The following is a 288,358-nucleotide window of genomic DNA, read 5'->3' on the forward strand; positions in this document are numbered from 1 at the left end:
TGTCAGGAGACCAACTTTACTCCTACAAGGTATGGGGAAAGAGGCTGGGGCTGGGAAGGGTGGCAGGGCAGAAGACGTGTGAGCTGTGAGCTGCAGAGGGAGCATCAGCCTTTTGGGACCAGCAGCAGTCAGGAGAATGACAATATAAAAGTTTGGGCAGGATCCTGCTGATAATCTGGCAGGTATTCCTCATTGCAGACACTTCATTAGAGATAGGAAAGCGCAGGAGATTTTCCAATGTTTCCGAGCTCCAGATGGTCTCTGTATGACTTATCTCCCAGGAAAAGATCCCTGGTGGATGCTGGAATTGGATTTTGAACAAACTATATTTCTGGATGGAGAACCAGGACTGTGTGAGGATACCTCTCAGGGCCATCCCCCTGCCCAGCCCAGACTGATCAGGTCCCAACAGGTTGTGATGGGACTGACTCTGCTCTCCACATTTGCCAAAGAGCACCAAAGACAGACACTAAATTTGGGCACTGGACAGCTTTATCCCTGACTCCATTACTGGGAAACTTTTGAGAAATACCCATTCTTCCCACTATAATAGTAGACAACAGCACCAGAGGGTTGTCCTGTTCAAGAGCCCAGATAAGTTCTGGATACTCCATCCCTGAAAGTGTTCAAGACCAGGTGGGACAGAGCTTTGAGTAACCTGCTCCAGCTGAAGATATCTCTGCCCATGGTGGGCATTGAAGTTGAATGGGATTGAAACAAGGTGATCTTTAAGGTCCCATCCAACCTGAACCATTCTATGATTCCATGATCCTTATGCCAAGTACAGAGAAGGCTGTTCCATTTTTGGAGGAGCCAGCACACTAGGAGTTTATCTACCTATCAGCTGCAGCTAACCTTGGTACCTGCTTGGGTTGTAAAGTTGTATAGAATTGCAGCAGCTCCTCTCTGGATTTGACCTTCCTTCTTTTCTGGTTTCTGGAAATATTCCCTCTCTTCAGAAAAAGTGCTCTTGGGAATATGAGGTATTTGAGGATATGGGTCTGCATGAATCTAAGAACATCTGCAAAACAAGTACCAGCCCTTTGGAGCAGTGTGCAGATGGTGAGACACTATCCTCCCTGCTGTGATGTGCCATGGTCATTACACAGCAGCTCCTGCCCCAGTTATTGGGGTCAGGGACAGGACATCTCTGAGAGCTGCCAGCTCCAGAAAACATCTGGACTTCTAGAAAACCAGGTCTGGTGTTAACACATAGCCTTTGGATGGATGAGCTGGGAGCACAACTACGGGCCCAAGTTTCCATTGGGATCTGGAAGGGGCTGCTCTGGGTCCCATATCTTGATCCCTTTCTCCTTCTCTACTCCTTGACTTTTTCATCTCCCTATTCCACTGAAGCATAAAGTACTGCTCCATCATGCAAACCCCTCCCCTGAGGGAGCACAAGGCAGTGGAGAAATAGAGATTTGCTACTGCCCCTGTTCTTAAGCCACAGCCTTGTCCATGTTAAAAGCTCCGAGGTGATATACATGCAAGTGGCTGACCACACCAATTACCCCATTAAAGCCAGAGCCACCACTCTTGTCTCAGGCATCCTGCTGCCTGGCATAACCTGATAACGTTGCTCATCCCTAGTGTTTGGCAGGCACTATTCAGAGGACCTAAATGGGGGTCAAACAGTTCCTGCTGGGCACCTACTCTCAAAATTCTGGCTGAGTGTCTGGGACTGGGGCATCCATGGCTTCCCTGACTTCCCTTTGCAGGTGATTTGCAGATCATGATGACACCCAAGATAGTTTATTCTCAGCCATCTGATGCTTTCTCTCTTGAACATAGTCCCATGCTGAGGGAGTGTTCAGCAAAACACACTTCTGGAGGAAAGTCCCTCAAGACTGCAAGAGTCCATGGGATTTATCTCTGCAACTTATAAAAGTTTTACTACAAATCTTCTGGCCCAAGTGAGCCAAGAGCTTGTTCCATAAATTACTACCAAGCTAGGGATTAGGAGCACTAAAACAGACGTACTTCACAGCTAAAAATAAGGCACGGCACAAGCTTGAAGATTTGTTCTGCCTGGAAGTTTTATTGCACCCAAACTGTATGAGATAATGTGCAAGAAAGAACTGCTTAGAGGATCCGTGTGCTTTTGGACACATTTGCCTGCTCAATAGCTCTGGAACAAGGCAATGAATCCATGAAAGAAAGTGGAGTTAGATGGTGTTACCCAGTGCAGTAAAACTTTCTCCAGACATAAAGAAAGGCTGTCCTGTTCCCTCCCAGCTCTGCTCTGGGGATGCTCTGAGGACCCTGATCTTAGGTGGTATTTGGGGTTGCTGACAAAGGAGTGAACACCACCAGTGCTGGTGCCAGGTGTTGCTCTTGCTAGGCTTGTTTAGCCCATGGATGTAAACAGGCTTTGAGAAGGTATTCTCCCTTCTGCTAAGGCTTGGCTATATCTCCAGAAGTGGCCAACTTCTCCTGGTGGGGTAACTGAGTGTAGCCCTGTCAGTCTCCAACCTCCAGGTGCATGAAAAAATACAGTGCAAAAGTTGTAATGCATATAAAATTCGTAACATAATGAAAAAATTGTAATGTCTGCAAAGTTATTCTCAGAATCCCAGAATGGCAGATGTTTGCAGGGACTTCCAGAGCTAAACCTTGTTTAAGCGGGGTCTGCTAGAGCCAGTTGGCAAGAGCCACATCCGGGGGGCATTTGAATATGTCCAAAGATGGTAATCCACAGTCTCCTTGGTCAATATGCTCCTGTATCTGGTAACTTTGACAAAAAAAAGAGCATTTTCTATGTTCTGGTTTGTGCCCATTGACTCTTTTCCTGTCACTGGACAAGTCTCTCCCATCTTTCCATCACAGGAGAGATGATCCAATCCCTTCATCATCTTGTGGCCCTTTGTTGGACTCTCCAGTATGTCTGTATCTCCCTTCTACTGGGAATCCAGAACTGGATACAGGGGTCCAGCTGTGCCCTCACCAATGCTGTGTAGAGCACAGGGATCTCCCTTCACCTGCTGCCAGCACTTCCTGTAATCCAGCCTGGGATAAGTCTTTTTCAGCAAGAGCACACTGCTGGCCAATATTCAGCTTGGTGTCTACCAGGATCTCCAGCTCTTTCCATCTGAGTGGCCCCCAGTTTCCATCACTGCATGGGGTTGTTGCTCCCCAGGTGCAGGACTTTGCACTTCTTCTTGCTGAGCATCATAAATTTCCTGTTGGCCCCTATCTCCAGACTGCCAAGGCCTTTTAGGATGGTAGCCTGATCCTCTGGCATTCCTGCCATTCCTTCATCAGGACCAGAAGAGGGTGAATTCCTCCTACACATTCCCAACCCGGACCAGGGACACCTGTGAGGAGCAGGATGGAGTATTGTGGTACAGCCACCATGCAGGAAGGGTGAGGCTAGTTGGACTCCATGCATGTAGGGTGTGGGTTTGCATGAGCAGTAGATCCCTCAGAGATGGAGCCAGGCTGGCTGATAGCATACTGAAGATCTGTACTTTTGTCAGAGAACCTCTGGTGGCATTGACAGTTCTGGGAGCAAAACCCCCACTTATAATCAGCCTCACTGGGGTCCCCATGACAGAGGTAGGCTTCACAGTGCATGCCTTGGGCCAGAGGACCCTGTTCTCACAAGGAGAAGCAGGGAACAAAGTGACTCAGGGACTGCCTGTCTGTATGTCCCTGGCTCCTGTGTCCCCTGTGTCTTACTTTGCATCCCTTCAGTGTCATTGGGGCTGAGCTTTTCCAGCAACAAATCAGAGGGGACAGCAGACATGTTGCCAGGACCCCAGTCCTGTAGTGAGGGTCAATATCTGTTAATATCCGAGGCCCTGATTGCAGCAGCTTTTGAGGAGCCTTGGACATGCCATGACAGGAGTTACTTGTCTCAGGATGAGTTTGGGATGTGAACCTGGGCACAGGGAAAGGTGAACACTGAAGCAGCCAGGGCATATGTGGTTAACTGAGCTGGGAATCACAGCTGCTCTGTTAACCTGTCCCTTGTCTGGGGCAGAGACACCCCTGCCCTCTCACTCTGCTGAATGTGACAAGTGTGCTGGCAGCTTTGCTGGAACCACAGCTCAGGAAATGTGACACTACTGGATTTCAGCTGGGGCAGTGCTGCCCCCTCAGTGTGAAGAAACCCAAACACTGATCCATGGTGGTCCCCCTGGCCACATCAACAGGACACAAACATGTCCCTGATGCACAACCCCATGTGAATCCTCGCCCATACATCTTTGTGCCCCCTGCCATAGGGCAGAGGTGTAGGATGAGCCACCCTCTTCACATTGTCTGTGTGCATTTGTAGGGGGGAGAGAGGCAGAAAAGGCTTTTCTGAGAGAAATGTAGCAGTAAATGAAACTCCTCAAGAAAGCTGCCAAGCATCCTGTCAGCTCTTGCAGGCTGTGAGCTCCTCCTGCGCGAAAACCCAGCAGGAAAACGTGAGCAGCAGAAGGAAGACAGGTCGCCTACTCTCCTACTACTGCCCCAAAGACTGCCACTGCAGCCCCAGTCCCACAGCAACACTCAGCTGCACAGACCCCCATGCTGGCTACAGCATTTGCTGATGCTCCGGGGATCTGCAGCCTCAGGTGTGCCCAGGTGTTCTTCAGGGCCAGCCCTGGGAACATACCCTGCACTGAGACCAAGCTGTGGTGCACGGTGAAGCCATCTGTTTCCATCCTGCAGCTGCTGTCCTTCCCATTGCAATTTACTCAGCCTCCTATAATTTATTCATCCCAGGATGCAGCCTGTACATCTGCAGTATCATTACTAGAGACGCCATTAGCTTTAAAATTTTATAAACCTCTGTGCAGGTGATAAGTTGAAAAGTTAAAGAGGGTAATTGTGGCAGGAAAACAGGGGTATTTGCTCAGTGTTCATCTCACACCAGAGATCCAGACTCTGGGGGGCTTTGGAGCGAGATCAGCAGACTGGTGTGAGCGAGTGAACTGCTTCCAGCTCCCAGTCAGCTCACTCAGATGTGAGCCCATCCCTGCTGTATCCCTGCACTGGGCAAGGGACCTACAGGCATTTCCACATGTTTCTCCCTCCTGCCTCCTCAGCTGCACAATTTCTTTGGGTCAGTGATGAGAAGGGCTGCAAAACCAGATGTTTGCATCTGGATGTGTTGCTCATGTTTCTGTGATGGACTTGACAAGGGACTGGCAAGGGTTAGGGCAAACCTGAATCATCTGCCTGCTGTCGGGATGCTTCAGGGCTCTCCGTGGAGTTGGGAGAATCTCCACCATGTAGATACTCACCACTGAGAGCATGCCTGGGTTTCCCAAGCAGCATGTCCTACCTGCAGTCCCCTCCTGCCTCTCTGCTTCCTGACCAGGTTAACATGCCCTCATTCAGGACCATACCAACTAAATCATGATGGGCAATTTTCCTAGACGGTTTCCATGACTGGGGTGCAAGCATGTACCAAAGGTTTGGCAGGGAAGCAGGCATAGGAGCATTCATCGGAGCCCTGTACCCTTTGCTATGATTAAGAGCATGCTGATCACTTCTGGCAGCTGGAGGTCTCTGACAGCTGAGCTAGAGGGATAAATTCCCTCTCCCCAAGGCCAAGGGAGATCTGTGTACAAGGATGATTTGCAGGCTGCTCACAGGGAGTGATGAGCTGGCAGACTGCAGGGAGCAGGGTCAGTGCCAAGCAGGTTGGGGTGTGGAGGAGTTTGAGGGGATGGTGGGAAGAAGTGAGGAGTAGCTGAGACCAGGGAGGGAGAGGAGGAGACATGGTCCCAAAATTGTCCCACAGTCTGCCAACAGCTTTCTCTCTTCATGCTACAGGTGAGGACATCCCAAATCTCCCCTCCATCCCGGGTGTACCTGCAGACCTGCTCAGTCTCCTGCAGCCTGAGGACCTTGACACTGTTGTCTGTCCCCGGGGTATGGTCAAGGCACAGGCAGCTGTGAGCGCTGGGGACAGGCTGCCTGTGGGTCTTGCTGGCATGAGTCTATCCCATCTTATACATGTTTTCATGCTGGCTAGTGGAAGCAGCCTGTAGCTGGGTAATTTGATTTCCACCTGTCCTTTCTCTGAACCTCATCAGTCCCTCATACACAGCATCACTCTGTCCTGCAGGGTGAGTTAATCACACACTGTGCAACTGCATTATCCAAGTCCTGAGGTCTCACCTGAGCTTTGCCAGCAGTTGGTGTCAGTCCTGGTTCAAGCTTCAGGAGGCATTTCCCCCTCCATCCTGCAACCATCTTGTGCATTCTTCTGTATGGAAGCACTGAGTGTGAAAGGATAGAGGATCTGAATGTTCAGTCAAAGGGAGTCCACAAACCATTGAGGAACAGGAGGGGAATGAAGAATGGGGAAGACTGGAAGACACATCAACCCAGCTGAGACTGACCAGTTCCCAGCTTGTCCTGCTCTCCTGACATAGCCAGATTGGCCTTTTCTTCCCCAGATTACACCCACACACATATTAATTTTGCTGGTGCCCATCCCTCTTCACTGTGATTTTATGTCTCTGGTTTACTGTGGGAAATTAGCTTGAGATGGGACTGAGAAGCCTAAAGTTGTTTTAAGTAGGAGGACAGGCTCATTCTGCTGCCTGCCTTAAATACTCATGATCTGCTGGGTTGATTTTGCACCAAGGCAAATTGCCCATTTGCGTTTGGGGCAACATGCCACAGGCTGTGAGCATCATCATTCCCACATTCACAGACCTTACACTGTTGATACCAAAACATCTCAGCCTTTCTGCTGCCCAGCTCACAGATAGGACCTTTTCCTGGTTTTCCCCGCAAAGGCCTGGATCTCTGGGAATAGAGAGTGAACTCCTAGCAAGGCCTGGTCATCTTCTGCAGAATGTATTTCTGCTAATGTCTTTACAGCCCTTAGCAGCCTGGATGGCCCTGGTCTCAATTCCATGTGTCCTTGGAAGTTATGGCAGAAATGCAGCCCCACACAACAATTTTTTCTGAAATGTGAAGACCAAGCAAGACTGTACTCAACATCCAATTTTGGCTACCAAAGCTGGCTCCTTACTCTTGTGCTGCATTGGCATCCTTCCCCCCATGCTGCTTAACTTCCATCCACTTGCACATCAGGATGAAGTCTTCTCTAACCGTTCCTGACTTCAGCATGCTGCCAGGTAAACAATATAGAAATTAGTGGAGACAAGTAAATAATTTGTAAACAATCATTTATTCATTACTTTCCCCTCCTTTCCCTGTGCAAGCAGATTGCGAGGTGCTTCAGAAGCACTTGCAGTTTGGAGTGAGTTCTCTTGTAAGGCATTTCCCACTCCCCATGAATAACTTATGAACAGATCAGAGCGAATATTAAGGGCCTGAAAATCCAGAGACTTGGGCTGCTAAGCTGAGTGAGTACCGCTTGAGCTCCTGCAATAGACAAGATATCTAATGAAACAGCACTAAGTGGATTCAAGGTGCTGTAATTAAAGGGTGTGCACATCTGTTGCTCAATTGGCTGTCTGTCATGTAGGGTAAGGTAGCCATGCAGCACGGGAAGGCATGCCTGAGAGATGTGATCTGTGACTGAGATACCAAGACTTGGCATTTACTCTTGGGTTTGATTCATATTGTAGAGTGCTTCCACTGAGCTGTTGATGAGAAACAAACATGACCCTACCAGCTGGACTGGGTTGATACAAGAGGCTCACAGAAAAGTTTTCTGAATAGCCTCAAATGTCTATAATTTACCCAAGCATTGGTATAAAGCACACATGGTGGGCTTAAGCCCCAAATCATCAGAGAACATGAGGATGTGCTGACTTCAGACTCCAAAGTTAAGCTTGTGCTTGGCTTCAGTCAGGTGCTCTGTGATGGGCATCTATCCACCTTTGAGCTCAGCCACCTGCTTTGTGTTATTTTTTTCCCAAAAATTATTATAATTCACTCAGAGAAAGGTTCCCAACACTCTGCCTAGCTCCGAAGGCAAGGATTCATATCAGTGCACATGAAATGGGGGAGATGGGCTGTGAGCTGAAATCCCTTTTGCTCTTGCAGAGCTCACTGTCAGCCCTGCACATGATGTTCCCCATGTCCCAGGCCCGGCAGGACCCACTGCCCAGGGTGGTGCTTTTTGAAGTCAGGTACCTTTGATCCCTATGTTGATCCCACGTATCTTTTCCAGTGCAGGCCTCAAGTATCTCCCAGTATTGCAGGGAGGTCAGGAGCCCCCATAGCTGGGAACATCACCAGTATCCCCTCTTTCATGCCACATCTTTCATGCCACAATGGCTGAGACATCAGGCCTAATAGGGTGATCTCCTGTTGTCTTCATTACAGTAGCTAGAAAGTCCTGGATAGGATTTCAACCAGGGGTGAATGTGTGGTGTGGATCCACGTTCCAAACCCTTGATGTATGCAGGGGATGCTGTGGGTACCCCCACAATGCCATGAATCTACTCTGGATGTTCTGCAGCACACCTACTGATGCAAGTAGTCTTGCATGGTGTAGATCTTCTTGCACCCTGAGCTTTGCCACGGCTGTGTGCAGGCAGCCCTACCAAGAGCACCCGCAGAGCCATGGCAGCAGGCTCTGGAGAAGGCAAGGGGACCATTCCCAGTGCTGGGATGGACCCAAAGCAGTGCACAACTTGAGGCCAGCCCCAGCTCCCCCTTGCCGGATCCCCCATGCATCTGTAGTCCTTTTCCCTCTCCAGCAGCCTCATGCACCTGCACTCCTAGGCGGAGTGGGATTTATCCTGCCCCAGGCGCTCGGTGCAAGGGGTCAGCCCTCATAAACCTCTCTGGCACAGCAGCCCAGGCCAGCTGCCTTGCTTGCACCCACAGGGAGTGCCTCTGCAACCTGGAGGGTTTTTCTATCAGTCATTCTTCAGGCCAGCACCCACCCTGTTTGGTCTAGGACATGGCATGATGGCAGCATGGTGAGGATGGGGCTGTTTGCTCCTGGCCCCCAGCTCCCCTCCCCACACCAAGCACTTTGGGTAACCCCCGGTACGTGGGAGGCGGCATGAAGTCATTCTGGTCCTCCAGCAAACCCCTCCAGCTGTCTGGAGCCAGTGCAGATTGTGGGACGTGTCTGGTGACTGACGAGGCCTCAAATCCACGTTTGTGAGAGATGATATCGAGAGTTTTAATTTTTTTATGAGCGAGAGGTCGGGGGGAGGCAGGGACTCCCAGGGCGGCTCAGAGGGAAGGCGGCAGTGAATACATGTGCGTGTGTGAAACACGTTTCATCCCACAGACCCCCATCTGCAGGAGTCCTGCACAGATAAAACCAGCATCCCATCACCTCTGAGCAGCAGGGACCAGATGGGGAGGGGGTTGGATAATGGCAGCTAACAGGGATGTATCAGCAGGGCTCAGTGTCAGCTCTTGGATCAAACCCTCTGCTCAGTCCCTCCTGCACATCACCAAAGTCCTCTCTGGGCCTTGCCCATGTGGTTACTTCAGCCTTGGGCCCTTCCTGGAAAGCTTTGTGGAGCTGGTATCCTCCTTCCCCAATGGAGATACCACTTGATGGAGTGCTTCCATGTGACTGCTCCACCATCCAGAGTCTGCTGAGATGCTGTGGCCACTTTCAAACCCTACTGACGCTCCTGGAGAAGCTACTTTCCTGCCCAGCAGTCTCATGGGCAGCATTTGGTGCCCAACACCAGCATGCTGGTGTTTTCCACAGGAAAACCCTGTCTGCAAACTCCTCTGCCCTGCTTTAATCCCAGCTAACCTGCATTAAACCTCACCATACCATTGAGGAGAAGGTCAGAGTCATCAAGGCTTTCCAGCTGGCCAGAAAATTGCCTGGTCTTTTGTCAGACAAGAGCAAAGCCAAAACAAAGCCAGCTGAAGCCATGGTGCCGGCTCCCAAGTGCACTGTCTTGGATGTGATCCTGCTGGGAAAGAACCTGGAGCAACCTCTTCGTCAGGAAAACTTAGAAGGCAGTTACACACCCACCAGGGTAAGTGTCTGAACCTGTTTCCACAGCTACCTCAGGTGATTTCCAAAGGTAGGGATCTGACAGCCATATGACATCAGTGTCCCATGGCCAAGGCTGCAAGGTGACCACCAAGGTAACACACTGCCATCCATGACTGCAGGGTGGTGCCTGGCTCTTTCAGTGGGAAGATCCTGTCCCTGCTTCCCACAGACAGTGGGGATGGAGGAACCTCTCCTCGAACTGGCCAGAGTGCCTGCATGCAGTGACTCTCACCCGGAAAGGAGGAGGGGGGACGAGGCCTCTTTGTAACCCAATCTCTTCTGCATGGGCCCCTTTGTTGTTATTACATTTATTTATTGATCCCCCTTGGGAAAACCTTAGCGGTGCTGGACTTGCTGGGGCTTTATTAATGGGGATAGGGAGTGAGGGGAGGGGAGGGGGGGCTGAACAGAGCACTCGGACCATCTGTTCCGACCAAAGGGATGGAGCAACAATAGCCATGTTTATAAAACTTCTCTGCAACTCATTGTGTTTGCAAAAGGAGAGCTTCCACATCAAAGGCCATTTCCGCTCCCACTGCTCAGGGGCCCCTCCATCTTCTAGCACTCTGCAAGGATTGCCCTGTCCTGGTCCCTTCTCCTCACAGCCCTGGACACATGGTGAGGTGATAGTGGCATCACCCTCATAGGGACCACCATGACTGGGGACACCCCTGCCAAAGGAACCGTTCATCACCTGCCCATATCTGCTGGTCCAGGGGGATTTTCCAAGGAGGTGTTTCTCCTGGAAGTGATCAAACTATCATAAGGCATTGGATAGTGTTTGCCAAGCACTGGTGTTGGGAGCAACAATATGTCCAGTATTGGAGACCTGTCTCCTGGATGGTTTCTTTCAGGCCGCCAAAACAGCAGTGTTCATGAAGTTGCTTTGGTTTTCCTCAAATTTCAGATGTGGGAAAAAAATTAAGGAAGAAAAACAAAAAAAGGAAAGGAGTGGGGTTTGGCCACGTCAAAGCTGGCTGATGGGGTCCTTCATAATGAAACAACTGTGTTTGGCTTTGCTCAAGGCTCGTATTAGATTATCTGTTGCAATCAGACATGAAATAAAGACCATTAAACAGCAATGAAATATTTTGACTGAACCAGTATGTTGTTTCTTTCTTCCCAAACTGATCTTTATGGACAAGATGAGGGTTTAGTTCTGGCTCAGATCAAAGCCAAATGCCTTCCTGGGGACTTGGAGTTGTCAGCCATATCCTGACCACGTCTTGATCCTGCAGCTGGGATAGGCTGCTGTGGGGTGAATTTGCAGGCTGGAGGTTTGGGACATGTCCAGGCTGTCACACATCCACAGCATGACCCTGAATGATGGCATGTCACCTCCTGGGACTGTATTTCCTTCCCCATTTGCTGGTGCTTTGTGGCAGCAATTGTCTCCCTGGCATAATTCACATGTGAACTTGTGACTCTTCTGGGGTTTGTGACCACTGGGTGTGAGAAACAGAGAAACTCCCCAGGGACGTAGAATTATCTCAGTCCAGCTTTGGACAGAACTGAGACTTCTGGAAGATGCTGCCAGTGTACAGGAGGGTACTTTGGGGAAGGCTTCTGTCCCCACCATGTGTTTGTGAAGGGGCCTGATTTCCAGCTGGCAGGACAAGGCATCCTGAAAGCAGGCTGGTGGCTGGGCAGGGTTCAGGCTGTCTCACACCTTTCAACCATCCCTTCCACCCTGGAAGGGGGGAACCTTCCCAGAGACTGTATGACGCCGTCTCAGGAAGCAGTCCAAGTCCCGGTTGGCTGTGTCCCCTTGGCCAGGCTGCTGGAGGAGACCTGAGTATGGTCCCTGATTGCTTTTGGCAGGGTGTAGGGAGCATGCTGCTCTCTCCTAGCACTTAGCAGCTTCCCTGGGAACCATGCAGGAAAGAAGGAGAGGAGCCCAGACTTGTGGGAGACACTTTTCATTTCATGCCTAAGCCACTACTCTGCTGCTCAGCCACATGGCTCCATTAAGTCCCTTTCTGGCTGTCTTCTTTCCATCAATCACTCCGTCTCTGCGAGCAGCCCAGACACCGGATCTGGGTTATAAATAAGACAATCAATCAGCAATGCTATTAGATAAACAGAGTGGCAGAAGCCAAATTAATGCTTGGCTTTTTCTTGAAAGGGAGGAAAAAAAGAGTCAATTGCTTATTAGAGGACCCTGGTGTGGTCTGGTCTCCACACTGCAGCTGAGCTGGGTGGGCTGTGCTTGGCTGCTGTGTCTGCATGTAGTGAGGTTTGGGATGCTGTGAGCAGATAATCCATGTAGGTCACCCTGGCCAGATCAAGGAGGTGGCAGGGGCAGGCTGGAGGTGAGCAGGGAGATTGTAGCACTGGGCAGTGATGTGAGATGGGAAAACAGTGGTGGGAACTGCCCATCTGAGTAGTGAGGAAGTTTCAGGGCTGGTCTGGTGGGGAGGGAGGACATGAGTCTGCAGGCAGAAGTGTCTGGGGACCAGGGACACAATGCCACGACAGACATTGAGCCAGTCAGGATGGACATAAGGAAGAAGAGCCTCACTTCTTGGAGGCTGTCTCTTCTGAAGGTGAGTCAAGTTCTTGTCTGGAGCCTCCAGCAAATAAGATAATCCAAGACTGTCATTTGTGGTCTGCTGTGACCATCTGTCACCTCTTGCTGCTACAGACCTCTGTCCTAGAGCATTGTGAGGGTGCCCAAGGCAGTTTTTACTTCTGGGGTCTGCACCTGGAGCTCCATCTGCCTCTTTGTGTGGTGGTGGTGGTTGATTAACTCAAAGCTCCTGGTCTTATTCCTGCACCAAAGATGTCAGAGAAGAGACTTTCCTCATGGTGGGACCTTGTTGCCTGAGCTACCCCTTCTGCCACTGGGGAAGAAAGCCCTGGGAGAAAGGCTATAATCTGCTAAAGGCATCCAGTCTACAGGAGACAAAAGCTTTATCTGAACCAATACCTTGTGCTTTGGGCTGGGCTCTTATATTTGCTGGACTTGACAATGCTGCAGGTTGAGGACTGGGAAAGTCTGGGCTTCTCCAAGTCAAGCTGACTCTGTTTGCAATTTCACCCCTCACAGATGCTGCTCTTCACACTTTCATCCCAGGGACCACCTTTCCACCAGCTCCTACTGCTTTCACCTCCACCTGACACTTCTCCCATTTGTTGTGATAGAGAATATCTGCCTCTGGAGGACCAGGTCTATCCCTGTGCAAATAAGCAGCAGCTCTCCTCTGCCAACTGGCTCAAAAGATCCCACCTAGCATTTCCACCCAGCCCAGCAAGCTCTCAGCTCGGGTCTGGCAGTGCAGCTATGGGTGTGCTCTCTCAACAGCTGAGCCTACTTTCATTCCCTGTTCTCACCTGTGGCTGTGCCAGACTGAAGCTCTGCCAGAGCTGAAACACACAGCACAGTACCCACTGCTCCTCCTCCATCCACCTAAGCATGTCACCCCACCACAGGCTACACAATGCATTCCTGTCAGCCTAATTCATGATAAATAAGCTGGTTGTTATCCCCTGGGGGATCCAGGCTCCTGGGAGGCTGGTGTGGGAGCAGGTAGATTTTCTGACGATTGAGTCAGGGAGAAGGAGGTCTCTGCTAGCACCTGCCTAAGGATAGGATGCAGGAGATGCAGTCATTCAGTCCCATTCCACTGATCAGCCCCTTGCTCAAGCATGGGGGGTTTCTGTTTCCTCTGAGGCTTCAAGTCCAGAAAATATCTCCTGCTTTCCAGTTACACTTCTGATCCCTCTTGCAGAGCTTTGGGAGCTCTGTGCAAGGCTGCTCTCACATCAGCAACAGCCCAAAACAACACCTAAGGTGGGATTTGGTGCCACATATGTGCTGGGAAGATGCAGGGACCCATTGCACTTGGTTGATGTATTGGATTTCAGGTTATGTGATGCACAGGTCTCTCTGAGCATTGTAATTCCCTCTTTCTTCCTGTATGGATTTATACTGCTAAGTGGATGGATTTTCTGCTTGGCAGGGATGCTCCCCTGGGATCTTCCCCAGTTTGAAACATCTCTGCACATCTGTACATAATATTCCTGGGGCACTTAATGAGTGGGCTTTTATGACACCCTTTGCTTTATAGACTGCTGCTTAACATGGCCAGGCACGACTGAGGGGCTGACAAACGGCATCCTGGAGCCGGCAGAAAGCCGAGTACCAACTCCAGGTGCTGGATGATGCCTGGGGCTCTGTGTGAAAGCCACTGCTCTCAAATGGCTTCTCACACAGCTGCCCTGAGCAGTGGAAGCACCACTCCCTAGGTTCCTGAAACAGCTTGAGAGGGACAGGTTTCTTCTGCTTAATAACCTGAGATAGCATGCCTCTGGACCAGCTATGGAAATCCTGGGAGGAGATGAAGGCAATCTGTCTGGGAGGAATCCCATGGCAAGGGCTGAGCCTGACATTTTCATCTCTGCTAAGAGCTGTCCCTTTCCCCTGCCCCAAAGAGCCATCTGCTATGGTAGATTACCCCAGCTTTTAGCACTGTGAATCCATAATTAGTGCATAATTAATTACCAGATGTTTTTAACACTAATGAAACATTAATAAATGACGGAGGCATGTTGTCTGGTAATGGAACATTAACCAGTGAACCAAATCAGTGCTGCCGCCAGCATGGCCGAGCCAGAGACAGGTCTGCATCTGACTGAGTTCTTCCCTAAATAAAGCCCCAACGTTTTTAAAATCACAGCAAGTGCTGGGTGGGAGAATGTGACCAGCTCAGTGCTGCCTTCAGGCTTTGCAAAGCTAAGGCTCTGGCTCCTTTCATCTTTTCCTTTTTTCCTTTCCTTTCCTTTCCTTTCCTTTCCTTTCCTTTCCTTTCCTTTCCTTTCCTTTCCTTTCCTTTCCTTTCCTTTCCTTTCCTTTCCTTTCCTTTCCTTTCCTTTCCTTTCCTTTCCTTTCCTTTCCTTTCCTTTCCTTTCCTTTCCTTTCCTTTCCTTTCCTTTCCTTTCCTTTCCTTTCCTTTCCTTTCCTTTCCTTTCCTTTCCTTTCCTTTCCTTTCCTTTCCTTTCCTTTCCTTTCCTTTCCTTTCCTTTCCTTTCCTTTCCTTTCCTTTCCTTTCCTTTCCTTTCCTTTCCTTTCCTTTCCTTTCCTTTCCTTTCCTTTCCTTTCCTTCCCTTTCCCTTTCCCTTTCCCTTTCCCCTTCCCCTTCCCCTTCCCCTTCCCCTTCCCCTTCCCCTTCCCCTTCCCCTTCCCCTTCCCCTTCCCCTTCCCCTTCCCCTTCCCCTTCCCCTTCCCCTTCCCCTTCCCCTTCCTCTTCCCCTTCCCCTTCCCTTTCCCTTTCCCTTTCCCTTTCCCTTTCCCTTTCCCTTTCCCTTTCCCTTTCCCTTTCCTTTCCTGAAACTTTCCTTTCCTGAAACTTTCCTGAAACTTTCCTTTCCTGAAACTTTCCTTTCCTTTCCTGAAACTTTCCTTTCCTTTCCTGAAACTTTCCTTTCCTTTCCTTTCCTTTCCTTTCCTTTCCTGAAACTTTCCTGAAACTTTCCTTTCCTTTCCTTTCCTGAAACTTTCCTTTCCTTTCCTTTCCTGAAACTTTCCTTTCCTTTCCTGAAACTTTCCTTTCCTGAAACTTTCCTTTCCTGAAACTTTCCTTTCCTTTCCTTTCCTGAAACTTTCCTTTCCTGAAACTTTCCTTTCCTTTCCTTTCCTGAAACTTTCCTTTCCTGAAACTTTCCTTTCCTTTCCTGAAACTTTCCTTTCCTTTCCTGAAACTTTCCTTTCCTGAAACTTTCCTTTCCTTTCCTGAAACTTTCCTTTCCTGAAACTTTCCTTTCCTTTCCTGAAACTTTCCTGAAACTTTCCTGAAACTTTCCTGAAGCTTTCCTGAAACTTTCCTTTCCTGAAACTTTCCTTTCCTTTCCTGAAACTTTCCTGAAACTTTCCTTTCCTTTCCTGAAACTTTCCTTTCCTTTCCTGAAACTTTCCTTTCCTGAAACTTTCCTGAAACTTTCCTGAAACTTTCCTTTCCTGAAACTTTCCTGAAACTTTCCTTCTTTCCTTTCCTGAAACTTTCCTGAAACTTTCCTTTCCTGAAACTTTCCTGAAACTTTCCTTTCCTTTCCTGAAACTTTCCTGAAACTTTCCTTTCCCTCACCCATCCAACATCCATGCATGTGTGCATCCAGCCAGCCAGACACACACACATGTCCCTGCTGTAGAGACTTGTCTGGGGCACCAAAGAGGTAATTTTCTTAAAATTAGAGTTTTTCCCCTTGGGCACTGCTTGATGGCATCCCTGCTCGAGGTGGTACTCACAAGCAAGGCACATCAGGAAAGGACAGACTCCAACAAGGTACTTTGCTGCATCCATTGCCCTCACAGTGGGGCCCTGTGAGCCCTGCCCTGACAGAAGTTTAATTCAGAGCATCTGGGCCAGTGGCATTTTTCTAACATGAAATTATTAATCAGACATGGGAAGTGCATTAGTTGTGACTGCGTGCCACCTCCAGCCTCCAGGCTGCAGTAGGGCACAGGCAGGTCTCCATCCTCCTGCCTGACCGAGAGATGTCAGGGTACAGCCAGGGCTTGGGGACATAAGGGACCCTCCGGGCTGGTGAATGGGGAGATGTGGCACTTCCCTGCCCCAGCGTGAGTGTCATATGGGGTGGTGACACTCATCTTCTTTCCCTCCCCAGGAGCCTCCAGGCTGGGCATCCCCCTTGCACCTTCTCAGGATGTTCCAAAGGCCAGCTTTTGGGTCTCCCACCTCTCTGGGAAGATGGTGCTATGGTCTCAAACACCAGAGCAGGCTCCAGGGTGACTATATCCCCCCTCAATTCTGTTCCCATATCCTCCCCACCTCAGCCAGCACCACTCATGGAAACAGGCAGCCAAAACCACCCTTTCCAGATGGAAGGGAAGTAACACCCAGAGCCGCCAGTCATCATGAAATGAACATTTAATGAAGACAGTCTCTCCTGGTGCATGTGTGTGTGTGTGTGTGTGTGCGCGCATGTGTGCGTTGTCTCTGTGAGCTTAGTTTTATCCCCTCTATTACTTTTTTTTGATTTTTTTTTTTTATATATATACATCTATAAAAAATTCAAATACAGCATGTCAACAGTGGGAATACTAGGACGTACGGTATTAAATACTGCGTTTGGGTCCAGGCAGGGCCAAGAGGAGGTGTCTTTACAAAACAGGACTTCGGGCAGGATGGGGAGGAGAGCAGAGCAGGCACGGGGACAGCTGGGGACAGCCGGGGATAGCAAAGGAGAGCGGGGCACAGGTCTGCAGGGCTCCAGCTCTAAAGGCATCAGCAGAGCTATTCTGCCTTTGTTGGAGAATGAGACAAAGACATCAATGGGTGTGATTCCCTGTATCCAACACGGTTAAAAGTTTGGGGGTAATGTTGGGTGGGGTTGGGGTGGCGAACGCTCCTGCAGGGTGCTGTGAAGGGGGAGGTGAAGGGACAGCTCTCCCAGATGCTCGGCAAGGGGCAGGAGGGTTTTATCAGTGTTTCACTTCCTTTTTCTTTCTTTTTTTTTTTTTTTTTCCCTATAAAAACCTGCCAGCTGCCTGCTCCCCATTGCACATGTGAAGCCACCAGTTCCCTCCTCCACCATCCTCTCGGAGGAGACCAAGAGCCCTCGCCCCAATCTTCCAGGTTCACAGCACCCCTCCAGCTTCACCACATGGCCGAGAGCTCAGGGGAGCGAGTCCAGTCATTGCGGGACCCCCTTTTGCCATAAGGGGGTACACAGCTTGGAGCATCATTCCCCTCACCACCCCCCCGTTTTCATATCCCCTTTTCTCGGTGCGCAGCCACTCGGGCGGCGGGCACGTCTTTGGCGTGGGGGGGTTTAGCTGTATGAGTGGGACCCTCAGCTGCGGAAAGGGGCCCGGGCTCGCTTCACTTGGCTGCGGAAAGGGGCACGGAGATGTGTCTCCTCACTCCGGGCTGCGAGAGAATCTTGGGGCTCCCCAGGGGATGGCAGCGGTTCTGTCCTCCTCCGAAGTGACGGCGAGAAGCGTGATACGTCCTCAATGTGTGCAAAATCGAAGAGCTAAGAGACTCAACCCGGGAGCGGGACGGCGGGGGTGGCGGTGGGCAGTGGGGAGGCGTCTGCGCTGGGCGGCGGTGGATGGACAGATGGAGATCTGCGGGCAGGGAGCAGAAGGGTCACAGTCCCGCTTCGAACTCGGCCGTGCCCAGTCACTGGTGGGACACACCGAGCAGAACTTGGCCTTTTTGCCCCAGGGGAAATTCACCCAGACACACCATTTCCACCTCCTCCTCCTAGGGCTGCGCCCTGCCCACCCTCCCCTGGCTGCATGTCACCACCTCTCCTGGTGCCACCACTTGTGTCATACGTGAGATGACACTGTCAGAGGGGAGCAAAGAACCCCGTGGCCGCAAGGAGCTTCTCTTTGGGCACGTGGCATATCCTTTATCTCCCAAAACTTTGGCTGCTTCCAGAATCCATCCCTTTCCTTGGGCAATATGGGGACGTTTGGTTGTGACACCCATGAGACAGCAGCCCTGGCGTGTAGAGGAGAGGGGCATTTTGTGACTCTCCAGGCTTCCAGCTCCACTCTAAGCCAAATTAAAGACATTTTTGAGATGCAATCTGAATTTTTTTATCTTATACAATTTTTCTTTCATCACTAAGCAAAGGCCTTAGATTTCCATGTGGTTTTTTTGGCTCTTAAAAATGGCAGCAGAGAGGATGGGAGAGAGCTACTGAGAGCAAGATATCAAAGACTGACCACTTTGCCAGCTTTGTTTGAAAAGCCATTTTTGAGATCTCCAGCTGAATATCCATCTGGAAAAGCAGTCAGAGTTGGTACATTTACAAAACTGCAGGAAAAACCCAAATGACTTGTTCTCAATGCCCTTCACCCACAGTCTGGCTGGAGCATCCCCTTCCCAACCACATTAGAACCCTGAGGGTCCCCATATCCCTGCCCCATCCCGGCACTAACTTCCCGCTTCTTATGCCTCTGATTTGGGATATACTCACTAAATAAAGAGGACACTATAGGCAGCCACGACCAGTCCAGCTGTCCAACACACTGCCATGGCCCCACTGCCCACCACAGCTCCCTTGTCACAGATCTTAGTGGTGGGTGGTGCCATGAAAGAGGAGGTGCTAGCACTTGTTGTCTCTGCAAGGAAGGAGAGTGGACAGTGAAGGGAGCTGAGATGCCCTGGGATTCAACCCATAGGACAAGCTCTGCTCTCTTACTGGTATGGATAGGACCTGGCCCCAAACTGCCCTTTTCAGTGCTATACCACACTAGGGCTGAGATGGAGGGCTGGGATGATCCAAGGGATGGCGTGACCCATGAGACTTTCTTGGCAGACCTACTGCTTGGAGATGTTTCTGCCGTCAGGCAGAGATGGACATCCTTCTCATGCCCATCCCGACCAGCTGAGCCACTCTATGAAGCAGCACTGTGGGAATGGGAAAGTCACAATGAGCCACTACTGCTCAGCTGAGATCATCCCTTGCCCACAGAATATGCCAGACGCAGCAGGCTGAATCTGCTGGGCTGGCTCACAGGGTTTGTCCTGCTTTTTACTGAACCAGGTGGATTGTCTATGCCTGCAGAGGGCTGCAGGATTGCAGGGAGTGCTTGGATGAACAGTCAGGCTGGGTCAGCTTTGGCCACATCCAGACAGCCCTAGCATGTCCCTGGCCAGACTGCTGGCTCAGCATCTTTCAGACTCCATTGAGGCATCACAGTGGGGCTCAGTGTTGGAGTTGGGGTGTCCCATATCAGCCCTGGCTGGCTGCACCAGGCTGCATGTACAGGGATGTGTGTGTGAGGAATATGTCTGTGAGGGACACACGTGTGAGGGACACATGGAACAGGCGGGTGATGTTGGAAGGGACATTTGCATTTAGTGCAGCACAGGTGGGAATAGAAGCAGAACCAAAACACTGACAGCAGGGCTGCTGCAAGGTGTTCCTTGCACTCCTTGTGGGGGATTTAACCACCCAAGAATGGTGGGGGAGGGTTGCAAATCCCTGCTGCCTGAATATCCAGGTGCTCTGCCAGGTGCTACTTTGAAAAGAGGGGTTTCTCTTCATAGGAGTCAAAGAAACTAGTGCAGGGTCTACTCCATCCTTTCTGGGAAACAGAGGGCTGATAACACCCATTTGGACACAGTCCCAGCTCTTTCCTAGAAATAGAGACTTGTTAACTTGTTGGCTTTTATTTTGAATTGGCATCCCTTTGAGCCATTGAGAGGGGTCAGAGGTGTGAAGAGAGTAGGACTGGAGAGGGGAGGGATGGCTGGAGGGAGACAGGACTCCAGGGAATGGGAACAACAACAACAACAACAACAACAACAACAACAACAACAACAACAACAACAACAACAACAACAACAACAATAATACAATGCCCAGCCTTATTCTCCTGCCCCAAGTATCCTGGTGAGAAGGATGCTGGACCCAGGTGAGCTGAGTTTGCATTCTTCAAGTCATGGCTGCGCCTGCTAACAGGGCCCCAGGTGGGGGCAAAGTGCAGGGTGAAGGGCTGCAGCTCCATGGGTGTTTGGGGGCTGTCCTTCGCTGTGGACAAAACTTGCATGGAGGCAAAAAGAAGATCCCTCAGCCTGGAGTCCTTGTCTCCTCCTGAATGAAGCCTGTTTGTACTGGGAGGAGGCTCTTACCTGTGATCTGGGCCTCCGTGGTGAGATGCTTGGGCTCCTCTGTCCAGGGGGTGGCATGAACAGCCACACTCCAGTCACTCCACGTGCCGATGTCGTTGTCTTTGGCTGCTACCTGGATGATGTATTCCTTGCCAGCATAAGCGTCCGTGATGGTGTGTGATGTCCCATCTGACAGCTCAACCTGAGGGCAGCCGTGGGGAGAGGAGGGTGGTCAGAGAAGTCCCCAGGAAATGTAAGGCAATCAGTATATTAGCTCGGCTAAAAGATGATAGCAAGACTTTTGCAGCACTTTTGGAAATACTGGGGCATTGTGGGCAGAGGCACAAGCCCAGAACAGAGATGGAAGGAGAGGGAGATGCTCTAGATGCAGCTACAAAAAAGATCTTGAGACCTGGTTCCACTTCCAAACTCACAGCGTCAGAGTGGAGCAGCTTCCTCTAGAGGTCACCAGAAACTAGCAGATGTGTGTGCGGGCTCCCTCGGACACGTTAGGGCAGCTGGGAGTTGGATATTGCAGGCGCTGGGTGGGGTGTGCAACATGCTTTCAGGGCACCACTGCCAGTGCTAGGAGGAGGCTTCCCCACCTCTGAGCAGGCAACACCTCTGGCCAGCCTGCTCCCGTGGCTGCTGGCATCCCGTTGTTTTGGCTTACATCCCTCCAGCTGGGCCCTTGGACAAGGATCAAGTTATGTCCAGACGTCTTTCCTAGAAACCATTCCCTCTGTCCCATTGTCACTACTGTCTGAGCCACAGAAGATCATGCCTGTAATTTGTGCAAAGTGCATGAAGTGCTGCAAAATGCAATGGTTTAACCCCATTTAACCCTCCAAGGGATCTGTGATCCCTTTGGAGCTTAGGTCCAGGACAGAGGGATGCAGGTGCTTAGCAGAAATGCACCCTGATGGCACTGACCCCGGTGAGCAAACACATGCTTGGAGGAGGAGGAGGGCTCAGCATCCAAGTGACCAGGGCAGGAGTATCTGGCAGAGGCTAAGTGGGATACTGCCCTCCACCCCATCACTGAGGCCCAACGTGCTGCCCACTTGAATAGCCCCCTGTGCTGCTGTGGGTGGCATGGGGGGCACACAGGGCACCCCTTGTCTGCCCTGAACTCTGCCCAGACACATTTCTAATAAAGATGCTGCAGGATGAGGGGAAGCATGGGACTGACACAGCCCATCTGCAAGCACCAGTACCCAGCCAGGGACTTGAGCAGAGCAAACATCACATCATGGGAGGGGGCAGCTTCATGGTGCTACATGTGTGCTACTTCTCCCTAGTTATCCAGGAGAAGTTCAGGCACAGAATCACAAGGAAGGAAGGAAGGAAGGAAGGAAGGAAGGAAGGAAGGATTCCAGGAAGGAAGGAAGGAAGGATTCCAGGAAGGAAGGAAGGAAGGATTCCAGGAAGGAAGGATTCCAGGAAGGAAGGATTCCAGGAAGGAAGGAAGGATTCCAGGAAGGAAGGAAGGATTCCAGGAAGGATTCCAGGAAGGATTCCAGGAAGGAAGGAAGGATTCCAGGAAGGAAGGAAGGAAGGAAGGAAGGATTCCAGGAAGGATTCCAGGAAGGATTCCAGGAAGGAAGGAAGGAAGGAAGGATTCCAGGAAGGAAGGAAGGAAGGAAGGAAGGAAGGAAGGAAGGAAGGACCTGGACCAACGCACCTGTGAGAGGAGGCTGCCCTGGCAGTAAACACACAAAGGATGGTATGCACACCAGATGGTCAGTGCCATCACTCCATGGCTTGCAGGAGTACCTTAAAAGCAGGAACCAGCCCTGAGAAAGAACCAGCCCTTTTCCAGTCCCTTCAGTGCAGCACATGCAACAGCCCAGCACAGATGTAATCCCTTCGGCATGAAAGCTGCAGCCCCCTCCAGGCTTTTACTGTTACTCTGGGGGATTCCTAACAGGAGGAGAGGCATTTTTGCTTTCTTGCTCCAAGTGAAAGCCTTTCCTTCCCCATTGCCAGTTTGAGGGCTGCATCCAGCCTTCTGCCCAGAACATCAGAGCCCTTGGGATCTGCACTCCCAGCTTCTCCTGCCACCTGACCTGGGCCCCACATCTGGATCACATCTGGATGCAGGCCTAACTGGTCTCCCCCACAGCCACTGGGAGCCCAGGCATGACACGGTGGGAAGGCAGGAGACACACCAGGTTGCGAATCTTGTGGTCAGCTAGTCAGGGCACCTCCCTGCAGTGTAGTGGCACAGTAAGGCTCTCGCTGCCACCCAGACCTTGGGAGCTCTTTGGTGGCATCCATCAATGTGGATGGCAATGCCAAGGGAATCAAGTTAAATTAATTCCTAAAGATAATTAAATGAGAGGAAACCTCACGGTGTGAGCTACCAACTCCCTGCTGATTTGACTTGCTCTGTGCTGGCTGGGATATGGCTCGGAGTTGGAGATTGAGAACAGGGCTCTAAAGATGCTGGGCTTATCCAGCTGTGCATGACTCTGTCCAAGACTTCCAGCATGCTCTGAACTCCGTGGCTTCTCCCTGGGACCTGCACCAAGCAGGCTGCAGAACAGGACAGCCCTACTAAGGTCCTGATGACCTGGTCAGGCTGCTTTCCCATCAGGAGCATTTTCTCCATCCCAAGATTCCTCCCAGCTTTCCCCTGGGAGCAATTCCTGCCTCTTCCCACCTACAACCAACCAGCAGCTGAGTGTTTGTAGGTGGGGTGTCACGGGTAAAATGGAGTTAAATCTGTGCCTTGTCTGGGCAGGGGGAGTGTCTCCCCAGGACTGGAGGACCTTCCTTGTAGGACCTGGGAGGATGTTACCCTAAGCTTTGCTTTACACAGCAGTAAAAAAGAGAAAACATGTATGGTGTCATCCCTCTCTCCTCACACATACAACCTCTGGATGCAGAACTTCTGAGCTGGGCAGCCAGGTACACATCCAGCATTTGTCATGGTGGGGACAAAGCCACTGGGTGGGTGCCCGTGACCCAACACAGAAATGCCACAACAAATTGGAAAGTACACCGGGGTTGGGTCCAATTAGACACAGACAGGGAGAGACAGAACTGGGGGAAGGCACATTGAAGAGGCTGTGGGGGGGATGGATGGACACACAGCATCAAAGGCAGAGGGAGAAATTCGTTAATTCATGTCCTCACCACACAGAGACAAAAGCTGGAGGAAGGCTGTGCATGGTAATTTTTTTGGCCGGGGTGGGGGTTTGTGTGTTGCCGGCTTCCTTTGTGCACCTGCCAAAAGTCACTCTGACTGGCTGTGAAGTGCTGCCCAGATTAATGAGGGATCAGTAGCCAGTGCAATGCAGAGCTATTAGCATTGCAAAAAAAAAAAAAAAAAAGATGAGAGAAGTGAAAAAAAGCCCTTGAACCCAGTAATTCAGATGACAGTGTGCTGAGGACAGCGTGGGCTGGGATCCCATTTCTGCCATAGTCACATACCATGCCTGGAAAGATTATGGAGCTGCTGCGTGCCCACCCACAGTCCCAAGCACCAGGATGAGCACATGGGGCAGTGCCACATGGATGGGATGGAGACAGACACTTAGGGCAGGCTGACTGCCCTCCACTTGGCTTTCCCCCTGTCCATGCTGGTCCCCCGGCACATGTGCTGAAGGCCTGGGGACATCCACAGCAGCCACACACACCCCAACACCCATGCGTACCCTCCTTCCAGTCCCTGCCTGCAAACTGGTGTCCCTGCCTCGAAGTGCCCAGCACAGCAGGAGTTAAGGAAACCGTTATCCCCTCTGAGCTCCCCTCATTCTGCACCCATGGCCCCCAGCCCGCGCTGCCATGGTGCCCTGGCAGTAAAAAAGGTCACTGTGCTTTGTTCCCACCCAGGCTCTACTCCTGGTCCAGGGTGACGAGGTAGCAAATGACTTGTGAACAGGGTGATGCACGGGCAAGTCTGAAGCCCAGATGGCCTTTGGAAGGGGATGGGCTAGCGGGGCAGGGAAGAAAACCCACCCTTCTCTGTCCTGACAGCTGGGCTGAGGTTTTGTGTGTGTTGAAAGGAGGTGCAGGGGGAGAAGGGGGGAACAGATGCCTCCTTTTCTGCATCCCACATGAAAATGTGTTTGCTGGCTCCCCTGTGGTGGCGGTGGCTCTGTCTTCCATTCCTTGACACCTCCTGTTTTCCAGTGCAGCTCCTAGAGTGGAAAAGGGGTGCTCCACTGGCAGGACGGGGATGAGAACTGGCACCCCTCTGTCCCAAGGCAGGGATGCACTATCTCTGCGAGTGACAGGACAGTGACCATGCACCTGTCCTAGATGAGTCTGCCTTCCCCAGAATAAAAGGAGCACCCTCCCTGGCTATTATAAGGTGAAGCTGATGTGCTCACATAGCCTTTGCTACCCACAGCACATGTTGAAACAAGCCCCTTCTAAGAGCACAACCTGGCTCTGCCAAACATCTGGTGTACTTGCAACGTCCTCCTCTGGATGCTGCTTGAGTTATACTGGATAATGGGGGAAATTGAAACTAGGATAGGGACAGGACACCCCAGTGGGCTCTATTTCACAGCCACTTTTCTTCACAGCAAGGGTCAGATCCTGCCACTGGGCTGCAATGAGCTTTGCAGGGACTCAGCTACACTAACAGCTGCTGTCTCAGGAGCCTTCAGACTCTGCAAGTGCTTCCACCTGTCCTGGGGAACAGGATAAACCAAAAGCAGGAGTAATCCCCAAACAAACTACTCCTGCCATTGGGAAGTTTGGGAGGGTTGCTGCAAACTGTCAGTACAGCTTGAGAAAAGATGTCACCGTGTGGCAAAGAAATGTTTTGCTTTTTCCCTTTTAAAACCATGCCTGGAGAGCAAATATGTGTGTCAGTGGTTGCTAACAAAGGTACCCCAATACTTCCTCCTTCTGCAGAGCTGCAAGAATCAGTTGGCATAATCCCAAACAAAACTTTCTACCTGGACTAATTGGAGGTTGGGAAAAACAAAGGCCTCCCTCTTATTCTCTGCCAATTGGGTAGTGGAAGAGCCACTCCAGCAGGGTCTGAGCTGTGCTCTCTGCTGTCACCCCCTCCTAAAAAGGCTGCTGTGGTGCTGCCCAGAGCCCAGCTCTGCTGTGGGTTTGGGAGGGTGAGCTATCCTGCAGCCTGGGCTGTGCCACACCAAATGCAGCTGAACGGATCCCTTCTGGCTCAAAATATAGACCATCTTTGAAAGCAGGGGCTGTTACAGGAAAACAACACAAAACTTTCTCCAGATGTGGTGGCCCCCTCCCGCCGAGTGACAACTGTCAAAGATCACTTTTGCTTGTGGCTATGGGGAAGATGGGATCAGGGTTGCTGAGGGCACTCAGCAACAGCTCTAACCCGGCCTGCACTGGCATATGCTGCCTGCAGCTGCCTTCACCATGCTGATGCAGTGGGCTGGAGGTGAAAGCAGCTTGTGCATGGATATGGCAGAGCAGAGACACCTGTCTGGTGTGGTCTGCATGAGGACAGGGAAAGTTAGGCTTGCCAGCACCTTTGTACCTGCTTGTAGCTGTGCAAGAATGCAGGTGAGGGCATGCACACCTGAGTGCTCTGCTGCTCCGTGGCACCTTTACAGCTGCCAGGTGCTCAGTACTTTTAGGTCACCAGCAGTTTTCAAGAGGGCTGAGAGCACGCAGGCAATGCCATCCCAGGGTCCTGAACCTGCTCTGTCCCAGAAAAGGTGATTTCTGGGCATTTCCCACCCCCACCCTCCTCTGAAAAACTCTCTGCTCCAGCCCTGCCTGCCCCACACTGAGCTGTGAGTGACACTATTACAGCCTCAGTGTTTTGCTCCCACCTATTAATTCTTTGGATTTTTTCCCCCCTTCTTTTTTAATCACTGACTTTGCAGCCAGGAGGGGAAGGGAGAGAAACGCTGCAATAAAAGCTACCAGGCGTGAAGCTGTAACCCAGCTTGCTCAGGGTGACCTCCCTGCCAAGATTGCCTTGCAAAGAGGGGGGAGTGCAAGCAAGGCAGCAGAGGCACAGGGGGATGCAAATGGGCACAGAGGCATTCCCGCTGCAAAGTGACATTGCCACCCTGCCGGCGGGGACACTGCTGTGGCAGGCAGTGGCACTAATTGCCTTTCTACCCAGCTTGTTCCATCCCTCTCCTCACCCATCACAGACAGGATATACACATTAGCTCACTCTTTCAGGCCCTTTCAGGCTGCTTCAAGGCAGGAACTTCCAGAGACAGCATGTGAGATTCACCTCTCTGACCAAAAAATGTTGCTTTGCCCTTGGAAACAAGCCTGAGTCCACCCTGGCAGCCACTTCCAATATGGATGAGGGAGGTCAGTCCAGAGGACAATGCCATCCTTACACCAACAAACCCAACACTAAATATTTGGCCATACCCAAAAACTTCCCATTCCTGTCCCCAAAACCCCCATCATTTACCCTGAGCAGAGCAGGCACAGATGTCTGCGTGGGGTTTATATTTCTGCCCCGGCTCCTAAACTCCTGTGATGTTGGGAGCATTTCTGCTTGCACTTCCAGACAAGGATGCTTCCAGCCTTTGCAAATGCTCACGAACAAGGCCCTAATGCTTCCAACGCAGAAGAGGAAGGAGAGAACCCAACCACATTATTAGCTTTAAATATCTCATGACCTTTTACTGCAAATCTCAAGATCTGAGGCAGCCCGCCTCACGGTTCGTTAACATTTCATGTTGTCAGCGCGGCCAATGGGTTCAATTAGACTTCACGACGGCATCTGCAAATTGCTGGCAACCCACAGTAGGAAATCCTCCCTCGGTCTGGCCACCAGCTCTGACGCTGCATAAGAAATACCTTCTTGAGCCTTGCCACATTCCTGGGATGTGCATCGAGCTGGGAAGTGCTCAGCACACGTGATCTCCCTCCAAAAACTGCGAAAAGAGGGGATCCTGCTCCAGAAAATGCCATGGGAGGGGAGCAAATCGGGTGCAAGACCTCCCCGTGGCTCCCCAGAAATGCTCGGGATGGTGTCTGGCCATCTGCCTGCACGTAGGGGTGAGCGTGCAGATGCGCTCGCAGGGAGATCGCATGTGTGAGTGCGGCAATCGCTGCTGCTGCGAGTTAACTGAAGGAGCCTGTAAAACCAGAAACAGGCTATTAGCAATCCATTAGGAAAGGGTATCCAGTTCCAGCCTAGGTAAGCCATTAGAGGAACATCAGAGAGCATTAGGAGAACTCGCTTGGGGCCAGGATGGGGCTATAAAACAGAAGAGGAAACCACGCTAATCTGGCTTGAATTACAAACTTAAAAGCAGGAGAAAAATAAAGGATACCCTAAACATTTAATGTTTTATATTTAGGAGACAGAAGGGGAGATTTTGCCAAAAGGAGAGAATAAAAAACTTGTTTAGGCTACAAATATCCATCTCTCTTCTGGCAGCAGAGAAACCACCAGCGCCTCTTCCAGAAATGGAGGAGTGTGATTTTAAAGTTTCTTGAGTGAGCTCAGCGCTGATGGGGTGGAGGGGAGTCTTTGGCCACATGATGTGACACGGCTGCATCCCCAACAGCCACCAAATGCTTGTGTCCAGGTTGAAGGGAGCTGCTGTGAGGTGGCACAATCTGGCAGGTGCTTCACTGCATGCCCATGTGGAAACTCACCATCATCATCCCTCCATGATAATAATTCCCAGAGAAGATCATCGTAATACCCAGAGCAAACTGCAACATGAGAGCTGCTAAATGGTCTGGGTGGAAAGGTGCTGCTGAGCAGGGTAAAGGGATTGCAAATGGCATGCTGGTGCTCAAACCCAATTTGCAAAGCACTGGGAAGGGGATGACGGTGTTCTCCCCATCGCTGTAGCAGCCCCAGAGATTGTTTCATGGTGTGGGATCCTTGGGCCAGGCATTGACAGACTTTCTCTGGCAGAGGGGAAACTGCATTTATGGCCAGCTCAGACAGTGGCAGCCTCGATAAGATCCACTGCTCCCGCCATGGATGGCTTCATCTTGTGGTGCCAAGCCCTGGCATTATTAAAATCCTGAAAGGAAGAGCCTGGAAGAAAGCAGACGCTGATTGAATCAGGCCCTATGGTATTCGACAGCTCGACATCCATCTGATCCTATTAGTTCTCCTGCCTGCCGAGGTGCTGTGCATAAATCAGACCCTGCAAAGATAACGGGAGGTAGAGAGGTGAAAGAGGAGCTGCTGCTTCTGCCAAGAAACACCATGTGTGAGCAGGACTTGCATGGATATTCTGTCTCTGGGTGGCCTCTGATGCTCCTTTGTGGGTTTTCTCCTGTGGGGATGTTGGGCTTCCCACAGGGCTGCCAAGTACATGCTTAAAACCCATGGCTGGTGCAGAGGTGGGTTGCCATGAGGAGGCAAGGATGGGGCTCAGCCTGTGGACCTTGGGCAGGCAGGGATGTGCCAGAACATGAGGTTACCCAACTCCTCCTGACTGCTGCCAGGGATTTCTCTTCCTACCGAGCTCCAAGCTGCTACACTGTCAGCGGGCACATTGTGTGGGCATTAAAAGCAAGGGCTTCTCTGTGCCAGCATCCAGCAGGGACAGCAAGAGCCAAGATGGGGGGCAGCTTGTGGCAAGAGGCCTGCACCTCCATGAGAATTAAGACACCCACATGCAAGCATAGCACATGTGACCACCTCATCCTTTCTTGGGGCACTTGTCTCTTTGCGCTGAGACCCAACACCACCACTACAGGACAAGAGGGATAGATGAGCTAGACTTGGACCTACCAAACCATGTCCTTCTCTTTTCTGTCTTGATCTGGGGGAACAGGGACACCCTCCAAAATGACAACAAGTAGTAAGTCAAACAAAGAATCTGGGAGGCTTGGGCATGCTCCAAGCATGCTGACATTGGTGGGTTTAATTTTAGGTACAAACACCTGCATTTACAGGGTGCTCAGCTGGGCTAAGCAGGTTGAATGTGCCAATGGGGTCTGGGGTCAGAGTAGCTCCAGCTGCTGCAGCACTGTTTTCTCTCTTGGGAAATGATTGAATTAGGCTTCGCAAATAATTCATCTGATGAATAGTGGCAGTTTTCCTCAAATCATCCACAAATCAGATTTTTCATTACCCAGCTAGCAGGGCAGGGAGTCAGAAAACAAGGCTGGCACCTCACTCACGGAATGCTTGCACTTGCTCACTGAGCAAATTATTCCCCAAACACTCTTCTCCATCAGTCAGTGATGAGGAACGTGTCTCTTGCAAGGGGATATTGATTAAAAGCAGTAACCCGGACTGCTGCGCCTTCCCAAAATGCTGGGAGATGAAACTTTCCCAGCCATCCCTGTAGCCACCAGGAGAGCTGGTACCTTGACCTCTGCACCTCAGGGTATTTTTTTATTGAAGAAGTTAAGTTTTTACTGCCCAAGAACTGCCTTTTCCAACTGGAGTGGTTCTGCCACCAGTGTCACCAACACCTCCATGTATTTCCCACCATCACTGCCTGCCTGAGGGCACTGATGGAGAGGCCACACTATGCCCTCAGGGCTCTGCCAGAGGGGACTGGCATGGCTTGACTCTGCAATTGTGCTATCCCACACCCAGTGATGGAGGGACCAGCCACTCTGGGGGTGTTGAGGTAGGAGTTAGCTCAGTGGCTACGCCACTGTTTTTGGGTGCACACTGGGGTATTTGGCTGGATCAGGCTGTGGCAGTGTAAAAACATCAGCTTTTTCCACAACAATTGCATACCTTGGGAAGAAAAACAATGTTGTGTTTGGCAGTTCCTGCTAAATCTTCCCCTTTTTACAGAGCTTCTACAGTTTGAGCATTGTTCCCCAGATGAAAAAAAAACACCTACAAAAACTAATACCCAAACTCCACCTATGTTTTCTAACCCCTCTGGATGCTCCACAGATGCTCTCCCATTACTAGGAAGGAAGCAAAGGGCAAAGAGGCAAGCAGGAAAACCCTGTGATTTTCAGAGCCATCAGCAAATGCTGCAATTTGAAAAACAACTTGTGTTGCTGCCTCATCAAAAAAACCAAGCAAATACAAGAAGACACCTCGCCAAGATACCTTGCAGAGCCATAAGCAAAGCCTCCTGTCCATTCTCCCACATTTCTCACCCCAGGAAGTCCTGGCTGGAAGAAAATCCCACTTGGCTCTTTGACGCAGGTGCCAGGGGACCAAGTACTGCCTCTTACTCAGCTTTGTTTTTTTAGCAAAAAATCCTTTATCAAGCAAAGCATCTACTGGCTTTCAACAGGCTTTCAACTGTGGCCCAGCTTGGGTACAGAAGGGATGCTGCATGAGCTATGCCACAGCAGAAGCACCTCCTCTCCAGCCACAGAATACTTTCCTACACAACTTAAGCACACAAGCAAAAAAAAAAAAAAAAAAAAAAAAAAAATCATGTTTGTTATCTTCCTGCAGTAACAAATGAAATCAGTCCTCTAGGCTGCCAAGTATTTCACTATTTTTTTTTTAAAGAAACAAGAAATAAAAGCAAGAAATACGATAACATCACAGCAATTGCTCAGTGACTGTGCTCTGAGTTATGGTGAGCGGTATTTTATCTCCAGTTCAAAATCTAAATGTGGCAGAGGCGCATTTAAATGTGGTGACATTTATACTTTAAATGCCTTTTACATCTCGTTGGCAAGTTTTATACAGAACATATGTATGGAAAGTAGATAGGGGCCATAGATGAAAATGTGGAGAGGCTGCAGAGCCATTTGTAGGCAGAGTGTGAGCTACAAAAAAGATGGAGAGGAAGAGAAAATCAACAAGAAAGAGAAAGAGAGGAACAGGGTCCAGGTTACCTGGGCAGTAAATATACATCTTTTTTTGTCCCTGAACACTATTGTACACTGCAGCTTGTTCCTTCCCAGTGTCCAGCTCGCCCCTCTCCCTTGCATCCCAGTCAGTGCAGCATCACTCACATGCTGCCACTGGTCCAGGATGAGAGGCCGATACCGCAGGAAGAACTTCAGTGGGAAAGACTCAGGGTCAGGCCACGATGAAGGGTTTTGCCATGACACCTCCAGTCTTCGAGGGTTATTAGGCACAGGTTTGGCCACCACACTCTCCGGAGGGTCTGGCTTTACTGGAAGACAAGAAAAGAGGGTGGTTGGCAAAGCTTTGCATGTGGTATACCTCCTTTATACACCTTAGCAAAGCTGGCTGGGCTTTGCACCATGTGCTTTCTAAGAGGAGCAGCCAACATGCATCCTTTCCCCAAACTAATTAGATGCAAATCAACTTTTATTGTCCAGGTCAGTAGTACGGCTGTCCTGGCTCAAAATACCACCATTAAACAGGTGACAGCACTGGAGACACATGGAAACAACTGGGCAGAGAGCATCCCTCCTACACAGGGTTAATTGGATCAGGATGGGGATCCCACCAAGCCAAAATCTTGCACTTCCCTCGCAGGTTTTGCTGATTTCTCTGAGTCTGACACACATTCAAGCCCACACTTACCTCACAATAATGTGGCAGAGTTTTGGCCTTGGGTTTGGGGCTGGGGTTTTGAGGATTCAAAGCATTGGCACATCTTATTTGCTAAGGGGAAGGATTGCCCTGGTCACCTTCCACCCAAGCTCTATGTCTCTCTCACTGCCCTGCTCTACTTTTGGGATATGGGGATATTTTCTTGCTACCTGACATATATTTCAGGTGAATATTAATTGGCTGTGAGCTATGCAACATGCTTTGATAATGCAGCCACTTCCAGAGTGCTGGATGCTCATCACAGACAGGCTGTGATGAGAGTTGCTGCCTGTTGCAGAGCCGTCCTTGCTCCTTGCCAAGGGTTTGATCAAATCCTGACAGCTCAAACTCCCAACTGCAACAGCAAAGTTAAAAAAATATTGTGTACACCCATGCTTATCCTTTAATTGTGGCCAGGAAGGAGATGGACACATGGAGCTAGGCACACAGCTGTACCAGAGGTGGATGAGGGCCTTCTGTGCACTTCAGGAATAGGAGTGCACATAAGTCTTCATGTCCTGGGAAGGCACATAACCACCTTCCAAGTCCACACATAGGCAAGTGGATTCCTCCTGACCTGAAAATTTCTGGATTGAGCAATGGTCCCCAGGCTCTGACCACCCTTAGAAGAAGCCTGCCAAGATGTGAGCATCAAACACCCCTCCCAAGGGTGGAGGAGGGACGGTGGGGCTGCGGGGAGCCCCTTCTGCCTGGCAGAGCTGCTGCCTGCAGTCAGAGGTCTTCTCCATGCTGACTCCAGGCTTCACCTTCTGTGGGTGGGAAGTGATGCCCTCACAGGGTCTTTGCTTACCCTGAGAGAGGAAGGAGGTGGTGGTGAGTGAGCTGCTTCCTCACCACCTGAGCCTGCCTGCAGCCCTGCCCTAGGTGTGAAGGGCATCTTTCCCTCACTCAAATGGGATCAGGTGCTGATGTGTGGCTAGTCTGCTGTAAATGGAGTCACATGTGAGCTGCTTGCTGCCACCCCTGCTCCAGAATGATGGTGGCATTGCAGCAACAACTGTCCCTGCACTGCCACTGCTTGCTTCTCACAGGAGAAACCAGCCTGTGATGCTTTGAGTACATACTTTCTTGTCTGCAGGTAAGGCAGAGAGGGTGCTAAAATGAAGCCACAGCCCAACTACCTTGGTGGGACCTGTTTCCCCCAAGACATTGCCCACCACTACCTCTTTGTCCCCAGCCTCCTCTTGCTCAGCACCCTGGCACACACCCTGCTGCAGTCCTTTATCACCATCATCTTCACCACCACCCTGGCTTTCACCTCCTTCTCTCTGTCACAGTGGGTGCAAGGAGGGCTGGACAGCTTCCTCTTTCCCAATGTCACTTCACGCTCAGAGGACGCTTCCTGAGGCTCTGGCAGTGGCTGGTCAGCTGGTGAGCCCGACCACGGGTGCCTAGTGCCACCTCCCAACTCCCACAGACTCCTCTCTGTGGCAGGATGGGCACAATTTTCCATTTACAGCTTTATCCTCGGCAGCAGGAACGCTTTGCTGGGGCTGTGGTGTGCTGAGCTACTCCAGATGGCTCTGCAGTTCCTCTGCTCACTGTGAATCCCAGGGCTGGGGCTGGACATCAGCTTCCATCGACAGGGACTTGGAGTCCAAATGCATACGGAAAAGTATAAATCCAGCATTGGCTCAGCAGGATGGGTTTGCAAAACAAAAGTCTGTTTGGCTGAACGAATGCAGATGACTGTGAATTGCAGCTCTGTAGCGAGGAAGTGGGAAGGAAAATGCTGGGCTAGGGATGGATGCAATGGATACTCCCTGGGGTAATGCACGGGGCCTGGGGCTGGTTTTTTGTATGCCAGCCTGAAGGCATGATTAAATTCAGTTGGGCATGGCAAATGTACTTGGGTAGCAATGAGAAATACCACTGTGATTGTTAAAGGAAGTCAGAAAAAAAAATGCCCTGATGCTGAGGTGGGAGTCACCTGCCCATTTTGCAGGGATGTCACCCCTAGTCCCTCTCCTGCGAGTTGGACACTGTTGCTGGTGCACAGGGAAAGACTACCCTGGCTTCAAGTGCATGTTCCTGGCTGCTACGAGCCTTCAAAGAGCCCTGCAAGTTAACAGGAAAACTACAGGTCCCTGGTACTGCCTTGTGTGTCCCTCCATCCACGGGATTCTTGCCCACACTAGAGAGCACAGCAGGGCCAACTCCTCCAAAAACACAAAGTCAAAACTGTTCCTGCCATATCCTTCCAAAGCAGCGGGGACACAACAGCCAGGAGAGGGGTCCATACCTCTGGCAGCCAGTCCAGAGAGGACAAGCCTATGTCTCTTAGGACAGACCTTATCCTGCTGTGCTCATCATGGAGACACCTGGACTGGTCCCACAGAGGCCAGCTGAGGAGTGAGGGGAGACAAGCTGTGTCCAGCTTCCTGATTTCTATGTGACCTTGAAGGAGTCCTTTATACCCTGCAGACAGGGATGAGTGCTCCTCCTTCCTCAGCCTTTGTCTGCCTCCATTCAGCCTGCACATGGTGAGGCAGGGGCTGTCTGGCTGTACATCAGCAAGCATAATAGAGCCCTGTCCTCACTGAGGGCCTGCAGGCAGTAACGTAATAAAAGCAGTAATAGTAATAATAATAATGGATGATGGGCATTAGGCTGAGTACTAGTTAAGCGGCTATAAAACCAGATGTAATATTATCCTGCAGAGCTGAGGGAGCATCATCAGACATTCCTGGGAAGGGGACTTGGCCAGGAGGCTACTCACAGCTCTTCCTGCTTGGTTTTTGGCTGCTGTGTCTAAGCAAAGGCTTGAAGTGCAAGAAGAGCATCAGGGAGCAGCTTCTCCTTAAGGCGCTGCACGCTCACGCTTAACTGTGAGTCTTTAGCTATCCATCGCCCCTGGCTGTTGTCAGACATGTCTCAAAATGAATCTGGTTGTTCAGAAAGGCAGCTGAGACCCTGTGGCATGGAGCGTCCTGTCGCCCATCCCGTCTCTCCAACAAGCACTAAAATGGATCCCTTGTGGCCATTAAATATCCCCTGGCATTTTCCATGAGCAGAGGGATATTAAACTCCATGTCTTAGCCAAATGTCAGTCTAGGTAATTTAATTCTGCCTCCCTAAGTAGTATGAATTGAACTGACCTTCTGCTTAGGCAACTGTATACCTGTGTTCAAAGACTCTGAATTTCATACAGATATGGGCATCATGCAGCCTCTCTGAGACGCTCTGCATCTTCAACACCCCAGAGCTGGAGACAGAAGGATCAGATGACCTTCCCAAGGTCAGACAAGGGATGGGCAGCACATTTGAAGAAGGTATTCACACCTGCAAGGCCTCCCTCCTTTTAATGCTGTGCATCTTCTCATATTCTTCCCCAGGATGCATGAGGAGAAAGGTGTTGAGGCAGGATGCTGGTGTTACTGTGTGGTGCTGCTGTCCTGGCTTTCCTAGGGGATGCAAAAAACAGCTCTTGGGTCGAAACACAAGTGAGGAAGGTGTGGTTGTATCCTAGAGGGCAAAAAATGTCCCTATGCTGTTCCAGCCATCATGAAAGAGGTGGCAGCTCCTTACACACCACCTCATTCCTCCCTGGCATCTTCCTCTGCCTCCAGGTCCTCTTCTCCACAGTCCATTTTCCACCTCCTCCTCCCAGGGCTGGAGTCCTGATGTCTGAAGGGCTCTGCAGGACCTCCTCACACTCACCTTTATTAATATCAATAGTTTTGAAGAAGATGTAATTATCAAAACAATTTGCAGGAACAAGATGAGGAGGAAGGAAGTCCAGATCTCCTACCAATAGGAGATGGGGGCCAGAGGGCCAGAAAAGCTTTTCCAGTCATTGAAAATGACAATACAGAGTGACCCTTCACAGCTGGCTGCTAAATACCAGCACGGCAGGACCGCCAGCAAGGCATGGGCTCAGGACAGCAAAAGAAAGTACCAGTCATTTTCCACTCAATTAGAGACCATCTTCCAAGTGGCTGGGGAAGGGATTTTCTGCTGTGGGCTACAGGGACGGAGAAAGGAGAGAAGAAGCAAAACCAAAGGAGGTGACTCCTTCCCAGGGGGATTTTGTGCTTGCCCAGGCTGGGTGTGTAGTCTGATCCAGCAGAGGGTCTTTCCCCAGCTCAGATGGTGCTGGGAGAGAGAGCTGCCTGCCCTGCATTGCTCTCTCCTTGGCTCTGGGTTGCTCTGTGCCCAGCAGGGCATGAGATCGGGGCTGTGTGGCTGCACTATAACCTCTGTGCAGAAGGTATGATGTTTTTGTCTAGGCTAAAGGGATAACACAAGGCAGGCTCTGACAACCACAGCCCAGGGATTTCAGGAGAAGCATCACTCAGGCCCTGGCTGACACTGTCTCTTCATTTTATCAGGATGTGTGCAGATGTTGCAATGTTCCCACTCAGCATTTTCTCAACAAGCCAAAGCAGCAGCTTTGCCCTGAGTCATAGTTTTTTCACCCTTCATCTAGCAAAGGGAAACCCAGAAAAATCTCCCAGATGAGAGCTCATCAGGCCAGCTGAGATCCCAAGAGAGCCTGCTGGATGCTAGATTCACACCTCCAGCACTGCCCACGCTGGGACAGAGTCCTGGATTGCAGCTGCAGAGAAAAGAGCTAAGAGACACTGAAGCTTCAGTGAGGACCGCAGGCAACCTGGGGAAAAACTGCTTAGCAAAATGCAGCAATGCAGTGCACTTCTTTTAACACCAGGATGGCACGAGGAGAAGTTCAGCTTGGGGTAAGTGGCTGTTGCTCAGCAGCAGCAGATGCTGTAACGATCTGCTAAGCCAAAAACAGTGCCTGCTTCAGCACTCTGTCACTACCCTGTCTGTGCTGCTGATGCATGGCACACATACCAAATCCTGGGAAAGAGAATTCCACAGAATTTGTACAGAATATGGAGATTTTAAAGCCACTGGATACTGAAGTGGTTATGGGAGTGGGTTGGTGCAGGTCACAGACTGTCCTATCTGCATCAACCCATCACCCCTTCCCCAAGTGCCATCCTGGGGCCAGGTGATGCTGGGTGGTCTGACCTCTCCATGCACTGCTGAGACATGTCCAGGCACCCTGTACCCTTCCAGGCACTCGTGCAAGAGGCAGCAATAGTACACCAGTGCTGGCCTGGGGCAGTGCTGGCCTCTGCTCACCACTCCTCCAACCTGGACCAAGTTCAAACTGCTGGGCTGGATCCAGCTTTGTGCTGGTGTTGGGATGCCCGAGGCTTGCAGCTGGGTGTGCTTCCCCGGGGGAACTGCCCTTGTGTGCTGGATGGAGGACCAGATGTTTGGGAAGCTAGGCAGGGCATGGGTGGGATACAGATGTTACAAGAGGGTGCCCTGAACTCCTGCAGGAGGGAATGCAAGGAACTTGGAAAATGTTGTTTAATTGCTGTCCTGGGCCATGCAGGCTGGAGGTTACCTTCATTTTTAAGGAGTGTATCTTCCCCAAACACAAAAATTTCCATTTAAAGGCACCCAAGTGACTGAAATTCCACCACTTCCCTGCTAAGCTCCCTGTCTTGTTATCGGCATTCCCGATGCACCGATGAACACAAGCTACAGGTATGGACCATGGCTGCAGAAACATAACAGGACAGTCGCCACTCCAAAGTTATTTCTCTGTTCTGTTCAGAGCTGGTGCCTTGTTTGATATTTTCCAGGATTTGGGGTACAAATGGAAAATCTGGTATAGCACTGGAACTCCTCTTGCACTTCAGCACTTCCAGCTTCTCCATGCTGTGATGCTCATCGAAGGCAAAGACCAACCACTGGCTGCACTTTAATGATTCACTTACTTGTTTTTCAGGTTCAGTAATTGCCACATGCAACCAGAAAATTGTTTTTCAGTGTATTCCTGAACTCCATTCTCTCCTATTTTTCCTGTTCTTTGAGGATGTCACAGTGCCAGCTGTAATCCGGCTTTGGATGGTGGCAAAAACTCCCTGCTTTGCTGTGTTTGGCACTGGATTACTCAGTTCAAGCCCACCCTCCACAGTCAGGGGAGTATCTCTGCCATGGACACGGTTGGGAAGCATCCATGTGGCACAGCCCAAAACATGGACACCCCAGTCCATAGGCCTGCTGCTCCCTGTCCCACACTGCACAGCACCTGCTGTCCTGATGGGGCAATGAACAGGTGGAAGGAATAGGGTTTTTTGGAGAACAGCAGGTATGGGGGAACTTGACTGTTGGCGAGTTTTATCCTGACTAAGGATAGAGAGAAGAGAAAGGGACATTTTAATTTCTCTTCCAATCCTAATTCCCATAACCCTGCTTCCAGCACAAACACCAAACCTCTCCTTTAGGGATACTCTGAGGGGTAAGAATAGCAATATCATTTGGACCTCACAAGTTTCACAGCTCTCTGCCCTAATATATGGCAGCTTCTTCCCCAGCATCCTGAACAGGGAAGGACTCAGCAACCATGGGCGATGTGGACCACTGGGGGTGGGACCACGCATGACACCAGGCCACTGATGTGACCAGCATGGAGGCTGCCTGTGGGCATCCTGCCTGGCACCTCCAGGATTCTCAGGTGCCAGCAGGACCCTGAGAATGGGAGTGGCACAGGGAGGATGCCAGAGTGGCTCAGACCCCATCTCCATGGATAGGCAGGATCTCCACTCAGACAGCCAGTCCCTTCCCTGCCCCATCTTTCTGATGGATGAAACTAGAGCAAGCCAACCCCCACACTGCCCTGGAGAGGCCAGTTGCTGCTGTGGAAGTTACCTATGGCGAACTCGTCAAAGGTGAGAGTGGTGAAGTTTTTGCCCAGAGCATTCGTGACTGTCAGAGTCACCTTGTACTTCACTGTCGAGAAGAGCTGGAGGTATCTGATGTGACACCTGTTTTTGGGAATGGCATCCTTCTCGCAGACCATGTCTTTTGTGCCGTGTCTGGAAAGAAGAGGTGAGAAGAGCTGTTACCTGTGGATGCACCAAGCTGCTGGAAGAAGGAGGCAGACTGTGCAGCTCTGCATCTCCACTAAAAAAAAATGGTCCCCATGCACCAGTCTTTGCTGCAGCCAAAAGGCTGTTTTTCTCCTACCAAGGAATTGTGTGGGCTCCTGTGTTTTCTCCCATGCCTACACAGAGGGTTCAGTGAACATTCTCATGCTGCCCCAAGTAAAGAACAGGACCCTGCTGGAGTTGGATTTGAGTCTGGCCCTCTCACGAGAGGAACAGGGCTTCTTTCTGATGGTGACACAAACCTCAGAAGATAATATCAGCCTGTATAAGGGCTGTGCCATAACTCGGGCTCAGGGTAGGGAATGACACCATGCCATGGCCAGTTCTAGGTGAGAGACACTGTTGCTGCCCAACAACAACCACCTTACACCAGAAAAGAGCCAGGATGTGCCAAATGTGCCAAAAAACAGTGGGCACAACATCCACTCCAGACAACTGGTGCAGAGAGGATGGTCTTTGGAAGCATGGAAAGGGGACCTAGGAGATGGGGACATTCCTGGTCCCTTCTAGGGAACTTGAACCTTTCTTGGCATGAAGTCCTGGTCCCAAACATCCAGTTCATACATCCCCAGAAAATCCTTCCCCATGCCCATTTTTGGTACACTGATACCATATGCTCAGCACAGGTCAGACGCACTGCCCCAAGACTTCATGGCACTACTTGAGACCTGCTCCAGGCTGTGGGAACTGAAACTCACCCCATTACACCCTTTCTTCCCAGACACTTACATAACAGAGATGTTGAAGGAGTTGGGGATGTAGGTAGGAGTGGGCAGGTGCCAGCTGCAGTAGAAACCCTTCGGGTAGTTGTTGGACCGGCACATCAGCACTGGTTCCTTTGGAGGGACTGCCAGGGAAAGAGAGAGGGTAATTACCTGCTGGGGTGTGGTCATCACCAAGTTCTGAGCAAAGGGATGACCCTCCACTCCCAGCTGCTGCCAGACTGGGAGGGCAGAGCTTGCAAGGGGGGCCTGGTCTGTGTTTATGAGCTGCTGGAAGTATCTGGGGGTCTTTGTCCCATGTCTTCTGCTGAGGTTCTCCATGACACCTTGCTTTGGGCAGGGCTGTGCAAAGGTCACTTTCTCCTTGGGCAGCTTGCTGCTTCTAATGAGGGATGGAGTGACAGAGACAGTTTGCAGGTACCAGGGGAAATTGTCTTCAAGGCTGTGACAGAGATGTTGCTGATGAGGAGGAGGTGATGCTCTCTTGACCTCATTAATCTACACTGCTCACAGCTTTCTCTGCCACATCCCTGGGGAGTGATAAACTTATTGAGGGATGATCCTCCAACTGATCAGAGGTCACCAAAGGGAGGAAGAAGGACCACTGGCAAGATGAGGAGGAACAATGTGAAACCAGCAGAGAAAAGCCAGCTCTGCAGTAGGACTAACAGTGTTAACACTTTTGTCATGGGGAAGAGCATCCCTGACTCTGCTGCACTGCCTCCAAAGAGACACAGAGGCAACAGGAGACAGGATGAGAGCACCCAGTGGGAGCAGCCTTCCTCTGGTCTCACCAGCTGATCCCAGAGGTTAGAGGCAGAGGAGGATTTCAAACCCAGTGAAGTGTTCACATTGTACTTGGCTTTCCTGGACACATGTGCAGTGCACTCTGCTTTTTGCAGGAGCATAGCAAGAGCTGCAGAAAAACTCTGCAAAATGCTGAGGGACAGTGCACGCAAAGAATGAGATGTGATACCTTTTGGCTGATAAATTTTGCCCTTGTTGGTAAAAATCTTACCTGATCTGACACCAAAGTCAACATTTCTTGGTACCCAGACACTTGCATTGACTGTTAAGAGCAGCACCCTGGCGCAGTGCCTTGCCATAAAATACACTCCCTGGACTGGATGTGCACCAGAATTCCCCTTGGCTGAAAGGCTGAAAACCAGAAAGGGTGTCTGGTCCTGTGATGCTCCCTCTTTCCCTTCCTTTGTTAGTCCTCATCCCAATCCATCCACTGGGAATATCCCAGGACATGCTCTTCTCCCCAAGCAGTCGGTTTGAAACAAATCAAGCAGACCTGGCAGACTCAGTGCCTTTTCAGTCCCACTGGAATGGCAGCCAGTGACATGGCTGTGACATGGGCACAGCTTTCTCGGGGATGGAATGAACTCCAGCTGCAACTGGAGTCTACAGAGCCTAATATGGTGTACAGAGGGGAAACTGAGGCACAGGATTTGCACAGCCCTGCCACCGCTGGGGCAGGGCTTAGAGGGTGCAAGCAGCTGATGAGGGAGCCAAGTGCAGCAGAATCAGGGAGCAAGGAAGAGAGGGAGAGGGAACGGAGGGGCCGGCGGGAGGGAAGGCTGTGCCGCTCCGCTCCGAGTGTTCCTCCTAATGGCTATTTCAGCCTTCAGCCGACAGACGAAGGCCAGAGCCTGGTTAATGACCCTCCCGGTTAAATTATTCAAACAGACCCTCCGCGTCAAAACAGAATGGGTAATCGCAAAGCCAGAGACAAGGGCCTGATCCCTGCTACAGCCCCATCCTCCTCCTCCTCCTTAACCCCTTCCCTGCCTCCCCTGGGCGTTGCAGAGGCAATTGCTCTTTGCAGGGTGCAACAGGGGGGTCGGGAGGTGTCCCGAAGGGGCTGAAGGGGTGCAGGGGGTTTGGGGACAGCCTCTAGGTGCCCGGCTGACCGCGTGGTGGCACTGTGGGCTAACAGCACCTGCCCTGCCCCCGGCAAACCGGGATGGAACTGGGAATGTTGCGTAGGGGATGCTGGCGACACTGGAGATGCCACCGTAGGCGACTTGCACACTTGCTGCTTGCGCCCAGCTGTTCCCTGCCTAGCCGGGAGTCGCCGGGAAGCCGGGCAGAAGCAGGCGGGGCTTTTTCGAGCATCCTGGAGTCCTGCAGGGTCCTACCAGCACGGCCCAAGATGCTGCACTGCTATGCGCCACAATTAGTCCATCTGAGGATAATTTATCTCCATTGTCTCCAGTATCAGGCCGGATCTGGCTCTTTGTGATCTGTGCTAATTCCTCCGCTGAGGAGGCTGGGGCGGGCTCACTCCTCCAGGTTCGTTTTGCTGGGAGGAGGAGGGAGGGCTGCCCATTCTATATCCTGCTTCTATCTTCACTCTGCAGCAGCCTTTGAGGATGCCCCATTTCCACATCACTGAATGCCACGAAAATCCTTCCCTCTGCTTCAAGGCTGGTCCCCAACAGCAGCCCCAACCTTTTGTTCCAGCATGCTCCACCTCTTACCCTCTGGTGTCTTCTAGCAAGCCAGAAGTGGAGGGAGAGACTGGGGAAGGGGGACAAAATGATCCTCGCATCTCTGCCCTCCTGATGCAGAGTTCAAGGGCAGATGCAGCCAAAGGGAAGCTGCTGTATGAAACCTGTCTCACCCTGGACTTTGCCCTCTCTTTCTGGGCAGACACAAGCTGTCTCACACAGACACTCCTGCAACCTCCATCTCTCCAGAGAGCCATCAGTCCCAGAGCCACGGGTGTCCCGGGAGGGAGCTGTAAGGCAGCTACCCCATTTTACACCTTGACAGGCAGACAGTTCATGGCAAAGGGCGAGGCCAGTGCAATGTGCAACAGGGGCCCGTGACCACGACAACACACGGGTCACCATGGCCACCACTGCCAGGCACCACAAAGGATAGGGCTGCAAGCCCCTTCTCAGCTGCCTTGCTGCATCAGGAGGGCTCTCTATCCCCACCCAACCATGGTGTCTTCTCCAAGCTGGTGGCAAGCTCCTCATCTCCCTAAGGGAGATGCAATCTTGTTCCTCTCCCCTCCTCTCCCAGGAAAGGCACTCGCTGGCAGAGCTCATGCTGCCCATCAAAGGCTCTTAAAGACAGCAAATAAAATTGCAGGCTCCAATCGATCCAGCGCTCTGTAATGCTGTCTTTGGAGGTGGGCCAGCCCATCAGGCCGACAGAGAGAGCAAGAAAGGCAGTGGAGGAAAACAAAGCCATCAAGGGAGCAGCATTAAAGGCTTTTTCTGCCATGAGGTTTTGGGCCATGCTTCTGGGTGTGGAGTGTCCTGCTCCAACCTTCTTCATCCTCCCTCAGATGATGTCCAGCTCTCAGCACCTGCCCCACACCAGAAACAGCCCCAACAACATGTTGAGCTACTTGGACACTCCTCCCTGGGCTCCTGCACACAGCATCCCTAATTCTGGCAAATATTTACATCCCTGTTGGTTCATGGAGCTGTTGAACTCTGTAAAAGCAGAGCTCTTTTCCGTTCACCACAAACAGTGCCTGCCCTCTCTAATCTGTCTATTAACCTCTTGCATGGCAGGGAGCCACTTCTCCCATGTGCTCTGCTGATGTCCTCTCTGAAAGCCCAGCATGTTTAATGCCTGGCTGTGGCAGCTTCCCAGAGGTCTGGGCTCCAACCAGCCTCACTGCAAAAGCTCTGGGTGAGGTAAAGAAAGGCTCAGAGCTGAGCACATCCCATCTGGGCACATGGCTCACAAACTACGAGATGCTCCAGCAAAATCTGGGACTGCCACAGCAGCAAAAGGTGGTGCCAGGGTCATCATCTCTGCAGATCCCTGAAAAGACCAGTGGCAGGGGTGGAGCTGACTTTCCCAACACACAGTGCCCCATGCTTTGCATCCATTTAACTCTGTCTCTCCGGCTTTTTGGAAATAGCTGTCACTTGACCCGCTTCAGCACTTGTGCTCAGTTGGGGACAGCACCACGGGTGGTCCTTGAGGATGAAACAGCTTTGGATATACCAGCACAGAAACAGATTTTTGTCTTCCTCCTCATCTCTAAAGCCCAGTTGTCCTTGTACCCTCAGTCCAACTGTACAGGGGAAAAGTGTGACCAATCCATTTTAGAAAACACTAAAAATGATCTACAAGAGCTTTTCCCAGCTCTGCTAGGTCATGAGATAATGGACATTAAAATCATGACACTTTTATATATAGAAAAGTTATTTTAGGTCACTTTTAGAGGTTTCTGAAATGGATCAGTTATAATTTTCCTCTCCTGCTGAGGGCTGAATGTATTGAAGATGCCTTGCTCCACAGGTGGAAGGATACAAAAAATAGCACCAATAAAAGTTTTAAGAGGCCTCTCAAACACTTCTGTAGGAGGTATTTTTTCTGGTGCACTGGGGGCACATTCAGGCGCTGGGCTGATGGGGGATAATGAGCCCATAGTGTGCTTTTGGGGTCACCTGCATAACTCATCATCTCAGTCTTGGGCCAATAAAGACTCCAGGGTCCATGACAGCAGCATGTGCTTGAGCTAGAGGTACAGCTGTGACACAGCCTACCTGCACATGGGCAGGACCCCTGTGCTGCTCCACATGGGGGGACAACTCCACAACCAATGCTGTTCTGTTGCCAAACTCCTGCTGTTTGCACCCCAAGTCACCATGGAGGGACCAGATCACCACCCAACAACTTTTTTTTACATCACTGGTGGTGGCTATGTACCAATACAGAAAAGTTTCACCTAGCTGACCAAAAGCAAAGCTGCAGAGGCTTGGACGGCACAATAGGAATCCACCTGGGCACGAGATGCCAGCACAGAGCACATGGGCACAAGAGCAGCAGACCTTGCTAGTCCACACACGCATCTACACAGATGCTTTTGTTATGCACATGCTGGCTGCCAGCATGGCATATTATTTATCTAAAGCTGCTTTTCTAAAAGCCTGTTTGTGTACAGAAGGCTGGTAGGAAACAACAAAGAAAACAATGATGAATAAATTATATTTCTAGAGCCAGGTGGATCAGGGGAACATCTGTCTGTCATGCGCCACCCGAGCTGTAATGCAGCATGGTTATGGCTAGGGATAGTCCCTTCCATGGATCTAAATGTTTGGGTTGTGTTTTGTTGCTGGAGAAAGGGAGGGAAGTGAAGCTTTGAATTTTCTTTTTTTCCCCTTGACCATCTGTTCTTGAATAAGTGTGAAAATGAGAAGGGGTGCAGAGGACAGCAAGTGATGCTCCCTGTGTTCTGGAACATCATGTTCATAACCATCACTTCTTCAAGAAGGATAAAGCAGGTTTTGGTTTTGATTTTTTGGTTTTGTGGGGTTTTTTTGTTGTTTTTTTTTTAGATTATGCAGCAAAATTCATTTGAGAGAGAACTCAGGGGTGCAGGGGCACAGGATGAGATGGGTTTGTTTCTCATTGACCTCCTGGGTGACCTGGGCCAAGTGATGGAGACAGGGTTTATGTCTCTCCCTTTCATTCTAAGCTACCCAAGCTTAGCAAGTGGACATTTTCAGGGGGACTTTCCTATCCCTTGAAATTAGATACTGAAGATAATATCCCCCTGGAGTGTGAGACAACCCAACTGATCACCCAGCTGATCACCCAGAGTTGCCCTCATTCAGCCAGCATCTAGCCCAGTCCTCAGACCCAACACTGCAGCGCTTCCCTGGTAGTTCCCAAGGGCCAGGGACACCTGCAGCTGTAACCAACGACCCCTAACCCTGCTGCCACATAAGAGCCATCTCCCCAGCCTCGAAGAGCAAGAATTTATTCCCTGAGAAGGTGCTGGAGAAAAAGGTGGACTCAGCAACAGATAAATTTCTAAAAGGCCCTATTTTACACTGATTGGGGCTCATAAACCAAGTTATGGATTTTCTCATTTCCCTTACAGAAAATTCAGTGAGCATGGCAAGAGACAATGCTGTAAATTTTTGGGGGAGAGAAGAAAAAAAGGAAGAGAAGAGAAGAGAAGAGAAGAGAAGAGAAGAGAAGAGAAGAGAAGAGAAGAGAAGAGAAGAGAAGAGAAGAGAAGAGAAGAGAAGAGAAGAGAAGAGAAGAGAAGAGAAGAGAAGAGAAGAGAAGAGAAGAGAGAATGAGAAAGAGGAAGAGAAACCCAATAACCCACTTTGAGCCAAAGTGTCAGGGCAAGCTCCCAGTGTGAACACAGGTTCACTAGAGTTTGCTCCATCCTGCACTGCATGGGGCTGTGCTGGTTCCAGAACAGCAGAGCTGCTCCTGAAACCTGCCCACTCTCCAGCCTCCAGAAAATTATCAAGCAAACCTCATGGCCTTGATCTGTGAGAGGAAAGAGCAAAAGCAGAGGAGCTCAAGCAACCCTGACATGGGGTGGACTGGTTGGAATGTCAGCCTTTCCTGGAAGTGCTCCCCAAGGTGCAGGATGCTACAGGAAGGTGAATCAGGCAGGAGAAACCATCTGGCGCCCTGAACCCATGATACACCCTCTTGTTCCCCTTCCCTCTGGCAGTACTGGGGCTTGGAAGCATTACTGACCCAGGGAAATGCCCATCCTGCTGAGCGCACCAGCACCCCAAACCCCGCTGTGCTCCTGGAGGTGACTTTATTCCAATGGGGCAGCATTCTAGGCCAGGTGCCTTAGGGAATAATGCACAGCAGAGATGTTGGACACCTCCACCCTTCACATGGGACCACACCACAGCAGAAAGTCCCTTCTGACCCTCCCGTCCTCCACCAGAAACCCAAGAGCAGCTTTGCTCTGAAACAATATTAAATATTGAACAAACGAAAGCAAACCTGTTATCTGGGATAATTGTGAGTAAATAAAACATTTAACCAAACCAAATGCAGCTGTTTCCACTTGGAGCCGGCACAACAGCAGGGAAGCCAGCTCAGCTACTCTGCATCCTCGTTACGGCAGCTGATTATTGTTTTGTGTATAACAGTAGCACCGCCAGCCCTGGAGCGGGGCCGGGGCCGCGGTGCTCGGTGTGGTACCCCTGGGATGGGTACACCGTGCAAGGTGGGATGCGGCAGCACAGCAGCGTGGCGGGCACGGGAAGTTCTCCGCAGCGATGGGGTTTGCTCTTCAGCCCAGGGAGTTCACGGCGAGGCCGGCTTTCCTCCCCCAACACCTCTGCGAGGGGATTTGCATGTAACATAAACCATTTCAGAGCCAGGTCGCTGGTTCGCACATAGCCCCGGGCAGTAATGACCAAACCTCGTTACCGGCTGCTCTGGGATTGAGTGTGCCGGGCCCCCGTCCAGCTCCTGGAGACCTGGAGAGTGCTCTGGGGTGAGGGAGTGTGCAGCAAAGAAGGGAAAAGTGCCGGCAAACGGGGCCTTGGGAGGCTCCGGGGATGGAGAGCGTATCCCTGCCTACAGCTCAGGGCTGGAGCATCCCAGGATGCCAGTCTGCCATGCCCACACAGCGGGGAAGGGAGAGCAGGGGGCTGATGTGCTCTCGAATTTTTGCACATTCACATGCCTTTCCACAGCTGGGATTTGGAGATGAGAGCTTCATCTCCCTGCAGCTCTCACCCAAATTCCGGGCCTGTCTCTTCTAAAACGGCTGGGAAAGATGAAGGGCATGAATTACATGGGATTTTCCAGTCACTGCCAAAATAATTTCTCCTTCCAGGGGACTGTTCTCCTCAACATGGGGCTGGATGAACTGTGCCAAGGCAATGCAGGCAGGTGACACTTCCTTGTAACACACAGGCTCCCCAGCAACTGCTCCACACTCCAAGGAGGTTATGGTTGGTGCACATGGGAGCACATCACAGCCCTGGTCTGCAGGGAGAAGCAGTTGCCTTCCTTGGTTCTCCTTGATAAAAGACCTGACCAGAGCAACCTGGAGACCCCTGACAATCTCCTCCAGGAGTTCAGCTGGAAAAGCCATAGAGAGGAAGCATCCCTGTGTTCTAAGAGAGAGGGCTGTGCCTTTCTTGTCTTGATTGTGCAGGGGGACTGCAGGGTGATCACAAGGGTTCTTCAGGTATTGAGGAGCCCAAGGGTCCCCTGCCTCCCTGCCAGCACTGCATGCAGCAAAGAACTCAGCACCCCCTTCTCCCTCTTTTCCCAGCTCCAGGCAGAAATTCCCTGCACAACCTACGCCATGCAATGCCCCTGCCCCCTCCATCACCTTATTTAACGGCTGCAAGAAAGCAATCCATCCTCTCTCCAGATGGAGAAGATAAGCAAAGTACCAGGTGTGATCAGACACAACTGGGACCATCAACAGCCATGTATCCTCAGCAAAGCTGTCCCATCAGAACTCCTGGAAGTTGTATATTTATCCAGGAGGAGCCTCTGGAGGGAAGCTATAAGCACTTCGTCATGCACTGAGCAACAAGCTAGCCACAGATATTACCAGCTATCTCCCAGTGGGGGAGTGTGGGCTGCCTTTAACAGGCAGCAGCTCTCAAAAAATGCCTCCTCTCTCTTCAGTTCTCTTGACATGGAGTCTGGATATGTACCCTTCTCTGCTCTCTTCTTCCCCAGTGAGGGAGGTACCTGCTGGCAGAGAGGCCTCTCACCCCATGGGAAATGGAGAGGAAGAAGTAAGAGTTTCTGATTCTCTCTGCAGCAGAGAATATTTTGGGCTTCTCCTATCTGGGCAGGAGGAGCTGATGGGAGTGATTAGTAAGCAGACAAACCCCCTAGCCACTTTCTTCTCACACTAACACTTGCTTTTGCGTGAAAAGTTCCTTTCATTCAGCATTTATTGAAAACCACCCTCTCATCCACATGTTCTGCTAGGGAATATACTGCAGTCTGCTCTTCCATCCCCTCACAAGGCAGAGCCCATGGTACATGACCCTGTACTGACTGCTCTACTGTGGATTCAGTCAGGACAGAGGGCTTAAAAATGGGCTCCACATGGTGCACCAGATATTTGCACAGGCAGAGGAGTCATTTTTGCTCATCCTGTGTTTGGGCATCCTGATTGCACTTGGGCTTGCTCACACAGACTTAGCATCCCCTGGTCAGTGACTCACATCCTTGGGGCTGCCCTTCTGCTCCACATGATCTGGTGAGCTGTTACTCTGCTCCTGGGGCTGATCTGCAGCCTGTGCCTGTCCCTCAGCTGCCAGGACCCTGCTATGAGAGTGTGAGAGTCCTGTCCCCTGTAATGCTGGTGGCTCTGCCCAGTTTCATGTCACTGTTGCATGGGAAACCACCTGCAGGCACCTCACAAAAACAGCTGGGCTGGAGCAAAAGGAGATGCTGGAGGTGGATGTAGAGAGCTGACACAGGACCAGAAGGAGCTTCTCCCCATGCTGTTCCCACCCTGGATATGTGAGAGTCCTCCCAGCAGCAGCCAGCCTCCTTTGGTACACCAAAGAAGGTACACCACCTGACTCACCCCATCTGTTCATCCCACCTCAGCCACTGAGGTATTCTGGCTGCTCAGGGATGATGATAGTCCATTAGTGACAGGCATTTGGGAAGATGCCTAATTTATCATAGGAAATGAGGTCTCCACACCAGTCCTTAGCTGTTCACTCTCTGGCTTTGAGGAAATACCTGTCAGACATGTCACTAACAGTAGGAGTGCTCCCAGCTCAAGCCAAAATCTTCCCCTGTGCTGTTGGTACCTTGGGGTGGACGCAGGAAGAAAATCAGTGTCTGTAGCTCACCCAAAATATGTCCTTCAAGCAGATGAAAAATAGAAGAGTGTGACATTTCTGGAGGTGTTGGGCTGCAATACCAGCTCAGCTAACAGCACTGCTCAATACCACTGCTCTCTTTACTAATGTCTGTTTTTTTATCCTCAGGCCTGAATCAGACCCTGGCCTCATTCTTTTCTTAAGGCAACGGGATCCTTCGGATGATATAAGTCACACAGCTCCAGACTTCAGTGCATTTGGAAGTAATAGCTGTGTCCTTAACTCAGCTGGCTTCAAGGGAGGTCCCATTATTCAGCTCATCTGTAAATAAATTGAGCTAAAAAAAGGCCCTTTGCTTCATGAACATGACGCTCATCTTCCTCAAATCCTGGCTGGATGCTTAAATCCCCACAGGCAGCAGTGGGTAAACCCCACAGGATGTTTGTGGTGTGTGCAGCCAGGCAGCTCCAACAGCTCAGGCGGATTGGGAAGCCCCTTCCCACCCCTATGTGAGAGCCTAGCATTTGCAAAACAAAACGTGAGGCACAAACCAATTCAGATACTCCCAGAGACTGTTTCCACCTGCTCCAATCATCACCTTTGCAAGGTTTTTTTATTTTGCTCCCTCCCCGCTCTCCCCAGCTCAACTCTGCAGCAAGCACCTCACTAAATTCCCCTAATATCCCCTTCTGGTCATACAATATCTTTTAATTCTTTAATCAATTTTCCTCCAGACTCCCTGTAATTTATCGATGGTCTTTGAACAGTGAAACCCCAGAAGCAAACACACCTTCCCTGGGAACATCAGCACCAGATCAGTGGCAAGAGCAGCATCATTGCCAAGTCTGCCCCGAAAGCGATAACCTGGATGCTCAGCACAGTCTCTCCCACCTCATGAAGGACAGCAGCTTGCCACACATCCTCTGTTTTGCTCACAACAAAGGAGAAATAAAAAGCACTTAAAGCACTTACTGTCATATAGGAATATTGTTATCAGTGTTTTAATTATTTAATGAGGAATGGTGGGAGCTGAGCCCCCAGCACAGAGCTCCCCCAGGAGCTCTCTTCCTGCACAATCCAAGCACCACAGCAGGGAAGGAGCTGTGACCCAGAGGTTCATAAACTTTTTTTGGGCAGGATGAGTGGGCCAGGATGCTGGGATGGGCACCATGCACAGGTGGTTGGGGCACTGCTGCTTTTTTAGGGAACACAGCACACTGTTCATGCAGCAGCACTGCCCAGCACAGCAGGAAAAGCTTGAGAGAGCTGGGGCAGAGAAGAGAGGAAGGCACTGTGCCCAGATACCCCACTGATGGTCTGGGACTGATTTCTGGCTGTTTTGTGGTCTCTGTAAGGGGCTCAGCAATGGATCAAGTAGTTTGGCAGGGAAGCCTAGGGCTGCTCTTTCTTCTCCTCCCTTTCTCACCTCCTCCAAGGTCAAACAGTCCTGGACTCAATAAACTGTCACAGGGGCTCCAGGGGATTTTAGGAGGCATTTGCTAGGATTTCAGCAGACCTGAAGCATGACTTCAGAGGGATGGGGGAAAAATACCCTAGGGCTTTGGAGAAAAATGTTATTAGAATCACTGAAGGATTTTGCTGTGCTCTCTGAAGTGTTGCACAGAAAATTAGAGGTGAAGAGCAAGCCCTGTGGTCTGGACCTTGTGAGTAGCATAAGGATGCTGTGGTGTCTGGGCTCACATGAGCCCCACTTTCCTTTCATGAACCAGGAGCACACTGCAAATGCCTCCTGCAACAGGGACTCTCCTCTTGATGCACACAGATGGCTCACAATCCTTCTGAGATGAGGTGAGCAGCTGGGACAGGTCTGAGAGCCAGGGCTTGGCTGCAGATGAGATCTGCAAGGATATTCTGGCAAAAACCAGACAGGGCAGAGCAGTCTGGGTTTACCCAATAATTTGCCATTGTCTAGTGGAGCAGAAAAAGTAGCTCTGGCTGGGTTACTGCCAATGCATTTAGGTCTGTCCCATGGTATATAAGTCACCAGCAGCATGAGAATGAAGGCACCAGGCCTGGAATAAGTGGGGAAATGCTGTGATGCTGCCAAAGTTTTGGTCCTTTCCAGTGGTGACATGAGGCTGAACCTGGCCAGCTCCAGTATGGGAAGATTTGGGGTTTGTCTGCCACAGGGAGATGCTGGAGCCATAGCATCAGTACCTGTCCCATACCCAGAAAGCTGTTCACAGGCATTTCTGGAGAGCAGATCCCACAGCTTTATGGCAGAGCAACTCAACCATGGCCCAGCACAGTGAAACTCAAATGACTTTCAGTTTCACTATGAGGCCATAACTCACATATGTATCTTGGTGACTTTCTATCCTGCTTTCTGCACTAATGGAAAGGCAAGAACTCGGCCAGGACCCACTGGGCAGATACACTGTCTTTGTTTCACCCCCATGCTGATGCTTTAGTTGGACCCTTGAGGAAGTCTGTAGCTCGAAAGCAGCTGTCACTATGAGCCAAATGGGTTGCAAATGTATTGGCATGTGTTGTGTCATCTGCAGTGGTTAGCAGGATCCATTTTCCAGGGAAGGGGAAAAGGAAGAAGAGGACGGGAATGCTTAAATCAGCAAAAGAAACTTTCACCGCCCTTTCCAAAGCACTACACCCAAGGCAATAGATTATTTATGGAAGTTTGGTCTGGAGCAATAACCTGCAAGGGCTTCTCACAACAATGCAGCTGGATTCAGATGTCAAACCAAAATCCTTAGCACTTAATACCTTCAAAGTCTGTACACAGAATGGATGCGTTGCTGGCCCCAGTAGAGTTATTGTGGGATATATCTCTCATTTCACCACCAGCCCCATTAACATACTAATTCTTGCTGCTCTGGAATTGGGCAGAGGACCTCCCTTCCTGGTGGCACCTACACCATGCCTCAGCTCTGGAATGATGCAGGAGTTGCCTGGCTATGTGGTAATTGCTGCAAGGCTTGGGAAAAGTGGTAGATGGGAGAATAGCATCCTGTGTCACCTTACAGTCAGTCACCTTACAGGGAAAAGGAGGCACAGTGCAGTCAGGAGAGAGTCCTAAGGATGGAGAGATTGACTGTTAAATCCCCCAGCCCCAAATGCAGCTCCCAGGTGAACCCCAGGTGCTCAGTCACCTCTGCAGGCATTTGAGCACTGCTGGGCTCAGAACCCATGGGTGGCTGAGCTGCCCAAGCCCCTGTCTCTTGACTGTCCCCAGGCAAGGCTGGGAGATCCCTCCTCGCCTGCCTGGCTTCCCTGCAGCCCAAGCAGATGTTCTGGGTCCTGTGTCCCGGGACAGATCCCGGCTTGATTTATTACTGGACGTGACTTCTGGAGTTTGTCAAAGGCACCCGCTCCCCCTCCCCTGACTTTTCCCACACCCTTCCCATTTTGTTTTACATTCACTTTGTGGTCTCCCCACCATAGCTTGCAATAAACAGAAACTCATTTCCAGTATAAACAACTGCATACTCTGCCCCAGTGAGCTGTACAACCCTGCCTTTCCTGCTCCCCATTCCTGTCTGCTTTTGGGTTCTGGGAAAAGTCTCTTTCTTCTGCCTTTTTTTTTCCCCCAAACCTTACCCGCCCTGCCCTCCCCCCCCCACCCCCACCAAGCCTCCTGGCCCTTTGCTTTTTTTTTTCTTTCTGAGATTTATAACGTGCCAGCCAGAGCTGGAGTGGTCTATCCCACTCCATATCACGTACATGCTATTAAAAGTAAAGCTACCAATAGATCTTGGTAAGGAAAACCACCTGAGCTCTGCCTGAGCTGAGGGTTTACAAGATGGGGATGTTGGCTCTGACATGGCCGAAAGCCTTTCAAGATGTGGGATGTCTCTCAAGGTAGGATTTAGAAGACCTGAGTCATAGAGTGAAGATGTGCAGGGCAGATCTTGCCCTCCGCAAGCCCCGAGTCAGGAGAGGTGTCAGCCTGATGGGAGCCAAGCCTGGTGAGAATCTTTGCAGGAATGGCATGGACAGTTGGACAGTCACCTCTCTGAAGGGCTGGGCTGTTGCTCTCAGTTGCCTTGATCTATCTTTAAACACCTGGAAAGGAACTGTTTGGGCCCAGCAGTCTGTCTCTACTCTTTCTGTGCCTTATGGGGACAGGCAGACACACGGGGAAGGCAAATCGAATCTTTCCTTTATATGGGTACACACCTGTCTGCAGCATTTTCAAAGAATCATGGAATATGCTGAGTTGGAAGGAACCCACAAGGATCACCAGGTCCTGCTCTTAGCTCTGTACAGGATAGCCCCAAAAATCCCATCATGTGTCTGAGAGCATTGCCCAAATGCTTCTTGAGCTCTGTCAGCTTTGGTGCTGTGACTACTTCCTTGGGGAGCCTGTTCCAGTGCCCAACCAGCCTCTGGGTGAAGAACCTTTTCATATTATCCAACCTAAATCTCTCCTGACACAACCTCAGGCCATTTCCTCTGGTCCTGTCACTGGTCACCACAGAGAAGAGATCAGTGCATGTTGAAAACACATTAAAAATGATAAATGTTTTTGATACCTGGAAGAGTTTGCCAAAGGGTCTAGAGGATTCCCTGCCATTGGAAGTCTTCGTATCAGGGCTGAATGCTTTCCTTGGAGTTTTGCTGCCCTTCAAAGAGGGATCTATTCAGGACAGTATCCTGCAGGGCAGGCAGCAACCTCAGGCCCCATCATGTTCCTCACATCCCACATCACAGGGATGCTGCAGCTGGTGGCACACATCTGCCTTTTCCCATGGCACAAGGATATTGCAGTCAATCATCTTGTAATGCTTGGCCAAAGCTCTTTGGTTGCAATTTTACTCCCTATTACCCTTCTTTTACACTCTACTACCATATTCCTAGGATGAGCCAGCCCAGGACCACCAGTGGCCAGAAGTTAGTCATTTAATTCCAGGCAAGGAGCTAGTCAAAGCAGCCAGAGGTTTAATTTTGCTGGGAGATTAAGAAAAATGAGGAAATGAGGTGGGTTAGTGAAAATCTGAACCCAAGTGGTTTAGTTGGAGAGAATCCCAGCATTGTAAACTGGCCTCTAAGAGTGCTGGAAATATCCTTACCCCTGTTGCAGATGCTGTCTGACACGGTGTTCATACTACCACTGGCTTGGACTCACTGACAGTAAGGCTTGTGCAGCTCCAACCAGCTGGATTTTGATTGTGCTGCTTCTCCTTTAGTTTTGCCCCCTGTGGGGTTTTCCATGTAGAAATCAGCTCCTTGAGGGGTTGTGCAGAGCACAGGGGTGCTGCTGGAGGGCTGCAGCACTGCACTGGGAACTTCACATCTACAAGAAGGTCGTGTTGATTTGGAGAAAAGCCCCACACATGTCATTTACAGGGACATTAAACCTGAGTGACTGTCTTGGTGCAATTTGAGTGCAAGCAGAGGCTGTGGTACCACACAAAACAATGGGGAGCTCCCAGCCGCAGCTCCTGGCATCTGCACTCCCAGCAGCCATTCCAGTGCAGGTGACTTGGTTCATTTTGTCTTGTCCTCAGAGAGAAGCTGATACTCCTCAGGTGTGTAATGGTCCCAGGACAGCCCAGTGGGCAGGATCAGGGCTGGATCCAGGCTGGGTGGGTGTCTCCATTCACTGACTGTAATGCATGAATGCTCTGGGTTGACCCTTACACACCCTGCTCAGTGCCAGAACTGGGCTGCGAGCAGGCCTAAGGAAAGCTGTGTCCTCCCAGAGGGAGGAGGCTGCTCCAGGTGGTTTCAGTTCCCTTGAGCAGGAAGTGACAAGGGATCTGGTAATGTGGATCCACCTTGGTGCAGCCAGTGTTGTCTGTGCAGCGGGTCCAGCAGATGGTCTGCCCATATTCAATGGGAAAGCTGAAGGGCATGGGAGGTTTCCTCTGTAAAACGCCTAATTCTCATGGAAGCACACTGATCAGAAGGAAACATGCTAAAAACTCCACACACAAAAGTCCCTGGAGTGGAGAAACCTTTCTGTTAGGTGTCGAGACCTCTATCTTGACAGCTTGGCTCTTACCTCAAATCATGTCTCCATTTGCTGACAGCACATCACGACACGACAGAGCTCCATATCGTGATGGGGACAGCTGGTGCTGCAGGTGGCTGTACCCACGGCAGGAGAGTTACAGCCAGCTACAAGGAACTGCATGGGCCTGACGGATTCCTTAACAGCAAATCCATACCGATGGATTAGCTGTCTATGGAGACAGTTGGTAGCATTTTATCACCCCTTCACACCCCATTGATAAAAGCACTCCTGGTATGAAGGGTGGCCGAGAAACTGCTCTGCTCCTCTCCTTTCCCATGGATGAGCAGCTGAAGCTGTCCCCAGCCGACCTGAGACCCTTAGCCCTTGTGCTGTCCACCCAAACTCAGCATCCCCAGTGCAGTCAATTACTGCAAGAGGCAGGGCAGGAGACAGCCGAGGCTGTTGAAGCTTAGCACAGTTCGATGACCCTGGGGAGGAATGCAGCTGACTCACACCACGGGAATCTGACCTCCACGGGGGCTGTGCAACTGGCTGAGATCATGGATATCCATGTCCTGGCACTGCGGCTCCCAGCAGAGCTGCAAACAGCACGGTGTGCCCTTGTAGGTCACTGTGGGTCCAGCCACACTACAGTGATGTTCCTCAGGCATGCCAGTGTGTGCTGCACACCCTGGCCCAGTGCCTCCTTCCCTGTCCCTGCTCAGGAGCACAGGCTGCAGTCCTGGCTGTCTCCAGCATGATACTTCCAGCTAGGAAATGCTCTGAGTGTGCCAGCACTGAAGCTCTGCTGCTTCTTATTCTCCTCCAACTGACCCACAGGGTACTGTTAGAGCCGCTGTTGTGATGATTTTTATTTAAATCAATATCTCCTGTGTTATCCCTGAAGCGCTCACTACTAATAACCTCTCATCCTCTCAGCATGCCTTCAGTGGCCATCAGCTTTGCTTTGCTCTGCACAGCGCTATGAGCCCTCAACACCTCTCTGCAACTCCACCTCTGCCCATGCCTCCTGGGAATGAGGCTGCTCTCACTCTGGGCGCAATTCAACCTCAGCAGCAGTCACAAATACCTATGGAACACCCAGCTGGTATTTAAGTTTCCAGTTATTATGATGGGAAGAGAAAGCCTGTAGAAAAACCTCACTTCCAAAGACTTTTTTTAAAGTGCTAACCTCATGTGGAATCTGATAAAGCAAATCCCAGGTTGTTTGAATAGCAGGTTTCAGTTCCAGCATGTGGCTTTTGAATGGCAACATTTATCATTACTACTCCTGGAGAGAGCAGGGGTTTCTCTGTCTGGCGTTTCTCACGCAGAGCATGGAAGAAGTCTGGGTCACTTGGTCACCTATGCCAGCAAAAAGAGGGAGGAGAATGCCCCAGGGAATTGCACAATCCTGTTAACCACACATGGCACAAAGAAACATCCTGATTTACTAGCATCTCCAAATTACAGTAATACATCTTTACCTGTTTCATCTGAGCACATATAGGACCTTTTCCACCAGATTTGAAAGTCTTGGTGAATCTTCCCCAGGTGCAAGTGTGGCTCAGCCTAACAACCACAGTGTAACAGTCCTGGGGCTGGGGACCTGCCAGGGTGATGCACAGTCCTGAGGTGAGCAGGTATGGATCCCCCATGGGCACATGCTGCAAAGCCAATCCTTGCTGCCAAGCACTGTGCCAGGGCTGCTGCAGCCCCTTGTGGGAAAGGCCTCTCAGAATGAAGCAGCAGCCATCACCTCACTTCTGCTGTCTTCCCTGGCCACCCTACCCCAAATCCCTTCCCAACAGCTTTCCCCAGGCCACAACGAACAGGGGGAAAAAGTGAAGCGTACACCCGTTACTGTGAGGGCAGATTGAAATATTATGGATTTCCCATGTCAAAATAATGGATCAAAATTCAGGCTGCCACCCTGGCTCCAGAAGGGCACTGCTCCTCCTGCCCATGGTTTATGTTCAATGAAACTGTGTTAGTAGCTTTTATCTGTCAATTAGGAACCATGAAACAGTTATTACATAGAGTCAGACCCCTCCTTCCTGCTCTCCTGGGCAGTGCAGGAGACACATAACAGCATGTAATGAAGCATTAAGCAGCAGCAGTTTTGTTTCTGATAGGATTGGAAATGATAAGCCAGTGAGGCATAGCCGGATAGGGGAAGCAAGTCCCTGGCTCAGAGGACACATAGCAGCAGCTGCTATAAGGAAGTTCAAGGCTGAAATTTCTGCCCCCTGCCCCAAATAAAGTCTCTGTAGGACTGCCATCATGCTGCATCTGCTTGATGGGGGAAAAGCAAGGGCCTGAATTTAATTACCTGCTTTTCCTGGTGCGGCCCTGGATGATTTCCATGGAGGCAGGAGGACCTTTGGCTGTGAACAGCAATGTTATCCCATCCCCAAGTTGAAAATGGGACGGTTTAAACAAGTTTTAAGAGACAGGGACTGGGCTGTTTATGGAAGGGAGACAAAAAAGGTGCAATCCACTTCTGGAGGTCATCAGAGTCCAGGGAATGCTGTCACTGCCATCCCTCTGCAGATGTGGATGCCCTAATCAGGCAAAGTCAGGATGTGTACTTGATCTCACCCTTGTGTCTCAGGACTTGGTAAGCCCTTGCTGCACCCACAGCAGCCTCAGGCAGCTCAGAACAGATGGACTCACCCACTCACAGCCATGGACCCACCCCCTCCCCAGCAGGGCCAGTTTGCACCAAGGGGCCACCCAAATGGGTACAAAACAAACTATCTGACCACCACCTTGCCCAGGGAACCACCACACACATCTGGCTATGCGAAGACTTTTGGACATCTGTGGCTGTTTGCTCACAACAAAAACAGGACAACAACAGCAGGGTGTTTTATGCTTCTGGTGATTTTAAATGAAAGGTTGTGTTTTCAGGCCTTTTCCTTTTGAAGCTCCATCTGATTTAATTAAAAACCTCATCAAACCAAAATAAAATGAGCAAAATCTTGAATACCAGTGCTTAACTCTCTAACAATATATAACAAAAATTTTAATCTGGCTCTGACTTCCAGGGCATTTTCCCAAAGTTGCCGGTGAATCACAAATCCCATTCATTTCTTCTTTCTGGCCAAACTGCTTAGGAATCTGAAGATTAACATCTCTCAGTTCAATGAGGGCTCCTGCTAGCTCCTTCTCCAATTGCCACCCTTCAGAGAGCAGGAGGGAGGAATGTTGTGGTGCTAGGCTGGCTCACTACAAACTTACACCATCCACCTCTCTCTTTCCGGGGACTTTTCAGAGTTTCAGTGTTTGCAAGACACTAAGGGACTACTGGGCAAGTTGCACCATCACACCACTCTGTCCTGAGTCCTGCCATCACAGTATTCCCATGGCAGAGTCTTCAGCACCTGGCTTTCACAGTAAGTCCTATCCTTCCCTTCCAGCCGGGAAGAATGAGAGGAAGACCTCACCCCAGCAGATACCTGAGCTCTCCCTGCTTGGAAAAATGTAGCTATAGTAATTGCTCAGAGCTGCAAGGCAGTGATGGACAGGTTTCAGCAAGGTGGATGGGAAGGTTGCTCATGGATAGGATGGTGTGAGAGGAGTGTGGAGGGCATAGTGATGGGCACGCTTCCCTAGGGAAAGGAGTCTCCTCACACATCCCCTGTCCTTCTGCATGCCCATGCCATGGGCATGTTGTACCAGCATGAGGCTCTCCAAACTTCACAAACAGACACAGACTTGCTGGGTATTTACTGCTGCCAAGTCATCTCCAACACCTTCACCTTGCAAGGATGAAGGAGATGCCCACAATATGGCTGAAGCATTTCTGTTGCGTCTCCAACCTGTCTGCAGAATAAAAGAGGGGGAAAACTTGAAGCAGCAGGAGAAGCAACAGCTGCTATAGAAGTGAAGGAACCCAGGAGACAGGAAAGGCACAGACCTGTGTCTGCACACACCAGGCCCTCTGAACTGCATGCTGGTTCCTTGAGACAATGCTGCCTTGGCCCCTTACCATCTGTTGGGATGGACTGGTGCCCAGAGCATGATTTCCATCTCTGCACCATGGTGGGATGCTCATGATTGCAGGCAGCAGGGAAGCTTGATATCAACCAGGCTGAATTCCATCCCAGCTCCATCTGGGAGCAGTGTGAAAACCCCTGGAGTGGTTCAGTAGCACTAGAGCTGTCACACACAGCTGGGCTGGGCTGCAGAAAGAAAGATGCAGCAGTGATAAGAGAAATGGGAATCCCTGCCTTTTCTGATATTAGATGGTGGGAGGTTTTCAGCTCACTTTCCTTCTTGACTGTGCCTGCAAGCATGGAAGGCCACTGTGGGCTGCTGAAGAGAGGTACATCAGTATCCAGTACACCAATGTCAGGACAGGGGTTAAGGAATAACACAAGTGGCTCTCCCTATACTATCCAAAAGAAGGTGTAAAATTAAGGCCAAAGGCAGCCCAGGGACGTTACAAGACACCTATCATCCTCACATAACTGGTAACCTTGGACTTTGCAACCCTGCAGCAGTAAGGTGTTTCCTCACTGCACCCCTTCAGAACAGAAACAGAGGCCCCAGGTGCTCCTCAGGGATTAGTATTTGCTTTTGGAAAGCAGACAAGTGGCTAAACCAAGCTGGAGCCTATTGCTGGTGCCACAGAGCTGATCAGCCAGGAGATAGATGCAGAGCACTGACAGGGGCAGGAAAAGCTGAGGGGACTCTTTGCAGCAGTGGTGAAAGGGCTCTGAAATGCCTCTATCCTAGTGTAAGCATCCTCCAGCTGGCAAGAGGGGCTGCAGCCTGACCTGCTGTCCCTGTCTGCTTTGCACCCAGAAGGGATTCTGGGACTGAAGAGAGGGAAGGTGGGCAACCCCTCCTCCTGCACCTCCCCGGCTTCCCTGAAATTTACCCTAGAACAAACTCTCAGGGATTAGCACCAGCCACATCCTGGTGAGAACAATATTAAGGGATTATGAGATTAGAAATACCATTTATGCCTAAAGGAATAAGTCTAATTCTTATCTGATTGTCTACAGATGTCAGCAATCAAAGTGCCTCTTTCATGCAAAGCAGGGTGGTAGGTGAACATGACTTGGCCCCCTCCTAGCACAAGCCACCTCCTTCTGCTGATACTGCCCCGGATTGTGTTTGGCAGCAGCTGCTGGCCTTCTAGCTCCTTCGTGGGGAAAAGCTGCTCAACAGGAGCAGTGCTGTGCTGGGGCTGCATCCCCCTCCTCTTGTGTCTCTGCTGTGCTGCCCACCCAGGATAAACTCAGCTGTGCCTCGGGCTTGCAGGGTGCTGGTAGAGAGCCTGGGGACGTGGGTGCTGCTTTGCCCACAAGCAACACCACCCTGAAACTCCAGTTGCACCCATTTGGTACCCTGGGACACCAGTTCCTCCTGTTCTGGATAGTGGCGTCTTGAGCACTGTGACATGCAGGGTGCACAGCCCCCTGTGAATGATGTAAGGCTTTTTCTGCCCCCAGAGGGAGCAGACAACATGAAAAAGAGACAAACTAACCAGTTTTGACCCCAAACTTGTGTGCTGCCCCACTGTACTCTCAGGGTCTGCCTTACACCCAGTTGGAGGGGCTGGGATTGTTTGGGCTGGAGCATCACTGGATTTGTGGCACCACTGCTCCTGGGCTGGCCAAGCACTTTGTGCCAGCTCGCCTGGGGAGGCAGCTCGTAATGGGGTGGCCTGGGAGGCTCTGCCCGGCCATTAAGGAAGGTAAGTGCTTCTGAGCGTGCTGTGCCAAGCTCCTGTCTGCACTCTGGAGGCACAGTTCGTGCTGTTTGATGGCACATTATCTCCATTCGGCTCCTCATCAAAAGCTCTCTGTCAATCCCTCCCTCGAAGGAGGGCTGTGAGAGCTTTCCGTCCTTCATGCTAATGCTTACATGAGTATCTCCATCATATCTCTCTTCTTCCTTCCCTTTCTCAGACCCGAGATATCTTGTCTCAGTTTTTTTTCCTGCCTTGCCCTGTGCCTTGCAGACACCCCAGCACTGAGGCAACATTTGTCTCCTCCCAGCCAGGAGCAGGATGCACAAAAACCCAAGACATCATGGAGTTGGGATGGAGCAGGGTGAAGAGCATCCTAAGTGGGGACATGCAGCATCCTTCAAGCACTCCACATCCTCCTATTCTGCAGGTTTTTCTCCACAGTCCTGATCTGCACCACCAAACACGTGAGCCACATTGTCTGATGAAAGAAACAGCAACTGCAAAGCTAAATCTGCAAGACAGGGATATGCACCTTCCTTAAGTCACTGACTTGAAGGCCATGGGAGAAAATTAGTTCATCTCACCTGACCTCCTGGGTTGCACAGGCCATTACATCCCTCCATTACCCCTCTATTGAGCCCAATAACTTGTGTTTGACAGAACCATCCTTCAGCAAGGCAGCCAACCTTGCTCTGCAGATAACAAGTGACAGAGGAGCCGACATGGCTTTTGGCAGTTTGTTCCGATGCTTAATCATTTTTTCTATTAAAAATATGAGCCTCATTTCTAATTCAAACGTGGTTGAGGCTCAGCTTCCAGTTATTGGCTCTAGTTATGCCTTTGCTTGCTGAGTTAGTACCCCGTATCTTCTCTGCTTGGAGGTAATTACCAAAAGGAGTCAAGGCAACTTTCCAGCTTCTCTTGAAGTCACTGAACAGATTATTTTAAGTCTTTCTCCTTTTGGCAGTTCACCCTGCTCCCTTCACATCCTTCTTTACTCCCATTTTCCCAGGGTTCTTCTCAAATCATATATTTGATAACATCATAGGAACTAAGCAAGGATCTAACATTGTCTTTGTTTGTACATATGCAGTAGTTGGCAGAGCCGGCTCAGTCTTGGATCTAAGAGTCCCCTTTTTGACCAGCCTGTCCTGATACAAACTCACAGTTTGGGGCACCTCCATTCTGGCAAACCCTCCTGCAGCAGCTTGTATTCTGTCCTCTCTGCCATTTTGCGTTTTTTTTTTTTGTTGTTGTTGTTTGTTTGTTTGTTTTGTTTTTTGTTTTGTTTTGTTAGAATTAAGCCCTGGAGGTGTGTGGCAGCAGAGAAATGCCACTCATTCTGCCTCATACTGCCACTGTTCCTGGGCAACTGCTCTGCTCACTCTAAGTGGGAAATCATTCCTGAGTTTTGCCAAGAGACAGGGAAGTGGGAGAAGGGAATGCTGCAAAATGATGCCTGTAGTGACTGCCTCACAGCAGCATTGTGAGCTTTTTAATGCCCATGAAAAAGCCCACTGCTTTTTTTTTCCCATCTCTGGACAAAACCTTCCATGGGCCTCACACCACCATGGCAAAAATCATATCCATGAATACTGCTTGGCAGCTAAAAAAAGCAAGTAGTGTTTCCCTTCCTGAGCCTTTGGAGGCAGTGGGAGCATTGTTGGTGTGATTATGCTGCTCCAGCAAAGCAAGTGGAGTTTGCAAAGGCAGTGTGTCACCACTGACACAGCAAGGAACAGCCTGGAGTTCTTGCACAGAGCAACCCAGCAGCATAATCGCACCTGCTTGGCGTGGATGTGAACAGTAGTGGTGCCCACAGTGCCAGCTTCAGCCCCTGTGCTCTTTGCTCCAGGAACGGGGGTTTCTGATTTTGGACCTTATCTGACCACCTAAGTCCAATGCTTCAGGTCAGCTGGAGATAGGAAAGTTCCCCTCTCCCTGGAATTCACTACTCTGTAAGCAGAAGAAGCAGAAGCAAACCCACATGCTGGCCAGGAGAGGGGAGAGGAATGGGAGGAAGGGCTGGATGATGAAGGCTGTGGCAGAAAGGGGAGGTTGCCCATGGGTGACATGTCCAGGCAGCTCAGAGCCCTGGGAACTGTCCCACTCCATAGTGTGATGCAGAAACATGCAGACCTGTGTGATCAGAGGTCCCTGGGGTGGGCTGCAGTGGGTGGGAGTCCTGGCATTGGGGGTGTCCAAATGAACAGACCCCACTTGGGAAGCCTTGTAGGGTGAGGATGGCACAGAATCATCACACAAGCTTTTAAGCCCAAATTTGTGGCTTCAGAAAATTCCTCCCCAGTCTGTGTCTTAATTTCCCCTTCTGCCTTCTCATTTAGACTCTGACATCCCTGTTTGCCACCAAGCTGGGGGATGAATGAGAGGTGGCACAGGCTGCCCTAGGTCCCCAGTGCAGCACTGGAGTCCATGTCCCTGGGTTTTAGTCAGTGCAAGACACAAAGAGGAGGAAGAAGCTGGTAAGGCTAAAGAGCCTTTTCAGAGGGCAGCTGCATCTGGCTGGCAGCTCAGGGAAGTAAGGCACAGAGGGAAGGAGAAACAGCTTGAGTCCACATGGAGAGAGAAGGGATGAACTCTACAGTGGATGACTGAGCAATTATTTCCCCCAAAAAAGTGAATGGCACCTCATCAACTGCAAAGACATCAAAAGATGGCAAGTTCTAGCTCATCCACCACAGAAACAAAATATTTCACAGATCCCTGGCTCCAGCTTGCTGGAAGCAGGCACTGGCTCAGAACAGCACAGGCAAAAGGCAAAGAGCTGCTTGAAGCCCTCCACTTTCTTCCCTGACCAAGAGGACACGATACATTGACATGTGACAAGCCATGCCATGCAAGGCTGCTCCTCATGGAATGTGCAGAGTTGGGGTGTGCTCAGTACAAAGCTACTCACGCTGTCCAGTTGTGGAGAGGAAAAACATACAGGGTTGGGAATACTCAAGACAAGACAGCCCAACACGAGCAAAAATGCAGCACCAAGGTCTGAGCTACAGCTCCAAACCTCTTCATGGTTTCCTCGCATGGACCCATTGAGTGACCTGTCCTCCACGGGTGAACCTCCAGAGGATCCACCTCCTGTCCTATATATCCAAACTCAGCCACATAGGACAGAGTTTCCTTGTGAACCTGACTCTGGTCCAGTCATGATTTCATGATCCCTCTGTCAACCACATCTGCCACCTGGGGCAAACTACAGCGCTGGAGAGACACTGCTGGTCCCTGCTGACACAAGGTTCTGTGCACACACTGCTGGGCTCTGCTCTTCATGTCCCCAGAGCAAGACCAGATTTCACCATGCTGCTTGGCACATCAGCTAGGCACTGCTCACTTGCTTTTGGCAAACACTCCTCTCCCTCCCCAGCATCAGCAGCAGCCAGGCTGCCCAGGCTGGTGCCCTGTGAGCTGCTGGAGAGAGGGCATACAGCCTGATGTTAGCTATGCTCTGAAGGCTCTTCATGGCTCCTGTCAGTGCAGAGAGGACCATCCTGAAGTAAAAAGCAAGCAGCTGTCAGCCTAGGGATGATATCATAAACCATTTTAATAAGGCATTTTGTTCCCCCTCCCCACCATCCTAACTCATGCAAATGCTGCCTTGTTCAGTTGGCAGCAAATGATAAAAACCCCCAGGGAGCACAGGAGGGGGAGAAAAGGGACATCTGTTTAGAGCATTTCTACTGCACAGCTCTCCCAGGCTATTTCTATATCTTCTTGTCAAAATTTATCAACTGCGTAATTGTTTAAACAGCATTAAAGTGCTTGGAGCAAGAGCAACTGGAAATTGTCCTGTAGTTGCCTCTGGTACTGATGCTGACAGCTCAGGAAGGGACTGAGGAGGAAAGAGATCCATCGGGCATGGGAACCCTCTGACTGCTTTTCCAGGGGGGAGACACCACCCTGTCCTGCTAACAGGAGGAAAATAATCTCACTTTATCCTGGTGCCCTTCCCTGCTTTGCAGGCCCAAAGCTGTGCTCCTTCTCTATTCCCTGTCCTGAACTGCTGTTAGCACACATTTAGTCTGCTAAATTATTTACAGCAGCAGCTTGGGAAACCACAGTTAATGACAATGCCTTTCATGCTGAAGAACCCTGGACCTTGCCCTGACCCTGCTGAGCCCTTGGCTGGCACATCACTGCATGCCTGGCCCCCACTGTTGTGCCCAACCACTACCAGAAGTTTCAGAGAGAGATGGAAGAGCTTTGGATACTGGGAAAAGATGAGAATTTGCTGCTGCCTGCCATCTCCTCTCCTTCAAACAGAAGGGATGTAGCCACAGAGGATCTCCACTGTGGGATCTTCCCATTCCTGGTGACACTAGCTGGCCTGAGTATCTGCTAACATGGGCACATGTGGGCAGCAACAGGCAAGAGTTATTATGCCCTGTGCTGGTGATATTGGCAGGGTTTCTTCTTTCAGCACCTTCTGGGAAGCAAACAGTGATCTTATTTAAGATCCACAGCCCTTTGGAGCTGTGGTGGAGAAAGGAAAACAGCATTCACATGTGGCACATCCACTCCTTTGCTCCTTGCCCCATATCTGGGGGGCATAGTGATAGGAGGTGGCTGTATCCCAACCTGTTCCTTTCCTCCCAGGACCCTGGAAGCTGGGAACACATTGCTGGTGGGTGGCAGGACGTTGCACCAAGTATTTTGACAGGGGGCACTTAGCAGCAGCTCAGATAAAATCCTTCCTGGAGCAGAGACCAGTGCATACAGAGAACCAGTGTGTGTCCCCTCCAGTCCCCAGAGCACTCATGTACTCACCCATGGTCATCATCCCCCAGTCAAGGAGAAGGGTTTGTTTTCTCAGTCCTAGGCATCCCTAATTTCTGGCACTGCAGAGCAAGGGTTGTGGGAAGCTGTTTAGACTGGACTTGGGATTCTTGACCTACAGAGCTGTTTTTGTCATGTTAGGCAGGATAAACAAATCTCAGGAGAGCAGAAGGAGGCTGTGCTGCCATCTACCCAGGACACAAGATTTTGGTACTGCATGCAGCATTTGGTATTTGTGCTAGGCAAGGATGGGGAGGGTTTTCCAGGAAGCTGGCAAGCCCTAGAGTCTTTCCTTTCCTTTCCTGAAACTTGCCTTTCCTTTCCTTTCCTTTCCTTTCCTTTCCTTTCCTTTCCTTTCCTTTCCTTTCCTTTCCTTTCCTTTCCTTTCCTTTCCTTTCCTTTCCTTTCCTTTCCTTTCCTTTCCTTTCCTTTCCTTTCCTTTCCTTCTTTCCTTTCCTTTCCTTTCCTTTCCTTTCCTTTCCTTTCCTTTCCTTTCCTTTCCTTTCCTTTCCTTTCCTTTCCTTTCCTTTCCTTTCCTTTCCTTTCCTTTCCTTTCCTTTCCTTTCCTTTCCTTTCCTTTCCTTTCCTTTCCTTTCCTTTCCTTTCCTTTCCTTTCCTTTCCTTTCCTTTCCTTTCCTCCTCCAGCAGTTGGAGCCAGGCTCCCTCTCAGTTCTATCCCATGATGTTATTCCCAGCCTAGCTGCAGAAGAGGATGCACAGGGAGCCTCTGGGCTCACTTCACATGGAGATCCAAAGCTCAGGATCCCACATTCACTGAGAGGGTTCTTTCATCTTAAGCAGCCTCTCTCTGATAGACATTCCATCCCTGGTTCTGGCTCATCCTGACAGCCCTGGAACTCTGCCAGGAAGATAGCAGGAGAGTGACCACTTTCTCCCCTTCTCAGTGCCCTTGTGCCACAGGATGCTCCTGCCATGACTCTGGTGGAGCCATGAGCTCTCCATAGCACCCAACATGGCATGAGCTCATTGGTCACTGGCATCAAGTGTGGGGCCACATCCCTTCAGGTACCACTGGGGATGGGCCATGGGAATGGGATACCACGTGCAGTGGCCACCTCCTGGGCACGCTCCTCCCTCAGACAGCACTGGCAAGGCCAGGGAAGAGCTGCTGATGCTGTTGTCATGAGCTGTGGCTACTCATAAATGCCCCGTGATGCTCTGCTGGCCCCACCACCACGTGCTCCTTGCTGTCCCCAACTCCCCCGCGGGAAGTGGGGAGCCGTAAGGATGGGAGAGGGGATACTTTTATTGTTTCTGACACCGTCTGCCCCAGATTATCATGTTTTACATGGCGAGCCAAGGAAGCATCACTCTGCTATGCTGCAGCTGGGCTGGCTGCCCAACCCAGTGAGGGAAAGGAGGAGAGGAGCAGGAGGGCACGGGTGTGAGTGTACGAGAGTGTGCACACATGGGCCACAGGGCATGGCTCCATTCAGCCCTTCCCACTGCAGCATGCAGCCTGCAGCCCACTGAATGGGGCAGAAAGGTTGCCTGCTGCCTGCAAATGTGTTTGTTTTTCTAGTCCTGCTCCTAATTCGATTAGGACTAATTGCATCTGGGAGCGTGGTGGGGTTTTTGGGTGGGTTTTTTTTGGCTTTGTCCTTAAAGAGCCGTGATTGTAATTTGCATACTGTTACCCAGTATGCCTTTCCAGCTCTCAGCTGGGCCAAGACCCAAAATCTGGTCACAGGCAGCACAGTTCATCCACTGAATTTTCCCAGCCATGCATGAATAGCACAATGTGGGAAGGCAGCAACTGGAGAGCCTGCATACTTTGTGAAATAAAGCTGAGTTTCAATGAACGAAGTGTACCTGCAAGCTCATTTACACTCCCTTTCTGTGGCTCTCAGGAACTGGGGGGTGATGCTTCACTGTGAATCACCCCAGGACCACTGTACCTACCCAGCCCTCAGTGCTGCAGGTGTATGGGGAAAAAAATCCTTCAATAGTAATGAACCCAACAGCTCTGGGGTCCATCTCCTATTCTGTAACACCAACAACCATTTAAATTTATTAGCTCCATCCTTGATGTAGGTTTGGTCTGTGTTAATGTAGTTCTGCCCTCAAGCACTGCTTGAGCACAGCCTTGGGGTTGCCCTTGTGTAGGACTATTCCCAAGGGCTAGGAGTACATTGGGAGGGTGAGAGGGATGAATCAAAGGGTTGGGTGCTGTTCCCTGCCAGCAGGTCCTGGTGCCAGGGAATGGCTGAAGTCATGTTTAACTTGTTGCTCCTGAAATAGCCTAAGTTTACATCACCACGGGAAAGGATTGGAAGAGTTCAGAGGGGAAAAATCCATCAAAAGGGCTTTTTTTAAATTAAAAAAAGAAAAGCTCTGCATCACAGATCACTGGACACAAGCAAGGAACTATCTGCACATGCTGGCCCCGGGCCTGTGCTTCTCCACTTCTCCATCAGCATCCAGGCAGGAGCACCAGCCTGACCAGAGACACCCTGATCTGCGTGCCACATCTTCACCATTGGCTGCCAGAGCCAGCCAAACTTCTGTTCTCCTAAGCTGGCAAGTCATCAGTGTCCTTCTGCATTTTTTTTCCTCCCAACAAAGCCATGGAAACAAGTGGGCACACACCAGTTCCTGGCACATCCTTCCTCCACTGTTTAGCCTGTGCCTATCATGGGATGCTCACGCCTGCCCAGGTGGAGGCAGAGGTGCATGTCTTGCGTGGAGAGGTCACTACCTTCTTGTTTTGCTTATTTTGGATAGGTGAAACAGGAAAAATATTTTTTAAATAAAAGCAAAAAATATATGCAAACTTGCAGTACAACCCTCTGGTTGCAGCTGGAGCCCAGCTGGGAGGAAAAAGACTTCTAAGGCAGAGAAAAGGGAGGCTCTGATTATTTATTAGTGGCCGATGTTTGATTGCTTGCTAATCAGTCCAGAGAACACTCTGGCTCTCCTGGCCTCCCGATCACATGTGGTTCCTGATGCTTTGCCCCTTTCCCCCTCCCTCTCTCTGGTTTTGCTTTGTTTGTTTTTCTGTTAATTTGGTTGTTTTTTCCATGTCATTTTCCGTCAAACCGCATGTTTTTTCCTCTTTCTCTCGCCAGCTATTCAGTAACAGACATGGAGGAAGCAGGCCAGCCTCGGACTGCTTGTACTCTGCCAGTCCCTTTCCCACATCCATGGCACTGGAGGCAGCAGTGCCCATGGGGCAGTGCTGGGGCTGGCACCAGGATACGAGACCCCAGGTCACCATTGCAATGTGGAATACAACTCCACTACCTGCATCCTGATCTGTGCCCCTGCTGCTGGAAGGAATTCTGCTGTATTCCCTCTCCCATACAAACCCCATCCCTGCTTGCACTCCATCCCACCAGGCGGCAGCAGCATTTTTGGGCAGCAGGCTGAATTATGAGGGTGAAATGCTTATCCACCAGGGCTTGGTCATCTGCAAAGCAGGACAAAAGGGCAAAGGGGAAGAGGTGCTGGGCTGGGATGGAGATAAGCAGGTTAGAAAGGGACAGAGGGATGGGAGTGGAAGTAGGGTGCCTGCCCTGGCTACCTCCCTCCCGCCCTCCCTTCTTTGCACACAAGGTCTCCCCTCTCTCATGTGCACTCTCTGGCTTCTGGCAGCCTTTCCAATGCGCTTTTCCACTCCTCTCTGGCCCATTTGCAGTATTTTTATAACATTCTGTAACGCACAGAGCCATGTGCCAAACCTCAAGAGTGCATTATTTCCCAATGTCTTTGTTATATCCAGCCCTGGGCCCTCTGGCTGTGCTTTTCCAAATGCAGAGCTATGGCTTGTGGGGGCAGCCAGGAGCCCGGCACCACACTCCTGCTACACAGAGCCTTGTATTCCCTCCTGCCCTGCTCCTGGTGCTTAACCCCAGGCCCAGGCCAGGGATGCCTGGTGTGTGAAGAGACCTGGACCCATCTCATGCTACTGGCCACATGTGGGCATCTGCTGCTGTCAGGCTGAAGGGCAGGTGATCACTGAAGATAAACACCTGGTTGCTCTCCTGTGCTTCACCTCATGCTCAGCTGGCAGACCAACAAGGCACTGCTCAAAGTGCCCTGGACGAGATTTCACTTGGAGGCTGGACAAGTGCCAGCTTCCCCCAGGCCAGTTTGTGCTGAGGAGGATTCATGCCTTGTAGGTAGCTGATCTGGGACCTTTCACAATAGACAAGCCTGGGGGCCCCCCCTTCTCGCCATCCCTGAATGCACACTGTCCTACTACATGTGCACCAGCGTCCCCATTTCTGCAGTGGGTGAGACAGCCCAGCTACCCCCAGCCTCTGCAGGATGCTGCTGCCCCCGTGATGTGGACTTGGGTGTCAAGCCCATCTCAGGGACCAGATGAGCTATCTGTGTCTTCCCTCCCACCTTCTGAAGCACATTCATGAGACATCTTCACACACTTGTGCCTGCACCACTATGTAGCATGCTGGTCCCTTCAGCATGAAATCCCCACCCCAGATATCCTCTTGATCCTCCTTAGCCACTGGCATATCCAACCAAAGCCTCCTGGTCCTTGTGGGCCTGAGCCATTACAGAAAACACCACAGAGATTGGCCCAATGCAGTCCAAACATTGTGCCAAAGCTTCCCCATCCTTTCCAGGAGCTCCCCCTTTCAGCACAATCTGATCCCCTGTAGCTATTTCCTAAGCTGTGTTCCAATTCTCATACTAATCCACATTTTCTCTGGTTTAACTCATAATTTCCCATGTGGCATCATAGCAAATACTTCACTGAAGTCAAGACAGATTACACTGACCACATTTCTGGGCTTAGAAAACCGGTTCCCTTATCAAAGAGATCTATCAGGTTAATCTGCTGTGATATATCCCTGGCAAACCCCCCTTGTATTTTTTTCCCTATTTTCCATTTATCTCCACATCTTTAATTGCTCTCTCTTCCAAGTGCACCATGTGGCCCCGCTGTGCAATGGGGTCAGGCTGTCTGATGAGGACCTTTCCTTCGTTTAGGCACAGGAGACACGTTGCACTGGGTACCACCACTGACCTCTCAGCTGCTAATGAGCTTTGCTAATGAGCAGATGTCCTCACATGGGGATGAGGTGCTCCCCAAGCTTTCAGTGCACTGTGGTCTTTGAAGGTGCCTCCACAACAGGTTTTGTGCTTCCTCCTCTCCTTTAGCCTGTGCTGCCCTTGCTCTCAGCATTGCTTCTCAGACCTGGCGGGGTTCATTTGGTATTGGGCTCTGCCGAGTTTACTTTTAATCTCCTCTGAAACCTGTCAGCAGAACCAACTCTGCTCTTCTCTCCTCATTTGCTCTGTATTTATATGGCTAACCCCCCTTTTCATTTCCTCTGCAAGGTCTCGCTCAGCTTGACTCCTGGCAGGTCTCCCTTTATCCCTGTGCTCGGTGACCCCCACAACAGAGTTTGCTTTTAGCACTGCTAATTGACACCCTTTCCTGGTCCTTGACCCTTCCCTGCTCCCTCTACACATCCTTCCTGTGGTGTTATATGCTCAGGAGCACCCTTGCTTTGCCTGGGGGGCATATTCCAGGTACAATCATTTATTTAATGAGATCCCCAGCACTTCTCCACGTGCAGCCCCAGCTCCTCACTCTCACTGCAGTCATCTTTCTTGTTGCACCAGTAAAAGAGAAAAATGCAGGCACAGGCCTGTTTTCATTTAATTTCCCATGCAATTGAAACAAAACAAGTCCAAGATCCCCTCAAATCCCAGGTTTGGGCTCCCAATGCACTCAGCTGTAGCAGTGATGCTACCACAGGGCCATGCTGCAGACCTCCCACAAGTCACCCATCTACATCTACATGCCCAAGCCCATCCCCATTCCCTGCTGGGATGCTCCAAAATCCACTCCTTTGCGTGAATCTGCACACCTCCAGGGAATCAATCATTCCCAGCAGAGCCAGGATATCTAGGGTGGGGTGGGGGAGTCAGGGGCTGGGGGTGCCGTGCTGGGAAAAGAAACCTCACAGAGAACATTAAATTAAAATCCAGCCAGTTAAATTAATTACCACTAAAAACGTCTCACCTGATTAGTTCCTTGCACAGTTAATTGTGTTAACAATGCCAGACACTTGTTTATCTATTTGCCACCCTCTCTCTGGCGGCTAGTGGCTTCAGCAGTATCCAACTGGGCTTCTTAGCTGCCCAGTGCTCAGGGAGCTGTGAGTCTCCAGCAAATGGGAACACACAGCAATAGGGAACAGCAGGATTTGGGCTCTAACACTGAGCAATTCCCACGGGTCCCTGAGCGGATTGACAGGGATTACTATTAGTGAGGTGCTTAGCAGATGGAAGAGCCATTGCAAAATCACAACGATGCCACAGCTGCAGAGGAGGTGGTTGGAGTCTGTAGACCTCTTCCCACTCCCCTTGTTTCCTGCAGACTTGGGCTGGAGCCCTCTGTGCACTGGCACAGCCTGGGACCTCTCCCTACATGGGATCTGGTGAGCACATGCCCAAGCAAAGGAGTTGCACAACCTCCTTGTGCTGCTGCCTGCACTAGACCCAGCTCCTGCCTTTTCTGGCTCTGAACTAGCTGTTAACACCTCCTAACCACAATGCAGCTAAAAAGCCGCTGACTCATTTGTTAGGGGAGTGGCCTTTTTGTCTGCCATGCTTCCAACCTCCACACCTGCTCACCGATGTAAACCCTGCCCTGTGCTGACTGCTCCCCCTTACCTGCTTCTCACATTGCCTTCCAGCTCCTTCCAGCATCCCTTCTCCTTGGCCCAGGCACCAGAATCCATGCCATACAATCTTGAATGAGTTGCACACTGTAGAGCATCTCTAAAATTTGAAACTCTAGGTGCAGAAAACCCCTCATGCCTTACTTCAGGGCTTACACAGACACTCGTGTGACCTTCTGGATGGGAAAAGAATACCCTGGCTCTGATGCCAGGTGCAGAAGGTGAGATAAGGAGTAGAGGAATGTTCTGCTGTGTCTTCCAAACCTGGGAACATACAGCCACCTACATGGCACATCCCTGGATGGGGGGGTTCCCAGCTGGAGCATCAGTTACCATCCCACAACTGACTATGCTGGCTGGTGCGCCCAGACACCCACAGCTGCCAGTTGTGTACACTGTGCTGCAAAGCACACAGTTGCTATCAGCTGTACAAACACAGCAGCCCTCAAAACACACAGCTGCTATCAGCTCTTAGCATCATGCGAAATACAGCATAACTCTTATCTCTCCTGCTGAGGCCTGGGAATCAGCACATCCCATGCCAAAGATACACAAAATGCTGTGGAATGAGCAGCTATCCTCCAGCACACCTGTGTACCCAGGATCCTGCAGACCCAGGGATCACCAACACCTTTTGGCTGCCCCTCTGAAACAACCACACTGCAGTAATCCCAGCCAGGACTTCTTGCTGACTGCAATCCTCTCTAACAGCTCTTTCCACCTACAGAGATGGTTGTTGTAGCACAGGGCTAGAGGTAGAAGCTACATCCCTTCTCAAATTATTCCTGAGACATCATTTAATCTACTGGTTTGGGGCAGAAGGGCCAATTCCAGCTGGGATTAGTGTGCCATGAGGACCTCATATGGCAGTGTGCAGTGGACAACCCTATATAGGGAAAGTAGTGGGGTTGGCATGGCAGGAGGGGGGACTGTGAGTCAATATGGGAGCAGAGACTGTCCCCCTCAATGTGACATGCTGGGGTACTCACTTCCCACCCTCAGGTAGGTCTGGTATTTGAGGTGCCAGGAGGAGCCCTCGTAGCAGGAGTACTGGCCACTCTGCGACAGGTCGACATTCTTCAGGATCAGGTATGACCCATTCAGGTGGGACTCATCAATGTCAGTGCCATTGGCTGTCCAGGTCACGGCTGCATCCCAGTCCATGGAGCCACACTTCATGGTCACATCTGCACCTACCCGTTCATACTGGATGTGGCTGTCTGTGGGAAGGAAGAGGGGAAAAACAGGTGAACTCAGAGCCCCTCAGCACAGTTACCTTGGAAATAAGATCTCACTTTCCCATCTGGGAAGTAAAGAGAATGATTGGGGTATGAGCTGACACTGTGTTGGTGGCCAGGGAAGCCCAAGTTCTGCTTTTGTCCTCAGCCTTGATTTATTTTAGACTAGAGTGGACCAGCTGACAAACACCAGAGGATCATGGATCACCTCCACCCACAGGATGGCTTCCTCTCACCTTTGGTGTGGTGAGTGCACATCAGGGCTGCATATACAGCTCGGCAGCTGAACACCCCACAGCCACACCCCATGGCCAGACACACAAGACATTGCCAGTCGTGTGTCTAGGTGACTTGTTACAGGACACAAGCCAAACGCATGTATCAAAAACTCCCAGTAGAGAGATGATACAGCCCCAGGACTTGTCACCAGCAAACTCCATATAATTACCAACACAGATGGGAAGCAGGTAATTCTCTTTGCAATTCCCTATCCAGGAAACCAGGCAGGAGGATTGCAACCTAACTGTGCTCTGCTGTGGAAAGGCACAGCTGCTTGGTGCACGCGGTGCTGTTTGTCCTCCTGCCTGGGTTTTCTTTTCTTTCCACAATAACACGATGCCTTGCTGAGCTGTTTGATGTAGCAGCTCATGAGTGGGGCAACACAGCTCATTGGGCACCAGCTGCCTAATTGAATTTTCTCAGGTTTCTGGACAGGAACTGGAGCTGACATTCATTAATGATCCTTAGCAACTGAATATTTCCTGTGTTGCTACACTTGGCTGTGCTGAGCTGCATGTGGCAAAGATGAAACCACATGAGTATGTGTGCGTGACACAGGGTGAATCAAGATGGGAGGATGAATGGGGATGAGCATCCTTCAAGGCTTCATCAAGCCTTTGTGCACAGACAAGGGTAGTTCAGTTCTCAAAATTCTCCCGGGCTTCAAAACCACATTTGATAAGGCACCTTCCAAGGAAACTAAGCAGCCCTGACACATGGGGAAAGTCCTTGCAGGGATTTATAGCAGCTAAAGCTACGAGACCAAAGGTGAAAATAAAGCTGTCAAATGTAGCAGTAGAAGATGTCATTGTTGAAGTCTGATGGAGATCCAAGCTGGATCAGATCTGCCCAACACCCTTGTAACTCACAGGTAAAAGGGGTCAGGGCAGAGAGAAGACAGAGCACTTGCTGAGGCTGTCAGGGCAGCCAAATCACAGCTGGGTTCCAAAGTGCTGCAGAAGGACATCATGGAACCAACCACCAGGCAGTAACCCTGTGTTGATTAGCGCACAGTGGAATGCATGCAGCCTTGCTTCCCCTACACTTTCGTGGTTTCAAATGCACCACAGCCTCCATGGAAACCCACCTTGGAGTCATCACACTCCCTTCCCTGAAAACATCAGCTCAGTAGTGACCAAAAACTCAAGCCCAAAATGGAAAGCACTTGTAACTCAAAAGCCATGAACAAATTTGTCCCCATGCAGTTACAAGCAGAGCACCACTGGAAGCAGGGCAGAGGAAGTAAACAGGATTATCTAAGGCTGGAAACAGATCCCACATAAGCATGGTCTAGTAGAGACTAACCCTTCACCCATAAAAGGAGACAACCAATCAAAGATGTGACAGACACCTTAGCAGTGACGAGTGACATGAAGAGGGTTACACAAGGTAACACAAATAGAGAAGGACTGCTTGCTCTTTCTCCTAATAAAATAAACAAGCAATAGAAAGTGGTCTTCTTTTTTGCACGAATTGTGATTAAATTACAGAAATCTATATCCATCAGATTCTGTTGATGTCAAAACTGGATGGGGGGAAGAGTGAGTAAATGAATTCATAGCAGAAGATGACCTAAAACACTGAGCTGCCCAGTGAGCCTTTGGAGATAGCAAGCAGCTGACGGAAGAAACACCTCTAAGGCTTCTCCTGCCTTTTCTCCCTCTCCAGACATCAGCTCCTGGGTTACAAGGATAGGTGGGACCACATGAACATGATCCAGCCATTCCTTGTGTCTAAGCTCACATCCTGATCCCATCTGCAAAGCTGGCTCTGGAGGTGTCAGCCCTCCTGCAAATGGTCTGTCAGGACACCTGCTTCTGACAGGAGTTGAGAAATTTTGGGGATGTTATCCCTGCTGGGAAAGGGGGTGCTAAGGACAAGGAAAAACTAGTCTGTAGTGAGTAAATTGCTAGTGGGATGCCTCAGGACCATTTGTGACATTAGCCAAGGATGGAGACCTTCGGGAAACTGTGCTGACCAGAAAAGTGTATTTCAAGGGTCTTTAAAAAGCTGGTAGAATGTACTGACAGGCAGAAAGAGGAAAGAACATCTAAGATGAAGCATCTATGTGAGGAGGCGTAGCTGGAACAGGACCAGATAAACAGACAGCTAGGCAGAAGCAGAAAAAGACAGTGGATGGGTGGGTGGATGGATGGATGGATGGATGAATGTGTGTAACCACAGACAGATGGACAGCAGGTTGGATGGGCACAGATGGAATGAAGGGAAGGAGGTATGGAAGGACAGTGAATGTGAATGGTGTTGGGTGGATGGTTGGCTATTTGAATGGCTCTGGATGTGGATGGATGGTTGGGTGATGAACAGATGAACAGACAGATGACTGCGCACATGTGTGGATGGACAAATACAGATATCAGAGTTCCGGTAAGAATTCAAGCATCTTACTCAATTTCTCCAATTTCTTCTATTGCATCAGGTAAAAAGGTTTTGATTTCCTCTTTGCTCTTTGCTGACATGACCACTGACTGTCCTGTCCTTACACTTGGAATTCTGCTTATCAGCAGCACTGGAGCTCTGACACCCACCATTGCACCACCCACCAGCCTTGCATGGAGAAAGGCTCAGTGCAGTGATGGACCCACAGACCTGCCACCCTTGCCTGGCTCCTGCCTGCCTGATGCCTATTCCCAGAGAAGGATTGAGATGGGGGGAAAGCTCTGGGATGCTCAACTCTGCCTCTTAGGACTGTGGCTGAGAGCTTGTCCACAGCTAGTGGCTGAAGGACTAAGTTAGGAAGGAAAAAAGTCATCTTGAGTTATTTCCTTACACTGGCATTCATCCAGAAGGGCTGGGGAAGCCATTCCTGGAAGACAGGTCTTTGAAAGCAATGCTCCTTTCCAAGGCAACGGTTTAAGGTTCCTGGTGAAGGAGGAACCCAAAGCACAGCTTCAGAGGAGGCAGTTCTCCCAGCAGGGTTTGCTGAGGATCTTACTGGAGCATAGGCAAGTCCTCATGTCCTCTCTTGTCGCATGCCAGGTGTGGGAGTCCCACTCAACCACAGTGATGTGCAGATGCGTGGCAGCCCCTTTGGGAAGGGACACCAAGGGGACAGCTCCCCTGGAATACTGGGGAAGCCTGTCTTCCACTAAGAACAGCAGCTCCGCTGTAGGATGGGGATGAGCAGGGGTGACCAGAGCTCTATTGGGACCCTCCACTTCCTGCAGCCTGGGAATGCACCCAGAGCTACACAGCTCCCTTGAACAGGAAGGGAAGGGAGGTTTGTCCACACTCCTGGTTACTGTGTCACAGCAAAGCCATGGGATCCATGGTCACAATGGTGCCTGTCCTGCAGGGATCCTTTTGGATGGATATCAGCTGGTGACATGAGTGTCCTGGTGGAAGATTCCAGCTGGACATGGAGGATAATTTTTTCTCCTGGAGGGTAACACAGCACTGGGACAGGTACCTACAGAGAGGGGGGATCCTCATCCATGGAGGTTGTCAGGGCTCTGTTGACAAAGCATGGCGAATCTGGTCCTCTGCTGAGGACAGACCTTTTCCAAGTGGGACACTGGACTAGACACTTCCAAAGATTCCTTCCCAGCAACACAAATGTGATCATTGGCTAGAACTGACACCTCAAGATGCTGCCCTGTCCTGGCCCTACATCACACTGCTTCTCCAAAGCATGCTGCCTTTTGGGTCAAGTGTCATCACAAGGCTGTGATGTCATCATAGGGAAGCTGTGATGCTGCACCCCAACCAGCAACATGCCTCTCAGCATCCAAGACCACTAAGGGCCACATCCTCTGCCACGTACAGCACGGCTTACAACATGAAGTGCCAGATCTAGAAAGGAGCCATGGTGATGCATAGTGGGAGAAACTACAGTTTTACCCACACGTCTGCAAAATTACAGTAGAGGGAAGATGGGAATGAATATACAGAGCTTCTAGTTGTGAGATAAAGACACAGAGCTTCTAGTAATGAACCTGGGGCAGAGTGGTGAAATAAACTGCTTTGCTGCTTTGCTGCTTTGCTGCACTAGCAATGATGAGTGGCAGCTTGATAGGTCCTGCAACTGCAACAGGGACCAACAGGACAGCTGACAGAGAGATGTGGAGGGAAAAACAAGACTAAACAGCTGAGATCTGGGGCCCCTGGAAACATGTTCAATGCTTCCCAAAACCATCCAGCTGGAAATCCAACAGAAACCTCATCCTCATTTTCCTCCTTAATGAAATCTTGACCTACATCAAAACTGGAAGGGCAGTAGCACAAGGAAATCCTGCAAACAGGTGAGGACTGCCCTGGCACGCACTATGCTAGGAAGGAGCAGAACTCCTCTTGGGACATTCCCCATCTTCACTCCTCTGCTTTTGCTTCAGCTGAGGCTCCCACCCAGCCAGCATGGGCAGCTGCCAGGCATGGCAGGAATGCTGCTGAACACAGGCATGTGTGGAGCCACAGCTGTGGCACTGGGGGTCTATGCCCAGATGCCTGAGGGGTCACTGGAACAGGGAACAGAGGAAGTGAAGAGGAAGGTTTGGATTCCTGGCACCAGTGCTCACCACAGCCCTTTAATGGCTGTCTTTCAGCCAGGGCCTATGGCAAGACAATATCCAGCAGACACAGCAAGACAACATCCAGGGCCAAAACCACCCTCACTGTCACAGAGATTTGCAGGACAAATATTCCCTCTGAGCACTCTGCTGAAATGCACTGCACAGTTGTGGCTTGTGTAAGAAGTGAATGAGCAAAAGAAAGGTACTGCAACATTTCTGGGGAGAGGGATGAGCACTCTGCAGGTTCCACAGCCTCTGGCTCTTCTCTTCTTTTGCAGATGGTGAAACTGGCATAGTGAGAAAGGCCAGGTCCCCACTTTCTCTGATGGGACATGGAACACTTCTGCAGTAGGACATACACATTTCTCTGGACAGAGGCCTTCACATCACCCCATTGACCTTCATAGGTCCCTCACACAGCTGAGAAACCAGACACAAATAATTGTCTTAGCAGCTAATTAGCTGTCTGTACAGAATAAATTACAGAATCACAGAATGACTAGGTTGGAAGAGACCTTCAAGATCACCAGGTCCAACCCATGCCCTAACATCTCAACTAGACCACGGCACCAAGTGCCACATCCAGTCTTTTTTTAAACACATCCAGGGATGGTGCTCTACTACCTCCTCAGGCAGACAATTACAATACTTTATTATTCTTCCCATGAAAAGCTTTTTCCTCATATCCAACCTATATTTCCCTTGATGCAACTTAAGACTGTGTCCTCTTGTTCTGTTGGTTGCTGTCTGGTGGAAGAGACCACCCCCACCTGACTACAAACACCTTTCAGGAAGTTGTAGAGAGTGATGAGGTTACCTCTGAGTCTCCTTTTCTCCAGGCTGAACAACCCCAGCTCCCTCAGGAATCCCTCAGGAATCCCTCCTGTGATTCCTCACAGGGTTTGTGTTCCAAGCCCCTCACCAGCCTTGTTGCCTCCTCTGGATGTGCTCAACATCCTCCCTAAACTGAGGGGACAGAACTGGACACAGCACTCAAGGTGTGACCTCACCAGTGCCGAGTACAGGGGAAGAATGACGTCCCGGCTCCTGCTGGCCACACTGTTCCTGATACAGGCCAGGGCTCATTTGCCTTCTTGGCCACCAGGGCACATTGCTGGCACTATCCAGCCACACTGTCTCCAGCCTATAATGTTGCAGGGCGTTATTGTGGCCAATTATACATTTAATATTTACACAGTGCCAGGGCTAGCCAAGAGCTTTCCAAGCATATAAACCAGATGGGTCTTTCATTTCACCAGTTCCCATGATAAATAAGATGAATCAGCCCACAGGAGATGAGCAAGGAGCCCCAGAGGATGGATAGGGCAAGACGACAGAGAGGTGGCCTGACCAGCTTCTGTGGGAGGATGCTCCTGGCTTTCTCCAGCCACGGGACAGGGTAGTGCCACAATCCTGGCACAATCTCCCTTGCTTCACGACCCATGCCCACTGGCCTGAGCAGCACCAACTGTGTCCAAGGAATGCCAGTGGCTCCACTACCCTGACAGTCCTGAGGTCTGCCCTTCTTGAGATGAAGCAGCTCCTGGACATGAAGAAAGTTTCCTGACACCAGCTTCCTGAAGCACACCCCACTCTTGATCTCCTCACATCTATTTCCTGTGATGCCACTTGGTCTTTGCACAGCTTTTCCTGCCAGCAGAAACCTTCCTTCAAGGAGAAGAAATTTCATGCTTAAGGAGGCACTTCTTCCACATGTGATTTAAAACTGGATATATCTTTGTAAGGAAACAAGCATAATTAAGTGTCATCGATGTAGCCAAAGATATGGACTGTTCCAAGTTAATTTTGTCCATTAATGAAGAGTTGCAGAAAGCAGAGACCGCATTTGTTTGCTCTACTTTGGTAAATCCCTGGAGTCAGCAGCTTTGCTCTTGACAAGAAAAAATAATTAGAAAGAAACTCTAATTAAGAGATAACAGATGGGTGCTAAAGGACTTGTACTCAATCACACCATGCTGGCCTGGAAGCAGACCTTGGTTTACTTCAGGAGTGCTGTGAAGGAAGGACTTGACCCCTCTGACATGCTTGCCTCAGAGCAAGATCCAGGGCAAGAGAACCCCTTCCCTCAGCCTGGATGTGACCACAAAACATCCTCCTGTGGGCATTGGCAAAGCCCTGATGCTCCAGCAGAGGTTCTGCTCCAGCTCTGCAACAGCCTCACCTTTTGCCTCCCTCTGAAGCTGCACCCCAAACCCAGCTGGGAATGTCCATTGTGGGGTGAGAAGAGCCTTCATGGTCCTTCTAGCTGCTGAGCTTCACAATGCTAGTGCCTCTCCCATGAGCCTTAATGCAACATCTTCTGAACCTTTGTGAGGATGAAGGGACACTTTTACCATCAAATGTTCTGTTTGATAATCCAATCCACATGCTCCCTCCTGGGCTTGATGGTCCAGCAGTGGGGAGGTGTTATGCCTGCCCTGCTGTGAACTTGACATGCCATTGCCCAGGCTGAGCTCCAGGTGACAGAAGACAGGATGGCAGCACCATCTGGATGGCAGCACCATCAGGATGGTGTCACTTGCATCACTTCTGCACAGGGGCCAGTAAGGCTGTGCAGTAGCAGAGAATCAGCAACCTCCTGGGGAGAAAACACAGTGCTAAACCCAGCAGGAAACCACAGAACAGAGACCCACTGCTGGAAGCAGAAGACACACAGTCTCATAGCAGAAATGAGGACCAAGTCCTTGCTACAGCACTGGCTCTGCCCATGGGATGCAGCAGCACCCCATGTCTTTTGGGTTGGTGGATACAGTAGGAGGAAGAGGAATGCTGCCTTAGCAGACAAGTAACGTAAGTGTCATTTTTCCATTTGTACCATATCATCAGACTGGCTGAATCAACAGCTTTGGTCTGGTCTGAGTGGGATCTCACCAGGGCAGAACGTGTGTTCCCTGTGCCCTACTATGTCTGTATCTTGTCCTGGTACTGCTGCCTTTCCATCAGCTCCACCTTGGGACAGAGCTTCTCTTGCAGCTGTCTAGACCTGCCAAATCACATCAGCCCAGAGCTCCACACTGGCAGTGATCCTGGCTGCAAGCCAGAAGGGCTCTGTGTCAGAGGCAGCCTTGTTTTCCTGCATGCCATCAAGCCCAGCTCTCACTGGGAGTAGTAGGAGCTGTACAGAGATGTGGTACCCCAAGCACAGCTTGACCCTGGTCACAGGGGACAAGCAAAACTGAGAACGGCAGCCAAATCCATCCTGCCTCTGTAACAGAGTCTCCTCAGCCATGCATGGCCAGGAGACCATAAAGGAGCTGTCCTTTCCCATGGCTTCAGGGTGGAAGTGAGCTCTGCCCAAGGGTGCTAATGCTGGTGTGCACCCATCTGCAATGGTTGCATATCTCTGTCATGGATCATGGTGCATTGACACAGGCAGGACCAGGAGAAGATGCTGCTACTTCTGCTTTTCTGTCTCAGCAGCTCTACACCAGAGAGTCTGGATTCATTTGGGCTGATGATCTTGACATGTTAGGTTTTTCCAAAGGAGGCTTTGTTCTTGCGTCCCAGGAGGAGACCTGAGTTGATGTTGATCTGTTTCCCAGAAGGTCTTGAAAAGACCATCACTTGGATGTCTCTCCCAGCTATTCTGCTCCCTGGGACTCTCCTTGCTGCAACTGGCTGAGCTGTGACACTGTTTTCATCCTAAGGCAAGGCTGGATGGGACCTTGCCCACTTGGCTTCCTTGTGCAATCAGCTTGAGATGACTCATCTTAAGGAAGTGCAGTTGCTTGGCAAAGCAGCAACTCTTCCAGTTCCCTGCAACTGTCCCAGCATGTGGGGAAGTATGGAGGGAAATCTATTGGAACACCAGAGGGAAAGGCACTAAGGAGAACCTGCACAGAGCAGGAAAATCCCTGCTGCTAAGACCAATATCCTCCAAGCTAGGCTCACTTCAGCCTTCAACCTTTGCTGCCAAATGACTGGTGTTAGCACCACTGGTGAATTAGAGGCTTGTTTTTTGGTCTTGCTTTTTGATGCAGACAGGACAAATAACTCTAAGCCACAAAAGAGTGCTTAGATCAGGCTTTTCAATGCCGTTTAGGGGGAAATCAATACAATTCAGAATTAGGTGCCCAAATCACAGCCGTAAACACAAGAAAAGCTCATTGTGGTCCAGCAACAGCATGAAGATGCCTGTATTTACTGAGGTTTTGGGAGGGGGAGGTGGGGGCAGAGCTGGATAGAGACATCAGGGTGCCTCACTCCCCACCGACCTCGGCCTGCCTTTCCAGCCCAGTGCAGAGCACACACCTCCCCATCCCTGTTTGCCAATGCCCACACGCCTGCCCTCAAATAACAGCCTTGCTCCACTCAGATGCACCTGGGGCAACAGCTATTTGTTCACATAACAACCCAAATCCTGCTTCACCCCACTCTGGGCTGCGGATTAGCATCAGGCATTGTATAGTGGTTTTTTATTAGCACAGAATTATGGAAGCCAGAGGCGTAAAAGACCTGTTGGGTCCCACTCAGTCCATCCTCCTTCTGCCAAGACAGTATTGGTCCCTGCAGCATATTTACTATTTCTCCAGTCTAATTTTACATACTGTACAATCTGTGCAGTGCCAAGTTACGATCCCTGTGTGAGAAGCAGAGCTCTCAATTTCCAGGCTCTTGGGTGTGTAAAATCACAACCGCGATGCTAAATTAACTTTTTTTCCCCTTGCATTTAATCATTTAATAGCTCTGAAATTCAGCCCCTCAGGCTCTTTCTGTCTGTCTGTTGGCTTGGGTTCTGCCTGCTGTAGGCCAGTGGCTCGTCGCTTACAGATGTAATGCTCACACCCCTGGGTGGATCAGCAGCAGCTGGGCTTGAAGCTGGGGTAACTGCAACTTAACACATGAATTTCTGTGACTGAGGATGGAAAAACTCCTCTGCTTTTTTAAACATAGGTACAGGGGGTCCATCCTCCTCCTTATTGCTCAGCCCCATGAGGAGGAGGCACAGAGTGTACTGCACACAAGGACAGGACTCAAAAGCATCAAAAGCTGGACTGAGAAATCAAAACAGGGGTGCAGCCTGTAGGACCAAGACATGGGGGACATGGCACACCCTGGGGCTCCCAACAGAAGCACCACTACTTTTCTCTCTACCTGTACTGAAGGTTACACCCCAGAGCTTGTTTCTTCCCAAAAGAGGGATTTCTTCCCCCTGCACCAACACCAAGATCTTCTTTGCGCACATGGCTGTTGAATAGCAGAGGAACTTAGCTGCTGCCAGGGTAGCACAGTGAGGAGGGTGGGAAGAATAGATGCTGATAAAATGGGAACCATTTTCCCAAGTTTCAGGGTTTTTTTGACCTAGTCACCATGACTCCTTCAAGCAACACCTGCATATCTAGAGTCCGGTGCTGATTTTAAAACAATATTAAAAAGTAAGGCACTCATCTTCTCTCCCCTACAGGGGCTGTATTAATGACCAAGACAAGGCATTGGGATTTGCATTGGTAATAACAAGATACTACATTTGCATTTGATGCCTTTCACTCTGAAGGATCCTCAAGCAAAGCCAAACCTGAAAAGGATCCCCAGCACATGCTGACTTGTGTCACAGCCAGCAGAGCTGCAGCCCACCCATCACACAGAGCATCTGCTGGGCAGAAAGACGGGCACGTATCAGACCCATGGCATGCTGTAAGGAGTGTTACTTACACCAGAGACACAAAATAAATTACTGAGTATAGCTAATAGAACACTACAGACTACATAACAGGACCTTGGGACAGAGCTCTTGGATCTTGAGCAGAACTTGGAGATAGGCTTCAGATCAGGGCTGAATGAAGCTGGGACTCTGATTATTGGCTGAAAAATGTATCTGAACAATGGACATCATGACTGCAGGATTGTGGTACCCAGATTTCTGAGCTCTTCTAGAAGGTCAGCATTATTCATGAGCCCCATAAATCCACAGGCTACGTGAGTATTTACAAGTTACTCTGCAGTCAGAGAGCTGTCAAAGGTGGGAGTGCCTTTTGGATTTGTCTCTGAGCAGGTAGGAGAGACAGGGTTTCCTGCACACTACATAGAAGATCCCAGAAGCAAGACGTAGATCAATGAGAGAGAGCAGGGGACTGAAAATGCTCAGTGCTTTGGGGCAGACAGAGCCTTTGCATGCCATCTCGTGCAGGTCATAGAACCATGGAATGGGCTGGTTTGGAAGGGACCTATGAAGATCATTGATCCAACAGATGTGCACACATCAGAGAATCACAGATTGGATACATCCTGTTCATCTATCTGCAAAGCACAATGCAGAAGCTCAGAGATCACACCACCTCAGAAGAGAGACGCTTAAGAAGAGGCCAGCGACCCAGGAGCTTTCACCAGGGTTGCTCCCATTCTCAGCAGCATCACAGTGTTTTCAGAGGAAGGAGCATGCAACTCCTTAAGTGGTTGTGAACTGATGTTCACAGTCCCTGCCTGGCCCTGCTCCCTTGTTGGTGCCCTAAGCACCAATGTCCAGCACCGTTTCCAAAACCTGTGAAGAAAGCATTTTTCATTAAGCAGTTGAGCATTTCCAAAGCAGCTCCCACTGTCTGGCTGGTGGTCTCATCATGCAGAACCCTCTGTGGCTTCATCATGCAGAGCCCAAAAAAATGTGCTGCTATTTATATTTGATATTTGCAGCCCCTCTGCTTCTAGAAATGCATTCTCCTTCTCCTCCCTCTCCTCCTGTTCAACACAGCCTTGTCCTGCCTGTCTACCCACTGCCATTCCCTCTCCATACCACTTTTATTGCCAGCTGTCTGACTAAACTCTCAAAAGCAGAGAGCAGCTCTGCTTTTGGGAGCCCAGTCTGCTTTTGAGAGCATCTCCTACCCTCCAATTATGGATCCTGCCATGTCAGAGAGTCTTCAGTTCAGTGCAGATTTTTTATTGCCTCTGTTTGGGCAATGAGCAAATGTTAGTTCAGGAGCAGACATTCCTTCTTGAACCAGTTGTGCCTCATTTCCTAAATTTCAGCGTTTAAAAGCTATGAGTGTCTTACTGCAAAACAATAGCTAGAAGGCCAGTTATGTTTCATTGACTGAAATACAAGTGAGTGTGCCCTGCTCTCTGGAGAGCTCTTGGGTTTGAAGAAGATGATTTTAAGGAAGTGTATTTTCTGAAAGCAAGACTATTCAGAAGCTCGCCATGTCCAGAGCTCCAGTCATCTGAAGGCAGCAGCGAATTACAACTATCATTAGCACAAGAGATACTTGAAATCTAGAATTTCTGTAAAATGTTTTGAATTCAGGTTCTGAAGCATTTAAAAGACTTGAGAAAATATCTTTGGCTCCAAGTCAGCAAAGCACTTAGGCAAGGCCTTAACTTTGAGCATGTGTTTAAGTACCTTGCTGACTTGGGATTTTTAACCCTGGCAAAAAAAAATAAATAAAATAAAATAAAATAAAATAAAATAAAATAAAATAAAATAAAATATCAAAGAGGAAAGAAAAGCCAAGGAAAAAAATTGTGGTGTGCATAGAAATCTCCAGACAAGCCAAAATAATAGAGGAATCTCCTCTGGAAAGTAAGAAAACAAAAAATAATCATGACTTGCTTTAAAATTAAACACAAGAGGAAGCTTTCTGGAGGAGGGCGGTGAAAAACTCCCAGAACAAATGGAGTATTTCAGTGTAGCCTAACGCCAGCTTCACTCTCCTGCCTCTTCAGCATTCAGAAATTATTTATTACTGAAAAAAAATCCCAAACTAAACCCAAAACCTGCTTCCTCCTCCCATTTCCAGGAGAAGTGCAATGGGAGAGAGAAAAATCTTGGCTTTGACAGTGAAAAAACATCTCTGAAATGAGTCGGCTGTGAGAGACTGTCTCCATCAGGAGGGAGGAAGAGGATAAGGTATGAGGGAGTGAAGGGTAGTAACGAGGAGGAAGAAATTGCCCAGAGGCAGATGCCTGCAAACAACTGCATGTGAGAGGGGGGATACGAGAAAGTCCTTAAGGAGAGAAAATCAGTGCAAATCTATGCACACAGGCATGGAAAGCAGATACAAGCAGCAAGCAGTGCTTCTTCCCCTAACTCCAGCATGAGATCATGAACAGAAAAACTGGAGCACAGCAATAAGAGCATCCTCTGCAGCCCACCCAGGGAGGGAGGCTGCAGCCAGGAACGGGAGAGTGGCCACGGGAGTGGGAATGGGCAAGAGGACATGCCCGGGCTGCTCCCAGGCAACAGACCTTGCAACCCCCCTCCAGCTCTGGCATGGCCAGGGCAGGCTCAGGGTGCAATGAAGTTGAAAGCACTGCTCTGCCTCCACCAGGGCAAAAGTCCAAATTTACAAATGTTCTCTGTTAAAGAGGAAAAAACCCACCAAAACATCCAAGTTCCTTCCTTCAGAAGGAAATTAAAGGTTTTCAATGTGTTTTAGGTTTTGGTTTGTTTTTTTTTCAAAACTTCTACACTGAGTTGCACAAAGGGATTTGCAAAACATTTGGTCTTTTGAGGGGAAGGAGGTGTCAATTCAAAGTGAAGAATCTAACCATTTCTGAAAAATACCAAAAAAATACAAACTGCACTCTTGCTTTCCCCTACGCTTCATGTCTTTCTATCTCCCTTGACAGAGAAATATGATTTTGTAAATTTGGATTTACAAAACATTTGGATGTTGATGGGACCTAATTTGCAACACTAAATGGCTCCCCTGAGGATTTTCCCCAACAGCTTTGCCCAGGACAGATTGGCAGCCAGTTTTGCTCTCTGATGGAGATGCCCCTCATGGGAAGCACAGGGTTCCAGCACAGGGGATGGAGGCAGCTATTCCTCAGCACTCATGCTGTCAGTGCCTGCAGCCCCCCAGGGATGGCCACCCTGTCATCCACTGCTTTGTGCTGGCACCCAGCAAGAAGCAGCTCCTGCCAAAAAGATCTGACAACACAAACGAGTGAGACAAATGAGGAGAGCATCATTCTCCCTGTCTTAGACACGGAGATGAAGCTCCCAAAGCAGATGAAATGACTGGCCCAGGAGAGTTGTTTTCATCAGAGCTACGCTCTGGTTTTCTTCCTTCCCTGTGATCCTATGACACCTGTTACATTGACACCAGAGTTTGGTCAGGCTCTCCGGACCCTGCTGAAATACAAAACCACAAAGCACTGAATTAACTTTGTCCAGTGCCTTTTTACCCACCTGGGACCCCTGTACGGCCCTTGGGATACCAGCACTTGGGCAGTGCAGGGATGGCTTGTGGGGCTATGGAACAGCTGCTGCTATACACACCTGTGACTCCTCTGAGGCACAAAAGCAAAAAGCTTTCCATAAATACTGGTTACACTAAAAAACTCCTCAGAGCTAAGCAAGTAAAGAAAAATGGCGCAAACTCACTGGAGGAAGGAAAATACAATTAAATCACCCAACAGCCCGTATCCACTAATCCCTTGTGCTACCAGGCTTGACTTGAAGGTGTCTGCTGACATGCCCTTCCCACCTGTCATCCAGCCCTGGATTTTCCAGAATCCTGGCATGGTGTCTGTGCACACACATTATGTGGGAAAGGAGAGCCCCCACAACCACAGCTGCCAGCTCACAGTTTCTGTCCCACCAATCTGTGGGGCTATGGGCTGTGCAGGGACAAACCTGGGAGCTGCTGCCCCATGCTACAGCACAAATTAAAAAGCACTGAATGTTTTCAGGAGGTTTAAGTATTCACCAGGCTGGGGGACACATCTGCAACATCAGGAAACAGCATTAAAGGAGCTGTGAGTGCTTGTGGAGCTCTCACTGTGAGATTCATAATTCTGAAGCTGTGATTTAGAGCAGGATGAAGAATGTGATGGGATTAAATCTGTCTACCTAAATCCTGAAATTTTCCTTCTGGGTTTGCATCTCCAAGTCCTTCTCATAGATCAATAGAAGGATGCTCGGGCCCACCTCCCTGGAGCTGCCAAAAATAAAATTGCAAAAATATGGAGGAAGAAATGCATCATGGATACAAAAGCCCATGGACTCAGAGAGCTCAGTGGAATAGACTACAGACTGAGGGGGTTCACTTGCACAGAGGTAGGGCTGCCCACTGGGCACCTTGCTCAGATGGGGCAGACACTTTCACTTTAAAGTGACTGATCCAGCCCTGCAACCTGATCCAAATTTCTTGTGAGATAAGGCACATCCCACTTCTTAAACAGCACTTCTTATTAGCCCAGGGGTGAACTGACCCTGCTGTCATGCAAAAGACATGAACAGCACCTTTGATAAGGCTGAGTCAAGCTAATTGGTTATTGTCAATAACCAGAAAATAAATAATTAAAAAAAATTAAAAAGGAAAAAACCAAAACAGATTTACAAACCTATGCATAGACATACAGACAGATGTTTCCTCTAAAATGACAGCTTCCAAAGTCCTATGTTGCTACTATTCCCCCTGGGATTTTCCTTTCTGTATACCGTGCTGCCAATGCAGCAGATAGGTAACTTTTGAAAAGCACCAACCAGCAGCATGGAAATAGCTGCAGTGATTATATTGCAACACTTCACTGCTTCCCTGAGCTGCAGCTCCCTCCTCCACTGTTGGAAGCACAATCAATGCTAATTAATTAAGGGCCAGAGCCTGCCAACCATGGTCACACCAACTTCAGTGCTGTTTCCTGAATATTCAGGTCTCACGATCCACAAAAAGTGAGGATCAGCCTCCAGCAACTTGGGTTGAAAACAATAGAAACTCTCTTTGCAAACCAGGAGGGATGAACAGGCATGTCTGTGTCACAGCTGAGAGCTGGAGAAGTCGTCTGAGCTGGAGCAGACCCCAGTGAGCTGCAGCTGTAAATCAGCAGTGAGGCATCCTGCAGGCATCCCTAAAAGCTCTCCACCAGCAGCAGCCACGGAGCTGGCACAGCTTTTACACCCAGCCAAGGCTAAGAGGAGGGTGCCTGTATGGGGCCAGAGACAGAGCATGAGCACCCTCCAAAACCAAGGAGGAGCAAAACTCTTTCTCTTAGTGCCCAAAGTGATGTGCCCTGTGATGCTGGGAGAGAGGAAGGCAAGGGCTGGGTGTTAATGGACGAAGATGGGGAGGCTCCTTGAGAGCAAAGGAGACAGGGAAGAGTCTCAGGAGAGTGAATGGACTTCACTGGAGCACCAGAGGGAGCAGTACTGGAGCTCACTGGAAGGTGAGCCTGTGGCTGTGGCTCCTAACTCTGCCAAAAGGTTTTGCGATGCTCTAAGAGTGAGGAGGCACAAGTAGGCAATCCAAGCTCCTCATCTGCCCCTCCACTATGCCACATTGAGGGACCTTCACACAAAGGAAAAGGGCAGGACCCCAGTGCTTTCCACCACAAAGGTAAAACTACCTTTCAAGTCTGCTAAGCACAGGAACTTGTGCCATTAATATGGCCACCAGGCTTGTGCCTTGTAATCCTATGTAATGCTACATACCCTCCCAACAGCAGAAGTTCCTGAAGGGCTCAACAGCATCCTCCCACTCCTCAGCAACTTCACTGGATTTTCATTCCTTTGCACTCAGCCTCTCCAGTTGTCCCAGCAGCTAGCACAAGTTATGGCAGGTCTCCAGGCTTACAGTTATAGCCAGTCATGGAGGTTTCCCTTGGGAAATCGCAGGAAAGGACTAGACAGACAGACAGACAGACATGAGCTTCTGGATTTAATGCCCTCTCACTGCCATGTGCCTCAGTTTCTCCCTTGCACAGCATCCAGTCAGCTGGAACTACCACACCACAGTGCAGAGAAGCCACAAACTCTGTAGAGTCCAAGCTGCCAGGGCTTGTGGTTTGGCTGGAGTCAGAGCCTCTCTGTGACTCATCCCATGAAGGCTCAAATTCATGGCTATGGATGGAGAATCCCATTAAGACTACTCCAGGCTCAATTCACACTCCCTCTGGGAGTGGATTTGTGCATAAACAATGCAGATGATGAGCGCAGCTCAGCCACCTGGTTGGACAAGATCCTCACTTGGATGGATGAATGGATGTGGGGTTTAGGAGGACAAGCTCCCCGTAGTAGACCCCTGTGTGCACACTCTGCACCACCCTAGTTTTCAGCTGGTGATGGTGTTGTGAGTTTGCCTTCATGCCACTCACAACAGGATGAGACCCTGATCCCCCTCTGGAGCTCTGTTACCTCTGTGAGGGATTCTAATCAACTTCCTTGGTTTTATTTCAGTTTGAATCCTAGGGGCAGCAGGTGTAGCCCTCCCCTCTAGCAGTGGAGACCAGCTGAGTATGGAGTGGACTTTTCTCCAGAGAACAGGAATGCCCTTTGGAGGACCAGACAATCCATTCCCCACCATCCCTCTGTGAGCAGCATTGTTATTCAGCAGCACACCCAAGGCCTGGACATCAGAAATACATGCACAGGTGGGCACACCTCATTACACCTCAGCAAATCCAGCAGGAATTAAGCAAGTCAGGCCACATGCTGAAGCCCTGCTTCAGCTTGTGCATCCCAGTTAATTCCTCAGTGTGATGGTGCCAGCTCTCCTCTGCCTACAAATCACAGAGGTCTTGGCTGGCAGAACTCCTATGGGTTCCCAGACTTGCAGGTCAATGTTTTTTAGCATCAGCTCTGTAGATCTCTGCTGTTTTGCAAAGCTCCAGAATGGATAACTAAGAAGAGCCTGGCTACTGGCAGATGACTTAAATTTGCTAACACAGATTTAAGCTCCTGGGGAAATGCTGCAGGCTTCACAAACTAAAAAAGCTAGGAAGGTCAAATGTGTTGAACCTGGGATGAAAGGCACTACCTTTCTGTGTGCACCCCGAGGTGAGGTTTTGCCACATCCATAGGGAATTTTGAACTGAGAGGTGGATGTGTCTTGACAGGGACTGTCCCTCCACACAGATGCATGCATGTAACTCTGCAAGGAGAATATTTTACCAATTTCCTCTTGTCTCTTAAGTAGAGACTAAGGCTGTTTTATCCCCGTGCTGTGAATCACACCCACAAATCCCTTTCCCCAGCACCAGCCTCCTGAGTATGGCTCTAACCAAGGGGAGGCAATGAGGCTCCAGACTGCTTGGCTTCAATTAGCACCTGCTAACAGCTGAGCCTGGATATCAGTCTTTTCCAGCAAATTGTACACCAAGAGATCAATGGTTCATACAGGGCTGTAACCCCTCCTGCCTCCATCACTGTCAATTGCCTTGTGGTTTCACTTCACTTCTCCACCTGATGGGCCTTCGTAGAGCAGTCATTACATGGTGACACACATCTCTTTTCCCCTCTGTAACGAGCCTGCCACAGTCCCTCCTCAATCCTTCTTTTCTTTCTCCTTTTAATATGCCACAATTATATTGGCTTCTCTGCATGGATCCACCCCATTTAGTGCTGCCCAAGACTGCTTATGCTGAAAGATGCTCTTTTCATCCACAGCACAGACTGCACATCTTGCAAGTTGTTCTGTGTGTTTTTTACACTCCAGCATCTCCCAGTCTGATTAGGAATCTGGCATTTCCCTTTCCACAGAAGCACAATGTCTGCTCAGAGAAATTAACCCCACCAAGGACTTCAATAACAGAGGTTTATGGATGTTGTGTTCCAACCTGCACTCCTGAACATGCTTCATAGTATCTTTGCTCTGTTCCCACCCCAGAAAATCCTCTCAGAGGAAGCAGAGAAGATGATCATATTTGTACTCAATGTCTTGCTGTGCCTGTGTTCCCATTATCCACGGCTTTGATTGTTCCCAGATGTGTCACAGGTGAGCAGAAGATAGCAGCAAGTGATTCCATGCCCATCACTACAGATGGGTGTGCAGGACATGAATCTCCCAGCCTTTCCTGACATTTTTTGGTCCTGGGTTTTGCCACACACAACTACTGTGACATGTCCTGGGAATGATTTGTAGCACCCACTGCTGAGGCTGTGGGCTCCTACAAGTGGTGCCCAGAGCTGCCCCCAGGGCTGCCACATTTTGCTTTTTGAGCCTGATTGGGGATTGGCTTTGCAGTCCCAGGGCATCCAGTACTTCAGACACTGAAAGCTCGCTCTTCAAATGGGATAAATAACGAGTGGTACATTCAGTCCAAGTTCTGTTGGATGTGTGGGCTGATGGGATCAGGATGTAGTGGAAGTATGAGATGTCTGGTTCACTGAGATAGCCACATGTGACTTCTGAGGTGAGACCTTTCCAAGCTTTTGGAGGCTAATTGAAGCCAAATCCCTGAAGCACTAAATGTTTCTGCTCCATCTGTCACAGTTTTGTGTGTTCTTCCATTTCTTGAAGACTTTGAGAATGTAAAGGAAGGATGAGGATTGCTTCCTCCCTCACCAAAAGGAGCTCAGAGCTAGGACTGGACACAGCCCTTCTTCAGCAGGCAGTGGTCACATGAAGAACAAGGCCCATAGCTATTCCCTCTATGCTGGGATAAACCTCAGCTTCCTAAAGTCTGAAAATCTGCAAATGAGATTTTGGCTTCTATCAGCCTATGGGGGCTCCTAGCTGCTGTGGCAATGTGTTTATTTACCACCACGTGTCAGCAGAGGAAACCATGCTCATGCTCCATACAGCAAGAAAACGCAACACCAAGAAGGAAATCCAAACCATTCCTCCCAGCCTCTCCCCAGCAAACAGGCCTTGCTCAGCACTGGGTTTCAACAAGGATTTATTGGAAAGAACTCTCTGGATTATGTAGATGATCCACAAATTTAGTGCTGCCCTCCCTGCACAGCCCAAGCCTGGCAGGTCCTGCCCCCCCCCCCCCCCATGGGTTGTGGCAGCATTGCCCTGTGCTAGCAGTAGTCCACTTGAAGCTTTTCTAGATGTCTGGGTGGACTACAAATCCCATTCCTCCTCCTTTGTTGCCTGTTGATGTGTAATGAAGCCTAAGAGACTACTGAGACATGTTTTTCCTTAACAGTGGCAGAACTAATGAGTCCTGGCAGACTGTGATCCTCCTGGCAGTTTCTTCTCCTCACCACAGATATGAACTATTTTCACTGGTTTTGTGGGATCACAGGCTTGTAGAAAGCCTGATAGATCCACACTCTAAAGCTGTGTTTTCTTTTTTCTTTTCCCTCTTTGATTCTTTTACAGGTTTGTGATCCGTTTCAATACACGGGGCCTATTTTTGGGAAGAGTTCCCTTTTTTGTTATCATCACAGATATTGCCACTAGGTTTCCTTCCAAGCACTTGGATGGCTCACATGGGACAGATCTCCAGAACCTCATCAGCTTCACTTCAAACAGCTACTTCCATTTCCAGAAAGTGGCAAATTCAATTCCAGTGACTCTGGACAGAATTGTACATGGAAAGCAGACAGCTTCTTTGCAATGCCCACAAACTTTAGTAACTTGAAATAAGCAAGACTTCAAAGCCCTGAACCATCAAGCTGTGTTTTCCCTCACCTAAGTGCCAGTCCTTCTATTCTTCTTCCTGTCCTTCCCTTCTCTTTCCCACTTGCACTAAAAACATCTCACCTCCTGCCTCCAACAGCACTTAGCACAATGGGACATCAATCTTTTTGCTGGCCTGTGGCTATTTTTCAAACACAGACCCTGGGTAAGAGCTGTGAGCTCTCCAATCTCTGTCTGACAGGCATGACCCGTGCTCCTGCAGTGTGTCCCAGCAGGACAGGCCACACTGCACCATGCACCAGCGACTTTCTGCAGTGCAAGATTAACAGACAACACGTGGAAATTAACCCTCTTGATTTCCCAGCTCCCAGGAGGGAGAAGCAAGCATGGGATGTGCTCCCTACAGGGCTATCCTGCCTTGCTGGCTGGACCCCTGTGGGATGCTCAGCTCTGGAACCTGTGGAGTGATGAGGCAGTGGGCAAGAGAGCACAGGCACTAAAAATAGGCTGTTTGTGGTAGGGGCTGACCACATTTATTAGCAATCCTGTGCTCTGGCTGACCACAAGGTCAGCTGCCTAGAGCTTGGCTGTAATTCACTCTGTGTCTGGGCAGGAAATCTACTTGAGCTCAGGGGGATGTCCAGTAATAGAAAAAGTTGTTCCAGGACCTTGGGCTATTTTTGCTGTTTTCTTTTATTTTGCAAACAGAGAACCTTTTGGGAGATGCATCTTGTGCTGGAAAAAAAAGAAAAATAAAGCCAGGTGCTCATGGACAGAGAGAAGGATAGAAATGGAAAGGGGAGCATGCAGATACTCGTGCCTGTTTGTGCCCTAGTTGTGCCCTGAGGTTGTTCATCTTAGACAGGCTCACCTTCACCAGGGAAGATCAGAGCAGTGAGGGGGACTCCAGAACTTGTTGGGCTCTTGAACACCCTAGCAGTGTGCAGCAGAATCTAATAGGTTGCAGTAGGGGTGTCCCTGCAGGTGGGCTTGCTGTCTCTTCTGCTTCCCTGCAGCTGTGGGTTGGCAGGGAAGATAGGGAGGCAGTGAGAAAACCATCACGGTAATGAATGCTCAGGGGTGGAGATCATGGACCTTCCTTGGAAAGGCATCAGAGGGCAATTTGAATTATAGCCAGGTTGTACCTCTGGCCAGCATGGGATAGGCCAGCAGACTGTCCCCCAGCAGATGCAGTAATCCCACAGGACAATGCTGGTCCACAATGGATGGCCATGATCCTGAGCTAGCTTTGCAAGGCAGAGGAGGCAGAGAGCAGAGAGATGCCTGCCCTTAAACGGCAGCCTTCAGAATGATTTAAGCAGGCCTTGCTGAATGGGGCTGCAGTTTGGAGTGAGGCTGATATTTTCAGCCAGCTGGATAATGAGAGCATCCAGAGTTATAACAGGAAGGATTAAAAAAATGTAACTGCTAATGGGGAATTAATTGTTAATGGAGAATCATCATTGCAGGAGGGTGTTCCCAGTGTTGCCCCACAGGGATCTGTTCTTGGCCAATTGCTAATCACTCGTCTTATCAATTATCTTGAAGGCAACATAAAACTGTTGCTGGCAAAGTTTGCCAGTGACACAAGGGCTGAGGTATATAATGGAAAGGATGAGTCCATCACACACAGAGTCCAGAGGAGTTAATATACGAGCCTTCCCTCGGCAGGAGCATGTGTTTTATGCAGCCAAACACAAGTCCATTCATCTCCAGTGGAGGAATGTAGGTCAGACTTTCAGAATGCAGGATGGTGTCCTGGGGAGGACAGCACCAATAAGGCCTTGTCAGGAGCCACTTGGAGATAAAGTGCCAGTGCTAAGAGCAAAACCTGGCCAGAGGCAAAAGGAGGTGTCATGTGAGGTAGGAAGGTACTATGTAATGAGAAGACAGAGCTTTGTCCTGAGCTGGCCCCAACCTGAGCCTGGAAGAAGGCATCATTTCCAACCTCCCAGCCAGCCACTCTGCACACACAGTCAGTCCCTTTGACCTTGCCTTCCCCAGCCACTGCTTGTGCCCTGGAAATTACAGAAAAAATCCAGATCACTCTTTTGCACACACCATTCACCCTGGGGAATGCATGTGAAAACAAACAACAAATGACAGATGTTTGTCATGTTGCTTAATGCATGACTGAAGGACACTGTGATAGTGCTGGGAGGAGAGGAGAGGAGAGGAGAGGAGAGGAGAGGAGAGGAGAGGAGAGGAGAGGAGAGGAGAGGAGAGGAGAGGAGAGGAGAGGAGAGGAGAGGAGAGGAGAGGAGAGGAGAGGAGAGGAGAGGAGAGGAGAGGAGAGGAGAGGAGAGGAGAGGAGAGGAGAGGAGAGGAGAGGAGAGGAGAGGAGAGGAGAGGAGAGGAGAGGAGAGGAGAGGATACTTCTGAATGCGTATCTGTAGGAGCCATCTTAGGTTGGATGCACAAGGCCACCCAAGTACACCTCTTGAATCTAGGCACCTCAACTCAACTGTGTTTGCACAACAACTAAAACCTATGCAGATGTCTACAAACAAAACACACAGCCTGGTGTGAACATACAAACCATCTCCTACACAGCAAATCCAGAGAACACCTCCAAAACCAAAGTGTCTAGTTTAAGCATGCCAGGCAGATGGCATTCCCTGGCATGGGCTGACTTACATGGAAGGAGCAGAGTCCAGAAAGAGCTGGTCACATCCCTGTCAGCCAAAAATTACAACACAGACAAGGTTGGGCAGTTCTAGAAGGGGAGAGAGGTTTTCCTATCTACAGCTGGTTTTGCTTTGAAAATCCAATTTGCATAGCTTTGCTGTGCATTTTGAAGGCTATTTACTGGTCCAGGCTTTGTTTTTGCAGCAGCATTTCTAACGAAGCATGTGCAAACTGGAGCCCTCGGGAGGCTTTGCACCAGAACAGACTGCAAAAGATTAGTCAGGGCTTAAGGGAGCAGGAAAAAAGGGAGACTAATGAAACAAAATCTCTCTTTTCCTCAGCTGAGGAGTGATGGGGGCTAATTGCTTGTTGCTGGTGAGGAAGCAAGGAGATGGGAGCTTCTACGCCTATCAATAAATTAACCCCAGCATGTGGCGTCTGAAGTGCATTCATTTTCAGAGCCTTTTATCTCTTTGTCTCCTCTCCTGGGTGAAAACATAATTATTGTTTAAACACGAGTTAATTCAGCAAGGTAAGGATCAATAAAGCAGAATTACTCCTCTTTTAAAAGCAAAGAAATCTCAATCTGGGACAGATGTGGACATAACTCTGGCAGAGCTGATGGATGGGGAAGATGCCTTGGTCACAGCAAGAGGCTGGGGAAGCAGAATTCCCTCTTTTCACGACTGCTGTGGGCATTGGGTTTAATAAGAACAGATAAGTCCAGCCATAGGCACTCACAGCATTCAGTATAGAAAGCTGAAATCACCCATGCATGTACACTTGGTAGCCTGACATGTGGTTAGGCATCTCCACCATGTACACACTTCCCACACCAGAGCTCGGGTTAAACCCCAAAGCTCATGCCGTGATGTCTCCCAGACCTTTGAAGGCACCCAGGCCCTGCTAGGGAGGAGGTCTCTGCACTGCAGGGACCCCTCACCAGCTCTGTGCTCACACGGTGGAGGCCTTGGACAACCAAAGGTGTGAGTGTCACAGCAGTCAGCTTTGCATCAGTGCTCTGTGCAGCTTTCCCCATCACCTTCCTCCATTCTGAAATAAATTGGCAGCAACCACTGCCTGGAGAAAAAAACACAGGAAGGAAAATGGAGCTATACATAATAAAGGGAAGATGATTAGAGAGCTAGAACATCTCTTCTATGAGGAAAGGCTGAGATACTTTGTATACTTCAGCCTGGAGAAGAGAAGGCTCTGGGATGACCTCATAGTACTGCCCAGTATATAAAGGGGCTACAAGAGACCTGAGGAGGAATTTCTCACGAGGACATGCAGTGACGGGACAAGGGGTAATGGCTTTAAACTGAAAGAGAGTAGGTTTAAATTAGATATAAAGAATAAAGATGGTGAGACTTTGAAGATGGTGAGGCACTGGTGCAGCTGTGGATGTCCCATCCCTGGCAGTGTTCACAGCAAGACTGGATGGGGCTTTATGCAAACTGGTCTAGTGGAAGCATTGCTATCCATGGCAGGGGGATTGGAGCTTGATGATATTTCCAACCTAAACCATTCTGTGATTATTTGTGGAGGGCACAAAGCTCTCCCCTTCTCTCCCAGGTTTTCAGCCTGTTCTGCCTACTGTGTGCTCTCCCATTCTTCCTGCAGCTCCTGTCCATCCTTTCATGCCAGCTGGATCTGTGCAGATGAGGACAGCCCTGTGGCTGTCCAGGGTAATACCCATCTCTGCAGGCAGGTTGGCCCAATCTGGCATCCCCATCCAGAGCTGGTTATTCATGTACTGGGGATGACAGTCCTGGACACCCTCTTCCATTGCCCCTTTGTGCTTCCTGGCAGCAGAACACCCCAAACCCACTGCCCGACCCAGAACTTTAGTGCCAGCCTCTCAGCATCCCCCTGGGGCTTCCCTGCTGGAAATCTCTGATCTCCCACCACCCACTGCCCACCCCCGTGGGAAGCTGCAGTCCCCAGCTCTGTGATGCATGTGAAACCTGAGCAACCTGCCAGGGAGGCAAAGCAGGGAGCTCTGTCACCCCAAAGGTCACAGGAACCCCAAACCCATTGACCTCTGAACCTCTCCACTCCTTTCCCTCAACACTGGGGATGATCCCAGGCTTCTGCATCCCAGACAGATGCATCCAGGGCTCTGCCACCTCCAAGGTGAAGGACTAAATGTGAGCAACAGAGGGGTTAATACAAGAACATCCTCACTTTCACCAAGCCTGACGCTGCTTTTATTAATTCATGTGGCACTTTGCAGGACGCTCCAGTAAACTCCAGTAATCACCGGGGTGCATATGAGAGCCAGGAGAGGGTGGCCAGGCTCCCTCGCAGTGCTCATGCTCACTTAACAGCTTGTCACATCCTCCTCACTCAAGTATTCAGTGCTAATGCATCTCTTAAAGTGCTTCATGAGCTATTAAAGTCGAACGTGCCTCAAGTGCATGATAAATGGACTCTATGCCAGCATCTTCCCCCCACTCCACCGGGTCCCTGCCACCAATGGGATTAATCCATCCTCCCACCTCATTCCCACTGTGCTTTTCCAGCCTGAGTGCCCGGCTAGTGGGGAATGAGGTCTGGGGCTGGTTGGTGAGGAGAGGCTGCAGCAGGGCAGGGGGTGAGCTCTGGGTGGGGGACACAGGGCACAAGCTCTGGGTCTAGAGTGTTCACCTGCCTGTGTCCAAGCCGGGTGCTATGGGGTGGGCAGGAGACCTGCTGCTCCAAAGCTCCTGTCAAGAGCATACCTCAGAGTTTCAGAGAGGTGCCCAGGAGGGACACACAATGCCTCTGGGGAACAGATTGAGCACAGTCCTGAAGTTATCCTACTATTTTGTAACTAATTTTCTGACCCTATATCCATTTTTTGTCCCCCAGTGAAGCTGCTACAGATGGGAAGAGCCCTGCCTGACTTCTCACACTCCATTCAGGCATTTGTTGGTGCACACAGGGCCTCAGCACCTTCAGTTTTGAGTTGCTGCCCCAGACACCTCCCTCCCAGACACAGGCAGGCAAGGGAAACAGGAGGGACATGAGGACATGGGACGCTATGCTGCCAAACCCCTGAATCCTGCTGTGTTACAGAGCAGAAGGTAACAGTCACTGCGGCTCTCCACCAGCTGTCAGTGGCAAAATGTGCGGTCCTGCTTACTGGTTAGAAGCAGCATTTGTTTCTGTCTAGACAACACAATTCAAGTGTGTGCAACTCAGAAGTACCTGGCATTTCTGTGTTTTGTGCAGCTCCCTGTGCAACAGGTCTGGGCTACTGTTCCTACAGCACAGCAGGAAGCTGCATCATGCATCCAAAGGGTGCTCTGGCAGTCCTATGGCCAGGTCCTTTAAAGCTTCCCAGGTAGTGATCCTGCAAGCACAGCAGATGTGGGCAGCTTTGCTTCTCTGCAGGAAGCATCACACCACCACAAGCAGCGTCCAGCTCAATGCCCAAATGCTTTGAGCAGGCACCCTGGGAAGGGATTGGGAACATTCCTGCAACGCCAGCCAACAAGCTCCTTCCATGTCCAGAGAGTGGCTGTCCCAATGGAATGCGGATGTGCTGCCAAACCCTGGCTCTTTTGTGTCCGACTTGGAAGCTTGTGGCAATGTAAACCCACCCAACTAGATTTAGGGCAGCTCAGTGGGGCAGTCTGGCTGGGTTGCTCAAGTTCACAGAGCCCAAGGATGCATAGATGTCTTTACTGGAGTTAATCAGCAAAATTCTCCTCTAAGATCACCTAAAAGCAACTACAGACTCCCAGGAAAAGCAGTGAGCTCTGGAGGTTCCCCATTTTGTCCTGTTTTTTCAGAGCTGGACTCTACACCAGGACTCAACCATAATTTTCCTCCTCCTGTGTAGACCCAGGATCATGTGAGGCTCCTCCAGCCAGTAGTGACTCTGAAGTGTAATCTCTCTAAAGCCACCACTAAAAGAAGCCCTGTATCCCCTGTCAAACTGGAGAGATGTGAGCTAGTGGTGGGCACAGATGTGTGGTGGCAATGGGGATTAAGCCACTCCAAGGAGGTGAGAGCAGGATGAAGCACCACCCATTATTGTAGTGAGGCAGGGTGTCATGGAGCTGTCAGGCTGATGCTTCCTCCCAACTCTTCATCCCTTCATGGGTGGGCTGCATGGGGCAGGCATCCACAAAAGAGTGGGCAAAGGGGTCCAAAGCAATAGGAACATAGAGAGCTGTGAGCAGGGCAAAGGGCATCAGCAGAGCAAGACGTGGGATGCCCAAATCCCACAGTGATGGGTTGGAGGGGACACTTGTCATAGACAGAATGACAACATGCACAAAAATTTTATCAGGTACACCTGGAGGGTGCACCCAGATTCCCCCAGGAGAGAGGCTGGAGGAGCAGCATTCCCATTTTTCAGGACCCCCAGGACCTGGGAGGTGTGAAGGACTCACCCTGCTGGCTGTGCCTCTGGGCGTACACCACCACCACTGCGGCGAGCACCACGCAGCAGGCTGACCGGACAGGGTTAGCCATCTGTGGAAGCAAACACAGGCAGGAGCAGTCAGGGTTTGCCCCCAGTGCTGAGAGACCCCAGTGATGGACTGCAAGGAGATGACTGTAAAACCAGCTCCATTGCAGCCAAGGGGAAATTCACTGCAAAATGAAGCATTTTGCTGGCACACGCTTCATCACTCGATAGCCTGTGGTACTTTCCGTGGGAGGTGTGTGGAGGTGATGATATGCCTTGCACAAATGCTCTATCTTTCCCATCTCATTTTCAACATTTCCCTTAGGAAAGCCAACCCCGGGTGCTGGGCTCTCCTTGGCAGATGCAGCATCATCCTAGGAGCCAACACTACCTGCAAATGGGTTGCAGAGGGATTTTGAGGAGATGGGAGCATACCCAGGTAGTTCACAGCAGCAGTTGGTGATTAGGACGTGGAAGATGTTGATCTCAGCAGAAACCTAAGCCTCAGCACCTGCCATCAATATCTTGATGGACCACAGTTGTCCTCCACTTCTCTGGGCTGGGAGAAGGGCTGAGGCTTCTCTGTCCTGGTGAGCTGTGCCTTGTCCCACGGGATGCTGTGGTGCAGGGAGGTGTGGAGAGGGTGACAACTAAGAAAGGAAGTGATGAAGACATCCTGCCTGCACCAAAAAGCCTCCCCAAGGAGTGGAGAAGTGGCACCAACAATTACAAGGATACCCTGCACAGCCCTGCTAGGCTGGAGATGCCCCCTCATTTTCTTGCAGCCAGGGCTGGTAGAGGAGACTAGAGCTAGGAGGGAGCTGCTGGGGGCAGCAACGGGATGCTGGCCCACCCATCAGGAGGTAAATAGCACCTTGCATGAAAAGCAAATTGCACCTTCAAAACCATTTAAGCCTCTCTAATCTCTAGTGCTGTATCGGTAATGTGCACAGGATTGCCTTTTAATCTAGAACATGAGTATGGGCTCATTAGCCAGATGGCATCCATTTAAACCTAAATAAAGGGGGAGCTCTATTGGCGAGAGAAAAAAAAAAAAAAAACAGCAAAACATATCCCATTACCCAACACGACTGTTGCAGGAGCCCAGATGGCCTCGGGTTCACAGCAAATCTTTGCAGGGCTGGAGGGAAAGGCAAGAATAGCTGGGTGGGATTTCATGAGCAGATTTTGTGGGGCAGCTGGACCAGCCTGATCTCAAATGTATCTCAGGGGCAGGAATGCTGAGGGAGATAGTGGGTCTGAAGAGGAGAGCCTGGAGATGGGCAGAGAAGGGGGTCCATGTCCTTTACTACTGATCTTTCAGTGCTGGGTTTGGGCTCGAAGGGCTGGCAGCAAGAGCCATTCCCAGTGTGCTAGTGCTGCAGAGCACGAACATGCAAGTCCCAGACCCTGCAGTCAGTCCTCACAGGTCACCTTGAGCAAATCACTGTCTCCCCATGCCTCAGTTTCCCCATCTGTAAAACAGAGATAATGAAGATGACCTTCCTCTGAAAGCTCTGGGCAGGAGCGCTAAGTGCTAATTACAACTTTCTTATCACTCACTCTTCTTCTGCCCTCCTGCTTCTGTCCCTGCTCTCCACTGCCTTTTCCATGTGTCCCCTCTGTGCCTACAGCATGGCTCCCTGACTGCCAGCCCATCTGTGCTCCAGCTGCATCATAAGTGGCAGCTCAGGGAGTGGAACCTGATGGCTGGAACCTGAGGCAGGTGGCAGTACCATATCCTGTGGTACTAGTGGCATGTGGGGCCCTGAGCATCTTGTAAACCACCTCCAACCAAGGAGCAACTCTCCGTATTTACACCTAAATATACTGTCCACTGAATATTCCCTCCATACAATTCTGGGACTTGATGGGTGGCACCAGGAATTGAAGCACACAAAGAACCAGGGGCCAGAGTCTCCCTTCCCCACAGTCCAGATATCTCCAGCAAGTGCAGTCACCACATTTCTGGGGACAATGGCAATGACAGGAGGCAGGACAGGACCACCCAGCAACCAGCCTTCTCTTTGAAAAATGTGAGATGTCCTTGATATAGCCTTCAGCTTAGCTCAGTGCAAACATCATCACCAGCATCATGCTCTACCTCCTGGCCCTGCCAGGGAACAAAGCCACCTGCTGCCCACCCCCTGCTGCTCCTCCCTCATCTCATTCAGCTCTTAAAACAATTGCTGCTGCTCCTGCCCATGTGCCTAGGCCAGCATCAAAACAGAGAAATTATGCATCAAGGAATGGTTCTTGTCCCAAAGCACTGATAGTCTCAAGGGATACAGGTGGAGTAAGAGAGAGCAGAGGGATCCAGATAAGATCCCTGAGGACTCTGTGGCATGGCCAGGACATAGGCAGAGGCTTTCAGTGACAGTACAGAGAATTGACCACTCGCTGCTCTCACCTTGGAATACCTCATTTCTTCTTAGAGATGAGCCCTGTGACCAGGCAGGAGCAGAACTATTTTGGGACAAAAAAAATCTAGCCAGAAAACCAACTTTTTCTCACTTGAATATTCCATGCTGTATTTGCTTTGTTTGGCTGTTTTTTTGGGGGGTTTTGTTTCTTTCGGTTTTTTTGGTTTTTGTTTTGTTTTGTTTTGGTTTTGCTTTTGTTTTTTTGGTTGATTTTTTTTTTCCCCAAGTACATAACAAAGCCTTTACAATTTCTGCAGATGTTTCCAACGCAAATTTCTGTTGCTGTAGTTACTTGTTTATCTGTTTCTCTAGCCAAAGCCAGCACCCCAGTATTTCAGGGGCACAGGCTAGTGAGCAGCACCTCACCAGGTATGCAGATTCCTGAGCTGTGTCCCCATGCCAGTAGGGAGCAGTTTACAGGTGATGGAGAACAACCACATTTATTACACAGCAAAGCCTGCAGTGTGAAACTCAATCTTCTGTGCTAAAGGTAGATTTCCCCCCTGTAATGAATAACTTCTTGGAGGTAGAGAGGAAAGAGGCACTTGGGGAGGAGGAAAGGGGGAGAGGGAACATGTGAAGTGGTAGACCAGCAGCTCTGGAACCATTCTCCCAGTCCACAGCTTCCTGTTTGGGGAGAGAGCAAAGGGCTGGCTGATTTTTCCCTGCCTAGTCCTCTACACCAAGGATAGTGAGGGCATCAGTAATGGTCACTCTTAGCAGAAGACAACACAGGAATAAGACATGGATAAGGTCCCCTCCAGCAGCTCTCAGCCTAAACCAAACATGGTTCCAGGCACGTGTTCCCTGAGTTGGATGAGGACTGAAGGGGCACAGTGATGTGACATTAGCTGTTGTGGTGTGATGGGGTGAGGACAGTCACAGGGGGCACAGCAGGAGTGATAGGGATTGTGTATCCATGCAAAAAGTAGGATGCCTCTTTCTGCTGAACAGTCCCGGTGTCCTCTTTTAAGTAGGCAAAGGGCTGGATCCCTTCCAGCTCTCCTGTAGTATAATCTCCACAGCTTTAGCAATAGAGTACCAACTGGTACCTGGAAAGAGCAGCTCCAGGGTAGGGCTGTCACTGGCTAGTGAGGGATGCACCCCAGTCTCTCACCACAACTCTCACCTGCCACAGGCTGCTCTCAGAAATGATAAATAAATAAATAAATTCCTCATTCTATAAGTGTGTGGCTGCCTCAAAAGAAAAGTGGTAGTTTCATAACCTAGTGTTCTCATGACAAAGGCTTCCATCAGACAATTCCCCACCACGTGCTGCTATGGGGTCTGGCTCCAAAGTGGTGAACTGGGGGAAAACAAACTCTGTTTAGTTGTTTCATTCCCCTCCAGCTTTGCCCTGAGCCTTCCAAAGGAGATTTGCAGCACCTGTCCTGCAGGTGCCCACAGCAGGCACCACAGTGTGACTACATTGCCCACAGTGACTGTTGATGCTGTGGTACAACCTCTGCTGCAGAACGGGCTGTGGATGGACACCTGTGCTGCAGAACGGGCTGTGGATAGACACCTGTGCTGCAGACATGGGCTGTAGCTACTACAGTTTGCCTGCACTGCAGACAGCATCAACACGTGCTCAGATACCCCCAGTACCGAGATGCTCAGTGCAGGTGGGACTGCACACCTGGTTCCACAGGTGCTGGCTATAAGGCGGTACCAAACTCCTGGAGTGCAGATGTGGACTGCAGGCACAGCAGCCCATCTGTCCTGCAGGCTAGATCATGGTCTGCTTCTTCCTGAGGTATGGTACTATGCCTGTAGTGCAGATGCAAACTCTAGATATCACAATGCCCCTGACCTCACAGCAGGCACCTTTTGGGCTCCAGCATTACTGAAGGAGAAACAACACCCTTACCAAAGCCACTCTCAATTCCTCAGCCTAGACATTTGCCAGAGATGTTCACACAGCTTCCCCCAGCACCGGGGATCCAGGGTGCCTCCTGTGGCATGCCATCCCTCCCCAAGGGCAAGATGTGATGCTGGTATGAGCAGTGAAGCACCCAAGTGGGCAAGACACGCTCCAGCCCCTAGTTCCCAGGGATTGCACCACATGTGGGCAGCAGTACTTGGGCACCCAAAAGCACTGAGTGCTGTTTCCTCCTGTTAGATTGTCCCTGGCAGCAAGGGAAAAGAGAGGAAAAAATAGTTGTCACTTAATGTCAGTCACTTGCTAACAGCCCTAAAGCCTTCTGGCCTTACAGTGCCCTGTCAGCACTAAACTTGTCTTTGCTGCCTAAGAGGAAGAGAGAAAAGAGGGACTTTATCATCTCCTTCATACATGCTATCAGAAAGCCTTATCTGCAGAGACAGAATCCCCACTGCTTCAAAAGCTTTCTTAAATCTAATTTAAACCCCCACTGTCAACAGAGCAATTAGCACTGCTCCCCCAACCATGAGTGCCACAGGGATGACTGGGGCCAGCTGAAATAAATTCACTCTTGGCTCTCATGGACTGTGACTTTCCTCCCTCCACCTCCTCCCTTTCTGGTAGTGAAGCGAAGACCACAAGGAAGAGGATACCCTAGAGGAAGGAGCACCCCAGAGCAGAGCTCCTTCATCACTCTGCCTCTGCCATCCCAATCAATGAACACTGCTGGACCCCTGGATGGCAGCGCAGACCCTCCTGCCCTTGTGGTCTAGGAGGTAGACAAATGGTGGAAGGATCCTTCCCAGCTGCTTTGGTTGAAGGTGTGTCCCTGAAGGCAGCTGTGGAATTGCAGAGCTCTTGGTTCCAACATACCTGCTGAAGGATGCTCCATTTTCCCTGGATGCCACTGGCAAGGTGTCTCAGTGTGAAAAGCAATGAAGAAAGCTGCTCCCCATATCCATGGGGCTGAAGAAAGCAGCTCTTTGGGAGGGAGAATCAGCCCAAGTTAGATAAGAGCTGCTTTTCAGGAGTTAATGTGGAGTTTAGGAGCTCCAGAGGTAGCTGGGATTGTCTGGGGAGGAGCAACCCATGAAGATTCTCAGGCTGTTTGAGAATCTCCCAGACTGGCAAGTTGGCTCCCAGGACAGGTAATTTCTTGCTTCTGTGCATCATGGTGACATGTTCTCACTGGGGCAGGGAGCTGTAGAAAGACCACCAGGCTCTTGAGAGTCCCAGGAGCAGGTTGTCACCCTGCAGCTCCAGGGGCTGGGGGATTCCTGCTCTAGGAGCAAGATGGAGTTCTCTCCTCTCAAACCCCACTTCGCATCTCTTCAAACTGGTACCCAAAATCATCAGGACAGTGCAGTCCACCCCTGGAACACACTGGGGTGCTATGATCTCTTTCAGGCTACAGCCTGAGGACTGGCAGGGGCATGATGTCAGGAGAGCATGGGACAGGGACAGTCGATGGAACCTCTCCAGTGACCCTGCCAGCAACAGCCCCTGATCCCACACCCATTGTGGGGCAATGCTGCTGTGCAGGCAGCTGCTGGCTGGTGCCCATTCCTTGTTCCTGTTTGGAGCCTTGAAGGGGGATGTTTCCTACAGCCCCTACCTGTCCTCACAGCTCCCACCATGTCAACCAGTTTTTCTTCAAGTGGAAGGCAGCGGTCCAAGACCCGCTGTCTGCTCCAGCAGTGATAAAAGCCAACACAAGGAACAGAATACTAATAAGCATCACATGTCTTCAACACTGGCACTGTGAGGAAGCACAGCAGGACAGGAAGGGCTTGAATCCCCACGGCAGAGGAGCAACATTGTCCCAGGACTATCCCCAGATACACCAGTGCCACCTGGAGAGGATGCTCAGAAGAGCTGCCATACCCAAGCCCCACTCCTCCAGAGCCCACAGCCCCACCCATGCAGCCTCTGAGATGCAGGAAAGCTGGAACCAACAAAGGAAAATGAAATTTTCCCTCTCTTTTTACTCAACTTTTCTCTGCACTGAGCACTCCCTGACTCCCTGCAGAGAGAGATTGCAGGAATCAATCGGATCTTTGCTTCTATTAATGAACTGCCAGAACCAGCACTTTTTATCTGGAGCCTCCATTCAAATGTGGTCTTGAGCAGTGTTTTTCCACAGATGGTGCCATGTCAGAGACAGACAGAAGAGATCAGACAAAGAAGGGAGAGAGACTGGAGATACAAAATTCATGTGGTTCAGGTGCTTCCCCAGTGTTCCTCTCTGGAAGCTGGAGAAATCACCTAAGATGGGCATATTTGGGAGCACTTCCTGCTGATAGTGAGTCTCCCGGCTGTGGTTACTGTGGGATGGAGCTCTTGGTGTCACGCTGATTTTTGGCACTTTGATTCCCAGCCTCCACCCACAAAAGCAAAAAATTAATGATGTGGAACAAAACCAAAACAACACCACAAAATCAAAACCAAACTCCCATTCACTGAGCAAACAACCCCAAATACTTTAGTAAAGTCCTGCTGTCTCACGCTAGGTTTGGTTTGTGCTTTCCAGTCAAGTGCTGGCAACCTTTCTTATTTTTGTCTGCGAGGCTGCATTGCCCTTCTGTCCCCCAATGATTTTGCTCACAATCCTGTCTTGGGGGGAATCTCTAGTGAGTCTGCTTTATGAAATGCCCAGCATCCCTTCAGATCCAAAGCTCAAGTGCAGAGAAAAGCAGCATAGTATTAAAATCTGGACTGTGCCATGGTCCTGTGCCATCCTGAGCAAAATAAAGAGGAAAGGGAGGACAGACAGGGCTTGTTCTGACAGACTTCTACCAGCTGGATCCCCATGACACAGCAGACACAGCACAGAGGAGCATGGTGTTTCCTGTGGTCACTGCTAGTAGAGATTTTGGGGCATGTGTGGCCACAGCAGCTTTAGCATCCCCCTCCATAGCACCTGCAGATACAGGTACCACAGAAAACTTATTTTGCTTGAAACATGAAGGCTGCATCTCTTACTAGCCCAAAATTGCTCCTCTGGAGGGCTGTTTTCTGCAGCACCCAGGCAAGGGGCTGGACAGACTGTGGGCACTGGCACTGGGATTATAGGAGGGGAAGAGCACAGCACTGCCGTGGAAGCACAGGGGCAAACAGGGCAGAACTGCCAGCTGTGACCCCAGCCATGCTGCTGGGGTCCCTGCTGGGATCCCTGCAGGATCCCTTTCCTCCAGCACAGGCAGGACCATGCTGTCTTGGCCCCAGTAAACCTCCTGGTGGTGATGTCTCCAGGTCAGGGAGAGCTACAGCTCATTCCTGAATCAAGACAGGCATCCAAAGACTGAGGCCACAGCACTGCTGCTCAAACAGCAGGGCAGGTTTTCTTTTTTGCAGCATGCTTAGAGAGAGCTAGAGGAGGATGAGAGTCTGAAGTTGTGTTGCTGGGGCTCAGGGACATGAGCAGGATTGGGCTGAGGAGTGCCAAAAGAGATCTTGGCAGATGTCTTGTCCATAGAGGGAAGGAGATATTGGCTTAGCAGGACTGGGAGAGTGACTGATGGAACACCCAGTTGTACAGAGCTTCTCAGGCATTTTAATTTTAGCTTGGCTTTTTGCTTGGGCTTTCTTTGTTGTTTTTTTTAAGCTGTTGGCACAGAGGAAGCCACTCCAGTGACTCTGATGCTGTCTCCTTAGAGATGCCCCAGGATTATGGAATCATAAAATCAATCATTTAGGTTGGACAAAAACCTCATCAAGTCCAACTGTAAACCTAACACTGCCAAGTCCACTGCTAAACCCTGTTCCTAAGTGCCACATTTACATGTCTTTTAAATACCTCCAGGGATGGTGACTATGGCTTGTGTTATTTTGCTTCATCTCTCCTCTATTCCTGCAGTACAAGTTGGCAGGAGGATGGGGTAGGCAGGAGCCAGGCAGCTTCCAAGGCTCAGGGAGAGCAGCAAACACTGCTGAAGGCAGACAGAGGCTCAGGAAGCTGGGGATTTTGGGCTCCCCACTGGTCCCCACTGTGTCCCACTGCCTCTAATGCCTTCAGACCACCAACTATCTTGGTGTCACTGGCCCAAAAAGTTGATGTGGGGACACAAGCCATTGCAGGCAGAGAGGACAGATGTGACAGTGAGGACATTTGTCCTCCACCTGCATATGGGCTGCCTTGTGCCCCCCTCCTCACTGCAAGAATACTGCTCAAAAAATGGGCAGGAAAAAGAAGACTGGAGGTGAACTCTGCCCATTCTGAAGAGTCATTGCTTCACCCATTTCCACCCAGTTCCATCACCAGACTCACCCCATGTGGTTTCACAGGTGCCCAGCATGTCCTGTGCAGCCTTCTGGGGTCTGTGTCCATGCGTCACAGCAGCACCCAGTTTTTGAAGCAGGCAACTGAAGGGGAAATATGAGGCATGTGGATTCTCCATAATGCCCTGATGACAAGGTACAAGGGTGGTGTTGAAGGGAGGATTTAATCTCACCCTTCCATGAAAGCAGCCCATGATGGCTCCAGTGATGCTGGAAGGCTTTCTGCTGCCAGCAGCCTCTTTAGTGGACACAGGGGTCTGCCCCAGAACTGAGCCTAAGGCTGGCAGTGGGACTGGGGTGATGTGCCTGTGCTCTACTGCTTGCAAATGCCCTCCTGGGGTAGCAGGGGGTAAGAACTGATCTCTTTTTGCTCTGACCCCCCAGTGGCCCTACTCATAGCCAAGCCTCACACGTGGCAGCAACTGTCTTGACACCACTGCTGCCTCAGTTTGCAGCAGGACCTCACTGGCCCCCGCTCCCTTGTCCCCTCTCAACTTAGAATTGCCTGGATGCAGCTGGTGGAAAGGGAAAAGCAGCCATGAGAGGCAGAAGCAGCACTGCTGAAAAGGGCTGGGGGTACTCCAAAGCCTCAGGAAGGCGCCCCTCTCCTGGCCTCCAACTGCTGCCTTTTTGAAGGGCTGTGACTGTCAGAGCCTGGAGCCAGCAGACCTTGTGAGGTGAGACCAAGGGGCTGCTGAGGACCTGTCTGAAAACCCCTGGGGACCCTCAGCCTCCCTGGGATCCTGCCCCAGACCTCACAGACAGTGTTTGATGAGGGCAAGCAGAGGGTGAGGAGGGAGAAATAGGGTTGGCTGGAGGCAGCTGTGTTGAAATAAAATTCAAGAAAGTATCTTGCCCAAAACTACAGGAAAGTTTAATTATCAAGGACGAAACACCATGTTTGTGCCAACTGTGACCTCCTGCTGCCCCTGGGCTTTACGCTCTTAAATTAACGTTTGTTAGGGGCATTCCCTGTCTGACATCAGGGAAGCAGCTCCCGCGGGGCAGAGAGGAGGATTGGAATGATTGTCCACTGAGACCCGTGCTGGGATGGGGTGGTGTGCTTGGCAGTGATGGTGGAAACAAAATACCCCTTTAGAAATGAGGATTCTCTCCAAGCACGGCTCTGGGAAACCTAGCATCATTGTGTGTTGCCACTGGCAGGTGAGGCATGGTGTGAGACTGTATTTGGGTCTCAGCCTCTTTCCAAAAAACAAAGCCAAGAAGATGTACACTTGGAGGAAGATTTTTGCCATGCAAAGTGAGCAGAATTAAATGAATACTCAATAAAGAAGAGGTTGGATTAAAAACCAATTTGTCTTCAGCCCTGCAAGGGAGGGAAATTGGTACCAAGCCCCAGAGCTGATTTAGTGATGTCAAACTACTCAGTTCCCTTCTTTATTTTTTTCTTTCTTATTCTTTATGGGATACAGCATCCAAGGTGGATGTACCATCACCTTCCTCCCTGCCTACACTGGAAGCAGACTGAAGCCAATGTGGCCATATAGGAGGAAAAAAACTCAGCTGGGAGAAGCCCCACTTTGCAAGATCCCAAAGCCTTTTTCTCCATCCCCTGAGCTTTGCCACTCTCAAGCCATGTGGCTGTCACAAAGGAGGCTGGAGGTGAGGGCAGGGGCTGCCAGTGTTCCTGCAGCAAGACACATTTTCCACTAGTAAGCCCTCAAAGCCAAACATGAAACATGAATGCAGTGGCCTCTGTGATCTGCCATGAAGACTCACATCCAAGGAGCACAGATCCAGGTCTTAATCATCCTAGGGCAATCCTAGAGGCTGTGAGTCTGGAGGTGGCCATGTTACCAGACTCCAGGAGTAAGCAGAGGGGTGCTTGATACTTCTCCTGCTTGGCCCCACACTTCCTGCACAATCACCCTGCTCCATCAGCCAGGCTCTTGTTTGACTCTCTGGGCTCTCCTGTTCCTTCCAGCCCACAGAACCAGTGCCAATCTCCCATTTATACCCATGATAGGTCATCCCCTCTCCAAATCTACACCATGTTCACATGCCTTAAAACTATAAAGACTTTTTGATTCTGTGCTCAAGACAAGTGCCAGCATCAAGTCTCATCCTGTGCATCTGCCTCTTCTCAGGCTCCCACTCCCTCCAGCAGCCACCCCTAAAATCTCTTCCATCCCTAAAATGACACCATGGCTTTGCTCCTTCTCACCTTTGCAGGCAATGCAGCCAGTGTATGATGGACAGTCCTCGCAATGCCAGATTTGATTTGGAAATCCCCTTGCCTAGCTGCACACTCCAGTGATCACCGCAGGAAGCTGGTGTGCTTCAAATCTCCTGCCTGGAGCCTGCACTCATTCCTCCCCTCCCTTGGGGGCCAGGCAGCAGGCAGGAACCAGGGTGCCACCCCAGCCTGGCTGGCTGCCTTCCACCAGGCGTAGCAGGGCAGATGTAAACCACGTGTGGCTTTTGTCTCAGGAGCCTTCCTGCAAGCTCCAGCACTGAAGGAAGAGAAAACCATCAGCCAAGAGCAGCCATGGAGTCCTCAGTGGCCTCCAGCCCCCACCCAATCTCTGGCTTCCCTCCATCCACTGGGGCAAGACTCCGTTTAGGGGAGGGCTTGTTTTGTAATTAGAAAATATTCATCAGCATTTAAAAATAAAATAATAAAAAAGTGTCAACCAGCTGGGGCCACGAAAGCTGTGGTGTTTTTGGCTCCTGACCAAGCACTTTGATAGAAAGGCTTTTTTGGAAAATGCCGTAGAAAACATTTAATTTCTCCCAAGGCCTGCATATGGGGCTCATCACTTGTGCATATTGCACAGGAATATTCATGTGTGCTGGCTTCCTGCTACAGGATGACAAGGGTTCGCCGGTGCAGCATACAAAAGGGACTCCTTCCCACCCCTTCTGGCTTTTTTTGTTTTGTTTAATTTTGTTTTGTTTTAATTTTCCTTTGGAAGAGAAAAACATAGTATTTCACTTCAATCCCTGAATATTTGTCAATGGCAGAACAAAAGAAGAACTGAGCCAGAGTCAGGTCTGCTCGTACTCACCAGCTTGCTGAGCTCACCACAGGGTAGAGACATAGATGAGCAGCAAATGCAGAGAAACAGATTTCTGCCCCTGGTTTTGCTGCTTTCCAGCTGCTTGAGCCCATTCTGATGCTGCCTGGATGGAGAGCTGGAGCTGGACTTCTACTTCTCTGGCACAGCAGGAGGTTTCAATTCACATCCCAGCTCTCTACTCTCCACAGGGACATGGAGATGGCTCATCCTGGAGTTGCCACTGGGTATATCTGTTAGCTAATGTCCTTCTGCAAAGCTCGGGGAGTCCAGAAATACTCACTGTGGCCGCAGAGCAGAGCCTGACCCAGCAAGGGGATGACTGCCATGGCGTGTTTGGTCCCTCATCTCATCGCAGTGCTGCTGACTCCCTCCCTTTCACCCTCAGCTTCTGTCTCAGCAGCACTGGCTTTTCTGCAACATGCAAATGAGCTCTTTTGGAAAGAGCAAAGCTCACACTGAACATCTTTTCACCCTCACTGGGATGCTCACCTCCAGCAAATGCTCCCTTCCTCCCCTTGAGTCCCCCTCCTTCTGTAAGCCCCTAACTCTGCCTCCTGCTCTGCAACCTGCCTGGACCCCAACCTTCTTTAACCTTTCCTAAAGTATTTGTGCTCCCTTTCTCCAGCTCTGGCTGCACCCTTCATTCCTATCAATCTGATCTCTACAGCTCCAGCACCTCCCAGCACAGAGCGTACCAGCCTTGCTGGAGCAATTCTGACTGATCCCCCAAAAAAGTTTCTTCTTGGCAGAAAAAGCTCAGAGCACTAATTAGGAGAAACCGTGGGCAAGGAGAGGGGATAGGAAAAGAAACCATCTGATCCCACTGCCTCTGTGCAAGCAAAGTCAAAGACAGCTCAGGAAAAGGGCACAGCTCCTGCTGGGGTTGCAGAGGAGCCTCTGAGCAGGGCAGCACCTTTGTGCAGGGCTCAATCTGTAGTTCTAAGAGAGACTTGTGAAAAGTATTAATTAAAAGAAAATCTACTGAATCTTCAAACAGGAATCATGCCTAAGTAAGTGTGCACACGTGCACACACAGACTTTATTAATTTTCATATTTTTTGGGAAGCTTTCCCAATGTGAAAGGGGAAATTTGATGCCAAGTGTATGCCTAGGCAGGGTCTGTAAGATTCACTATGGAAAAAGAAATTTAATGGGAAAAAAAACTCCATAAACCACATCTGGAGATCTGGAGCACTGTGCCCAGTTTTGGGGCTCTGGTACAAGATTGGCAGTGCTGACCTCCAGCAAGTCTACAAAGGGTGATGGTGAAGCTGAGGCACATGGTGATGAAGACAAGCTGAGAAAATAGGGCTTGCACAGCCTGTAGAAGTGATGGTTTGGGAAGAATTTAACAGCAACCTGACAACAATGACCTAGAGATTACTGATATGATGGAGACAGGCTGTTTCCTCCATGGTGGGAAGATAAGAGACAACAGGCACGAGCTGCAAGAGCTATAACAGGAGAGGTTTGGACTTGCTATAAGAAAGGCATAGTCTCATGACAGTCACCTGCAGGAAGATGAACCCAGACAGTCGTAGGACCTAAGCCTAGAGGTTTTCAAAACCAAAATAGGCAAAGTAAACTGGTCCACACTCAGTATTCACCCTGCCTGGGGCAGGACTCTGGACTAGAGCTTTCCCAGGCCATTTCTTACCTGGTTAGATAGATGAGCATGCCATTGCTGAGAAAAATAAAATATGATGAAGACCCCACAAATTCGGAGGAGGATGGACTTGCTCAGTGCTTGTTTCAAACACTGGAAAGCAAAATCTGGGTGAACACATTTGATGAGCTCTCTGCCTGGAGCGGGACGAAGAGCACGAAGACGCACAGAGGCCAAGGGACTGCAGTGTGTTAGGGCCAGATCCTGTGCTCAGCTCAACCCCATTGATGAAGTGGAGACCAAGGAGATGGCCGTCTGTCCCTTTTCCAAACTTCCTTCTGCGGGGACCGCCTCACACAACACCAGTAAGTGATTAACGAGCGTCCAAGCCCGTCAGCACACAGCCTGCGTGCATGGGCGCTTTGCATGTGTGTGCAGCGCTCCCCGGGACTTGGCGGGGAGGGGAGCTGGGGAGAAGAGCGCTGACAAGCAGATGATTAATTGAAATGCAAGCGGGAGGAAAAGCAATGTCCGCTAAAACTATCAGGCGTCGCGAGCATGGGAAAGGAACTCAGAGACGCCGTCTCCATCTCTGCTCCGCACGCATGGCGCCTCCCAGATCCAAGCTGCTCGCCAGTCCTTTTCCTGGCTTCTATTTTTGCAGGTGCAATTTCATACTTGAAAATAACCATGCTGCACACGCACAGATATATATGTATTTTTTTTTCCTCACCGTCCCCTCGGCTCATTGCACATGGAAACAGCAGTGATGGGAGAGCAAACCTCCCAGTCTGCAGTGCACAGCAGCAATTAGACATCCAAGTGCTCATTACTCCATGCCTTGGAGTGAAGACACCCAAAGCCCAGGCTGCTGTTCCAAGAGGCACAAGCTCAAAAACACACACATAAAGTTACCAGTTTATGCTAAAATAACAATTAAAAAGAAAAAAGTAAAGAATGAAATAAAAGAGTCTGAAAGCTCATGTCTGACTCAGCTCTGACCTGTTGCTCAGAGTACATAAATTATATCCCAGCATTGGAGCTGGTGTGATTGCATTATTGGAAAAAATGCCAAAAAACTTCTGTTCTACCTCTGACACAAGCAAGCTCAGCTTGGGTCACCAAATATATAGAGTGGGGACGTAATGTTGTACATACTGTTTGCCTGAACCATGGCTGGGAATAGCACGGTGGGGGAAAGCAACAGGAAAGGCATGTCCTAGGGGGAAGTTTGAAGGGGCAGTGAAGGGATTTTGTTATGGCCAAGGTCAAAGACAGCACCGTGGAAATATCCTGCCTCCAGCTCCTTCTTTGAGGAGGACGACCAAGAGGTGACCAAAGAGTCTTTCTGTAGAAAGGAGAGGATCCTGAGCGTCATAGTCTTGGGTTGGAAAATCAGTGATGTGAACTTGCTGATGGCTTGTTGCTATAACCATAATGCAGATGACTAACACCAGATCCTTGTCCGAGTGAGCACTGAGCAAGTAAGACTCTACCTATAACATAACCCAAATAAGGGCTGCTGGAGCACGGTTGTTACCAGGTTTTGCTTGGCAAGCTGATCCCCAGCCATGACAACTGGCTCGAGAAATTAACTTGGTGACTCGTTCAGCACTTTGCTGCCCAAGGTAACGAGCAGACCTGGAGGCGATTGCATTGTAGGACTCCACAAACTTCTTGTACCATTGACATGGTTTAACAGACTGCTGTTTATGAGACAGAGCAGTATTTAAAAGACACATTTCTCTCAGAGCTGCACATAAAATTTGATAGCTAAATAGCTGTAAATGCTACTGAAGTCTGACAAGTCAAAGAGGAATCAAGGGTCTGTCATGCGGAGTATCCGCCAATACACCCAGCCCCGCAGAGCCAGTGAGACTTCCAGTCTCATAAAACCTTTTTTATATTGGAAGTGAGAATTTGTGCAGTGCATATGAACTCTCTTTTATTGGGCTGGTGTGATGCTGACAAAATGCAGTTAAAGTTGTACAAGTTCTCCTTGGAGCGCTATCAGGGCGCCTATAAATCAAAAGCTTTATCGTGGAATGGGTTTACTAAATAAACCTTCTTTAATTTGGGCTTGTGCTGAGCAGCAGGACCACAGTGGGAGTGGGTGCCTCCCTTTGTCAGTGCCCATTTGCATGGGTGGAGCAGGGAAAGCCCTGGGTGAGGGGTCTCTGGCTCATCTCCCTACTTGCAGAGCCAACAAGAGCATCAACCACAGAACATCCTCCAGAGCCTGGCACCATCCTCCTCACCTCTCTCATGGGAGTTTGACCCTCCCAAAACACCCGTGACCCCCCACAATGCTCCCTGCTCACAGTCCTAGCCCAGCTGCTGCCCTGAAGTGAGTCCAGATCTTTATGCCTATGCAGCTGATTCAGAGCTCCCGCGAACATCCTGGATTGGAAGGACCACAGACCCACCTTCAGCACCCAGTGGAAATGGAGAATTTCTGAACCTTCACAAAGGCCTGGAGTGCTTTGGTTGGGGAGAAAGATTTGGGCCAGCTCCCTAATTCCCCAAAGACTCCTACAGCTGCATTAATTATTTCATCTTAGTCTGGCTTCCTCATTAAGCTAACCTAGACGGCCCGTGGCTGAATGACAGCGAGCCAGTCTGCAAGAGCCCAAGCCAGCAGTGCTGGAAACTATGGGCTTGATGTGATTTACGTGGACTAATATTACACATATCTCAAACATGCAATCTTTAGAGGACCTGAGGTTGCTGTCTGGGTGGAGGAAAGCCCATGCACAGTCAGCAGTGCAGCATCTGGATCAAGCCTGGGTATCAGCCTCTCACCCCACACTTAGCCATCGGGATAAAGCCTGATGGTGGGAGCAATTCCCTCATGGATGCCCTGAAGGCACAGGGAGTGGAAAGTCCCAACATTGCTGCCAGTGGACCTGAGTGTGACACAGAACATCTGTGTCAAAGCATGGGCCAGGAAGCACAGCTCCTTCGGCACCAGCCACTGGACAGCCACTTCATCCCACTGATGTGGCTGTGAATTCAGCTAATTTTGGCACTGGGCTCCCTTGGGATGTCTGGCTTTTGTGGGCTGTAGGAATGATGCTTTGGGGCATTATGCAGATCCCCTTTTTCCAATACTGACAAATCTGAGGCTTTTGTGTGAATCCACTGTATTTTGCCGTCTCTGCAAACAAGTGTATAGAAATACAAAACTTCAGCCCCTTGGAATCCTCCAGGGAAAATTCAAAGTGATGAAGAAATATGAGTTGTTTTTCCATGAACCTATTGAAAGAAGAAAAAAAAACCACCCTGGAAAAACCCACATTACTTTTCAGCCCTGTTTTGCCAGCAGTACAGGTCTTTTTCCCACAGTCCAAGGAATCAACACATTTTCAAATCACTCCTTCTTATGGTATTGAATATCAGAAAAATATTGCCTTTCATTCAACAGCTGTTTTGGGATACTGAGAGAAAAGTCAAGCAGTCTAAACTTAGCAAAATATGAAGAAAGACTTCGGTGCACTTAAAAACTAGTCACAGGCACTGGAACAGAAAAGGAGGGGGCTGCAAGGGGTGCATGAGGAGTGTTTCAGGGTTGCAGCATTCTTCCACAGCCCAAATTTCATGGTAGCATCTCAGCACTGCTCCACTCCTACATCTCCTTGGAAAAACATAGGGACATGTCCTAATTTCCCCAGGAAAATCAGCAGTTACCTCCCGATTTCCAGACCTTCAGCCCTTTCTGACACATAAATGCTCTGGCATGTCTGTTCTGCCAGCAGGGAGTGGGCAGCTCCAAAAATAAACCACACTGCTCAGTGTATTGAGAGGAAACCCAAGAGAGGGAATAGCAATAGGGGATGGAGAATTTGCTGAAATAAGTTTGCCCTGAAGCACTGGAAGGAGACAAGCCTTCGTTTCCTACAGGCTTGTGCTATTTAATCTCCCCACACCCCCAGCAATAGCTCCAACCTCCTCCTGTGAATTCAGTGTTCCCTGTCTCACCCACAGGGATGGAACCAAAACCTCAGAGATTTCCTGAAATAAGGGCATGGGTCTGGGCACTGACTCCAATGGCTTTCTCTGTCTATCAAACTGGGTGCCATCAGCCAGCAGGACAGCAAGCCTTCACTGGAGAATGCTGAAAGTCCAGCAGCCACAAAAGGGGACCTAAGGGAACAGAGATGAGGAAGCCAAACTTGGCAGACATCAGCACTCGAGTTGGGTCATGCAGCACATCAAGCCTGGTTCGACACACCCAAAGATACCCTCGGGCAAGGGATCACAGCTAGCCCCTGTGTCTCCATCCTAGCTGACCCCTGGTTCCCACCTGGCCCCCACAGAGCCACAGGAAAGTCTTTGTGCCACCAGGTAAGCAAAGAGCCATGACCTCCAGGCTTCTAACAAAGACAAACTGCCTCTCTCCTTCCTCCCAGATTGCAAGCAGATGTGTGCTTAAATTACCTGCTGCTGACTACAACGCTTAGCAAAGAGCCGTGGTCTAGGAGCAGAATGAAGAAAAAATGTGTGAATCAAGGGAAAGGAGGATTATCAAGAATTCAGCTGGCTCTGGAAGGGCAGTGTTGTCATTGCAGGAAACAAATGTCACTTGCATTGCAAAACAAGCATTTGTGGCACAAGGAAACCCTCACATTGCTGGAATCAGTAACAAAATTAAGAAAGTTTGGTGAAAGGCTGCAGGGTTGTATCTGGGCTTCCCAAAGGGAATTGCTCCCAGCCTACAGAATGCTACAGGAATAGCCCTGCCTGTGTTACATGGCTGTGGCTTCCTCTTACGAAGAAACTCTTGTGTTCCCAGCTGCCCAGGTACACCCTGACTCCAGACTGCTTGACATGGATCCTGCTGGTGTTGGCTCCTGTGCTGGGCTGCAAGTCTTCATCCTATTTCATGAGTCTCCCCAGTGATGCCATGTGAGTGGCCATGAAGTTCCTGTGCCCATGAGGGCAAAGACACCTGGGGCCATTTTGGAGGGGCAAAGGACAGTGCTAATAGAGAAAAGGCCTGGAGATGTACCCCCATCCTGCTGGTCCTCTGTGATGCATAAGGAAAATGAGATCTGCCCCAACTCAGAGCATCCTTGCACTCACATTAGTGACAGCTATAGCCTCATAGAATGCCGTCCAAAGCCTGCAGTCTCAGGGCACATCTCTGCACCAAAATCAAAATTCCAAACAATGCCTCCTCAGAAAACTGCGATGTGGGTGCAGGCCAGGAGAACCCTGACACTGTGCTTCTTCTGTGAAGGCAGCAGGTTACTGCAAGGATCTGCAGCCTTTAGAAGAGCATCCAAGGAGATGCTCCATCTCCCAGAAGCGTCCTGCACGGCAAGACAGTGTTCTGCAGGCTGAGCCATAGAAATCAAGCCCAACCTGCTCCCCTTCCCCCTCGCTGCTCCTGGCTTGCTCTCTGCTGAGCCCTTGTGGGTCACACGTGGTGTCCCACTTCCCGGCACAGCTCCACCGGCTGGAGCAAAGAGCAGAGTCAGACCCAAATTGCAGATTAGTGTGTTGGGTTCATGCACGGGAAACAAAAGATTGGAAATCTCTGAAGTGCACAGCTGGAATCCACACCTCGACCATGTTTTTATGAGATATCACGTACATTTTTAAAAGCTATCTAGAGAGGGTTCTGCTTTAAAACAGCCTGGTGGCTGCTGCACTGACACCACCTCCTGTCACACTAACCAGGACCTTCAACTGCTCCCTGTCCCCCACAGGCCATGCTCATCTGTAGCCTTTAGCCTTAGGTTATGAAATTATTCAAAGGATTAAATGTCCTCCTCTGCATTTGTTCAACACCAGCTGTGGAGGGAGGGTGGGAAAGGATGGACATGTGACCCAGAAAAATCATTGTGGGATACTACCTGCCAACACCGTGAAACAGTGGTCCCCAGAACTCCAGGGGTTTCTCTCTCCATCATATATATGGCCTTGTCATATGTATGGCAGTGTCCCTTCGAGGGGAATGCCCACGAGCGGCCATAAGATACTCACATGGCACCATGAGGAATGTGGACTGTGGAAACTCTGATCTCCCTCTCACACAACAAATGTGCTTTGTTCTCCTTTCAAAGCTCCTGCAACAGCAACCACATGATGGGATGCTGAACTATAAGATCTTTCTTTGCCTTTTTCCATGTAGCAGGCTTCCAGGATAAAAGTGATCCAAGGTAAGATCAAATACCCTTATAGAATGCTTAGGTTCTACATTCCTTAGTAGCACTGATCTCCAAGAAGTCCTCCAACATGCGGCAGGAGTCTGAGCAAGGATTTAATTCCCCTTAGGCCTTGGTTTCTTCCTTGTCACCTCTCTTCCTGCTTCTCACATTGTCTGAGTTTAGCTCTTCAGGATGTTTGCTTCACTTTGATTCAGAACCTCTCATCTGTGAGCACTTTCTGCCTGTACCACCAGCCAGAAATGGCAGCCCTACCTCTGCCCACTTCTTTCCAAGAAGCCTCTCTGACCCAAAACATCCTCCATGATAATTCAAGCATTCCCTCCAGGAAACGTGGTTTGCTGCATTCAAGGTGACTGACCTCAGTAAAATAGCAGCTTCTCAAAACTCCCTGCCCCGTTGTTTGGTCAAGGAGAACTGGTGAAAGACATAGCATTTCCAATTAAAATAATTAGTTTGAAATTTTAGTTTCAGCATGAAATTAAACTCAAACATGGTGACATGCCACAACCAACCTCTCCAGAAAGGGAATGCCTTGGGACGCTCTCGAGTGATTTTTCCCTAGGGACTGCAGAGCAGGTGCAATGTGGTGATGCCAGGATTCAGCCTTGACAGTGCTCCGTGCACTTGCTGTGATGGAGCATGGAGCAGGACACCAAACTGCATTTGGAAAAACACTTTCCCATTCATACAATAAATAACAGAGCAGCAGTGCCCAGCAGTGCAGCCACAGGCTTACCCCAACACGGGGAAGAGCCAAGCCAAGCCAAACCAACCTGGGACAGAAAAATTTTGAGTAAAACCTCCTTCCAGCAAACATGGGTTCAAGGATGAGATGCTGAAAGAATGTGAGTCATCAAAGGAAGGCGCCTGCTTTTCCCAGCACACATGTGGGGTTACTCTCACCTGAAATCAGTTTTTGGACAGCTAGTGATCACATGCTGTTTCAAGTTGAATATGTCTCAGTCGCTGTCCCAGGCAGGGAGTTATCTCAGGGTTTATTAATGGGGAAATCCACTGCACTGACATGCTTGAAGCATTGGGGTGAGAGCAGTAAGGAAGGTGAATCAGCAACATCTGCTCTGCTTCTCCCTAGGGAAATGATCAAAGGAAGGGAAAGACCATCACCCACAGGCAGGGATGCCCAGCACTCTCTGGATGTCTCCAAGCACAGGCTGCTCTCCCTCCCACACCTAGATGGGAAATCCATTAAACAATGCAGGCAATGAAGCCTCCGCTGCTCCTCCCTGGAGTCGTTTTCATGGTCAACTTGAGGAAATTGTTCCTGATATCCAGCCTAAATTTCCCTTTGTTGATTTTCAGTTGAGCAGCGGAAAGGTGGGAGCTTTAATGAGACAAGTGGGGCCACTGGAGGGGAAGGAGCCGTCAGTTTGAGCAAGGCAATGCACAGAGCTGTGGTTTAAGTGAAACAGCTATTGCAAAAAGCCCAGAATCCTACAAGCCTGGGATGGAAAATGTCTATTAACTTTCCCAATGGACTGACATGAGATTGTTCCCCCATTTTCTAATGCTTCTCCCCGTCCAGCTATTTGATTGGGACCAGAGCTCTGCAAAAATCTGAAGGGCTCATTCATTTTAATTTATCTTTTTTAAGGAATTGCTGTATGCAGAACAAAACATTTATTTTTATGGTCAGATTTTTTTTGTTTCATCCAAGGGCAAAGCTTGTGCTGTTTTGCCTCCTCACACAACTTCTGCTGCCCTGCAAACTACCACCCCTCTCCACCCTGAACTCTGCTGGTGTATGAGTCAGAGGACCTAATGTGTGCAGCAGAAAGTCACTACCAAATTGTAGTCTGAAGAGAAGAGCTTTTTGCGGTAAGAAATGCAGCACAAAACTGCAGACAAATGCTTTCTGGGACACGACTGCTGCTCAGTGAGGCACCTCATGCACTTCATCAAAGGATCCCAGCGTGATGGGAGAGCTGGGAGAAAGTTCACTGGATGTAAACCCAATTCCACCTTTCACTATATTTTCCACCTGTAATTGAGGAAAAGGCTTTTCACCAGCCTTTTCATCAGTAAGACAGGTGTTTACCCAGTATAGCCACAGACCTCACAGGATCCTGGAATTAGAGGCATCACAAGAACAAGATCATGCAGGGCTGAGCTAGTGCACCCCAGAAGATGTTTTTCTCAACTGGATGTTTTTTCCTTAAATGTCAGATGGTTGCACATCAATAGAAAGACTCTTTCCCATCCTATTATTATGGGTTTGTAAAGGCAAAGTGGCTGCATGCTCCCTGGAAACATCAGGCTCTCTTTTTCTGAGGAACTGCCACCTGTAAGATTATACCAGGGGAAAGGAGAGCAGTGATCTTGGTGATGCAAAGTGAGGGGGTTTAGATGGACAGGAGTCCTTCCACCCCTCACACCCACACTGGGCCAGGGAAGAGCACTGCCTTCCCAAAATGAGCACCTAACTTGCATTGCAGAAAAGGGCAAAGGGATGGCACTGTCACATACTCTACCCCACATTAACACCAACTTTTGGAAGCTCATCAGGGAGAACATTAAACCTGAGCAGGCAGCCCCAAGGTTTCCCTGCTATAGCCCTCCCACTGCCCTTCAGCATCACAGTGATGCCCTTGCAGTGTAAGGGCTCAGCATGCTTGCTGCAAAGATTTCCATAGGAGAGATCCACACCAAAACGTTAGAGAAATCCTACCTCACCCTCTCTGTTTTTAGCAGCAGGACAAACCTGACTGCAGGGCAATGGAATAGAGGTTTTTTCCCCCATGTACTTCCTAAGCATCAGGCAAGAGAGCATATTGCATGGAACATGGCAAGTCTGGGATGTGGCAAGACACCAACTACATTTTACGTGTTGCAAAGCTACCTTCTCTGTGGCAGCTGAGATTTCAAAGCATACACTCTGACCTTGGTTATACCTTTTACATACTGAGTCACTGCTGACACAGGACATAAAAGGGGAAAAGGGCTAGGACTTCAAAGATTTTAATGCATGGTTGAATTTGCTAAGAACTGGGACAGCCCCAGCTGCCAGCCTGGCCCTCCAGCCCTCTGCCACTCTTCATTATGGGCACAAGGCAATGAGATTGAAATTATCTGAGGGGCATGTAAAACATTAGTACACCGTTCTAGGCAAGAAGAGGATGAGGATTCAAAGGAGGATAAGACACACAGCTGCTCTGCTCTAACAGTACTGAGTGGGTGATTCCCCATTTTTTATCAGCCACTTCCAATGGAGGATGGCTTGAACAGGACAGCTCTCTTTTCCCTCTAATGGAAAGAATAAGGACAGGTTCATGTTCTTTGCCTACGAATGCAAACATCCCAAAAAATGCAGGGAGAGGAGACTGAAGACTCAGCAGAGAGCTTTTTCACTGGAGGGAACAAAGACAGACGGGCAGATGGATAAGAAAAGAGAGGAATCCTTCTCTCATCACAACCTACCCCATCTGGTCCCTTCAGGCTGACCCTCAGCCTGAAGGTTAACCCCCCTGAGACACTTTACCAGATACATAATTTGATTCCTCAACTCTCTCCATTCTCCCAGCAATGGAATAGCAGTTTCCTGTAGCCCTGGTTTGCTAAATAAAACAGTCCTTGATGGCTCCTCGAATAACGTTTGCACAAAAAATTGACATTCTTCCTCCTCCCATCAGCCCTGACACTGTTTGTTTGTGAGTTAATAACTTGAACACTCAGCTGGGCTATTGATCCCTTCTCAGAACGATCGTTCTTTAGTTCAAAATACACAAAAAATAAAGGAATGAGATTGCAATGGCAAAATGAACTCATTGCTTGCATGTGGCCCCATGGCACTGGCATTGCAGGATGACTCAGGTCCTTCCCAGATGATCATGGTATCTTCTGCACACAGAACCATTTATTTCTCTCTACTGTCAAGTAAGAGCTGTTGCACTTGCAGGCAGAAGGTAAGTTTTCATGACCCACAATTATAATTTAGCTTTAAATATCCTTCATCCAAAAGGGGCTTCATAGAAGGAGAGCTGGTGCAGGTAGGTGTCCATGCCAGGGATGTTCAGCAGCAGCTGTGTGTGGGTACCATCACCTCCTGTTACAGGAAAGGCAGTAAAAAAAAGCACTTCAGAGCCCCAGTACCACAGCTGAAGGAGAGAGGGTAGCAGCAGATTGTCCCTCCATCCACAGTATGGTGCTCTTTGGGCTTTTGATGTATTAGACAGCCCTGGCATTCCAAAGGCTGAGAAAAGCCCCAGGTTTCATCCATTCCCTCCTGACAGCACTCCTTTGGAGCTGATCCCCCTCCACCACCCACTCTAACAAAACCTGATTAAAGGAGACATTAATGTCACTGCAATGCCCTCATCCACCTTAACCACTCCTGTACCAGCAGGGCGCTGCACCACCTCTCCCATGGGAATCCACCCCAGTCACATTTTCCTTTGCAATCTGTTTGCATACCTCTGGCTAATTGTTCTTCAGACTGCTCTTTTCAGGGTAGATTTTCATGGCAAACGATCAATTTTTCCCCAGTTGCATTTTTTTTTTCCTTCAAAGCCTTTGATGTCTGGGAAAATAACAGGCAACCTCAACACACGGCTGAGCATCAGGCGAGGGCTGGGAAGCACTAAGCGGAAATGCATTTAGTTGTCTGGGTCAAAAACCATTTCCTTTGTTAAATGATTATTATTGTTCCAAGAGGATTTCAATGGGAATTGAGGGTGCTTAGATAGATGGATTCACAGGTTTGCTGAGCTTCTATAAGGGTCTCTATATCCTCCACCATAATTCTACATCATAACTTCCAACACCAATAACTCTTCTATGACTCCCAACAGATATTCCTGTGCCTTCCAAAGCAATAACTTCTCAATGAACTCCAGACCTGCCAAATCGACTGTTTTCCCCCTGTGGACGCCTGCTTTTTGGCCCTTCTCACCGGCCCCCTGGGAATCTTGACCCATTTACCTCTCCTTCTGGTTCCAAGCCCAGCGCAAGGGGAGATGAGATCAGAAAGCTATCTGCCTCAGACGTCAACAAATAGCTCTGGCACTAAAAGCTTTCAGTCATCTCCCATTTTCCTGACTGCTCTCAGCAGCCGAGGATCCAGATCTGGACTTGCCTGTGCTTCTGAGAAAATCTTTCCCCATCACACAAAACCTTGCCCTTTCTCACAATACTCATTTCTTCCCACTGGTACCTGAAAATTGCTACGAGTGTTGCAGGTTGCCCCTGGAAAAAATTACTTAGGTTACACTGGGGGATAAAGAATAAACACTAAAGAAAGAAGTAAATTGTGATGCATTTCTTGAATAGCCACACCTCCCATTTCACCCATAAGAGCATCTGTGCCAGGCACAGTGACACTGAGCCGTTACCTGTCCACACACTTGATCTTAACGATGTGTTAATTAAGCTGAGGTTAGAGCTACTTGTTATCTTACTATTTTTGGTCGTATCACAGTAATGCTCAGTGGTCTCAATCAGGAACAGACTCTTTCCCCCCGCCCCCCCCCCCCCCCCCCACCGCCCCCCTCTCCTTTTAAGTAACAAATTCTTTCAAGATCCAGTAAAAATAAATGCACACAAGCAGACTCTGCTCTTTTCTTGGGGATTTTGCTCTGTGAGAGAAGAAAGGTTTCAACAGTGTGCTTGAATCAAAAATGAACATATGCAAGAAGGGAGGAATGACATGAATCAAAAGTTGCCCTTTTTTGTTGAAAGAGTGGGGTTTTTTTAAACAAAGAAAAACCCCAAAATACTAATCTTACAGCACTAGGTGCTGTGAAGAGTCAGTTCATGCTGCATTGTGAATATTGAGCAAGCTACAAAGCTGTCTATAGGAGGACAGAGGAAGGATAAATTATTTGGCTCCACTTTTGGGCTCTCCAGTTGCAATTCCAGTCACCATCCTGCAAATTGCTCCAACTATTGGGGCCAAACATGGCCAGCCTTCTCTCACGTCATCCCCATGCCATGAGCACACAGAAAGCAAGCAGTACTTCTGTACAAATAACAAAGATTTAAAAGACAGCACTAGATTTGCAGAAGAGCATACTAAAAGAGTGTGCCCTGGTATAGGTCTTCCCTATGCCAGGCTGCCTTTGTGTGGGTGCAGTGAGCTGCCAGCTCTCATCAGACCCATGATGAGCTGCCATAAGCACTTCACCTGAGGAGCAGGTATCAGAGGGGCAGGAGCTCAGGAATATATTCTAGTCTGAGATTAAATGGAGTCCAGAAGGGAGAAGCAGGTGGGGAATGCCACAGAGGAAATTTGGGCAGGTCTTCTTGACACCAGAAGGGATGCAAGTGCTCATTCCAAGGGGGTGATGCTGCTGCCATGGGACACTGGAACAGCCCATTTCCACTCCCTCCCAGTCAGGGCAAAATGAGCCACATGAACCAAGAATTATAGAACCTCTAAGGCTGGAAAAGACGTTTCACCTTATTGAGTTCAACCATTAGGATCTCTCACGCAGGAGGAGCCAACACTTCTAACACTGTAGGCACCTCTGACTCCTGCGGCTGACAGCCTCTTATAGGTATCCTCAGATATTGGTGCAGGAATCTCACTGTGAGGACAGGCTTGTATCACCCCCCTGAGCTGCACTACACCCACACAAACTGATTACTAGGAAACAACTGAGCCACCTGTTCCTAGAAAGCCCAGTATCTGCAAGGGATTTGCAACCCGACTTCATGTCATTTGTCAAACAGGAGTCAGGACTCCTTTTCCCTGGCTTTCAACCAAAATGAGCCTATGCCTTTTTCTGGCTGCTTCTGAAAACAAGTCAAAAATGGAAATTAAGAAATTACACCTCTAGAAACTGTTAGTATTTTCCCTACCCTGTGCTGAAATCGTCGCTTCCCTTTGCATTCAGGGCTGCTATCCCCAATGGTAAGGAGCTGGTTCTGTCCCAGACTTTAGCCCTTGACATCAGAAAACTTCCAAAAGGGGAAAATAAGCACCTCTCTGGGGGATAATCCATAAGAAAAAGACTTTGGAGAGGCTCAGTGATGCTTTAATGGATAATGGAGGAGAAATGGCTCTGGGAACTGGGGTGAGAGAGAATTTTTCTGGGGAGCATAGTCTCTCCTAAGCAAGCAAGTCTCATTGTGCTGATGTTCTTGAAGCACAAACCAATGCAGACAGACACACAGCAACTTGACTGGAGGCTCTGGCATCCAGGCTTCGAGCAGGAAGGCGCTACACAACTGCACTAATTATCTGCTGAACATCTGTCTCTCCCCTACTATTGCAGAGCTGGAGGAGTCCTCCTGCATAGCTGAGGATTAGCGCTGGAAAAGATTTTGTTGACTGTGTGGTTTTGCATAGGAAGGGGAGAGAAAAAATCCTCCTATTCCTTGGAAGGGGTGGGTGTTTCAGGGAGAATCTCTTGGATGAAGGAGGGAAATTTGTGGTCGAAATCAGAGACTTTGCTGTAGCGAGAAGCGGGGTCTTGCCCTGATAAAGGCTTAGGGATTTAGTCCCTTGCTCCAAACTGGAGGAAGCAGGAACTATGTCCCTGTGGTCCCAACCCTGCAAGTAACACTAAGGCAGTCCAGAGGGTTCTCTTGTTCTCTTGCCAGCCTGCTCTGATGACAGCAGAGGTTAATCACTGAAGGCCAATCTGTTGGTGGCATTCCAGGGACTGCTTTACTTCGTTGGGACAAAGGGGGATTCCCAAGTTCACCACCGGCTCCAGAATTTAACAATAAAAGTAGTAAGACTTTCAGTTGTGGTGTGGTATCTAGGGGAGGTTGTGCATCCTTCTTGCTGTCTTGGCTGGGGTGCAGTTCTCCCAAAATCCCTCTACTCTATATCCAGGGAGAGAGGCAGCAGCATAAAGGTCCTTGGACAGGCTCCTGGCATAAATCACCCCCTAATAAACTGAGGAGCCTCCTTCCTGTAGAAGCAAGGGAGGGGATCTGGAACATCAGGAAATGGGACTGGGTGGTGGGACTATATCCCTAATCTTCAGTCTGTAATCCACCAACTTCAAGAGGAAAAAAATCTTCCCAACTTTGTATGACATCTACCATCCATATTGATAAGGTTTGTAGAAATGTGTGTGCAAAAAAGCCTGACAGAAGCCTAAAAACCAAACCTGTGCTGAAGTGAAGCAAATTCCCTGCTGTTTAATTAGTAAAAATGTCTTGTGAGCTAGGAATGAGTTTCTTTTTTTTTTTTTCCTTTCAAGACCATCAGGGGCCAGAAACTTGCACAATAACACAAACAAAACATCCCTTAATATCAACTGGTGCTTTTGGCCAAGCAGAAACAGTTGGGATTTCCAAATATGGCCCACGGGAACAACAGCCCAGGCATTCTCGGGAAGCATCTCAGAGCCTAAACTGTCTCCCAAGAATAAAACCCTTCAGTCCAGCCTGAAAAAAGAGCCATTGCACGACAGTCACTATCTCAGAGGCGCGTGAATTAAGCAATCAATCAAGCAAGCAATGCCTGGGAAAAAGCAGTGCATGAGGCACATCCTACCAGCAGCAGAGCAGGGCTGGCCCGTGGCTTCCTTCCATGACTCGTAGGCTATTGTATCCCTTCTCCACCAGCATCACAGCAAGTGAGGGTTTCCCCTTGGCTTTGACTTTTTAATCCAAATTTGGGGAGCAGGACCCTTTCTTGGAGAGAATACAGGTATCCAGCATTTGTTTTGGGCTTGGACTCTATATAAATCAATGGTTATTCTGTGGGGACGTGACAGAGCAAAAAATCAGATGCAAAATTTGCCAGACGGCAAGAAACGAGCTAGAAATTGTTGCTCTCTCTCCTGGGTTAGGGAGGGAATCCTGTCTCAAAGGCCTGGGATTGTGTGTGTGCCGCCAGCTTCACATAATGACATTCCCTGGGGCAAAAAGAGAAAAAAAACTATTTAAATCACCCATGACTTCTTGTCTTCCATCTCTTTTAACTGGTTCAAAGGACACAGCCACTGCCCATGCATGGATTCATACACCGGGATGTGATTTTTGGAGCCAAGCTGTGCCACCCTGAGAGAAAGGCTGAGCACCTAGAGGCCCTGATTATATTTGAAAAACAGATTGGGCAAATGGCTGCATGTTTGTAAGTATATTTTAAAAATCAGATCCTGTTGGCAGGCAACTCTCAGACAGCAAGCGGGGCCAAATCCCATGAATAAATTGCTTGGAGCGAGTAGTTTGACGCGCCATTATTCATAACTAATGCAGTCCTAGTAAACAGAAAATGGAGGCCAAATCTGCCTGTATAGACACCAATGACCTCATCTGTTTTCATCCTACTTACTGAGTAAAATAGGAGTAGAAGAAAGTTACCACCATCCTCTAAAAGGGAAAATTGAGGTTTTGGAGGAACAATATTCCCAACAGTTCTGGAGTGCAGTGGGAGTCTAGAGAGCAGGGGCCCAAGCTGAATTCCGAGTCAGAGCAGAAGTTTGGTCCCACCAATGCAAAGACTTGAATTAAGCCAACCAAGCCCCTCTCCCATCTCTGATCAACTCTTGCTCAGGGCTGTGAAGACCACAGCTTTCCTCAGACAAGAGGAAAGCCAGAGCCAGCAGAGGGGGCACAGCCCCCACAGGGCACTCCCCCCAAAAGAGGGAGCACTTCTTCCACTTCCCAAACAGCATTTCTAAGCAGATTATGTAGAGCTTTCTGAAAGCAGGCAAGCTGCAATACAGTTCCCAGCCTTCTCCATAGTGAAGTTCTAAGCTAAACAAACAAACAAACAAACAAACAGGAAAGTGAAAAGGGAGCAACAGGCTGCTCCTCTAGCCAGCACAGCAAACACAGGCTGCTCAATACAACCATCAGACAGTTGGTTACAGCGAGCACAAGACACAACTCTAATGGTATGTGCATTCAGAAAGAAACATCAGAAGTCGCTGCCAGGGCATACTGTACAAAAAAAACCAAAAAAACACCCACCCTGATTGCAGATGGGAAGGGACCTTCATGAAGCACAGGTCTGCTAATGCTGACGCAGCCGCCAGAGCAGCAGCTGCTTCCTAGAAGCCGTGAGGCTACAAACCAGAGCACAGACGTGCTATTTCTGCCACATTTCCTACGTACTTTAGGAATTACATTTATTTCAATTTGGGCAACGCATAGGAAAATTGTGAACACGGCTGTGATTGTTCTTCCCTTGCTTCCTTTCCTAAATAATGCAAATTTTAAAGGATTTTGCTTGCAAGCTGCTATCACCCTGAAGAGGCCAGCTCAGCACCTCCTGAATTTACCTTAGGGAAAACTGAAGCCATTGACCTGAAGGCAGCTACATTCATCTTGAGCACAAAGGGAAATACTTCTGTAAATGGCAAAGAAAATTTATTATGCTGCTTACAAGTTACAGCCCATTAAAAAAATTGCCCTGATTTGAATCATTGACTTTTCAAAATAAATACTATTCTTTCGTCAATAATCTCAAAATACAAACTAACCACAAACCCTTTGGAAAAAAAAAGAAACATAAAAATTATATTTTTACACATTAATAATGTTTATTGATCTAACTGCAAGCTTATCTCCATATCCATAATTTTACCATATCACACATCAATAACACTCTACACTTTTTTCATATTAAACTATGCTACTCCCATGAAACCAAAGTCCTAAGTATTCCCCTAAAAAGGCCCTTGCTATTTAAATGCACAATGGTTACATTTCAAAGTATTAACACTAAGAGCATATTTGGTTATGCACACTGGCACTAGCCATTCATAAAATGAATGGAGCAGCGATGTGGGCATGTCAGAAAATAGAAACACTTTTATTTGTAACAAAACCAGGGGAGTTTTCTCTGTCTCCTTTTGCCATCACCTTCTTCGTGTCTCATACCCTGAATTTATTAAGCAGCCAAAGTAGCTTGGACTGAGCTTGGCACTGCCAGGTCTCTGCCTCGTGGTTTTGGACGAGGCTTAGCATGCTATAATCTGTTTGTTAATGCTTTGAAGAGGGGCTGAGCAAGGAGGAGGAAAAACTGGCAGATGATAATAGTATTTAGGCTAATCAAGAATACGATGGATAGGGAAACCATCAAAGTGAGCGGCAGTGCCAGGCATTGAGGAAGTGTGGTGTGATGATAAATGCAATGTACTACATGCTGAAAGGGAGATTTTGAGCTAATCACATACATTGCTGTGGCCTAAATTAGCTGAAAACAGGCAGCAAAGTGATGTCAGCCTTTGCTCTGTGGCCGCAGCTAAAATGGCAAACAAAATGTTAGGTGATAAATAAAGACTCATGATCCTATGTGAGGCTGTAAATCAACGATGCACCCTGTCCAGGAAAATTCTGATTAATCCTGGATATCCTGCATTTTTTAAAAAGTCAGGGCTAAAAGTATCTGTTCAGAGACAGGCAATAAAAGCAATGAGATGCAGAGAAAGAGTGGAACTGGAGACTTTAATATACAAAGGAGGTGGATAAACAGGAAGAGAAAGGAGGTGCAGAGAGCAACAAAAAGAGAGCCGACAAACATTCCTTGAATATGGGAAGGGTGGGAGGGTCCACAAACTAAAAAGGAGATGTCAAGCTGCTTTATTTTTACAAAAATAACACCTGGTGCACAGCCAGGTCTTGGTCTGTGACACCACTGAGGATCCCACAGACCCACAATCAGGGTGAGTTTAGAACAAAAATCAAGTGCTTTGATTTCTAAAAAGACTTATAGGTGTGCAGTGGCACTGGGAGTGGATGAAGGAAGAGTCATGCTATGAAAAAGAGCACCAACGTCTAGAGAAACACCACCACAGTCAGCATGAGGTGTTAGGGATGAGACCTGTATCCAGACAGGAATATGGGACCTGTTTTCCACAGCAAGTTGCCCCTGGCTGGACAGAACCGAGGGTCAACCCACGTCCTGCAGCAGGACACCTGGGCAACACTTTGTCATATTTAGGTATGTAATGAGTTGGGTCCTCTCTCTTCTCGTGTCTCCCTCAGCCCTTCTTGAGGAGCACCACTCTGAGTACATCACTGCAAATGCTGTATCCACACAGATTTCCAGGGCAGCTCCTGCCCACAGAGGGGAAACTGAGGTAGAATCCCCAACGTAGCTTTCCAACACCACTGGGATGCTCCTCAACACTGCACTCCTCACATTCACCAGCTGCATCCTAAAACCACAGTTGCCCAGGGACAGGTGGGCAGACACAAATCCTTGTGTGTCTCTCCCTTTCTCCCCTCCCTGTTTTCTGAGGTCTGGTGATTTCCCAGCTGATGAACACATTACCACCTCATTCGGCAACGCCTCAGAGGTGCTCACGTTTCAGGCCCCGGCGAGAAAAAGATGAAGTATGAAAATCCCTTTCCTTTCCAATCCAGTCCTCCCAGCACCGGCCAAGGAGCAAACACAAAACGCCTCGGAAAACACACAAAAAACACCGGATGTGAGAGGCTGTGCCGAAGTCGCACCATATGCAGGTGTCAGGGAAAAAGGTCTCCTGTCTCCCACGCCAGGATGCTATCTCCATCCCACAAAGCCTTCCCATGAGGGGTTAATAGCCAAGGATGATCCTTTCCCTCCACTGGCTTGTCAGCGAACTGGACTAGGTGGAGAAAGGGGAGGATTTGCCACACCCATCGACACCAGTGAGTATCTGGAGATGATGCCTACTCTGGAAGCCTTCAAATACATCTATGCTGGCACAGCGAGCTGCACATATGAACCCAAATACCATCTCACCATTCTGCTACAAGGGTCACTGGAGAAGGCACATTCTCCACTCTCTACCCTCGGAGCTGCAGCAAAGAAAGGGACAAAGGGTAGGGCAGAAGTTAAACACTACCCCCAAGGCATCTCCTGGTGACATCCATGTCAGCAAACAGCTGTATTTTTTTTTTCACATGGCCTGCAACATGTTAAAACCCATGAGACACAAGCAGGAACTTGTCCCACTTCTGCAGCTAGTGGCTCCAGACCCCATATTTTGGGGTATTATCTAGGAAAAGTGAGACAAGCATCCATATGGGTGAGTGAGGGTGAGTGAGAATGCTGGTCATGGTCCAGTACAAGAGAGCATGTTAGATAACCTCCATCTAGGATTATTGGGAAAAGGCACCATCTCAGCACCTCAGGCTAAGACAGACTGATGCTTCCCAGGAAAGGTCACAGTCTCTTCCCTGAAAGGCTTTTTGGACAGGGAAGGGGGTTATAGCAGTTGTGGCACTGTTCCTCCCTTCAACAGTCTTACAAACTCAAGCAGAGCAAAAAACTCCACAGCTCTGCTCCACACTGGTTTTTCACCCCATAAATAGAAATGAGCTGATCACACCAAATTCGTGCAGGATTTTGTGGAAAGCGCAAAATAATATGGGACAGAGGTTTGTTTAGTGGTGACAGCCCAGTCCTGCCTCTTTGACATTTGCTCCAAACCAGTGAACTGCACAACATTTGAACTTTTGTTTAGACAGACAGGCCTGTGTATTTAGAAATCCTTGAAACTCATCCATCTGCAAAGACAGCAACTCTCCATAATGCAAAAGCTCTAGACAGGATGCTGAGCTCAGCAGATCTCTCTGCAAATGATTCCTATTAAAGTAAAAAATTACAATGCAAGCATCTATTTGACAATCCAAGCCTGACCAAAAAAGAAAAAAAAAAGGAATTAAAAAAACATAATATGGTTGTGCCAGTCATTTTTACAGATAGTGCACTGAGAAGCTTATGGAACACCCACTCTCCATTGCCTGCCTGGTGCCCAAACTCTTTCAGAGGAATGCATCCTCCACTCTATCCAGGACCATCCTGGTGCAGTCATCCTGGTCAGGACCTCCTTAGCTCTTCAATGCCTCTAGAGATGGAAAACCCAACTTAATTGCCTGGCAGTCAGTTTGGATATCTACCCATCTATTCCATGAGGATCATTTCTCCTGGCACCCAGCCTGAACCTCCCACACTATGTTTTACCCCCATAGTTTCTTGCCCTAGGGACTCAAGGACTGGCTTCTCCACGAGTTTTTTGCATCTCTGAGAGCTTACAGCTTTTTTGGGCTTTTTCTTCTCCAGATGGAATGCTTCCAAGCCATGGCCTTGGGGATGTGGGATATGCATAGATCCCTGGCTGCTTTGCACACCACCAGCATCAGCAAAACACTAAGAAACTCATCACAGCTGATGGGTGCAGCCACACACCAGCACCTCACCAGCAAAGACAATGAGGAACAGCCACCAAGGGAAAAACAAAACACCATCCCAACTAAGAGCCTAAAGACCACCTGAAGCAGAAGAAGCTGAAGAAGAGCCCTCCTTGTGGTTTCCCCAGGTGGGCCAAGAGTGTGGGATGTGCTGGGGAGATCCCATCGGTGGCATGTCCCCTCTCCCTCTCTGCACACCATGGCAGCAGCAGAGTGCTCAGGTCCTAGCTCCCTGCCCAACCCCCCCCCCCCCCCCCCCCCCAGCCTAAACCAGCAGATTATCACGTTAACGCTTCAAATGTTTAATTTCCTGCTCCAATTACACTGGTTTTACAGCGGGAGAGGCAGGAGGGGGGGAACAAGTGAAAACAAGCTGGGTGTTTTCAACTAAACCCCGAGCGACCCCAAGACCACCAGGCTCTCCCTTCATCTCCATGGATGGGGGGTCAGTGCTTGGGCTGGCAAGGTGGTTGGATGTAGGCGTGGGAGCCACCTGAGCGTCGACCTCTCAGGCCAGCAGTGCAGTCCCTCTTCCATCCCGCAGATGAAATGAAAAGATCCTTTTGTTCAGCGACCTCCACAACACTGCGGAAACATTTGCTGCACCACAAGAAAAACAAGGCAGCTGGTGTCGGCAGAGCAAAACGGTACCCAGCTGCAGACAGGGGCTGAGGGAGCATCAAGGAGAAAAAGGGAATCTAGTAGAAGGAGGGCTAAAAACAGTGGGAGTAGGGAGGGGAGCATGTCCAAGTGCAGGGTAGCTGGGGAGTGAAATGAGGAGCGACGAAAAGCACAGAGGAAAACTAAGGGAGGGGGAAGGTGAGAGCATGGAAAAGAGACATAGACAATGGGGAGAAAAGGGTAAAGAGTGCAGGGTAAGCGAGGGTGTGGAGAAGGAAAGAAGGAGAGTGAGGAGGAGAACGGCACTGAGGAAACGGCAGGCTGTAGTGGCATGCAGGCTCCCGCGGACACTCCCTTTGCCACATCCACCAGCTTGCTCAATAGTCCCCAGAGGATAAGAGATCTGGAGGAAAAAAGATTATCTTAACCCAGGTGCCTTGCAGGACAGCAAGTCGAGCTTGAGTGGCTTCGAAGAAATATTTTAAAAAAATAAACTCATCCATGAGCACTCAGCCTTAAAGTCTGAATGGCTGCTTACAGGGAAGAGTGGGGCTCTGGGACTCAAAATCTCACGGAAAACACCCAATTATCCCTGGTGGGAAGGCAGAGCCCATAATCCTCAGTTGGGCTGGGGCAGGGGATCTTGGTTGCTTGCAGAGCTGGGGATGCTTTCCGCTCGGAGCCCTTCCAAGGGGTCATCCATGGCTGCTGTTATTTATAGCTGGCTGAGTGTGCACACCCTGCACTGAGCTCAGCGGAGCACACAGGGAAGGAGGTGAGAAAAAAGGACTGACCTTGGGGTCAAGGCCAGGAATAGCTGCCAGCGGCCAGAAATAGCTAGTGCCATATTCGGCCCTGGTTCTTCGAGAGCTGCTGGATCGGAACATGGTGTTTCCAAGATTTCAGCTCCAGTCATGATAGGATTGATTTCTCCCTTGGACTCAATGTTCCCCCAACAAGACCCCCTCCATAGCTGGTCTCCAGCTCCAAAAATCTGCTGGGTGGATGGAGCAGGTGGGAAGGGGCAGGAAAGCAATCCAGCGGTGGGGAGGGGATGACTGACCTCTGGAAAATGTGCTGGAAAAGCAAGGGAGGCAGGTCGCAAGGAGGGACGGGTTTCAGCACCTGCTGCGGCAAAGCCTGACGCTGACCTGGGAAGGGGCGACGCAGGGGAGAGGATTCCAGAGGATTTTGGCAGCATGCAGCGATCAGCACGCAGCTCGATGACTCCTTTGGGTGCCTGCGAGAATCTCAGCACATGAGATCAACGTGGACGGTGTGCAGGCACGAAGACTGTCACGTGCACACCGCCGTCCCCCCCTGGAGCCCTGCGAGCACAGAAACCACCTCCGCACCCTAGGCGTGTGGGATGTGGGCACCCTCCCCATCCCTCTGAGCACGCACATGGATGAACACACGTGTCCTTTCAAACAAGCAAACACAAAGCTTGGTGCAGACCGACACATTCAGCCCACATGGAAAGGACTTTCCTGGCTGCCCTGGTGGGACCTGCCTGCAAATGCCCTGGATCCCAGCACACCCACGTTGCTCCGTGCTTGGCTGTGCGGGAGCATCCTACCCTTTCAGGTCAGGGAACAAGGGTGGAGCCTTTCTTGCTAGGATCTCTGCTGGCTATGAGAGACCATGGGAGTGGGAAGGTCAAATCCTGCTCCCTCCAGCACCAGCACCCAAAGCTCAGCCACTGCTGAAGGTAGAACTCAGCTATTTACCTACTTGTAACAAATCCAGGGGCAAACACTCTGATGGGTAAGTGAAAGATAAAGACAGACAGGGGAGCTTGATGAATTGATGTACCAAAGGCTGAAAGCCCTGGGTGAGCGGTGCTAGCTTGCTTGCTACATGGGCTGTGAAGGAAATTGTCTCAACTTCTCTGTAGAGAAAAGATCCTCACTCCCTACAGACCAAAAGGAGGTTTGAGCAACTCTTCTACCAACTGTTCTGTGTACTGGCCTCCCTGGAGAGCCCTCCCAACCACCTCCAGGCTGTTGAGGGAGGGATACTGGTGTGACTGCATGATATCCCTCCCTTCCCCTGACCTGCTCCAGGAGAAACATGACCTGACCCTTCAGCAAGGTCTCCCTGGGTGGCCACTGCATCTTGACACAAGGCCCGCACCCTGTTCTGCACTGAAGGGCTGAGATCCAGAAAGAACTATCTCCTGGCTTCTTTTCTGCATGGTTTTGAGACACATTTTGGATGTGGAGAGAAAACCAGGGCCCACCTGGTCCTGCTCCTCAGCTGGACTGCTGCAGCACAGCACAGCACAGCACTAAACCAGTTCTGTGTTGCTCCTTCTTCCCAAGACCTCTGGAGGATACTTCAAGCACCACCAACCAAATCACTGCACAACAGATACACCCAGTGTCAGACAGGGAGAATATACAACCCCTTGCTCCATTAAGAGCCTATTCTGCTTAATTTTCTGATCTGGATGTTGCTCTTCCCAGTCCCCTGCTACTCTTGTGTACCAGCTGTGTGAACTGTGTGAGGAGCTGGGCAGGGCAAAGCCGACCAGGTAGGGAGGCAGCCCGGGTAAGTCTCCCAGCCCAGGGGGATGTGTAGCATCAGACAGCTCTCACCAGGTGGCAGTAGGTTGTGCTACAGTGCTGGGGAGTGAAAGAAGAGCCGGAAAAAACAGAAGAATAAAGCATGCTCTAAGCAAAACGTTGAGTGCAAAACACACTGTGCTTCTCGAGACTCTCCTGACTCGTGTGAAAATACACACAAATTTAGGGGTTTTTGAGGGGTAGCTTGCACCGGGCTGCAAGACACAGTTCCTGCAGGTGTTACCCACCACCTCCTACTATACCATACTGTTGTGGCATCTTCACATACAGGTGTGCAGTGTCTCACCAGATCCACATCCTACAAAGTGGCTCAAAGAGACATGGAGCCAGGAGCTGGCAGGAGCACAGAGGAGGTCTGCAGCATGCACCAGCTGGGGGAATTAACCTGTCCAACCATGCCACCAAATACCCATGACCCAGTGGGTGGCACTCCTGCTCATGGCAGAGGGGGATGGAACTACGTGATCTTTAAGGTCCCTTCAAACCCACAGCATTCTGTGGTTCTATGAGACCCACCCCCTCCTCAAAGCCATCGAGAAGCAGCAGTATCCCCTTGAAGCTTCTCCTGCTTGCAACATGCTTCTAAGCCCGGACCACATCAGCCCAAAGTCCCAGAGAGAAAAGTCTAAGCTCCAGGAGAGCCGTATCCTAGCAGGACCAGGACAGAAGCAGGGGGGGTTGTGCATGCACTTCTGAAGCAGAGCCAGTCCTGGGCAGCCCCTGGAGACCTCCCTGCTGCTCCAGCATGCAAAACTCAGCATCTGGTCCCAGGGTGTGTTGGTTTTTTGGGGGGGGCTTGTGTTTTTTTGGTGTTTTTTTTTTTTTTGTTGTTGTTGTTTTTTTTGTTTGTTTGTTTTGGTTTGGTTTTTTTTGGTTTAACAAACTACTCTCCAGCCTTGTAAGGCGAATCCTTACTGTGCCCAAATAAGCTGAGTATTTTTGGCTGCTCTCCCTGCAGCCTTAGGCTGGCCTTTGGGAAATGCATACCCTCCGGCCCTTCATGCCCTGGAAATTGAAGAGGCTGCCTCTTCTCCGCGCCAGAAAAGGGATTACAGGACACGCTTAAGGGCTTGAATTCATAACCTTCAGCGTCCCCCGGAGCCGGGGACCCTACTGCCTGAACCGCGGCAGCGGCACCACTAGCCGGCAGCACTGCCAGCATGTCCATCCCAGGCATCCAAAGGGACGCTATTTGGGTTTCAAGCTGGGACAGAGCATGCCGACCCTCTGGGCTGCTCGCAATTAACAGTTTCCGAGGCTGCACGGAGACAAATTACTATAATTTAACAAATAGACGTTATCTTAAAACGAGTGCCTTACCCAACACCTATTGATTCCTGCTCCCTTTCCGAAGAACTCACTGCAATTAAGTTGTCACATCTCTAATGCCCACATAAAAATGAGTCAGCTCCAGTGTCTCCCAGAAAACCTTGTCTGTGCAGGATTACAAAACCCAGCTGCCGAATTTCCTTTCTACTCCTGAATTAGCCAGAGATGAAATTTATCTCGTTGGTAGACAGCAGAGCTTTTATCTGCATCCCCCTGGCTGCCATGCAGCTCACAGACAGCTTATGTTTTACCTTTCTACTTTCAGACTGCCAAGGGTTTTGTCCTCCATAGGCAGGGCGTTAGGGAAGGCAGAAACTCCGTTTCTGTAGGCTTGCAAGCCCTGCACAGCTGATCTTTGGCTGCTGGAACAGCAGGGCATGCTGCAGAGGCAGGGGGCAGTTGGTAGGATCCCATCACTCCACAGGGCTGGCACAGGGATGCTGTGGGTTCTGCTGTCCCAGGCCAGTCCCTGCCCTGCTGGGAGTCCTGTTGGCCTGGGACGCAGGCTGAGCAGCCCCAAATGCATTGCATTAGCATGCTGTGCCTCAGTTCCCCCACCGTCACAAGCAGACTGAGAGCTGGTGACACCTTTACCAAGCAGAGCAGCAGCAGCATGGGTCCCAAGAACACCAGTTCCAGTTTGAAACTCAGGGGGGATTTCCTGCCTGAGAGCAGGTAAGGGGAATGTGAGAATTCCTTTTTCGTCTCTCAAATGGCCAATTAAACTGCTGTTTTAATATTCAGACTAGGATCACCACTATGAGACGACCATGTTTCTTTCTCCTCATTGAAACAGCTCAGGGGTTTACATGCTCAGCCAAGGCTGCTCCCCCTAAGCCCTCCCAGGGACCCCATGGAGCATCCAAGATGCTTCAGAGAGATGAAGGCAAGGTGAAAAAGCTCTGGCCATTCAGTAGCATCTCATAGTAGGATTGATTCAGTTCCAGGACAGCCAACAGTGCCTTCAGATCCTGAGGGTTTGCATTTCCCCAGACTGGGTCAGAAGGAGGATTCCTACCCCACTGCTGCTCGCCAAGAGAGAGGGGAAGGCATCCAAGGGGAAAAAACAGCACAGAGAAACAGCAGCAGGGGTAAAAAGCCAGAATGAGACTGTGATGCCAGAGATTAGGAAGGGATCTTTACAGAGACTGGTGAGCTAGACCTTAATTACATGCCATGCACTCGGGCAGCGAGCCACCAGCTGCCGCTCATTTCACCGATGCAGTGCATAGATTTGATAATCACTGTCATGTAGTGGGGATAATCTTCCCCCCTTCATCTCTGGCCACTTATTTCACTGCAGGGAGAGCTGCAGTCAGCTCTGCCAGATAGCCCCACACCTGTGTGCAGAGCCAGGGAGGTTTAGGGGTGCAGCTACAAGCATCCAGGTGCGCAGAGGTTCATGGCCCTCTCAATGGGTCCCCAGTGGGAGCATCCCACTGCAAAACCTCCCTCCAAATGGGGACTCTGTCCCCTTCACTGGTGAAGCCAGTGTCATTTATTGATAGCATCCCTGTGAATCAGGCAGGGGACTGAATGAATGCGTGAGAAAGGCTCTGCAAAGCATCATAAAGGCAAGAGGAAAAGACACACTCATAAAACACCAAATGCCAGGAGTTAATAGGGGGACTAGGGGTGCTGTGGCTCTCTCCTCTGCCCTGGAAAGACCTCGAAGGAGCTCAGCATCATAACTGTTTTGCCCGTGGCTTGAAATCTGACTAAGGACAAAGTGGCCCCCAGCAGCAGGGCTGGGTTCCTGCTGGGGCAGGCGTGGATCAGAAAGCCCCCCCCCGAGCCCCCATCCTCCCATCCTCTCTGGAACGTCAATCAGGCACCTGCCAGCACAGCCAATTCACTTCCATTTGGAAAATTAAAGAAATAAAATGAATCGTTTGCTTAATTTGAAAGGGTGGCAGGAAGAAAAGATGCCTTGGGCTTGTGCCAGCGTGCAGAGCTCTGCTCATCTGCAGGGTTTTGCTGGGGCAAACATCAGCCTCTTCCCTTCCTCTGCCTGCTGGGACAAATTGCCCTTGCCCAGGGGGCTACAGGGGCACTCAGCCTGCTCCCACCTGTGCCTGTGCTCCAAAACTGGGCAGCAGGTGGCAAGCACAGGGGTGCTCACGGCAGTGATGCCCCCCAAGAATCACATCTGAGGGCCTCTGGGACACTGCACAGGGAAATTGTCCCACCACTGCCCGAGAGGGTGAAACCACTTCCTCAGGAGCACCTGAGGGTTTAGCTTTTTTTGTGTGTGTGTGCCTTTGACCTCTTTGACTTCTGCTGGTTCCCTGCACAGCACAACACAGGAAAGAAGGAGCAAAAGTGGAACTGAAAACACTAGGAAGATACATGACAAAAAAGTCTCCCAAAATGTCATCTCACTGCATCCCTACAGTCTCTTCTCTGGAAATGCACGACCCTCCTGATGCCCCAAACTTTCAAGATTTTGGGGACATGACAGAAAATTTGCCCTGGCTCAGCTGCGCTTGTCTCTGGGGCAAACTTCTGCTCACCAGAGATGGCCTCATCCTAATTCTGTAGTCCTACAGTCTGCAGGATTCACTCCTGCTCTGTCCCAGGAAAAGCAGAAAGAGCCACCAGGAGAATACCCCACTCTCCAGCTGTCTCTCTGAGACAGGACTGAACCCTGGGCTGTGTCCTTCCGCCTCCCCAGTGTGTCCTACTCACTTGAAAGACACAACCATAATCTCATTGCTTTTTCCCTCTCCACCCCCCACCACTCTCCCCCCTCCTACAACAAAGGCGAATCCCCAAATCCCAGCTCCTTCCTGCCAAAGACACGTGCACCTGCAGAGCAGCTGATGCCAACATCCAGAGCAGAGCCAAGCACAACAAATGGGCTAAAGAGCCCTCACTGCACAGAGACCAGCTTACAAAAACAACTGTATTTCACCCAAACTCTATTAAACTGTCCTGGGTTATTGCTTCGTTTCCTTTCCCACCACTGAGGATCAAATGAGATTTCTGTGGCTACACAAGAGATGCTCTCACATCTCTACCTTCAGCTGCCCCTTCTGTGCTATGTGCAGGGTGAAACTCACTGTGGGGTGGCACAGCTTTGTATGCAATTAATTTCCCTTCCAAGATGACTTTTTCACACTGGGAAAAACACAGCCAGCAGTACATTCCCATGCACAGTAACCCAGCAGGGCATCCAGACCCACTGCAAGAGCCCAGAGAGTTCTGAGTGCTGGGGTCTCCTTGCAAAGCCTGAAAAATGGGGTTGCACAGGCTCCAGTGCCAAAAAGGACTGCTGTGATGGTGATATCCACTGGAATAGCCCTGACATTCTTCACCACCACAAGCTCCAACCCTGCTATTTGTGCAGCAATTAACAAGGTATTAACCACGGAACAGGACATTACTCCCTTCCCCTGCGCTGTGAGCATCCCTCTAGTTTTACCTTCAGCCTTCTGGGTTTTCCTCTGGCAGACTTTGAAAACCAGCTGCAAACTAGGCTCCTTGTTTACAAGTCAGAGGATTTAAGAGCCGTGCAGGAGACTCAGGCCATGGCTCCCATTAATTTCACCAAGTTTTCTACACATCTAATCCTTTGCCGTCATTTCTTAACAAAAAAAAAGAGGCTTGCTTCAAGGCAAAAAGTAGCCAAGGAAAATGAACTTTACTTCCAGAGGCTTTCTGAAATAGAAATATCTAAAATGCAAAAGTTCTTGCTTGTATTCTCCAGGCTTTGCAAATAGATAAGGATGTTCTAGAAACTAAAATCTCAACAATTTCCACTGCCTGCCTTGTCCCATAGTATCTGCACACACAAACCTATACCAGATCAGCCATCATCAGTGTCTGGAGAGGAAATGCAGAGAAAAAGTCCAAGAAGTTTAATGAACTGTCACAGCTTAACAAACTAATCCCTGCTTATGCTCACCTCATCCCAAATGAGAAGATGGGGAGGCAAAAAGTGTACAACATGAGGCAGCTATCTCTTATCTCCTCTGCTGCTCTGCAGGGGCAGGGGACTGAGCAGGGGCTTCTGAGTCATGGTGAGGCACTGCCTGCTCCTCCTCAATGCACACCCAGAACTGAGAAAATACCTCACAATAATTTCCCATTAACAGTTTGTGTCTGTTTCCCAGAAAAAACTTCAGCTAAAGGTAAGAAATGTGCCTAGTTGCAGAATGGTTTATGAAGCCCTCATGGAAAGATGGCTTTGAACTCAGACATGAGCATGCACTGTGTGCAGAAAGTCCCCGCTGCTGTTTGTCCACAACACCAGACTTGCCCTCTGCAGAGAGCAGGATGGCAGCTCAGCAGGCAAAGGTGAAGGCAGAAGCAAAGGACAAAACCAGGACATGGCATTTTCCTCCTGCTTCCACTGAGACCTGGAAATATCTCCCAAAGGTTCTGGGGAGAGTACTGAGTCTCCAGAAGAAGTTAAAGCAGGAACTACAGGGCACATCAGCTGTCCTCAGTGAAGCTACAGGTAGCCCAGTGCCTTGATCCCAGTGTTCTCATACCCACAGGGCAGGGTGCCCGACCAGCAGCCAGAAACAGGGATGTGAGGCAAGTTCCTGCTGGGCGAGCTGCTCCTGAGAGATGTAAACAGTTGCTGGCAGGACGCAGTGAGTAAATATCTCACAGCAGTGCAAACAGCAAGCAGCATTTTCTTGGTAAAGCAGCACCCAGGCTTTCAGTCAAAGCTCAGGGTTATTTTTTCTTAGGCCCTTTACTGAGCCAAAGTAAAATGATGTATCAAAAGGATTTACCTCTCTCATCTCCCTTACAAACGTGCACAAGCACACAACTAGCTTGCCCCCAAAATTCTTCTCCTCTACTTGAATGGCTTCATGGCCATTCCTACAGAAGAAGGAGAAGTTTGTCATGTGAAATATCATCTACCCCTGACCAGCAGCTCTGATCTTCATAAAAACCAGCGCCTGCACACAGCATCACATTGTCATCATGCCAGCACTGTTTCAGAGATGCCTGTAGGACATCTGGTACCAAACTGGAAATTACTGCAGTGACACCCTGGTGTAGGTACAGCCATGCAGCAAAGCCTGGGTGCAGATGCTAAATCAGCTGGTAATTCTATACATCCTGCTGAGAAGGTGGGATCTGTTTGGTTTGCGGATTGTTTGGTTTGGTGTTTTTTTTGTTTTTTTTTTTTCTTTTTTTGCTTCTACGTAACACTTTTCTGACATGGCTAAGAAAACCCTTGCTCCACCTCATGATGACTTGCTTTAAAGTAGTGGAATTACCAGCTCTATTGTCATTCTGTCTCATAGGGGTGACATTTGGTCTCCCCTTTCTGTACAAATTTATAGGAGTAGCTTCAAAACTTTCCAGGAAAAAAGTGTACAGAACAGCACAAAAAGGATGGAGCTGGGAAAACTGCTGGTGGTCCACTGGCGAGTGGCAAGGACGTAGGAGGCTAGGTCACACAGCACAGATTTGCTTTTCACATCTTCAAGAAGATGGCAGTGGCTACAGCTCAGCCCCCCCATTGCTGCTAACACAACACCCTGAAGAAATTATTCTCTGCAGGAAAGCGAACAGGGTGAATGGGATCTGCTGCCAAACCCTTACATCTCACAGTGGGAGAGAGAGAAGACCAAGAGGAAATGAAAAACAAATCCCAGAGCCGGGGGTGTGCTGAGGGGTGGCTTCGGTGTGGTGTTATCTTTGTCAGAAGGGTGGGCTCCTTGGGACTCACCACGGGAGAGGGGATTAAGCAGTCACATCCCCTGCAAAGGCAGAGGAAAGGGGCAGATACTCTGAAAACCAACAGGAGGGCTGGGCAGATCTCACCGGGGTGGTTATTTCCCTGTAGGTTCCATGGCTGCCCAAAGCACCTGGAGAAGTTCATGTCTCAGTGGCCTCCCCTGGCATCCAGGCTTCCCACAGGATGCCAAGGGATGGTGCCTACCTGCTCTGCTGCAGCCAGCCAAGAGGGAGTGAAAGGGATGCACACAGAAGAAGAAAGGGAAGGGGAAGAGGTGAGGCTGTATCATTAAAATATAAATTAGATGATACAGCTCTGTAGATACTTTTAAAACTTCTCAGATGGAAAGCCACAAGTAACCAGGTCCCCACACACCATTAGCACATCACTTATTAACCACCCATTATTGAAAGGGCTACTGATAGCACAGTTCCTTCTTATATCACTAGAATGCTTTTCAGCCAGTTCTCCTTCCAATTTCATTGCAAGAAATTCCTTCAAAAGCTAACACCCGAGAGCTGCACCTTCATTTTTCATTTCCTTTCTTCCAGCCAAAGCTTTAAAAGCAACAAGTACAAGCAGAAGCAGCTCTATAGCAAGTTTCCATCTAGTCCTTTTTCCCTGCAGGACTTGCTGTGCCCCAGTGAAACCCCAGAGCCCCTTTGGAAGCTTGCATATAGCTCTCTAGCTCTGTCCACAAACACACAATGAAACCTCTTTTTATTTATTTTTTCTTTTTATTTATTCTAGGAAAATTATTTCCAAACTGAGCCCTAGCCCCCTAAGAACAGGTTACGTCTATTGCTATTTCTGAAGAGATTCAATGGGCCAGTAAACTGTGTGCAGAAATACTTGGTTTTCCCCCATAACCTTTGTGACAACCTGCTTCTTGTGCTGTAAATAATGCTCCTAGAGAATAATTCTGCATCAATGTTGCAGAATACTAATATGTATAATATGTATGCTAATATGTGTATCTTCCAAGGCATGAGGATTTGTACTGCCCTTGCATCGTTTCAGAGCAGCAACTTGCTTTCGGGATCCAGAAGTAATTTCAGCAAAACCACAGGCACAAGAGATGCAGTTTTGGACTAAGAAAGCATCTCATCACTCCGGTATTTATAAAACTTTTAAAATACATGTTCAAACATAAAAACATCACCCCCTGCTTGCACACATACCACCTTATTTGATCAGACCTCATAAAAGACCAGATGCTATCTCGGAAAGTAACTTCCTCGGGACAACAAACTGCCTGTAGTAAATCCCAGGGCCAGCACGGGCAGCTGCCCCAGCGTGCTGTCTGCGTGGGGCTCGCCACTCTGTAGAGTCTCGGGACAAATGGGGCAGGATTGGAGCTCTCTGCAAAGCAGGAAAAGAACAGAGAGAAGCCATGAAAATCCCACAGCGCCTGCCAGCATGAAGATGAGCTTCATGCTGGGGTTTAGGGGTGATGGAGGCAGCCGAGCAAAAAGGAGGGAAAAAAAAAAAAAAAAAAAAAAACACGGATGTCAGCCGACTGTCAGCGTCCCGGGAGGCACCGCCATAAAATCCGCACGCAGGGAAGGGCTTGGCTGGGCAGCGGGAGCGCTGGTGAGAAACAAAACAACGCGACGGGTGGGAGCGGAGGCTCTGCGCAGGGAGGCTGCCAGCGCCCTGGGGTCGCAGGGAACCTCCAGCTCCGGCAGCCTGGCTGAGCCTGCCCTCCGAGGCGGCATTCCCACCGGCAGCAGCTTTCCCCCGGCAGCCTGGAGCTGGCTGCGCCGCGCTGCCATCGGCCAGGCAAGGAGCACCAGCGGGATGACGGAGGGCCAGCCCCGGCGCTGGGATGCTCGGGAGAGGCTCCGTAGGCTCGCCGACGGAAATGAAAAATGCGCGGAGCGCGGAGGGGATGCCTGTCCCGGATATTCGGCGCAGGGAAGAATGTGGGGTTCTTGGAGCAGGCACAGCCACCCGCAGCTGTGCAAACAACCCCGCAGAGAAGGCGACTTACCTTGTCCCCCCGACTGAGATCGCACACCGCCCGCTTGCAGGGAACCTCTTCCCTTGCCCAAAGACAGGACAAGCAAAGCCGAGGGCTGTTTTCCCAGCGGGAAGCTGCTGTCTCACAAGTCAGAAAGTTAAATGAGCTGGCTGGGGTTAGGACTGAGCACCGGTATCTACCGTCAGCCTGACCCAGCCTAGTACACAGCAGTTGCTCCGTGATTTTAATTTATCCCCACAGTCGAGGTGAGTTCCTTTGCCAGCAGAAAAACAGCAGCAGTGGCTGCAGGCTAGAGGTTTTGCTGCACTGCTCGGGTCTCATGCCCTGCTGCAGCATCTCACCAGCGCTGCAAGCCCTGAAGGGATCCCGCATCCAGTTGGACAGGCAGGAGGAATGCAAGGCCCCGGTCCAGGAAAGCACATACTGATCCGTCAGCACCCGAGTATTCCTGACCCCTGTCTTCCAGAGGAAACTAACTTCAGATGGTGAGAGAGGGAGGAAGGGAGAGTGATCAGCATCAGGTCTGGGGAGAATCGGATACCCCAGCATCACAGGCTGGTCAGTCACACTGGAAAATGCCATTTTGGAACCTGAATGCAATCCTAAGTGTCAGGAGGACCCAGCATTGTCTCCGAAAGACTGTCACTGGTGCTGCAGGCAGTAGAGAAAGAGAAAAGAGAAAAGACAAAAGAGAAAAAAGAGAAAAGAGAAAAGAGAAAAGAGAAAAGAGAAAAGAGAAAAGAGAAAAAAGAGAAAAGAGAAAGAGAGAGAAAGAAAGAGAAAGGGACAACCAGTGATCAGAGAGGTATGGGTCATGCTCCTGGCTCCACCACATGTTCCCAGCCCTACCCTTCCCACATTCAGATAAGGAAAATGCTACTTTTCTGCTGTTTTGCCTCACCAGACTACCTGCTGTGGGTGATAGATGGCGTCTGTAGGGCCTACAGTAAAAAAAAAAAAAAAAGTGAAAGGGTTTTAAATTCCACATTTCCATGGATTTTTAGACATGGGCTGCCAAGGAAGGGGAGACAGCACAATCTCTAAATCTTTATTTCCTCAGGCTCCTCGAGCCTGTTACCTCCCCAGCTTTTGAACTACTTCAACCAATTTTAATTTTTGGAAAAATAAACCAGAACAAATGGCAATAAATAGAGGCAGACTTAGAGGAAAACTGCTGGGATTGCTCTGGACCCTGGCAGAGGTCTTCTGAACAACACTGAAACCCCAGGGCCCATTTCTGCCCAGTGACTGATGTGGCCCATGGTGGGAGATGTGGGCCACAGTGGCAGCTTCATCCACCAGATGATCCTCCTGCCCTGGCCAGGGAGAAGCCTGCCCCAGCCTCAGCCAGGGAGGGGCTCTCCCCGAGCTCCTGGGCTCAGTGTGGCTTTTCACCACAGGCAGCTATTGGATCCAGGTGGTCAGAGGAGATGAAAAGCCACCAGGCTGTCAAGGAGCAGCTACAGCAAGGAGTTCATGGGGTATTGTGGCTTGACCCTGAGGATGGAGCCTGGTCTGGTGGCAACAGAAATCACCCGCTGCAGCAGGCTGTGTGGGTGGGGGCTTACCTTCCCAATATCCCAGGGAGAAAGGGGGAATGCTCTGCAACCCTCATGTGAGGCTGATTTCAAGCTTTTCAGGGTTACAATCAGGGATGCTGTTCCACCACAAAACATTAGCTTATCCAGAGCACGTCAGCCCCCACAGGCAGACAAAATCCTACTGTTCTGAGGGTTCTCATTATCACATGAATCTACATCTATGATGTTTTCTGATGTCTTAGATTTGAGAGCTCTCAAACCCTTGCAAACGGTAACTAGCAATGGAAAAGACCCTCAGCCAACTAATGCCTATTGATAAAATGTAATAAATATTCAAGCTAATCAGAAGGATAAAAATGAGAGAGGGAGGAGGACCCTGCAACACACTAGTTGCTGCCACCCTGAGAGCACCATCTTAAAATGATCCAACCAAGCCATCGCAAACAACCCGAGCTACAATCACAGCAGTTTTTCTTCTCAAAGCTCTTTTACAAGCTTTGAAGACCCTCCAGTAAACAGCACACTGAAGTGTATCATAAAGATAAAGGAAATAAAAAATCCCAAAGCCCAAGAACACAAGCCCTTTGCTCAACTGTATATTTGGACACAGGGAGACAGCTGACCTGTGAACCCAACACCAAACACACATGAGCTGATGTGCTGACCACACAGCCTCAACATGTCTTTACTTCACCTCACATCTGTGACAATGTCTTCATTTGTCTTTTCACCGTGGACTGTATAAAAGAAGTTGACAGGAAAAGAGAAGAAATTCACAGCTACTACCCTGAGCCCACACTACTAGCCACAGCTCAAATGACACCACGTTTCCTTAGCAGGGCAAGGTAAGAGAAAATAGCACAAAAGAGTGAGCCAGGCCACACAGAAGAGAAACAGGCAGGAAAAAAGATCAACCAAAAGGCCATATTTTTAGGATGGATTTCAGGACACAACTCTGACAATCAGTACTTTATTCTTGGAATAGGTTGCCCATAGAAGTTTTGGATGTTCCATCTCTGCAAGCGTTCAAGGCCAGTCTGGTTGTGGCCCTGAGCAACGTGGTTCAGTGGAATGTGTCCCTGCCCATGGCAGGGTTGAAATGAGATGATCCTTGAGATCCTTTCCAACCAAAACCATTCTGTGATTCTGTGATTGCAAAGGCAGGGACTGTCTCTTACCAGATCGGCTACTGTTAGCCCTGCCCTGGGGTCATATATCCTTCATCACACATGGAGGTGACAGTGCCACCTTGGTGCTGGCAGACTCACCTGAATTTATTTCCAACAACAAAGACCAACACTACTGCCACCCCCTGCAAAAAAATCGCACAAAAAGCCCTTATTCTAGCAGAACAGAGGGTTAAAGTCGCAATTACAGAATTGGTAATACAGTTACCCAAGAGAAAAATAAACTAATTGAAAAAAAAGCGCCAAAAACACAATTCCAGATTATATTTAACATTCAAATTCCTCCTTAATTGCTCCAGTGTCTCAGCCAGTTTGCAGGGGAGTAGTGGGGACTGGCAAATTAGCTCCCCCCAGGGCTGCTTCCCCCTGGAGAGCTTTCCCAATTTACATTCCCATTGTGTTCTTTAATTAGTACATTCCTACAGCTTTTCTGAGAGTCCCAACACTTCCAGGGCTGTGACAGTACTTTATAAATAATAAATTGGAGGGAGTATTCACTGTACCCTCCTTCACTCCTCCCAGTGTCCCGGCTAGTGTCTGGCAGCTTTTGCAGGGACCACACACAGCCTAGAGCAGCCCACCACTGCCAGCCCCAGAGGCAGCCTTTGGTGGGGACATTAATAACCTCTTTTAATCTTTCTACCTTGCACAGCTTGTTTGGAGTCCTGCTTCCTGCCCAGGGTTCTCCCAGCTGAAGCATTTAGACTTGGTGACATCCCCATAATGTGGTTCCAATGCAGATGGGAAGGGCTGGGAGGAAAGCTTGAGAAAGGTCCCTGCAGCTCTTTGTCTGACCAGAATGATGCCCAGAGCCAGCACAGGACCAGCCAGACTTTATGATTGAGGTTCAGCCGGGAGGCATCCCAAACTCAGCATGAACAATTGCTGAGCACGCTGCTCCTCCACATGAGGACAGAGGCAATACCCTCCAAACCGAGATTTCTGGCACCCTAAGGACACGTGAACTTGTCCTTGTGGAAAATGAAAGGGGGGAAATGTATTTATTCTGCAGCACATCAGTCAGCCTGTGCCAGGAGCAGAGCCCAGGACTCCTCGCCACGAAGGAAAGCCTCTGGCGCCTTCATCCTCACAGAGGTTTCACACAGATCATCCTGGAAACCAAATGGCAGGAAAAGCCCAAAGTAAAGGGAGGACAACGCAGCCAAGCCATGCATCAGAGCTGCAACCCAACGTTTTCCCAGGTCTCATTAGGGATGATTTATGAAGGCTGACACCATCGTTAACCTCTGACCATGTCCCCACTGCCTCCAGGGCATTTCGCAGTCTGCCTGTGACTGTCCAGCACCACTGTGAGGGACGACTGAGATTTTATCTCCCCTGTTAATGCAATTAATTGGTTTGAAGGAGACCCACTGGATCCTCTTACCTGCAGCAACCCAGCCACTCCATTCGCTCTGCTCCGAGGACGAGCCCTGCACACACTGCGTGCTTGCACACACGTGCAGCACTGCTTGGCACAGGCACCGGGCACTAATAACCTGCCATTTGCAGCCCCATCTGGTTCTGACATGTCCATTATTCAAAGGCATTTGGCAAAGACCTTGGGCAACTCATTTGCAGAGTCCGGGTCAGTTCACAAGCTCATGAATTCCCAAACTATTTGCTGGCCGTGCTGGTAGCCAAGCTGTGAATAGATATTTGGCAGATTTTAAAGGAGCCAGTGTCTTCTGAAAACACCTGCCCTCAAAGGCTGCAAAAGCCCAAAGATTCCCATTCCTATTTAAGATGCATATTCAGTCCTCTGTAAAGCTGTAGTAAGATGAAAACTTGACTTGTCTGCCATTACAGAGAATTCCCTATTTTTATCAATCTCATAGGAAATCAAGTGACATCAGAGTCCCTGAGCCAGGGTTGCAAGTCTCACCTCACCTCACCTCACCTCACCTCACCTCACCTCACCTCACCCTTCTGTGCCCCCCAAGGGATGGACACCCAGCAGAGCAGAAGCATCTCATGGTCTGGGACCATCCCCAGATCCTTAGCCCTGCCCCTCTCATTCCACAAATGATGCAACTGGCTGACTCTCCTTCAAGCCAAACCCAAAACCCAGTGATGCCCTGGTAGAACAGGCAGCAATAGCCTTAGGTGCTCCTGGTCCTACAGCTACTGCATCAGGATAATACACCAGCTGGAGCACGAGGATAGACCTGGAAAAAGCACACTTGGCACCTTTATTTCCAGCCAATTCATATCATGTTTTGCTCCCCCTCGACCGACCAGAGCTGCAGGCCATTGGGTTTTGCTGCCTGTCATGTGCAAGGATGCAACAAGATTTTCCCTCCTGCTCTGAGGCTGAGGCTCCACTCTCGTCCCAGCTGCCTCGCTGGTGCAAATCCTCTCTGCAATCTGTTCAACCAGTGGGCAACCCTTCCCTGCTGCAAACAGCAGCCCACAAGGCTCCCGGAGATCAGGCGGCATCGCACACCCGCTCGGAGAAGCAGGAGGCACAAGCAGGGGAATACGAGACGTGATTTGCTCGGAGACAGCTCTGTGCTTTTGGCAGGACTCGAGGGCATTTGTTTTGAAGCTGTGTTTACATGCCTTTGATCAGACGTGTTTAACTTTTCTGGTGCGTGACAGCAGCAAAACAAGTTTGAGACAAGGATAATGAAACACATTGTGCGCCCGTACATGTAAACGGCTACAACAAGGCTTCGCACATCAGCAGCTCAGACTGGAGGTGGGGGATGTGGGGAGGGTGGGTGCCAAGACGGGGAGATGCATCATGATAATGCCAAACCAACAAGTTGAAAATTAAATAAATAAATAAATAAATAAGTACTAACCCAGCAACAACAGCTCAACAGCTCACTCTCAGCTCTTGGAACTGGCCAAATGAATTCTGCACTGAGCCCCAGTGCAGAAGTAAAACACTACCTGACATTGCAGGGAGCTTTTCCTGAGCTGGTAAACTTCTCCCATTGTGTCTCAGGGATTGTTCTCAGCAGCACCTCCAGACCCCTCAGGTAGGGAGCAGCCCATGCTTTTTCCAATCTCTTAGGTTCCTCAGCAACTCTCAAATTAAGTCAAGCACCATCTTTCAATAAATGCCAGCACACGACCAGAGAGCAAAATGGAAAGGCAGCTTCCAGAGAAGCTCCTAAAATAGCTGCTCTCTAAAAAGCTACGGGCACACCTGGCACAATTAGCAAGGATGTATCTACATATGTATAGACCAGTAATTGGATCATTGAACACCCTGTCATCATTTCAAGCCTCACAAGGCAATAAAAACTCTCTCACAGCGCGTAAGGAAAGGCAGAGAGTACTGCCGGTATCCTTTCAGCACAGGAGAGTGCATAGTCCTAAACTAGGAAATGTTTCCAGGCATGGCAATGTAAACAGCCTCACACTGAACTGCTAATGAAGACCCTGGAATGGGGCAAACCTTCAGCACAGACAGAGGGCTGCTCCTACAGAGCAGTTTGGATGCAATAATCCTATTTTTGAGGTTAAAATAGACATGGAGGAGTGTGGATGATCCACCCCTCTGCTAAAGAGCAGATCCAACCATCTTATCCCTAGTATGCTTAATTTAATAGAGCAAAATGGCAGCAGAGAGGCTTTATAATACAGTCCCATGCTGACCATGCTTTGAGATGAGAGATGCCACCATCTCTTTGTGCTTAGTGCAGCAAACGAGCAGAGCATGTTGGCACAAGAGGTTTCCTAATGGCATGCCACCTCACTACACAACCTGTCAAGCCAACGCAGGCTTAAGCAGTGGATCTTAGTTGGCAATAGTGGGGGAAGTGAATACTCAGCTGTGATAAATATTTAACGTGCTTTTAGTCCTGAAGAAGTGTAGCACTGAGGCCATCATCCTGTAAGTGAAAACCAAGGCTGATTAATGGGGGAAGGTACTCCCATTTATGGGAGGTTAGGATCAATCCCAATTCTCAGCTATTTGTTGAATCTTTAATGCTCTTTTTCAATAGCAGAGTTCCTTGGTGAAGGGCAGCATCCTATTAAGGCTGCTTTAACAGCAGGGATGTTAAGGGGGTATAAATAAAAGACCCCTGTAAAAAATAAACAGGGAGGTGAAAAAGGAAGGTTTCATGTGATCACTGCTGTTGGGTGGCTTGGAAAAAGCAGTTTTCAGGTCCTCACTCTTCTTTGGAGGCTGGATCTACTTCTTTTGGAGTTTTTTCTATCATCTCAGAACTGAACCCAAGGTTAATCCTCAAGCCAGAGACAAACTGTTGCTCTGTGAAGGAGGGAATGTCAGTGGCAACCCAATAGTCAGTGTCTGACCTTTGTACATCCTTCATTCCATGCCAGAAAGGTTTCCACCTTCTTCCACACCTCAGCCCTCTTCTCAGACCTACAGTTTCACCATCTCACGCTCTAATTCTTCCCCCTCTGAGCAAGGTGCCCCCATACTACCTTACATCTTACCAGCCAAGATTAATCCCCTGCCTCTGTAGTTATATCAGCATCAACCACTGCCCTCCTATGCTCTCAAACACTCCACTTCTCCTTTCTCCAGAGTGAGCACCCAGGATGAGCAGGCAGCTTGCATTTATGAGGCATTTGCCATCTCCCATCAAGGAGAGCATCCCTCTTTGTCCCCTTTGGGTCTTCTGTCACATTACCTTCGTGCACCCCCCTACTCCCATGATTGCTTCTCCCAATAAATCCCTTCCCATGTTCTCACCATAGGACTAGTCTTTCCTCCTGCAAGAAAAGCCCTCCCTGCACATCTCGGCTTGCTAGCCATCCCTCCCTTGCTGGCAAGCAGCACAGAAGCAAGACCACAGACATCAGCCTTGTAAATGAAGATGAAGAGCCACACAGCCTTGCTGGCCCTCTCCATCTGCCCTCACTTTTCCGGTTGCATTACACCTTATGTTGTTTCTTGTTTGAAACGAAACATCAGCTCCTTCCTGGCTGTGCTGTTACTCTCACCCAACCTTGTGCCAGGGATGTTACAGCATGAAAGGGAGGGGGATGAGAAGTGACCCAGGAAAGGGGACAGCAAGAGGCAGTGGAGGAGAGAGTGCATTTACAGCATGGGTGACCAAAGATGCCAGAGCCGAGCTCAGGTTCCCAAGCATGAAGGGTGCTGGTGGCCCTGATGAGCCACTCTGGCTCCATCAAAGCATCAGCCAGAACAGATCTGGTTGTCTGAGCTGAGAAAGGGTGCTGGCTTCTGCCCAGAGTGACAACTGGGATGAGAAGACAACGTCACCCCCAGGCAGAAGCTAAGAACCTCTTTGGCCCCTAAAGCCCTCCTTCCTCCTCCACATTGAAAGGGGACCAACTTTAAAATCCCTTCTCTCCCTCCAGCCTTGCATTTGCTGTGGTGGAACAAAAATATGCTCCCCTGATAAATGAGACTGGCCCAAAAGCAGGAAGCATGGCCAGACAATTTTCCTCCAGGGCCTCAAGCACTGGAAGAATGAGGGAGAGGGTTGCACCCTCTCACGGCTGTACACACACACACGCTACACACACAAGGGATGTGCAGACCCCCTTCTACCACGCACCACTCCTAGCTAACCATCCTCCAGGATCATTCCACATCTCTCCCGCCAGTTGCCTTCTCCACTGTAATTGTCTTTCCTCATCCACCATTGTAAACATTGTAAACAGGGATTATGAAAAAAGATAGGAGATTAGGTCTCTGCTACAGATTAACCTGCCATTGTCCTCAGTGATAACAGGTGCCAGACGCCTGTCCATGCCCTGTGAGGATCCTCAAACAGGATTCCCTTATGTTGCCATAGGACTTTCAGGGAGATAGTATAAGACATCCTCCTCCACCCTACCTTAGCAATCTTTACCAGGCCTTGTGCTCCTAGCAAAAAACCCAAGGAAGCCGAAGTATTGTACATCCCAGAGGCAGAAACTGGGATGCAGCCTGCTGGCATTACAGGAAAAATTAGCATCAGAGAACCAGCCAGGCCCTCAGGTGGACAGTGTTATATCCCCGTGGGACTCTGTGCACACACCCACTGCCAACCAGCACAGATTCACCGCGTGGCAATGCCAAACGCAGGAAGGATGCTCTTCCCAGGGAAGGCACAACCAAGCTCTAGTCTGCAGCCAAACTGCCCAGGTGCTCTGGCTTCTCGCCCTAAACCAGGATACCCTTTGGCTCAGCCACATGCTTGGGAAGACCCTGTGCAAATGTTAGAGACAGGGCTGCTTTTGTTTACAGGCGGCTGGCAATGGCGCTGCGCACCCCACATCCTCCCCCGGCCAGGAGCAAGCTCCAAGAAAGGAAATTACACAAGCCAGAAGGTTTGATGGAATGAACCCATTGGGCGGCTTGAAGATAGCTATTAATGGAGAGCTTTCTCTAATTGCTTTTGTATAATCTGGGGCTGCTAGGCGGAACTGGGTAATAAATGAAATCCAATTACATTTTCTCTCAGTATTTATTTTATTAAGTAGAATTCATCAGCTGATGAAGGGCCCCTCGAGGTAATGGCTCATGACCTAGTGGAAGGCACTTTTTTTATTATTATTTTTTCCCCACTTGGGGAAGCAGATAATGCCATTTCCCAGTAAATTCAGACTGCCCCCCTGCACTGTGGGAAGCACAACAGGTCCCAGGGCAGCATGGATCCCACACTGTCCTCCCAAGCAGAGATCCTGCTCTCACTGCTGGAGTCCCAGTGAGCACAACGGGTGATTAAACCCCAACTTCAGCATGCCAACTGGAATGGAGATAGATTTACAGTATGCAGAGGGCTGCAGCGGGGACCAATCCCACTGGGAATGCAGCAAGAAGCAATGTCAGTTCACATCTGCTCCCCAGGAGGCTGGAATCTGGTGCCAGTGCTGTTTCCCTAGGATGAGTGTCCTATGCAGAGCTCATGGCATGGGCTCAGTACCACAACTGACCAGGCTGAGAACAGTGAGAACTCGAGCAGCCCAGATCCATCACATCCAGCCCCACACTCCAGCACATCCATGAAGCCTTGTAAGCTCTGCAGCACCTCAACCACTACCTGCTGGTGGTTTAAACCCAGTTACTGGTGGTGTAGACACAGTTGTTGCCATGAAGGCTGCCAATCAAGGTCACCAAAAGCACCAGTCCCTCAAGAGATACCTAGCCAAGCCTTGTGCTATGGTTAGCATGCTGGCATCAGCAGGTAAAGCATGTCAGAGATTTCTGGTGCTGGCAGCATTGAAGGGTACTCCAGCTACCAAGCAGGGTGTGCTAGAAGCTGTAGCACTGCCGAAGAACAGATCCCAGGTCCTGGCAAAGTACCTTTTCTGTGGTATGAGAGGCAGCAAAACCCAGTGTGGGTCAGGAGAGGTTGCTCCAAGTGTATCCTTACAAGCTCTAGCCAGCATCCATCTCTGTGGAGTAGGGATGGCATAAGATCTTCCCTCCTCCTCCCTCGACACCAACAAGCATCAACAGGGCTGGGGTGTGCCAGTTAATCATGGGGTCTGGTGCAGCACTGTTGCCCTTCTGCTGGAGCCCACAGCAAGGATTCCTCCAGCACGAGCAGGCAGGATTCCTCGCGGATCTTACAGTCAGCTGCTGGGCTTTTCACCATCCCTCTTCCCATCCAGTTATTGACTGACGTTCACCCCTGGCTCCCAAAGCCAGCACCGACAGCCGCAGCTCGCCTGGCTTTCACTGCCATCTTGTCATACAAACAATTTATCACCCACCAGTGAGTGCTGTTACAGACGACAGACTCCAGTGTCCATTAATTAACAGGAAATACTGAGAGGCATATACACATCCACAAATCTGTCTGAGAAGTTTCCTACAGCATCCACCACGGATGCACCCACGTGCTGCCACAGTAAGCACAGGCTCTGGGAGCCACAGCAGATGTAGCCAGCAGCAGCCAGGCTCAAACCAAAGAAAAAGCAACATTATGAGGAAGAAAACCAGCTATGGAGGTGATAGGGTAGCATGGTTTTACTCCTGAATAGTAAGAAACTATTCAGCTTAATGAATCAAAGAAGGGTGGTGATATGTGAACAGGGCAGCAAGCAAGTCACATCCCAGCTGCTGAGAGTTTGGCGTGAAGGTGACACCATCAACACCTCCAAAGGGCTTGCACAGTCTTTTGCAGCAGGAACAGTTAATGCTTTGCCTAGCCTTGCATTTGGGCTGAAGTGCTCTTGGCTGCTGTACCCCACTTCCAAACCTTCCAAGGCTCCATGAAGGCAGGATAAGCCCTGTCCCCCATCAGGGCAGCAAATCCATCAGCCTTACACATCCCAGACCATAGCTCAGCTGCACGGAACGAATGCCTGCCAGAGCCTGAGCCCTCATGCTGCTGGGCCAACTAAAAATAAATGAGGTGTGGGTTCACAGAGAGTCAGTGTCAGGTTTTAGAAGTGCTGTGTGTCACTGGTTTTGCTGCAGAAGCCAGGAACAGAGGATAAGGAGAAAGGGTTTCAGAGGGCAAGGAAAAAGTGTTTCAGAGGAATCTTCTGAAACTCGTCTGGCTTTTTGATTTGGGAAGAAAACCTAAAACCAGTTGGAAAGGAGATCTAAACATCATGTCAGAATCCAGCTCTTCATCTTTTTCACAAGTGGACTTTCACTTTCTTCTGTGAGGCTATTTGCCAAGCACAACACAGAAACACAAGCTATTTGCGTTGATCTAAAACTATTTTTCACTAAATAAGCCATTCATCTAAAATCTTTCTGCCTAGCTCTGCTTCAGGAGAAGCTATCTGCTCATGGCAGGCCATGATTTATGCTTAAATGAGCATTTGTGACTAACAGACAGGCTAGATTCATAGTAAAATGCATCATCAATAAATCAGTCAATCACTTCTACCCTCAGCTCAGGGCTGAAGTCTGGTGTAAGTACTCAGCACTTTGTCAACCTTTACTCCTGCAAAGTCTGGGTAAGAGACCTCAGGATTTAGCCTATTGATTGCTTGCTATTGTTTGTGATGCCCTGCATGCTTCAGACATGCTCCCTTCAAGCAAGATTAAATACCTGGCTTATGGCATGGGGATTCACGGGAAATTATCTTTTACAAGCATGGGAACAGACAAGTCAAATTTCCCTGTGCAATGGTCCATTGTGGTGCAAAGGTGCCCCTGAATCCCCTCCACACTGCCAGCAAGGGGGGCACATGTCAGTGCTGACTCTCCCTGGGGCTGGCATGGCAAGCCCCACGGCTGTAGCACATTTCTGCAAGTTAAATGTAATTTTGGCTGTGGCTCCAGAGCCTTTGAGGCTCTCAGCTCCTCTGGTAGTGTTTTGTTGCAAGAATAATAGAGTGACAGCTTTGAGTAGCATCCCCAGCTCAAAGGCACCCTTAATACCTCTGCCAAACTCCAGCCTCTCAGTTTTTACATTCGTTTGAAGTTAAGCTGATCTAACTTGGGTGAGTGGATGCAGACAGAGTCACTCAACCAAAGCCAAAGAATGTCTCCAACACTCCTCTGCCCAAGGGCTGGTACTTGTCCCCCACACACCATCAAGAATATTGAATGTATTAATACAGATGGAGATAAGTGATCTGCCCCCACAAAAGGGCAAGGCCAGGATATTTGCACCCTTCACAACTATAAAGTAAGAAAATACAGCAACCATTTGCACAGCAGAACACCTCTTAATAACCCTCTAAACACTACCACCTCTCAGGAACCCCTACTTCTCCCTGTTTACACCACCCTGAAGACAAGAAAGAAAAAAACCTTCAACAACTAAAAACCTGCCATTTCCACAGGAAAAAAAAAAATCAACTAATAAAAAAATCCAAACAAACAAACAAAACAAAACAAAATACCCCACAAACAAACAAAAACAACCCGTAGCCTACAGAATCCCAACCCAGACCACCAGCTACTCTCCCATCCCCATGTCATGCCCATGTACCAGAGATAGCATATTAATTCCCACGTTTCACCCATATATCCCACTGTAAGGCAAACTGATTTCAGCTGCTTGTCCCGCCTTCTTTTATTTCTGCCAGACCTCCCCCTCTCCTCTGGGTACTTTTCCTGCTGCCATTTGTTCCTGTCCTTTACAGCTCTGCCTGCTGTCACTCGCATAACCTTGCCTGTTTGGTAATTTGTGGCAATAAAGTGTCACTGTGGGAAAAAAATACAGCATCACAGCAGCATATAAATCTCTGATCCATAAATTGTGCTGCTCCCCACCTGCATTCTCCTCCTTTTAGTTGTAAAGTACAACAATTTGGGGCAAGAGGAAGAAAAAAGAGCCAGTTATATGTGATCTTATGGAAGGGCAGTGCTGCGGTGTCCTCACTGGGGGCTATAATGAGTGCTGAGGGACTGGTGTGTGCTGTAAATTGCCTTGGAGACATGGCCCTCAGTCCAGGCTTCCTGGAGCTATCCAGAGCTTAAAAAGAGTAATCTTAAAGGGGGAAAGAATACATTAAACATTGCTGAAGAGTGCAATCAGTGCTGCTGTCTACCTCCTCTTTGAACAATCTCACTGGTGCTGAGCACACAACACTGGGAGTGCCATGGCCCTGGAAGGGATCCAGGTGTGAGCAGCTGAACCCCTTGGTCCTCTTCCCACCCAGATGTGGGACCCTGCCCATCTCCATCACAGCTGAACAGCTCCTCCAGTAGATCCCCACCTCCAGCCACTCTCTGGGCATTAAGGGGGACTGCAAGGAGGAAGGTCTGCACTTTTCCCTTCCATCTGGTGTGGCAGATGCCCACTTTACACACATATGCCCTCCACCAGGCTGACAATAGCTCCCCATATCTCAGAGCCAGGAGTCAGTGGGGTAGCTCCCACCCCAGGCAAATGCATGTTTGTGGCCTCATGGTTTCTAGCTTTACTGTGCAGAGTACCAGGCATCCACCACCAAGGCTCTCCAGGAACCTTGAGACCCACAGCATCCATGACACCCTGTGAAATGGCTTTAGAGGAGTTCAGCCCTTCTTGCTGATGGTTATTTCTTTGAACTGGAATAGAGAGCTTGCCTCCATCAGACCCCTCATCTACTGAATTATCAGCTTGGTCACACTGTAGATCAGCATCCTGGGCCAGCTTGTAAAATGTCACCTGCAGCACTGCTGCATCCACTCTCCCAACCTCAGCTCCTGTGCCAGACCCAGCAGAGTGTCCCACTCCTTCTCCCCTAATTCTTGACACATTGGGTGTCATCCACCATCCATCACACAGAACAGCAGGAAGACTTGCATTAAAGCCTCTTGAAACTGACATCTTTCTTGACATCTATGGCTCACCTGAGCAGCTAAGCAACACTCCTGTGAATATAAACAAGCAGGAGGGAAAGTGCATTCACTAGACAGATAGCATGGGGAAGTGTCATCACCCACTGAAAGCCCATATGTGGTTTTGTAGCACAGGTATTTGCTTCCTGTCTTGCCCACTCATCAGAGGAATATACGAGCAGAGCTGAGTGGCACCCTGGAGACAGAACAAAACCAAACGGTGCTTGGAGGGCTCTGCAGGAGCCGTGCAGGCAAGCACATTATGGACACCCTGGGGAGTAGAAATCTCCTTTCTCCCAGCCTTGGCAAAGGCATGGAGCCAGGATCCATTGTGCACCTATCCTGCACCTGATCAATTGTTAAGTAAATGAAAGAAGTCAGGTCTTGGTCCCCAAACCTGCCCATATATGACAACTTCCCTCCTGGAGCCACAGTTCACTGAGGCCTAAAAAAGAACACTTACTGTGAAATTCTCCAGCTCATTGCTGTGGTTTGGTGCTGGGCTTGGGTATAGGAACACTCACTCTGTGCCAGTATGGTCCTGCCAGCTGCCGGCCCAGGCAGCAAAGGATCAACAGCCAGCTGGACTGTGGGAGCAGAGGCACAGCCAGCATGTCACATAGTACTTGAACCACATCAAGACATTGTCTGTAGTTTTGGGAGCCCCATGAGAAGTCCCAGTGTTAGTTAACTAAAGGAAATTCAGCCAGAGCCACTGACATATCCAGGGAAGCTGTTGAGGACACCAAGTCAGGCTCTTTGCAGCATCCCATAGCAAGAAAGTAAGTGACAGTGGGCATATCTGAAACAAAAAGCTCCCACTGGATGCCAGAAGAAGCTTTTTCCTCCTTTATCTAGTGTCAGAACCAAGAGAAAACCAGCACAGCACCTTTAACAACAACACTCAAGGCTGAGCAGAATGAAGCCTTTGCCCTTCTCCCATTCCCAAATTCATGACAATTGTTACAGAGCAATGTATTGAAGGAAGTGAAGGGAACTCTGTCAAATGAGCACTCCTTCACACCAGGAACAGAATCTGGTTTATCTGACCCATTTCACCTCACCCTTTCCACCATGCCCTCAAAAATCAAACACTCATGTAACATGTATGTGCACATACACTGCAAGACCTGAGACAGCTTGGGGAACTACTCCAAATATGCAGCTTGCATGACTGGTCCTGATTCAAATATCCTTGATTGCTTTTGATAATCTCAAAGAAGAGATACAACATGTCAGCGTCTACACTTTGGTTCTTGGGAGGTTTAGGGTGAACAGTAGGAAAAATCTCTTTGTGGGAGAGTGGCACAGCTGAGAGCCAGGTATCCCAGGAGATGAAGGATGCCCATGCTTAAGCCATGAACCCTCAGCTCAACAGCCACACTGTTCTTATGTAACATCCATAGCAGCAGAGCTCCAAGGGCTCTGTAGGTCTGTGAAGATGCAAGAACAAGTATGAGGGATTGTTGACCTTATCTTAGTCACCAACTCCAAGAAAAGACCTCTCAGCCACTCCATTCTTACTATCTAAACTATCAGGTCCTTTCTTGGAAGAAGGACAAAGTCCACCTAGAAGCTGTAGTGCTCATGGCTGTGCCTGGAGGGGACACACCTCAGCCACCTTCAAATCCAAACACTGCTAAGCACTCAAAAACTGCATAATCAAGGGACAGCAGCAGAACTTTGGCAAGACATCTGTCCATCTATAAATAGAGCTTAACTGTGTGTCCTTATCACAGTGCTTTGATGTGTCTGGGGAGAATATTTTCCTCCCCTTCACCACCAAGTCCCAGGCAGTACAGATAATGGGCTTGAATCGATCCAGCTCAAGTATTGCTAAACTTCCTACCACTGTGGCAGCATGCCAGCCTCAAATAGGACAAGAGAACATGTGTCTGTTCAGAGCCAACCACAAGGAGCAGGCAGAAAATTGCTTTAGGCTTAAAAAAAAAATAAGGTGCTTTTTGCAGATTTGTAGATCAATCTACAATGTATTTTAGAGGTTTAAGAAAGTCAATATAAACAAGATATATCATAGCTGCACAAGAAGCCGAGAAGTTGTATTTCTATTTATGCTGCTACTGGCACTCCCACCGCTGGTTCAATGTCCTGCTGTGGTCCCACATCACTATTTCTCCAGCAGGAAAGTTGAGGGAAGGGGCTCCCTCCACTGCTGCAGTTCATCACCCCACTAGTTTTGCCAGGACAGCTCAGTGCTGGGGCTGGCTGGGGTCTGATATACCTGAAGTGTGTCCTTACTGCACCTCATGCCCTGTGTGCAGCAGGAGGGTGGCAGGAGGACACAGGGAGCAGTGACAATGGCCAGGCTGACTCCCACAGAGTGCAGCTTGTCTCCTTAGGCCTCTGTTTGCATGGGCTTAGCAAAAAAATTGGCTCACCTCTCTGGGGATCCCCCAGGCAGTGCTGAGACAATCCCTTGGGATTTGTTTCTCAGGTTGGTGCTGCTGCAGAACTCCAGTGGCCTGACCTCTACAAACTCATTCCCAGGGACGTGACAAGTTGGTTCCCTCCCAAGACATGTTTGCCATGTGCCCACCATTCCTCTTGCATCATCGTGGCACGACTTGGGAGACGTCTTGCACGGATCAGTTTGCCACCCCTCTTCCCCCTCAGCTCCACTACAGGGCACTACAAAGCATATTCAGAATTTTTCTCTCCCTTTTTTATTATAGTGAGTCACGTAACACGCCTTATAAACCAGACCTAAATCATGTCTGCCTCTTCCCAGATCCCACGTAATATGTCAGCCATTAAACATGTAATTATCCTGCATTTACAAATCCCTGAGAGGCTCTCATCCTTTCATGGGCAGGAGTGCTCACACCCCTGCAGTGGAGCCTGTCCTAATGAGCCACCAGGAAGTGGATCCCACTGGAACTGACCTCATCCATTTCCCAGCCTCCATGAGGCACAAAACTCCATTTCCCAGCTTCCATCCTAGACCTCAGAGGGTGAAGAATAAAGTTTGCATCTGGATAGGAAAAAATTGTCTGTACACCCCTGGTCAACAAGAAGTCTGTGGGCTGTGGGATGCCCCAGAACCCATCCAAGCATGGGAAAACAGGTTGGCCTGAAACACAGGAAGCAGAAAGCAGCTTTCTACCTTTCCTATACAGCTAAAACTCGTGCAAATGCCTGTCACACATCCCATCAAATCCTTTGGGAGCAAACCCGGGAGAGGAAGCCAGTGATGCAGGGCAGGGATCAGCAGCTGACGCACCAATGCTGGCAGGAGTACCAGCCTGCTGATGCTTCTCCAACCCCCCTCCCATCTTTCTGCCAGGCTCAAGCTCCTCCAGCAGCACATCATCTGGGCTGGGCTCTTACTCCTCCACTGCCACACACAAGCAGGCGTCAGGGGACGTATCATTCCACAAATCCAAGGAAGAAACAAGCAGCATTAACTGGTAGCACATGTGTATGGAGACCCCTCAAACTCTTTTTTCCCTTGCTCCCATCTGCTCTGCTCTGGGCCACTAAATCCAATTCAGCAGTGCTCAGAGCTTGTACCAAAGCTGCGACACATTTGTCAGATCCCTGACTAGACCCATGGCTAATTTTACAACGCTAATTTATCTCACCATATTATATCGCTTTCATTTCATCCCCCCAGGATCCCATTACTGCCAGTGTACCTTGTAGCCAGCATGTAACAGTAATTGGTATTATTAGCGACGTACCGTGCTCAAGCTGCTCTATTTGCAGAGCTGCAAGGAGTCCCGTGGGTTGGCTGATCTACCTCAAGGATGGGGAGGGAAGGAGCCCTTGTTCCATGCCGCTCCATGGATCAAGGAACAACACCAAGGGTGGGGTTTTGCTGCTGTAGAGCACCTCTACACACCCAGACCCCAGCCACTCCCCGCTGTGGCTCCATCAGGTGTTGCCCACCCTGGGTCCCTTAACCTTGACCTTTTAACTCCAGGGCAAACTATCAAGTGTGCACGCAGGGAGCATTTCTGTCCTTCCTTGTGGCTCAAAGGATAAAGGACTCTGCTTATCCAGGTTTAAAGGGGCTGCAAAACAACTCTTGGAAGAGGGGGTAGAGGGCAGGGAAACTGCACAGGGAAAATTCATCATTCATGCTATTTTGGTCAACAGTTTCTCCTCTTTGGTGTAAGCTATTGCTTTCTAGGACCAACATAATTAAAGCCATGCACTTCTAGCTAAGTGAGAGTCTGCACTAGTCAAACGGTGACAATTCCCACTTAAGACGTCCTTGTCTGGCATTTAGAGACTTGTTAAATTTTAATTCATCATTTTCCTTTCTCAGGCACAGCATCAGCAAGCACCGGGCTTCCCCATCATGGCTCTGCAGGGTCTGCATCCCCAAGTGGGGCAGCTCCATCTCCAGGCTCCTTCCCTGCTCCACCATGGCTCAGAGAACATGATCCCAAACTCCTCCTCAAACAGCACTGTCCTGCCACAGCCCCATACTGAGCACATGTGCAACAGCCCTCAGAGATAGGATGACCTCTTTCCCATGGCTGCTGCTGGTCGTGGTCTCCTAAGGGGACGTGTTACTTTTCAAGCAATGCCCATTCACTTCATCCCTGATGCTGCAGCCCACCAGGGCAGGAAAGCAAAAAGAAAACACCCAGCAGACCTGAGAGTTCCAAGCTGTGCTTGTCTGGAAGAGGTGGCACCTCACTTTCCACCACAAAGCTTGGCTGGGTGACACTTACCTGTTCAAGAGTGGTTCAGCCACAACACAGGACCTCTGCACCTGTGGCTGGACTGTGAACCTCTGAGCTGCCCAAAAGGCCTTCAAGATGGAGAGCTTGGGCAGACCGTAACATGGACATTTTCCAGGCTGTTCATTCATACTTGGCCTCCGCATCCTAAATAACCACTCTCAGCACCTGCCCTCTTTGCACAGTAGCTAAAAGGCTGCTCACAAGCCAGAGCAAGGAGCATCCCTTTGTCACACTTTATTAAACACCACCATCCTCACCAGAAGACATGTGTCCTGCACTCCCACAAAGCACACCAACTCAGGACGAGTCAGGTGAGCAAGGTTTCTAACCCACCTCTTACCTCTCCACCAGTCCAAAGTCCTTGGGGCGTCCCCAATTTCTCATAAAGGTCTGGGCAATTCTTCTGGCTTCTTGTCCAACCCTCGCTGCTCAGAACTGGGATTTTCTTCAACAAAACAGAAGAGACAACTTGTCAGGCTACCAGGTGAAGCTCTGCCATTGCTTCAGGTTTAGCAATCAGCCAGGGAAGGGGTGAATCTGTCTTCCAGCTCTGACAGCTGGGGGTAACTGGGGCAAACACAAACGTTGTTGGAACAAGAGCCCTCCCACAAGAGCATCACAGTCCAGCCCCAAAGCATGTATTTGGTTAATTATTTTGATTTTGAGACATGAAATGGGAGAGGGGGGGGAAAAGGACCCCTGCAGCTTGGGGCATCTCTGATCTTTTTTAAAGACAGACAGCAACACTCCCCAGACAGAACAGCACAGCAGCACCATACCGTCAGCCCAGCACCAAGGTGTTTGCCCATGAGGTCTTGGCTGCCTGAGCCCTAACCCTGAAAAGCCTCACACGTGTTAAACGGTGCAGGGTGAGGCCAGACTGAACCCGGGGGTGTGAAGAGGAAAGCATGCCTGCAGAGCTTTGCAGCACAGGCCCCAAGGACTGGAAAAAACGGGAGGAGAACGCTCTGTGCTGCTGACACGCTGCCTGTGAGATGGAGTCAGAGGCATTAGTGTAACCAGCGGTGCCCTCCCTTACAGCAGGAAATACGCTTTTTGTGTTAGACAAACAAATTATCAGTCGAGATCTGTGCTCATTATCCAGCTCTTGTGGTGGAGGTTGTGTTGCTCCCCCCACTTCTTTTTAAATGCTTTGAAGAGAAAAAAAAAAAAAAAAAGAAAGAAAAAAAAAAGAAAAAAAGTCTTATGGCTCTGCATTATTAAAAATGAAAAATAGGAGCCAAAACCTACTGGCAAGAGGAAAGTCTGGGACTCACTCCTGCAGAGATTCTTTCCCAAGGGTGACAGTGACTGCAAGCCTGGAACACCACAGGCTTTAATTAGCACCCAACCCTCAGCTGATGAGCTTTGCCAGAGTTCCTCCCAGGACCTCATGGAAGGCCTGGAAAAGCCAATGGGAGGATGCTGCAGAAACCCAAACTACAACCCCTCATCTACCTCCTGCCTGCCTAGAAAACCTAAATAAATAAATGACCACTCCCTGAAACTACACTGGGTGCCTGATGGAGAAACCCTCATTTGCAAAGTGCTCAGAAATAATTACAAAATTTTCTCAGAGTATACAAGGAGGGAAGCGGACTGTTTGTCATGCCGGCAGCCACAATGTGCCGCAATTTATCACACTTGTCAGGTGTCAGCCACCAAGAAATTTAACTCCAGCTGCCCCAAGCCCAGAACCCACAATACCCCATCACTCAAAAGCTGCTCTGTCAGGCACCCCAGAGCTGAGAAGTGACTGGCAAGGAGGGGAAAGGCTGCTCCCCACCAAATCTCCTCTCGATCTGCAATGCCAGTGTAACTCTTCGGTTATGTTTTGGAAACGCTTTTGGTTGTGGGTGTTGGTTTTTTCCCCTACCCACAGATGAAGTGGAACAGGAAAGGAGACCAGGTTACAGCAAAAGATGAGGCTCATTTATCATTACCTGCCGGAGACCCTATGGGCTCTAATTCCAGCTTGGCAGGGACCTGAGAAGAGAGACTGGGCTTAGCACTGAGTACCCTTAGGGAGGGAGTGCATTATTATGAGTACAAAGGGCAAAATCCCAGTGCCTTTTCTGAGAGACATTTCTGAAACCTGTGGAAAGGACTGACATTCCCTGCCACCTCTGTGCCCTGCGCTGAGCCAGATGAGCCAGCCCTGCCACAGGTCCAGCACCCCTGCTCTCCACATGGAAGTCAATTCATGACTTGCTTTTTAGGGGTTTCAAATTGGGGTCAAACTGGATTTTGGAGGAGCTCAGCATGTACAAAACAGGTCACCAGCTGAAGGACCTGATTTGGAGCATGAGTTACTGCTGAGCCAGAGGGAAGATCTGTGAGCTGTTCTTCCCTATAACCAAGGGACAGCCCTGATCACAGCTCAGATGGGCTCACATAAGGAGCAAATGTCATCAGCCGCAGAGCAGGGACAAGTCCTGGATCAGGTCCTTGCAGGAGAGCTTGAGTCACTACTGAGCTCACCTAGCATAATCAGCACTTGAGGTCTCAGTAGTGCTATGGTCAGGGCACTTCATCAGTGTGACACCTATTTTATTGAGCCTCTCTGGGCTGCCCCACAGAAATACTCCTGCCTTAGCCATTTCTGTGGCAACAAGGTGACTTAAAAGAAACCTGCCTGCAAAAGCACTAACTCTTTAAACAGGTCCTTGCAAAATGCTGGAGGAAACCCAGCATTCATGGAATGCTACGTGTCCCACATGATGCATCTACAAGGGCTAATGGTTAACTGAACCATTTGCTTAATAATAAAAAAAAAAAAAGAAAAAAAAAAGAAAAAATATCCAAACACACAGCATTTGCCAAAAATCTTTCTCTCCAGCACAAGCTGGGGCTACGCTGATCAGGGATCCATGAATTTTACTTGCACTAACAGAAGGGGCCCAACATTTTCCAGCAGCGAGGTGTCCCATGCACAAGCTGAGGGCACAGGATTTGCAGTGCTGAGTGCTCAAGGCAGAGTAGCTCCTGCTGCAGGAAGCTCCCAGCACATGCTGTGGGTAACATACCCACGCAGCCTCACAGCTTGGCACTGGGAAGGTGGATTTTTGTGGCATCAGCAATGAGCAGAACCCTGATGCCTGGCTCAGAACCTTCTCCAAAACTATCTGGCCCAGTCTCACAGCACAAAGATACTGGAATTTCTTCAGCACAACTGCAAGAATTTTTCTGCCCTTTTTTTTTTTTAATTTTTATTTTTAACTGTGGATAAACTAATGCCTTCCCCCTCACCCCCCCAACCCTGTCCTGAGAGAAGCTTAAAACACTCTTTGCTAAAATTTTCCAAAAAAATTCAGCCGGAGGCAGAGACATGTGAAGTTTCAGTCCAAATGGTTAAAGGCTGGCGTAGTTTCAAGCAACTGAAGACAGGGGCTTATAATCAGAAGTGTCAGGCAGCCTTAATTATATTATTTCCTGAAGGAAATAGTTTTCCCTGCTGAAGTCCAGGAGTTATTAAAAAAAGTTGACCTCACTGGAACCAATCAAGATGGAGACAAGAAGCCTGTGATGGATTCTTAAGGCAGGCGTGTTCATGCATCTGTATTTTCAGGGGTGCAGGATTTTAGGACAGGTGTTCCCAGACAAGTCTGGCTTTGCAACAGCTGAGAGCCAGGACCCAGGATGCAAAGCCACCTCCCATCCTTCCTCATGGAGTGCCCTGGGCAGGGGCATGTGGGAGCCCCATGCACCCTGTGGAAGGTGCTTGCCTGTGCCCAAATCGATTGCCTCGCCAAGGCAAGTGAGGAAAAACAGCCAAATGCTTTGTAGCTGTCAGGAGCACGCAGGCTTTTTGTCCATGTCTTCCTCTGTGCCCATAAATAAAAGTGACAGCAACTTTATTTAGGACTTCTTCCAGTTAAGAGGGGATGGAAGAAAAGGGAAAAATTAAATCGTAGCTCAGCAGAGGCAGAGGGGGAAGGTAGTGGAGGCACAGCTCAGGCTCTGCCAGTGCTTCAGCAGCCTGAGGTAGTGGCAAGCCTCACTCTCCAAAATGAGCACATCCTCATCCCCATCAGTGCACCACTCTCCCCTGTCCTTCCGAGCACAGAAGCCCCAGTCCCAATCCCAATCCCAGACCCAGTCCCAATCCCAGTCCCACATTGCAGCCTCTGCCTGCTGCTGCCCATCCACTCACTATTGCAAGATGAGAGATTCAAGCATCTGGAGTGAGTCAAGGTGGAATAACCATGTCTCCTAATGTCCTAAAAGAGACTGAAACAACCCCCAAATAATCCAGAGGAGAAAGTCACCTCTTCCCTGCATGTATGCAAAGGCTGTACTTGTAGAACCAACAGCTGCCCTAAAAGGCATCTCAGTTCTATCATCTCATCAGCATGGCTGAGCAGGGAGTGCAGCATCTCCATCAGCATCCACTACCACAGAAAGTCCTGTCTGTTTGGCTGTACTTCCAAGGAGTATTTTGCAACTGAGGAAAGACACCCTTCTATGAAAAGCATGAGAAGAGACTCAAAGAGCAGGAGAGGAGGAAAGGCTGCTCTGCAAGAGGGATAAGCACCCTGCAGACCCAGCCCCAGCAATGCCCCAGCACAGGGAGCACAGCCAGGGTTTGAGCTTCTCAGTCTGGTCTCCCCCAGTTCCCTGCAGCATCTCCCAGCACCTCGTGTCTCTCAGTGGTATTGCAACACACTGATAACACAAGCTCTGTTTCAACCTTCATCCTGCCTTGCAGGAGTGCTGAGACAGAGTTACGCCACAATCCAAAATCCAGTTCTCACAGGGACTGTATGATTGTGCCAGTTTCCAGGTGTTTAAAGGCTTGACAGCAGCTCGTCAGGAGCTGTGTCATGCACTTGCACACAAACACAAATACAAAGGGCAGGTGTGTACGAAAAGAACCCCCTGTCATCATAGGGGATGAGCCCACCCTATGCAGAAGGGTTTAGGGTAGAAGTTGTGTGCAGGTCCCGAGGGAGAGAAGCTGCCAGTGACCTCATGGGTTTCTTCCACTGCTGCCCTCTCCGCTGCCATGAGTCAGAGATTAATGACAGGCCATTTATCAGCACCGGTGGCATCATTGCCAATCTCATTTCTGAGCAGACATCTGACCTTGCTTGCCTCCCCGAGACCTGTGTTACCGCATGGCTCCAGAGCCTCCTGACAACTCCCAGGGGAAGCAACATAAGGCAGGGAACTGGGCTGTGACAGCCTGATCCTGAGTCAATACACACAGACAAACAGCTCAGGGTAAGCAGTGAGTGTTTGTCAGCCTGTCCCACTGCCCTACCCTCCTCCCAACTGGCACACAAGAAAGGGTCTGTCTTACAAGCACTGGGGCTAGGTTATGGAGAAGGGAGATCTGTGCCCAAAGAGGAGGGCATAGGCAAAGCCAGCCTTGCCTGAAACTCTGGAAGGAAGGGGAAAGAGGGTTTGGGGGACACATGATCTTTTCCTCAAGCCTGCAGTGTTTCTGTGTCTGCCCACACTACCCAGCCAGCTGAAGGGATCAGTGTGCAGTCCCAGCTGTGGCACCCAGAGCTCCTCAACAGTCAGCCATGGCCCAGACTGAATCTTAAACCAGATCTCACTCAACGAAGAGTCCAGATAAAACCCAGACACAGGTCCACCCTGCATTCCTGAGTGGGACTTGTACCCATGTCCTGAGATGTAGATGACCCATGCCACAAGGTCCAGCGCTCCTCTGCCCCAAACCAGACCATGTTGTCACTGTACAAGTCCACTATGCAACTGTCACTTGGTCACCACACACAGTTCTGACCCTCACAGAAAGGGAGTAGTGAGACCAGAGGCACAGGGGAAGGGGAACAAGGCATCTTGTGCATCAGAGCATTCCAAGCACACCAAGGCTTTCAGCCTGGGAGAAAGGAGGAGGCAGGGCTTACTTAGCTACAGGATCTTGGGCTAGACACATTGTGTTGGCCAAACCATAATGTCCACACTGCTCCCTACTGAATAACAGAGAACACATTATTTTCAGAGGAGCAGAGAAAATTTGAGGTCTTATGACAAGTGTTGGTCCTGATTTGCCTCCACACAACCCTCAGCCTTAGACAGCCAGATGCATCCCCACCAGGAGGGATGAGACAACCACCAACACAGTTCTGTGCCAAGTCAAGCCAGTCCCAGCTCTCATGCTTCTCAGAAGGAGAACAAATTAAAATGATGTGGGACTGGGAAAAGACCCACTTGGTTGAGAGGAAGAAATCAGTGCCATTAAACGTCATTAGAATAATATGCCCAGAAAGCTTCATAAAAGGAGATACCATATGATTGAATGCTCTCCAGACCCTCCTTTTACACAGACCCAAAACATCACCCCAGAGCCTCTTTTAACAGCCAACTCTCACAACAATCAGGTTTTAGGTTTTGTGATGTGGTTTTTTTGTTTTTTTGTTTTTTTGTTTTTTTTTTTTTCCTGAGAAGCTTTTGGTTCTGCAATTGAAACTACAATTCCTTTAGTTCCTGGGAGGGGAAGAAAAGAAAAATCATTTTTCATTAAGCTGAAGCAAATGGCATTTTTGCTTGTCAAAAATATTTGATACAACTCTGACAGACTTGACCAGACATATAAATAAAAGATTTAAATCCTTCTGTTTCAGAGCTTAAGAAAAAAACTGCTGTCAGTCCAGTGCTAGTACAATCTCTCTCCTACATGTCACACTCCCTGGGGGTTGCCAGCACCATCCTGGCACTGACGCTGGGACAGAAGGCAGGTACCAACCGCACCAGCCTTTTCATGCAAGCAAAACCCCACCAGCCCATGTCATCCCTCTGCAGGCTGCTCCTTTGGAGACCGGATCGGCCTCCCCTGGCTCAAGCAGCACACAGCTCCAGCAGCAGGGAGGTGAGCAGCATCGATCCCTTCCCTCTCCTGCCACCATCCATATCTGGTAGCAGCATCGACTGAGCAGCACTGGATGCTGCATTTCCTTGGCCACCTGAGCTGTGCGCCAGCCACCACTGAGGCTCCTTCCCCATCCGTCGTGTCAGCAAGGCAGCCACAGACGCCGTGACAAGACACAGAGCGGTGTCAGAGCCCATTTCGAAATCTTTCTATCCTATTCAAGGCAGAGAGGCTTATGTGTATGGATTTATACTGTTTGCCCCAATATTTAGCTACTGAGCTGACTAATCTGTGTGCAAGAAAAACCGTGATGGCTCAGAGGCTGAGCAATCTACATAATTCATCATTTAGATTAGCTATTGTCTTAATCCTCTTTAAACTACTGTATAATACATAAGGGAATGGATGTCCTATATGTTCAGGATATGCAGAAAAAACCCAGGCTGAAGCTCAGAAACTTGGACAGAAGTGAGAATGACAAATCCTACCAAGCCACAGAAGGAAAAGGAAACTTGTTGCAACCCCTGACAGATGGTTTAACTTCTTGTTCTCTCCACTCCAGCAGCCTTTAATTACTTCCCAGCCAGCTTCCCAATTACTTCCCAAGCAGCTCCCTGAAGCTCTTCTGCCCTCTCCCTTCATTACAACCCCATGATGAGCTGCGGGCACCAGCCTGCAGCAGCCCATGCCATGTGGTCTTGCTGCTGCCCCAAGGATGTGCAGCCCTGTGTCCCAGGAGCTGGGACATCCCACTCCAGCATCAGCTGTGGCTGTGCTGCTCTCAGAAAGGCAAAGGCTCTGCCCAGCCCAGTGCCACACTCTGGGCCATGCCTGGTAAGAAGGCAAGCTCAGGACGAGGATGAAGCCTTGCTTGGCTATCCAGGATCATGCCACAAGTTGCTGCATCGCTCGGCCGGAGGATGAACAAAACCAGGTTTCTTTATCGTAACAGCAAAGAGTTCAGGGGCAGAGGGAGGGACTGCAACAAGGCAACGGGAAACAAGGCTTTAGTTCACTGCCTGCCAGAGCTGAGGGAACTAATAAACAGACAGATGAGCTAAATTGTCTTCTGAACCTCTGTATCAGTATTCACATTACAGAGCCTGCTTCCAGCAATTCCAGCATATTAATAATAAATGCTACATAATTACAGCAGACTTGCTTTGTCCTCTCTTTCTGTTTACTGTCAATGTCTCTTTAACCCTTTGCAGCCCACAGCTGGCTCTCCACTGGCACCGGACCCCCCACAGATGGCACAGCCCTGGTATCACTGATGGTGTCTTGCCCAGCTCCCTCCTGGGTCAGGGTGCAAGGGGAGGTGAAGGAAAGCTCAAGTGCTGCTACCACTCAATAGGGATCACTTTCTACCTGTCAAAGCCTGGATAATGTTGCTGCAGGGCAATAAAAAGCTGTATTTGAGGCCTCAGGAGCATCCCCAGGCTGGGGTGAGTTGGAAACTGTGCAAACAGCATCTCCAATGTACAAAGTTGTAACAGAGAGCCTCTTAACAGCAAAGAGAGATTATGGCCTCTCCTGGTTTGAATCCCCTCCAGACTTACAGCTGGATCTGCCTTCCCCACACATATGTTTTTGAGGTTTCTCTACTCCAGCTCATTGGGACCCTTCCTGCTGCACCCATGGTCCTCAGGCTGTCAATAGTGGCAACCACCTGGGATGCTAACACAGACTGCTGGGAGCTGGAAGTGGGCTCTGGAGCAGTCCCTGAAGGACATATTCCTGGGGAGACATAGGAGGTTACCAAGGAGGACCCAAGTCTGGCACCCAGGCAGGGAATAACAAAGTTTTTGGATAATCAAGTTTCAAACCAAACCAAACTCCTGTGTTTGAGCAGCAGCCATATCCCCCATTCTCAGCAGCACCACAGCCCCACACAGCTGCTCTTCCTAAGTCTCCTTCCTCACAGGCAAGCTGTGTCAAAATGCCTGCCCTGTCTGATAATTTCATGAGCTGATCCAAATGAGAGTTAAAGACCCTCTGGCACTTTTCCCCTGAATTTTCGAAGTGTTTCATCCAACATAGCTGCAAAGTGAACTCTGGAGCCTGCGTTAGTTCTCACAGGACTCTTGGTAAGTATTTCTTCCTCAGTTCCAAGCAAAAAGCCTCAAAACTCTGAAGAAATGCCCACATTAACAGTGCAATAGCAGTTTTTATCTGAGCACAGGTTTAATTTGCACCTTTCAGGCTAGCTGTCTCTTTTCCAGCTTTGCACGGAGGATGCCATGGCTCCTAACATGGCTTCAATAAGAGAACAAATACCTCAAATGGGATTTCTGCAAGAAACCAGCATGCAAAACAAAGTATGCCTGCCTTCCAATGCAAATTAACTCAGCTTCTGACCCGACTGCAGACCTTTCCAGACAGGAGACCCACTGGACAGCAAATGAATGCCAAACAACTCAGATGCAAATCTCTCCCTGCACAGAGAGCCTCAAATGCTAAGGGAACACTTGGCTCAAACAGCTGGGCACTGAAAAGCCTTGAAATGGAAAAACTGAAACAAACCCAGTTACATCACTCACACAGGGAAAGAGAGGCTGGAGTGACATAAGAATGTCTGTCCCTCAGACACCATGTCTCTCACTCCACCTGGAGCATGCACAGCATCCCCCAGTGCTGACATCCTGCCATCATATTCCAGTGGTTCCCACAGCTGCACACATGCACTTTGCATTTTCTGCGCCATCTCTCTTCTGCCGAGTGAAGCATAGATTTTTTTTTTTTTTTTCGCTGCACACAGACACTTTTTATGATTTCTCAGAGAATGAAACAGCAAGTGGTCATTCAGGAATAATTACTAAAGAAAAAGGAAGACAGCACTTCTGTCCTAAAATGAGGCTCCAAGAAAAGTGAGAGGGACAGATGGTGCAAGGCCTGGGAGCAAAACACAAAGGCAGGAGTGCTCTGGACCACTTACATGAAGCATGCATGCCAGAGAAGGATGGAGCAGAATTGGGATTGGGAAGAAATGGCATCATCATCATTATATCCAGCTCTTCTTTGTGGGACAGTAGCAGGAAGGTTACTTGGAGAGCCACACAGCACACAGTTAAAGCTAGCAGATCTCCCTGGGATTTAAGGAAAGGCAAGTTCATCCCTGCTGGGTGGCCCTGGGTTGGTTGTATCTCTGCTGTCTCTTCACTCACTGCCACTTCTGGCAAGGCAGCTCCAATTTCTACATGGCAGGGACCTGTGTGAAGGGCACTCAGCAGGCTGGAGTCCCCCCACACCATCACAGGATGGTGCAGCAAGCAAAGCAACAATCCATATGGATAGGAAGGGAAACCCACAAAGACCTGCAAGGAAGATGACATGTCAGCCCCAGAAAGGAAGATCCCGAGCTGGGCTGGGACACATGCAGCCTGTGCTGCTGGAGGAGCTCCCACTGGCAGAGGGAAGCCATGTCCCTGCCAGCCCCTCACAGTACCCGCCAGACACACAGGCAGCCCCCAGCACTGCTGAGGTGCCTGCCACAGAAGGACTGCAAGGGTGGAAGTGCCTGGACTGATCCCTGCTCAGTGATCAACATTTGCCTCAGGGTTATTAGCCAGCACTCATGGTTGCAAAAACAGAAAAGCATTAGCGTTCTGAGGTCCCATACTCATCTCCAGGACAGCTTGCATCCCAAACCCCTGTTAGGGTTGTTTCCCTGCTTTCTAACAACATCCACATCCAAACCCATCCCCCAAATCTCAGGATGTTCCTTGGCAGTTGATGACAGCACGATGCAGGCTGTGTGAGCCTCCTGCATCAGTCCCCTCCACAAGCCATTTAGAAAAGAAACAGCAAGTTATTAATTACAAATTAAGCTGCTAATTGATACTAAACTCTGTTAGCTCTAGGGGAAACAGGGGCAGAGCTGTGTCCCTCACACCATGGTTCACTGACTGCAAGTGCAATATGGGGGGCCTGAGCTGCCCAAGAGAGCTGCTGAGGGCACAATCATACCACTTCTAGCATAAGCTTCATGCTTCAGCCCAGAGATCTCTTAATGCTTCACTTCCTCCATCCCTGACCTGCCTCCAAGCACTGTGACAACCAAAGGTTCAAACACCTTTTCCCAGCTGGCATTCAGACCCCAGTGCAAACCCAACACCCACAAGCACCAGTGATTGTCTCCATCAGACTTTTTCTATAATGCAACAATTAGGAGTGACAGCCCCAGGCCTTGCCCCAAATAAAGATTTCCTCTCTTGGAGAGGATGAGCAGTTTTCCTATTACCACAGCCCAGCAGCAATTCAAGGCCTGTACAAAAAACTCCAGGTTTGTCTGGTCCTGTGTGGACTCCTGCATCTTGCAGGGAATAAGGAGATGAAGCAATGCAAGAACTAGCCCATTCCAGACAGGAAGGATCATGCCATCTGAAATCCTAGAGCTTAAGAAATCTCTCCTGCAACAAGTTCCTCAGCTCTGCCTTCTGAAAAGCTAAGAACACAGTGCACAATCACCTTCTCTCTTAATAGATATCAGGTAATAAGTAATAAAACAATGTTACTAAATAATGAATAAGAGACAGTAAAATTCTGAAGTATTTCACCCCTTTTCCCCAATTTTGAAGAACATGGAAGTTCTTCTCTTGCAAGAGAAGCTCAGCACTTACCCACTTTGGACAGACCTGACTTGTCCAGGTCTGCTGGAGCAGGACCACTTCTGCTGGGTTTGGCAATCAAGCAGCTGATGCCAAAGTTTCCATCCATCCACTCTCACACTGCCCTTCTCCTCTGGCAGCTCAATTAAGCCTAACGAATTACATCCAGCACAAGTCATGAGCAAACACAGGAAGACTTGGCGACCATAGTGCTGTGCAAGCAGAAGGTGAATAAATAAAATTGACTCAAGTTGATAGAAGATGCCAATTTGGTGGTAGAGAATCTGTAGTGAAGCATCTGTTTCGGTGACTTTGGCTCAAAAGGGGACAAAACAAACAAAAAAAAGATACAAAAACAAGTTCTACCTTTAAATGGGAAAAACTCCAGAGAACTTTTATAATATCTATTTCAACATTTAAGTTTTAGACACAAAAAAATAAAAAGCATATTTGTAGTTACCAGAGTGGATTTAGGATCAGAGCTATAGAATATTGTAGCCTGACCTAGATCTCAATCTAATGCCATGCAGGGGGCATGAGACCAGTCATCTCAGCTACAGAAGCTCTGCAGGTCAGGGCTGAGCATCTCAAAGATGGGACTTTTCCCCATTTCCTATTCCTGTAGCAGTGTTTGACACAGGGACAAGGTAATTCTCAATGCCTGACTGACTGACCCCAAACTGGGTTGTGATCTGCTGCCCTGTCCCTTGGTGCTTACAAAAAACACTCCATCTCCTGCCTCTCCATATCCATCAAGAAGTTCGAGATTGCCATGATACCTCTCAACATCCTGCTTCACCTTCCCTTCCCTGGGCTACACAGACCCACTGCCCCCAGCATCTCCAACATCATTTTTCCAGAAACCCTCTGAGTTCCCCTGCCCAAAACCACCCCAAGTTTTGATGTCTCATTACCCCAGGAGATGATAGTGGGGAAATCTACAAACCAAGACAAACTGCACAGCTTCCTAACAGACAAGAAACCCTTCCCAAGCCTAGTCGTATCCAGTGTCAACAACTGCCGCAGTTTTCCCTGCAAAAAACAAAGAGCCCTGCTCCACGGTGGCACAAACAATTGCCATTTCAAGACAGTTTCCCTCCTCCCCTCCCCATTCCTTCTCCGTTCAATTTGAAGTCAATTACAGGAAGGTTAATGGGGCAGAGAGGATGCCAGTTGGCTGGGTAATGATGTCAAAGCACCTGGCATTGCCTGGGCAACAGCTAGGCAGTGGGGATGCAAATGAAGGCACAGGATTGCACTTGGTCCCTCAAAGCGAGCTGATGTAATTGAGTGTATCAGCATTAATGAACATGGAAATAATGAGAGAGCACCCAGAGAAACAAGACACTGATGGGGGGGTGGGGGCTGTGCCCAGAGCAGGGAGATATGGTGACAGGCACCATGTTATGACTGTCAGTGGGAGCAGCTTCCACAGTGCTGACATTCTCCCAAGGCTTCACCCAGATGTGCTCTCCATGGGTTAACACTCCAGCTTTGCACACCCCAGACCAAATTGTGTTGATCTGCTGGAAGCTCCCCTCGTGAGGCTTCTGGCTCCTCTCCAGACAGTCTGTGACAGCAAGAGCAAGAGGGGAGATCGTGTGCGTCAAGAGGCCACATCTCAGAGTGACCTGATAAACATGGGGCCAAGGCAGCAAAGACCCAGGGGCAAGAGGTGCACAGGAGCAGAGGGGCTTGAGGGCATTTCAGTGCAAAGAGCAGTGACCTGCTCAGTGGGAAAGCTGTTCCAGCAGTGCAGACCAGATTCTCCAAAGTTTGCAGTCCCCGCATCATCTGCAACTGGTATTTTGAAGTTTTCAGGAAGAGGAACAGGAGCGTCTATAAGGGATGCTGTCTGCCAGTACAGCACTTGGCACAGTGTGCTTCCACAGACCAGAGCAGCACATCAGAGTACTGCAAAGCCTCAGACACTAGTAGAAAGCCCTTTCTAGCTTGGATCCACCATCCAGCTGCTGTATCTTCTCCTCAGTCCACAAGCTCCATCAGATCCCCCTCAGCACATTTACTGCTTGCAAAACCTTCAGTCCAATACTGTTCAGTGCTTTCCTATGCTTGGCCTTTAGGGCCACTGCATGCCACTGCTCTCCCTCTTTCCTGACACCACTCAAACAAACCCCAGCACAGATATGGTGAACCAGTTGCCTTTGGTCCTCATGCAGAATTCATCCATCCCTCCAAATCCCAGTGGCATAGGTGCTGCTGGCCCTCTGGTGCTCACCCTCTTCAACTCCACAGTCCACCCCCAAAATACACTCCAGGGCAGCAACAGCTCCCACTGGTAGCCAGAGTGAGGTCCCACAGGGGCTCTACTGCCCCAAGAAAAGCTGTGTTAGAGGGACAGGGAAAAGCTGACAGCAATTCTCATACCAGTGACTAGCAGAGCTTGCACAGTTGAGACGCAGCTGTGCAAATGAGACCCCAGCAACCACCCCCAGCCCCAGAGATTCCCCACAGGCGTGAAGAGCAGCATCAGGAACACAAAGAAGCCGACGCCACAGGGAAGCACTTGGGTCACGCATCCATTTACAAGGTCATCGCCCTGTGCCACTTTAAAGTACTTCACTTTCTCCGGAGGCAAGTCAAGGTGACTCGGACAGACCCTGCTGCTGCTGCCCCTGTTCCCACCGATGCTCCCTGCTATTCCTGCCCTTATGCTGCGGGCCCCAGGAAACCCAGGGCATCCTTCCCTGCCCTCTGGAAACGTCCCAGCAAAGCAGCAGTCCTGGCCATAAATAACACTGGCAATGGGTAAAAGCAGAGCAGCCGTGGGCTCTGCATGGACCGGAGCATCCCTGGCCAATCCATACGCAGGCTCTGTGGGACCCAGTGCCTGCCTCAAGCAAACACCTTCCAAGCATCCTCCCTGCCTACCACAGCAGGACCGGGCATGTCTGGGCTCACAGCAGCACCATCCCCAATGCCAGGTCTCTCCTTGAGTCTCCACACGTTGTTTGTAAATGTCAGCAGTAAAACCAGCTACTGAGAGGGAATTAAATGGAGGAGGGGGAAGGAAGGGAAAAAAAATTTAAAAAAAAAAGACGAAAGGGAGAAGAGACAGCTCTGCTAATGAGTCAGCCAGAAGACTCAGAATCCACTTGAAACACGTAGGGCTTAATTTAACTTAATGGTTTTGTCAAACATTGGCACTCTGTTAAAAGCACAGGAGAGCTGGTAATCCAAATGCCAGTGGCTCTGCCTTTGCTAGTCAGAAGAAAGCTCCTGTTCCAGTCCCCAGACAAATCCATCTGGTTTCATGCAGGCAGCAAGTATGGCCCTGGCTAATGCAGTCACTCATGAGGGTAGTTCTGTATTTACTTAGCACCGGCAGCAGCTCTGACTTTGCCCAGAACACAAAAAATAAACACAGCCACTGCATTTCTGAGCTTGTACACGTCTTAAGGCAGCTCCAGGCTTCTCCTGAAAACACGGCTCTGTCAGGGGAAGAGAGATTTGCAACTTACCCTTGGGAAGACAAAATGAAATCTCTGACCTATGCGGACTTTGGCAAGAAGTTGGAAGAAAAAAAAGAATAGCAAATCCTTTGCTCACAAGCAGGCTGAGAAAGACATGAACTGAGCTGAAAAAGCTGGTTCCCCACCCAGCCCTGCTCTCCCTCCTCTTTGCAGCAGCCCCTAAGCCAAGGGCCCCCAGCAAACCCCACTGGATGGAATGGGACTCAACCCCAGGGCAGCACTATTAGCTCTGCTGCTGCCAAACTCCTTTCTAGATAAAAAAAGCAGAAATTTCGACCTGCCATTTAAGATGATCCTCCTTCTGCAGACTGAGCCCATCTTCACACACAGTAAGGATAAGCAGAGTGTTTAACACTCCTTGCCTGCCCTGCTGCTCTATTCTGGCAATAGATTGGGCATTTGGGACATCTCATTTCTGTTTTATCCCTTCTGTATGGGCACCAGCAGATGAATTTTAACACCAGGCACTGTGTGATTCAAGCCACTGAGCCACAGGCACACCAGGGACAGCAATTAAGGCACTCTCCTCTTTGCAATGGCAACAGTCCAGTAAGGTCAAGCTTACCTATATAGGGAGGAGGCTAAAACATCACTTTTAACCTTGCAATCATCTGCAGGACATCAGTCACTATCTGGCCTCTGCACCCACATCCTCCCAGCAGCCTCCACAAACTGGTGAGATCAGAGATGCTGCTGAGCTCTGCCCACCTCCCCAGCCCCATATACGCCCAACAACAGGTCCCAGAAACCTTCCCTTCCCCAGGGAAGTGCTCCACTCCCAGCACATCCCTCAACCATCGCTCAGAGGACCACCTCTGCCATGTACCCCAGGGCAGAGGGTGGTTCAAAGGGCCAGCACTAAAAGAAGCAGCACTGCCAACCCCCTGAGCAGAGGACTACAGAGAGAAACAAAGCCCTAAACTCCAGTGCCATGGGCACATTCCCTGCTCCACACAGTGCAGGTGGGGAAAGGGCTCCAGGAAAACTCAGGGGGGGCAGTGGAGGATTTGAGCCTCAGCATCCCCTAAAACCTCCCCCTCCATCCCAGGACCTGGATTCCTATTTGATTTAAGACACAAATGGGATCGAGTTTAAAGGTCTCAGCCTGGCCCTTGACTCCTTGGTGGGAGCCTTTCCACATCACAAAACCACCAGACAATTCAGCCTGATTGACAGCCTTTCAGGCAGAGGGGCCCGGAGCTGAGGGAGGGGAGGGGGCCGTGGGTCAGGGCTAAGGGGGGCAGCCAGAGCAGAGCATGGGGCTAGGAGAGCAGGGGACGGATGTGCAGTGGGGACAATGTTCAAGGTTTGTGCTTCCACAGGAGAAAGTTTTTTGGGAAAGGCTGAGAGGCTAGCACATCCTTGAGGAGCTATTAAATTCCACTTAATACAGGCAAAATCCGAATTGCTGATAGCACACAGAAGGGGAAAATGGAGATTTGGTACAATGCACTCTTTCCTGAGGTAAGGGGATGGCAGCATACAGAAAGCAGGAAGCTGAAGGCAAGGCAGATTGGGAACCCCCTGGCTCACAAAAAGGAGAGGAGTTAGTGAAAGGCAAGAGTCAGGAGACATAAGGGATGGAAAAGCAAGTGAGCAAAGCCAGAATTCAGTGACCCTGGGCTCAGCCATGGGGGCTGCAGCAAAGGCTGAGATGGCAGCACAGAAACATACACGCACATGGACATGTGCCATATTCTGCCTTGCACCCTGTCCCTGCTCTCCAGCTCAAGCAAAACCCAGCGCAGTGAAGGGCCTTGACCAGATTATCCCTGCAGCAGCAGGCAGGAGCCCAGAATGACCAGTAGCAAAGATAAAGTGCTTCTTTTTGCCTCTTCCACCCTTCTACTTTCACACTCCAGCTTAGGGGAGCTGGGCACAGTGGTCAGCTCCTTCCAGCACGGCTCTTCCCCCTGTTCCAGGGCTGATGCCAGCAACCTTCATGGCTCTGCAGAGCCCAGTCTTCCACTGTTATGTGGTCAGACCCTTCCAAGCCCATTCACTTTGCTAATTTTGGGAGAAGGTTCCCTTGAAAGTATTCTCACCTTGCAGTCTGGGTCAAACCCATGTTTGCCAGTCGCTCTTCTCAAGAGGACTCTTCTGCAATAGGATGAGAGTCATCACTTGGGGAGACCAGGCAAGGGAATGTGAGAGGACCACAGATACTTGTCACACTATCTTATTTATACCCTCTTTTACACACAGGAAACCCTTTCTCCTACTTTTTTCTTTCTTTCCCCCTCCTCTAAATAAAAGAGAAAAATTTTAAGCTGGTGCTCTAAAGCACAGCAACCGCCAGCCCATCTCCATGGCTTGCCAAGAGAGCAATTCATCCTCTGCCTCTATTCTGCAGTAGGTAAAGCCCCCCCCCTCGCTTTTGTTCATCTCCCCGCTCTTTTGTCTAGCCCTGAAAGCGTTGATCACTCCTGCATGAGGAATGTGAAACTGATGTGATGTGATAGGAACAATGCTCCAGCCCCGGTCCTTGCAGCCACATCAAAGTCCACATTTGCATGGCTTCCCCTTGCCTGCCTGTCCCCCTCTGCCCCCGGCCGTGCTCTGGCTGCTTCAGCGCCTTCATTGTCCTCCCAGCTTCGAGAAGCAGCCTTAGCCTCCTGCTAAAAGGCACTCGATGGGCTCCCCTTGGCTGCCCGTGGGCTGTCCATGGGCAGCATCTGGCTGGCAGGAGATGTGCCAGTCGCAGGTGGCACTGCTGACTGGGAGGCACCAACATGCTCTCCCTGTTCATCCTGCTGCTGTCTGGTACCCATTCTCCAATGGATGCTTCTCCCCAGAGCACTGCCAGGCTGGGGTGGGGGCCTAAAATTATGGAGAGGTATGGAAGACAAATACAGAGGTGTGGGACAGTGGGGCCCAGCCCTGCTGGAGGAGAATGGGGAAGTGCATTAGCATAAAAATTAGGACATTTCTAAGCCAGTGAAAGGCACAGAGGTAGTTCACACTGAAAATGCTCTGCGCTTGCAGTATCTGGCAGAGGTAGGACCTGCCTGTACTTCTGGCGTAGTGGGAGAGACCAGGATGCAGACATGCAGTGAGGATACAACCTGGCAGCTGGACACCGCACCTGTAAGCAGCTCCAGCCCATGCAACACCCCCAGCAATGGCAGTGGCACAGAATGCTGCAAAAGCCACTGGAGCAGCTGCACAGACACAGCTCTGGGTCCAGGCAGCCTCTTTCCTGGATGCTGAATGCAGGAACACTGTCAACAGGTAAAAATCCTGCTGCAACTTTGCAATGGGCAGCTACAACCCAATGCTAAGCAATGACATTCCCAAAACACACTTCACAAGGAGTCCAGCTTGACAGACTTCAGCAAGTCAAAGGTATAACCCAGCAAGGGAGGCTGGTGAGAGAAAACAAACCCTCCAGCAAGACAGAGAGACTGTCTCACAGGAGCTGTGGCCCCATAGCAAGCCTCTGTTGATGTAACAGCAATTGGAAAGTGATTGCTCTACACCTTCCCAGGTGTAGAGCCTGTAAGCCTCTAAGCCTCTAAGCCTTCCCGCCTCTAAGTCCAGTGGGAGCTCCAAGCAAGCAAGTTCCCTTTCTCTTCAGAGGGCATCCAGGTACCTGCTGCCAGGCAGGGAGATGCAGGCAGCATCCTGGCAGAGAAGGGGAAATCCAGGCAGTGGCTATGACAGCTGTGGACCAAGGAACAGGCTGACATGGCACAGGTCCAGAGGACAGTAGTAGTGAGGCCACATGGAACCTTGTAGCACCAATCAGTGCTGGAAACAGGAGGGATACTCATGTCTCTGCAAAAGTGGGGGCCCCTGGTACACCTCAGAATCTGAAGGACTTAAATTTTGGAAAAGAGGAAAAAAACTTAGCTTACCCTTGCCATCAGAGCCCATGTAAGATTGACTCCTCATCCCTCTCATCCTGAAGTATCAGGCTTCCATTCAGCCTTGACACCAACCATGGTGCTGAACTGGTCTGTGCCAATAGCCAACACACAGAGATGGCCAGCATCTGTCTGCTGAACAACAGAGGCTTCCAGATTCCATTTCCAACACAGAATGCAAGACCCAGGTGACTTTGTGAATCTGCAATCAAGGCTTTGAACCCAAGCACATCTCCACTTTGTACCTCCTTCAGATCAGTGATGAAGAGGGTTTCCACGTGTTTTGGCTTCAAATGCACAGAAAACAAACAAACAGTCCAAGAGCCATGCCTTAATCACCAGCCCCAAGATCCAAATGCACTCATGGGTTACATGTAGGATGTAGTGCTCTAATGTCAAACAGGCACTTCTTAAGCATTTCCCAGGCCACCTCTACTCAAGCAGCCTCCTTATCTTGAGATACCCTACCTTTCTTCAGTTTTTATCTGGCTTTGCTTATTTTTTTATAAGCTTATAAATGGCAAGCTTTATAATTTGCTTATTATTTGCCCCCTATTTGAGTGCCTCTGCTCCTCATCTCTGGCTGGAGCTCATAAGCCTGCCAAGGGACACAGCACTGGCAACTATTCCTGATTTATACTGATGGAGAATATAACTTCCCTTTACTAAAGTAAATAGAGTCACTACCAAGAGGCAGAGCACAATATTTTTTTATTAATGAGCATATTTCTGCCTCAGTGCTCACCGGGGAGGCAAGACAGTTAACATGGAAGAACTAAAACCCTCTTCCTAACACTCTGGGTCACATTTGCTACACAAGGAGTCTGCTGTTGTGCATTATACCTGGCCAATGTCACTCCTGTTTAGGAAAGGTGTCTCTGCTAGAGGAGTATCTTGGGGTGTGATTAAGGAGGATATTTCATTCTGGCACTCAGACTTTTCCCTGCCAAGGTGGTTTACCTTAGGATGACACCAGAAAGGCTGTTTTGCTGTAGCTGTCATCACACACTGAACAGAGCCCCCAGAAGTTTTGAGGTTTCTTCATCAGGCTGGGCGAAGTACAGCACACCCAGCCATGCTGCCCTCCCCTCCGCTGGACTCCCACCTGGTTATCCCCAGAGGATAAAGCTCAGAGTCCCCTGTGGTGGGCTGACCCTGGCTCGATGCCCTCCAAAGATAATTTATCACTCCCTTCCTCAGCTGAACAGGGAATGTAGAAAATACAGCAAAAGTTTCTCAGTCAAGATTAGGGCAGGGAGAAATTACTCACCAATTACAGTCACTGGCAAAACAGACTCAGTTTGGGGAAATTAATGTATTTTATTACCAATCAAAATGGAGTAGGGTAACAAGACATTAAACCAAATCTTAAAACACCTTCTCCCCACCTCTTCCTTCTTCCTGGGCTCAGCTTCACCCCCAATTTTCTCTATCTCCTCTCTCACAGATGCTTAGAGGAATGGGGATTAGAGGATGCAGTAAGTTCATCACATGTTGTCTTTGTTGCTCCTTCCTCCTTAGAGGCTGGAATCCTCACACTCTTCCCATGCTCCAGAGTGCGTTCCCTACCACAGGAGTCAGTCCTACACAAACTTCTCCAAAGTGAGTCTGTCTCACCTGCTGAAGTTCATAAACTTCTCCAGCATAGGTCCCCTCCACAGGGTCAGAAAGAGCCTGTTCCAACGTGGGTCCCCCACAGGATCTCAAGCCCTGCCAGCAAACCTGCTCCAGCATGGTCCAGGCTGCAGGTCCTGCCAGAAGCCTGCTCCAGCACAGAGTCACAGCCTTCTTTGGGCACCTACCTGCCATGGTGTGAGGTATCACTCAAGGCTGGGTATCAATCCTGCCCTTGGGGTCAGGGACCAGGAGACATCTTTTCCCTTACTCTACCCCAGTGGCTCTCATAAGCTCCTGGGCACCTCCAGCAGGTGATGCTGACTCCATGGGATGCTGCATCTGGAGGAAGCCCCCTCGACTTATCTTACACCAGCATGGCAGTGTGCTGGAGCTCAACACTCCTAACCCTTCCAGCCCGCAGACAGGCAAAATGCAGCAAGATAGTTCAACAAAGCCACCTGGCTCCCTGCATCCAATTGCCATTGGACTCATAGCACAGGTGAAGAGATCTTAAATAAAGCAGGACAGATGTTGTTTCAGGGCTTCCTAGTTGTCTGTCCCTAATTCATTCCTGGTTTCTGCAAGACACAGTTAATTCTTGACCAGTCACCACACGTGCATGTTTCTTTGCTTTCAATTCGCCCAGCAAAATCCATTTACCCTGCCTGTCTCATCCGGTTTCCATCAAGCCTGCTGAATTCTCCTCCAGTGAAATAAGCAAGCTTACTGTAACACCCTCTTTTGTAAGAGCATGGTGAAAATGACAGTCTTTCTGGTACCTGACTATTTCCCTTCACAGGAGCTAAACATTGCTTGTTTTCAATTGTGAACTGTTCTGACTTCTTAAAATGCATGAAAGTACCAAGAGAGTCAATTCAACCAGTAAAGAAGTTTCTGAAAGAGAATATTTACTTACCTTGCAGTTTCCTGTGGAGAAGTTTAGGCTGGTAATTTACTAGCCAAGGCTGTGGGGGTCTGCAGATGAGTGGGAGGGGGAAGCAATGCAATTCAACAGCTGCCTTGTCCAGAGGCAGCCATGAGGAGACAGAGATCAAATTGTGGTTTAAGGTGCCTAGTTCCAAAGCCCCACTCAGTGGATCTGTGGGAGACAGAGCAAAAGCTCCCACAGCTTGCACAGCCTGGGTTTTTTTTTTTTGTCTTTTGGTGCCAGAGCCACAATCCACCTTAGGATCTAGCAAAACACAATTCCAGTCCTCTCCAATATGAGTTTTCCACTTCGAGGCGCCTCCTTAGGGTTTCTTAAGACTGAATTTGAGGCAAGACAGACAGAAGACAGAACAGAAAACCTAGCCCTGTTACTCCCATACTCCCTGCTCCTTCCTTATTGCTTTTCTGGTGGCACACACCCATGATAAAGGATGGGTAAGAGACAAGACACCAAAGTTATTTGCCCTGTGATAAATGCTGCCAAAGAGGCAGCACATGAGTCAGAGTGACCCTCTCACCCAAAACCAGCCAGAGAACCAGGTCAAGTTGCTATCTGCAAGCACACACAGCGTTAACTTGTGCCCAGATACCAGAATCCTCAGAGCAGGGGAGAGTCCCCAGGGAAGCACACCAAGAAAGGAGACCACCAGAGAGCTCTCCTCCCATCCCCACTCCTGCCTAAGCAGGGCAATTGTACATCTGGAGCCAGGCAGCTGATGGGAACCCAGCATGGCGTACACCAAACTATGCAGAAGGAAACCTGGCCCCTGGACTCCATTTGCAAACTGCTTGAAGTCTGATGCTTTCAGCACAGGAAACATCCAAACTTCTTACACTTTAGGATTTAATTTCCCTCCTGGAACAGCCTGGAGTTTTCATTTCTCATCCTCTCTTGTTTTGGTTTCCTTACAGTCCTTTCACATCCTTGCCTTTTTTCTTTCTTTTTTTTGGTGGCTCCTCAAGTTTCATTCTCTTTTCCAAGTTACACAAGATGGATTTAAGACTTCTGCCACTCCTCCCTGCTCATTAGCAGACATAAATTAAAAGCAGAATTAAAGAGATTACTTGCAATGCCACTTGAGACACCTTCAAGCCTCTTATTGCTTTACCATGTACTGTGAATTCTGACCCACCAAGGGACTTTACACTCAGACTTTGCCAAGTGTTTATCTACGTCCTGTTAGATAGGTTCAGGGGAAGAGCTCTCATCCTCCTCAGAAATAATGCAAGATTAAGACTTTGCTGGAAGTTTTCTATTCCTGAATCAAGTTTTGTTGAAAAAAATTTACCACCTGCTAAGGCGTTTTGACACTACAGAGCAGACATTGACCTGCTTGGAGGGAAAAACACCAAACATGCAACAAAAGTTGGGTCTGTTTCATGGAGTTTGGGTGGGATGTTACCAGACCTGTACTGGAAACAGCTACCACCTGCAGGGTGCTGGTCAGCCACAGCCTCCCACAGAGACCATGGCTACAGTGATCCAAGGAAAATCCCTGCACATCAGCCAGCGTGCTGCCAGGATCAAGAGCATACTGTTGATTCCTACACTTCCAGGTGACAAAGAGCTGACGATATGAAGACTTTTACTGCTATGCTCGGCTGCACCTATCGCCTCCTCTCTGTGATCCTCTGTGTCAGGGAAGAGGCTGAGAGAAATGCTAGTTGCTCCATGCTCATGGGTGTGCTGACATTTGCACCCAGCAGCTCAGGGACACAGACTGAGTGCAATCACAGTTTTTTTCTGAAGCCTTATATGATGTTCACAATACAGCCTCTGTTATTAAAAGCTCAATTGGCACAAAGCAGAGGGCACAGGGCTTACAGAGTCCTGCCTGTCCCACAGCAACATTCACACCCTGACAGTCACATACGGATCCATGCAAGATGCAAAACTGAGCTCAAGTGGCCCAGGGATGGAGGGCAGGGCACTCAACCACCTGTGGGAAAAGAGCAGCAAGAAGGACTGAGCATGTGTCAGGAGATATTCTACCCCAGCTGGTCACCGGAAAGGGGCTGGGAGTGATGAGGACAGAGCACAAAGCCAACAGCTCAACAACTGTCAGCTCAGAGCGCCAAGGCACGGCGAGCGCACACGGGCCATGGCTGCTACGTAAGACACCACATGCCTTAATCTCTCCCAGGGGAGAGAACCTCGTCCAGCCCAGACTGTTTGTGTACTCAGCTAATTTTGTTGCCTGACTTTCCACCTACTTGCTCAGCGGAAAACCGATCCTCCCAAGTAATCATCACTATTTCATCCCTACCCTCGGAGCCGAGGCCATGGCATAAGCAAAACCCTGCCATGCTGCATCAGCTGCACACCCAGTGTCACAAGGGCAACTGGCTCTCCTTGCCGTGTCCCCTTTGCTGAAGCTGCTCTTCCAGGCTGAGCACCATCTTTGCCAGCACAATCAAATACTGCAGTCCACTTGTTAACCTAAAGAAGCCTCCTATATCCTAAAATACCATTCCAAATCTCCTCTGTGGCTCCTACACACAAGTCAGGCTGTTCAAGCGCAGTAATATAATTAAGGGAAAAAAATGCCCTGCATACACCAGGGAGTATCCTTAACAGCATGAGCTTAGTATTAGCTCTTGCTAGAGCACAGTGAGACTATTCCTGGCTGCTCCCTTCAGTGCTAGTGTCCACACTTGCGAAAAAAAAAAGAGGCTATGGAAGTGGAACAGCTTCCAAAAAGAATTAGGAGAATGAATTGGGAAGTGGAAAGCCTGCTGTGCAGACACAGGCTGGAGCGCTCAATTGGTTCAACTAAGCCAAGAGACGATCAGGAGAGGACTTAATCACCCCCTGCAAAAGTGCTGGGAGAAGATTTCTGCTGGCAGTGGGACTCTCGTCCAGGGCTGCCACAGCAGCTGTGATTCTCATCCACAGCAAAGGCAAAGGAGACAACTCAGTTTGTGGGTCACTTCAAGAGGGCAAATTAGTCTGACGGGGGCAAGTATTATGCCCAGGTCTCAGCTGCAACTGCAAGCCACTCCACCTGTTAGGGCCTGAGCTGTAACAGAAGAGGGCAGATGAGTACTGGAGATGCTCTGTTCCCCTTCCCTGGACCAGCCAAAAAAGGTGAACCAGTAACCAACTTGCAACACAACACTAAGGGCATCCATCTATTGACAGCCCACCCTCAGATGTCCCTCTGCACCTTTCTTTATCTCTTCATTTTACATGTAAGAGACTTGCCAGAGGAGAAGCCCATGTTCTCAGACTCAGGGCAATGGAAAAAGAGAAGGCAGATTATATTGCTTTTAAAATGCAAGTCAGCTATCCTCACTGGATCAAGGGAAGGATCACTTTGGACAGACAAGCAACCTCAAGAGGTCAGAACAGGCATTCCTTGTGTTTCACTATCACTTCGAAGTCTCACTGTTCTTCCATTCCTGCTTCCATATTGAAACCAATTTTGTCAGGGAGGCTCTGCAAATCTGAAACTCATCTGCAACACCAAAGCCTGGTCTGCACTCCTCTCTCCAGCTGTGGATCACTTCACCTTTAAGGCAAAGCTGCCTGGGATGCCTCTTTGAGCTGAGAAATAAATGGCACAGAACTTTCACACTGGGGCTGTAATCCCATTTCAGAGGTGCATCCTAGAGCTGAACTTGCATGTGAGAGTGCAGAGACATTACACAACTTCATGTAGGAACAGAAAAAACTCAGTGGAAGTCCTTCTTGCCCCTCAGACTGGGTCATCCTTTGCACCGTCAACACCCCTGGCACCAGACTACCTTCTTTTTTTAAAGCAAAGGGACACAGTTATTTACATTCCATCATTAATTCCCCTAATGCCCTGAAGAGTATTTACTGAGGTTAGCCAAGCATTTGAGATGCTTGCAAAGTATCCTCAAGCTTTCCTTAATAGCTATTTTTGTATAGTCATGTTTTGTTCCCAATCTCCCACACATTGGGAGATGTTTAGGCTTTTTAGATCTTTGGGCTTTTTTTAGTGTTGCTAGACAGGTATAAAGAGATGGCAAGGATCTCAATGATTTGAGAGAGGAAAAGAAATTGGTGAGAAAACAATTCTATTTAATGGACCTATTGTCTCTCATCTATTTTCTTCTCCCTGGCAGTACTGTGAAAAAGCCTTTCTCCTTCCTTCCATCACCAGCTGGAAAGGCTGAGATCATACACCACAGACACTTCCACACCATAACTCAGAGATTCATCCGGTTGTGAACTCAGGAGCATACACACTCCTCTCTGGCACCCAGCAGCATCCCTGCAGATGGGTTTTTAATGGTTTGACTGTTCTTCCCAGGCCTGGTATGAGCACACTTCTTCATTTTACATTTTTCACTTCTGCATGTCTTCTCACAATTTTTTCCTTTCCTTGCTCTCTTCCTGATGGAATTCTCCATGGCTGCTTCACACCTCTGAGAGGCTCCCATTTTAAAGTCCACCTTCTGCTTCAGTTTCCCCAGGTACAGAACCACTAACCTAAAAATGCAACTGGGCAAGGTATTCTGAGGATATAAATCTTCCTACAACCTCACAGGGACAATCCTGCCCCAGGCATTTTTTTCTCCCACAATAGTCCTTCATCGTTTCATCACATCTTCCCCATTACTTTTTCCTGAAGGAAGCTAGAACCAATACAAGTTCTTTGGTCACCAGACTTCTGTGTGCTTGCAGTGCTGCCACTCAACATCAGTGGGGTCAGTGCTGAGCCATCTTGTCCCCACCATCCATGTGCAGCTGTGTCTGCAGCATTCCCAGAGCCTTAAGCTGGACAGCAACTCCAACACCACTCACAGCAAGAGGCCCTGCCTGGAAAGATTTAGAGCCTGTGCAGATACAGCAGGACTGGGGAAGGAAGGGAAAAAAACCAAAAAAAAACCCCCAAAAAAATAAAAACCAAAAACACAACAACAACAAAACAAAACCAGGTCTGGAGAGAAGAAAGCAACTCATTGCAGGGCAGCAAGCAGAACACACAGTGCGCTCCCTCTCCACTGCCTGAGGTGCTCATCTGCAACCATTCCTGCCTGACTGGTGGAGGTTGGAGCACAAGGGTGGCTTCCGGGCACCAGGGCAAAGAAACCTCTGTGAGGAGGGAGGGGAGACTAGAACCACCAGCCAAAAAAGGCTGTTTTGGTTTTGCATGAACTCTACCCACCCTTCACCTTCAGGGACATTTCCTGCCCTTGCCACAAGTAACAAGCACATATAATTGAAGGAAAACATCATTTCCCAGAGCACTTCTGATTTGTATTATCCATGCTCGTTACAAGCTGTGAAGCACATTTTGGTCTCCAAGCAAACAGGAAAGTGCAGCACAGGGATGAGGGGCAGAACTCCTGCAGGGAATGCACAAAAAGCAAACCAAAACCACTTAGTAGCTCTTGAGGGACCTGCAAAGACACACAACTTGTGCTCAGGCCAGGATATCAAATACCTAGGGCATTTGCACAGCCCAAGTTGCTTCCTTGATCTTATTCAAGAGAGTGAATTTAACAGGGCAGTCCTAGGGAATCAGAGGTAGAGTTCAATTCTCATCTATTGACTTTTTTGGGTTTTGTCCTCTCCTCCTTCCTTTAGACTGCCTCCTAATCTCACTGGTCAGTCTAACAAAAACTGACAAGTTTTTTTTTGTTTGTTTGTTTTTTTGTTTATTTGTTTGTTTTTGGGGGTTTTGTTAATTTGTTTTGTTCTTTGGGGGTTTGGTTGTATTTTTCTGTTGTTGTTTGGGTTTGTTTTTTGTTTTTTTTTGTTTGTTTGTTTGTTTGGTTGGTTGGGTTTTTTTTTGAGATTGCACATGGAGTTAGGTGCTGCTAAACTTTGCTTCTACTCTGCTGCCGTGGCTGGTTGGAGCCTCCCAGGAGGTGACTGGACAGACACATGGGACACAGGCCACTCACTGTTTCACCTCACCATCTCACAGCTCCTCCCCACTTGGAGAATTTTCAAAAAGGTGTTCAGGGACCACTTCCACCATCTCACTGCAAAAAGGCCCTATGCTCAGCAGAAAGGCCCTATGCTCAGCAGCAAGGCATTAGTAGAAAATCAGCAAAAAAAAAGGTAGATAAGCAAGAAGACTTAGGGGGAAAAATTTGCTTAGGCAGCACATTCAAGGTCCCTTTCTCCAGAAAAGCCAGGAAGACCCAGAAGGGATGCTGCACGTAGCCCACATACTAAAATCATACTGCATTTTTTTAATAGCATTAGTCTCAATCAAGGAAGAAGAGGCCTGGCCAAGCTGGGCAGAGGGTAACTGCATGTGGAACTGTGCCCAGCAGTGCTGTTTTCCTCTCAGGGATGGTGGGAGGCACAGATCTGGAAACATCACCCACCTCCGAGTCATCTCCTACAGCTGCTCTGACAAATGTGGGGACAGATGGGGAAAGAGTGATGGGAAGAAGCAGTGACAGGCTGCAGCAACACACCACCTTCCTTTAAACCTCTCTGTGAGGAGAATCATGCTCTTGCTTGCTTCATATTCACCCCTACCCAAAAACCATCTCCCACTCACTCAAACCTCACCCCTCTCCTCTCTTCAGCCCTTCTTGCTCCTTTTCTTCCTTCCCTGCACCCATCAGGGCCAGGAAACTCTCTGGTTGAGCACCTTCCATTTGTGGATTATGTGATTTATACAATCTCCAGCCTGGTAAACTATAAGATATTGGAGAGGATCCAGGACTGCAGGAAGCATGTCTGCCTTGGCAAAGACAATAAACAGAGGAAGAAATTGTATGGGAATTAGATGGGCTCTTCCTTCACCTGGTGCTCCAAGCTCTCTTTTCCAAGTTGTGTGATTTATCACCCTCCGGCCCATCTCTGCAGGAATCAGGTCCATTACGGAAATTAAAATGTGCTACTGCCAGCAGCTGGCAAGATCAAACCCTCAGCACGCCTGTCCCCTCCCAGCAGGGATGGCAGACACCACAGAGCTTGCAGCCAAGTGCATCAGAGCAGGTGCCAGGAGAAGCTCCTGCACTGCGCCCCAATGGCCCACCAGCTTTGAAGTCTGCTGGCCAGTGGCATGACTCAGAGAGCCAGCCAGATGCCAGCCTGAAGCTGGATTCTGGCACAACCAGTCTTCCAGGAGCAATGGGAGAGTAAACACAGACCTGCTACTCCATTGCTTGCAACCCACAGCACCTCCAAGGTATTAGAGAGATATTGGGATGCTTCAACACTGACACTGAATTTGGGGTGCAGGGAGAAGAAAACCCTTTCCCTTCTCCCAACAGCTTCCCTTCCTAGGGAAATATCCCCAGTAAGAATATGCCTGACTCAAGGAAAGTTTCATCTCCCAGGACAAATAACTATCACAGGAGGCTGGTGGCTGCAGGTGTTGCTCAAATGTGTGACCAACCAAGAGATCCTTCCCTGAAAGATAGGCTTCAGCTTCACTCACACAAGAGGAACCCTAGAAGAGGCAGTTTGATGTCTCATTGACTGCAAACACATCAAGGTCATTATCATTCCCTACAAAAATCTTTTTTGCTCATGTATTTCCAAATGATAACACAAGAGCATTCAATCTTGAAGATGTTTGTGCTCCAAGCTGGTGACAGCTCTGAGAAAGCACAGGAATAAATGCCTGGGGAAGCATATTAGAAGGGCTCAGAGCTGCAAGTCAGGCACAACCTTCTCCTGAGCAAGATGAGCTCAGTCAGGCATTACTGACTGAAACATGAAGAGAGAAATGCAGTCCATGCTGGGAGGAGATGAATTCCAGGTTCCCCTTCCCAGCCCTGTGCAGCGGCAGGTTGCTCCCTAGGACCAGTGCTCCTCAAACCAAGACACTGATGGCATCACTGAGCAGCCCAAAAACTGCTGCAAAGGCAAAACCTCACGGCCACATAGCAGCACTTGCACACACAAGCAGCACGAAAGTAGGAGAGGGAGAGCAGGTTTGTGAGCAGGGAAATGTTGGAATATATCATAAAACAGCCCACGTATTTTTGACATAAGAGACAAGGTGGCCCTTAAAAGTCAGGGAGTGCAGTCCTGAAGGCTCAGATCTTCATGGCCCCAGCAAGACCAAGAAAGAAAGAACAACCAGGGGGCCTTAATGTTTGCTTGTTGTTTCCTTGATGCAAACAATGCAGATGATGCACACAGACCCTGGCCTTAGAAGTAGGACAAGGTGTCCTTGTGCACTCAAGCACTAAAACAGGAGCTTGTTCCACCTGAGGTTCTGCTGCCCTAAGGTCTTGTACAGCCAAAGGGCAAGTGAGAAACCACCAGCTTTAGCAGAGATAACAGACAACTTAGTTTTTAAATTAATTTCCTGCAACCAGACTTCTTGCTGGGACTTCCCATTGCTTAAGAATGGAAGTTATCATCTGGACAGTCAGAGTACTGCCATGTCAACAATCAGCCTAATCCCTCTGATTTAAAAAGGATTGGGGGGGAGGGGGGGTGGAAAGAGGAGGGGAGGTTTCCTTACTTCCTTCCACAGTATTTCAAACCAACCCACTTTGTGCTGTGCCACAAGGTAACCTTTTACCAGGCTGTCCTCAGCCCTGCCTAGACAGGGCACCACACTGAGCACTCTGTCTAGGCCAGATATCTAATTCTTAAGTGCCTCTGCCCACATCCTGTTAAAGGGATCACAACAATCTGCCCACACCACAGCAATATCCTCCTGCACATCACCTGGGAGAGCCTGGGGTGACACTACCCGTCTGGATCTGAGCCCTGACCCCCCAGTGCCCTTTCAAACCTTCAGCACTCTGCTCCCTGCATTACCATGATACTCTCACTCCCAGAAACAAGGAACCAGCCAGGATTGCAGATCAGCTGCATGATCTGCTTAAGAGGGGAAGATCAAAGCACACCAACCAGCTTCTTTGCAGCTTGTGCCATTTCTGTCCTACGTCTCTCAGTTCTCAGGGAAGCACCGGGGTCAGGTAGGTGCAGGCAGCAGCTGGTGCAGGTAACACCAGGTTACTGGCTTATTCATGCTTGTCCCCCAGCAGCTGGAAGATGCTGGAAAAACGTGGCAGCTTTGCAATCAAATACAAATCCAAATGTGGAAAACAGCAGAAAGGGAAAGCAAAAGTACTCTTTGGCAGGTCCCTTTCTCCCAGGGAAGGTCACTTGGGTCAGCAGATGCAGGAAGGCATCAGAGTGGGGCTTTCCATCAGCTGTTGACAGCACAGACACTCCATCTTCCGCCAGCAGGAACGTCTGGGCAGCCCTGCATAAGCTCCTCGGGTACTCTGGACCATCACCAAGTGACAGTTCATCCTCATTCTCCCATCCTTGCCAGCCTTCTGACCATCCACTCCCTAAATAGCTCGGATCATTTCAAAGGGATGGTACAAGGAACAAGAGGTTAAAAAAAATCTTCTTCCCTCACCTGCCTGTGCAGCATCTCGGTCTCAGGCTCTGGGTCAAACAGCCTCCTTCAGTTCAAGGCAGATGGAATTCTGTGATTTTTAAGTGACCATCTGTGACCCAGAGCTGCAGCGTGGAGAGAGTGGATACAGACCTGCATCTTAAATAGATTGGATTTTGTATCACACTTACACAGTGCAGACAGCAGAGAGATTTCCCCAAAGGCTTCACAGCCAGATGTAACAGCAATGTGCAAGGCTTAATGCCATGCAGGGAACATGCTCTCCACTGGCTGCAGCCTGGCTGCTCAGACCCTGCCCCACCATGGGGAGAATGAGCCAGCAGGCCCTTCATTCTTTTCCATAAGGAAAGAGCTACAGCCACTCGGCTCTTGGCTACCCAAAAGAATGTAGGGACACTGCTACCAAGGCTACAATGCACCACATCTGCAGGCTAGGTCCTGGTGAGGGTTATCCTAACCTGAAAGCACCGAACCATACTGCTGTGATCTACCTATACAAGGAGCAAGAGACTACTTTCAGCTGGGGAGCAACACCAAAGCACTCCCATCTGCCTGAGCATCACTCCCAGTGAAGCACAATAGGCAGAGCTGGGAGCACCCAGCATCTTTCTTGCTAGTGTTTCCCCTTTGGATAAAACACAGTTCATCCCTGCTCTGCAAACATCCCTGTGCATCACTGCTGTGGCCAAGGGCTATGTTCTGCAGCTCAAGGGCAAGCAGATGGTAGAAAGCCACACTTGCAGCAGGAGCAGAGCAGGAAGCCTCCGAATCAGGCTACAAATGCAATATAGCCACTATGCTCCAACTGGCAATCCCTTTCCAGTTCGTAAAGTTCGTAAGTAGAGTCATTGCCTCCCAGCACCTAAACATTGCCTCCAATTTACACATGATGACAGTAATTGACACCTCATCTCCAATAGACTAAGTCTGGATGATCAATCTAGCGATCATAACCTTACTCCATCCCCAGCACAACTCTCTGCCATGCCAAAGTCACTCATGACCTTTTCTTCCTGAGCACAAGGAGACGGCCAAAGGCTCACCAGAACTGGTGCTGCTGGTTCATGGGTTCTATTTCTGAATTTAAAGTAGCACAGAGAAATCTGTGAAGTATTTTTCAGGCCGAGATGTTGAAATTTATTCGCCCAGTATGAGCACCCCCAGTTGCTTTATTCCAGAGATGTAAATGAAAAAAGCACCAAGAACAGAAAGGGATGGGGAAAACTTCTGTGAGGTGCAGCTGGGATGTGCTTGATCTTACAGCTGTCACACATCAGTGCTGAAGATGTACAACCAGATTACTGTCATACAGCATAAAACCTGTACCTGGAGACACTTGACAAGGCATGTCTGGGCAGAGGAGGAGAGCACGAAGCTGGGGTGCACAGCATCACCAAGGCTCCTCACAGCACACAGCCTTGCTAGAGGGCAAGTACTCTGTACCTTGCAGCTGCAGGTACAAAAACACAGGTTTTTCAGTGGTGGAGTGTAAGGGACGAGTTTCCCAGTCAAGCCTGACAGCAGCTGAGCCCCCAGAGAAAGAGGGAGAAAAAGCCAGCTCAGCCAGGTCCTCAGCTCCTCCCAAAAGTGGGTGGGTGATGGGTGATCAGGACTTTCTTTCTTGGAATACATGCACTTAGACAAAGTCACAGCAGAGGGGGGAAAAAAAGACCTTTTTACTTTTGAGACTGTCAAAGGCTGGAGTTACAGTGGACGCTCACCCTGTTGTTAGGCCATTCCTTCCTTGCATGTTCACTACTGTCCACTGCCAGGGGCAGAACCCTGGGACATTTGGCTGCACTGCCCAAGCCATTCTCAAGGAATAAGCCAGCCTAAAGCATGCAGCAGGAAAGCACTGGGGCAGATATTTTGATTCACATTTACAAGGGCTTTTGACAGGAGCAAAGAAGGAACATTTTAAGCATTCCTTTCAGCCAGCATGCATTCTGGCCCATGAGACCTCTCCTAGGGCAAGGCACAAGAACAATCTCTTTGAAATCAAGGGCTCCTTTGTCACCCTGCTGCAAGCCATTTGACCTTCAGAGTCAGAAGGAAGCTCGTATCACAAGCGGTCTGATGGGCCAGGGTTGGGTGAGAGCCCAGGCACTTGAGAAGGACCACAGCCCAGCTGCCAACCCAGCATCTCAGCATGGAGATAAACAGACCCTGAGCCTGAGCACTCAGCTCTGGAAACACTTGTTTCGACTCAGCACATTTCCTCTGACGGCCAGACGCAGAAGGTCACTCAGACCAGCTTTCCACGTACAAGACATAGCCTTGCCAAGAAAGAAAAATCCCAGGGCAGGCTGTGCCACAGGTGTCCAGAGAAGGTTCAAACCTTTGAAATAGACTTCACTTCACCAACAGTATCTTCCCATTTCTTTTAAATGCATTCACAGCTCTCCCTGTAATTGCCCCACCTTGAATATTTGCAGCTCCCCTCCCTGCATCTAACTGCAGACGTATTTATTAGGGAGCAGAGGCCTTCTGAATGATACATGGAGACAGCTGAACTTCTGCCCTAAAATTCACCAAGTACCCTGGTGCAGCCTTTTGAAGACTGCTAGCTATAGACAAGCTCTCTCCGACACCAAAGTCAGAGCTAACATGAGTTGCTACTGCTGTGACACATCTGACCTGCAGCTATGGTGCCAGGGACTGCTCTCCCCATGGACTGTGCCTCCTGCCCTGCACCAAGCTGGGACCATAGCACGTGCAAGCTGCTGCAGAGCCCAGCCAGTATCCAAAATGCTGTGTCTTCTCCCAGCTTTTAGCAGCTGGGCCCTATCAGAGGGTCTCAAGCCAGATGAAACTCTAAACGTGTGCCTCAGGCATCAGTGTAATTACACAGGAGTTGCTTGTTGGTGCATAAACAACAGAAGGGACACTAAGCCTCAGGACAGGGTTCACTCCCCAGCACTAACCCAGCTACCCCCATTTCCACACCCCACTGCTGCCTTTTGCCTCGCGCAGGATAAACAAATCTGGGCTAACATCACCCCAGCCAATATTCTCCTTCAAACCTGCCCTGCAATGACTGAAACCATGACAATAACAATAGTTTTTACAAGGAGACAGGAACGAATCTGAGCATCAGGCACCAGCCAGAAGGAAGTCACGGCTACGTGGGCACTGCAAAGAACTGATCTTGACGGTGTCTGGGTCAGCATGAGCAAGGCACACGCTGGTTGGCACGGCAGATTCTCCAGAAAAGGGAAATGTGTGACAGATGCATCATGTTGGTGTAGCAGAACCATCGCTGCTGCTCCCACTGTCAGTCTGTTTGCACACAGGCACACCTCAGGCCTGTGTGTGTACCCTTCCCAGCCTACCCAGGCAGAGAGGTGTTACAATACACATTTAACTAATTCAATTACTAAAAGAAAAAGAAAAATAATAAATAATTAGGGCACACAGCCTGTGATTAAGAATTTCTTTCTCAACATGCTGGCAACACGCCTGCAATTACCGAGCCCTTGATTCTCTAAATTCCCCGGAGATCAACAGCACCTGATACCAGCATGTCCTCAGGTCTTTCATAACCCAGAAAGCTGCTCCCCCACCCCGCTGTTTCAACACTGGTGAGATTTTTCACACCTTGCAGCTCAGAAACACTTAAACCTCGGACATCCAGCCTGGCAGGTCACACCAGATTCGCTGGAGTAATTGGCAGCACAGGTGGGCTGCAGCTGACACAAGCCAGGGCAAAAGTACTCTCATTAAAAGCAGCAAAGCAAGACCACGCTCAGTGTGACGGGAGGGAAATTGCTTCCCACACCGGCTCTGCCGAGCCAGCCACCAGGAGCACTGCAAAAGCAAGAGCTAGAACAGCCCTCCTGCTAATAAGATTCCCCCAGAAATGAAAATGATGGCAGGGTAGCTGCGTGAAGGCAGGGCAGGAGGCTGGGGAGAGCCAGATGTTTTTTCCCAGCCAATAACCCCAGGTGCCATAAGGTTAAATCAATGCGTGAAGCTATTAAAAGGGGGTGGAAGTGGTTTAACATGGTTGAGTGAAATTCCTCACACTTTTAAGTCGACAAGGACGCCATCGGGGCTTAATGGGCTAGCACAACCCGTCCCATTACAGGTCGTTAACACGAACAGGAGCCTTGGGGAGAGGGGCAATTAGGGTTCCCCACTAACTCTGCAAGAGGGACTCCCTCCCCAGCTTTGAATCCCACCGATTGCAAAGAGGCATCCAGGGAGAAGTCATCGCCTCCTCTGCATTTTCTCCACCTGGGAGGGAGAGGCACGCGCATCATCGGAAGCTTGTAGCTGGGTGAGTGCTCAGCAGGCTAAAGGGACAGAAAATGGGCCCCCAGAGCAAAGCTCAGTGCCGAAATCTCCCAACCCTACCTCCTCTGCTGGAGGGCATTGCTCTGCCCCACTTTCCTCCCTCCAGACTCAGGACTGAGGTGCCACTGTCCATCACACACCTAGCAGCAAGAACAAGGAAACACCAACAAAGCATCTGGGCTGCTCGCCGGAGATGACAGTGCAGTGCTGGGATTACTGCAGCCCTCGGTTTCTGCCCTATGGAGTATGGTATTTCCAGCCTAGAAGTAAAGTTAAGACCTCTCAGGAACTTAATAGGTATACGCTGGTTATTCTCCACTGGCAAGAAAACAGTAACTAAAGCTGAAGTAAAAGGAAAAGCAAAAAAAGACTGCATTACTACCTAAACTACCAGGTTGCAGCATCTTGCCCTGCTCTTCTCCAGTTGCCCCTGGGGAGGAGCAAGCAGATCTGTTGGTACGGTGAGGGTGGGAATCCAGAGGCTGCAGACCTGGAAATAACAGTGGAACAAAAGTGGCCCCCAAATGTGGCTGCCAGCTTATCCCACACAGCCAGCTCTGGGGAGGGTCTGAAATACTGATCTGCTGAATCGACTTTACAAATTCAGAAACAAGAACAATCCAGAGCATCAATGCCTTGCTCAAACCAGAGCAGAGAACAAGCTGGGAAAGGCTCTGGGTGGCTGCAAGAAGCATTGTGGGTGGGAGAGAGAGACCACCCATGAGGGAGAATGCCTGGAACAGTCCCCAAAAAAGTGAAGAAAAATCCTACAATGCAGAGTGAAGACAGCCTTGGACATGATTATTTGGCAAGTAAGGGTTTTACTGTGATGGAACTGATACATATTTTTTCTTCCCTCCTATAAGAGGGTCCAAAGCTTCCATAGAGACTATAATAAGAAACAAGCCCAAAGGGTGTACTTTCCTCAAATACCTATTCCTTTGGTCTTCCAGGTCTGTCCACAACCTAAACATCCCCAACACACGCAGCCCATCAGGGCTTTGGTCTCTCACAGGTGGTGTTTCCCTTCCTTGCCTGTCCCAAGAATGAGGTAAGATCTTTGCGGTACCACAATTCACCACGGGCAGTGACATGATCTGGACTTGCATCAATCCAGTCAGGACTCAGTTCCAGCTCTTGCCCTCTATACTCAAACACCTACCAAATATTGAGAAGACCCTGCTCACAGCCCTTTGGTGGCTGTGTGAAGCAGTTGCAGCAGTGTAAGTCTGGCTTTTCTGCATGGACACCTAGCTGTCTCTTCCAGTTCAGCCCAGGACAAGCCAATTTACCAGTTCTTTCTCCAAAAGTCTCCACAGCACCATCTGTTCACCCTGGTGCTTCCTTGGCTCAAGGACACCACCTGTAACACCACTCCACCCCTCTGACTGCACCCAGCTCCTCCAGGCTCCCACTTTTGCACATGATCTTCTTCATTGCAGCCACCTTCCTCGGACAGACAGGCCCTGCTCAGACCTCACCAGCCTCCACCTGCAGATATTGCCCTCTTTGCATCCTTCTCCAAGTCTCTTCCCAGCATCCCCTTTCCCCCAAAGTGCTGCTTACCAAGGGTGGCATGGCTTCTGAGGATGCCCATGGAATTGCCCGATATTTAGTAACAAATCACTTTGTACTTTGCTCCCATCATCCTAGTAGGAGCCCCAGAAACACCTACAGAAGTAACACCCCACCTTCAGTTTTGCTTTGATGCCTCAGAAAGGACCAAGCAACTGCTGCAAAGCCACTTGCAATGAGCTCTGCCTCCACCCTGCACCAGGGCTGGTCTGCACTAAAAGCAGACTTAGGAGAACAGCCCAGCAGAGTTCCCAGCCAGGAACAGTTTGCAAGATGATGTCTTATCCCTGTCTCTGGCTGGGGAAGGGCAGAAGTACCTGTAGACCCCACAGTAGAAACAAACAATTCCAAACAACTGATTTTCTTGCTGTCCCCATCTTGCATGGGGACAGCCCCAATTGGAAAGGACCTCAATGACACGCCTAGTCTATGCCTTATATCCCTGGAAGCCAGCCCCACAGGCAGGGCTGGAACAAGCAGCATACCCAAGCCCTTTCCAGAAATCCAGGAGACGAACTGGAGCCCCTTGGAGTGAGGAGTGCTCAACCAGGCAGGAGCCACATCTTGTAGCATACAATTTGATGTTGAGCTAATGGGCGCAGGTTGCTCAGAGAATTTGTGGCTGCCCCATCCCTGGAAGTACTCAAGGCCGGGCTGGATGGGGCTCCAAACAACCTGGTCTAGTGGAAGAAGAACCTGCCCATGGCATGGGGGGTGGAAGGAGATCATCTTTAATGCCCCTTCTAACCCAAACCATTCTGTGATTTTGCTCTGCAAAGACCAGGGTGAGCCCAGCCTCCAAATGCTCCAGTGGGTCTCATAATGCTGTTTTCTGCCAGAGTTGGAGCTTGATGATATCACAAGGGCATGGGATTCCTCCCACCACCCCACCCACCTCCTGGAGATGCTACCTGGCCTCTTATAATTACAGGTGTTCAACGGAGAGGGACACCACAACAGGGCAGTTGAAAGGACCAGGAGCTCTAACTAACCCTGTTTTTGCCTTGCTCACACTGCTGGATAAGTTCATGGCCAGGTCTGTTCCCCCTGCTGCCACCATGCTGCAGTGCCGCCTGAGGAGTGCAGACTGCTTCCCTGCCTGATCCACCACGCAACATTTGTTTTGCGTTTCAGGCACTGGCAGGTCTTATTTGTAAGATGATGAAGCAGTCTGAAACCTTCCACATACATGCCAATTAGATGCTGCAAACGCCAGGCTCAGCAGAAGGTCAAGTGCGTGGTGTGCCGTGCTGAGCCGCGTGCTCCCCACATCAGTCAGGCTCCTCTGTGGGATGTCTGAGGAGTGCCTGGAACAGCATCCACTGCTTGGTTCCATGGTTCACAAGGACTTGGCTTAAAACAGGGAGAGGGACTGGAAATAAAAGTTTAGGGCTCTTTTTTTTTTTTTTTGTTTGTTTTTTGGGGTTTTTTTGTTTTGTTTTGTTTTAAACAGGGAGGCCAGACGTTTAATAGTCTCACAACTTCAAGCTGTTTTGATCCAGCCAGCCCCCTCTCTGCTGAGTTCTGTCAGGAGACAGGCACAAAGCACCAATTAAAGACGAGTTACGCTTTTTCTGTCAAGCAAAAAAGAAGGGGGGGGGGGGGAAATGATGGGAAGAGGGGAGAAGAAATCCAGCCCTGAAGTAATTTTGCTTTCAAAGCAAGCTGTCAAGGCAGCCCCCTCTCCTCCCAGCTCCCGTGGAGGAAGAGCGAGGGAGCACCCGCACGCCTGCTGTGGACGTGTGGCATCAGTCATCAGACTGCACCATCAGTCACTTGGCACATCAGGCCGAGCCATGCCCTCCTCTCCCCCTGGGCATCCGTCAAAGCCCGTGACAGGGAGCCAGAGCAGCAGACTCCTAGTGAAGATGGGCTGAGCACAAGCCCCACCAGCTCTGATGACAAGAATCCCCACTCATGAGCAGTGTCAACTAACTGGGAACAAAACAAAACAGAAAGCACTCGGGGGCACTAGTTAGCTCGTGTGGCCACAACATCAGCTCCATTTTTCTATGGTAGAGACATGCACAGCCAGCACAAGCATGCAAACCCTGCCTCTTCTGCCATATAGGTTTGAAAGCTCCCTGAAGCTCTCCTAGCTTGCAGCTGAGCTCAGGACAGAGAGCTGAGAGCTTCCCACAGCACTGCTTGGCTCAAACCAAGGCTACCTGCCTTGGCAGTGTACTGCCAAGGAACCACAGCACCAGCATGGACACAGCAAGCTCTCCATCACCTTGGGCTAGTACCACCACCTCTGAATTTACCTTGAGCACTTGCAAGCCATTCCCAGATCTCATCTAGCAGTCCCGCAGCTGGACAGAGTAAGAAGATTACAAAGGTCCCTCTGGGCTTCACTGTAGTATGAGGAAGATAAATAGCAAGCACAACCCCTTCTAGGGTGAAAAAGGGCAGGCATTTTGGTACTGCACAAGCACCAACCCCAGCTTTAATACCCTATCTGTTTCTGTAGCAAAGTACCCTTTGCAGAGTCCATTGGTACTGATGGCGGCATCAGATTCACTCTCACCTCTTCCTTCTTAGGATTTTTGAAAGCCTCAGCAAATTACAACAGCAAAGCCACCCCCAGGAGATAATGCACACCCTCCTTTCAACAAGGTGGCACTTGTGCTGGGTTGACTGCTCCCAGGGAGGGGAAAACCTCTGCCTCTGTGGCAGGGCCCAGTTTTCTATGCAGGATCCATCCCACAGTCAGCCCAGAGGACGAGGGAAGAGCATCTCTGTTCTGGTTGAGGTCTGCTTGGGCTGGCTGCACACACTCCCAGCTGGCTCATGAGTGTCCTGCTCATTAGCATGGGGTCACTCAGCTGCAGCAGGGCACAAGTACCACTTGGCTATTGCAACACCACTCACGTCCACTGCTGTGGAAGTGTTGAATTTCTTTTAAGAGCCCTGAAGATCTCGGTTTGAATTTAAGGGAGGAAAAAAAAAAATCTCACAAAGAATTGCAGGATCTCTGTAAACATACTAGAGGAAAAAAGAAAGTGAATCTTTGAGCCTCTTGACCTTGACAATGTCCTTATAATTACAAGACTATTTATTTTCAGTTAAACCCCAACTATTGAACAGACAGTGTCGAGTTGGTTTTTTCCTGAGCAGGTGATTATCCTGCCTGACTAATCTAATGAAAATTATCAGGAGGCTACTGACCTCCTGCTACACACACTAAATAATGCACAAAGCTTCAGGATCAGACAGGCAAATCATAACCCTGCCTTATCTTAATCACTTTCTATACAGCTCCAGGCCTATTCCACTCCTGGTTGGCTGTGTTAGCCAAATGCTATCTCAGTGGAAACCAAAGCAGAGCCAGCCCTGAGAACTGCACAGCAAAAAGTTACCTCCTTAAGATTTATTTTTGTAAAAGCCAAGAGCTGCAGAGGCAGATATATTTAGTCTTTAAGCTGCTGTCTGACTCCTGAGCTTATAGCATGAGGTGGTGGTCCCCTGGCACCTAGCTTTGGGAAAAGCAGTATTTTCCTTCTACTTTGAGGCAGGATATAAGGAGGGTAAAGTCGGGGGGGTGGGGGGGAGTTAAGTGCACAAAGGGGCTCATTGTTCCAGATAGGTAAAGCCACCTTTCCATTCCATCCTCTTGGAACCTTTTGTCAGTCTCCCCCTGCAAACAGGACTGCTCACAGCTTCTAAAAATGACACAGCACAGCATGAGGACTAGGGCAAAGCAAGAGGATCTGAAAATGGGGATGCTCTGTCCCCAGCTTGGGGCCTGAGAATCTGCAGCAATCTTGTCCCACTCTTTGCAGCACCACTCTCCTTCAGGAGAGACAAGTGCAGCAGCCAAAAGAGATTAAAAACTACAAATATAAATTAAGAAGCACAAAACTAAAAGAAAAAGACATTAAAAAAAGAAGTTATCACACACTCCCCACACAACCTCAGCATGAACAACACCCATGGCTAGACAAAGAAAATGCATTGGGGTGACTTCAAGCCCCATAAGTTTCCACTTGGGAATCTACAGTAAATGCTGGAAAAAGACTGCTAAAGGACAACCTAATTTTTACACACCCTGCTTCCCAACATGAAACCCCATCTACAAAACTAGAGAGAAGACACCCTTCTTACCCATCCATCCTGACCTTGCTGCCGCATCTTCAGCACCCCTCACATGTGGTTCTTCAGACCTCCTGTTACAGGAGCTCCCAGATCCCCTCCCATCACTGCTGCAGCCAGGAGCTTCACCTCGCAGCCCTTGCAAAGTGCTGACAGCCTCAGCAGTCTGCTCCTGCCCTGCAAGGCTCACCCCATCCACAAAACACCTGACTTATCCTCCCACCCCAGGAGTCCTGGGACACTTTTTTCCATCTGGGGAGGTGCTAAGCACAATGTGGGTGGACAGGATTCCTCATATTTTAAATGGCTATTTCTTCCCCTGTTATGACCTTTCAGTAGAAGAGGGGCAGTCTCTTCTGAAGTGAGCAGAAAAAAAGCCCAAGGTGATTTTAGGCATGACAGAAGAGGGAGCAAGAGAAAGCATAGAAAGACAGGCAGGAAATAGCACAAGCTTCATCTTTGGGAAAATACCAGCTAACACATGGAAGGAAAATGATCCATAGCAGAGATATTCAAAGGGAAGCAAAAATCTGGGAAAAATTAATGTCCACAGCAGCAATTGTTGGGGGAAGAGTGATCAGGCAGGACTTTCAAACTGAGCAGTATGAGGCAGAGGCTCTACCCAGGGCAGATCCCAAATTTGCAGATGGAAGGGTTCTTCACTATCGCTCTATGGACATGGCCATGCCCAAAGGTGTCTCCAGAGAGATGATCCTGAGCCCCATGGAGCCTGGTCATGCCATCTGGACATGGGATGGCTAAAAGGGTTAACTGTCGAGGACACAGCAAAAGGAAAGATCCTTTGCTTTTTGTCTCAGTTATAGAGAGCTGCCTGAAGCTACTTCTGGAAAGGAGTTAGAGCAGTAAATAAATTCTTCCATCTCTTAGTCTGGGTGACAAGAACAACCTCTGGCTTTTCTGGTCACTGAAGCCAACACTTTAAGTGCTTATGTCACACAGCCTTGTTCCATCCACATACCCTGACTCTGCCGTGAAAAACCAAGGTGCAGGTCAGTTTGTGTCTCTGCTGTCTAGCAGCTGCTTGGTAGCCCCCACAGGCACAGATGGGGTTGCAAGAGGGCCACTGGCTGGGTTAAACTGGCATCACCCCACTAAGTTATGGGGGACTCTCTTGAACTGCCATTCTGGCTGAAAGATGCTGCTCAGGAAGAGCTGAGACAGCTCCCAACAGGGACTGTGCAGGGTCTGGTGAATGTAAGGTGGAAGGTGAGAGCCTGGCAAAATCGAGAGAACTACGGCTGTCTCAGGGTTGACTTTGTCACTGTGCCTGTTCAGGGAGGAGCCTTACACAAGAGGAAGGGATGGAGTTAAAACCACATTGCACAAAGCCCTCAAAAATACTCCAAGGACTAAAGCTGGAGCCAGCTGCTGGTGCTGGGACCAAGGGATGGCTCTGGCTCCAGCTCCAGTGCCTGCAGCCACCCCTGGCTCTCTATTCCAGACCAGGGTAAGCACCATGCTCTTCTCATGCCAGGAAACAGGCACTGAGCCTTCCCACCACTCGCATAGTGGCAGGAGGCTGTGAGTGCCTGGGAGGGACTGCCACACACCAGAGCTTGCAAATGCATGTTCTGGGGAGGTTTCTCCACTCCCCAAGCTGACTTCCAGCTGGAGACACGTGTCTGTGCTTGTCCCCAAGGCAGACAGCAGCAACAGAGGCATCCTCTGGTGCCGCTCCCCACCAGCACAGCATGGCAAAGGGTTGGAGTGACAGCCTCCAGGGACACGGGAGCCATTTCCTCACTGCACACACAAGGACAGTGCTCGCCTTCCTTGCTGAAACCCAGAGGGTGAGACCCTGATTAGTGCCACTTATCCTGGCTTTCTCAGGGCAGGCACCCAGCCTGCTGGGACTCTGCTGAGAGCCCACCAGATCACAGCACACATGCTTGCCTCTAAGACCTCGGTCAGATGCAGGCTTAGGGAGAAGGAAGGGCTTGCCTGCAAGTCTCTACCACTGCCCTCTCCACCCAACATATATTTTTTCAGTGCAAACCTGTCTCTGTCTGCTGCTTTTTAATGGCTGCTGCTGGCTGAGCCTACAATGGCTTAATCAACAGGGAGAAGGAAGCTGAAATGTGTTTCTTTTCACCCATCCACCAGCAGAGCTGTTGCTCCAGCCCCCACGTGTTAATGTCAGTGATGGGAGGCAGGAGGAACCCAGCTGGACTCCTCCAAGGCAAGGATGGAGCAGAGTGAACTGTTGCTGGGCCAGCACTTAGGAGAAAAGAATCTTCAGCTTGACAACTCAGCAAATTAGATCTGAAACCGGCAAGAGAAAAAAAAAAGTAAAGTCTTTAAATGTCATCTCAGGTTTGGCTGCCAGAAGCATTACAGACAGACAGAAAGACAGACAGACAGATAAGCACAGTGCTGCACAAAGAGCCGGATGCCCTACTTTGATCTACTCAAGTGTTTACTAATGTGTCCCCCAGCTGGCAGGAGCTGTTAGCAACTCAAGAAATCTGTTTTTCTGCCACCAGCTCTGCTCTGGGACCTCAAGGAAATCTCAAAGACACTCCAGGTTTTAGTTTCCCCTCTTTGAAGGCAATGATGCTCCCCTCCAACCCCTAGTGGTGACAAGGTTAAAGGCTGATCCTGATAATGTACAATAGCAAATAGCCTTGGGGAACCCTCCAAGCCTAAACACAGATGTCAAGTGAGCTAAACCTCTAGTTTGGGTCCTACACCCAAAGAACAAGCCAGATCAATTCCTTGGGAGAGGCAAAGTCAAAATCATCAACACAAATCCTTTGCTATTGGCTCTTCTGACCTGGTCAAGTCATGCCGTTATCTCCTTTCTTCCTCTGGAAGGAACTGGAGAGATACCAGGCCCATTTGTACAGGAATGGCTCTCCCTTGAGCATAAGGCAGCCCTTGGAAAGGGCTTGGGAAAAACACCACTACTTCTGTCATGACAACAGGTACAGATTTACCAAAACCAGGAAGCACAAATGCTGCATGCCCCTGAAGTCAAGGACCCACCATGGCTGTTGGGGAAGTTCCTCTTCATCCTCGCATTGCAGTTGGGTGAAGCTGAAACTACTGATCCAGAACAAAGAGGGCTGGGGGAGAACAGATGTGTCTGTACAGCAAAAAGCACTTTGCAGAGTAGGGATGATTGATGATTCCCCTTCCAGACCTTCTCCCATCTAAACAAGCCCCAAGATCATGGTGTGCCTCAGTACTGCTTGCAGATGGCAACATGCACAAAACTGGAGCCCAGCAGGCAGGGTGTGCCAATGGGAATGCCTGATGGTAGCTTGCTCGACTTCTGAAGGATGGACACCTTCACTGAGAGTCACCAGGTGTATGCCTGGGATGTCCTCAGCACTCAGGCTTCACTGAGCTCAAACTGCACCTTCTGGCAAAACAACTCCAATGCAGATACAAGGGAGGAGCCTCCAAAAATGCTCAGGAAGCTGGGACATAACACAAATGCCCCATCAAAAGGGCAAGGAGCTTCTGCCAGGTGGCACAGCACATCTGAGACATGGTCAAAAATACTGTCCAGTGATAACACTCCCTCCTGCACAGATGTCAGCAGTAGCTGGTGCTCTGTGCCCTGTCATAGCACTTGCTTTCATGCACAAAACAAAAACTAGACCTGCCAACATACCCAATGGGCCTGTCAAACTAATCACGTTAGGAGAACTGGAAACACACCAGCAGCAAGAGCCGGCCCTTGCTCCAGAGCCCTAGCAGAAATCACGCATCCAGGAGACAGAAAAGCCTCTGTCGTTCCCGTAACCAGGTCAATAAAAGCACAGACAACTCCATCCAGAGAGCGACTTTTTTTACGAATCACAAGAAAGAGCAGCTCCAGCTCCCCCAGCTGCAGATAGGTGGGCAGGCACAAAGAGGCAGCACAGAAATGTGTCTGTGCAACACGTGTGGGCAATCGGCCACCCGCACATGGCCGGGATATGGGGCAAGAGGAAACCGCTCTGAGCTGAGCCGGGAGAAGGAGCGGCGGCAGCTTGGTGTGACTTCTCCCACCCCCACCAGCTGGGATCCCAAATCCAACAGCCTCCCACCCATGTGTGTGTCTGGCATGCTGGGGAGAGACAACAGGCTAGGCAAGGATTTCAAAGCTGAGAGGTCCCAGGCAGTTTTGAATGGCCCTGGATCCATGGAGTGACAGTAACCCCCCTCTTTGGGGGGAGTAAAAATACCCAAAATGAACTTCAACCTTGTTCCTCAAGAACAAAGCAGTCCCGTCTGCAAACCCACAGTTATCTGTGGGTGCACTTTACTGTAACAGTTATTTCTAGAGCTCTTCGTTAAGTGAGATGCCAAGAGGACTGGACAGAGCTTTTTTTGATTGAATTTCAGAGCAGCAGCAGCCTTTTGTTGTCTCTCCTTCCTTTTAACATATTTATTTTTCAAGCCCTTAGTTCAGTGGTACAGAGGAGGGTAAATCACACATTGGTGGTGACGTCTAGCACAGGCTGCTTCCCCTTTGCATCTGTGAACCTCACTCTAACCACCAGAAAGGATGTGTCCTCATTATCACCAGCATTTTTAAGCCCTAGACAAAAGGACTATGGTGCAGAGTGTACCTAGAGCAAAAGCAGATATAAGGCTATTTTGTTATGCATGACGTTGTTTGATTTCATAACCAAATCTCACTCCTGGTGCCAAGGAACCCAACTCTTGCTGCTTCTCCACGAAGGAGGGCAGCAGTGCAGATCCCTCCTCCTGTGCTGATCAGCTTGTGACGACACAGCACAGGCAGCAGCTCCCCATCCACCACCTATAACACAGCATCCCAAAATCCTGCTTGGCCCCTGCAGCACTGGGACACCATGGCAATATCACAGGGACAGCTGCGTGTGTCAGCCCTGCATGGCACCGTGCTCCAAGATACTAGATGCAGTCACCAAGTTATTTGCACATGTACTCCAGGGTCCCGGAATGCCACCAGAGACCAGGAGCAGTAGGAAAATAGCAGACTGTAACTTTGTGAACAAAATGAATTCACTGGCTTAACACCCACATAATTAGAAGCAGGCGCATCCCTGGGTAACTGTTAGCACGGGAGTGTGCCTGGTTGTACGCATTCAGGGGGGCTGTGATGCCACCTACAAAAGCAAGAAAGAGTGCCTTTGCAGAGCCAGGTCTTACAGCACTGATGAAACATGCAGGGAAGGTCTTTGCCCCATGATTTATTTTATTTTCCATTGAAACAGGAGTAACAGTAGCTCCTTCTTGCCAAGGGGATCTGAGCAACCCACTGCTCTCTCCTGGCAATTCAGAGGGCTCTGACAGCCGGGGGACCCTGAGAGTGAATTCTTTTGCTCACTGTTGCTGAGAATGGCAATGGGACTTGCTCTCCACACTCATCCACCAGTCAGCTCCCTGGCTTTAGTTGGCTCCTACTGGCTTTCAGCACCACTGCTGGGAATGGGCAACTTCCACTCTCCTGTCCTCACAGGGCTGACCGAAAAATGGTTTTGGTATTTGAAAAACAGGCAGTGAGAACAACCCAAGGGGGAACAACCCCCAGCCCCTGCTCTCCAAAGGGAAACAACCACCCACCACCCAGGTGTGGTCCAGCAGAGGTCCAGGCTGCAGGCTCCTTCCAATACCAGGGAAAAGCCTTCCCAGGAGCCTTTCCCTCTTACCCAGCACGTTTTGTACAGCTTCCCACACCAGTTCCCCCTCACAGGGTGTGTTGCATAGTATTTAAATACAGCCAGGTCTGGGCAAGCCAGATTTTAGTTGATCCCATGTCCCCTCTGTCAGGCAATGCTAAGAAAGGGGTCACGATTTCTCCACTAGCTGTTAGGACAGCATCACTTAATACAAACCCTCACAGCCTTCCTCCTCCAGCCTCCCCGAGGCAGAGAGCAGCAGAAAGTGATCCCCCTACCCAGGGAAAAGAGAGAAGATTTCCCACATAGTGGGCACCAGTATTAATTTTTCCAACTGCTGCAGCTTTCCTTTCATTCTGTGACTTGAACATCAGTCGACGTTGGCAGCAGCCCCGGAGGGTATCGCAAATCAGCTGAAAGGAAAAGAGCCTCTTCAAGCACTGGCATCTGGGCTGCCTCTGAGCCCGAGGGCAGCAGCTCTGGCTGCGCAAGGCCACACTGACCAGACAGCTCAGAGCCACGGCACTGGATCAGCCATGCCTTAAGAGGGCTTTGATGACATCTTTAGGGTGTCATGGCTAATTAGAGCCCTGACTATACCCTCTAATTAGGTAACACTTTCAGACAAATCACCGTGTCCTCTTCAAACCACTTCACACCTCCCGATACATCCCTAATTGACTTGAAAGTTGACTCGGCACTTCTTCCGGGACCTCCTTCCATTTCACAAGGCATTTCAAAATAAATAAACCCCTGCTCCTCAGTCCTGTCTCAGAGCCCAGCTGGGGAATTACCCTCACATCCGCACCTGCACGACCTGACAAAAAACCTCCATCACAGGCACAAAACAAACGCTCTGATGCTGCGGCAGCATCGTCCTCCTCTGATCTCCCATTTCCAGCCATCCTAGCGCTACTTTCAACAACAGTCAGCAAAGCTTTTTCTCGGAGAACAGGAGTGTTTGCGATGCATCAGTGTGCTACTAAAAATATTGCCCGGGGGCTCGTGAGAGAAGCAGGGCTTCAGCAAAGGAGCCTGGTATCTGCCAACAGAAGGCATTAGGAAAAAACCCTAACCATTGAGAAATTAATATGCCAGAATGGTATCAAGGGCCAACATTTCAATCCAGAAGCCTGACTTCTGTTTTCATTAGGTAATGAATAAGCTGAAATGATCCAACTGTTTTCAGTTTCCCAATAGCACAAAATTTGAAGTAGATAGGCAAACCCCCACCGCCATCATAACTTCAAACATGCTGAACAAAAACCATCAAAATTCATAGAAGATAAATACTGAGCCCTTAAAAGCCTGCTATGAGAACAATGTCTCTTTATTTGCTTTCTGTGAGGTTTGTTATAACAAAAGAGAAATACTTCAGTATACAGTGTTTTAATATATATACACACATTCACAGCTGGAATAATGGATTTTAAGGATTCAGGACAATATTACAGCTGGATTTATGCAGAAATGCATAAATGAACCTTCAAAAATATATTCTTTGCACCCTAACCAGATAGGTAGATGGACACATATATAATACACACACCCACACACCCACACACACCCACACACACACACACACACCCACACACACACACACACACACACACACACACACCCACACACCTAGGTTTCAGATCGATCAGAACCATTCATTAAATCAGACTCTCTAAAGTTTCTGCTGCTTTGGGAAAACATGACCCTGAGGAGACATCGTGCATGAACTTAACAACCAGCAGAAAATAAAACTGTAACACGCTGCATCTTGAAAGCCAGCCCTGAATCTAACTTAATTCCTGCTCTGGACAATGCCTCTAGAGAGGCATTAAAACCATGCTAAGGTGTTTTCCTGGATTTCCCAGATTCCCCGGAGATTCCCTGGCACTCCGGCTGCATCCACCTCTTTGATTCGAAGATGCTTCCAGCTGACCGCTTCCATCCTTCCTCCTGCTGCTTCCACAGCCAGTGGTGGACAGAGCCAGTGGAAAGCAGCCTCTGGAGAGCTGGGTCCTGCCCTGGCAGAAGGACGAGTTACAGGGACAGCTCGTGGGGTTTAGCACTCATTATCCTACAAAACGTGTGGGGGAATGATGTACGTGAAGGGGGGTGATGTACGGGGCTTGAAGGGTCAAGAGCAGCTTTGCATCCTCCTTTCCCATCCCCAACAAAGGAATTCCAGCAGATCTCGTGCCCCCTAGTGTCATTCCTGGCGAACGGACTGACACCGGGCACCGCCGAGCACCAGGTACCACCTGGCCCAGGCAGTGCCGCTGTTTATTCCACAGTGAAGAAGCCACCGTGTCCTGCTGGTGCCTACAGCACAGTGAAAGGCCATTCCCGACAGTTCATGGAAGGGACAGCATGAGCTTGCTGTCCCTCCCCAGCACCCCGGGGCAGTCACAGTCCCCCAGGTGTCCCTGTGCCCAGCACGGTGCCACCTCCTTTCTTCTCTGGAGGAGCCTCGGCAAGATCTGACCCTCCAGCAGATAGCCCAAACGGTGTCCCTGGAGGAGGGCCAAGAGGAGGAGGCAGAGAGCATCTGCAGTGGACACTGTCCAGAATACAACTCCTCCTAAAAATAGATAGATCCTGGAAGGGCACGGCCCTTCCAGGGAATGGGAATGCTCAGCCCCAGGAGCTCAGGATTTGGCATGATAAAACTTCAAAGTGCACGAACACAAGGCTCTTTGTTACCCTGTTTCTTCCCCATGAGAGCACCTGTGGCATCAGGCTCTGGTTAGGAGCACAAGAAGCAAGGAACAAAATCAGCCCAGAGCCCAGCATCCTCACGTGCTAGCCTGCTCTGACCAAAGATCCAGCATCTCCTCAGAAAATGCCCAAGCTGGCTGCAACACTAATGAGTGCAGCCACACCCCAGACACAGAGCACCTAAACAAGACCCATGTGCTGGAAAGGTGAACAGGAAATGTGCATGCATGTGCCTCAGTTTCCCCATCTGCCCAGCTTACCTTCTCTTATTTTCCTCATCCCTTCTGTTCAGCTATTAGTTCTTGTGGGAAGAGGCACCCCAGGAATACACCTAGACCACTGGCCCCTTCCAGCATCTGCTAGCAGCATGCAACTAAACCTCAGTAACCCATCACCAAAATTTGGAGGAATTCTCCCCAGGGCACTGACCTGAGTATGCTGCTTTCTTCTGCAACACCGAGCAGGGACTATAGCTTAGAATAATGGGGAAGTAACTCAGTTCAGTGCTGACAAAGCATCACAAGCCCCCGCGGGGTGGGAGGGGAGGAGGTGTCCTTCCCTCACGCTGCCATGCCTGGTATACATCATGTTTAAGGCCAGGCATACGTCACCAACACAAAATGGACAAATTGGAGGGATTTCAGAAAAACGAGCGACAAAAATGATCAGGAGGCAGAAGGGATTGATTTACAAGGGGAGATTGAAACAGCTACAATCAGCCTAGCTGGGCTGAGCAAGTACTGACTGCAAGAAGCAGCTGGATGCTAATCTGTAAATGGGATGAAAACAATATGGGAAGGAGTAATTTAGCATCTTCATCAGTACTGGGATGAAATGAGGGGGAACTCAGGGCTGAGTAGGCAGGGAAAAAAAACCAAACAAACCTGAAAACTCCTTTCCTAGTTATGCATGACTGTCTCCATCAAAACACTCAAAGTCCCTAAAACTCGCTCTGCCTTGGACAAGGACCCTAGGGAGCAATTGAGCCTGTGGGCATACACACACACACACACACACACACACACACACACACACACACACACACCCACACCCACATGTACACAGAGAGAGAGCCCTTTCCCACCCCTGACTCACACTCAGGAAAGCAGCAGGGCTGCCACGATAGCCGGAGAGGATGGAGGCTTCACGCTTGCAGGGAAGCAGTGGAGAGCGAAGGCTAGAGCTGCCAGTAGCGGTGGGAAGGTCTCCACAGAAGGACACTTTTGCACTCCCGGGTCTTCACAGGGGAAAGGTGCTGAGATGGCTTCCTGCAAAGTGGCAGGAGTGAGCTCAGCTGCGAGCACTCAGATATTTACACACAAACAGCACATTACTCAGCAACTCCCATTTGTCAGGCATAATGGCAGCGGCAGCAATAATAAACGACAGAGCTGAGAGACAGGCTCCCCAGGCGCACATCCAGCCCCAGCCTAAGCTGGAGCAGGATGCATGCCTCCAGCTTGTAGGGAATTAACTGAGAGTGGCCAGGAGCTGGGGCTCGCACCCACAAAACTCCTGATGGCAGCTTCAGAGAGTCAGTCACGTCTCCAAAAGCTAAACCTTGGCTGCACATTTATCTGAACGTGTGTGTGCATCACAAGCTTTGTGGCTCTGAGAGGGACCAGGTCTGTTCCCAAGTCCAGGAGGTGCTGAGCACTTATTAGGGGGAAGGGGATGCAGAGTCCTGGCAGAATGGGGTCCTCTTGGGGTAAATCAGACCAAAGATCCTGTACGATCATTAGGTCATGGCTTGGCTTGCTCTGACAAGAGGCTCTTGATAAACTTGAGGAGCTGTCGCAAGGAAGTCTGCCAGGCACAAGGCTCTCATTTCTAAAGCTCAGCCTGTCTTGGGAAAGCCCTCCTGCTGCAGTGAGCCCCAGAGGGCTCTGATCCCAGGACCTGGTCCCAGCATGCTGCCTGACCAGACACAACCGTCCCTTGCAGATCTCCAGACATCATGGCAAAGCTCTGACTCCTTATGGAGGGGCAAAGCAGGGATCCCAGGAGCAAGAACGGCTGCTCCCCCATATTTGCACATTTTGCTGGAAGCAGCCAATGTCAGTGCCTCACTGCCTGAGCATACAGACAGTGGGACCAGCAGCTGCATGTGCAGGTCCCGTCCCTCACACAAGTACACAACGTGGTATGCTGAGAGTGGGCACAGTCACTGAAATTCACTAAATCCGAGGAGATGTCAGCAAGTTCCCGAGCAAAAAGCAATCTGAGGAAAGGACCTCCTCAACCATCCCACAAAAAAAACACAAAAGAGATGGGAAAAAGAAATGAAACAGCTTTGCAAGCAATTCCCTTTCTGTAACCTGCGCTCTGAACAGACCCTGCACATGTGTCCATATGCGTGGCGTGGGGAACATAAGAGAGTGAAGAAGTCCCGATCGTTACACCAAAAACAGTTAAGTGGTTAAAGAAACAACTGCCAGAGGACCCAGGAAAGCTGAAACATGCAGACCTGGTTCTGTCCCCAGTGAAGGCAGCACAAATTTGGCTCAGGAGCTGACGGGAGTCACAACTCGTTTTGAAGATTGCAGTGGGGGAAGTCACCAAGATGTGGAAATGTCAGGGAGTTTTGTACAGCATAGGGATCGGTGTGTATTGTGCAATTCTGGAAAGCAGCCCTTGTACTCACGCTCGGGATGAACTGCCTGCCTAGCCCAGGGAGAGCAGTTCCCCAGAAGTCCCATGCAGACACTTTTCTTATAAAATCACATTTTAGGGGGGGGAAAAATAAATAAAAAAAAAAAAGAAAGAAAAAAGCGAGAGGGAATAAAGAAAGAAGAAAATCTGCACTGCCACAGCAGAGAAGAAGGCAGGTTGCGCCTTTGGAGAGACGGAGAAGAAGCCTGCTCTCCCGCCCAGGAAATCCACGGGCTCCGGTTTACAAAGAGCCGCCCCGCAGTCCCAGCCGCTCCAGCCCCGTGCATTGCCGCAGGGAGAACTCATCCCTCCCAGCGCTCAACCTGGTGCCTGCCGCGATGCCCTCCCGGCCGGGCAGGGGATGGGGGTCCCACCGCGTCGCCCCGATGCGGACCCGCTGTCTCGGAGGGTGCGGGGACGCTCCGGAGCCTTGTCCCCCATCTCTCCTCGCCAGGAACACGCGCACGGCGGGGCAGGAAAGTGAGTTGCCTAAATTGTTTCCTCACGGGGTGGGGGGGGTTGGGGGGTGGACCAGCGGCCCACGTCGGGGCGCGGACACGCGCGGGCGCAGGAAAGGTGCGCGGCTGCGGGGCGGGAGGGAACACAAGACCGGGGGCGAACGCGGGGGAAGAAAGCTTTTCCCCCCTCCTTCCTTTCCGCCTCCCTCGGCGGCGGGCCCCGCGGCTCGCCTCCGCTGACCCCCGTGCCCGCACGCCGCCTCCCCCGTCCCGTGGGTGGGGGTACACCCCTTGCCGCCCTCCGGCCCCGGCCGCCCGGTACTCACGGCGTCTTCCTTGCCGCCGCTCCCGGCGCTACCCCACGCAACCACCGGCTGCTTCTGCACCGGCTCGGGGGCTATAAGCTCTTTTAAACTCCAGCACATAACCCATGTGACCGCAGAAGCCACTGGTAAGGAGCGCCGGGGAGCCAGCGATGAGCTCAGCCCGCACCCCCCGGCACAGCGCCGGGGACGCGCTCCCGGCCCGGCCGCGCCGCGCGCACCCGTCCGCAAACACACACGCACACGCGGCACACACGCACACGGGCTCACAAACACATACACACGCACGCATACCCGCACACGCACCCCCCCACGGCCACACACTGGTCCACGCCCCTGCGGACACGCCGCCTCCTCCCTCCCCACGGATGCTGAGCCGGAGGGAGGCACCGCGCACACGCGCGCCCCGCCGACCCCCTTGCAGATGCACACTCGTGGAAGCACCGCGGGGACGGCACCCCGCACACACGCACATCACGAGCAGTAGTCCCTGCAAGACCCCACACCTCCCCAGAGATGCAGCCCCGAGTGGAAGCAGCAGGCTCGTGGTCACCCTCACGCGTGCCCTGTGCACACACGCGGTCGTGCACAATGCACCCTCCACATGCACCGTCCCTTCCCTCCGTCACGAGATGCAGACACAAGAGAAGGTGCCGCGCTACCATTGCCGTGAGCATCCTTGCCCACGCCCCACTCGTGAGTGCTGTGCTCCCTGACACCAGCACCCTCCTGGAGTGCCCAGCTGTGCCCTCAGGAAGATGCACACTGTCATGAAAGCATCTCACTCACCCCTCTCATGAACATTGCACCGGCAAATACCCAACGCACACGTGGGCTCTGCCCCCTCTCACGCAGCCATTGCAGCCACACCTGTGCTCACCTTCCCCACTTCGATAAAACCTTCTGGTGGGTGCTGAACAAGTCCATCCTGCCCACCCCATCACAACCTCAGGCTGTGGGGTCCCGTGTAGCATGTGGGAACACCACATTTCCCATCACAGGTAAGGACAGAGAGCCACATGTGTGGCTGGGGTCTGCAGGGCAAAAAGGACAGATGTCCCCCTATGCTGTGCTTAGTTACTCCCGATGAAGTGGAAGCCCCAGGGGTGGCCGTACAGCTGGGCCAGGTTGTCCACTCCAGCCACGACACAACAGAATTGGGAGTGCCATGCTGAAATGTGCCAAGTGGGGACAGGAGCTGGGTGTGAGGCTTTGGTGTGCAAAAGGCTGGGACAGGCAGGCCTGGCCGGGCAGGTGCAGGCGTGTGTTGCTGGGGCACGCCAGCAACACGTGTGAGAAGGCAGAGCTGGCAGGCAGAGGGCTCCGCTGAGAGCTGAGTTATGGAAAATGACTCTTTCCAAGGAATTGCTAAAATTAAAGCAGCAGTGAGGCCAAGCAAGCAGGAGCCAATGGGGAGGGTGAGCAAGGACAGGCAAGCGGCCTCAGGGCAAGGAAGGGCAGGGTGGGCAGGAGGCCGAGGGGAAGGCACCCTTGCAGGGCATCCTCCCCCACCGCCAGCTCCTGCCGACTGCCCAGACAACTGCAAACACCTTGCAGGTAGAATATGGGGAAAGGCTGATTGGCACCCTGGTGGCACTGGCTGGGGGACGCCATGGAGCAGGGGGCCTGGGGGAAACAACCTTTCCCAGTCACATCCCCCACTTGGCTGCCAGTGTACAGAAAAAAACCTCTGTTTTCCCAGCCTGGAAAAGACAAATGCCCATGAAGAAATAGTCTGCTCCCTGCCAGGGGCTAGTTGCCAGCAAGGGGCAGGGAGCAGTGCCCACAGGGGATTTTGGGGACCCCTGCAGAGCCCTGTAACTCATTATGTGCCTCCTCTGCCCTTATCTCCAGCCTAGTGACTGTGACAGGGCGGGGGTGCTGCTCCCTGGACATCAGCATTCAGGTCGGCAGTAAGGGCTGCTCCAGCTTCCAGATATCTGAGTGTTCCCAGCTCAAATCCCCGTGACTCAGGAAACAACACATGCGAGAAAACTCTGCACAGAGACTTGGGAGAAATACTCCCATTGGCAGGTTCCCACTTTCCCTGGCATCCCAGGACTTCTCCTGGTTTGAACAACAGTAGTAACAAAAAACCAGAACTTTCTTCCTGATCTTCCCGTTAAAGAAAAACCAAAAAAACCCCTAATCTTTGGGCAAACCTACAGAGGTAATTCTCTCTTGTTTTAACTAGATAAATGTTGATCAAATCAAAGCTACCACTTCTCTTTGCAGATGTGGAGACAATGTCACACAGGCAGAGGAACGGGGCTGCGTGGAAGCCAGGTTTTGTCTAGTTTTTCATTGATACTGCTAAAAAATACTATTAATTGGATGGAAATAATGACATTTTGTCTCAGATGAAAGTGCACAATAAATTATTATTGTTAGTAGTTTTATCCATGAAGAGAAACCAACCTGTTGGGACTGTGGAGGAATTTGTGATAGCGGGTCCTAGGAAAAAAAAAATATCCCAAGAAAGAAAACTGAAAGTCAAAAGGAGATGTCTCCAAGGCTTTTCAACAGGATGAAGCAGAGCTGGGGAGTGACCCTGCTGCCCAGAAAGTCAGGACTAGATTGAAGTAGTTACAAAATGGAAGAAAAGGGAAAAAAACCCAACCCCTCAATCTCCTTCTCCATCTCTCTCTGATGTCAGCCAGGATCAGAGCTGAAAAAGAAGGAGTAAAAGCTATGCAAGAAGAAGCAGCTCTCCGATACCACTGGGAAGTGTGTCAGGAGAGCAAGTGGTTTTGTGGGGACAGGAATGGAAAGATATCGGAGCGTTAATAGGTCCAGGAAGAGAGCTGAATCTGAGGAAATTATTCTCCATTAGCTTATGAGCCAGAATCGGTCCATCACCCCGGGCTGCTTTCCCCATCCATAGCACCCCTGCGGGAGCCACTCAGAGAAAGCAAGGGGCTCATCACAAGCCTGTACACTGATGTCCACCCAGGACACTTACCACCAAAAAATGCCACTCTCCTGCATTACACACCACCCCCAGCTCCAGTGGCAGTGGTACCCCAAGCAGGAGAGCAGATGCTTCACAGCTGCATGGCAAAAATACAGTACAGCTGAGCCATGGTCAGATCCTGAACTGGCCAGTTTGAGGCTGGTCCTGGCCAGTTGTAAAGCAGCACAGATCTCTTGGGCACCTGAGGCCAAAGCTCAGGGGACAGCACTGGCCTGGTTTTCCCCAAAGCTGCACATATAGGAGGTGAGTCTGAGCCAGTGTCTTTCCAAAACATTTATTTGATACTCTGTGGCAAACATCTGACTAAATTACTCACAGATTATTCAAACATCGGGAGAGCTGATTAAATGATTACTGGTGAATCATTTGTTCAAAGCAAAATGCCCAAATTTCTACACAGAACTACTGGCAGACAACAGCAGATGAGTTTCAGTCCTCCAAAATCCCTGAGCTCACATCAGCCCCTGAGTCTGCACTCCTTGCTCACAGCTTCCCCAAAATATCCGCCCCCTGCCCGACCCCTTGCCACTGGCAGGAGCAAGGTGAATAGGAGACGTGGGGAACCATTCCTTGAATTCCTGCTGGACTTCAGGCAAACAACAACACAGCAGGCTGAGCTAGGAGCCTTGTCTCTTGCCTTTGCACAAAAGAGATTCTCTGGAGGGGGAAAAACCCCACAACAATGGTGAAGAAATGTACAAGAAAACTGCAAAGAAAGCAGCTGACCTTGCATGCTGCAGGCCAGAAAAAAGTACAAATGTTCTTGCAAAGAAGCAGGAAAAGATGGAAGCTATGGAGCCGACGAGCTTTTTACCAGCCCAATTTAATCATCTTCTCAGCAAATGCTCCCCACGAGGAACAAGAGGGGAAAGCAAGATCATGAAAAGATTGCAGGCAAAGGAATTCTGCTGGTACTCCTGGACTGATTAAAATTCCTCAGGACTCATAGCAGGAGAGAATATTTTATGTAAAACTTCACCTTGTCTTTATTACATTTGCCAAACTTCTTCCTGTGTAGATAGTGGGAGGTGCATGCGAATGACAAATATGGAGATAATAAGCACAGGACCTGGCTGTGGCTTTCCAGCCTATTACCCGTTTGCCTGGGAAGAGTCCTGGTGATGGTGTTGAGCATCTGCATGCATGCAACAGGGTGTGGGCAAGGAGAGGCCGTGGGGACCTCCAGAGCCTGGACAGAGTGTGATGCGGCCACGCGTGTGCACAAGGATTTTGTGCAGGACAAAATCTTGTCCTTGGATGTAGCCCTGATCACGGGCATCAAGTGGCTCAGAGATGGGTGGTTAGCATGATTTGGGAGTCAGAGTGGTACAGAGAGAACCAGGTCTTTCCAGTGAGCTGAAATAAGTGAGTGAAATTTCCACGTGCAGCAAGGATGTCAGGTTTGGTGCATGCTGCTACCAAACTCCTGGAAAACAGAGATTGGAATATGGACAGACCCCTCACTGCTGCTGCTGATGCCGCTGCTGGGTAAGAGATATCGATGACAAAGTATCGCCTGACACCTGTTATAAATAACATCTGTGTCCCATCACCCACTCACCACACGACCCACGGCTGCCAGCTCCTCACTCGGAAGGGGCTCAGCGTGGAATGAAAGCCATATTTAAAATACATTTTTGCATATGTCTTTCTGAGCAGGGAACAAGAGGATAGGGATCTGGAAAAGGTTTCCTCCAGCACTTTCTTTCCTGTAGTGCCAGAAGAACAACCTGTGAAATTTCAGGCAAGAACTGAGACTTTAAAGCGACCATGCTTTGCACCACTTTGCACTGAATTACAGGATTAGTGTTGCAATGCTCCTGGAATGGGGAAATCAGCACCATAATCCTGTGTGTGTTTCAGGTCGGGTGTTTTTTCCCCATGGATCAGGACATCTTACTGGGGCTCACCACTGCAAGGGTCGGGGGCCATGGAGGTGTCCAGAGGGAATGTGAATGGCATGAGACACCCAGGTTAGTGCTGCTCTCTGGAGCCTTCTGCCTCCAGACCCTTCCGTAGCATAACTGCACCCAAACTGCCCCAGGGTCTGCGTGGCAGGAGTGCTCTTGCTGCCCCTGGGGAAAGCAAGGGTGTCCTGATGGTTGTGGCTTTTGCCTGGATTGAGAGCCCCTGCCACAAAACCCCACCACTTGCCAGCCACGTGCAAGCCCTTGCCAAGCTCTGGCTGATGCCAGCAGGGCTGGTTCGCCCCCACGATCCGCCTGTGGATTAACACCTCGAGGCAAGCCAGCATCTGCTGCAGCGTGGCTCCTTGCTCTGGTTGTGGGACTGGCTTCTATCACAAATCATCTTCTTCACATAAGAAAGCAGAAGCCAGGGATTAGAGCAGTTTGAAGTTTTTAGCATGAAAAGGTTGTGTTTGAAAGAAAAAAGTGAAAGAACTGCTTTTTGAATGTCTTTTGGTGAGGAATTTGAAAACCCCTGCCCCCATGACTTTCAAAGGGGTTGGGGTTTTTTGACTGGCCTTTTTTTTTTGTTTGTTTTTGGGGGGTTTTTGATGGAGAAAGATTAATTTTGTTTCTCTTTCTCTCTTTATTGCCTTTAGCTGAAAAGCACGATTTCCCCAGAAACCCACATTTGGGATAAATACAATATTACAGTTAAAAAAATTCTGGGAAATGTCAGGAGAAATCAAAGGTGACTCAGTTTCAAACCCTGCAAGTCAGAAACACCTGGGAAACATCAGTGCCGGGTGTGAGGAGCAGGGGATGAAGAGAAGAGAGAGCTCACGTCCCTAACAGCAGATCCCATGAGCTGCCTTCAGAGGAGAGAGCTGCAGTGGGAAATCACCATCACAAATAGGATGTTCATGAAGAGATGCCACCACCACCACCACCACCATCATTGTTGTGCCCTCCCCCCCCTCCATCCACTTTTTGGTTCTCAGTGAGTATGAACCTTTCAAAGATACATTTTTTAAATAATGATTTGCTGGTTTCTCCTCCTTAACCTTCAGGATAAATTCCTGTAAGTCCAGAAGCTAAAAATCAAACAAGTGAAACTCTCTTGGGTTGAGCCCCATCCTCACCCCCACAGCTCCTTGGTGCCTCTCTATGGTGTAGATCTATACCATGAGATGGATGGCTCCTGTGGCCACTGAAAAAGCCAGAATGGACACTGCTGTGCACTATGAAGTGCTTTTATAAAAATGGAGAAATATCTCCTCTTCTTTCTGCTCCTGCACCCTCTGCCATCTTCCTCTTTCTCTCTTCTGCAATAGCTGTATTCCAGCCACCCCTTCCTTCACATTCCCCACTGCCAAACCCAAAGGAGGGAAAACATTTACTTTTCTCTCACATACCTGGTACAATCACAGGGTGTCCAGCTCACCTGCCTGTTTATCCCATATTGAAACATTCCACTTCTTACCCTTCAATGCTGATCTTCTTTCAGATTTATTTGGCTCCTTCCTAAAACTGAGCAAACCATTTCTCTGTAAAAATGCCAAAACAGAGCATTAAGTCAAAATGCATGATTGCTTTTTATCATCTCCTCAAAGGAGGTAGGGCACCAACATGTTTCTGTTCTCAAAACTCCAGATTTGAGAATTTCCAACTAAAAAATCTGAAAAATATCTCCTCTCACCCCATCCACCCCTTCCTCCTCCCCCACCCCCCAAAAACAGGACAAATCAAACCAACCAACAAAAAAAAGAAAAAAATATAAAAATAAAAAGCCCCCCAAAAACCCAAAAACAAACACACAAAACAAAACAAACAAACAAATAAAAACCAAACAAAAAAAGACTAAACAAAACCCAACTCTCAGTAAAAAAAAATAAGCCTCATACAGCATTAGCTTGGAACTTTTTATCTGAGCTCAAACACATGTGTTTTCACAAGAGAATTGATGGGTGTCTTCTCACTGAGTTTTTGCGTTATATCCCATTTTGGGAATACCTTGCTGCCTGGGACAATGCACCACTGTGGAGCACAAACACCCATCCTGGGAGTATTCAACAATTATTTGCCAAGAAGACCTAATGGTCCAAATATTCTCCCTGAAATGCAAAACTATCCTGACCAAAACTGCTCAGCTGTGACTTCCTGAAAGGTGTTGAAAAATCTGGCAGGGTGAGGAAAAGCCCATGAAATTTCCTTAGGAAATTGGGCCGGCTTTGCAAAAGGCTGCCGAAATTTCTCAGTCTCGTCCAGGTGGAGATTGAAGCTCTCATGAGAAACAAGAAAATCTGCATCTCCCCCGATACCATAATGTGAATCAGCGAGTTAGCAAAACTTCAGGTGCTGTAAATTTTGATTTCCTGACAGCCACTTTAGCAAATCTTCCCACCTAGAGACAGGAAAATTAATTATGCTTGCACAGCTTCTTTGTTTGAACTGAAAAAAAAACTTCCAGGGAAGTTTTGGGTGAACATGGATCCAGAGGAGGTTGCAGTTGAAATATTCATGCTCTGGAGGATTCCAGGCAGAGACTGAGACTGCAAACCCCGTGTTTGGAAAGGTGTGTCTTCATCGCTTAAGGACAGGGAACAGACTTTTTCTGCCTCCGTCCCTCTTTGCCCAGATGCTGACAGGGATGTGCCAGCTACTCCCAACCACCCCTTGTGCACCCGCCGCCTCCTTCCTTAGCACCGAGTTTTGCGCGGTGTGTGAAAGAAAGCGGCGATCACAGAGGACGAGAAGAATATTTTTCCAGCGGGGTCTCGGGGGAAGGATGGGGAAGACAAATAAAAGGACTGTCTTGGCTCCGGCGGCTGGCGGCAGCGGCGGAGCGCGGTGAGATGGTTCTCCGTGCCTGCAGTGCCATCTCCCGGCACGGCCCGCTCGGGGACCGCGGGAGGATGCTCGGAGCTTTCGGAGCGGCCGCGGGGGCTCTCGAGGGTGGGCGCTTGTTTCGGCAGGGCAGTGCTCAGCCTGGATGTTACCCCCCGGCCGAGGGACTGGGGTGTGCTTGCAAGGGAAAGAGGTAACGCAGTGGTCTCACGTTTTGCCCTGCTTTAATGTAAGTGATGCTTCGTGTGGGGGGTGTCTAAATGAGAGGGGTGTTCTCTGACAAGCAGGATGACAGGGACCCTTGCTACACCCGATGTCTGGAGAGAAGGGGAAGAGTGGTGCTGGACGTTACAGCATGGTATAAATGAAAATATCCCTGAGAAGCTCTCACAGTGTCCATGTGCTGTCCCTACATCCTCCCCCTGGCTTTGCCTGTTCCTACAGCAGTGTGGGGAAGCAAGGGCTCATCCTCCCATTTCTTCAAGTTATCAAGCAATGGATCCTGGGCTCGTCAGGCACCCCTGGCAAAGGAGCAGTGATATGAAGGAGAAGAAGTGTTGAGAAGGACCAGTTTCCATTCCTTCAAGTGGCTCTTTCTTTGTGAGATGTTTTGAGCAGCAGTTTTGCTTCTGGGAGAATGTACTTGAGTCTAGGAGAGTAGGGGCTCATGTGTGAGGTCTGCACTGGCTGTGAAGCAGGGGTGTATTCAGGGCAGGACACAAACTGGGGGGTAGCAGCCATCCCAACCAGCTGGTGAGGTGAATGTTCCCCCAAGTAAGTGCAGCCCATCAGATAAGGCCTGCAGAGGCTAGAGGATAGATCAGCGAACAAATTACCCCATGGGGCTGGAGCAGCCCAGGTCTCAGTGTCCTGGATCCCAGCTTGTTCCTATTAGTGGCCCCGCTCTGGTCTGGCTGTGCCCAGGTCAGCAGTGTCCCATATTTGCCTCTCATGGCTGGATCCTTCCCACAGGCTCCTCTGGGCTGGCCAGGGAACAAGCCCCTGTTTGGGAGTTCACCCTTTTCTGCCTCTCAGCACTTCCGAAGCATCTGGATTGTCAGGGCCAGAGGAAAATCTCCTCCTCCAGCAGCCTCCTGTGCTAGGAAAGTGCTGTAATGCTGGTGCATGGGGTGTAACAGCTCCTACCACATCACTCACTGCTGTAACCAGTGATAAATAACTGCAGTGACCCCGCTGTAGATCACAACTGTACTTAGAGACCTCTCTCTGGAGGTCAGGGTTCTGGATGAGGCGTGCTGGGTACTAAAGTCTGTCCCCACTGTGCTAATTGAAGTAGGGATGGAAACAAAAGCACACCATCTCTTATTTGCAGACAATGGGCTCAGAGGAAGGTGGGGAGATTTTGTCAAGTAGTGCAGATACTTTTAGATTCCTTTCCCATCTCTTCTGGCTCAGTGTTTTGGCTTTTCCTCCTGGTATATCCTGCATGATCTGCGAACCCTGTGCCCAGAAGCAGGTCCTCACTATCTCTGGGGTAGGCATGAGTCATCCTTTTATTCAAAGAATTGATAAGTCATCTTAATCTGCAGTTATGGACTACTGAAGAGTGTGAGATGCTCACCATTCTCTTGATCTTTCTATCAATACACATTGTTTTTCTAAAAGAGGTAGTGTATACTAAATAAGTCCTGTGCTCGATGCAGAAGTGCTCAGGCTGGCAGTAGGGATCAGGTTCATACCAAGAGAGAAGTCAGACCAGACAATCAAAATGGTCCTCACTGTCCTTAAAGTTTATGAATGCAGTTTGAAGGCTTGGGAGCAATACTTCAGTCAGTTGGTTTAAGCATTAAAAAAACCAAACCCAACAAAACCTTTGAATCTTGATTGCTTTCCCATTCAGCTAAATTCCAATTCAATTTCTTCTGGACAACTTTATAATCTTACTTCTGCCAGCCAGGGGTTTTAATCTCTACTATTGTCTTCTGTTGCCAGGAGCAGGCAGGAATTGTGGGGTGAGGGGCTGCTTGGCACCATGCTCACAACCGTGGTCAATACCTTGTATCTCGAGCATCCTTAAAACTAAAAGCAGGGAAGGAACTGCCAGGGATAGATTAGTGTTGGCTGCTGACAAAGAATCAGCCAGGCAAGAAAAAGAACTGGAAAAAGGAGCAAGATGAGATGTGAATGCACTCAGCTGCAGGGGAACAATATTTCTTGTACCAGCTATGAATACAGTAAGCATTCTGATTTTTTAAAGTATGCTCCTGCTGCCACTGTAACTGCATGCACTCACAGATGAAGGGTGTTTAGGAGTGTGAGAAGCAGAAGCACAGCTCCCCAAGTAATTTTGTTTCCTCCATAAAGAACTGCAGCATGGAAGCAATGGGCACAAGCTGCACCATCATCTTGCGAGGGATGTAAACCAAAACTCTTGGCCTTCACTTAAGGGAGCATTGTGAAGGAATGAATGAATGAATGAACCAATGAATGAATGAATGAACGAGTGAATGAATGAATGAATGAATGAATGAACGAAGAGCCTCTAATGGTTTCCTCATGGACCAGGGCTTTCTCCTCTTACAAAGGCTGCTGAGGGCATCTGCCAGCCTTGGGCTTGCAGAGCAGAGGTGAGGCAGGGAATGTGGATGGAAACAGCAAAATTATCAGATGGGATCTGGAGGCAGCTGCAGCTGTTAGAAATTAGAGTTAATTAGAGGAGAACAAGTTGGCACTTTCAGGAAAACTTCAGTGCCTGGAGTCTTGGACATGTTGATGCCCTATGGAGTGGTCCTGGGGGACTTTTCAGCAGCACAGGTCTTGTGTTCTGTACCTTGTCTCTGTCATAGATACTCAGAGCTATTCTGTGTTCACACCTGGGGGAGGTCCTGATTTCACAGTGACCCCTACAAGCCCTTCTGCAGCATTACCAATATGCCTTGGATGCATGACAGGGACCACATTTCCCATGACATGGATGAGGCAATTCCCTGTGCCAGGCAAAGCGCGGGTCAGGCAGAGGATGTGGGAAGTGATACATTAAATCCCTACTTATTGTCTATCCACCACCCAGACAACATGGGTGGGGAGAGCACAGATGCCACAACCATTAAAGGTTTCTCTGCAGGGAAAGCCTTTCTCTGCTCCAGCTCCTCTCAGCAAGAAGCAACTCTCGATAAAACTCTTTCAGCGGCGCTGATGGCAGACTGAAGTGAAGCAGCAAACACAACCCCAGCAGGAGACCGTTTAGGTTATTATTTTAATTAATTGCACATGTAGTTAAACTGAAAGAAAAATAGAGACGTGACACCCAATTATTCAAATCAGTTTCTGCCAGTCACACATCGCTGCTGCTACCAAGTCCCAGCACAAAGCTCTGCCCTCTGCTATCTCCAGAAATGCCAGATATTTGCATCTCAAGGTTGGTAAGCTATTGTCATGCAAGTTTTCTTGCTGTGCAAAAGGGATGAGGAATTGTAAATCCACCAGCACGTTCTAACAGAGAATTGGATTTCCTAGAGCTGGTGAATCATTCCCTCCTGTGGCAGTTTCCCCCTAAAATGTCTCATTCTTCACCATGCAGCACAGACTGCTCCAGATGGGCTTCCCAGTTATCAAGGAAGACACTGGAAGATGCAGCACCATAGCCAGGAGGAGGACCAGAAAAACAGGCACTGGGCTCCTGAAGGGAAACACCCTCAGAATCAATGTCCATCTCCAAGAAGATGCTTACCCAGTTCAAGTCACTTGGAACAAGTTCAGGAAGTTAAAGCAGAGTGCTTCAGGCTGGGAAAACTTTTCCATTTTCTTCCGTAGTGACCAAAAATATGAAAATGAGATTGTCAGGCTTTTCAGGACTGAGGCTTTTGAATGTGATTCCCCCTCAGGAGCAAGCATTGCTGGTATTTGCAGCTGCCGGTTGCTGTAATGAGGGCAGACATGGCTGCTTCTCCCTGCAATGCCAGGTACAAATCTCTCTTCAGCTCCAAGAAGAAGCCCTGAGGCTGTGATCCCCAAATGAGCTCTCAGCCTGCAGGATTAGGGTGGTTTCCCGATTTCCTGACACACGCTTCCCCCCCAAAAAAGGCTCAGTGAGATCCCTCGTGATGTCTCTGCTGGAAAAATATTAGAGATTTCAGTAGAAAGGAAAATTCCGATCTCTGGTCACCTCTGACACATCTGGGAAGCCTAGCCAGGCTACCCATGAGGGTGCTGATCCCAGCCTAGCTCAGCTCTGCAGCTACTTGAAGCCCCCTGTGCCATGACTCCTGATATCCAGTGAGGATAAGAGCTGCAGCAGCAGAACCAGGCAGACCTGGTCCCAGGGCACCTGCTGCCTCAACAGGGAAGATGAGTAGTAATTTACCTGATTTTATTCTCTTTTTAAAAATAAAACTGAGGAAATGTGGTGATCCACCTGTGCTTCTGTACCACTGGCTCAGTGGGACAGAGGCCAGGCTCTCCCCTGGGTTTGTGTATCAGCTACTTCTTCACGCCCCCAGTCTAGCTGATTAACAAGTCCAATTAAACTTCAAGCCATGTTTCTCCATTTGCATTTCCCTTTGAAGTTTGCTCTTTCTGTTTGAGACCTGGAAAAGGTTTGATGTGTCCCAAAAAAATCTGGGGCTCTTTTCCAGTAACGTCAGTTAGTTTGATAGAAAATGTTAAATTTCCCTGGAATTCTGATCCTGCCTAGATGCCTGAATTGTCACACCACCTTTTTCATAAGTGTGCAGGTAATTTTCTTTTGCCTGTCTCTGCCCATGGTAGGGTGGTTGGAACTAGGTGATCTTTTAGGCCCTTTCCATCCCAAACCATTCTAAGATTCTACCCACAGTTATTTCCTCTGACTCCACCCACTGTCTCACCCCATGTTTTCACTGTAAGTCCTTCAGAGCAGAGCAGATGCTCTCCCTGGGCTGTGCTGTGAAGAGAGGGGAGAACAATTTTAACCACTCCTGCTTTAGAAATGAATGGAGTTAATTAACACCATCCACTTTCTCCAGCAAGGCCAGCTGCAGCAATGCAGACTAGGGACCTCCTGCATCCTTTCAGGTCACCTTCTTAGCTTTCAGATCTGCCCTGGCACATTGGGAGGGATGGAGGCACAGCTACTGTCTCCACACTGTGACACCAGCCTGTGGGCTGAGCAGCCTCCTGCCCTGCCCAGTTTGCCCCAGCAAGAACAAGGCTGTTGCAGTGCAGGGGCTGCAGGGCTAGGGATGATGCCTGCTCCAGGGGGGCCCTGCTAGCTGCTGAACAGGTAACATGTCATCAAAGCATCACTTCGCAGCAAGCAGCTTCTAGGAGAGCCTTTGATCACAGACAGTTTGTTTTCAGGCCCCACACTCCTCCTTTACTCTTACAGACACATATTTAAAGATTGCGAGGTTTTGTTTTTCCAATCAGAGACATCCTGGAGTGGTTCTAACACCTCTCCTTTCCACAGAGCTGGGACTTAGGTCTTGCCCCACCCCAGTCCAGCTTTGTAGGGACATTTCCCCCTGTGCTGGATTTAATCTGCCAATCTGGTGATTTATTTAGGGGAGAAAAACAGGCTAAGAATAGAATGTCTCCTGCAGCCTTCACTGGAGTGATTATCATTAAAAAAATATACCACCCCAAACCATCCCATAACACAGACACAGGTAACCCTGCTTTCCTCACTGTCTTATTGAATTAAAAAAAATATATTAGAAGGTCTTGTAGCCCTCATACATTGTCTGTGTCCCCAATGGCATGTTGAACAGGAGGGGAAGTATTTTGGAAGCTGAAGGGCTTCTTCTTGCATTGAGGCAACTCTTGAAGTCTGCAGCTGCCCCACAGCAGCCAGGCTTTGGCTCCATGCTGCAGCCTGCACAACAAGGACCTTCCCCAAGGAATCAGGACCCCCAGACTCACCAAGTTGTAGGGGCAAGTACAGTGCCAGCCTGGGATGCTCAGGTCTGTGTGCCTCCTGAGCCTGAGGCATGTATGCAGCAGTTAGTGTGCTATGTGAATCCAAAGTCAGCCATGTCTTCAAAAGATGTTTTTTTTTCCTTCTTAGAGGGCTGGGAGTGGTGCTCAGGTCTGGACACTTCAGACTGTATCTGCTTTCTCTTTAGCTTGTGGTTTTTTTCAGGGGAAAACTGCCCTTCCCTCTCTCCTGTTGAGGTTTCACCAGGGATATTTCCAGACCCCTGGACATCGATCCCAGGCTTACCTGCCTTCCTCATCTTCCTCAGTCAGAATATACTTTAGTACATATATTGAAGCAGCATTTCTGCTTGTGAGGGCTTGGAAAAGTTTGATTTCGTAATTGCTCAAATGAACAACAGCACAAAAAGAAAAGAAAAAAAAAAGTAGCCAACAAACTATACAACAAACAAAACCCAGCTTTAACTGCAGGCTTAATACAGGGGAAAAAAAAATAAAGAAGAAGTTCTTCTAGGTCTGGCCAATTTTCTCCTGCCTTTTCCAGAAATTAGGTGCCTAGTATGAAAGAGACCACCAAATCTGGTAAAATTGCAGCCCCTACCACGAGGAAGCTCTTCCAAAATCTGAACAAGGAGCAGTGGAAAGAGACCATTTCTCACAGAGGAGATGGTCCTGCTGGAAAGATGGCCCTGAGGAAGGGCAGGCTTGTCTGGGAAAATGCCTGTGGACAGCTCAGATTTGTTTGCAGCAGGCAAATTTTCCAAAACAAAAGAAGAAGCTGTTTCAATAGAATCCAAACCTTTTGCCAGAAAGGTATCATTTTGTTAACATATTTAGGGGAAACCATTCAACTTAATGGTTTAGATTTATACCATATATTCTATTGCAATTTGCTCACAGTATGTTATATAATATATATATATCACACACCAAATTTGCATTCTGAATTTTTAAAAAAAGTGCTGAGAAAGTGTCGTTTCAATTTTCCAGAACAGCCCTGAGGAATATTCGCTTGACCAGAAATTTACATTTTTCATTCCTGTTTGGAACAACAGCAACAAAGAGGTCAATATTTCCCATGAAACAAGGACTCTGTGACTCCGACCTGCTCTCCTAGACAGTCTGGGGAGGGCAACTTAAAAGGCAGAGCAGGTGAAATACTTTTGATGCTTTCTGTTCTCTGTCCCGTCCTGCACTGTAACAACCAATGTCTGCAAATGAAACAGCTCCTTGAAGTCGCAGGAAGAGCAAAAAACCCTGAACCAGACCCCCTGTGCCCTGAAACCATTCCTCTTCAGAGAGCAGTCCCTCTGGGCAAATGAACTTCAAATAATTCCTCCCTCTCTCCTCCTCCAAAGAAGCCCTAATGACACCTTGTCCGTGAACTTAATGTGTTTTAAACTATCTCCATGCCTGGCCACATACTTGGAATGTCCCCTAAGGACTGCTAAAAAGTCACAAGCAGGAAAAAAAAAAAAAACAACAAAAAACTTCAGTCTGGGTCCCTGGGCTCCCACTCCGGTGGAGGGGAGGGTTTGCCTGTTCTCAGCTTTACCTTTTGCACGAAGCTCCTAGTAGATGGAGCCGGGCATGAAAGCAGCTCCAAGACATCAGGCTGTGTTTGAACTTTTCACCATTTTCTTCCCCCCTCCCCTCCATCAACATCTTGAGGGGGAATTTTTTTCTTTTTGGTTCAAAAAGCCCTTCAGGAAATGATTTAGGAGCGGAGAGCATGGTCAGCTAATGGGCTGCAGCTGAGGCAACGTGGGGTTATGCTCCTGTCCCGTCCCTGTGACGGCTCTGTGTGCACGGTGACTCTGCCCTGCACATGCACATGCCCTGCACGCCTGGCACATCCCAGATCCTTGGATGGGCAGTCCTGGAAACCCTTCAGAAAATAATCAAAACCCCCAAATCTTCTGCAGCAGCTGCCCTCCACGTGAGCTGTTGACAAATATGGACTAAACAATTTGTGTTCTTCCCCCTCCAGCACTTGCCATGTGTCCCTGTGTGCAGCGCTTCTCTCAGTGCGCTCCCGAGTGCCCCTGCAATAACAAACCATCACTTGCTGCCCAAAATCCCGCATGATTCCTGCATCCCCAAGCTCTAGGCAGAGCTGTGGGTTGATAACAGGGACATTTTGGGGCTAGGAGTATTTACCACTTCCCCTCTGTGGCTTGTCCTCCCCCAGATAAGCAAGACAGGCTTCAAACACGAGCAGCACGACAGCAGCCTCTGCCAAGTGCCATCTGTTCGGGAAGTGCAAAGGCTCTCGGAGTCACAGATTGCCCCGAGTTTCTCCCTGCCCCTCCACAACTCGTGCCTGGAATTATTTTCCTAATTTTCCCGCTGATTTTTAGAGAGGCAAACTCCATTTTGCATCAGGGTGGTGAAGGCCTTTCTTTTGTCTTTTGTGGGGGATAATCATTGGATTGGGATACCCCCTCCCAAGACAGCACATTTCTCTTCCAGACTTACATCTTGTCCTCCCTACCTGTTAGTTGCCAAGATGACTGTGGCACAGGGGGTAGGCAGGACACAGGGCAGAGACATGTTGTTCCTGGGAGGACAAGAGGATAGGAGATACCTGAATGGTCCCTGTGCTGTCCACTGTGCTTGATAGATGATGGCGTTTGCTCCCAGGAAGAGAACATCTCCCTGTGGTTTCCAAAGTGCCACTTGGATGACAGTGTGCATACAGACACCTAAATACACATGAAAACCAGTTGTACCTCACAGTTTACTCTTGGAAATTACTTGGTTTGAGTCTATCTTGCAAAGAAAGGAAGCCAGAGCTATGCCTGGCCATTGAATAATTCCTGACACTTCCCACCTGGATCTCCCTATCTTTAAATTTGCCTTGGGTGGAGAGGATGGGTGGCTGTCCTTAATATTGGCAGCAGCCAAGAAGTGATGAGCCTGCTCTCAAAGGTTGGTGTCACCAACATGGGCAAAACTGGAAGTGAGTGATCCATGGGGTAAAGGACATCCTAGGCAATGCAGAGAGCTTGGTCAGCATCCTGCAGCACTCAGTCCTGGTACAGAGCATCCCAAACCTCCCTGTTGGCCCTGTCCCCTTGGGCTTTCCATATTTACTGCAGACACAGCCTGCCAGACAAGAATTTCAGCTTCGTCCACAATCTTTCAAGTTTGCAATTAATAACTGTGAAATTCTCAGGATTAAGGCAGGCAACCACATAAGCCCTTGGGTAATTTTGCCACCAGCTAAAAAAAAAGAAAAAGAAAACCCCATACCTAAAAACTTAGAAAATATTAATGAGAAAATCTGCAAATAATTCTGTTGCTCTTCAGAAAAGCCTTGCCATTTCCCAGCTAGCTCATCCCAGATGCTGCAGAAAACAAACTGATCCACAGAATAGCTCTGGAGATGTCTCTGGAGCAGGTCACCCTCCACCCCCAAAGTGTGGGGCTTCTGCCAGCAGGCAGCAAGGGCTATAGGGCAGGGAGGAGGAGGGCCAGGGCATGTCCATATGTGGGGGAGATGAATGATGCTTAGGGAAGTGTTTGGCTTCTGTTTCCTGTTTTCCAGAGCTCTGAAGACTGTACATGGTACCTCTGAGGTGGGGTGCTGCTGGATGGTGGCCAAGGACCAGACTCCAGGATGTCCATGGGGTGGGAAGTTGAAGGGACAGACCAGAGGGGAGTACTGTGGGGCTGAACTGGGATCCTGGAGGCTGTGACAACCCAGGTAGGGCATGTACCACCTGCGTGCCTGGCCCTTTTTTGGTGCTAGCTGCTTTCTTATCTGCTTTCCCTGGCTCTTTTTCACCATGGTTAATTAACATTGTCTCCCACTGGCTTGCCATGGGCAACTTTTTATTTATTTTCTTCCAATATGCCAGCAGGGAAGACTTCTTGCCCACTTTTCTTACCCTGGTCTGGTCTCCAGCCAGCCCTGTCCTAATTAACAAAACATTGTTGTTAATGCATGTGATACTGTCAGCAGGTTGAGGGGTAGAGGCAGCACTGGAGTCAGTCTTTATTCCTGCTCAGCTTTATCCTTTTTGGAGGAAGAAGACAGGTCTTGATGTGGAGGGGTAGGACTGCCACCCCTATCCTTCTGCACACCCACTCCTTCCCCATGCTCAGCTCCTTGGCAGGAGCTTACAGAGCTTCTCCAGCCTGCACAGGCAGCAGTGGAGGGGAGGGGGGGGCAGAAAGAAAGTTGGGCTGGTTTTATCTTTTTTTAAAATACAATTTTAAAATTAAGCTTTTTTTTTTTTTCAAACTAAAAATACCCTCTTGTTTTAAAGTTTCCAAGCACGATGCCCTGAAGAAGCAAGAATGACAGATGCTGCCGAGTACAGATGTTTTGCTTTCCTTTATTTTAATTTTAATTAGTAATATTTTCCACACCAAAACTCACAGATGGCTATTCGTGTCGCTGCAACTGGACCAGGTCAGGACCAGAATGACCTGCTGGGGACATGGCCTAACCACCCTGCAGCACGGTGGTTATATTTAGGCAAGACTTTTTCTCTGAGTTATTAACCTATTATTTGCCATTGCCTCTCTGGGCACAGCTGGACTTCCCTCAGCCTCATCCTCAAGGTATCCTATTTCCTTTAAATGCAGGTCTTTGGGACAGACATCTCCCCCAACACTTCAGAAATCAAATCCCTGAGCTCACCCCACCATATGGATCTTCCCACAGCCCAACCTCCAATCTCCCATGCACTTCCATCCATGCTATCAGGGTTTTTTTAAGGATTAATTATTTTAAACCCATTCCTTTGCCTTCAGGTGTCTCATGTGGAGTTGTTCTTCTCTAAGACAACATCTCAACACACAGCAAGGCTGCAGGGATGGGCTCTGGCTACCAGTGGGTGAGATGTTACCACAACTGGGGTAACAGGCTGGGGACAGCACTGAGGAGGGGAAATTACCCCTTCCTTCTTCCCTGGGCTCCTTTGTCTGTCTTGCAGAGCAGTGGTGACTTCTCAGCATGTCTCTTGCTGCCCTGTGGGACTTACTGCTCCAAGAAGCCCTGATGGAGAGCCACCTTCCTATGGGGAGCATCACAGTCCCTGTGTCACTGCCCCTGTCACACACACACACACACATGCACTGACCTGTGCAGAGGACTTGCTGCTTCCCAGGGAGGGGAAAAACACAGGAGCAGCATCATCTGATTTGCAGCTCTGTCCTTCTGGGAAGGTTTGTACAGGCAGACTGGAGCAATGATGGGTGAAAGGCAGCTGTGGGGAATGCAGGCATGGCAGGAAGAGAGGGCAGGCTCTGCAGCATGTACTTATGTGTATTATACAGCAGGTGTTTGTCAGGAGTCATTCATGCTGCTCCACCAGCCTATGGAAGAAAGCCTGTGTTAAAAGGCTTCCTTAGGTTTTACTTTGCTCTGAACAAAGCATTGCTACACAGCAAAAATCATGGAGGGGCAGATGCCTGTATGTGCAATGTCAGCTTGCTGAACTGTGGTGATGGAAATTACAAAGCAAGAGGCAGGAATTATTAGGAAGGCACACATGCTATGGTGTGGAACAGAGTCACTATACCTTTGACTGGGGCACAGGGTGTGTCTGTGTTCCTTATCTTTCATTGAGATGAAGCTGGAAAAGGTCTAGAGGATCCTGGCAAAGATGAACAGGAGGATGGTTTCCAGTTAGGGAGCAGTTACCCAGGCTGGGCTTCTTCTGCAGCAGAAAGGGTGACTGGAGGGATGAAGAGACATGGGATGGATTACCTGGGGGTGCAGAGTTTACCTCAGAAGAGCACCCCATCTGCACTGCTTGTGGAGCCATGGACAGGTCTCTGCCATGGAACAAACCCAAATTCCCCAGCACAGGTCATCTCTGCTCTGGCAGCTCACATGCACCTGGGGACTCATCCTCTCCTGCATTTCTGATAGAGATATCAAGGACCATCAGCAAGCAAGCACAACCCAGAAAGCAGCATCAGAGAGTGAATGACCAGAAGCAGGGAAAGGCTCACATGAGGCTGGGAATAGAAACAAGGAAAAGGTGGGGATGCTGAATAGCAGAGTCTGAAAGAGCCCAGGGCTTCTGCAGCTCAGGAATATATTCCAAATGAATACTAACAAATCAGCCCTAACTGCAGAGTTCTGAATCTTCCTCTCTAAGGTGTGACCTGCATTACAAGGCACCAAAGCAGAGGACAGAAGACCACCCAGTTTCTTGGTTCTGGGCAGGTATGTTATCCCCTAGTCCTCTCCTAGACCCACTTGCTGATTAACAAGGCTCATTCATCTTCTAAAGAGGCTGATGAGGGGTCAAGCCAAGCACAGCCATCAGCCAAGGCCCCACAGGAGCACAAGGGTTGGGGCTGTATCAGCCACCTGGGGAGCCCTGAGCTGCTGGGGCTGGACTACAATGGGGGACTTACAGAACAAAAAAAAAAAAAGGGGTAAGAGGAAAGTCATGCCCAAAAAAACCTCAACAGACAGCCAGACTGGGAAGGACTGGGTTTAACTGCTGTGGCATCTACAGGAGCATCCAGCACTCCTGACATAACTCCAGGGGTATCTCAGGCAGAGACAACTTGCAGGAGAGCCTGCCAGGTGGCTCTAATGGGGTGAACCTATGCTAGCAGCAGCCCTGCCTAATGTCAGTAAATGGAGCAGAAATCCTCTGCCTTCCCCAGGCCATGGAGTTTTGTGTAATAGACCCCAAGTGCTCCAAAGCCCAGCCAGGTTTATGTTGTGGGGATATGGCTGTCTGCCTTTTATTGTGTTTTGCTGTGCTATCCTATTATACTGCACAATAAAACACCAGTTTCCTTCACTCATTAGCCATTTGCTTGTGCTTGAAGTGCTCTGAGCATTCTCACATGCCTGTGAAGGGAGGTGTAATCTGCTCTTTGGGAGCATCTCACTTCCCTGCAGACCCACTGCCTGCATCAGAAGTGTGGCCACAGCCTTTGTGTGTGCATGTGTGTGTACCCAGCTGTGAGTATGGCTACAGCAGCATCACAAGAAACACTGCTCTGGAAGTTACATTCCTCAGGTCAAACTGGCAAAAGTTGGGGGAAGGAAATTCGTGGTTATCTAGGTTAACTGTAATTTATCCCCTTTGTGTACCAATGTGCTACATTAAGTGAGATATGGAGACCTATGGAAATGGTTAAGTTTGAGTGTCAGTACAGAAAGCATAGGTGGGAAGAGGCAGAAATGACGTACTCCAACAACAGCAAAAATGGTGCTTTTTTACTTTACTTTATTTTACTGCCTTAGATACAGTTTTTCCATTATAGATTTTGGGGTTTACTTGGTTGATTTTTGTTTTCAGCACTTTTATGATGCCTCTTAAATAAAAATTATGTTATATCATAGGTGCAGCAGTCCAGCAGATTATGATGGCCTTTGGGTGTTGTGAGGTAAACGGAGTTAACGTGGGACTTGGGCATTGGATGGCATATCCAGGCAGGATTTGCACAGGCAGTGCTGTGGTAGGGGAGAGACAGAGCATCCATTTTCTCTTACTTTTTTACAGGAGTGTATGTGTGTGTAGAGAGAAGAGCAGAAACATCTTGGTGCAGGAGGTGACTAAGAGAGGCAGCAGGAGCTACCATAACCCTACCCAAGACCAGGCTAGGCTTAACCTTTGCTGCATGGACTGTGATTCAGAGGATGGAACAGCCCTGTGTGCTTGCAAACATCTCCTGCCACCTCAGCACATGTAGCAGCAGCAGCCCATGGCCCCCAATCTGAACTGAGCTACCCCTGCACCCCTGTTCTGAAGCTCTGCAAAACCTCACAGTTTCCAAGTGACCTGCCTCCAGCAAGGACCGATAGTTCCCTCTGCTGGGAGGACTGTGAAGAAGTGTCTTTGAACTCCTTTTCCCATCTGAGGAGGACACAAACATCAGGTGTCCCAATCCTGGGGCACCCTCACCACAAGCATATCCAAGAAAATCCTTCCTCAGGTGTTACTTCCTCGAGTGTTACTTCCCTCTCTCCTCGTTATCCTGATAACAGTAGAGACAAAAAGACAATCCACAGTTCACATTTAATGATTTTATGTGGTGGTGTCACTTTTTTATGCCCTTCCCTGTGGTGGAAAAGAGCTATTTCCAGGGAATTTCAGCTTGTTTTTTTTCAGTTTCTGGAGCATGGTCTCTGCTGTCATTGTTGCGGGGGAAAGCTGGGTGATGCATTCCTAATATAGCAAAGAGCAAATGCTTCCCATTTTTTAGATCTTGCAATTCTTTTTTAAGCTGATCTACAAAATCTGATCACTAAGGAGTTTTAAAAGTTGGATGATATTAACAACCAAACAGAGCATCCGGCAGCTACTCTCCTTTATTTCTGGCTCTCAACAGGTAATTCTCCATTTGTCTGAGGCATGTGGTTATGCTTCTCAGTCAGATAAAATAGTCTTTTCTGAGTCCTGTCAGTCTGAAATCCCATTAGTTTTATCTGGATGGATTGGTAAGAACATAGGGGTTGTTCCTCTTTCCTTGATCCAATAAATGAGGGACCAAATTAAGAGCAGAGGGTGGAAGAAGAAGAAAGAGTGGGCTGAGGAAGCAGAGGCTTTGTGTCTTCTGGGAGAGACAGCAGCAGGGCTGAGGAGAGCATCTTTAGACATCCTTAAAAACCAGGTCAGGAACCAGCAAACACATTAATATTTTAACAGCCTAAAGCAAGTCCTGCCCCACCTTGCCCTGCCTGATTTGGGGTGCAGGAACTCTGTGCTGAATTAGTTTGTTGCTTACACCGTGACTTGAAACAGTTATGGTGGTTGCAGTGAGTAGCATGTAGCTCTGCTGGCTCTGTGTGTCTTCTGAAAATGCAAAATGATGCACCTGAGGGGGGGAAAAAAACAAAGAATCTCACACAGCTGCATCCAACTGACAACAAGCTATTATCCTCCTGGAAGGGGGTTTGGTGTGGACAGCTTTACAGAAGTCTCAGTCTTCTGTTCATTAGCTGCCAAAGAAGCAGACAGCAAGTTGTGGCTTGTTCGGGGAGAAATGGAGAAGGCACCTGTGTGGCCACACAGACCATGGTGAAGCTACATTTTGGATGCAGCCTTGACCTCTGTCTCAGACAAGAAACAGAGCTGAAAATAGCAGAGGAAAGGTGACAGGTGTGATCAGAGGCACACAACAGCTCTAGACACAAAGTGACTAAATCACTTAGGATTCTGCAGCTCAGAGAAAAAGCTGAATGGAGATGTTGGGAGTAACCTGACAGGTTGAAAGAAGGTGGCAGATGAAGTGCTCCTTTTTGATGTTGCTTGAAGCACAAGGGTGAACAAGCATCCAGGGAATTCACCAGGCAATGGGCTTAAAATGAACACAAAAGGATGCTTTCCTGTCACCCATCCTCACACCAACCCCCGCCTCCCAAATTGTGTTCAAATTGTGGACCTTGTTGTCAGCAGATTTTGTAGATTACAAGAGTTTCATCTGTTTCCAAAAGCGAGTGAGCAACATGAGTAAAAGGAAAAAGAAATCCCATCAAGAGCTATTAAGGGCAAAGATACCATCTTGAGAGGTGTGGGAGTGGGGAGGCTACGGCCATATGTGCTTTGTCTCTCGTGTTTCTCTCCAAAATTTTCACTAGTGGGAAGTGGCAGAGGGCAGATCTGGGAGAAGGAGGGTAGTTCTTCCCCTCGCTGCCTGTTCTTATGACCTTTGGTATAAATTTGGGGTGTGTTGGGCATAGGCAGAAGCAGAGATAAGCACCCAGTAAGCAAGACAGGAAACATTAGACTCCAGGGAGAAGAAAGGCAGGCAGAAAAAGAAACTCAGGTACAGCCTTACCCCATCTACATCTCAGTGTGGCTCCTTAACAAGAAGTGCCATTGCTTTCAGCCTTGTCTGCAGCAGGAGAGACAGACACTGTCACAGGGCAGGTGATAAAGATGACCATAGTGAGGCTCACCTGACAGCGGCCAGGAGTGCCTACCTCAAACAAACACAGCAGGACAAGCCTGTAGTTGTGCTTCCCCAGCAAATCATCCCTTCTGGCAGCAATCTGCAGCTCTGGGACTTCCCAATCAGCAAGCAGTTATCTGTTCACTTACTCCATTGCCAATTTCGTGATTGCAAAAGGCTGCAATACCTTTAGTCAGAGACAGGCAGATGCCTGGCTTCCTGGTGAATCCCTGCATGCTGTGGGTCTCAGCTGATACATTCCAGTTGAAGATCTGTCTGGGCGTGGAATTAGAAGCAGTGTGTTGTCTCGTCTCACATTGCTGCATGTGAATGTGTCAAGGTCCAGGTGAATCAGTCCAGGTTACTGCTGGAGTTCCATCCCATGGGGCTGAGGGCAAGGGTTGGTGCCCAGTGAGGCTCACAGAGTAGCACAACACCCATACCACAAGCCCAAGTTCATGAAATCACTTCTATCTTTGATGTCTGCTGAAAAGTGAAAAGCCTAGGAGCTCAGGAGAAAATGCCATTATGCCAGGCAGCCAGGGAATAGGCAGCTCTTGCCGAGAGAACTTTCTGACTAAGAAACATCATCCCTTGGCAGTCTGGGAGACGAAAGACTAAGACAGGCCTTATGCCAAATCCACACACAGTTCCTGTGTCACAGCCAGAACACAGCCCCTCATCTATGATTCCATCCCACGCAACAGTATTTGTGTGAAATTCCTGTGACTCTTCACCAGAGACAACATTTTGTATCTAGGTGCATTCAACCTGAGTTTAAACAGAGGTCCAAGCCAAGCCAAACCCCAAGCAGCGAGTCCACCTCACACAGTGTGGAAGGACAAGGGATAATGCTTTCAATGGTTTCAAACTGAAGAAAGGTCAATTTAGATTAGGTATAGGAAAGAAGGTTTTGTACAGTCATGGTGGTAGAACAGAGTCCCAGGTTTCCCAGAGAAGTGGTGGATGCCTCGTCCCTGGAAACATTCAAGGTCAGTCTGGACAGAGCCCTGAGCACCCTGCTCACTGTTGGGAAATTTGACTAGATGGCCTTTAGAAGGTTCTTTCTGATCAAAACTATTCTACAGTTCTGTGATTCTGTGGCTCTGTGATAGTGGAGTACTCTGAAGCCTTATCATCTCAGATCAAACAGGGCTGGGTCTTGATAACCTAAGACACAGCTCCTGACTTTCATCAGCCTTAATTTTCTTGGACATTTCCTAGAAACCAGGCGCTTGTCACCCTGTTACCTCAGCCTTCACTGAGCTCAACAGTCAGCCTGAACTTTGCAGGCACAGGTCTGAAAGTGCAGACATGGTCTTAGATCAGCTGAAAGAGAAAGAGAGAGGGAGATGTGATCCCACAGCTCTGGAGACCTGAGCAGCATGGTGGCTGCCCACTAGCACTCAGGAACACACAGCCAGGGTCAGCAGTAGTAACTCCAGCTGGAGGGAAGGTACTGTACCTGTACTTCCCCTTCCCTGGCCACATCCCCTTCAAGGAGATCTGTGATCAGACTCCCTCTCTGAGACATCCCAAGGCTGGAGTTGGGATGTACCCTGGGACACCTGTGTTTGTACCAAGCAATGTCTGTCCCATGAAGGGTGATTATGAGGTTGTTCTCAGCTGTGATGACTGCATCACCTCTCTGCTCTCACTTCTGCCTTTGCCATATTTCCAAGAGATAATGATCTCATCTCCTAACTGTTGAAGATCACTCCTTGTCTGCACTTCCTTTCCCTGCTCCCTTCCTCTGTTCATTATGGGATAGAAATGTTATCGACCAACAATCACTAGATGTCAAAAAAATCTTATCGCAGAATCCAGCTGCCAACATAGCCTAAACGTGCTTAGGAAATGTCAGTAAATTACAGCAGAGAGAGAAAGTGAGCAAGAGAGGAAACATTAGGATGAGCAGTGAACTGCAATTAACTGCTCCACATTTGGAAGAAGCAGGAAATGTGTGGAGGAAAGCAGAGTTAAGGGGTCATTGATCTCCGTAATTGAGGGGAAACTGATAAATTGATGTTTTAATGGGGTTCAGCTGAATGGAATGTGTGCTTTGTGGACCATACTGGGGAAGGGAGGCCATTGCTGTTGAGCATAGGACCCATCCTAGTTAGGTCACAACAATCAAGGTACTCCTCAGCCTCCCTTGGAAGAAACTTGTCAGTGTTGTTCAGCTTGATATCCACCAGGAGAGAACTTCTGGTCTCATGTGCATGCCTAGACTGTGTTCTTGCTTTGGCAAAGACCCGTGATTACCTTCATTGCAAACTGACTGGAAACTAGGATTTGGGCTTTGGATTGTCATCAAGGCAGATTGGGATCCGTCCTCCCTAAGGAAATGTCCAAGAGCGGCCTGGAGAGAAGTCAGCCCAAGGCTGCTCAGTTTGTGTTTCCTTCCTTTTATCCAATAGTTCCTTCAGAAAATATCATGTGGAAGATACTGCACAACCATCTCTTGACCAGCCTCCTGCCACTGCCCTGGGATTCACTGAATGGCTGTTTAGCAGTCCTGGGGGAAGAGTGCAAATAATTTGGGGCTTGAAACACACTCAAGGGTTGCCCTTGGAGGTCCAACTGCCTGTCCCAAGAACACACAAGGGTCAACCCTGCAAAGCTGTGGCACAGCTGGACTTCAGGTGGAAGCCAGCACCTTACAGACTCTGCCTTGACACACCAGGGTCAAGCAATCCAGTTTCTCCCTCCCTCTGAGACAGAATCAAACATCACCAGAAAAGTCCTGAACTGCCATCCTGTCTATTTCCTACCACCACTGCCTGGTTGCTCCCCATACATGTGTCTCCAAATATTTTGACTCACAGAAGTAGGCCTTAGGAAACGTAAACAACCACAAAGATATGGAGGCTATTCTACAGGCCCATCTGGCCCCTTTCTCCTTCTCCCTCTTCATCATCTCCATCTCCATCTCCATCTCCATCTCCATCTCCATCTCCATCTCCATCATCTCCATCTCCATCTCTCCTTCAAAACTTTTTTTAAAATGCAGCTTTCAGTCACAGGGCCTTTTCCATCCCCCAGTCTCCTCAATGGAGACTATCCTATCCTCCTGTCCTGGACACTGCTTTCCACCCTATCTCTGCTTTCCATCTCACATTCCCCATCCTCCTGATTTTCTGTCCTGCACACATCCTCCCTGAGTTGTGAAAGATGCTGCAGTGAACAGAGCAGAGCTGGAATGGAAAACACAAAACACTGCACAAATATGTCTCCATGACCTGGCTATTCCATGGGAACTGTCTGACCTTGGCTTTAATCCCATGGCAGAGAGAAGATGTTTTAAGGCTCTTTGTACCACTGAGGAAGAAATGCTGACGAGTACAGTTCCCAAGGACAACCACAGGCCACCTTCTGTCACTTCCTTTTCATGCCATAGATGCCAGGTCCAAATTTGGGAACCACAGCCCTAATGTTCTCCACTTACTCCACCAGGAAGTTGTCAAGGTCAGACTTCTCATTTCCTGCCAGACTAAATGGTTACTTGCAAAACTCAGAGGCCCTTTGGAGATGTCAGCCTCTGGTAGTACAAGCTCAATGCTTGTCACTGCAGCTCATGCTGCAGTGCTCTTGCTTTGCACGCTGCTCAGCTCATGGTTTGCACAGCTGAGGCAGGCACCAAGAGGCACAGACCTGTGTTCCTCCATATGCTCTCTTTCCTGCCTGCAGCTGCTGCACAGCCAGGGGCTGCACAGCCAGCACAAGCTGTGCCTAAAACCCTCCTCATGGCTTCAAAACCACAGCCAGGCCCTGGATCCCCTTTACAGCATGCACAATCTAGGTAAGGATAGGCCAGGTTAATAATTTCCTTAAGTGGGATAGAGGATGACCAGAGGTTTGTTCTTTTTACACAGGGTCATTTCCCCACTCTTTGCAATGAGACACTGCCATTTAAGAAATAGCAGATCACATTTATTTGGCCAGTGAGTGCATCCAACAAAGATGCTCAGGGTTTGGAAAAAGATGCTCACCCTCCTCCAGGAGATGATGACATTTCAGTCTTTCTAATTAAGTTTGTGCCCCAGACCAGCAGAATCTGGAAGATAAAAATCTCATTTCCCCCCCTTTGTATTAAATTGAATTTAATGTTTGTGTAAGATAAAGAGCTTATAGTCCTGGATATCTTTGTTCTAACTCCCCATGGACACTGCTTAGGACAGCAGGGTCTTCTCCTTCATGGCCCCTGGTCTGAGGAGTCTGAGCTGCATCTGCTGATAGCTCAACTAGCTTACAGTGCAACCAACTCCTGCTGGGGAATCATGGAGAGGCTTGGACTTCTCAACAGGTTTCAGACCCTGGCCTGCAGCAGAGAAAAGGGAAAGCATGATTAGCACCATAGAAACATGTCTTACTTAGGCAAAGAGGTCCTTGTGGTTGTAACACCTGTCGTTGCAACACCTGTGTCATTGTGTAGGATTTTAGAGAAGTGACAGAAGAAAAGCTGAACCTCTAGAAATCAAAATCAACCTCTCCTGAGACAGTCTCTATCTGTAAGTAGCCTGAAATATGGCAAGTACCTAGATACCCAAAGCCTGGACACAAAGCCTGCACGCTGTCCTACCACAAGTGAAGGTGAATCTTTGCAAAAAAAAACATGATGACTCTGCTTTTAGAAAATTTCCAGCCATCAACTGAAAAACTGCACATGAAACTCTGCTTGGTGCTGGCAAGTGCCATCATCATCCAGTCCCAATTTACTGACATGTAGATCACCAAGGTCTTGCAAATGTGTACTGTTTTGTCTCTGTTCTACTGAGCACATCTGGAGCTATAGACCCACCCTTCTTTCTTTGCTGTTTTCCTGTGAGTGTAAAGGAGCTAGAGGTGATACTGATGCATGTTTGCCAAAGAGTTGTGAAAAACAGTGAGAAAATCCTCTGTAGCATCAACTCAGCAGTGGAAGCTGGCCTTGGTCTCACGGAGACCTGCCCTTGGGTTGTGTTTGCTGTGCTGCACTAAACATGTGGGGTTTTCAAGTACAGAGAAGTTGGACCTGTGTTTTAGCCATGAGGAGAAGAAATACTCGACACCCCAAATCTGTACAGCTCCATCCTTTCCTTCACTGTATCCTGGGGACTGGTGACTGGGAATCTGCCTGCACCCAACTGGGACCCTTCTGTTAACTTTGCCCCACAGAAAGAACAAGAGAAGCTCCCTGGCCTCAACAGCCTTGAAACTCCAGGAGGCAGCTGGTGTGTGAAAACTGAACTCAAAACCCTGCTTGGAAACCACTCCTCTCCTTCTCCAGTACTTCCTTATCACCCTGCTCCCTGTGCCTCTGCTGTGACAGTGGAAGAATGAGGTCACTGAGCCCTGAGAACCCACCATCTTCTCCTCCCCTCTCACCAAGCTTTCCTTGCCCAGTGCAATTACAAAGGTGTCAATGTTCATTTGGCTGGGCCTGCTGTGCAACAAACTCATGTGGCCCTTGGGGGAGTCAAAAGTCAAGACAATTCCAAAAGGAAAGTAAAAGCTTCTGCTTGCAATTTTCTCACTCCTTCCTGTCTGCTCCACTGCAGCAATGGGAGGGTAGAAGCAGAAGGGAGACATGATGTGGCTGAAACACGTCAAACTCAGAAGTTTCATTAACCATGCTCAAGAGTTATTATTCAGACCTTCCTGGTGCTCCAAGACTGCTTTTAGTTGGCTGAAAGCTTTTAAGCACAGAGCCACTGGATACAGGCCAAATTGTGTGACTGTGATGCTGTCCATGACCTCCTTCAAGCTCCCTGGACTTTTTACCTCCCAGGTGTTCCAGCTGACCTGTAAAATCAATATTCTGGGACTGTATATTTAACTGAGTGCTTGTCTTGGGCCAAGGCCTCAAAAATGTAGATCGCAGGTAGTATTTCTGGAAAAAGCCGAATGGGAGATGACAATGAAAGGGTGTAAAGATTGGTGCAAAATGGGAATAAGCTCATGCCGTTCAGTAGAAATAACATAGCTATGGAATCACAGAATCACAGAATGGTTTGGATTGGCAGGGACCTTAAAGTCCATCTTGTTCCAACCCCCTGCCATGGCCATCTTCCACTAAGTCAGGTTGCTCAAAGCCCCATCCAGCCTGGCTTTTAATATTTCCAGGGATGGGGAATCCATGACTTCTCAGGGCAACTTGTGCCAGTGTCTCTCTATCTCACAGTATGGAATTTCTTCCTAATGTACAATTTAAACATGTCCTTGGTCATTTAAAAGCAATTCTCCCTTGTCCTATCACTACATGCCCTTGTGAAAAGTCCCCCTCCAGCTCTCTTGTAGCCTGTTTGGCTACTGGAGGGTGCTCTAAGATTTCCTTGGAGCCTTGTCTTCTCCAGGCTGAAGTCACTGTTTTTGCCCCAGGAGTAATCACAGAGTATCTATGCATACCATGGAAGAATCAAAGCGCTGAAGACTTTTTCATATGTTTTCCAGTCATCTTGATGTTTGGGTGCTCTACTGAGAGTGGCAACCTCTAGTGTGTCTCTCCTCTGATTCACTTTTGTCCTGTGCATATACACATGAGACAGGGTTTTCATCTGGTGTCTACTACCACTTCTATTCAGGTGGCTGTCCTGCTTCAGATAAACTATTCAGTATCCATCAATGTCCATCCTTCCTCCAAAACTCTCTGGTCTTGGCTAGTACAGTGCTTGTTTGGCTGTCAGGAGCCTGGTACTCTGACCAGAAGGAAAAAAGGATATATGTATTTTCAATTTGCAACCCTGTAGTGACAGAGGGTGGAGAGGGGAGAAGGCAAGTTTTCCCATGTCTTGTCATAGGATCTGTAAGGCCTTCAGGGGCCACCTGCTCTCTAAACTCTTAGAGCTCCTGTGATCTCAGCTGAGCACAAGCTGGGATTGCTGCAGCCATGGGTGCTGCTGGCAAGTGGTTGGGGCTGTAACAGCATCTCTGCAAAGACAACTTCAGCCAGTACAAGGGTAGTGCCCGTTGTAATTTTGTATTAATTACTGCTGTAAAAGCAGTACCCAGATGTGATCGAGCCCTCTGAAAAACAAGGGGTGGTGCTTGTTCCATTTGAGCGTCCAGAATTACAGTCTGCCTGGAGACAAAAGGTAATGAGGAGCAGTAAGTATGTAAGAATTATAAAAGTGAGAGGGGCTGCTCAGCAGGGCCCCATGTGCCTTTGCTGAAGACATTTGGGGACTGAACCCTTTCAGAAGCCAGCTCAAGAGTTTATGTGCTCGCCCCAGCCCATCTCCAGTGGAGAAAATCTCATTTCCCACCACTAATTGATGCACAGAACCACTCATCTCACTGAAATTACAGAGAAGAAAGGGTTTGGGGATTTTTTTATTGGCCATCTATTAGCATTTTTAATTTGCTACATGAGGTAAGTTTCAAAAGGTGCCAGAGGGCAGCTTAAGAAATTAGCTGTTCTTAGCATTTCTCTTCTTTCTGCCTGACTTGGGTCCTCAAAGCCTTAATTAAAACTAGGGAGTGCTTCCAACGCAGGACACAGCAGACAGTGCATGACAAGACAAGCTGGAGTCCCCCACAGAGCCTCATGCTTCTCTGAGATTTCTGATAGGAGCAGGGAGCATGAGAGACCAGAGGGGAGATGGTTACCTCCATGTTCCACAGGTGTGGGAGGCACAGGGGGTATGGAGCAGGACTACAAGTCCAGTAGCTGCTGCAGGAAGCAGAGCTGGATCCATGGCTGGTGAGAGGGGCAGACAGGCAACATCACACCCTTGATGGGAGGTTCTTGAGATGTTTCTCTCCTAGTCCCTGATGCCAGCTAGTGGGTGAGTAAACTCATTTACAGGAGGAATTTCCCTACTCGTCACTCTTCTCTTCCTCCTGATTCCCCATCATATCCCTTGCTGTCAAGCAGCAACATCACCAGACAGCTCCAGGATGACTGGAGGAACAAAAGGATTTTGCACAGCTTTTCAAGCACACTGTGTAGTAATGTGGGAGAGAACCTTGCTGCAGGCTGGGTCACTTAAAGCCAAGAGTTAGGTTAAAGCAAGACAAAATAACTCCTTGCAATGATGAATAAGTTGCCAAAAATTTAAAGAGGGGCAGATTCTCAAGTTTATAGGTAATATTTAGCTTCCTCATCTGCTTCTTATCTTCCTTCCTCACTTTAGATCAAGCTGGACACTTTCTCCACTGACTCAGAACAGAATTTCTTTCCCTCAGCTAAACAATGCCACCTTCTTACCACTGTCCATCCATGCTGAGCATCCAAACTCAAAAGAGCAAGGAAGAGGCTACACTACTGTCAACATATGTCACTGCCAGAGCCTTGCTCTTAACCTCTGCTGTGTGATTAAGGACAGCCAGGCACACCTCTGACTTCTCAGCCCAGCACCTCTGTCTGTACCAAGACAGGAAAGGGTAGGAGGCTGAAGAAGCAAAGGACATGAGCTCCTTCCAGCAGCAGGGAAGTGGCCCAGGGAGAAGCTCCAGGGCCAGACACAGAGCATAGCAACAGATTTGCTTGATGCTTGTCTCAGGATTTATCTTAGAAAACAAAAATGTGTTTTGGAAGAAGATTGGGCATGGAAGTAAATGTTAGCTAAGCCAAGGACAGAAGAGAGACCACCTGCCTTCTGCAGCATGAAGCAGCCATGAACAGATGGGATGCTTTCCTTTGAAGAGAGAGTGGTCACCATGACCTTGCAGGAATGGAAAACTTGGATCACTTTGCTCCACATGACTCCACCTGTTGAAATCCAAGGACAGAATGTGGCTGGAGCAGCTCAGAGTGTGGATTTACAGGCTCTGGATGGAAGCTGTCCCCATCTGTCTGTTGCCAATTGCTGTCTCAGCAAGCAATGTGAGCTGAGGCAGGGCCATCCCGGGCCATCACCCTGTGGTACTGGCTTTAACTGTAGATGAAACAGCATCTACACACTGTCTGCAGTGAAAGCCTCCAGGGTTAAGCCCTCCAGTTTGTCTCCTGCCTCAGTTCCTGCCCCAAAACTGCACCTACAGTGCAGGACTTGACTAAACCCACACAGGGGACATCCTCACCCCCTCCCTCACTGTTTGGCTAGCAGCAGTCAGCAAGAAACCATAGCAGGTGAGACTGAAATCCTGGTGCTCCATGAACAAAGTGGCCAGAATTTTTGGAGCAACTGGTACCTCTTCTAGTATGGAACAGAAGCCATGCCTCCAGGTGTCACAGCTCAAAACAGACCCCAGATGGTGACTCCCTTTCAGTCTTGCTTCCTTGCCAGACTTTCACTCAGCCTTTTGTCTGCACCTGGGTGTTGAATATCTGCACAGAGCAGCTACACTTGCATCAAGTCTGCACAGGAACTGCCCCAGAATTTGACATCAAAGAGGAGTCAGTAATTTCTGGTTGAGTCCATGCTAGCAGCATACAAGCACTGGAGCAGGAGAGATTCCACCTGGGCTATCTTCATGCTACATGTCCAGGAACAGGTCAGGATGGCTCTGCAGAGGCTGTGGCTGGTGCTGTCATTAGGCAAAAGGAATCCTGTGCAGTGAGCAAGAGCTCTTGCATATCCTGCAGACCCCAGGAACCATACTGCACATAGTTGGGTACCATCTGTTCCTGCCTTCCCCACTGACTGTTCATCCCACTCACATCCATAGGCTCATGTTAACATAGCTCTCCACTGATCAAACCCTGTCGCTGTGCTGGGCTCAGTTTTCCTTTCCCTCCTCTGAGGAATCTTCTGTGGGTTACTCCACCCCAGCTTTAATTAGCACTGGGGAGGGAAAGTGAAAACAGCTCTTAGTTGATCGTGGCAGGGGACGATACCTAATAAACCCCAGGAGAGGAAGACTGACTGCAGAAATCAGGGTAGTGAAACCAGAAACCTCTGGAGTAAGGCTGGGCTTGGGCTCTGCAGCCAGTTAGTATTCAGCTGGAATGCCACGTTGTTAGAGACAATGCATTAACATCAAAGCCACTGGGTAAGCGGTTTTAGTTAAGTGATGTATTTGGTGTTATATTTTTATTGTGTGTTTTTTACACCATGTTTTTATTTTTATGTTTTCATGTTCAAGTTTTTTGCAAGAATTTAGTGCTGCTGAAAAGCATTCTATCGACAGCCCCAGAGATTGAAGCTCTTTGTCTATATCCAGAGCAGGCAGCCTGCTATCAGCCTGCTGGCACCACACTGGCTCTTTGCCTCAATCCCAGTCTCAAGGATCACCTTCAGAGATGAGAGAGCAGTACTGTTTGCCCTGCCAGCAGAGAAGGACAAGGGGCTGCATTTGTATGGTCCCAGTCTTAGAGAAGACACTCTGAAGTCCCCTTTGAAGCCAAATTTGCCAAAAGCACTTGTGGTCGTATGACCCACTGTGCCGGGGGGAGTCAGACATGTCACAACTGGATTTCAAGTTGCTGGGTGTCATGGATACTTTTGACCTGCAAGCCAAAAGTCTCCTCTAACAGCAGGATTCAGGAAATCTCATCTGCTGCTTAGAAGTGAGGACATCAGTCCCCTCCCTTCCTGTAGGACCAAGACCTGTGAAAGAAAAAGCTGAGATCAAGCTTGTTGGGTGAAGGGTCAGTGACAGAGTGAAGTCCCCAGTCTCCTCTGACTCTGCTAAAGGACGCAGGTCACTGCTGCTGCTCTCCTTCCTTGTTCCTTTCCTTGCCGACACATTGCTTTCCCCTCGCCCATGAAAAGCTGAATTGGTGGGAGAGGAGAGGATTAACCTTTGCCACCCATGTAGGCTGCTGCGTACAAATATTTCTCTCCAAAGCATCAAGTAATAAATGAGTCTTCATCTTTGTCAAACACCTTGGAGTCCATTTGCCATGTTTCCCCAAAGGCAGCACAGCGGGGCAAGGCAGTGTGTGAAATACAGGAGGACTATAAATCTCTCCAATACTGTATGGGCATTTTACAGCTTGCAGTTTTCACTGAGAAGTGGCTGTAAATAATGGAGGGGGATATCTGCCACCTGTCTCCGGGGGAGGATTTATTTGGGTGTAAGAGCTATAGATCTTCATATGTATTCTGCAGCTGTAAATAAGCAAGTTTAAGCAGTGACTAGGGTCTGTCTTGCTCTCTCTCTCCCCCATACTCCTTTTCTCTCAATTGTTTCACCTGTTTGTTTCCCTGCTGTTTTTGGCTACATCTCACTCCTGAGGTGAGCACATGCCTGGAGAGTCACTTGAGGAGGAAGTGGGTTGCTGTGATTGAGTACTACACATTTTGCTTTCACATTCAGCCCGTACAAAGGATTTGAAGGGAAGAGAAGCTGATAGTTAGGATTCAGGACCCACTGCTATGTACTCTTCAAATGCTCCTTTGAGTTCTTGGTTCAGGATTTTAATGATGCTGTTATTCTTGTGCAGAAGCATATGGTTTGCTCCAGTCTGTTCCTTGTTGCTGTGTGCTGGCCCCTGTTTCAAGTCACTTCACTGGGGAAGAGTATCTGGAGGGAAGTTAACTATTTGAAGGCATCAAAACTGCCAGTCTACAGAGCCCAGGACACCCTGGGATGTGGCACACCTTGGGATGTGGCATGCAGAGCAAAAGTACTTTGCAGGCAGCTGGCACTGTCAGGACATGTTAGGCTGGTTTTCAGGCACTGGGGTCAGCTTGTAAGGTGAGTCTGGGTAGGTGTGACTTCACCTGCAGGGATGATGAAGGGTCCAAAGAAGTCACTGCCGATGGACATAGCAAAGCAGCCCTCAAAGGCACTGCTGATTTCAACCAGCAACCTACAGCCCAGCTGGTTGTTGTCACTATCTACAGACTGCAAAGGGCTGCCCTTTAGCTGTGTTGGAGGAGGAGAAATTGGCCCATGGGTTTTGTCATTAGGAGGTAGGTTTTGCTGCTGGCAGTGTTGCAAAAAACCACAGTTATCTGAAGGTACCAGTCACTGTCAATCCCATCCAGAACCATCTTCCTTCCACACCTGGCTCCATGTGTTCCTCCAGAGGCTCCCCAAACTCTACTCAAACTCCAGAAGAAATACATATGTATGGACAATGATCCATTTTCAGCTCTTGGTAAGCCAGAAGGGAACCAAAAATCATAGCAGGAATAAAAGTAGCCCCCCAACTCATGCAGGGTGAGAGCAGATCCCTGTCACCTAGGCACTACACATGCGCAATAAAAAGGCAGACCCAATTCAAAACAGCTTGTGGCATTCTCTGAGATGCAATATTAAGCAATGCCCTTCCCTTGCCCTTCAATATCTTTATAAATTCTACCCTCTCTTCCTGCCCACACAACGTGTTACAGAAATCAGACAGGAAACAAAGAGCCGAGGACAAGGAGACCCGGCATCCCGCAACAAAGAGCCCTGCGAATTCTTCAGGAGATCCCCATAGTGTGATTAACATCTCTTTACAGCAGCATCATCTCTCTTTCTTTTGTTTCCCCAGAGGAAGATAAAATTGTCGCAGAGAACTAGAGAATGAAGCTTGATGAATACTGAAAAGACATTCACCTGCAAACGAGGATGGACATTCACCTGCAAACTGGCCCCCAGATGCTTTTAATTAATAGTGTTCAGAAGCTGGGACAAGAAGGAATAACTGGGTCTAGAGCTGTGAGGGGAGTGCAAGGAAACAGGGCTGCCTTAATGAGAAAGAACAAGTGGTACTGGCTGAGGTGTGAGATCAGGTACTACTCCCAGGCAGACATTCTACTCCCCTCTGCTCACACAAAGCAAAAGCATTCTTGGTGTGGAGGACATGGGTGGTGAGATAAAGCCCTGCTCCAGAGTCACCCTCTGGGCTCCCACATGGGCTGCTCTGACCATAAATCCAGGTGAGGAGCCATGACTTCACCCTGTGCTTCACTGTAGGCCAGGAGCTCCTACTCATCTTTGACTTCCTTTCCCACTTCTCATTTCTCAATCAGAAAACACTTTGCAAATTAGAAAACAGGACTGCTGTTTCTCATTTTCTTGTGTTTGTTCTTACCTTTTTTTATTCCTTACAAAAATAAAAACTAAACAGCAGCTCTCAAAAATTATTTTAGAGGACGTTGATTTTGTGAAATGCTGTTGCTGAGCTGAAATTTGCAGGAAGTTTGTGGGCACTTTGAACTCGGTCTTGTTCCTTCCCAGCGACTTCTCACATTGATGTTTCCTATGGTGACTCATTGCCCTCTGTATAAGCACCTCTGACTGAAGCAAAAAGGCTCAATTAGGGAAGGGCTCCTCTATGGATCTCCTGAAATTAAGGTAGTTTAAATTGCTGCCCAGCAACCCAGAGCTAAATTGTAGTGCTTGAGCACCCCTGGCAATTGCTGTTTCTCCATTCATATGCCAGAAAATGATGGGTCCAAACAAAGAGAGCTTCATTGATTGAAGGAGAGTGGGAGATGTGTGGGCGAGCCAGGGAAAACCTTAGTACCAGATTCCACCCCTCTCAATTCAAGGAGAGGGATGACTTTTGAACCCCAGCTATATCATACTCAGAGTCCTTTAGGGTTGAATTTAGACAGGTTCCACTCTGGTCCCAAAGGGACAGGCAGTTTAATGGGGTTTGGCCACACTGGAATGGTGAATAGATACAGCTTTAGATTAGGAGGTCCATCCGGGGCTCCTTCTTCAGAGTGATCCTCCTGGTGCAAACAAGTAGACACAGCATCCCAAAGCTGTGTGTTGATTCATCAGCTTATCAGTCAATAAGTTCTCTGAGGCCTCTATTTCACCTTCTGTAAACAACCGAGGCCTATAAATTCACCGTATGCATCTCCTGCTGTTAGTGACCTGGGACTTTCCAGTGTCATGATGCTCCCCAGAGCGAGCTGTTTTGGGAAAGGTTTGGAAAAAGGCAAAAATAGCAAGCGAAGCAATAGAACTGCAGCTGTGTGAGGAGGAACTGAATAAGCTGAGGCTAAGATTTGACAAACTGATAACCAAAGCATGAGAAAGGTCTGCAAGATTGTGAGGGGGAAGGAAGGGATGGAGAAAAGCCAGTTGTTTTCTATTCCTTACAATGGAGTTAGAAAATGTAGATGGTAGATTGCAAAGAAAATAGATTCTTTGAAACAGAACTTCATTTTTCTGTGGAACTCACAGAATTACAGGCTAGCTAAGAGTGACAGGGAACTGTCATTTTATCCAAGCCCTCTGTCCAAGCAGGACCATGTAGAGCAGGCTGCCTGTGTCCAGATGACTTTTGAGGATCTCACAGGGTGGGGACTGAACCTGTTGCAGTACTTGGTCGCCCTCAGAGTAACAAAGTGTTCCCTGATGTTCAGGAGGAGCCTTCTTTGTCCCAGTTTGTGCTCCTTGCCTCTGTTCCTGTCACTGGGTACCCCTGAAAAGAGCCTGGCTCTGCTCTCTGTCACCCTCCCTTAAGGTGTTTCTGCACATTGATGATCCCTCTCGGTGGTCTCCAGGCTGAACTGCCTGATCTCTTCCTGTGTTCCATCATAAGAAATGCTCCAGTCCCTTCATCATCCCTGTGGTCCTTCACTGGCCTTTCTCCAGTGTGGCCACATCTCTCCCACAGTGGGTAGCCAAGCACCGGACATGATGCTGCAGCTGTGGCCTCACCAGAGCTGAGCAGAGGGCAGGGATCAGTTCCCCTGACCTGCTGGCAGTGCTGTGCCTGGTGCAGCTCAGGATCCCATTGTCCCTTTTTGCTGCAAAGGCACATTGGTGGCTCATGGTCAATTTGTGCTCACCAGTCCCCCCAGGGCCATTTCTGCTAAGCTGCTTTCCAGCAGATGGACCCTGACACAGATTGATGCACGGGGCTCTTCATCCACAAACTGCATGATATTGACACATCCTAGTGGGAGCTAGCAAATAAAAACCTGGGCTTGGGCAGGACAGGGAATATACTGCTGGCTTGGGACATGGAGCAGGGGGCTGTCAGGGTACTGATGAGGAGGAACTTGTTTCAGAAACTCAACTCAGTCCTTTCCATCACTGTGTAACACCTGGCAGGTGGGACACTTTTCCTGCCTAAGACTGCTCTGGAATTCAGTGGTCCCTGCCTCCAGGATACTCCATTTCCAAGACCTCTTTGAGCCCGCAGGTCAGGGACATTTCCATACACCTTCATTTTCCAGCTTTCCTATCTGGAAAGGACACCCCAGACTGTCTTAGCTCTGACAGGGAGGCAAGAGCTGGATTTTCAACTTTTGTTTTCAACTCTTTTAGCCTTAAAATACCTTGAAAAATGTCCAAATAAATTTTTCCACCAGCAATTTATTTGCTTTTGCTCACAAAGCCATATTTATCTACAAAAAAAAGTAGGAGTCAAACCTCCCAAACACTTGAAACACAGGAACGTGGGGCTGGCAGGGACTTCCAGATTTGCCAAATCCAATCCCTGCTGTTGCAGCAACACATCACAACGCCCTTTCAAAGCTGGAGTGTGCTCTCTCCTAAAAGCTATTTGGATTTCTGCCTCCATTGCTCCTACTGAGTTGTTGCCCCAAACCCAATTGCTCTAATGGTTCTAAGCCCTCAACTAATTTCCATCCTGGTTTATTCATGGCCAGTTTTTATACATTTGTCCTCATGCCAGAACTATCCTCTGGCTGAAATAGATCTCCTAGCCCTGTGTGCTTACTCCCCAGGCATATTTATAGAAAACCATCCCCAGGCTTTATTAATACAGCACAATTATTTGTTTTGCCTGCTGTTCTGTAGAGGATAAAGGCTCCTGACCTGTCCCTACACTTTTAATTCCTCTGGTCCTTACACCATTGCAAGTCCTCCTTCAGCTTCTTCCACCCTAAGTGAAGCATAGCATGGAATCTGAAAAGGATTTTGTTCTCACTGGGAAATAGGATTTTGGTGTGTGTCCTAAGAGAAATCTCATCCTGTCTCCAGGCCTTTCCCCCTCCTGTGTGTTCCTAGAAGGAGCAACAGTGTCTCAGTGAGCACCTCTTATAAAATCTTGCTCCTCGATTAGCAACAGCTTCTGTCAACAGAAACACAATGAGAAGCAATGGCAGGATAAACCGCAATTTATTTGAAAATATGCAAATCCGCTCATTAAATAATTCACATGAATTTTCACACATGAAGGTGGAAAAAAATCCTTGGCAGCTGTGTATATCCCTTCTCCATCAAAGACACACTATAAGCAGCTGCTGTTCTCTTTCATTCTCAGACTTTTCCCTTTCTGTTCTCCACATATCAACCTCTTTTTTCTACTCTATCACCTGATACTTGGATTTCCAGACTCCTCATACCAACAGGCAACATCTTCCCCTTATTTCCCTCTTTATAAAATCTGCAGCCTGCCTGAAATTGTTTCCATCCTTGGTGCACCTCAGGATCACCAGGAAATGAGGTTCCAACATATCTGGGGCTTTTTTTACATCAGCAAGGAAAAGATGAAGACCCCACATCCTGAAGGCTGTTTCCGAGGCTGTTTGCACTTGCTGGGTGAGGTATGTGACCCTTATGCCGGGACAAGCTTCTTTTCTGTGGAGGCTCCTATCAGCTGCAGCTGAGTCTCATCCTGAATCCCACCCTGCAGTGTTCCCAGCATTGTCAGGACCATATCCTAGTGGAGAGGCAAGGACAGAGTACTAGCAAGAGCTGCACACTTTCCCTGACAAAAAGAATTGTTCCACTGAAATGAGGATGCAGGTCCTGAATCCCAAATGATGGGAGGAGGCGCTCAGGGAATATTCAAAGCAAGACAAACTATAAGGAGGTATTAATTTTGTAAGCAAAACATTTAAGGGAAATGGGGGTATGAGAAGTCACTAAGCTCTCCTTTCTGGGTGATGGGTATTTGAAAGGGAGTCCCCTCAGAAAATCCACACAACTGGTTTATACCTACCTTCAAGTCATTAAAGAGCAGCCCAGTGCTGGACTCAGAGGAAACACTCAAATTAATGCATAGATTAATTTTCCATCTTTCCTGCTTCAGTAAGGAGTTTCCCAAGTTTCTTGCAGTTAGGGCATGGGGAGCTTCACTCTGACAAGAGCACTCTCTGTACCTCTGTCCTTTTTTGCTAACAGTTTCCTACTGGTACCATATCCATGGAGTCCCCACAGAGATGATAGGAATCTGGCAGAACAGGAGCCTGTCCCAGAGCTATTTTCCCATGCTGTGAACATTTTTAAGATTTAAAAAAAAAAAAAAAAAAGAGGGGAAGGAAAAAAAGGAAAACAAACAAAATGTCTGTTCCAGATTGGGCTAGAACTGGAATAATAATCCATCAAGACTGGTTTGGCACCATCCAAGTATTTCACTACTGTCATTGTCAACTGCTCTGCTCTCGCCTCAAACATTTCTGTAACCCTGGGGTTGCATTTCTAAGTAAGCACTGAAAAAATTCAGAGACCCTTAGTTTTATAATTCCAAAAGGTATTGGGAACAATTACTTTTAGAGTTGGGAAATCCATCAATCCAAACCATTCCCTAAGGCAAGTTTTGGTATTGAGAAATCAGATTTTTTTTCATTTTTGATGGAGAGAAAAATAATAAGATTTCCCAAACAACTCCAAACTGATCCCCATGAGCCAGAGGATTTCACGGTGCTGTTTCCGTGTCTTCTGGCAGTGAAAGGCAACCACGGGAAATGAAGTGGATAAGCAAAATAAGAGACAGTTCCAGGATCAGATATTCCTTGGCTGGGCTGCTCCAAATACCCCAAATTTGTTTCTTTATGAGGCCCTGTATAGCTGGGCTATTCCTCTGCTGGCACCTGGCTCTGACAATATGTTATTTTCATACCCAGATCACCATAGCTTTGATAACCTCATGGGGAGTGGAGATAGATCTCTGTTTAGTAGATCTTCCTTCATTCTCAGCAGGTATTTTCCCATCTGCCCTTTTACCTGTCAGTTCTGATGGTGGAACATGAAGGAAAGAGGCTCAGCCACTTTTCTTCTTTCTTGTATTTTCCTTTTTTTTTTCCTGTTTGTTAATTTGGTGTTTGTTTTTTGTTTTTTGGTTTTTTTTGCTGTGCTGGGGGGGGGTTGGGATTTTTTTTTTTTTGGTGCCATTTATAAATTTTACTGAGTAAAGCAAGGCATGCTCCATAAATCAGACTGCAAGTTAGAGAGTCACACTGCGCAGTATGCAGCAGGATGAGGCACCAGCTGTTCTCTGCAGATGATAAAGCTGTAAATATAATGCTGGTTTAAGGAGGCAGACCCCAGCTCAAGGCACCTTGTGCCTTTGCACACCCAGTATTTCACAAGGGGCTCTCCAGACTATTTGAAGTGCCCCACCAGGATGGGCTGCCAAGTCTATGCCAGTCACCTGTGTGGGTGTGCAAGGGCTGGGAACAGGTTCAGACCTACCTGTAGGTCACAGCAATCAAATATCATGCCTGGATTAATTCAGTATGCAGCAGGGAGCAGGAGCAGACTCCGCTCCTCTTTTACAGGACCTTGAGTTGTTTGATGTAAGGCCGCATGCAAATCACTGCCCAAGGATGTGTTTGTCATATAATTAATATTAGCTCCCACCCTGGAGCACACTTCTGTCAACACAGAATAAATATTCCCCATTAGGAGGAGGGTTGGTTGGGGAGAGCAGGACTTGAAGCATTTGGATAGCTCTGTGCTAGCCATCAAGGATCACTTCCCTGGTGCTCCAAAGCAAACAGTGAGCAAGAAGCTTGCTCATTTTTATTTCCAAGAGTTTCGGGGTTGGTTTGCTTTTCTGGTTTGTTTGTATTGTTTTGGGGTTTTTTTTGTTTTCCTGGGTTTTAAAAAATTATTTAACTCAGTTTTCCCCTTGGAAGTAGCCTCTCCCTTCCCTAAGACATGATTGGAAGCCCATCAGCCAGAGATGTCTAGTACAGTTATGGACGCAAAGGAGAATGAAGAGGCTCAAAGCAAGTTTGGTTTTGAACCCACACATGAGCCCCACAGTCTGGTGATACAGTAAGAGATGGATATTTATATATATTTTTGATAGGGTGGAGATAACTAGTACATTCATTGGAAAATGTATGTGGAGAGAGAGAGTGTAATGAATTTTCAGGTTAAACTTGGCAAGTGTTTTCAAGCTAAAGAGGAGATGTTTAATCACATTTTCTTGCAGAGAAAGCTGAACACTGGGTTTCAGCACAATTTTTAAATGAAATGTCTCAATTTTTTTCAGCAATGCTTGTGTTTGTCAGCCTGATGATGTGCCGAAGGGGCTTAGCAAGCGATCTCAATAATAAGTTGGAACACTCTGGCATAGCCTCTGCTGAGTTTCTGAGCTCTGGTACTTTCTGATCAAAAGAAATGCTGAATAGGGCAAGGAGCAGCAAGATTTGGCTCTGCTCAGCAACACCTCCACCCACGCCACACTGGGCACCATCCCCTTCCTGAACCCACAGCCACCGGCTGGAAAGGGAAAGGGAGACACCATGGCCCTCCAGGGATGAGATAGGCTGTGGATACACACAGGCTGCTGCACTGGGTGCAGGAATCTTGCTCTGTGGTGATGGTGGCACCACTCAGATTGGTGGCTTCCCTGCCCCCAGCTTGTCCTTTTTTCCAAGACTTTGGTTGCAATTGCATTGTGAGGCTCCCAAGAGCTGGCATCTTCTGATGGCAGCAAATGCAGAATAATTTGCTGGTGCTCAAACAGAGGCTTCCAAAGTAGCACAGACGAAAAAACATTTCATAAAAAGAAAAATAATCTGCAAGCAAAAAAAGTAAAACAAAACAAAAATATTCCTACATGCCCAGGAAAAAAAAAAAGATTATGCAAATGATCTAGAGAAGATGAAAAATTACGCATTTCAAACTAGCAAATAATTTGGTCTTCTCAGTATCATTTTTTTTTCTCTTTTTTTTTTTGCCTGCATGGGATCTGAAATTACATTTTACCACTTGCCTTTCTGAACTGTCTTTGTAACTTCCCTGCCAAGTTTCACCTCTGCAGAAGACACTGGCACCTGGAGATGAGGCATGACATGCTCACCTTGCCCAGTGTCCTCAGGGGCAAGCATCTGCTCCAGCACTGCCTCTGTGCAGACGTGAACGGGGGGCTGCTGTGCCTGCCCTCTTAATTCTGTAGCACACAGACCAGTTTCAACTCACTCAGCAGGAGAGAGGGCATGTGAAGAGCAAGAATCTTCTGGGATATTGCAGCAGGCAATATCTCCTGCACCAGGTGGAGGAGAGGAAATCCTTCTAGTGTTGTTGTGGGCAGAAATGTCCTGTGGTGTGGTGTGGTGTGGTGTCAGCCTGCCTCCAGCCTGATGTGAGTAGCAGGAGACTCATCCCTGCAAAAAGCAGGACCCCTGGTTATTGACATATCCCATACGGAGCACTGAGCTTGCAAAGTCTGGGGAGAATGAAGTACAGCTGCAAACTGCCATTTTGCAGAAGGGAGATGGAGTCTTGGGTTAAAGTAAAATGCCAAGCAGGGATGTGCACAGCTCACAGTGTATTGACCCAGCTTTTCTCTCCCCCCACAGCTGTGGCACTCCTGTCACAGGGTGGCTTTGACAGAGCAGTGTGCCAGTGCCAGCAGATGCGAGCAAACAGTTGTCCTGCTCTTGGCTGAGGTTTATAACCCACTCACTTGCAGCTGAACAGCCTATTCTGACTCAGTGCCATTAACTCTGTGTGCAGCACCTGGAATTACCTGTCTCAGCTGGCACACGGTACTTTGCTGAGCCAGAGCACTCTGCTGGAAGCCTGGTGAAATGAATGGGACCAGGGACAAGGGACCAGGGAGCAGCAGGACCTAGAGCACAACACCCCAGGATCCTCAGAAAAAATGTTCACTCACACCTGTCCCTTAATCATACTTTGGAATAATATTTAGAGAAGGAAGTTTAAATGACCTTCACCACCTCTTGGTGGTCCTCCATTTCCTAGCAAGAAGCTGTTCCTTGCCATTATCATCACTGCCCAACCCTGCCACAGTTGGTCTCTGTGCATCCATTTGTCTTGACTCTATTCACACAAATCCTTGGGATGACAGTTTACTCCCACACCATGCAGAGCCACCTCCCCCAGCTCAGCAGCCTCTTGGGAAGCCCACCCTGGGTTCCCCCACTTCAGTCTCTTCCCATGCAATGAGCAGAATTTGCACAGCAACTGCTGTATGTGACTCCAGGAGGGTTTGTCTAGATCTGCTGTGCTCACACACATGGTTTAGTGGTGAACACAGAAGAGCTGGGTTACAAGTTGAACTTGATGATCTTAAAGGACTTTTCCAACCTAAATGAACCAGAAGGAGAAGAAAATTTATGCTGAAAAATAGAGAGGAGTGCTCTCAGGAAGAGCTGATTTTGTCTGTCCAACGCGGTCCACAGAAGGATGTCAGAGGATTTGCTGCCAAAATTATTTAGGGGCAGGCTAGACAGCTCACAGTGGTTGTTCATGGCAAATGGTGGAAATGATGGGAAAGCCTCCCCTTTTTCTGAAGCCACATGATAACCTCAGTCACTGAATTGACAGAAAGTAAGCAGTCTGTAAAGTTATATGTATTAAGCATGAAAATATGTCCACATACCTATGTTTAAGCCAGATCACCTAGAGTTCATCATGTGCTTACAGAAATGGTGCAGAGAGGGGAGAAAGAGCTGCTGGTGGCAGAGGAGGTGAAGAGAGAGGGGTTCACCCATATGACTGCTAAGAGAAGTGCTCACAGATTACAGCCTGAGAGCTTTGGTTGTACATCCTGAGGACCTCTGAATCATCTGATACTTTCTCTTCAAGAAGCTGTTAGTGACTGGAACCTTGTGAAAAATCTCAGCCTGTTTGTTTTATTTATAGTATTTGTTATTTCATGGCTGAACTTGGAGATGTGACCCCCAGCAATTGAAAGGCCAGCAGACAATCAATAGATCCAGCACCTGCTAAAAACCTGTTCATTTTGTGAGCTTTATCTCATCATTTCCAAATGTGCAGGCCAAGTTTGCCAAGGGACAGAGAAGAACAAGGTGATGAACAATGCCAGGAGAGGTGGAGCAGGAGCTGCTGTGGGACCACACTTGTGACAACCCAGAGGTGCCAGTGCTGTTGCATCCAGACTAGTGCAGCAGTAATTAACACCCAGCATAATTGCCAGACTCTAATGAATCTGTGTGTGGATTACAATACGTACTTTGCCTGCTGCTGGTTCTGTCCCAGGCTTTATTTGGTGTTTGCTGCTCCTCCCATGTACTGCAGATTTTGCAATTTCAGCAACAATGAAAAGTTTCATGGAAGAGTAGGAAGAGGAAAGAAGGAAGGCTGGAGAAATCTCCTTGTTGCAACTCCCTTTTATCATGAGAGATAACCTTCTGAATGCATCATAGATACTGTATTTATGTCTGCTTTAGCTGTAGATGCTCTGTTTGACACCACCAAAAATTTCATTTGCTTTGGTGTTTTCCACTGTTTTTCAGTGGTCTTCACCACTCTCTGCTGGTGTTTCTGGGAGACCAGGCTTCTATAAGTGTGTGTGAAAACCCAGCAGCTAATTAACCCAGATAATAAGCAAGGAAAAGTTTACAGCTTGCAAGTTCTTCAGAAACAGTAAGCTTCTGTATCTGTCCTGTGTCAGCCCACGCAGGCCCCAGAAAAGTGTTGCACCTCTGTGCTTCAGAGGCAGCCTGTGAGACAGAGTGTGGTGTGCCAGCTGGGGCATGGATTAAATGAACAAAATGCATTCCGGGGCAGCTCTGAAGGCAGGTCATGAAGCATGCCCTGCACAAAGCAGGTCACAAGGATCATTCCAGAGCTGAGACTGCATCCTTGAAGGAGATCCAACATGGGTCTTCTGCTTCCAGCTTCCCAGTGGACTCTCCTGCATATTGTGCTGAAATTTTCCTTTATGCCCTACAATGCATACAGACATGCCCTTAATTGCTCACACTGCCAGATATTCTATCCAGAATCACTCTGCAGCAGCATGCAAAAGGAACAGTGATGCAGCTGTGACAGCAGCTCAGGGCTTTCAAACCAGGGTCCTGGGCTGTGTCACTGCTACAGAGAAGAAATGCAGCACCTCCACAAGGCACACGTGTTGCACAATGGCCAAGAGCCTGCTGATTCCTGGCCTACAGATGGATCCAGCATCCTTCCAGATGGAGCAGAGGTTGTGTCAGCTCATGGGGCACAGCTCCCGCAGAAAGCCCAGTGGCACTGACACAGAGCAGGCTCCTTGCTGCTCTGTGCACACACATAACGGTGCTGTCTGCCAAGCTGCACGCCCCCTTTTGAAGATGCAAATCTTCAGCCTTGTTCTCCCAGTATGGAGAAGGTAAAACGTGGTGCTGGCTTCGTCTGTGGTGGCTAACAGGAAAGAAACCCCAGCATCCTGAATGAAAAGAATGGGAATGTTACAGAAGAATTTGCCAGGTAATTAAAACCAGAAAAGCAAATAGCAGAAGTTGTGATGCTGCCTTCTGTTCTCAGCTTCTTCTGGTCACCCCCATCTCGCAGCTTTAATTTTAATTAGCCTCCCATTCCTGTCGCTTGTTCCTCTGCTCTGCAAACCCAAGGTTGGTTTCTCTCTGTCTGTATTCTGGGTAATTTCCAGCCTTGGTCACTTTTTGAAAACCCTGCTGGACCTTTATGTATGCATGGTTTCAAACCCCAACAGTGCAATGGAGAGCCACAGAGAACCTGAAGGAGGGAGGATGTTGCTAGCCTTGGTGTCTTGGGGAGAAAGCAAAGCCATGCCAGGGACTCAGAGCAGATGTGTAAGGCAAGTCTTCTTGCTCCATGCATGGTGGAGGGCAGAAGGAAATGCTGGGAATGACATCCCAAGGCACACAGGTTTTCTCATCTCCTCCTGCAGCTGATCTCCATGCTGCTCATGTGTACTCTTAGCCCCTTCCAAAGCTCGGACTTGCATCATCCTGTGCCCATCAAACCAGCTCTGGAGGTAAAGTTAGTGGGCACAGGTGAAGAGGTTATCTGAGCCAGAAAGCGCTTGTCAAGGCAAAGAAATAAACTTACATCAGTCACTGGAGTTCTTCCCTCACGGAAACAGCTGCTGAGGATGATGGTGGGGTTTGTGGCATCCACCACTAAGCAGTTTCTTCTTGAGGGTTCTTGAATTCTTGGGCTCTGTGTTACACTCTGCGGCAAAAGCATGTTTCTGCCATCTTTCCACAGAGATTCTCAGTGTCCTGAGGTGGGAGAACTGTCTAATTCCACCTCTTTCACCCTTTTCACCTCTTTCCTTAAACTATTTCTCACTGTGAGCTCCTTGTGGAGTCAGTGCCCACAAGGTGCCTCATCCCATTTTGCCATCTTTGCTCCCAGAATACAGCACAGGAGCAGTGAGTCACTTTGCCAGCCTGTTCTTGGAAAGCAAACAGGAAAGACAAAGAGACAATTATTAGAAACTCAAGTCCCTGGGAAGTGTTGTTTAAGGTTTTTATTTTTTCACCACAGAATCCACCTAGATCTATGATTTTCAGCTTATTATGCAATGATGCACAGATATAAAAATACAAATGCTTCTTTACATACAGGCATCAGAAGAACTCAAAACTATCAGAACAATTTTATTGTCAGATTAAAGCTCAGATATCTCAGCATCTTCATAAAGTGTAAGTAAGACATAATATCATGTCACACAGGTATGATCCTCCCCTCCTGCATCCTTCCCATGCTACAAATATTAGGGAATTACAGCCTTGATCATTATTGGATTTCTCTTTTGTAAATTCATTCAGTCTCACCTTGAACCCAGAGAAACTTTTAGCAGCCATAGCACCCTCTGGCAAGGAGTTACCCAGGTAAATGAAGACCCATCACCTCTGATTTGGTTTGTATCCATTCTGTGCAGTTTTCTTTGATGCACTGCAGCTTTTGAGCTGTAGATGTGCAGACAGAGCCCAGGTCCAAAGATTTTGCTCTTTTAGCCTCGTGCAAGGTTTGTTGTTTCTGCTCTGTGCAGAGCCCAGCACATTAGAGACCTGAGGCCATTCCCGTAATACAACCAGAGCAAAGTGCTCTGCCTTTGTCCCTGCTTGCTGCAATAGACCCCATCTCTACTGCTCATTGTTTTAAGATTTTCTATTAATAGCAGAGAAACAGACATGCCATTTCAATAATTCTATTCAAATTAATGCCTTTCATTATACTCCAAACACAACATCAAAGGCTTAGATTGCACCCTGGCCCTTTGTGAGGCAGAAAGAGTTCTGGTATAAAGATTTCCATCAGAATAGATGTTTGAAGGGAGAAAGCTTTTTTGTCCATCAGGAAAGATAAGTTTCTTAATGGGATTAGAGGCTTTGGTTCTTGTGGATGAGTGACTGCAGCAGCCTAGGAGGTCCTTTCCACTGGCAAATTTTGTCCCAGAACTCACTGTGAGGGAGACATTTCATATAGGCAATACTTTATTTTTACTCTGTATTTGCCTGTGAGAGAAAGGCTTGCTTTCCCAGGACTGCCAGGTCTTGGTGTTGGCTGGTAAGACATAGGGACTATGGTGTGTCTTGGATAGAGCTGGGACTGCACAACTCTGATTGCTAGGGTAAGCTCCGAGGCAACAGTGTCTGCAAGGTTCCCTTTGCAGGCTCTGCCAGACACCTTTCCTTTCGTAGCAGATACAGCCAGCACAGAAAGAAGGACAAGAACAAGTGTTCTTGTTCTGTGAAGGCGTTTCTCTCCTGAGGTGCTGGAAATTCAAGTTGTAGGGCTGTATTTACCTGTGACTTCAGCCATGACCCTTTCCTTCCAGTGGAAGTGCTGGAGGCTTTGGAATCATTCACGTGGTCCCTCCACCACTTGGATTAGGCATGTAGAGGGAGGGGTGGTTTGGTAGGTGTGTGTGCATTTCCTCCTGGATCACCTGCAAATGGGGAGCCATCCACCTCAGCTGGTCCTGCAGAGAGTGCAAAATATAAGAAACTGGGTCCTCAGAGCATGGCCAGGGCTGGATCTTGTCCTGTTGTGGCACTACTCTGCAGTCTCTTTCACTCTCTCAGACTCCATCCTCCAGATGCATCCATCATTGACCCAGGCTGTCACACCTACGGCCCCAGGACTGATCCCTGGGAATGCTGACACCTCCATGGGCTTATGCTTCTCTGTGCACAGGTTTTCATATGCAAATAAGCACTAAATGTCCTTGAAAATTAATGAATAAACTACATCTCTGTTCATTGCAGGGAACCAGCTCACGAATCCCTGGTATGTAGTAATTTCTGGTTTTCCTATTTTGCTGTTTTGTCTTCATCAGGAACCTTTGATTGGGTTACTCTTTGTCTTTTGGTCTATAAAGGCTCTTAATGAAACCCTATTAGTGAACTAAACAGAAACATTTCCGCCTTAAAGGACTTCATTATGCAATTGTAGCTGAGCAGAGCCTGCTGAAAAGTCTCTGGGTATGTTCCTGGTTAAGAAGTCCAGTCTGTCTAAAACTACAAATGGGCCACACAGTCATCCCCTCTGGCCAGTGATAACTTGGAGGGTGGAGCTTCACCTGATTACCACCATAAGGAGATGTTTTCTCACCTCATGTAGCCTGATTTTACCCCATTTTAGATCTGCCTGTGGCTCCATATGGCATGTCAGCCCAATATATGAGCAGGCTGGAAACCACTGCTTCCTTCATTGTTTGTTTCAGTGGTTAATTGATCTCGGTGAAAAACCTGTGCTTTCCTCTGAATTGAATTTTGTCTGCCTCAATTGAATTCTAACTGCTGGTTCTAACTGGTGCCATCCTTTGCTGGATTTAAAGAAATGGTACTTATTCCTCATTGTCATGGTTTAACCCTAGACAGCAGCAAGACTCCACACAGCCACTCGCTCATCCTGCTGTGTAGGGATGGGGTAGAGAATCAGAGGAGATAAAGTGAGAAAACTCATGGCTTGAGTTGAAAACAGCCTCATAGGTAAACTAAGCAAGGAATTCAAGCACCATTTCCATGGGCAGGCAGATGGTCGGTCTTCCCCAGGAAAGCAGGATTCCATCACACCTCATGGTTATTTGGGAAGACAACTTCCACCATTCCAAATGTTCCCCCTTCCCCTAGATTCTTGCCCCAGGTTTATATTATGAACACATTGCAATCTGGTTCAGAATGTCCTTGTGGTCAGCTGAGGTCAGCTGTCCCATTTGTGTCCCCTCCCAAACTCCAGCCCCCTCACTGGTGGAAGAAGCAGAAAAGGCCTTGACTCTGTGCAAGGTCTGTGCTCAGCAATAAATAAAACATTCCTGTGTTATCAGCACTGTTTTCAGCACAAATTCAGATCACAGCCCCATAGTAGGTACTGTGGAAAATATTAACTCTATCCCTGTCAAATGCAGACACTCATGAAGTTGTTTACACAATTTATTTCTCCCACTTCTTTATTGCTTTTTTGATCAGTTACCTTGGGCAAATTGCCTTCATGGAATGAACTTCCAGTCTCCCTGTCCTAAAGCCTTTCAAAAATGTGGAAGCAGAGTCAGGGTCCGGCTTTGTCTTGGACCCATTCCAGGAACCCCACTCACAGCCTGTGTTTCAGCCTGCAGCCTTCTGCAGCTCTGCCATCAAAAAAGGAAAATACATCCTTACTCTTCGTTTTTTTTTAATTTCTTTTTTTCTTATCCATCTAGAGAACTATTAAACACCATCACTAAAGCAGAGCTCACTAAAAAGACTATTGAAATAGTAGAAACCTTCACCTACTTTACACAGCATTAAACATGGCCTCTGCTGATGGATCTTGAAGAAATTGGCCTTCTATTTTATAATTTTCCTAATTTGAAGAAGACAAATTGAAAGCAAGGTGTTTCATGTCTGGTTTCTGGTCCATTTATTTTATTTTTTTCTGGATAATCTTCCCATGCATCACCAAGAAACATTCAAGCAGCCACACAAGTGAAGTTAAATAGTGTCTTTTAAAGAACAGATATTGTTCCTGATGCCCAAAATGGCAGAGTATTTGCTACACTCCTAATTCATGCTGCTGCATGTGAGAAATACTTTTTATCTGTTATCAGTGAGAAATTGCAGCTGTTTGTAGCCCTGGGAATCAGAGAACCCAAAACACCAAACAACAGTGAGGAGAGCAAAGTTCCACCCCACTAATTTCTGCATTGTTCACATGATGCTTGTGAGCACCATGGCACATCCTCAACTTGACTTTGAGATGAGTAAGGGACACCCTGCCAAGCCTTGTTATCCACTCATTTTTTGCACTTTTTTACTAGTGTGGCTGCATCTCCTCTGCCTACCACTGGATTTGCAGCTGTCTTTTCCCAGCAGATCAAAGTCCCATTTATTTCCTTGGACTGTTTTTTAATGCCCAGACCCAGAGGCCATGATCCAATTGCCTCTTAATTTTCCCTTGGATAAATAACATAAGTGAATTCCTCACTAGAAGACAACTTTCCCCAGCATCAAGTCATCATGGCAGCTGTTTTCTTATCCTCTTCTAATTAACTAAAGGTCTTTTTGGAAGGCAGAAACACAGAACTGGGCATGATATCAACAAGACATCAGCAATCTCCTAGCTCCTGCCTACTGTCTTGCTGTTGAAAGATTCAAGGATATCATTCAGTCCCTGTCTTAAAGCAGTGAACTGAATATCTATTATGAACATTTCGAGAATTTTTGCCTCCTGAGGTACAGACCTCTGCCTTCATTTCAAGTTTGCTGGCCTGGGTGTGGAATTTCTCAGGGTTTGCATTAGAAAACTGCTTATTACTTGGAGCAGCAGTGATGCCCCAGGAAGGAGCACCTTGTATGAAGTTAATATTACACCCTGAATGTGGTGTAAGCCAGCTCTGAGCTGACACATGCAGACAAAAAGACTAAATACTTCTCAAAGGACCTGTCCAACTAATACCAATTTTAGGTCTCAGATCTGTCACTTAGGAAGGTGACCTGTATATTCTGTATTAGTTTTTGCCAAAACAGTGTGTTGTTAGTGTCACTTCATGCTGGTTGATGAGAGGAAACTGCCACTGGCTTTATCCTTCCTACATTTATCTGGAATTGGGAGTTCCCAAACCTTTGGATTGATGGATTCTTCTCATGTGTCAAGGTTTCTTATGAAACCTGCAATTAAGAATGTGGAGGGTATGATTTTCTTCCCACTTTAGGAAGGTGTCTGGTCTAAACAGACACTTTAGGCTTCACTAAAACCAATGGGGAAAACGAGGTGTCTCCAAAGGGTGAGGTGACTCACTGCTAGGAGGTGCTCCTACAAGGATGGGATGAACTGCTCCTTGGCATGTCCAGGCTTTTTTGGTAGGTTCCTAGACAACAGCTGTAGCTCAGAGACACAGCTTTCAGCTGCCTAAATTTGAATAATCCACCCCCCACACCCTTTGCATCAGTCTGACAGCATCCTGGCTCTGAACTCTTCTTGCCCAATTTAGTGTAGTCCTATCAGCCTGCACTACCTAGACTAGTGTCATGCCGGGTCTGCTGTAAATGTGGTATTTGTACTACTTAATTAGTGGCTTGTTTGCAGTTTTCTTCTGTCTTCACTCAGAGTCAGGATTAAAAACACTGAGGAGACAAATTTTCTCATGTTTGGGCTTGATTGTTTATTAAATCTTATCTAAAGTACAGAGAGTTCTGCAACACTTCTAGCTACCAGCTAAATGTGAGCAAAATGGAGGTGAACCTAGCTAGTTACAAGGTCTCTTAAAGCTAAACGGTCCAACAGAGAATTAACACTTATATTATTTATACTTTTGACTCAATAACCAAACTCCTGTGACCCGCAGTGCAACACTAGCTATCCAGCCAGAAACTACTACCTGAAATCATGAAGAAGAAGGAAGAACCCAGAAAGAAACAACACCCAAAATGTTCCATCTTGTCCCATACCCATTACTATATTCTAAAACCCTCAAATTAAAAACCCTTCACCATGTGAAATCACACACTTCTATTTTAACTACACACCTGTGACTCTAACTCCATCACTCAAATTTGGAAGCCCTTTCCAAGGCCTCAGGTCAAAAGCAGTGTTCTCCAGGGGGTCAGTGCTGGAAAGCACAGAAAGCTCAAAAATCCCAGGTTTCTGGGATCCAACAATCTGCAGCATAAAGATCACACTGCACACCCAGCTGCTTTGATGGGCTCTCCCTGAGCCCATCAAAGAGAGCCAGGCCTGTACTTTACCAGCCACCTGCCTCTGAGGTATTTCATGAGTTAATCCAGATTCTGATCAGCAGCAGATGCTGCACCTCGCTCTTGCTGTGATCAGCATCTGGCAGAGAGAAAATGGCTTGAACTAGACTCTGGAAAAATTAATTGCTGAAATTTAAGTGACAGAATAATAATTATTATAATTGCAATAATTGCAATAATTGATAGTAACAGTTCCTCTTTGCATGCCCCTGGGGAACTTGCATCACAGGCCAGCTCTGCGAGGTGCTCCATAAACACACAACAAGGAAAATTTCCTGGAAGCAGGAGTACAAAAACATGCATGGTTCCTGTTGTCACTCTTTGTATCTGCTCTTCGTGCTGTCAGAAACCGGCAGCAAGAGTAAAAGAAACTTCAGGCTGCCCAGTTTTGAGTTCACATGATAACCTTTCCTAAGACAAGATGTGAAACAATAGGAAGCAGTGGAAATTTAGGGTAAATGTATGAAAACAGTGAGACCAGTTTCAGGCAGTGCTATTAGGGAATAGCCAGATGTGGTTTACTAGTGCTGGGGCAAACATGACAGCAAAACAAACATGGTGAAGGGAATTCACAAACACGAGCCCCAGTGGGGAAACACACAGAGTGACTGGTTTTGAAGTACCTTGGTTGGGGATGCCAGGATTGAGAGACAATGGCAGGTGAGAATTCACTGCCCAGCTCTTGGAGGGGATTGACAGGGAGGGACCAGCATCAGGCAGCCTTTTCATAGGTGCACCTTCAAGACAAAAGTGGTGGGGAAAGGTGTTTGGCGCTGCCTCTGTGTTCCCAAAGGCCATCTAGAGAGGGGAAAGGAAAGGACATTATGGCAATTTTTCCATTAGATATATTTTCTACCCAAACAGAGGTTTCTGATGTGCTGCTCTTAAGTAGTCATGTCTTAGAAATGTGGTGGAGAAAGGGCCATGGATATGCAGGGAATTTACAGCAGACAGTGCAATTATGGTAATTGGTTTTGACCTCCTGAAGGACCTGATCCATGGAATTACAGCAGTCCTGCATGGCACTCGTGACTGGGCACTGACATGGGATGTGCATTTCAGAAAGCCATCCAGTTTTGACTTCAGAACCTCGAGTGATGGATAATTTTTCCATTCTTGGAAATTGCTCCAGTGGTTAATTGCTCAGCCTATTAAAAAAAAAAAAAAAGAAAAAAAAAAACTGCACCTTATATTCACCTTTAATTTTTCCATCTTCAGCTTCCAGACACTGGATCTCATTTTGCTTTGTCTGCTCAATTAAAGAGGACTGTAATATCAAATACCATCTTCCTGTATAGATACCTATAAGTCAAGTTACTTCTTACCCTTCTCTTTGCTGGACTATATAGGAAAAATTTCTTCACATTAATTTCCAAGTTTTCTTTTTTCCTAGGCCTCCCATCATTTTTACAGGTCCTGTTTTTTCAATCATTCAGTTTTCAATATCTTTCCAAAAGCTGAACACCAAACTCACAGATAACGTTCAAACAAAGATCTTGGCCATGTCTTATACACCAAGAAATTGTGGACCTGCTCTAAGAGCTCCATGTCTCCCCAGTCCTGAGGAACCAAGAACTGGCCACAGTGCTCCATGTGACACAGGGCTCAGCAGAGGGTCAGGGTCATCTCCCTGACCTGCTGGCAATGCTCTTCCTAAGGCACCCTGAAGAACCATTGGCCTCCCAGCAGGGAACACTGCTGGCTCAGCCAGGGCTTCTTGTCCACTAGGACCCCCAGCTCCTCCTCCTCAGCTCTGTTTCCCAGCAGGGCATCCCCCAGACTCTGAATGGGCTCGTTGCTCCCCACGTGCAGAACCTGCCCTGAACTTCAGACAGATTAGCTTTGCTGACTTCCAGGCAGTTCTTCTCTACCCTTCCCTCCAAAGGTCCTTCTGAAGGGTTCACAGCACTCAGGGGTAATGAGCAGCACCCTTGTGGAGATGCCAGGGAATAAACCCAGGATCTCATGTTGAAACAAGGGTTTCTTCCTATTTGAAAAAACATGGCAGGTTTTTTCTATCTGAAAAAGGCTTGTGATTGCCTAGAAGATCCCACGGTGAAAGAATGAACATTAACTAACATGTTTCTAAAAAAACCCTGAAACTTTAGAAGTAAACCAAAACAGTAAATGAAAGATACAGAAATCTAATCAAAATATGAAAATATACAACGAAATATTTTTTATCTCCCCAGTACTCTTCCCAGAGGGATGACTGAACTAACTAAAGTGTGAATATTCATCTGGGCTCCACAGTTTTGCCCTTATTTTCAAATCCCTCCCTGTGTTAATATGGCACCATACTCTGGGGTCCTATGGATCTTTGGTTTGGTAGGATCCTGAGTAATCCAGTGCTGGGTGAGTAACTCAGAGCATCCAGCCCTACTTCTTGAATAGACAGCACGTGGGGACAAGCAGGAATGCAGCAGACACAGAAATCTATGACTTCTGAGCCTGCCAAAACCCAAGAAAGAGTTAATACAGCAAATAGGATAAAGGGCGCTTCTGGACATAATTTACTTGGATTTTTCTACAGGCTTTTTGGTGGCGTTCCTCACAGGAGACTCTTAAGGAAAATAAATATCTGCAGGGTAAGGGGCAGCATCCTGTTGTGGGTCAAAAACTGCTCAAGCAATGGGATACAAAGGGTAGGAGTGAATAAATGATCCTCGGAGCAGGGGGAGGTTAAATGGGAAAGACCCAAGGGAACAGCATTGGGAGGGGCATGACTGAAAATATTTATTAATGGTTTGGAGAAGCAAGGGGACGGAGCAAGAGGTGAGATCTATCCAGGTGGCATCACACTGTGTAGGGTTTTATTTGTTAATAGAAGAAGGAAAGAAATTGATGAAAGGACAGAACTATGAGGGATTGTGAGAAGCCCTAGAAAGATTTTATCAAACTGGGAGATGAATAAGCTGGAGGATTTTGAGATAAATGCAAAACTGGGCCATCATGGAAGCCTGTCTGTGTTTCACAAGGTCTTTGCAGGGGTGGGCTAGAGCTTAGCAGAGTCCTTTTAGGGGAAAACAAGCCTACTGACATGGCATCAGGCAAAAAGAAGTAACCAGCAGCTGCTAGAGCTGAGAAAAGACAAGTTAAAAGCAACCCCCCAAAATGTAATTCCCAAGCTGGTAGGCAGAGATCTTAACCCAGTTCCAGGAATGAGTCTCTCATCATTGTGTCACTGGGGGTGGGAGTGAAAAGAGGAAGTGAAACATCTGGAGGTGTAAAAAAAATGCAGCTGTAAAAAATATTCCTGCCATTCCGAATCCCTTGCAAGGCTGTGAGATGAGCAAGTGTGAGAAAAACATGGGTGTAGGGTCCCTTGTGTCACCACAGGCATGAGAGTTCAGCAAGGACTATGAGGGTGAGCACAGTTCTGCCTCCAGCTTGCACAAATCATGGGGAAAGTGACTGGACATGAGACTGGACTCATGAAACCCTTAGACATCTCAGAGCATCTGCTCTGGGACAAAGGAGAACTGTAACACTCCTTTTGCTGAAATCACAGAGATATCCAGTGATTACAGCAGTTTATTGTTCAAGGGGCTTTGATAGAGCTGGTGAGGTGACTCTGGTGGCCTGAATACCATGGTAACGCTCAGAGCCTGAAACAGGAGTCTTATGGCTGGTGAGGAAGAAGGTTGCAGAGTGAAAAAGAATTAGAGAACCTGGAGGATTTATCATCAGGTGGCTTTAAGTGGTATGCACCAGGCCCTGGTAGCTCCTAGCAAAGTCCAAGTGCTGGCATTTTTGGGCTGGCATTCTGCATTATGGTGTTGCTGTGTGTTCTGTCCTCATGCCAGGAGGCCAGCTTGCCCTGGCAACGAACTGGTGACCCTTCTGCTAAGGGGAATTGTTCCAGTGTTGACCAGAGAATACCCTCAAAGTCCAAGTTCCTCTGACTGAAAGGCAGAGAGCAATAGCTTTGAAGCTTGAAACAGCATGAAATCCAGGGCTGCACTGGTATTTTGTCCACAAATAGGACCAGTTAAATAAAAACATTCCTGAACTAAGTTTTTAATTGTTTCACATTTTGGGTTCTGCACCACTGGTGACAGTAGCTGCACTTTCTTGGTGACACCCTACTGGAAGAAAAACAGTATTTGCTTGTGAGTGTCCAGGCTGTTGTGAACATGCACTGCCTTCTCCCGAGCCTTCTGTCAGGTATGCTTTCTGCTGCCATTCCTTCACATTTTGCAGTTAGCTCAAGCATGTGCTATTTCTATCCAGGCTGAAGATCTGAGGAGCCTGTGCTGTCTCGAGCCGGGAGCCTGATTTTCAGCCAGCACATCATAAGCAGCAAACAACAACCTCAGCATGGCTTTCCATGCTGCTCTCCATCCGCAGGCATGGCTATCAAAACTTGCTCCCTCAAAATTACTTCAAAATTGCTTCAGAGCATGCAGTTAGAGAGTTCCTCAGACCACGTCACCCTTCACTGTCAGACACACTGAGATGTCATTTGCTGTTGTAGCTGAGCTTTGAAATAAAGCCTCTCAATGCAGTGAGTTTCCAGCTGGCAAATGGCTGCCTCTGGACAACTTGGAAAACCTTCTAATTCAAGTGTATGTGTGATTGCTGTAGCATCTCAGCATTTGGGAGTATTTATACCCACAACGCCCTTGAAAGGTGGACAAGTGTAGCCAAGCTCATTTTAAAGATGGGGAATTCAGCCCCCTTTGAACCCAAAACTGCTTTGCTCACAGGGATCAACAAAGCTCCTGGTGGAGGAGACTTGAAAGCAATCCTTACCTTTTCTCACTTCTTAAACTCTTCTTCACCTGAACTCTTCACAAGATTTAAAGATTTTTGATTCTGCTGATAAAAAGAAATATTCCATCTGCTGCTCCGTCAGCAAACATGTAAGTCACCCTTGCATTGTGCCTCTTGCCTATTTTTCCCATGACAAAATCCAGCCAGAGTGGAGGATGAGGAGCATTTTCACCCGACCACAGAATGAGCATGTTGGCAATCAATTTTAGGCAGGGAGTTCATATCCTCAGTGATACACTGAGTCTCCCTTTCAACAGTTTTTCTGCTTTATTGCAGCTCCTTTAACAAGTTGCACAAGTCTTATTCTTTATCCTCAGAAAGCCTTCATGGTGCCCTTAGAAGAAACCATTTCTTCCATGACACACTGCTGTCAGGAGTGGCTTTCCAGGTTTAGCTGTATGATGTGATAATTGAAAACAAGCACAAACAAGATTATTGAAGCCATAGCCCCCACTCTTCAAGTGTGCTGTCCGGGACTTTCTAAACTACTTTGTCTGCCAAGTCTCCTGATTTCAGGAGTCTGCACAAATTCTGATGGGTTTTTTGGACATGACCTTTAACACCCAGGCTCAGCCCCCACAGCTTCTCATGTTGTACTGACCTTTTGGCCATGGTAGAAATACTTTAAAGCACTAACAGAAATTCTGAAATCCTGGGCCCAGATGGGAACTTTTGGATGCGTTCTTCAAACCGGCAGTATAACACGTACAACAGAGTTTCATCCAATTATGCCAGCACGGAGCCTAGGAACATGTGATCATTGCAGCTGGTTGAAAAAATACTAATTACTTTTCAGAGGATATACACATTATATATCAAATATATATGCTAACATATGCAAATTTTCTTGTGTTCAAAAAATAAAAGTCTAGGGGGGTTCAGGATGTTTTTGCTGTCAGTGTGCCTGTCAGTTTGGAGCATTAAGGAAATGTTCCTGAAATAAAAGACATCTTTTCCTTCCTGGTGAAATTCCTGAAAACAGTATCTAAGAAAAGTCTCATTTTGTTTAAAAAAAGAAAATGTGAACCAGCTCCAGCTGCTTTTCTACTCTGTGACCTTGAGGGAGAAGTTCATGTGTCTGGTAGAGGTTTCTAGCCCCCGCGGAGATGTCCAGGAGATCCCACCTGGCCTTTCAAGGGTGCAAGGGGCTGCCTTCTATTGTATCCACCAGCCCTGTGCAGATGTTTAGGGTCCTTTGAGGTGTCCCTAAGGGCACCAGAGGCTGTGCCTTCCGCTGCAATAAGACATGTATTCACATTACAACAGAAAATCCAGAGCAGTTGGGGAGCTGTACTCTACAGAGAGACTTGCTGATGAATGCCTTCATCCCGGGCTCACAAATAATCTGGAGACAGTCATTTTCATTCCTGTGGCACCTTCCGTCCTCAGCCATGCTGCTCCCCACAAGTCATCAGGATGACAGTCTCTGCATGAGCCGCATCAGCATTTAGCTGGTCTCAGCCCATCGAAGCCTCCGAGGGAGCTCATTTGCACAGAACCTGCCTTTCCTCCCCAGGCATCCAGGGGACAGGGCGCTGCAGGGTGCCACCCTCCCTCCTAAGACTGCTGCACAACAGGGCTGGGAGATGGCTGCGGTTTCAAGCACGGGCAGGGAAGCAGGCATCTCCAGCATTTCCTACCCCTCTTGGTGTAGGAAGCTGGTTCCACCCCTTCCCTGAGCATGAAGCACCCAACAGAGTCCTTGCCTGCCTTTGTGACCCTTTTGTCCCCAAACCTCTGGAAGATATGAGAGCCTCCCATCCTGTGACCTTCAAGTGCAAATTGTTTGAGACTAAGGACATAACAGGAAAGAAGCTGGGAACTCAGCCATGCCATAAGGACAAGTGACTTGTCAGGTTATTGCAGTTTTATCTTGTCCTTTACACAGTGAACAGTCTCAGGATACTGAGGCAGGGCTGCTAGCAGTGCATGGGAGGGAAACTGGAGAGGTGCTGGGAACAGGGTAGCTGTCACCAATACTCTGTCCAGAGGGCAAAAAAAGGAGTCATTCACTATGGAGGACATGATGGGAAGCCCAGGGCAAATGTCACCCATCTCCCCCAGAGCTGACATCCTCGGTAGGGATTGTGTCCCACATGACTGATAATCCCCCCATGATGTGTGGCTCTGAGTCCTTGGCTGAGTCATCAGCATCCAGAAGAAACATCACACTCACAGTCTTAGGTCTCCCCTACAGTATGAAATGGGGCGAGAGGGTTGGGAAATTTTCCTGCTGGTGTTCCTTCAACCTATCTTTGTTAGGAAACCTAGAGCACCATCTCAGAGGAGCAGCAGATCAGCCTAAATCTGCAAACACCAAAGGCTGCAATGGTACAGTGGTATGGCCAGAGATGGAAGTCTGGAGATCACCTCAGATGCCTGAATGAGAAGCCAGTGTGGTGGAATTTTGACTGTGACTGAGGGGCTCAGGGCGATGCCTGGCATAGTTTGTATCTCTTAACTCAAGCCAAAAGAGTTAGTTCTCCCATCCAGTGCACAAAACCTTTCTCTTTTCTTTCTAACCTCATACTCAGACCAAAATCTCCTGGTTTCTCTCCCTGGCTGCACAGCTTTGTCACTTCAAGCCACCAAAAGGACCGATTTCAGATTTATAGTCAGCTGTACCTCAAAGGCTCCTGGAGTAGGGGTAAGGTCCTGAAAAAATGTCCTTTCCCAGCTGCACCCTGGCACAGTCTTTCCTCCACCAGGCAGCCAGCAGGATGCCCTCAGGGACGGGTGCCTTGTGATGTCTGCAGGGGGCTCAAGGTCTGAATGAATGTGGCCCTTCACAGGAGAGGTGATAACGCACATGACTACCTAAAGTTCTCTGATCCTCCCTCCATCATGTAGAACATCCCCCTACTTTCAGGACCACAGGGATTTTTTTGTACATCCAGGTTATCTGGGCTCCATATTGCATGTGCAATATCCTAGTTGTGAAGCAGACCATTCAGAAAGCTCCTTATTCCATGTCATATTTTTTGTCCTATTTCCATATCATATGTCCATGCTTCCAGAAATGTGGGCTTCAATGTACCACACTGATTTCTTCCTGGAAAGTGTCTGGCCAGGAACACATATCATCATGGACATAATGACACTTCTCATTGCAGATCCCCAGAAACATCTCTTCTACAGCAAATTATTTTTTTCCTGGCTTGCAATGCTTCTGGATGACATTATTTTGATTAATAACTTATTCTACCGTGCTGGAGCCTATGGGTCACAGACTCCTCCAGCGAAGAGAGGCTCACAGCTGATGGCAGGTGTCAATAGACAGAGAACCAGTGTAAATGAAGTCATCAAAGATTAAGAAAGAGGAAAAGCAGACTGCAAGAGAAGGAATTTTTTTTTTTAATAGTAGGCAGGTGGGAGGGGAGGGAAGAGGGAAGCAGGACAAACTCCATGCTGAAGTATTAGAGCCTGTTCCCTTAATACCCAGCTGCTGCTTGACTTCAGCTTCAGCAGCTCACAGCTGAACAATTGCATCATGTTCTGCTCCAATTTGGAATTAATGGGGGTGGTTTTCCCTCATTGCTCCTTTTCACATCTCTGGTACCTCTTATCCATCCATCCATCCTTCACCACCCAATGCTGGGCTTTGCCAGTCAGTGAGAGCTCACAAGATCCAATTTTGAAACCTTGGTGCATCCTCTCCACTCTGCCTCTGGCCACTTTACCTCCCAGTCAGGGACAGGGATCTGTGGGAATTGAACTAACCCACTAATCCCCTTCTCACCCCTCAAGCTGCTCCACTTTCCTCGTGCCTCAGCTTCCCTCAGAGCACCCTCACCACAAGGCAGCAAGGCTAGCCCAACCCATCTTTGCAAACTGTTTTCCAGTCCCTGGAGAGAATGGCAAAGTATGATTAATATGACTATTTATTTTGCAGGCATGCAGGAGGTAAAGGTGGAAGTGCTGAGACATATATTTGATTTCGCAAATTAACACATCATAAGACATAACCATAAAAAATGCACAGCCTCCTAACATTGCTTCACTACTCCCCCCCCCCCCCCCCCCCACCCAGCCCCCCATGCTTGCTGGATGAGCTGTAATGAGAGAATAAGGTGAGAGAGTTGTCAAGATAATCTTTCCTGTTACACTCCATGTAGTTCCAGGGATAGAAGTTGCAAAAAATAACACATTTTGCGGTCCTCAGGCTAGACCTCCCCATTAGTGAGAAAGGCTGCACAGCCCTGCTGCTTTTAGGCACTTGCTCCATGTAATGAGTGCCACCCACTGAGGAGTGAAGTGTTCTCCATCCCTCTGCTTTCCGTGGTGAGATCACCCTGTCCAACAGAGACGTGCAGCAGGAGGAAGTCAGTGCAAGACATCATCTACCTCCTAAGCAAGGCTTGTCCTCAGGGTTCCTCCCTCAGGCAAGCACACTGGGCTAGATCAGCAGTTTATGGAAACTGTGGGGCAGATTTGGCAGGACCTTTCTTCCCAGGGGTCTGGTGCTCCCTTGCTCACCACTGTCATTTGGTGGGAAGGTAAAGAGAGGCTTCAATGCATCATTACAAGAGCACTTATGTCCTGGCTGAGTAGCCCAGAGGTGCCAAAGGTTAACAATGCTGGAAGCAAGTCCTACCTCCCCGGAACTGGACACAAAATCTGGGGCACTTCAGCCACAGCCAACCACCTCCACTTCCCTTTCCAAGGCATGGAAGCCTTCCTTGAGCTCTCTGCTGTAGGGTGAGGTTGATCACTTTATTTGTCTCCACGGATGAGAAGCTGAATTTACTGATGACAGACCAAGTTTCAACACTTACACAGTGGAACTTGCAGCATTGGTGCCTGGAGTGGGGGGCATCATTGCCAAAACCAGGATGTGAGTACAGCCTGGTGAGCCCATGTCTGGGACAGGTTGTCATGAGGACTTTTACAACCAGGAGGAGAAACCTGCAAGTGGCAGGTTTGGCACCATGCCCTGGGATTCAGGTTTTTAGTTTCAACCCCAAAAATGTCTTATTCTCTGCACCACCATGAGTGACACGGATCTCTAGGGAAGCTTCCCACCCTGAAGTGATCATCAGCCATCTGGGTCTGTCAGGGAGATGCTGGAGCAGGACAAAGTGAGCAAGAGCCAATGATGCACTGGGGAAGAGGGATGAGAATGTCCAAACCTGACCTTGATTTCAGGCCATGGTTATCACTGGTGACACCACTGCCTGGCTTCTCATGTGTTTCAAGGCAGGATGCAGTTGTGTCCGTACATTCAGGAGCTCAGCTGGCTCTTGCAGGTAACACTAGTGTGGCTTCTCACACTCACCTCACAGCTCAGGACCACTGAGAACTGCCTTCTGCTATTCCAAGTTTTCCAGGCACTGTATGAGCAGCTCTTTTCCTCAAAAACAATAAGGTGTAGGTTGAAATAAAATATCAGCTTAATTCTAAATCAAGGGGTATGTCATTCACAGTCTTGCTAATAATCCTGACACATTTCAAGGCAGAGCTGTCTGCTTTTCCCTGGGATATTCTGTGCCCCAGAATGTCCTCCTGATGCTGGCAAGTGGGAAGCAGCCACTATTCCTCACAGACCTGGGAGCACACCAGGTGTCCAGAGGGCTGTGTGGCTTTGTCACCTCTACAGGATTTTTCCATGAGATGATAGGAGGATGTCCCCTTACCTAAGCAGGGCAGTGGCAGACGTCATGTCCTGAGAGCTTAATTCCCAGCAAGAGACAGTCACCAGAGCTTCCAACTTTGCTGATGGTAAGGTCAGTGTTGCAGAAGGTGAGGCCACCTGGGATCCTGAGAAAACACAACTTTATTTCTATCCGGCCACGCCAGGCTCAGGCAACCCAAAACCAGGGAGAGCTCCCACCCCTGAGCAAGCTGGGAACTGACCCTGGAGCACACAAAGGGGAAGCAACATTAATGAGAGTGAAACCTAAAGACTGTCTGAAAACACATGTGCTGCTGCCAGTAAGGAGGGGGGGTATTTTGAATTCAGTTGAGGCTTTCTCTGGCTCAGGGTGACCTTTAGAGAACCCACATCCCTGTTCGCACTTTCCAGCAGAGCTGGCAATGCAGCCGGCTCTCCATTCTCACCATGATTTCTTTTTTTTCTTTCTTTTTTTTTTTTTCCTTTTTCAGCTGAAATATTTATGCAGGTTTTTAGGGGTGTAGCTTTCATCACTCCAACCAAGAGGAAATGGTCATATCACAAAGCAGGTTACAGTATATGGCCCTAGGGATGGCAAGGCCTTTGGTAACACTTCTTCCCATGGCCTTTCTCCTAGGTAACCTAAGAGCAGGAAGGTATATGAAGCTGATCCCATCAGACCCCACGGAGAGACTTAGCCTAAACATCTGAAGGATGAGAGTCACAGAGAAGAGGGACCAGAGGGAGAGGGTTTGTAGCAACAGCTTGAAATAGGAGGGAGTATTAGGACAAGAACATAAAGGAAGTCAGAGAAATAACACCATCTCATTTACCACTCAAGCACGCAGTGTTTGTCATATTGAAATAAAAACAGTGGGGAATGATTCCCCAAGGAGACCTCCTTATCTGACTGCATTAATGCAAGAGAGACCCTTGTGTTCATGCACGCAGTAGCTCAGACACTTGTGCAGACACATACACACACAGAGAGGATTGGTTTGAAAATGGGAAGGGAAGAAAGCAAGAAATCTTTAATCTTCACTTTCAGAGCAGTAAGCAAGTGCATCATCACCTCTGTGCTGCCCACAAAAACAGACATCATTCATTTCCCCACTGCTTCACCTGGCAAGGAGGGGCTGCCTCACTGCATATCCATACAACAGCTTGAAAGCAGGAAAAGTACCACATACAGTAGTGTCAAGAGAAATCTAATGCAGAGCTTGTCCTCAGTTTGCCTGATGTCCTGGCAGAGCCCACAAGGATGCCAGAGGCACCACAAGCCCCAGCACACCAGAGCCACTGTGCCCCTGCTCAGCCACCTCTGAAGCAGGACCCACAGCTTCCTGCAGGGTTCAGCTGTGCCATGGGCTTGGCTCTGAGCATCTTTTCTGCATCCATTGAGGCTTTCCCTTCTTTACCACCTTGATACCCACTGATTCACATTAATCCTGTGAGCTTTGTCCAGCCTCCTGCTGTTTCAGCCTAAGGCTTTTCTGAGCTTCTGGCAATCCTATCCCATCTCACTCCTTTCTGAAAACTGGGGAGAAGAACAAGGTGTTCCCCATATCTTATAAAAATATGATCCTAAAAAAATCATGTTGGCCAAGGTCATCTCTGTGGAGCATTTCTAAATCAATGCTGAGCCCTGCTGCTGATTTCATCCATTGCAAACACATAACTACCAGAACTCTTGATGCTGCAGTGCTGGAAAGCAATGTTACAAATACAATCTTTTAAGAAGCAACAGAGACCAAGCAAACAGGTGCCCTGTGAGCTTGACAAAAACTCAAATCCTCTTCAGGGGGAAATTAGCAAGCACTGCTGCTGGCTGGATCCAATTTATTAAGGTCCCAGAGAAAGCAACCATGAAGAAAAGAGATAAACAATCTTGAGAGCAAACAATAGCAGATCAGTTGTGACATAATCAGGAAACCAGTTTCTCAAGGATGGAGAAAGGGGATGCCAGGCCTTTTTCTCATTAATCAGAATTAAAAGCCAGAAATATGCTGTCTATCTCTGCTCTACAGCAGTGCTGCAAATGATTGCTAATTGTTCTTTTTGAAGATTATTTATCTCTTTCCCTCAGGATCTTCCTTCCTCCTCTCTCTGTTTCTTCCCATAAAAAAGAATGACCCTAAAGTGTCTTAAGAGGAGAATTTACAGAATGAGAGAAGCTTTGCAGTGTCATTACAAGCTCACAAGCAGCTGGATGGGGAAAGGAACTACCCATTATGGCCACAATTTTGTCTGTTTAGTGGAAAAGGGCAGATTGTAGCTTTAAGAGAAGCATCAGAGAAGGGACATATGAGAAATCAAGCCGAATTTCCTTCTCCCTGGCTCTCAGTGCTCCTGGGTTAGGCACCATGTGATGTATGAAGCAATATTTGGAGCCCTGGGAGACCTAATCTGGTAATGGTGGTAACTGCAGGGTCCTTCAAAGGCCTTCCAAACCCTCTTTCTGCTCAGCAATTTAAGCACAGTTGAGTCAAAGATGGAAACTGAAGTATCTATATGCATTTGAGGGTCATCTAATTTTTTATTTAGAGCTTTATCATATTACAAAATTCTTATTTTATCTGAAGAAGAGTACTAGAGCCAACCTAGCAACCCAGGAATGCTAACCAGAAAGTTTTGAACCATGTTTAAACCCTTAGTCCAGCAAGCAGCAGGAATGGGAAGACACCAGGAATGAGACCACAAATACTGCTTTTGGGAGGTGGTTTGTAGCTGGAAGGGCAAACACCTGCCCATTAGTGCAGTCTTGGTGCTGCATAGAGAGTGCGTGCGTGACCAAGTGTCACAGTCTGGTCCCCTGGGAGCCTGGGAATTATGTCCACACCTGCATGACTGTATGAGACATAGGAGGAGAGGAACTGTGCTGGGAAAGAAGGTGGGAAACCGTCCCTACCTGGCTGGCTGGAGGGTGAGGAGGGAGCCTCAAGGGGCAGCTGTCCTGCCCTGTCCTTGACAAGGAGGGCTTGGCTCTACTTAATTCTCCTGGCACAGCTCATTTCCAAACACAGGTCTGATGGTTACCAAGCTGTTCCCAGCTTGCTGTGCCTGGGATGTGCCCCAGCATGCTGCACTAAACCTCTTCTGGTTCCCAGTGCACTCAGACCATGTTTTCACTGTTTATGTTTTTGCTGATTTTTTTTTTTCCTACATCTGGAGTGGGACATTTATGCTCTTTCCTTTGCCAGATTGTGCTTGCTTTTGCCTCCCAGCCTGGCATGAACTGGATGAAAATGGGTCTGTGTGGTTTGGTGCCCTGGCAAGCAGCAGCAAAGGCACCCTTGGTCATTGCATGGAGCATAGCCAGTTCCAAGAGGAAGAAATCTATTTCCCTGTGGAAAGTCTCAGCATGATGGTTGAAAATGGGATGTGAAACCCTGAAAGCAGCATTGCAGGGGGAAACCAGCCTGGTGTGTGTCACCTATCTCTCACCTCACCACCCAACTCTTACCTCACCTGAGTCAGAGGGAAGGACCCCAACCTGTCAAGGGACGGGAAGAATGCAGTGAAGGGAAGAAATGCCCATTGTCTTCACAGAAGTTTGTTGGTTTGTTTTCCTCTGCCTGTCAAATGGGGATCATCAACCCCCTGGAAGGGTTGGCAGGACAAGATCTGTTATCGGATGGTGGTGTAGGGGACCTGGACTAGAAGCAGCTAGGGGAAGGTAAAGGTTGATAATTATTATTGCAGAAGAAATTCCCAGCTATGGAATCAGCACATCTCATTAGACTTTAAAACTGAGCAACCCGGAAAGGTGAACACACCTGGAAGAAGCCAGCTACAAACAAGAACCTCTCCATCCCACTTTCTCCCAGTTTCTCCTTTCCTGCTTCAACATTCACAGGCTGGGGAAGGTTTTCTGGGCAAAAAGAAATGGCTCAGTGCTGGATAGACACAAAACTTGCTGCCATCCCTTGGAAACAGCTGTTCTCCTGTTGGGCTGCCAACTGGAGCCTGTAAAATTATCAGGTTCTCCTTCTCTGTGTAGCTACACACAGAAGTGCTGGTTTGCAGGATGTGACACTTTAGGAGAGGACCTTGATCCTTCACTCCTAGCTCAGAGTCCAGCTTGCTCTCTGCAGTTGGAAAAACATTTTAACTTGATTTCACCACTTGCTGTTTCCTATGAAGATGCAGAAGGGTAAACACACTTAAAAGACCTCTTCCACTTCAGTTTCTCAACTTGAAATGGTCATTAATTTTCTTTTTACTTGCAATTGGCATTGTCCTTCACTTCAGGGGAAAAAATAAAATATTTAAAACAAAACATGTAATGGTAATGAACTGATTTTGATTAAATTCTTGATGGAAAAAATCAACAGGTCCTTGATTAGACTTTTAATGAAAATCAGTGATGCAAAGTAGCCAACAGCACGGAAGTCAGAGCATTCAGGGTAGGCAATGGGGAATCAGCCTGGCTGAGAGTCATTTCATCCCTCCTGCACCAAGAAGTAGTTGTTGGCTGTTGGACAGTCTTTTGCACTGCTCTTTTCATTTCTTTCCTTTCATCCCACAACCTATTAATACATTTAAAATAAAATTAAGAAACTTGGTTTTATTCCAGTCTGAGAGAAGGAAAAAAAAAAAGATGAAAAAATAAGCAAAGAAAAAAAAGGCAGACTTTTAACAAATTTGTTTTCCCTGTAAAATAAAACCATTGTTTTCCAGCTTTACTAATAGAGCGGGTGTCAGGGTACATGTGACTTGGTGGAAAGGCATGTCAGCTTTGTTGCATGTTTGAGGTGTGCAGAAATCTTCCTTATAACACCATCCAAATTGTTTTGTACCAGCAAATATTTGTCTTCTGCATAGCAGTAAAAGGGATTGTTCTGTAGTTCTCTGCACTGGGGTCATTCAAGTCCTGGTACAACAAATACTGCTTCTAATAAGAGAGAACAGTGCTTGATCTCTGGCTAAAGGCAATCAAAATCCATTTGGCATGGTAAGTCCAGAGAGGGAGGAGGAGAACAAGAACTGAGCGAACAAAAGGAACCGCAGCAGCACGAGGACTGTGAGGGTGCTGTGAGGAAAGCACCAAAAACCACACAAAACCTCCACAAGAATTTCCTTTACACGTGCTCTGGCTCGGGCTGAGTGATCTCCTGGTGCCCTCAGGGGAAGCAGAAGGGCAAATTGTCCTCTGGTGTTTCATTCCCAAAGTAAAGAGCGGCCCTTTCCTCTCAACTGTCCCCTTGGAGGTCACTCTGCATGGAGATAAAAGCACCTGGACTGTGCACAGACTTCATGCTGGAGGCTCCTACTGGTTCCCAGTGGCTGTGGGCACTCAAGCCCTCCTGCTCCAGGGAGTCACTGGAGCAGTGCCTCAACATACAAGTAATTCCAGGTGGCAGGACCCTTGCAGGTCCAGGCATTGCATTCATCCATCAACAGCCCTGCAGCAGCTGGGAGTGTTTGAGAAGTGCCTGGCTGAGGAAGATGAGTTGTAATGTCCCTGTAAACCTCATTGTGCTGAACAGCCAAATGACCAAAGACAAAAAGCCCCTGTGTGGCCAGGAAGACACAAGAGAGGCAGAAGTGCTGATGGACACAGCAGCTTGGCACACCTCTGTGGAGGGATAAGCTGGGGAGGAGCTCTGGGGGAAATTATATTGAGCCTTTAAACACCATTTCTGGTGTGTATTAGCATGGGTTGGTGCTGCCTGTTGCAGGGCTTGCACACAAAGCTCAGGTTTGGATAACCCTATTTTGCAGGGATAACCCTATTGCAGACAGCACCACACTGTTCCCTCTTCCTGGCTGCTGGCACAGCCAGGCTGCACACCAGAGCCACAAACCCAGTCCTCTCCACTGCCTACAGAGACAAGAGATGGGTTTTGTGTCTGTCCTGTAACACAAATGTGACATTTATGCTTCTACCATCTGCAAAATGAGTGTTTTACACAACCTCCTCCATGTCTGCAAGGGACCAGAACTGGACACAGTGTCTGGCAGGCTTCAGATGCCAGTTGACTTCAGCCACACAGGTCCTCCATCAGGCTCTTCCCTGTGGTCCCATGACTGCCTACCCAGTGATAAATCTGCACAGGGAGCTCAGGTGGAGAAAAGCAATAGAAGCTGCCAAAGGACAGCAAAGTGAGAAAAGAGCCATCCTCCATACAGATGTCCCTTGTACCACAGTAAAGGGGAAACAACATGCTACATCAAAGAGGGGAAATTAAGATTATAGCAAATATGTCCCTCCACTCTGCAGCTATCACTTGGGAGTTTATGACACTCTTTCATTGCTAGAGAAGAGCAGTAAAGGAGTCAGATATTTAGTTTGCAGCTTGGTTCTGCTCCTTGAGAATAAATGCTGCTGGGTCTAATGCACAATGTGGAGCCAGGACTGCAAACACATCGTGCCTCTGCAGAAGCAGGGCTGGACAATGCAAGGTGGTCTTGGGATGCTGATGCTCCTAAGTATCTGGAAGTGCCTTGATGGAAGACAACAGGGAGAGAGAGACAAAATTAATGTATCAGTGCAGGCCTGCAGTGATAATGAGGTGCCTGTACCACCGTGGTAGCTGCTTTCTATGGAGTAGAGAGGACAAAACAGGGAGGTGATGATTTTATAGCTGAAGATCAGTGGGATCACTGAGATGTACCATGGCCCCATTTGTTTGTGGAGAAACTGGAGCATGACCAGGAGGTCTTCACATCTCCCTTCAGCCTCTATAGCCGTCCTATCCCCCAGCTAGGAACCGTCCCTGTGGAGCAGAGCTGGGTGCAATGCAGACCCCCAGAGCATAGGGAGATAGAAGATTCCATCAGGCTTTTGGCTTTGTTCTGCTCCTGGTATATCATAACCCTTTGCAGCTGCTCCTTGGTGAGGATGAAGAGACTTTCTCATTCAAGGAGACTTCAGAGTGAGCAGCAAAACCAGACTGGTGGGACCTGTCGCTGCCCTCTGATGGCAGTAACACAGAAGGTCTCTGGGGGATTTGGGGACTCTCAGTACTCTCTGTGTTTGCTCAGGGTTGACATGCCTCCAGCAGGGACGTGGCTGGGCAGAGGCAGCCACAGGGCAAAGCCCATACTGCCTGAGCCATGTATCAGGACTCTGAATGACCACAGGTGTCTGTTTATTCTCATTTCTCTTCCTGTAGTTAAATGAGGGGCCCAGTGTAAATTTTCCAAGCACTGAATACAAAAAAAAAAAAAAAAAAAAAAAACAACAAACCC

The 288,358-nt window shown here is 49.0% G+C and overlaps 1 protein-coding gene across 1 annotated transcript; it reads right to left on the reverse strand.

The window, feature by feature from the left end:
• Positions 1-18,858: 18,858 nt before the first annotated feature.
• On the reverse strand, positions 18,859-217,459 carry CNTFR (ciliary neurotrophic factor receptor). The gene is made up of 9 exons (XM_062513288.1): positions 217,361-217,459; positions 165,267-165,371; positions 100,562-100,643; positions 73,229-73,459; positions 39,571-39,688; positions 38,603-38,769; positions 31,342-31,505; positions 20,521-20,701; positions 18,859-19,004 (listed from the first exon to the last, which is right to left on the reverse strand). The coding sequence occupies exons 1-9, from the start codon at positions 217,457-217,459 to the stop codon at positions 18,859-18,861; spliced, it is 1,293 nt and encodes a 430-aa protein (XP_062369272.1).
• Between the last annotated feature and the right edge of the window lie 70,899 nt (positions 217,460-288,358).

The sequence above is a fragment of the Cinclus cinclus genome, chromosome Z (assembly GCF_963662255.1).
Source record: "Cinclus cinclus chromosome Z, bCinCin1.1, whole genome shotgun sequence".
NCBI classification, from domain to species: domain Eukaryota; kingdom Metazoa; phylum Chordata; class Aves; order Passeriformes; family Cinclidae; genus Cinclus; species Cinclus cinclus.

What these genes read in the sequence shown, in the direction of transcription:
- CNTFR (XM_062513288.1), bottom strand. Translation starts at nt 217,459, where the DNA reads ATGTGCTGGAGTTTAAAAGAGCTTATAGCCCCCGAGCCGGTGCAGAAG. An exon ending in GACTTTGGACTGGTGGAGAG is followed by an intron (nt 100,644 to 165,266) that starts GTAAGAGGTGGG and finishes TTGCTTCCACAG; the next exon opens with ATGGCTAACCCTGTCCGGTC. An exon ending in TCCTTCAACATCTCTGTTAT is followed by an intron (nt 38,770 to 39,570) that starts GTAAGTGTCTGG and finishes TCTTCTTTCCAG; the next exon opens with ACACGGCACAAAAGACATGG.